Source organism: Barbatula barbatula (genome assembly GCF_947034865.1).
Source record: "Barbatula barbatula genome assembly, chromosome: 13".
In the NCBI taxonomy this organism is placed as follows: Eukaryota; Metazoa; Chordata; class Actinopteri; order Cypriniformes; family Nemacheilidae; genus Barbatula; species Barbatula barbatula.
This window is the reverse complement of record NC_136776.1, coordinates 12,630,035-12,918,392: the sequence shown is the minus strand read 5'-3', so window position 1 is coordinate 12,918,392 and position 288,358 is coordinate 12,630,035. Positions and strand designations below refer to the sequence as shown.

At 37.9% G+C, this 288,358-nt stretch overlaps 2 protein-coding genes and 1 long non-coding RNA gene across 7 annotated transcripts; 2 read left to right on the top strand and 1 right to left on the bottom strand.

The window, feature by feature from the left end:
• Positions 1–2,925: 2,925 nt before the first annotated feature.
• On the bottom strand, positions 2,926–72,185 carry pcbp4 (poly(rC) binding protein 4). 4 transcript variants are annotated; one of them, XM_079471849.1, is made up of 14 exons: positions 72,058–72,185; positions 36,710–36,888; positions 35,279–35,302; positions 30,666–30,698; positions 27,583–27,699; positions 23,151–23,282; positions 22,005–22,133; positions 20,669–20,743; positions 18,295–18,366; positions 15,531–15,572; positions 15,274–15,349; positions 13,085–13,137; positions 7,533–7,702; positions 2,926–5,297 (listed from the first exon to the last, which is right to left on the bottom strand). In XM_079471849.1, exons 2-14 carry the CDS (start codon positions 36,815–36,817, stop codon positions 5,189–5,191), a joined length of 1,140 nt encoding a protein of 379 aa, XP_079327975.1. In that variant the 5' UTR covers positions 36,818–36,888; positions 72,058–72,185; the 3' UTR covers positions 2,926–5,188. The 4 variants fall into 4 exon arrangements, with proteins under 4 accessions (XP_079327975.1, XP_079327972.1, XP_079327973.1 ...); XM_079471846.1 differs by having other exon boundaries at positions 2,926–5,025; XM_079471847.1 differs by lacking the exon at positions 72,058–72,185 and adding an exon at positions 71,867–71,966 and having other exon boundaries at positions 2,926–5,025.
• A 3,078-nt stretch (positions 72,186–75,263) lies between these two features.
• Positions 75,264–277,777, top strand: LOC306902704. 2 transcript variants are annotated; one of them, XR_013787467.1, is made up of 4 exons: positions 75,264–75,513; positions 119,321–119,398; positions 206,440–206,684; positions 276,609–277,777. It is a non-coding gene; the product is annotated as an uncharacterized lncRNA (long non-coding RNA). The 2 variants fall into 2 exon arrangements; XR_013787468.1 differs by lacking the exon at positions 276,609–277,777 and adding an exon at positions 213,886–215,037.
• LOC306902393 (uncharacterized protein) lies at positions 139,094–141,189 on the top strand. The gene is made up of 2 exons (XM_079470915.1): positions 139,094–139,194; positions 139,291–141,189. Exons 1-2 carry the CDS (start codon positions 139,138–139,140, stop codon positions 140,428–140,430), a joined length of 1,197 nt encoding a protein of 398 aa, XP_079327041.1. The 5' UTR covers positions 139,094–139,137; the 3' UTR covers positions 140,431–141,189.
• Positions 277,778–288,358: the final 10,581 nt, after the last annotated feature.

Sequence of the window (288,358 nt, the reverse complement as noted above, 5' to 3'; positions counted from 1 at the left end):
TGTCCCAACAACCTATAATATATTTGCATTAATGTAAATTAGGCTCTTTCTACAAACTAAGAGTCCTTTTCAGATGAGTTCAACTTTTGAACCCGGTGACGTGCAGTAAAATATTTCCCCACAGACTCCTGTACCCACTGGAGAACAACTAGCATCTGTGCATGTAGAATATAATTTTCCACAATCTTAAAAATAATCTTAGTGGTTTTCCTTTAGTAGCATGTGCAGCTGAAATAAGATTAATAGTACGAAAAAACAATAGTAGTTTATTTATTTGTGTATAAACTAGGCTAGAATGCTTATCATCTAGGAGCTAGTTAGCTTGTATGCTAATAAAAAATATTCTTTAAATTAAAAAAATATATACAGTGTACAGTTAACATTTATAACTTTGTTTATATTATAGTAAGTGACATTTTATAAGTTTATAACACAACAGTTCTTTTACATAGTTTAAACAACATACATGTGGATCTCAGGCACCAGAAAGTACATTCAAGTAGAAATTAATTTAGCTAATATATATTTGCCCAAAGAAATAATAAAATAGTCCTAAATATTTCCTTAATTAAATCTTTCTTGCCCATTTTTTGGAGTTGAACATAGATGTTTGTGAATCACATCAACACACCCAAATCAAACCTCATTGCAACTCATTAATAGGTCTTCTGAAAAACAAATGAATAATTTGATACTTTTCCTTTGATCATCTTTTTTACTTTGAAGAACTCTCGGCTAATATACACATTTGGCGATGCACTTCAAAACGGACCAAATATGCATGCATGAATGACTCATTGTCCCACGATGCATCTTGCTAAATATTCGCTATTGGTGACCGGTGTCACTATTGTGTAAAGAACACCAGATATATTAGTCACAGAAGACATTTTACCTTTTTGTGATGTCATCACAGAATAGGATCCATCTGTCACATTGCAAATATCACTTACTAGGCCTGAAGCATTGTTGAATATAAATGTTGGGGTGGAGCTGTTTATTTAACCAAAGACAGGTGGTGTTTAGTATTGTTCGCGAAATCTGTTTTCAACATTTACTAAAGATGTGGTGCAGAAATACATGCTAATAGTATAATGGTAAGATATATACAGTGAGTGGATATCATACAGAGCTCAGACTCGTATATGTTAGAAATATGTGAGCAAATCCAGGCCTGAAAGCAAAATCAATACAATGTACACATGTTACTTCTGTTTTCTGAAGTCATGTTATGATGGAGTTAGTTGTTGCTCTGTGTTAATAGGCCCTTTTATTTTCCTGTCACACTCCAAAATAAAGGCTTTCTCGTTCCCTCTGGGAAGGTCACAGCGACCCTAAATCATTCTTAGTCCTTTCCGAATAGCTTTAGGCTAGAAACACGCACTATTTTTTGTTTAAGAGCTGAGCTGAATTTCAGTTTCCCCTGAATTTTATCCCAATTTGTGGCACGTTCGGGGGACCTTGTGGTTTTTGCGAGCGAGTTGTTGTGTGTGGACATCACTTAGTTCCTTCGTGAGAGCTGGAGACTGTGGTTAGGCTGTCATTACACCCCCAAGCAAACCCCGCCTGTAAGAATTTGTTTGTGTTTGAGCAGCTGCTATGAGGTGTAAGCTTTATTCATAGGCCGCTTTCATCTCTGGCGTCGTTGCGTTAAGCGGCGTGATGGCCGGCCGCCAGTTGGGCGGCGCTCTTAGCCCAGGTTCAGCTGGGATTGTGAGACACAGGATCGCTGGTGTGTCAGCATGTTATTATAGCCCAGTTTGTTTATAATACACAAGGATTTTGGCTATCGCTGTAAAGACGCGCCTGCATTACTCTCGAGAGGCCTTTCCGCCGGAATGAAAATACACCTCGTGCAATGAGTGACACAAGAGGGACTTGTTCAAACAAAGCGTGGATGTCTTATTTTAGATCGCTTGTTTTAAAGGGCTGCGGCGCGATAGCTTTTTAATTAGCTTTGAGAGGATGCTAAAGCTTGTGAAAACAATGTCATGCTTTGACAGACCAGAAAAGTCTCGAAATGAATGCGTTCAAGCTATAGAATAGGAATGATGAATGTAAACGATAAAGCAAAAGTCTATATCATAACTGAAATTGTGACTTAAATCTATATTAATGTGCTTGCTTTACAGTAGGGCTGTCACGTAAATGAATTTCTGTGTTTTTGGCAATGAATCACTCGCTAAATATGAGTGCTGGTGTGCAGAGAGTTTGCCAACATTGTGGATTTTATGGCAAAACTATAAACCGTTACCAAATTATTTACAATATAACGCACACAAGATTGATTTGTGGTTTATAAATCACTGTTATTTTCAATACCACAATACCATTTTACCATATTGATCAATCATATATAAACAAATGATTCAATGTATTGGTAGAAAACCCAATCTCTCAGCGTTTGGATTACAGGTTTGACTAAAAGTCACATCCATAACGCTGTATTTTTCCAACGAGGTGATATAACTTTATATTTGTTTTAAGTTTGAAAACCTATAATATTCTGTATTCTTATGTGCAAGCCAGAAATGTGATTTCTAACTCAAATCCAAGGCTGCTTACAAGCGATTTTTTATATATTTTTATCATATTACTCTTACCTTTTTTTCTCTAAATCTGTGAGGCAGTTGAGGCGTTGCGATATATAGTTTTGACCACAGCTAAGGGGCTTTCCTCCGCGCCTCAAAACCCTTTACACTAAAAATCACTTTATCTTTTGCTTTAGTGGCTTATTGTTGTAAAAAAAAAGCAGGCATCACACAGAACGGCTTACTTGCTAATCTGACATAAACAAATGAGAGGATTTATATTCTTTATCTCCAACTATTTGTCTTTAAAGTTAGTCATCGTGACCGTACTGACCCACACGCTACACTATTGTTTCAATCCACACAGCTAAAAGAAGACACAAGAGGCAGGCTTACGTTAATACAGTATTGTTTTTATTCATTTGTATGGCATTGATGAATGGAACTAAAACAAGAGCATTTATGCCGAGGCTGACAAACGAAAACATGTAAATCCAAAAAACAGATGTCGGATAATTCAGCATCTGAACAGTTTCCGAATTCTCATGGTGAAGTGCAACAGTGCATATCATATCCACACTGTGTCAGTTCATATAGTTTGTGAAAGAGTGGTTACGTGTTAGGCTTTGGAATGGGAAGTATGGATATTATACAACGTATATATTCATGTATACAGTATATATTTTACAAAGCATGGTTCATAAAATCGAAAGCATCATTGTTCTTGCCTTGGGTTCTCCCGGTTTCAGCCCTTTGTCAACGATGGTTTGTTCAGGGCTGTTGACACAGGATACTTCGCTGAACCACCCCGAGATGTTTTGCATAGACGCCAAGTTAAATTCATGCAAATGAGTATGGGACAGACGTTTGAGAAATATATCTAAACAAATTATGAAAGAACAAAACGACAAACTCGAGGTTACACGTCATCTACGAGTGAATGAACGGTTGTGATTGGTCACATTAAACTTTAGGACCCTAGTTTTAGAAAAATAAGTGTGATATTTCTATATTCGTTTTAATAAAAAGAAAAGAAAAAAGGAAGTCCATGTAATACACTCTCGTGAGCGAGCATAATAACTTCTGTAGCTACAGTCGAAGCATGTTTACATCTAGGTCTGCTATACGTGTGAGTGTGTGTGTTGAACCAATAGTGCTCTTCTGCAACACTGCCTATTTTAAAAGCCGTCAACAAACAGACCTGCATTGTTATTTGTCTTTGCCCTTGCGTACGTGTGAGGGGCCGAGTCAACATGCAGCATTTGTTTCTGACAAGGGCGGTCACCATGCATAGTAGTCATCTTACGCCATCAGAAACAGTGAAGGAAACCCCCTGACATGGACATCACCGTCCGTACCCTGCTGTTTTCAGGCGAGTTTGGAAAAGAATTAGCTAGCGTGTAATGTTAAGTATTTGTACTTTTAATAATGGTAGACTTCACCGCGGCTCTGTACGCTTTCCATAAAACCTTAAAGAAGATCACTACGTTAAGAACTTGTTCAAATGCGCGTCTATTAGAATGTGTGCATCATGACTAAATGGAAGGTTTTTTGTTGTTGTCGTATTTCACCTGCAGCTGTTACAGAAAACAAACATTGATCGTAAATGAAACACTCCGTACAATAAATAAAATAAATAACATTTCAAAACGAATGTGAACGAAACGTAAAAAGTTAACACAAAAGCGAGGTTTAGATCTGTTGACATTTTAAAAACGTTTTCTTTTTTTCCTCCGTATTTTCAATTTAATACATCGTTTAAAGATTCCTAAAAAAATCAGGAAGTTGTATACAGAAGCATTCACAGACATTGTATAAAAGCTGATACGTAAGAGATTAGCATCAGTCAACAGTGTTCTACGTTATAAATCTTTGCGGGAATATTTCATCGATATCAATAAATAAGAGCAGACAATAAACGCGTGTAAAGATATTTCGGGAAAATAGGAGATTAGGAATAGTCTATGGCTTTAGCGGCTACCTCAGCCAAAAACAACATTAAAACAAGTTATGCCATTATTTTTTTAGGACGAGCTACAAAAAAAAGGAAACAAGTTGGTACTTTCTGTTTCAACTACACGGCTACATCAGGCTTGAAGAAGCACCCACAACATATTCCTCTCGGGTTCTTGTCTCGAGAACAAAGGAGGTTTCGGAAGGTCCTCAGTAGGGCGCAAACTTCTGTCGCTCCGGTTTCTTGATGCCGTTGGCGGAGGAGATCTTGGTGGTGTAGGAAGCTAGGGTGCCGTGAGTAGGGGCGGCCCCAGCACCGGGGGCCGAGAGCGTCAGGAAGGGGACGGATTTGATTCCCAGGAGGCTGGAGAGGGGGAGGGTATAGGGGCCGCCCAAGATTTGAGCATGGGGCAGGCCGCCCATCGCTGCCAGGGCTGCGGCAGAGGACGATGCAGGGGAAGCAGTCTGGGTGAAGCTCATGTTGAGGTCTACAGGGGTCGACATGGAGGAGGACTGGGCAGTGGATTTGGCGGTCTCTAAACTGTACGGGGGGAGGGAAAGGAGGTGGAGGGGAGGAGGGTGGAGGAACAGGAGAGGGAGGCGGATGGAAAAGGGTTAGAAGGTCAAATAAAAGACATGTTAAACAAAAAATTGAGAGAAATAACAGAAAAACAAAAATCGAAAAGAAAAACAGAAACCAAAAATCATAAGAGAGGTGTGTTTTGCTGGTGGTTGCAACAGATTATTTGAGGGGGGACCTTTGCACTCATGGGAAAGGAGCTGTTTAATTCGGGGTGATGGCTTGGGTAGGGGCTTAGGAAAAAGAAACAAAATGATTTCAAATTCAGTAGCATTTCTTTTATCTTTTGACACTGCAATCGTCCTAATCGGCATTCTTGGCTTGTTTATAAAAATCAAAACATCCAAAAAAACAAGATAAATGTACTGAAAACAAAACTATTTAATACCAATTGTGATCAGAAAATGTCTCTTGAACTAATTTCATTTTCTTGCAAAAAGGTTTTCTTGTTTTAAGCAAAAATCTTAACAATTGACTGACATTTTGTGTAAAACGTGAATGCTGTCAAATTTATTAATCACGATTTATTGATTCCAAAATAATTGTTTGTGCTTTTATTTATACTGTATATGTCGATGTGTACAAATACATTACACATACACATACACGTGTGAATTTAGATATACATATAACTTTACTAGGGCTCTTAAACGATTAATCGCAGTTAATCATATCCAGAATAAACATTTGTGTTTACAAAATATATGTCTGTGTACATATATTTTTTATTCGGGGTGTGATTAATCACGATTAATCGTTTGACAGCCCTAAAATATACACAACCCACATGAATATAATTTTGGAATCGATGAATCGCGAGTAATCTATTTGACAGCACTGACACAATTTGCCAACAAAGTAAGAAAAATTCAAGATATGAGACACAAGACACTGAGTCTTGCACAGTTTTGATTCTCAGAATCTTTTTTTATCTCGCTCTTAGGATGTTTCGAAATAATCTTTTCGAAAACCAGACAAGAATACTGATTAAGAACTTTTTGGCAGTGTATTCAGTCGTCAAAAAGATGCATTTGTCAACATGTTACTAATTGCAAATGCATGTAATCAAACGTGCACTGACATTTAATGTGCGATTGGATTGTTGACACTAAAGGGCTTATGTTGAATTGATGTCATGTGACATTCTCAAATGGGGGTGTGTTCAATATGCAGAACATTCTGATGCAATGCACTGAAACGTCTATCAGATGAAGAATTCTTCGAAAGTGACATTGATTGGGACTCACTTCTGCCGATAGGACCTCCAGGAAATGAATAATCAGGTTTGATTTTGAAAGGCTTGAACTCGTTAAAAATATTTTAAACTCATATTTTGATGCTAGAGTGCATTGAATTGCTCTGGGATCTGCGTAGATTGGCAAAAAATTCAACTGATATGACTTTAACTAATGAGAAACCGCTGAAATCAATCACATTAAGAGACATAATCAAAACAACAAAACTTTTCCAAAAATATCTTGAAACCAACAGTAATTTTTTCATGCAGAATGCTTAAAATAAAATGAGGGGCTTGACATTATGCACCAGTCTGCTTGTTGAACACACCTGAGAAAAGCATGGATTTTTCATTCAAGACCTAATTATTGCTTCCTATCAAGTTGCCGAGTCATAATTTGACTGGAAAATTATTATGTAGCCGTGTCCGTGTCACTGCCTTCATCAGGAACAGGAATCTGTTAGTACTGAAATGATGAAAAACACCAGTAGCTACTTGTTGAAAAAGCCTCTCGATTCGAGTGGAGTCTAATTTATTCCCTTACCTCATTATTATTCATTAGCGAATATGCTCTGGCCGACAGTTTAAATTCTAGTCATGTCAATCGGCTCCTGATCTGAACTTTGTGCTAACAAAAAACGATAAATATTTCTTCATCCCACTTTGAATTCCGTCAGATTTATCATAGTTTAACTAATTCTACCTCGTGGTGATTGAATTGGCGTTAGAGGGATGAAGCGATCGCTTTCCTAAACCAAGGCTTAAAACCAAACTATCAATTTTCCTACATTAGCGAATTAAATTAAGCCCCAGCAATGACAGCGAAGTCTTTGCTGAGCAAAAAGAATCTGGACTCTTCTGCTTTCTTGCCTGACACAACATTTGATCAAATTGCAACCGCAAAGATCTCGTGGGAGAAAATTACAGTCTGTCTATGAGGCAGCCAAAATGCCCTGCCTTTCGCTCTAACAAGCTTCTGGCTTGAAACCTGGCCAATTAATCCCTCGCCCTGGCTTCTTTCTTCCGCATCTTTTGCTTTGTAGTCGTGCTACGCCTTTGCTCACAAGGGCTTTTTTTGGCCAAGAAACTATAGACTGGAAAGACCCCAAAAGAATATTCCCAAAGGTGTGGAAAAAAATTGCTTCTCATCTACAGTATGTATGTAGTAAAATGCAACATCGGACAGACATAAAGAGTGGTACACACGGTACACAAAGTATCGAGTGCTTACCAGGATGTGATGAGATACTGGGCCAGGTTGATGCTGATTGGGGAGCCCGTGATGGTGACGTGTCGGTCACTGGTGCTGTCGAGCTGACTGCCGATCTTAATCTGGGCCCCGGATACCTGGCGGATCTCGTTGATTTTTGTACCCTGCCTGCCAATTATTGAACCAATCAGCTGTAAGTAAACCAAGACAAATTGGGTCGATTAATACATCTTTGTTACAAAACTATAAAATTGATTTCCAACTTCAACCAGATAAACACCTCTACATTAACATCACTACATCAAAGAAAACAAGATTTTGTAGTCTAATGTGACTAGCTTGGTCACCTGCCGTCCTATCAAAATTCATATAACATGACATACAATCCTACCACCCACCTGTGTGGCTTCCTGACTATTGATTTTCATGAAGAGCGTTTCATGCGCTCTCATGCTCGTATCTAATGCGTTACTACAAAAACAATTCCATCTCTGTGTGCATGTCATCACATTTGGCTGTGTGTTACTGCGAGTCCTGCGGTGCACTGTTAAGGTCGTGGAATCAGAAGGTATTGGTTTATCAATGTGTTTGTCTACTGTGGGCCTACCTTTACAATGATGTGCCTACGCATGGCACCGCATCTGTCTCGGTCATCTGCTAATGGCTCTGTTTTTTTGTGGATGCAGACGATTTAAACCGACAACAGGTGGTGAACTCAATTCATTCTACAAGGCTGCATCAAGCTTTTCAAAATGATGCTTGCAAAGCAGGAATATTGTGATGGAAATGCAGGCTTACAGCAGCATGTATTTCTCTGCCGGTTCTGAGCTTTACTTTGTTGGTTGAGCCACTAGAACTTAGCTGGTAAAGCTGGTTGGCCACAATGTTAAAGCCGGTCGATCTAATGAAGCATCCACTTGACAACACATTTTGATAGTGTTGGCATGTCAACAGGCCGAGCTGTGTTATGCCAATCAACCCCAGTGGTTATTCCCAGATTTTGAGTTTCTAACCTGTGGAGGTGTGTACAGCTTGAAGGGAAAGGGTCACGGGGGCTGGGTGACCCCAAATGTTGGCGTCAAGCTTGGACGATGATTAAGTAGAGTGACCCTAACCAGGATGAGTTGCTGTTTAGCATTCAAATGATTGACAGCTTGTCTTTTGTTAACCTTGTGTCCCACCCCCAGCCCTAACCGTGTCCACAAAGCATTCCTTTCCTCACGAGTCATTCAGAAGTCAAAGCCTTTGATTCGTCAGACAGCTCATCCCGGTGTCCGGAGTCTATAAATGGCTCATGATTGTAGCTAAGTGTGTAGTCGGCCGCCAGGTCTCGCTGGCACCTTGAAGTAGAGCATTCTAGAATAACATGTGCACTACATCCTTCATGTTAAGAAATCTAAGAATGATCTATTCCCAAATCATAGGACTAAGAAACAAAGACTACTTAAAACTAGCTTGCCAGCCTACAAAGTAGTCATTTTAGTTAAACTGCAGTCAAGCTACACAAACGGAAGTTTAGAGCAGTATTTCTGTGGCTGACAAACAGTGAGTGGATTTGAATGACATTCCCTGTTAGGCTGACAACCATAAGCTTCGGGTCAAATCTAAGCTGGAGACAGGTCTATTTTAAGTGTACAACCATTGTGGGCTTTAATTTGTGAAAATCTGGGGACCCATGTGAGGACATGTCATCTGCCAGGTATCACCGGTGTCGGCAAAATTCTCATCCGCCTCTCGCAGGGCCATCCCGAGCAGGTAGATATGCGACTTGAGGACCCAGCCGTATCCCCCGCAACCCCTCAAACTTCGATCTGATACCAATCTAATTGCGTCCTGTTCCTGGTGGAAAAACAGGTCCTCTGTAGCGAGAAACCTGATTGCGAATGATAAACAACTTAGTCCGCCAACCGTTTGATGTCTGTTTGATGTCGCCTTGCTTTGGAATCGCATTGCTGTGAGGGTATTTCAATAAAACATGCTTTTCGTCTCCCTGTTTATGGGTTTGTGCAGGAATACGAATGTACACGCATGCTAAGTTGGCCCCGATTGGAAAAACTGATGCTGTTTCTTTGAAGTTTATCGTGTAATGCTTGCCGAGATTTAGAAATGAGGTCTAGTGGCTTATGAGTACATTCAGGAAAGTCAGGTTTCATTTCAAGCCGATGTCAATCTGATACGAGACGAATGTTAATGTGGCCGAGTGCCTGAAGGTAATCAATGATTAACGTTTGTACGGAATCACTCTAGATCAGGGGTGTCAAACATGATCTAGAGTATTTATGAAATAAAAGTTTATTATTATTTTAATTAATTTAAAGTTTATTAATACAATCAGGTTTTCGCTGCCATATTATGTTTTGTTTTATTAAATTTTTTATTTTATCATTGATCATTTAATTGGGCTTCTGCCGGAACCCCTAACAAGCATGCGCATTCTAAAGCGCCGCCTACATTTCGAAAACAAAGTCGGCTAAGTTGTGCGGCAAGGACTAGTGATTTTAAAATGTCCAAATAAAGAAAGCTGACGGAAGAAGACGTATTTCTTCTGTGAGTTCAACGGTAGGCCGGTATGTTTAATCTGCTCACAAGCCGTGGCTGTGCAAAACGAGTACAATATTAAACGGCACTATGAGATATACGCAGAGAAATATGATAAATACACTGGACAACTTCCAAAAGTCAATAATTTAACTTTAGCCTCAATGTCAATGATCAGTCAATGATCACAAAAAGAACAGAGACTGATGAAGCTGTAACGCTATTTGATTGCCAACGAAATCGCAGCGGGATCAAAGCCGTTTTCAGAGGGAGAATTCATCAAGAATCGGTAATGAACATTAACAAGTCCAACCTGCGCTCTCGACTCACAAACAGACAGCTAAATGACATCATGAGATTGATGTGGTTGAAGAAAAGAGATGTCAGGAATTAAAATCATAATGCAGATGCGATCTAGATCTTTTGTTGTTAAAGGGAATTTCTAGTATATATTTAATGTTCATATCCAAAGTGAAGTTGTACTACTGTACTAATTGTTAAATATGTTAAGGCAGTTTTTCCTATTAGTGAATTATATTGTATAGCTTGTATGGTTCATATTTAATGTGACCGTCTGTACACAAATAGAGTCTGTCGCATTTTTCTCATTACTAGTTTAAAAAGTATCTGACAAAAAATATTCATATTCAAAGGAAAGGGTTTTGATTGCCTTTACCTAAACAAAATAGTTTTTTCAAAGAGGAATAAGAGTGTTATTGAACCGTTCTGAGGATTTATTAAATGCACCTTTTACAGAACAGTATGTCTTTCTAGTTTTTTTGCTAATTCATTTGTAATTTGGTGCAATATGGTTTAAAAAAGGTGATTCGGCCCGCACATTGTCACTTTTCTCTCCATCCGGCCCTTACCCTAAAATGAGTTTGACACCCCTGCTCTAGATAATGCATCCACTCAACCACACAAGTTTCGCAAATCCTGATTCACGCTGCCAACTTCAAATCTGCCTGAATAATAAAACAATTTGTCTAACAATTTAGCCATTACCAGAATCAAGATGGAGGCCCTGATTTTCAATTCTCATATAAAGCACTAGTTTATCTAACAAATTGTATGTAATTTACTAGAAATAATTGGGTGATTTCACACAAAACCGTTGTTTCAAATATGTCAAACATCAGCAAGTTTCATTTTAGGAAATAAAAACAATGTCTGACATGTTTAAAAGCATTAATTTGAAAATCTTACGGACAATTTAACATGTTTTTGAATCATAAAAACCTCATTACTGTAACCGTGTGAAAATTTCAATACCATTTCATGTGAAATACCCTACCATGTTTTGCTAAAAAAGAAATCTAATACCTAATTTGACATTAATTAAGAATATTTCTATTAATTATTTCTATAAAATAAAAATGCTACATTTTTTAAATGTGAAAAACAACCTGTATCTGTATTGAAAGTCAATATTAAACTTTTACCTATAGAAATAAAAAGAAATCTGTTCACCTGGTTGCCATTTGGGACGTATTGGCAGATGTGTTCTTTCAAATAATTATGTGTAATGTAAGTGTGCGTGTCTGCCTGCAAGTGTGTCGATTGTAAACAGTCCTTCAAATAAGAACATTAGTCACGGACATTTCTGCTTTTTCTTTACTTGTATTATGCACACATATTCTTTTATTCTATATTATTTTTCGAGAACATCTAGTTAATTTGTTTCAGAATATTTTAATTTTACTCCAATTAAAAGCATAGTTCGCCCAAAAATGAAACTCACCCTCTTGTCATTTCAAACCTGTATGACTTTCTTTCTTCCTCAGAACACATGAGAAGATATTTTGAATAAAGTTGGTAACTGCGCCTATTCACTTATATTGGTTTTTATGTCTTTCCAATAGAAGTGAATGGATACCAACTTTCTTCAAAATATCATCCTTTGTGTTCTGTATGAAAGAAAGCCATACAGGTTTGAAATGATTAAATATTGACATCTTTTTCATTTTTGGGTGAACTATCACTTTAAATCATATCATGCATGTTACAGTAATGAGATTTTCAGTAAAATACAATAAATAATAGATTTGTGTTACTGAATGTTTTATATTTAAAATCATTACTGACACATGACACAATAATATAGCCACAGATTTATGATATCAGAATTTTATACAGCGTTTTTATTTTATTTTTATAAACACAAAATGTCAGTAAATAATGTGTACGACAATAAGTGTTATCAGTTTAAAGTAGGTACTAGAGGACAATACACAGCAATGCATTTTAAAGGAAAGAAAAAAAACAGATGTGGACCTGTACTGTAACTTAGTTCCTTGTTTTAAACCTTGAAGCTTTGATAGAATGTTTTACTGAAACCCACACAGTACTGCTAGAATTAAATTACTAGTATCAAGCACAAGTATATTATTGTTGGACTGACAAGGGCCCTTAAAATAACAAAATAAGAGCAGCTGGAATTATAGGTTGAGTGTGGACTGAGTCTGTGCCTTCCATTAATCCTGTGATCTCAGGGACATGTGAGGGCGAGAGGGAGCCCCCATCAGCCGGCATGAAAAGAACGTCCCGCATGCCCCCTAGGTGCTGGCTCTGTGTCACAAGCTAGAGCTCTGAAAAAAGGCTGAGGCTTTATTTACCATCTCTGTTTTGACAGCAGAGTAACGCTAAGCATGTCAGATGCCATGACAGGGTTCAGACGGACCTCGTGAGGCGCACAAGTCGTGTGTTTGATAAAATAATGTAGAGTTGCATGGCCAATGAACTACTTCAAGCATGCATATGTTCTCTGATGGTCCCAATGCTTTGAATAAATTTAAATAAAGACTTTTTAAGCTAAAATATTCCTTTTGTAGAGATTGCATGAAAAGTAAAACTCTGCTTTCTAAAGCAATGTTGCCCTGATTTTGTTCTGTTACGTATAATGAGAAATTGTAAAATTAACATCTTCATATTTGAAAATCAAGTCTCGTTTACCAATTATAACAGTAAAGATGAACGCATAGTTGATTTACAAGTATTCGCACCGAGAAATATACAAAAAAGTAAAGAGCTCTTACGTCATTTGGAATGAGGAGTTCTTGTGACGCTGTCTGGGAGCTGGACTCGATGCCTGCCGGAAGATAAACAAGTACCAAGTCAACAAACTGAAGGAGAAATCAATTTAATATGTTTGTTTCGATACAAACATATTATTGTCTGCTATTTGCTTTTTGGGCTGCCTGACTGAGCTTGACATAAAACTGGCTCAACCAATAGCAAATGCGTTTGAAGTTAAAGTTGCTCTCTGAAATATGAAAACAAATCTTACAAACGCTAGTATGGCGTAAGAATAGTGTGAGAATAGTGTAAACGAAGCCCTAGTTTAACATGTTATTTCAAGAATACTATTTGTTGTTTTAAACAGAGATGACGATATAGAAGCAAAGTTACAAATTGCACCTTTAATCTTTTGCAAGGGGGCCCACAAGGGTTTTTGTTTGTGAGAGGGGGGCCTTTGAAAAGTGCTGAATACAATGGGGGGGGGGGGCCTTGGTGTCAAAAAGGTTGAGAACCCCTGCAGTACACCAATTTCTCTTTTCACGCATTAATGGGATAGTTCACCAAAATATTTAAATTCTGTCATCATTTACTCACATTCGATTTGTTCCAAAGCTATATACATTTCTTTGTTCTGGTGAACACAGAGAAAGATGTAACCAAACTGATCTTTTCCCCATTGACTCCCATAGTAGGAAAAAAACATTTATAAATTTTTTTCTTCTGTTGAACACAAAAGAAGACATTTTGAGGAATGCTGGGCAGCAAACCGTTCTGGGGCACTTCTGACTACCGTTATAATTTTTCCTACTACAGGAGTCAATAGGGGGCAAGATCTGTTCGGTTATAAGCATCTGGCCAAATATCTTTCTCCGCGTTCATCAGAATAAATACATTTATACAGATTTGGAAGAACTAGAAGGTGAGTAAATGAGGACAGAATTTTATTTTTTGGGTGACCCAAAAAATAAATCCCTTTAAGTCACCTGTGCAGTGGTCTTATCGTAGTTTTAGGCTAAAAGTCAGATTCAAAACTCTTTGGCTTCCACACTAACTGCGCTACTGTCACTTTAAACCCATCAATTCACCATAACTAAGTTTTCCAGTGTACATGAAGCTTTCTCAATAGCTAAACCTGGATGCTATCACCTAACCGCTAATGACAGTCACAGAGCTAGCGTGCCTCTCTTCTTCTCCACTTCCTATGACAGCAGGCGGTCCAGACCCAGCGCTGCCTTCCATCCCAACAGGGGCCTATTTAATAGACTGAAACATTGCCTTGACTGATGAGCATTTTACCTCAGACATAATCGAATTCCCCAGCCATATCACGAGTGGATGTGCTCTCGTAGTTTTAGCGGCAGGAGGGGCAACTATTACATTTATTTTGACTTCTTGGTTGCTCCGAGGGCATTTCTGATTCTCACATTTGCAGTGAAAGTGCTTATTTACCATAATGTTCAACAGTCTGCTGGCTGTAGGAGTGCCTGCGCAACAAACCTTTCACTAAACAAATGTTGGGAATCTCCAGACAAGTTGAAAGACATCGCTGAATAACTTGGGGTGGCTGCATAATTGGATGTCTGCCTGTGTGGAAAAATACGAGAAACTTGGAGCAAGAAAAAGAGAGAGTGCCTCCTTTTTCTTCAGTCTGAAATTTGTAATGGCTGTGAAAAGCCCCAGGAGCTGCCTGTGAAGTCTTGTAAGGCTTGGCCCATTTTTGCACGTCTAATCTACATGTGCCGTATGCTTCACGGAGCTCAGGTGTAATAGCTTGAACCTGGGTGGCCGATGGCTTTTTGGGAGGTCTGAGACCGAGCGCTCCTGACACTTGTTTACATACTGAAGTCTGCTTAACAAAAAAACTCGAACTACTTTGTGGACCAAAAAATAATCACAATTCTCATTGCATTCACACTGGAAGTGGATCACAACATTAACATGCATTTCAATTTAAAGTAGTATTTATCATTCCTGAAACATCAAAAATATAATTGTCGATCCAACAACACCATACACTTTATTCAGAAATGGTTTCGGTTCGTTTGGAGTGTTCACCTATAAACCAAAATTAATCTGGATCGCATTCGGATCCTTGCCCCAAATTTTTGAACCTCTGAACGCCATTTGTGGGAGCTGTCTCCATCTCAACCCTCTTAGATATGAAGATTGTTCCTCTTCAAAAAGAAATTGGACTGGGATAACATACCGGGAAGGACTTGAGTGGCTGTGGGCTGAAGGGGGCCAAGACCCTGCTGCATGGACAACTGGTGCAACTTGGCCAACTGAGATAGAAACAGAAAGGAACATCAGTCTGGTTTGTATAAGAAGGTTTCATTACTCTTATCAGAAGCCACAGCTCTCTTATACCGTTCTTCATTCAGACGTGTTAAACAAGCTCGCACTTCACAGAAGGACTCTCGGAAGATATACAGCAAGAATATGTTTGAAGATTTTCTCTCTTACCTCTGCGTGTGGAATGCCATATTGGTTTTGTACAGTATATGCCTGAAAGAGAAACAAAGACAGGTGTTAATATACAGTATAAACAGAATGAAAGGATGTGATTTTTCTCAGCACATCTTGTCTTTTTTTTACGCCCACTTGTCTGCTTCAAACTACAATGTGAACCAATGTGTTAAGATTTCCTTTTCTCAATATCTTTCTCGATTGTCGCCGTGCCGCATTAAGTAAGAGGGGAAGCACCTATTGGTGCCGTCTGTATTGCAGTATAATCTTAATTTTCAACAGAATTCAATATTCACAAGGTTCCGTAATCTTAAGCACAATTGCCTCAATGATACCTAATATTCCAAAATCGCTGCTCTTTAAGGTGTGTGCGGTGATTTTTATGAGAACAGCTTTATTGGGCAATAGATGTATTAAAATAAAGTGATCAGAGAGTAGAATGAAAACTACGTGATGATGTCACAAATATGTTAATTAGCGTGTGACATCCTTCAGCGCCACAAAATCCTAGCGGAAACATCGTTGATATGTTCATTTGTTTTGACGTCAATCCAATGGTGATATAGACCTCTTCGGATGACGAAAGCAATGCTGGTCCAGAAGAACTTGTTTCAGTTACACAAATGTTTGAACATAACACAACAAACTGAATATTTATAACCAATTTAAAATGCAAAACAAATATCTTTAATATTTCATTATATATGTAAGATTTAAAACAATACTAATAATAAGTAAAAACTGAAACCAGAAGTGCTTCTGGACCTGTGTTTACATCATGCGAAGTGGTCTGTAAGAACATCTAGGTAAATTGAAATAAATATTCTTGGTGAATCATGGAAGGCGCGCATCTACACACATCGAAATACTTCAAAAGCGCACATAACATCTTGTTTTCACTTATACATCCTTATAAGTCATCACAACTGCTCAAAAGGGTGCAGATGTGAACGCAGAATCAAGGCCACTGCATCAAAGAGAATGAGAAGCCAAATAACCAGACGCTATGAAGAACGCTACAGTGCATGCTTTTCCCAGAGGTTGTCTTGCATAAGCCCACTTAAAAGTTTAAACACGTGGAAGCGAGAGAAGAGAAAATGGAAAGTCAGAGAGAGAAAGAGGGGAACAAAGGAAGGAGAAAATGTCGGATGGAAATCCAAAGATCAGTGATGCAGAAATGGCAGTCCATGTTAAGGAGGAACCCTTGTTTGTGTCTCTGGCAGCCGTTTTAATACGTGATTGGTTATAGTTCTCAAGGAGAACATTGTTTGGGGAAAAACACAAGCCTTTGTCAGGCTGGATGTAGCTTGTTTTGTCTTTGACCGCCACCCATGACCCTTCAGTGTGTTTGGCATTTTCTCCATATTTTTACCTTACTGATGACGCTTTGTGTCCCCCTCACTTTATGTCCATCAGTTATCTGTCAGACAGCACTTATTCCTCAAAGCTCCCACCTTCTCTTTACAACCTTCGAGGATATTGTGTATTGAGAAGTCACATTGTTACCCTAACTCTTGGAATAGTGTACTCTAAATTGAAATGTAGGGGTCATGTACAAACCCTCATACTGTCTTTTTGTGTTACTGATCATGATGTGTTTGAAACTCAATCCCGTCTGAATGTACCCATGTACTGTACATATGAAGTACATCCGGCCCGTTTTGGACATCCAAAATGATTTTTCCAAAAATGATTTTTTTATTGTGCATTATAATTAATATCAGTCAAACTTAAGTTGGTTTGTTTTGATTCAAGCCATAATAACTGTAACAATACAGCTAAGGAACACAGGTTAATAATATTCACGGTTCTATTGAGTCATTTTGGAACCAACCTCTTCATATACTGAGAGATTATGAGTAAATTATGATGGTATCAGAAAACAGCGAGACGTCTAGAATAAACAGTATATACAAACAAGTACTCTGCAAACTTGGAGTAAGATCACGAAAATCCGGATAGAAGTTATTTTAATGGACAAGTTTACCTAGAATCGTGATCTTACCCTTATATCAAAACCCTATAATTTATTTTGAAACACAGAGGGTGTTTTGGTCGCATGTCCGAATGAATGCTGTTTTTCTCTATACAGGGAAAGTACAGTAGATGGAGATTTAAGGCAAAGGACAAAAAAGCAAAATCTAAATTAAAATACAATGAATGCATCTAAAATTTGTTGAACACCCCTAATTTCCCTTTTAAAAACATCACCGTGTGAATATGGCTGCAGAAGAGCTCTAAGAATATGGCACATAAGTTATTTGGACATGTATCATGGTGATTTATTTAGCATTTCAGTATAAATCATTTTGCATTTTCATGGTTATTTTCAGGTAGAATAAAAATCAGAGTTGGCATAACATAAGCATAAAAACCTTTCATTTTTGTGTGAACCATTTCAATTTTGTTAAATTTCATGTGACCAAAGTTGTGCCCGTAGAGATACTGTTTCTCCCAAAAGTTTACCAAAGTCAAGTCAATGCTCGCAGCATCAATAAAACCTACACAGTTGCAGGGGCCGAGGGTGAAGCCATGCATAAATGGAACTTCAACTAGAAAAACAACCTCAAGTCTGAAAATCCGTAATTGCTTGTATACGGTCGCACCCCCTCGCTCAAATGGGGAGGACACTGGCTGCAACATACGGTAAGAGGAATGACAGGGGGAACAGAATTCCCACCTCCATGCTGGGGCGGAAGAGGCAAATAAAGAAAGAGCAGGGAGCACGTCTCCCAATCCGTCATGGGTAAAATATACTCACTTGTTGCAGATCCAGCCCTCCCTGAGCCACCGAGAAAAGCGGGTGAGACGCAAACTCTGACGTTTCGAAAACCTTAGAAAGGCAAATAGGGGACAGAGACACAAACCAAGGCTTCATTCGCATGTCATTACCATTACGCATATTCATATTCGCGCACAAGTGGCAGTTTTGATGATTCTGGTGTCATTACCGTAAAGGCGTTAATGGGAAAAAAACACATTTTATGGTAAGAAGCAATGAACATTAATTTTATTATAAGACATGAATCTTGCTCCGGTTATGACAGGTTGGTAAATATATCAGACAATGTATCACCAGTGCACGCGTCAAAGTTACCGACACTTGGATTAATAACAGTCCGGTGAAAGACTGTAAAGCAGAGATGAATATTCATGAGACTGTTTGAGCTTAATTCTACTGTTGTTTATGCATAAGTGTGCTGGTAATAAATAGCTGTGTCAACATGAATAAACACCGTCCAATCTAGTCTCTTCTGAAGAGTTGCTGGAGAAAATGTCGGACGAATGGATTGCCAGCTAATACTAATAGACGTTAAAACTAAAGAATTTATTTGACAAAAATAGTAAATATATAAATAAGATCTTTAGCGATATTTGTCATAAGAATGGTTTGAACAATATTTCACATAGACTTTTAGAGATTCCTGTTGAGCATATTTATATCTAAATAATACGTAAAAATGTTAAGATTGTATTAGTCGGGCTCGACTTAGTTGTTGTGCTTGTCTAATAAACAAATTGAAATGTGTTACAAGCTGCATGTTTCATACATGATGGCATCATCAATAAGTAAACATAAAGAGGCCTAAATGGAAATTTGGCGCCTCGTTCGTAAATTTAATTTTTTTTTTTTGACGTTTGTAATACTTTGTTGTTTTCCGTCTTTCCACAGCATAAATGAGAACAGAAAACAAACAAGCTTGAGAAATATTCCACAATCTTCATTGATGGACAGACTCCCTTTATTAAAGAAAATGGAGGCAGTGTGCTGTCAGCTGTGTGGAGCTCTGCGGTTGGACTATATTAGGAGTCTGAATGTCAACTGTTGTCACTGCACACTGCGGGCCATATTCATGAAACACACGCACAATGAATTTCTGTGTAAATCGTGCATAAAGCCATTCTTACAAAGATCGTCCCATTATAATGCAATAATGCAATTTACATGATGGTTTATGAATGATGTGCACAGTCGTGTGTACTGCATATGTTTCGTACATGAGGACCAGAATGGGTACGGGTGTGATTTGTTTCGGTTTAATGTATAATAGATCTGCTGTATCCCAGTACTGATTGTTAGGATTAGACGTGAGATGTGAGACTTGTTCAGATCGGAGGAAACAAATCATTTTATGGCGTTTTGAATCCTTTCAGTTGTTCTAACAAAGCAAAAAGTAACTTTCTTAACCCCTGTTTTTGACTTGTTTTACAGACAAAAAAAACCTAAACATCCTTCAATCAATTCATTTACAAGAAGCAAAGTTGTGTAAGGTAGGACTTTTTCTTAGATACGTGAAAATGCATTAGAACAAGTTTTTTTTTAAACATTACGATGCCTGGAAGCCCCCAAATATGATGAGCCCTTGGTGAGGACCTCCTTTTCCCCTCTCTCTCTTGCATTTAACTTAAACTATAATAGAATAATAGTGTGGTATTGTTGCATATTAAATCATTACCTATAAGTTATATTGGAAGTATAAAGAAGAAATATATTTCTATGACATTTTAACACAGAATATTGCCTTAAAAAGTCTGATTACTGTAGTAACAAGAACTGTCGTGAGATTAAAAATATATATATACACAAATTCTGGACAGTATGCATGTAGCGCTTTTAATTTCTCTGAACTTGTGGAGCCCCCCTGGGGGTCCCTGGACTCCAGGTTTGAAACCCACTGCATTAGATTTATTCATGTTTGTACTTAAATTTGATATTTCATACATTTATCTTTCTCACTCTTTTGTTTTGTTTAAATAATGTGAGAAAAAAGTTATTTTACAATAAATAATTCGAAAATAAGGTTTAAAATCGTACACAGTTTTGTTCTGAAGGTAATTTTCTTGTTGTAAGGATGTTTTGATGTTTTTGTAAAAACAGGACAAAAACCGATTATAAAAGCAATATTATTTCTGTAGTGTGAAATCATTTCGGGATCCTTAATTCAAAGTCCTTTGATGTTCGCAATCCAATTAAGATTTAAGCTTGTATGGAAATGCTTTAGTTTTCATATCAGATTACAAAAAACACGTGTGCAATGTGAACAAGGCCTCAACACTTAATAATTAGGGTTATTATGAGAAGAGAAAATGGGACACATTTTGTAGCTGAAAAATTGGCATGTTGGCATTTTTACCTGATTTCCAGCTAGAAGAACGGCACCTGGGTTGGGACTGGGGCGGTACGGAATGGTAGCACCCTTCGGAGGAGACTGTAAACAGAAAGTTAAACATTAATCCCCTTACTGAGGACCCTAAAGATTCAACCTCAGATTCAAACTGTGACTATCGTATTCAGCTCATTAAGCAACAACGCTAAAAGTTCTTCCAGAAATCAGGGTTTCTCTTAACCCGAGGCATCTGCAGCGAGTCATTTCAACATATAATCTTAATGAGTTTAAATTCTGACACAGCGCACAAATGCAACGCATTTATCGATTAGCTCTTGGTTGCATCACTTTAAAGCACACCATTATCCTCTCACAGGAAGTCGTTTGGTGGATTATTTCAGAATGCTTTTGAGAGCATTAATGCTTGCTCATGATATTCTCAGATGGACAACTTTGCGTTGGGAGGGTGCACGGCACATGAACGGGAACAAAGTGTGCCCCGAGCCATTTTTTCTTCGGTTATCGCTGATTGAACTTATTAATAAAACCCAGTATCTTTTAACAGAAAATCATCACTGCGTTTGGCTTATTAGTCCAAAAAATATCATCCTGATAAAATAGATAAGTACAGTGACGGCTGGGTATTTTTCCGGCCACATACTGTTTTTCATTTAACCAAATTTCAAAGATACAACACAATAGTCCAAGGCTGATGTGACAAAGACTCTGTGAAGCACATTCCCCTTCTGTTGCTCAACCAAACAAAAATAATCTTTTAAAATATTCATTGGATGACTTTGCATAATTTGCATCCCGGAGCAGGCAGACAGTTGAGGATTCCTAAAATGGGGCATGTAGCCACCGCCATCCGGCCCGTTCGTCTTGTACTTTCACAATAAAACAGAGCAAGTACAATCACGCTTATTAAAAACTCAAATCTTTTCCCGAGCCACTCGTGTGCAAAGAAAACCATTTGAGAGCAAATTCATTTCACGCTGTTGGACATGTGAAAAATCACGTTCCCTAATCATTGGCGTACTGATTTTTATGTGTGCTTAGTTAGATCAAGTATCTTGATGGAGTACTTCTGCATCTGACAGCTCTAAAAAGCCATAAAAATACAGTCGAGGCTATTGCAAATTACTTCCTATTCATTTGAGCGCCACAAAAAGCTCAAACCGAAATGACAGCAAACTGCTTTTGAAGTATGGAAACCTTTGAAGTCTCGCAGATAAAGAATATCACACGAAAGTCAAAGACAGATTTTCAAAGTAAACGCAACCATACAGATTCCGTAAATGATGCCAAAATAGATCTGCTATTGCTTAATAGCTCAATAAAAAAATCTCAAGACTTGAATTACCTCCAGTATTACAGTGCAGATGAGTTTAACGCACTGGATGATGGCGTCATGACTGCCGGATATCGTCACCCCTCTCTCTGTGGAGTTAGGGAGCAGATCTCCAGCCACCTGTACCTGAGCTCCTGTTTTCTGACAAACACAAAGAACCGACTGTTAGTATTCCAGTACCAGTAACATTGCCAAGGGTGTGATTCCCAAGGAGCACATGGACAGAATTTCTTTTTTACCCTCAAAAGTTGCTTTTGCATGTGTGAAATAAATGTAATAGTTGGTACATCAACAATGTTGATGAACAATCCTGACTGTATGTTTTATACTGTATATATTTCGACTGCTAGTCTCATGGGGTTCTGGTGGAGGATTCTCAACAGGGTTGACTAATGTCTAAATGCTGAGTTGTATCAACCCATGGATGAGTTAAAATATGAACACATCCAAGCGTTGGGTAAAACTAACTTAGAAAATGGCCATATTTGACCCATCCTTGGGTTGAAACAATTAAGAATTTCTTAGAGATTAGTCAACCCTGTTGAATAGGAGCTTAGCTAGGCTTTTTTGATCAATCAACATTACATCAAACAAAATAACCAGCAGTGAGTCATTTTAAGAGTCTTTATTATAAATGATTTAGGTACTGTCAAATTTAGCTAACTTCAGACATTTTTCCTGAATTTCTTTCAATCGTACGGCTTGGTTAGAGCAGTGTCAATTCATTCTCAAAAGCACAGTCTCCGTGAAAAACCTAACAGCTCACCAAACCCAACAAAGCGAACGGAAAGGACTAAAAACATTGTCAGCTCCGCTGTGTTTACTCTGTGCATCTGACTTGAAAGCGTCCACTGCGTTTTTAAACCAACTTTCCTGCTTTGATTAGCTTAACGCTCGCTATTCCTCCATCTCCAGCAACTCTTCCCCACGCCCTCCGCAAGTGCATTGTAGAGCGCTCCGAGTTTAGCGTGACGGACCGTTCAACATTACCTCATACAATCCTGACAGTCCAGAGACCATAAATGTCTGATATATGGGCTTTTACTGGCATCCCAAGCAATGAAATATGCAACAGCGCAAGCAGTCCTAACATAGACGTCGTCTGGGGAGGGAGGAGGAAGTATAGGCATATGAAAAGTCTGTTGTATAGTCACTCACCTCTCTGATCTCTTTGATTTTCGAGCCGCCCTTGCCGATGAGCGAACCGCACTGGCTGGCCGGGATAACCAGCCGTAATGTGACCGGAGGCTTGCTGGTGACCGTGCCGTTCGCCACGAGAGCAGACAAGTCCTAGAGGGACAAACAGAATTGACAGCGTGTTTAATGGAAAGTTCAGGTTTTTTTTGACATAGTGGCTGAAGATCTGCTCTGGAAATATACAGAAGGCACAAAACTTCATTTTAAGTGGCAATCGACAGATTTTCTTAGGTTGTGTCTTAGATTGTTGTTAAACAAGTCCTTTGTTTCGATGTCTGAAAATACCACTTTACACCAGCGACCCTTGTGGTTTTCGAGCACGATCTGATGAAATGTTCTTCACCGAAGCTACTTTAATCAATTTCCTTATTCACAGTTTGTGGATCGATGCGGGCCGCTTAACAAAAGGTTACAGTTGATTGAACACCGTCGCATCTCAGTTGAAGACACCTATTGATTTTCATGACCAGATTAAATGATATTTACCAACCTGTCAACCTCACGGGTCATCTTTATCAAGATGTGACGTGTGTGCACACTGCTCTTAAAAAGGTGTGCTTCACGATGTCATTAGAGAACCATTTTTGGCTTAACGGTTCCATAAAGATCCCTTCAAATCTGAAGAACGTTTCACAAGAGGTTCTTTGTAATGGAAAAAGGGTTCTTTATATAAAACAATAGCCATTTTGTTAATGGTTCTTTGGGAATTCAAAATGGTTCTTATATGGCAGAACTGCGCAAAAGTTGTCACAATGAAACCTGATTGGCTGAAAGAAGGCTGGGCCAACTTTGACTTGTGCGCCCTAGTTTGGGCATCTCTGTTCTATGGCGTTGCTGTAAACAACTTTTTTTAAGAGTGAATGTAGAACATGTTAAAGAAACAGTTCGCGTTTTCATTGCTTGAAACATGCTTGCTTTCATATTATGAAAGTGAATGGGGACAAGGCTTGTCGATCTCTAAAAGCACATAATAAGTAATGTATACACATCATGCAAAAACACACAATTCAAATCATTGTTCATTGCAAATTCTTAATTGAGTAGTAGTCACCATTCACTCTTATTGTATGTTTTGTATGATCTAAATAATGAGCTATTCCTTTAAAAAAAGTTCAGAAATTAGCTGAATGCCGAGAACAGCCTCGTAAGACCTCCACCTTTATATTCTTGCCACTAAGAGAAATCAGTTTCGCCGTCCATTATTCACCCGGTGCACTTTCAGAGGCTTTTTCTTTAATTAAACCAGGTAATAAATATCAGACTGAATGCAGCCCAGCACCGCTGCAATCAATTAGAGAGGAGAGGAAATCTTGCCGGGTTTGAAATGTAAATAGTGTGTGCTGTCTCCCTGCCCATCAACCCAGACCGCACCTACGTGAGCCGAATATATACACCTCGCGTCTCCGAAAGTAACGTTGGCAGATTTTTTCCTGTTTAGTTCCCATCAGTGCTGGGGTTTGAGAGACGCTGTTGTTGTGTTCTTTCAACATCTCGCTCTCAAACCTCCAGAGACTATAGAGGAGGTGGAAAAGAGGAAGCTGAGGACATGTTCTTGTTACTGCTGTTGTGGCGGTTTAGAAAAGACAGAATGTCTGACTAAAATGACTGATTTTTCGTTCCAGCACTTTTTTCTTTTTGGTCTTTATTCAAATGAATAATAGCGATGTCAATAAGTGTTAGAGAAGCCACTGTAAATTAAGTAACTTGTACCTACAGTTTCAAAGAACAGCTGCAGTTTGGTATAGTGGTTAGCTACACTAGCTGCTAACAAAAAGTTGCTAACAACACTCAAGCTAAATGGACAAAATACTACACGGGGACTCAAATCAGTTAAACATTTAGATTTTTTAACATACCAAACTAAATCTGTAAATTTGACTTGTGTAAACAATAAAAGCATCACCCGCAAAGTTTGGTTGCACTACGTTGCTATATACCTTAAATAAATCTTACCGCCATTTTTCATTGATGTAAAAAACGTGGCAATAAAACCTCCGCTACTGTTTCAAAACATTACTAGTTATTTAAACGGCTACATTATTAATAAATCCATCATTTAGCATAGCATCAATAGTCTTAGTTTATTCATGGTTTATTAGGAGGGTTAGCTTTCGATCTCATAATAGGAAGTCTTGTTCCACAACCTCCCTCAAATATCATTCAACAAATGGAACATAAAATATAAATTTAGATATTTCTGTCAATAGATTGACGTCTACCTATTTGCATATGGCATTTAAACATGAGGACACCGAATTTATGACATCTCTAAGAGCTCTTGATCGGACAAAGCTGTTTTAAAACTGAAATGTGAAGCTGTCAAGAGCGTTTTTAATAACATGTCAAGGTTAAAAGCATATAGCTGGCATCAATGACTATGTTCCGGTGCAAAGCAGGGTGTATTTTTACTTTAGTTGGTTGTCATTCAAAGGGTTTTGTTCTGTTGGAACTTGTGATTTTCTTGTTGCTTTCCTTGAATTAAAAAAAGTTTCATTTTTGAGGGACTTGTTTGCCATTGGTCCTGCCGTAGTACATTCTATCAATAAAAATTGTAAGACACTGTTATTTCTATCTGTTTTATGTTAAGGCTGGAAATATTATTCCTGATGAATCTTAAAAAAAACATGTTGAAAGAGGAGAACTGTTGAACTTGTAAAATGTAGTGATGTCACTTCCTCTATAGTCCTGCATGTAGTTGTATCTTTTTCTAACATTTAATAGATTTATGTGTTTAATGTCCTTTTATTAGATGTTGTGGGCACAAATGGCTCTTCTTTCTCCGTATGGAATGACTTGCACGTGGGCTTAAACACACCGTCTCAGTCTCATGACAAACATTTTTAACCTTAAAAAAAAATCGCTCGTCTCTCGCTAGTCTGCCACAGATCGACAAAAAATCTACACATTTATTTAGCCCCTCTGCCTCCCTCTATGTTCTCTCTAAAGCAGCAGACGCTTACATCCGGCGTCAAAGTTGTGCCAGACCTCAACGGAGCTGCTCATAAAATTCAACCAGTAATCCTCGTCACATGCTCGGTATAGGCGAAAGCGCGCCGCTGCCTCGAGGGTTTCTATGGCGACTCCTCCCTTATGGGTAGAAGGAAGCGGGCGCGTGCGGCGCACCGGGAGAGGGAGATTCCTAACAGATGTTTAATGAATGGCACCCTGCCTGCCCTGAACGGATATCAAATACATAATAGATTTAGGAGGAGTAAGAAGATTCATTATTACTTGGTAGGGGTTGGGATGACATGCTGCAGGCAGACAGATACACATCATTGACTGGCGGTTATACAACTTTGATGATGTCATTAATAAACCACAGATGTGTGGCGAATGCAAATTTATGTTGCAATGGGTATTGTCGAAAAGTCCACAAATAAACTTTACAGGTCTTTGATTGGCTGATCTAATGAATAGTCCCGCCCCAAGCTCATACCATTGGAAGAGCCAATAAGATGCCCAAACGAACAATGTTTTGAGTTTGTTTACCTTTTTTATGGAAAATCGTCCTGCGAATGGCTTACTTACACTTGTCACTGCGTATTAGCCGAAATAGCAGTTCGTATTTTAACATTGAAAAAGCGTCACACATCACCAGTCATGTTTTATTCCCACAGCGATGTGGGATGTTGAAGTCTGGCGTATGTTTCTTCACAGAGCTGGATGTCTCTTTTCATCAATCGTTCACTGGCATCGCCAAGGGGGTTGTTATGTGTGCGGGGGCCCAAATTATTTCTCCGGGATAATCCCACCACAGACAGGCACCCTATTGCTATGGGACCGTTTGAAGATAAATGAAAACTACCCACTGCTTCACCCAGCTGTTCTTGCATACCCCGGCAAAGAATCTCTGAGATGCAAACATCTTTTGGCATCTACTGTAGACATATTTTATTCATTCAGACCCTGACCCCATTACTTGTGTAATAAACAATGATCAAATATTGTTCTCGTATTTGGGAAATACAAGTGTACTTATATTATGAAACATACATTTTGAATAAAATGTACTTCATAGAAACCGATACTTGGTCCAAACTAGACAGGCTTTGTTAACTAGCTTTAATAATAGCATAGTTTAACCCTTCTGTTGGTATATCTCATAAGGTTAGCGATTTTCAGAAGCGTAAGCATCTTTCATTGGCCATTTGGGAAAAAGTACCTTATTTGTAAAGTATTACTAAAGCTGTCGCAATATATCTACATAGTCAAAAATTGCGTATAACCATGATTATTGTTATTATTACATTTGAGCATTATTCATATTACTGAAATTAATCAATGTCAATAGTTGTCACGATCATTTCATTCTTGTAGTGAATTCATGATTCATGTAGTGATGTCTACTTCTATGCTCAATTATGAACATAGTGTATGATCGTGTACTCACCTCCTCTAGTTTGATTGTGATCATGGTAAAGGCTCTGAACACACACTCTGTGGACCCTGTGATGGTGATGATTCGCTCCGGGCACGAGCCTTCTGAGATATTGATACGTGCGCTGCTCTGTAGGGATGGAAAGATGGAACAGAAGAACCAGACGGAATCAGAACGAGAAACTGAACAGATATGTATCGTTTTTGTTTAACACGCTCATCCCGTTTCCTGCTGTTCTGCTCTTTCATCTTTTAAAAAAATGGAAATTCTGTCACAATGGTAGAACAAAAGCTGAGCTTTTTCTTGATTGATTTTCTATTTAGGGATTTTTTTTGTATTCTTGAGATTTTTATTGTATGTTGTATGGGATGTCAGCAGCACTTATGCTGAGTTCACACCAAACGTGAACAATCACGATCCACACTCTTTATTTCTCGCGGGAAAAGTGTGATATTTTTGTGCAAGTTTCTTTGCATTGCGAGCGTCTTTGCATTGACTTCGTATGAAATTTACTTGCGCAAATCGCTTAATTCGAGTTTGGTGTGAACCCAGCCTTAGAGATGTTATTTCACCAGGAAGTTGGTACCGTATATAATGTAAATGTGCACCGTGCAACAAAATAAGAGATTTAGTATTAATCGTGATATTCAATATTAATCCAAATAAATAATGAGAAACGCTGTTGAAAAGAATATTACAAACAAATATTACTATCCAGACGGTGTTAGATTTCTCGAAGGACCCCTCGATTAGCCAAACGGTAATTTTGTGCAAAAAGACTGTTTTATTTGAATCACAAATCACAAAGTGTGTCTTGGTAAAATTCATCTTCCCTCCTCAAAGGAAACTGGCACTCCGCAGGGGCATCTCTCTATTTTTCCTCCGAAATCTCCCCCCAAAAGTGTTTATTTGTAATCTCTCTCTCTCTCAGCCTGTCTATCGTTTGTTCTGTGTCTCTCTCTCTAAATAATAGCGGAGTTCAAACAAGTAGGTGAAGTGCTTGCCGTGGCCACAGTTCGCTTTGGAGGATAAAATAAATGTGTGCTGAAAGCGCCTTTGGGATGATGGGGCCTTTAGGAAACAAAGTTTGAGGCTGTTTACCAAGCAGTTTGCATTCTTTAGCACACGCTTGTAAAGATTGTGTGTGTTTGGCTGTACCTCATTCTTCAAGATATATTTGAAAATATGATAAGATATGGAAAAACCTACTGGGGGGGTCTGTTAAAGTGGTCTTCACTGTATGAAGGACTCATAAATAGTCCAAATCATGTATTGCTTTGTTGCTTTCATGTTTTTGTGCATGTTTTGATGCATTGCACTGTATAGTCCTAATACAGGTCATACAGTCATCTGTGTGTTTGATGAAATTATCCAAGACACCAAAGTCTAAATAACACAGTTTAGGTCTTAGATAAATAAAAAAGCAAACTCAAAGCAATAACATTTTTCTTTTTTCCTGTGTTTACACACTCAGAAAATCTCATCTTTAGATGCAAGGGTATGAATGTGTCTGTTTAAATATGAGAGATCTGGACTGGCCGGTGTGATTTACTCTATTGGACTGTCTGCTTCACCGAAACTGATCTCTATGTCAATCGTGCCCAAATGCATGGGCCCCTACAAAACGCATTATCTCAATCTCCGTGAGTTCACTTTGTAAGGCACGTCTGTTTCTTTTTGTGGACCCCTACATCAAACCTATCATTTACGATGTCGTAACTAAATTTAGGCAGCTGTGCTTGTGCCAGGGTACTAATATATTTCGTTGTACAGTCTGTTGCTTATGAGAGTACAGATTAGTTTTACATTTTCTTTCAAGGCTCTGGAGAAATGAACGTTCTGTCATCGTTTGCTCACCCACGTGTCTTTTCAAATCTGTACGACTGTTTCTCGCATAACACACAAAAGGAAAATGTTGTAGCCTGTATGATGGGAACAATATTTCAAGTCCTCCGAAGTCATATAGTTATGAGTTAGCATTAGAATGAATTTGAAGTTTCATTTAGATTTATTGAAGAAAAAATGTGTCACGATTAGACGAGTCAATGCATTTGAGAATTGGTAGCGTTAGCATTAGCATGCACACACTATAAAGGAACAGTGCACTCAAAAACAAAAATTCTGTCATTATTTATTAACACTCATATCGTTCGAACCCTGTATGTGACTCTTTTTTCTGCGAAACACAAAATATGTTTTGCGAAATCTCTATGTAGTTTTGTTCATACAATGGAAGTCGATGGGGGTCAATGTTGTTCGCTCAAAATATCATCTCTAGTGTTCTGCAGAAGAAAGAAAGTCATGCAAGTTTGAAAAGACACGATCACGACATTTGTTTTTCTACTCCTTTTTTTGCTTCGAAAGCATCTCTTCTAGTATTCGGTGGAAGACAGACATGCTCTCATGTCCCTCCAAATCCGTACGAGCAAATAAAGACAAAATGATCCATTTTGGCGATTCCTTTAAGCTTCATCTGATTACAAAAGCACACAACAGAGCGGAGGAATCCGATGGTAATTTCTTCAATTTCTGACATCTGCGGATCGACCCCTGCGGTGTCCCGACTAATGCGATGGAAAAGTCTCGTACGCGGGCTCGTGGTTCCATTTGCCGAGCCCTAAACCCTTAATTAGGGTGAAGGAACGGAGCTTTTTTGACATTTTTATGTTGTTAGGAAGCAAAGCCCATTATGGTAGGGTGAAGAAGACCCACACAAGAAAAGACGATGTGTGTTTCAGTTAGCACATGAAGGATTTCTACTGATTAACTGTGTTATTTTTTTATTCTCGAAGGGACATGCTCACCCACGCCTGGGTCTCTCTCCTTGGTAACCCGCTTCAGTCTTTATCTGGGAGCTATATGAGCAGCTACCTTAAAAATACCAGCGTATCAAACGAATGAATTTATTTTGCGCGTGCGCGATTCAGACGCCCTTGAGATGAAAGGGTTCTTTTAAACATTCACATTCATCTTTTCCTTATATTCACGTCTTTCAAGAACCCACACAAATCATTTGTTAAATTCCACGTGGCGTAACATCATTCTACACGGAACAAGCAACATGCATGCTCGGAAGTATGTAGTATGCAGCTTACCTCCTCTCGTATCCTCTTCACAGTCTCTCCTTTCTGTTGAGAGAAAACAGATCATAATTCACTCATTGCATGTGTTGCGTTTATTATTTGTTTCACAATGCCCTAATAGCTTGGCATAAAGTGAGTTTGACTAGTTGAACAGCTAGCTGAAATTAATATCAATTCTGCTTCGCTACACGGCAATATGACATCTGCATGGACGGGTCCCGGGGGAGCGGCTTTTTCAATCGAAGGGCCTGCAATTGGACTGACTAGAGAATCAATAGTCCATGAATCACTTAGATAGTCTCAGATATCGTCCCACTATCAGACACACGTGCCGCACGGTCATGACCGAGGATCCAAATGCCCACTTGTGCACGCTTGACTGCCGTTTTATTGTTTATAGATGGGCAAGAGACCCGATGGGGTGTGTCATAACAATGGGGCACGAGTGGGTTTAATTCATCAAGGAAATTTTCGGTTTAGACAGCGTCTTTTTTTCGAGACCACACATCACATAAATCCCAACGGCAGTAGAGATTTTGATGGCACAGAATCTGGTGAAATGTCACACTTTGATGCACGTGTCATTATTCACAGATGCTTATTAAATAATCACTTAATAGGGTAATGTTGCTAGAATTCTGATATGTTTTGGCTGATTCATTGGTGTAGTACATTTTCTAGTCTTACAGTATGTGTTGAAAGAATGTTTGAATAAAAAGCATATAATAATTGTTGTTTAAAGAACAATAAATCTATTCTCACTTTTCTTATTCTTTTAATAGTATTATATCACCATAGTATTCTTATAAGTTTATGCCTATATGTAGTGACATTCACAATGCTTCTATACGTGAAAATCTAGAATAGAAAACGTTTGCAGCGGTTGCATTTATGTGCTTTAAAAGGATAGTTTAGCCCAAAATAACAATTCTGTTATCACGTTCTTCGATAAAAATACAAATGAATCTTTCTTCAGTGGTTTTGTATTCATACAATGGAAGTCAATCGGGGTTCAATGTCGTTTGGTTACCAACATTCTTTAAAATATCTTTTGTGTTTTTCAGAAACTCATGCGGGTTTGGAATGACATGAAGGAGGGTAAATAATAAGAGTTTTGATATTTTGGTGAACTATCACTTTGATGCTTCATTCGTAAACCTCATTAACAGAGATAATAAACAAACATCATCAAGGACAACGATGAGCTCCTAAGATGCACCAAAATAAAATAAAAAACAGTAACAACAAAAGCGATAAAAATGCATTAATAAAGTCAGCATAAAACAAAAAAATCCTATAACAGTAGCCACATAATTTAGCCACACTGCAAAGCATGCTGGGAATTCCAAGACCCTGAACAACATTGTTTGATATTAAATTGTTTGTGGAGACAACTCTGTTATGATAGTTGGGACAACATTGGGGGAGACGGTCTAATGTTTGTTTTCATGTAGAGTCAAAGGAACTCCCATTTCTGGTACTCAAAAGCACCAGATAAAGGCTGGATAAAACATAATTGCTTTTCTTCCAGTGATGTTTCAATTGGAATGTAAATGAGGTTGTTGGGTGCAGAAGAACAATTCTGTCAATACTGTATGACAGTGTTATTTTAGGTGTGAATCAATTGAGCTCTGAACACCCCAAACATCTCAAACAACTAAAAGCACGGTTCATAGAAACAATCATAATAACACATTTAAACCCGTTCATGATAGACAAATAATTCAGTTTTGGAAACACTCCATTTCCATACGTCAGTTCATGCAAAAAGGACTAGAATGAACATTTCACGGGACATTTCTTCACCTTGAGTTTTAAGAATGAGGCTCGAAAACATCTGATGTTTTTGTCCAAACAATATACACAAAGTCATTGAGCTTTTGTTCCTCGAACGAGACTCCTTGAACGGAATGTGCTTTCGTCCCTAACAGCTTCATTTTCATTCGCGTCGAATTACATATGTCGTCTTCTCTGAGCTGAGGTCTATTACATCTTGTAATTTCCCATTCACCTTCATCTCTTTCTCAAGATGCATTAGGAATAGTAATCAACTCAAGGTACCTCTCCCCAACGACAGTCTGCCATGGAGATTTGTGATGGAGAGTCACCGGGAATTGCGCAAATTTAGGCCTGTGTTTATTCTGTGTTCGGGAAACCAAACCTTAGTGTATCGATTTTACTTCAGGGGAATATGCTGTGTATGCCATAGCCCCTCATTTTCTCGAGCTTCAAGGAAGGTACAGAAAGAAAAAACAACAGGGGATGTCACAATCATCCACAGCGCATTCTTTAGCCGAGTTAGCACTTAAAAAAAGGGATGTAACTGAACTTCAAATTCACGGTTCGGTGTGTACATCGGTAGATAGTTTACACTAATGTGCAATATAGCGCCCCTAGTGTTGACGCTGAAATTGAAATATTGCATACTTATGTTAAGACTCATTTTGAAACTCAATGACATGTAAAATTGAGTTTGTGTTTTGTTTTTTATTTGTAAACTTTGTACATTTGTAAAAAGTTTTTTTAAGCTGTTTAAACACAACTTTAAACAAAATGCTTCTTTTAAAGAAATCAAACAAATAATATAGAATTAAACAAATATAACCAAAGAAAATAATATAGTATACTGCTGAATATTTCATTCGGGTGTGTGAACAATTTGTTTCCTGGACTTTTATTTTGACGGTTCGTCGCAAACACCTTTCAGCTTGGTTGTGTGTTTGACGATATATAGTTCAGATGGGGAAATGCTTGATATAACTCAAGTAGCTACGTAGCTATAAAAAATGCCAACAATTTAGGTACCTCAAACTCGCTTCCCAAGCTAAATTCTCTTTAAACTGGTGCGGTGCCTTAATAATAGTTAAAAATAAGAAAACAGGCCGTGGAAGATAGTAGTTTACACAAATGCACAATATAGCGCCTCTAGTGGTGACGCTGACAATGCATTGCAAACTGGCTCATTTTGGATGTTGACTTTCTTGTTTCGGATCTACTTGCTGAATCTTTCTGACAGGAAGTGTCACTGCAACCTAGCTTGACCAATCCTAACATAACATTATCCCTTTGATGTTTGGATATTCCAATTTGAAGACAGACTCATGTATCTTACTATATTTAATAAATTATTTTTGTGCATCGCTTTAGGGCAATACGGTGAACAACAATACGTGTTCGAAAGGGCAAAGTGAGCTATGTGTTGGAAAAGATGTGTGTTCAGCACTGCAGTTCCCTGTGGAGGTCTTTATTCCTCCGTCTGGCTGTTGTATTGTGGACACTCAAGCCAAAACTCTGGCAAAAGCCCAGACACCTATTAGCAGACCGGTTCTGAAGGGAGCATCTTTGTGTCACAGAGATGTACGTGTGGCCAAGGAAATGCCAACAACTGTGTGCGTTTGGCTGTTTGTGTAAGTTTGTGTTTTGTAGCTTCGGGCTTCAAAAAACACACAGAAATCACATGACCTGCTGACACGCTGTTTACTAATCATAGAGACGTCTACATTTGGTCTCTCCATGTTTGGACAATTATCATCTAGGGATACACAGTGCTGGATGTAGACTTTAATATCGATATACATCCAGATCATTAATACACATGAAGCACGACTTGAGCATTTAACAAACCATTTGTTAGGAAACATCTTAGTGAGATTTTTGAGAACGCTAATATAGAGGGAAAATATCAAAATATCCTCCATAGTAGCCCACCACTTCAATGACTTCTGTAAACATTTCTCCCATTTATTATTTCAATGGAAAAAAATTATTCAATTAAGAGCCAAATAAGCCAGCAAGACGAATCACAACAAGCAAAAACGTATTTATAAACAAATGATGATGATTCAAATACAAGTGTGTACTTCTTTTATAATACCGCATTCAATTATTTATCTTTTTAACTTGAAGTGTATTGAAATGATTTTGAGGCATATCATAAATACTACATACAGTATGTGACATTATATAATAACAGTTTTAAACTATTGGCGAACCCTCAATGATCATCCCAGATAGCACAGGTGCGTCTTTAAGATGTCTGCTGGAGATCTGGAAAACATCCGCTGTGTAAAAACATTTGATAAACGTCCAAGACATCCGAGAGGAGACGTCTCGGGGAGGTATTGCAGTTGAGTAACAATAAAAAAACGTCTTGCAGATGTTAATGCAGACATCAAATAGACGTCTCCCAGATGAACGTGTTCTATTATATTCTTAAAGATTTAAGCAAACTACTATAATCTAAATACATGACTCTAGTTAGTGTATAGGGAGAGTTTCAGAATGCATTGTGGGATTGGGCTCTTGCTGTTGAGCACTTTTGGTTCTCGTTTCCAAGGTAACCTGGATCTTTCTGATTGGTTGGTCCAAGGAGGATTACTCTTCAGAATTATGGGTAGTGTTGGTTTTCCACTGGGATTTCGTCATTTTATTATCGTCAAGCTATAATGTCTGTATTCAATTTTTAATCTTGTCTAAAGTGCAATTTTTTTCTGGGTGGACAACAAATAGGTTTTTACTTCCGAAAACGTAACGTTGTGCTTTGTAAAGCGACAAAACACGAGGACACACATCCACAGAACGTAAGTCAACAGAGGGAACAAACAGGAACAAAGATATTTGCTCACCTTGCCTATGATGCTTCCAACCTCCTGTGAATAGAGAAACAAAGCAAATGTCAGATTATTGATCAGCAAGCGAGCGTTTCAGATATTTGCCTGTGGGTTTTTACCTAAGGCAGGGTATCTGGTACACATATCAGATGGAATTAACATGATACTTTGATAATTCAGTAAATACGCGTAACTATCACGGCACTTATGTTTATACTTGAGATCTTTGAACTGGAACGGTAATGTCATGGTACCGGTCTACATGAATTGGCATTACAATATAAAATTTTAATATGTAAGTTAAAGTCGATGCCAGACACATGGATTGAAATTCGATTATAAAGTATTATAACCTCTTGAACCTCAACATCATTGAGAAAAGTTTTCAGTTAGCATGCGTCTCGTTTTGAGGGAGCTTGAGGGAGATATAATCTCATCTGAATGATGTGTGTGTATTTATCATCATTGAAAGTGTCTTTGAAAACATTGCATCGCAATCTGTTGATGCGATGGAGAATTAACATAAATTGGCACATAAATCACCTAAACGTGGCAGTTTATTAACGGTTCGTTACGTCTTCATGGATTTTTCATGGCTGTTTTTAACGACTCATTCCCTTTACTGGCACGCAAACGTGAGAGATGAGGGAGTTACAGGAGTGTGGGAGGAAATCTGTCATCGACAGTTGGCTGACAGATAAAAGCACAAAATAAGTTCACAACAAACACGATGACGACACGAACGTTCCGTCCGTTTGTTTACTAATAACTCAAGTAATTGTATTCGGAATTATGACTGGGCAATAGGAGATCAAATAAATTGTTTCAAAACAATAACTTAATAAACATAATAAATCATTAATAGTGTTTTTAGGGAGTTAAGTTTTTTCCAAATATCTAACAATATACTTTTTTATTATTAATTATCTTTAGTGTTCTGTATTGTTTTGTAATAAAATATTAGATTTATGTTTATGATTATTTAATGATTATTTGCTATTATTATATTTAATTATTATTAATTATAAACTCTTAAATATTAAATGTTTTTTTTATTTGCATTAGACTTGAGGGCCTTTTATTTTTTAGATTCTTCTGGGTTTAGAGTTTAGTCAAATTGAAATAACTGAATGTGCATTGACAACATTGCTTTTTTTACATTTCTGTCCATTTCACAGACTTTCTCTAAATCTCATATTTAGTCAAACTATTGATAAGAATTATAACTAAAGATAAAGATTATATTAAATATTTAAATTATAAAAAATTTAAAAATGTATGTTATTTTTATATTATATAGTATTGTTTTAATGTCAAAATTGATTTGAAAAAGTTTCAATTTTGCATTCCTCAGTAACACCTTGTCCTCTAATATTTGTTTTTCAAAATTTCAATACAGTTTACCATTGTAAAATATACACGCAGGCTTTGGGTAAGTGCTCTTACCTTGCCGTGCATGAGCAGGCGGAGGGTTAGCGTGACATTCATTCCTCCATCTCCAAAATCCTGCTCACAGTTCATCCTGACGTGGGAGTCGTGCCCAGGGAGACGCATGAAAGATGCTCTACGGATGATGGAATGGGTGGGGAGGGGGAAGGCAGGAGTCTCTCCTTTCTCTCGCTTCTCTGTAACAACAACATACAAAAACATTAAATGTCAATGACTCGGCGTTGCAACCGTCCGCATACGTTCTACAGTGTGATACAAAATGTCGGCGCATCAACATCTTTGTTAGCAAAGTGTATCAATTTAGGGGCATTTTTAGTTTTATTGTTGAGTCAGAAAACATGTTTCAAAATAAAAAAGGATTATTGGCTTTATTATAAGTTGTAAGTTTGTAATGCAAGAACATGTTTTCTAAAACATAATAATAGTTTTTTATTATAATTCTTTTTACAGTCAGGATGTCCTAACTTGTCAGGCCACATGCACGACCCACCAGGCCAGTTCTCTGACATATTGACCACAAAACCAGAAATCAAAAGACCAGTTTTTGTTTGCCTCGACAGGAATCTCATTTCAGTTCATGTGTGCATCCGGCAGATGCTTTCATCCAGAGCAACTTTGAGCGATATTGTCTTGGCATTGTGACCCTGCCAGTTGAGTTACAGGAACACTGAATGTCCATGTCTCAGCAGTAAATAAGCTCTGTGATAGTCGTGCAGTCTGAACTTGTGCTCAAAGTATTCAGTTGTTTAGCGAAGACACGCATGACACACTGATCCAACAATGCCCGGGCAGCTGAACGACGACAATGCGGTGTTCTGTTACAGCAGCGCACATCACAAACCCAGTATCACCGATTTAGCCACTGTCAGTGGAACTGTAAGTGCTCGTTGAAATCCCAATGCATTTCCGGGGTTTTTGTGGCGACCCAGACGTGGCGGGGTCGAGTGAGAGGTGGTGATGTTTTTGAAAAATCTTTCAATTTACACAGAGGAAATTGTAGGTTTTGTGCACCTCTAACTGAAAGTAACAGCTCAGGTTCTATAGAGACTGCTTTTTATAGACCGCGTCGTGCGGAGAGCATTGGGAAACTTCCAAGACAGCAAATGTTTGAAGTTGTTTCAGCAATATTAGATTTGAATGCTGTGCTGTTAGTGGATGTGGTTCAGTGGGTGTTTATGTCGAATGTTCGTGTGTTCAACAACAGCTAGATTGGAGCACAATGGACTGCAATGGAGCACTTGAGCATTTTAGGCATGACATTGCAATACCATGGTCTGCTTCTGAAACAGCAGTTCTTTTCTGATGATGCCTCAAATCCTATATTTTAGCGCCTCCCCTCCAAATATATGGCTTTTTTCTAGAATGCAACACCAACTTTTTGACAATCCAGTCAATTTCTTTAAGTCTATTGTGCAATATTTTGGAAGATCTATTGACAGCAATGCTATATAATATACATAACTATGTGTTCAGAGGTCTATAAAGACCTTACAAAATAAAGTGTTGTTTTTATTACCTTAGAATGAGCTATTTCTATCTACATACACAGCGGGTCCCCCTATGTTTTGCATTGTCACCATGTTGTTTCTACAGTGGCCCTAAACGGACAAACTGCTCTACAGAACGCATTTCGTAAATGCGTGATCTTTTCCGGGAAAGAAGTGAAAATGTGACGACATCTCAGTCCTCTCTCAGTCTCCGTAGTGCTTCGAAGATCAGAGGTGGAGTGAGCCCTTGGTTGCAATTCGCAACCTCACAGCTACTGTATATTCTGCCAAAAATTACACAATGGTCCTTTAATGTATAAAATAAAGTCTCTTCAACATTTGTTTAATCAGAAATGTCACATATAAAAAATAAAAGGTCACAAATATGTAAATTATACCTAAATCTAAATATATCTAATATATATATATATACACTTTATTTAGATATTTAGAATGCCCTCGATTTCAAAGATTTTTCAGTTCCCCAAACGCCGTTTTCGTGTAAATGAACAGTCCAAACGCATAAAGTTTTTAGTTGAAAACCGTCTTGTGTAAATGGCCTCTTAGACTTATATTTCTTTTTAAGAATACTGGAAACATTTGAGTCGAACTATTGATCGGTACCGATACCTATAGCTACATATAAATGTATCATCGTTGTCCTTCCCAAACCTTGGATGTCTAAGTTAGCTGTTTTTAGGACAAGCTAAAACGCTGTGCTTTTTAAATGATTAAATATGGTGTTGTCGAAGCTGACAAGCACTTAGAAATGATCTTGGCAAAACCTAGTGACAAACTCATGTGAAGTGACTCCATATTTTATGGTTTTATATCTTTATTATTAGAGACAGGGTTTTAGAAGGACAGCAGTGATATCTCAAATTTGTAATGTTCTTATAATGAATGTTTGTAAACCTTATTAAAATGCCTCCTTTGCATGGATTTTTCATTTAAAAATGGATTGGCTTGTGTCAGTCCCGCTACGTCAGACGTTGCGTCTCTACCCATCCATCTCGGCATGCTAATGACGAATTAGCTTGAGCTAGTTCATGACCCCTAAAAGAAAACTGTCCATCATCTGTTCGCCATCCCCCTCTGATATCTGCCTACCGGTTAATTAAACCTGCCGCCGTCACGCGCACTCAATTAAAAAATGTTTTTTTGGGATCGAACCCATCTGAAATTTCAACAGGACGTCTTCACAATCGTGTCGCAGATTTCTGAAAGTCGAGAGGCATCGGTGGATCTGTCCGCCGGGTGTGTGGGAGTTTGGTGGCGTGTAATTTGGACAGTCGTGTACTCGGGTGTGCTTGTCATTAACGCAAAACGATCGTTACTTGTGCCTGTCTCATTTATTCTCCTCCCGCAAGGCGATCCGCCAACCAATTAGAGAAAGACCAAGAGAGAGCGAGAGAGATGCCGACCGGTGGTTTACACATGTGGTCTGAACTCAGTTAAGCATTTATAAAGCAACGGCGGACTAGTGTCCGTACAGCTTGTAAATAAATGTAACATGGGATATTGACCGTACGTCATGCGCTAGAGATCTGATCTGAGCGCGTTTCAGAGCAGTGCTTGGGATCGATATTTTCTCTTGCATTGACACTCGGGAGCACCTGTGCTCCTGTTGGGTGGTTTTGAATATGAACACTAACTCAGGATTTATTCAAAGCATCTGTATGCAGGGGAGCGTGCCGGGTCACGGAAGGAGCGTTGCTATTTGCATTGGTCTATTTCTCTCTCAGCTCAAACACACACGCTGCCAGTCAAGGCCGTACACACTAACGCCATTTCTCTGCATGCTTATCCTGCGGACCCCCTTCACCCCATCAACATTTATAATGGCGCATTCTGTAAATACAACTGCTGTTATAAGAAACCACCCAACCTGGAATGAAAGGAGAGCCCCAGAGAGCCCTTAATGACCACTTGGGTTTTGTTGCGAGTGTTAATATGTTCTGCATTGTACGGTGTTGCTTTACATGTGGTATTATTGTTATTAAAAGCTGCCCGAAAAAACGAAGAGACCATTCCAAACTATTGAATCAGCATTTCTAGATGTATTGTGGCCATTCCAGTCCAGTGTTTCAGATTTCAACAAACCTCAGGAGTGACAAAGGACACATGAAAACTGTATCACCGTTGCATTGCTTAAAGTGAGTCTGAAATTGTTTTCTTTGTAGTATTTGACGCTTGAAAAAATACAAAGCGGTTTTTCGGTTAATTTGACCTCCCGCTTTCATTTTCTGCAAAAATATGCTGACAGAAACTATATTTTTACTAGAAATTTGGGATTTTTGTTTCTCAATTTTTAATATGTTGTTATTAAATGGGGTCATATCCTACAATGCTATGATTCTTTTTTATATGAAGTTGACTTTAAGTCAAGTTGTTCTTGCACCAAAACATTTTTTTGGACATATTTCACCACCAGATGCATTTAATTACATGCGATTAATAAAGCACCTCTGCACCTCTAAAGCGATTCATTTCCATGACCTTTACAGTCCCTTGTAATTACGCGATATGGATTTTACTTTAGTATTTAATTTACAGTCTTCGTGATTGTCATTTAAAGCGGCCATATTCATTTGAAGTCGACTTGATGTCAAGGTTTTCTTGCACCAGAAGAAGAAAAACCTATTATAGGTACTATATACCTGATTTGAGACATTGTTTACTGATCTCATATACATTCAAGTCTGGTTTACCGGCGAGATTAATCTTGTAGGAGGATGTCCATCAGAACACAATAGGCTTTCTACTACAAGTCATGACACTTCATCTCAGTGTACATGAATTATGGAAGTGCTTTCGAACGCTTCCAGGATGGGGTTAAAATCATTCTGTCCACCTCCAATTCTCTTTTTCACTGACCCATGCATGACTGATTCATGGCCCAGCCCTCTGCTTGTTCACCAGCATGGCCATCACTCCACCAAATGGACAAGCTTCTATCTCTAAAACACGGGGCCGTCCTTGGAATGGAAAGCCTATTAGCATTACACAAGGGCTGAGTTAATGTTATTGTCGCTTGAATTGGTTTGACGATATGAAAAGAAGCTCTTTAAAAGCATTGTGTCTAATCTCTTATGCAGAGACAATGAAGCAGAAGGCCTCGAGTAAATAATATTTTCTCTAGTGACGAAAAAGCATTTGTGGGTGTATTTAGATTCGCAAGCCAATCCCCACGTGAGCCAGTTGCAAAATTGTGTCTAAAGCCTCTTTGGAATCTCATTTGAGATGCATGGGAAAATTTGGTAAATGGTAAACTGTGCTGGTCAAAACTAAATTGCATAATGCAATTATATTTGTGTAAATGTATAACTGGTTCAGAATTACTATTTCTGTATTATTCTTTTTTTTTCACTTAATGATACATTTCATTTCATAACTTGCTGTTTATGAAGTCATTCTTAAAATCCATTCTTATGAACAGAAAGTTCAACATTGATTCGAAATTCTGTTCGTAGATTACATAGCAATGCACTCTATGAAAACAAACAATTCAAACGCTTCTACACCTTCTAAGCAATTACTTTCCTTGACCTTTACAATAGTTTCTTATTTCGCGATAAAGATTTCACTTTTAATATTCGCTTTACAGCGAGTGCGTTTACATGCACAGTCTTAAGCATTATTAAGCATAATCAGAGTATTTTCTCCCTGTTTTGTTTATGTGCACATGTCTGAAACGGAAGTAACAGTAAATTAACGCATACAAATCCTCTCTCGAATCATGCAGTTGTTGTAGAAACGGCAATGTTAAAAACAGTTTTTATGGCATATGCAGGTACTGCAGACATGAGAAGAAATAAAAAAATAAAGCTTCTGACCGATTTCACGTGGCATTTTAAATTACGAAACAGACTATCGATGGTGACATCACTGTCTCAAACTTCCATGTGAATGCATTTTTTTGTATAGCCGGTTTATTGATATGCATGTAAACACGTGAAAACAGGTTGCTTTCATAGACCGTAAAGACATGCGCGCGCCTGCCACCCAGTTGACCGGCTTGTGTTTGGCTAGTGTCTAATATTATAGTTATTTATATTTAATTTAATTTATGATAATATAAATTTGTATTAGTATTATTTAACTGTATAATAGTTGTTTTAAATAAAGGATTTGTTGAATTTTGTTGCATTTTAAACAAACCGTATGGTACATTGACATCTAGGGGTTGAGCTTGGTATCGCAGTCTAAATTCAAAATACTGGAGATGCAAGTTTAGCCAAGTAACGGTCAATCTCGGTCAAGTTTTTTTTATTGTTATCAAAAATAATCTACAGACACTCTATCCTTTGTGAATGTGAACCGGGAGTTCGGTTTGGGCTAAAATGAAACTGCCTCTAAACTGATTTTTGATAAATATCCATTTATTGTGTGCATGTAGTCACAAAGTCATTGTTCGTGATTGTTATTTAAAGGGGTCATCACCTACAAAGCTATTCAGTCCCATTCCTGGAGGACTCCATTCTGTAATTTAGCCCCAGCACTAATGAAATGGTATTATTTTTAACACACTATCTGACCTTTGCAGTTAAACTAATAAGATTTTATTGCTAAAGTCTTAAAATAAAGGTGATTCATGATATCTAAAGATCTTCAGATGTTAAAGTTTCTTTATGGAACAATACACTCAGAATCATTCTTCTGTGGCATCACGCAGCACCTATTTTTTAGTATTTTAGAGTACTGTGTCTTTAAGAGTTGTATATGAAAATGAACTCTGTCTGTTGTCATCTTTGTTAACACCTCATCTATGTCTGAGATAACATATTTGCATGTAAAATTTGTAAAATATGCTACAGCTTAGCATACTAGCATAGCATCTACAAAACACATAGTAATGTATTACATTGTCCATCACTTTTCCAGCCCTGAAAATCAACATTTTCCTTTTTTTGTTTCATCCTAAATGACACAATTAAAATATAAAATGAATTAGCATAAAACAAGACCTTGACAAAAATGTAATACATAAAATGTCTTTGTGTACATACATTAACTCGCACAGAGTGATCGGCACACCAACACTCGCTCTATTTAGATCAGCAGAGAGTGTAGGTTGCCTACATGTCTCCGCTCTGACAGAACCTTGCTGGAGTGCAAGACAAAACAAGATCACACAGTTTTGCCTTTCCTCCCTCCACCCACTCCATCCATCCCCCTGTCTCCCCCTCCCTCTCCTCCCATCACTCATCTCGCACTCGCGATCACTATAATTATGCTGAGTGGGATAGCGGGGCGTTGAACAGCTCTCCAAAGAAGCAGAGTTCTCCACTCTGAAGAGTGCGTGCTTAAGCACAAAGCAGTCAGATTCTATTTAGCCTGATCTTTTTTGTGGCTGTTGCATCACAATCGTACATCATTACGTTTTGTTGCGATAATTGGCAGTGTCTTGGCATCTTCGCAACTGTAAGCGACTGAGTGGGCGCGAATTTCTCGTGATAGGAGGATTGCTATCTTTTGCGAATCCATTTCAGCGCCGACAGCTTGTGCCGCTACGACAACTCAAAGGTCAATAAATGCAATCGCAGACCATTGAGGAAAAGATAACGGCGCATTATCGGCGAGTAGAGCGGTATTATACCGTCAAAGGATTGAGGTGTATTAGCATAATTATGGTGTCCAGAGATTCCAGCAGACAGTTTATATTGAGTTGATTTTAAAGTGATCCCATTTGTGTTGCGGCGATACTATTTATTCTCACACTTCGAATTCTTGACGTCCATCTTTTTTCTCAGTAGAGGCCTGAGCGGGCAGGGCAGGGAGCTGTTTGGTTTGTGAAAGAGGCTCTGCCGGATAATTGACAGCTAAACAGCATCGGTGACCTTGGCGCTGAAGGGCCAGGGGCCACGGGAGATTTATGTGACAGCTCTGAAAACAACTCGGCAAAAGGATTTGGACTAGTTGGAGATGGTTGGGGGAGAACTGGAAAGGGGTTCCAGCATGTTGCTGCTGACGGCGACTTGACACCACAAGTGGTAAATGTACAAGAAGGTCGGGTAGGAAGTGTCAACAGGACTTTCTTGTTTTAACAAATTGAAGAATGTTAGTAACCAAACAACATTGAACCCCATTTACTTCGATTATATGGACACAAAACCAATGCAAGTCAACGAGTACCGCCATTGTTTGGTTCCCAACACTCTTCAAAATATCTTCTTTTGTGTTCTGCAGAAGAAAGTCACACAGACTAGAGATGACATGAGGGTGAGTATATAAGGACAGAATTTTAAGTTTTGGGTGAACTATCCCTTTAACGTCTGAAGATAGTCACATGCGTTCACAATAATAAAACAGATTTCTAATTGTTTGGGTATGCTACCCCTTTAGCAACCTAAATGCCATTTTTAAAACTTACCACGTATTATATGATTTTTATTTAAAATGCATATGCGAATAAGTAAGAATACAGAAACAATTGCTAAACTACAGCAAGCAGAAAACTAAAAGGCATCAACATAATGATAGTAAGCAAAGCTGTGTGAATGAATCATGAGATCGCAGGCATGAGCTCATCCCCAGAGTGCTGATCTGAATACGGTCTCCTCAGAAGAGAACACAAACCACTCCCGGTGGAAGATGAGCCACAAACATACTCCTGACCTAAGTCCAGCGAGCAAGCAGTTTTCATTGGCATAGAATCTGAAATGCTGTTTTCAGCGAGTGCAGGACGTTGGGTGATATTCAAATCCTGGCAAACATTTGAATCGAAGCTTTAGCTCCATAAATAAAACGAGAAGTTCACAGGATTAATGCAACATCATTCTCAGTTAAACTCCCTGTTCAGGTTTAATTCTGCTCTGTGTGAATTGGATACTATTGATCGTCTGTGCCTGAAATGACCTTAACTTACCTCTACTACATGCATTTGAGAATGTATCTTCTGGACGAGTTTAGCCTCATGGACTGAATAAATTCTACTAGGTCTTAGCTTTAATTGTGTTGCTAACAACACATGTATTGATTTTATTCATATTTTATTAATTCAAGCTTTGTAGTAAAATAGCTTTACCCCCCAAAAAAGAAAGGGTTTGCACAATTGAAGACTTTCTCATTAACAAACATAGCCTGAACATGGACCATAGATAGATTTAATATGATAAACATCTGTTTCCTCTGAAGTTTTGTCTAGCTATTTATCCCAAATGTTTATGTTAACTGCAGGTTTATTGTCTCTATGTTTTTATTGTGAGAGTCTGAACGTTTGCATTTCTTTAGACGAGATTGTAGCCGAGGTTTTTTTTTGCGTCAGTAAAACAGTAAAGTAAAACAGCCAATCAGAAACATTTTCCTGAATGAATGTAGCCTAATCATGGACTGAATGAGACTATAATAATCTTGAATCAAACTATAGGAAAATGCCTCTTCACTACATGAAATGTAGCTAATTAGCTTAAACGCACACGCTCACAACTTTTTTAAGTTTAACTTCCTGGTAGGCTTGCTGTATCTATTCTTTGCGGCCAGAGCCGTCACTTAAATTGCCGCTGGATAACCTGGCGGTGGAATTACAGGGTTGGCACAGCTCACGCTTAGGTCGTGATTCAATCATTCAGTGGGCGGATTATGGTGTGTGTGAGAACGGCCCGCATGGTGAGCATGGAAGTGTTCCTGTAATGACCTTTCTAATCTAATGCCCGTTCTTTAGCCCTCATAATTAAAGAACAGCTTGGACAATTAGCATGCATGTTCAGGAGTGGCCTGCAGTTCACAATTTCAGATCAGTGCTGCTAATAAGTGCAAGAAATATATACTGCCTGAATAAGATTGTCTGAACATGTCTAGGCAAAACGAGCTAATTCAGCTAGCATCCTTCACACCGGCTACACCAAGTGAAGTACTTAAACCCACAAGTGAAATTGTAATTTTGCACATTATAGAAGTAGTTAACCAAGTTAAACACAGGATGGCTAATCCGACCGCTGTGACTAGCAAATTAATGCGTTTGCGATTTCCCTTATGCTTAAACCCAATGTTGTTCAGCTCATAATTTTTCCTCATTTCGTGTGAAAGGCTCCAGCTGAGCGTCGGTGCCGAATTAAATTTGCTCAGTGATCTCAGACTCCGAGCGAAGCTCCAAGAACAAGGAGGACGTGAGTACTTAATGAGTAGAGGCAATAACCTGAAACTGCCCTATTTTATTTAATTAGACGCTCTTGAAAGGCAGTGGAGTTATTTAATCTTTCTCGGGCCTTCGCCGTTGTGTCTGGTGTACGCGGTAGGAAAGTCCATTTCCACTTTTCTTTTCTTAGACCACAATTCCTCGGCTGCCGCCTGGCTGGCTTCCTCCACTTAAATCGGGTTGAAGGTCGGTGGCCGAGAAAATTGGCAGAAGAAAATTAGACCGGCTTGTTTTCTCATTCCCATCTCTGACCTCGGTTCTAAAGTGGCCAAGGATTGCTCGCATACCAAAGGATGGCATTGTAAATACAATGGAGATTGGAAAAAAGGGGCCAGGGGAACAAGTGAAGGAGATGGCTACTGTTATTGAATTCTTGAATCTGCGCTGGGCTCAGAAGGGGTGCCTTTTAGTTGGACATCAATAAGTGCTTGTTCTCGACCATAGCATGAGCTTCCTGAAGACCTCAGAGAAAAGATTGTTGTCAAATGAATCCGTCTCCGCCTCCTCTCAAAATCAGCCTCGCTAGATACCGTATCTTGTTACTTATGTCACACGGAGATTACAGAAAAAATCCCTCAGACAACTTTCCAGACACAAACTGACCCAAATACATAATATAACAGCGCAGCAACGCATCTTCCATTTGAATGAACTTGCGACTGATGTTTCGAGTTGCTGTCGTTAGACTTTGTTTGTTCATGGAGGGTGGCTTGTGATACCCGAGTCGACGAGGGTCTGAATTGGCCAGCCCTTCCAATGACAGATATGAGACTTGGACATGGTTGTTTTAGGGACTTGACGCCTGAGCCCACTAGAGCATGGTGCTAAAACAACACGGCGTGCCACCCATCCTTCACACGGGGTGGATTCCTTGAGCAAACAGAGGGGGCCTGGAGGGAAGGTCGGGGCAGGGCTTTTGTCAGCTGCACAAGCAGAGCGGTTCGGGCGTGTGCCTCTGATCTTTGGGATTCTCTTCAGCTGTTCCATGCTGGACAGCTGGACCCCTGAGGGAATCAGACAGCCTGCTCGAATTAGAGTATAGGCGACAGGACTCTGCCCATTTCTCTTGTGTGTCTTGCTATTTGTATACAAATGTGTACACCCGCTGAGTTCCTTTGTATAGACACAAAACCACTGCAACATTTCTCAGAATGTTCCACAGAATGAAGAAAGAGTCAAATACAAGTTTTGTACCATAAGGGTGAATGAATGATTAAAGAAAATATTTTGGGTGAACTATTGAACTAGTTGATAATGACGTTAATAAGAAAACTCTGTCAACCCTGTTTTCTACCTCTCTACTATTAAAACACTGCACATTTATTTAAAGTTGACACTGCTCTACGGTTGACTACATTGGTCAGCTTAACTCCTCGTCAATGCTTTAATGAAGTCTATGGGGAGTGATGCAGCACGCTCGTCATGCCCTAACATTCTGTAGGAGTCCTGACCCCTCACCCTATCACACCGTCAGACCATGTCAAAAGAGACCAGGGCATTATTCACGGCAAACCTCCACAAATGTAATATGAAAAATGAGTTGCGACGCTTACGTCGCTAATGACCCGTTCAGTGTACACGCTGTCCGACACGCTGTTTATTTCTTCATTTTGCTCAAAGATTGCCGGCCGAGATTAATGTTCAGTCGCGTGGAGGTGATAATTACCAAGACTGATATAATGTCATGCACGTTAAAGGTTACATCGGCACTGCTTTTGATAACTATATCATATGTTGTTCCCCTTTATGATATATAGATATTATTATGTATATAGACACTTTGATCAATAATCTAACCTAACCTTCGATAATTACCAAACTTTTCCAGTAGAAGAACTTGATGGTTGCTATTCACAATCATTTGCCTTAAAATCTCAGTGAAGACAGTGCCCTTTAATTTGTTATGATGTGTGAGTTTATATTAAAAATACTTTGTCCAGTAATTAATCCCAAAATGTACATTGACCCTGCCCCCTGGAACACGGATAGAGTAATGGGCGAAACATTGCCGCAATACACACTCGGTGGAACAAACACAAAAGACAGGCTCAGCTTGACCAATCAGAGCATTTCAGAAGGAGGGACTTCATAAATCCAGGAAATATATGTAAGACATTGAGCATTTCTTGAAGATCAAGACATGAACACTTAATGTTTAGAACATCATAAACATAATAAAGACTAAGAACAATAGGCAAAGTAGGACCCCTTTCAAAATTGTTTTGTAATTCTGTTTGGTGGCGAACATTTAGGATGTATGCCAATATAGTCTGTAATCCGAATCTCCCAAAATCTCTTCTTTAGACAAACAAAATGATACGAAGCTTTAGAAAACCACTGAATCCTCTGCCCCAAAGCTGCTTTTGGCAAAGATAAAAATAATTCTAAGTTATAAATAGATCCTTAATACATTTGATTTCAAATTCTCTTTAAATAACGCCATCGCTGAATGTATCGTGACAGACAAACCTCATTATTTATTTCGTTTGGTCAATAGAGACAAACAACAAATGCAGGTTGTAATATCCAAATATCAATTCCCCGAATCCCACTGTGATGTTATCCATGTACCGCTGACATTTATGAATCTTTATCTTATTAGCATAACAATATAATGTTAGTCTTAAATGAGCAGACAACATACCAATCCACAGTGCCAGTTACAGAAGTGAACGGACAAATGATGTAATTATATAATTGTAATACGGGAGGTTTATGTTATGACGGGCATTGGAGACGCAACAAACAATCACACAAATTGTGAATAACAGCTCGATTTAGTCATTGAGAATGTGTGTGTATGTGTGTTTTTGATGGAGGAGCATGACAGGCCGTCTCATTAGTAAATGTCTCCAACGTGAAAGAATGGAAAGCGCTGCACACATCGTGTCATTTGACTAACCATCCAAGGGGTCTTGGGTAGGCTCGCAAACTGGATCCATTTTTGTTAACTCGCACCTTTATCCAATATAGAGTTCCAATTTGTGCTGTTGCATTCTAAAGGTAAAAATAACATCACACAGCTCGCACCTAACACGCCAAGACATTGTAGCGTGACCAGCGCCGGGCGGTACTCGACCAGTGAGTGTCAGTCCATGTTTCATCTACTGAGTGAACACACTGTCTTCGTCCCCAGGGGGCCAGTGGTCCGCTGGAGACACAGTCTGGCCCCTGGGTTTGTTTACCATGGGCCAAGCTGTCCAGATTGCATTCAAACTCTCCTTCAGTGCTCAACCTACATCTGTCTCATTAACCCCTACTGGACCTATTGATTCCCCCCCCCCGGTTTCGAGGACCCTCAAGCTTTTTACAGCCATTGTGCTAATTCCAAGTTACGAGGGATAATGTAATGCTGGGCTTCCTGTGTCTGACGCCATTCAGTAGGAAAATGACTCATGATCATTAAGCCATCTGCTTCTGCGCACAGATACCAGAAGCAGCAATCAGGGAATAGCTTTTCTTTGCTTGGTTGTTCAACCTAGACAGCTTATAGATTAGTTTTAATATACCTTATTCAATTAGCTTGTATGTTATACTTATACTGTATATACATGCAATGTGTATACACCCACTTGAAAAAAGTACACTATAATACACTAAATTATAACTAAGGTGCTGTATTTTTTATGCTCTCATTTTGTATTATGAATTTTCAGAAAAGCTTAAGAAGCTTAACTATGTTTTTACTATATAAAGTACAAAATGTATGTTTGGCAGTACGTAAGGTACATGATTGAAGTGTACTTTGAGCAGTTCACTTCCAAATTTGGCCCCATTTACTTTCCATAGTTATTGTCCAACGTTGGAAAATTGACGACAATTCACTCAACTATATTATCATATTGAAAATATTACTTAAAGCGCATGTTAAAAAATGTTTCAGTGTAAACTGAAGCTTTGGAAAAAATTTCAATTCTTACTGAGTCAAGACCTGTTTTGTACTCAAAAACAAGATTATATCTACTATGTGATAAAATTGTAGTCGATGTTTAATATACTATTGCTTTATGTATTTTCTAAACAAAATAACATACTTCGTGATTCATGATACAAACACGCACATTATTTTCCAAATAATTATGTCCAATAAATACTTAAATAAAAGATCAGAGTGTTTCCGTCCATTTCATACCATACCCTTAATATTTCGCTGCTTAAATTGAACCTGAAGGAATAATAAAAACAAATGTTGGAGAATCAAGATGCCACCCTGACATCACTTTTGGTCACTACTGTACATATAAATGATACACACACACACACAAATCAGTATTTTAGAAGATGCAACACACACAGAAATAAACAATTGCATATACTTGTAGCATTGATTTAGTTTACATCCGATGTCCAGTAACTTATTTTGTTTCTATACTAGAGATTTATAATATATTTCTGATCTCTTAATATTTGGCTTTATCCCAAGTATATCAACATAAAGCAGCGGGTTTTTGTACTATTGCCAAATTCATCATTCTGTTGTTATGAATATTCTTATTGCTTGGTTTGTGTTCCATATAAATGGGCAAATCAATCAAATGAACTATTCGGGTTTCGTATCTTCTACACAGCATTTGTATATTTATTGCAGCATTCAAATGCAGTTTAGACTAAACTAACAGCAAACCCGAAAAGGTTTTAGCGCTTGTAGACAGATGAAGCTCAATGTTTATATCACTTGTTGTGTTGTAGCCCAAAATAACCGTCACCGGTGTCAATCATTACTCTGTGTAATTTTGTTTGTTGAGCAGGTATGGGAATATTCAACAATGGGACGTTACAGCAGTCGGTCATGAACGAAAAGTGAGCGATGTTTCATTAGATTTTTCTTGATCAACCTTTTAATTTTATCAGGCTTTATAATTATTAGTAGCAGGAGTCCCACGCTTTGATTATTAATCAGAACAAAAGCCTATTATAATGGCTCTAAATATGAAAGGCTTGAGCGGATTAATTCACAAGTTAATTAAGAGGCGCAAATGACTTGCTTAGAAAAACACATCTTGTGGAAATATGCCTATATGCTTAACCCTGTTGCTTGTGTTTTAATGATGGATTTACCTATTAAAATGCACGTATTGCTCATGTTCCTCGTGACCACATTTACTTGTACAAACCAAAGGGCCAAGGAAGAAAAAACAGGCAGTCATGACCAATTCTCTCATATCTTTCAAAACAAGCAACCCGGGTACAATAAAAACCTCAAACACGTTTAAGCACCTGAAAATATTTGAAACAAATCCAACCAAGAGGTCCAGAAACCTTTCAAAAGAAATACGAGGCATTATCGCCTTGCTTTGTGTCTCCAGAACCCACACTACAGTCCGTGTGAATATATCCCATGTTGCCGGTGACCAACCAGAAACATGTGATCTCTGCATTTATGCAAATCCGAAATAATTGATATCGAAATGGATAACTTGAAATCCAAATTGAACGTATAGTGTATGTTTATCACAGAAGAGAGAGATGACAGCTCTCATTATAATTTCATAAAGATCTTAATGCATCCAAAAGGTCTGGGATCTTTCCGCCACTCTGAACAGAGGCAAAGTGAAACCACTACTTTGGACCAGGAATAGCTTCCCTTGCATGCACTTTAGCTCTTTCCTTCTTTCTCTCTCCCTGCGAATTGGCATTCCGCTGTTCTTTACTTTCAATTAAAGTAATGGACATCTGGACAGCAATCAGAACGACCCCTCCGGGTAAAAAACACCCAGAAAGGATCCGTGTGTCTCGTCCACTGTCAGATAGCGGACTTTAATCGATAAGCTCAGAAGACTAATTGTGAAACGCGCTGCGGCGATGTAGAATCCTGCTAAGACGCGAGTCATCATTTCCTGCCGTATCTCGGACGAATTTCCTCCCAGGCTCATTTGTGGATCATTTATAGGGTCTGTTTATTAGGCGATCAAAGATGCATTGTTCAGTGCTTGTTTCCCTTTTTCTTTTTGAGGCCAGCAGCTGTGAAATACACATGTTAGCAAACATTCCAAGGCTTAAAAACACCACTAAAAAACAGAAATAGACCATTTTAGCATCATAGGCACAGTTTAATGCCGTTTCTGTACAAAAGAAGTTAGGCTAATCGTTTTGGACCGCGAAAAACTTGGAGCATTCTTTGCCTTGCCACTAGGAGCACTATTGCAGGCAATAATGTAAATTGTAATGTAAACACTTTATGCTAGCATTCGCTAGCAATTCAAGATGCTTCGAATAACCAAATAATTATAATGCTACACAGCAGAATAACGAGAAATGAACAATGTTATGCTTTCAGCATACAAGAAAAATCAAAAACAAAACATAATAGCATCACAAATAGTTTAAAATGCAACACAATCTTAGCATAACAGAAAAGGCTACATGGTGGCATCACAAGAAATAAAAAATGCTACACATTGTTAATATAACAAAAAATCTGAATGCCACACATTAGCATCACAAGAAGTCCCTATTGTTTCACACTCTTAAGAGGCGCTGTTGTGGGCATCATCATAAACTAGCTACATATTGTTTAGCATCACAAGAAATTCATAATGTTATACATTATTAGCCTAAAAAACATATTGTTCCTCAATTGCATCAGGTGATATTCATAATACTATATATTCTTAGCAAAACAAAATATGAATGCTAGACATTAGCATCTCAATATATCAATAACGCCTAAAGCAACAATGTAACATTACAAGAAATTCACATTTTCTGTGGCATACCAAAAAAGTCCATATAGTTACAAATTAGCATTGCAAGAATATTCCAAATGCTACAAAATCTTATCATTAAATGAAGCAAGATTGTGGGAATGAATGTAAAGTAGGCCAAAACATGATTCTAGCAAGATTCTTCTAGCAACTGTATGTTTCAAAAAAGTGCTGAAGTGTGTCCAGTGTAAAGTGAGGTTACCCCAGAAGCAGAGCTATTATCTCGATTTTAGATCGTTTACTGTCGTGGAGAAGCAACAGTTAGCGCAGCAAGAAAGATCTAGCATTTATTTCTAGTCGCATTTATATAGCATTGTGTAATGGCACACGTTTTAAGGCAACTTTATTGCGGAGTATGTAAAATTTGTCCGACAACTAGCAATGTGCTGGCCAAGGCAAGCATGGAATTGGTGTACTTGATGCAGTACATTTATGGTTTAAGAAAGCTAATGTGCTGTATTATGCTTTCAGTGCAAAAATCCACCCAGATTGAAGGCCAAAACAAGCTTCCAGAAAGAGTCTTCCTAAAGTACATGACACACCCCTCTTCAGATCAAGCTTTCATCTGGTGAAATCCTCTTAACGCAGGAGTAAATGGGTGCGCTGCGGCAGGGACTGCTTGGTACTCGCGGGACACATTAGCCCCTCAGGCGAGATCTCTGCATATGCTGTCGATTCTCTCAGATTACAACCAATTTATGGACACATTCGCTCACGACGCCAGCAGGCACAGCATAGCCAGAGAGCATCTATAAATATATGTAATACAGTCCTGTTGGGAATAATGCAACATGCATTTGTTTCTTATGCTTCGGTAAAAAATATTCCGAGCTATTATAAGGTTTTTCTTAAATATTCTCTCCCTCGGTGGAATTTAGCTCATTTTCAAGGAAATGTATGTTAATTTGTATTCTGCCTACTATTTGTGTTCCCTGACAAAAGCTAAAAAAAATAAGAGAGAAGCGGAGGGACTTTTAAAATACAGTGCGCTAAAAATATCATGCTGTTGTAGTTGTAGAGATGCCATAAAATGGCTTGACAAATGCAGTTTTCTTTCCTTTCACAGCCTCGAAAAAAGTTACTTGAAAGTTGTACCTGCTAATGTAAAGGACATTTTTATTCCAGAAAACATCCAACTAGACAAAAATGTGCATACGCTCCTGAGGGCAAGATGAGTCATCAATATTTTTTGTTCCATTTTGCAGATAGTGCAAGACATCAACATGACATGCAACACAAAAGAAGATATTTTGAGAAATCTCTCTGTGGTTTTGTGTCCAAACAACGGTCCAATGTTGTTTTGTTACCGACATTCTTCAAAATATTTTCTTTTGTGTTCTGCAGAAGAAAGAAAAATACAGGTTTAAAATGACACGCAGATGAGTAACCGATGACAGATTTTTAGTTTTAGGTTTGAACTACCCCTTTAAAATGCTGTCCTTCTCTAATCCTTGTCCTGACCTTGGTTAAGACAATGTGTCTTTGAACAGCTTGTAATTTATCAGAAACGCCTTTTTTCGACCTCTTTCTGGGTTGAAGGTCAATCTCTCAGTCTGTCACTTTATTCTTGTTCTGTGAGATGATGATGATGACGCAAGCAACCCGAGAAGCCACTGGAGATGCTGGGATGGGGGTGTCGAGCCAGATGATCGATAGTCTCAGAACAGTCAGGCAGTCAGGTAATGGACACTCGCATTACTGTCTGCTTACGGGAACTCTTCCTGTGTTATAAACCACTGCAATGTATATTGCTCATTGAGGACTGACTCAATGCACTTTTATTGACAGAACATTACAGAAGACAAATGAAAGACTTTTTCCCTTTTCTCCAAATGGATAGTGAAAGGGGGTTAACCTCATGATAATGTTGATCCACCTTTGAGATCAGTATTGAATCGTTGAAAGTAACAGGGTTGAAAGTTTAGCTTTGACATATTTAAAGTGATGCTTAAAGGGATGGTTTACCTAAAAAATTAACTTATCATTTACTCACCCTCATGTCGTTTCGAACCTGTATGAATTCTTTTTTTCTCCAGAACACAAGAGAATATATTTTGAAGAATTGTGGTAACCAAACAATATTAACCCACATTGACTTCCATTGTATGATCACAAAACAGTCCTTTAAGAAGGCAATATGTCTTAGGAGTTTTTTGTAAAGCACATTTTTTGACCTTGGTGTAAAGAGAAACCTACTAATGAGTTTATAGATTTCAGAAAACTCCTAGGCGAGATAAATGTGTAAATTAGAGTCATGGCATTTGTCATCTGTAATAGTTATCGTATAGTCCTGTCAGGGCTCTTTCTACCCTGCAGAGATAGTTGACAGAATCTGTGAACGCTCAGAGTTATAGAGGAGGATAAGGACGGATAAAGAACGCCGATGGATTGGGATAAGTCTTTCAAAGAGTTAAAAAAATAACAATTCTTCAAAAGACAAACTGACAAACTGATAAAATAATATGTTCCTAAACTTTGACTCCGATCATTTTAGTGAAGTAAACTTTGCAGAGGATTAAATAAAGAGAATGTGATAAGCTAAAAGAAACTAAAGAAAATGTGTGGTGCTTGGCCAACACTGTGTTAGTGTTTTAAAAGTGGCATTGCTTTATGATTGCTATGCTGTTTTGAATTGTCATAGGTCTGCTTTGGTGTTCTTGGTGGCTTTTAGCATGTTGCAATGGGATTACTAGGGTATTTTGTGTGGTTTTGTTGTTATGGGGTTGCTAGGGTGTTCTGGTTAGCATTTAACATGTTGCTAGCTTTCCTGTAGCTCAGTGGTAAGAGCATTGTGTTAACAACGCAAGGTTGTGGGTTTGATCCCAGGGGATTGCAGATACCTATATAAAATGTATAGGATAATGCAATGTAAGTCGCTTTGGATAAAAGCGTCTGCCAAATGCGTAAATGTAAATGTTGTAACAAGGTTGGCTAGGGTGTTTTTGGTGGCATTTAGCATGTAGTTATGAGGATGGTTAGGGTTTTGGTGGCTTTTAGCATGTTGTTATAGGTTTGCTAGGGTGTTCTGGGCGGCTTTTAGCATATTGTTATGGTGTTCTGGGTGGCTTTTAGCATGATGTTATGGTGTTGCTAGGGTGTTCTGGGTGGCTTTCAGCATGCTGCTATGGGATTGCTAGTGTGTTGTGGGGGTGGCTTTTAGCATATTGTTATGGTGTTGCTAGGGTGTTCTGGTTGGCTTTTACCATATTGTTACAGTGTTGCTAGGGTGTTCTGGGTGGCTTTTAGCATGCTGCTATGGGATTGCTAGGGTGTTGTGGGGGTGGCTTTTAGCATATTGTTATGGTGTTGCTTGGGTGTTCTGGGTGGCTTTTAGCATATTGTTATGGTGTTGTTAGGGTGTTCTGGGTGGCTATTAGCATTCTGCTATGGGATTGCTAGGGTGTTGTGGGGGTGGCTTTTAGCATATTGTTATGGTGTTGCTAGGGTGTACTGGGTGGATATTAGCATTCTGCTATGGGATTGCTAGTGTGTTGTGGGGGTGGCTTTTAGCATATTGTTATGGTGTTGCTAGGGTGTTCTGGGTGGCTTTTAGAACTATTAAATCCCTAAATATATATCCATCATATGTGTATCTTGTTTGTATTGTTTAAAAATGTAAGTTTGATCATTGAGATCTTAAGGCTTTCACTTATAGGGTACTAGTCTGAGGTTTTGTTCCTCCAGAGCGCAAAACGGAGCTGGATAATGTGCTTGCTTGAATTTAGTGCTAAACAATAAACATTTGTTCAAATGAAAGTGCTAGTAATTCTTCTGCTAGCTAACCAAGCTCAATATCTAACCACCATCAGCAACATTCAGACAGCAGCTCCCTTGAGATCATCATCTGATCTCCAATCAGCTCCCCAAACCCCCAGAAAATGTTATAAGGACACATTATGCTTATGTACATTTTGTCCTTGTGCCTAAATTGGCCGTAATTCGAGTCGAGCTATTCTTAATTAGATTGCATCAGCAAGCTTGTGTCTTTTGGCTCCGCGTGGAACCGCTCCAGCCATTAAACTAAAGACTGAGACATGCTAACAAATCATTTTTTATTACACTGCCAATCAGCAGATTGCATCACGCTATTTTTACATCTGGAGCGCTAGGCTGAAACCCTGTGACGGGCGAGCGGTGGCAGCAGACATCTTTAGTGAAGTACTCTGGCTCGTGACATAGAGGGATAGAGAAGAGAAAGAGTAATATATGACTAGCAGGACAGACATCTCCATCTGGCTTTGACTGATCTCTAGTGAAGGAACCAGGACCCTGTGGAGTGGCCGGGGTGGAAATTACAAATGCAGGTGCACGTAATGTCTTGGATATCAAGATCCCTATGTTCCGAATACGCTGCAGGAGAACCAGAAACATCTTTGTTTTATTGTTTTCATTTCGTGTTTGTGCAGTGAGAACAGCTGCTACATGTAAGGCATATTTCAGCACAAAATGTAGTAAGGGAATATGAAATAGCATTTTGTTTAAAAAAAATAAAAAGAAGTTATTTCAGCGTTGTGCTATTTTTTCTTCACAACGAAGCCCTCAACCTCCTAAGGTTGTCATTGTTTTTTCACTTTATAATAATAAAGGGCCATTTATTAAATGTATTTAGTACATTATATATTTAGTTATTAAAATTATTCATGCAAATAAACATTTTATTTTGGTTATATACGTAGACATGTGTAAAAAGTCCCACTATTTATTTACTAGTTAAGTAATAAAAATCATGTAAAATAAGTATTCATGATTTCTGAATGAATTTCACATTTTGATTTCCTTTGATTTTTGCACTACAATGTCACTAGGTAAGTGATTTACCCATATTTCATTAAACGACATTCAAAATGTCTCATGTGTGTAATTTTTACACTTAAATCATGTTATGGCAGTTTCTCTTTCAAAACTGTCTTTGAAACCCAAATATCCACATTATAACCCAGAGCGAAGGCATGACTGGGCATTGTAACACCTACTCATTTATGTTGGCGAGATGCCACGCAGATAAAATACCAGAACTGGTAGTTAAATGCGGGCGCTTGCCTTACCAAGAATGCTTTAGTGAATGCCAGGGCTCTAAAACGGTCACCTAAATTGGCAACTCAGAGCGTCGGCCAAAAACAAGAAATAAAAATAATTGATATGCGTGATTTCATATTGACCTGCCAGTCTGGGCTGTGACCTTCAGTTCTCGTCTCCAAACTACCTCACGGGTAACCTGTCTTTCAAATCTGATTGAACGTGTCTCTGTCCTATTCAGGCACATTAGAAGAAATAACTTCACGTTGAAATGCTGCAACTCCTAAAGTCAAGAATCCAAAGTGCTCCATTTGATCTCTGATTACCTGTAAACTATGTATAATAGATGGAATCATTTTTGTCCTTGTCTTCCAAGCCGCAATAAACTAGGACATCAAGTGCCATGTAATCCAAAATGTCTAGACCGATGGTTGTATAATCTATCATGGCGGTAATCCAAAATGTAGATCATCTTGTAGTTACCGCCTAAATCAAAGAGCTCGATGAAAGGAGCCAGTTTTCTAATGAGAAACCATCCCACAGATACAACAAGGTCTTTGTGTTGAGTTCTGGTTATGTGTGGAAAAACCTCATTTGGAGCCACTTGTTTACTCGGGACAAAAGCAAATTCTACATGTTGTTCGTAGTGATGTGTCTTGGAGGATATTGAAAGGCATTGCTCAAACAAGTCTCATCTCCTCTCGCCATAAACCGCACCATTACGCCGACGTGACCTTTGAATCTAATTCGAGGCGGCTTGTTGTGTGTTCACGCTTCAGGGAACGTACAACTGGGGAGTATTGGTTCGTCAGAACTGGGCGACTGATATTGCTCAGTCGTTGATCTTTCATAGCTCAAAAGATTTTATGGAGTGCAGTTGGGTTTCGCTAAGGACGAAGGCAGAACATTATTCATAGCTTTCCTGTAGCTTTGTGGTAAGAGCATTGTGTTAACAACGCAAGGTTGTGGGTTCGATCCCAGGGGATTGCAGATACCTATGTATAAAGGTATAGGATAATGCAATGTAATTTGCTTTGGATAAAAGCCTCTGCCAAATGCGTAAATGTATTCATTGATGTTGAGAATAAAAGCATCAAGCGTTTCAATCAATAGTCAACCATCGTATGACATCTGTCAGGATTTGAGACGGTTCTTCAACAACTGACTTCACTTCAACACCACGTGGACAACCTACAGCACGGCAACACAGAGCTAACCTTTTGCCCAGCGGGAAATCATTCCTGAGTAGACAAACTGTCCACGGATCAGTTTTGATTGGTCAGGACACAGAGGCTAAGCGCATTACGAACAGAACCTGTTTCTAGATTAGCTCTTTCTGACTGAGATGTCTCCACACTTTGGTCCTTCTGTCTCTGACAACAGCAGATTTTCAGTTCCAGGGCACATTCCATCTGTCCGTCATTCTGATGGACAGATGCACGGGGGGTGTTGGATTGAAAAAGATGAGAGATGGTGAGAGATGACAGAAAGTGGCAGGGAATCAGGATGTTACGAAAGTAATTAAAATGCAGGACCATGCAAAGAGGGAGACAAACCAAAATATTCATAACAAACGCTTATCCAATAGCTTACATTTACCTGGCACCACAGAACAGTTAGATGCTATACAGTATGAATACTTCCTGTCCATTATAGGCTTATTAACTTATATTGTTTGTCTGAGGAGACTACACTGTCGTTTGTCTGACGCTGGAACACTTCTGCTTTCACGCAGTATTAAAATGCCTCCTACCGAAATTCAGTCGGCTTCGTATCATGGCTGGATCGAGGAAAAATAGGAGCACGTACCCACACACTGGGCTGAATGATCTTCCAGCCAAAAATAGCACAAACCTTGTTAAATATTTCAGGCATTTGGCAGACAGAAAGAAGAAAATAAGACGCAAACAAAAACACTCAAACGTTGAATGATTAAACCCCCATCTTGCATTAAAAGGTCATGAATATGTACCAACTCGCAGCTTCGCTAAACAGATGTTGATTTAACCACAACGGCCATGCCACGTACACTTTTGATTACGTCCTATAATTCCCCGGCCTGGCCGACTGTTTGCATTACCACAGTAGCTATTTAGGTTCTAGCTTTGTGAAAAACAAAGTCAGATTAGCCAGTGCTAGGAAAAGCGGGCCACTTTTAGCAACGATTAGCGGTTGCTACTGTCACGGCAGCAACAAACGGCTTAGTGCATGGGGACAGGGGATGGGGCGGTGGGGTTTGAACCTCTAAGAGCTCTCAACTTCTCACCCACTCATAACACCCTATGACATTCTATCAAAACCCCCATAGGCCATCAGAGGATAACCGGGTAGATGCAGAGGTAACGGGCATCAGGCTCTGTCATGGAAAGCCGACTAAAGGAGGAGTGGACGGGTGTGCCGAAACGTGGCTTTGATCAAAGACCTGCGAGAGGTAACCAGCCTCTGGAATGATAAGCAGCTCAGTGCCGAGTTAAAGAATGCTGCATGCCGCAGAGGAACACAAACGCGAGCACTGGAGTGAACAGTGTGAAAAATAAATGCATTCACGAACGCATTTATGAAAGTCTTTTACCCTTATTTACACTGCTTACTGATGCTATTGTGCCGTATCTAGATGACGTTTGCCTTATGTAAATGTTCAAACTTAAGACGAATACAGTGTAAAAAGTAATTTTTTTAGTTAGTTTTTCTTCAATTGAGAACAACTACTATCACAATAAAAATACAAATTATTTATACAAAATAATATTCCCAATATAAACTAATATTTATAATCATTTTACTCAAGTAAATTAGCATTGAATTCAGCTGTTTTAACATTTTGTTTGTATGTTTAAACATTACGCTGAACAGATCTCATCCCCCATTTACTTCCATGTAAGGAAAATAAATTCTACTGGAGAAAATGGGGGATGAGATCTGTTTGGTTACTGACATGCTTGCAAGTTTCTTCCTTCGTGTTTAAAGGTGAACTATCGGGATTTAAGTATGACCACAAATTACGCGACGTGTTGTCTCTTTGTATGCTTAAAAAATACGTTCACTTTGAACTGTTTTCCTACATTCCTCAAAATATCTTCTTTTGTGTTCAACAGAACCAAACAATTACTAAATTGTATTTCCTACTATGGCAGTCAATGGTGCTTCAGAACTGTTGGTTGCAAACATTACTCCAAAACATCTCTCTTTGTGTTCAACCGAACATTGAAGTTTATACATGTCTGGAACAACTAGAGGGTGAGTAATTCACGACATTATTTTAATTTTTTGGTGGAGTATTGCTTAAAAATAAAGGTAAGAACTGATTATACGAATCCATAAAATGCACATCGTTTTGATTACATAATGTTTTAGTGGTTTCTCAACAAAATTTAAAAAACACATCAGTTCAGAAAACATTGATTTGTTTGTTTATTTGCGGGGTTGTGCGTATTGTAGACCATCTCATTTCCTTCCATTTATTTCAGATCCAAAACCAGAACACTGGGCAAACTTTGTAGCCTCAAACATGATGTAGTTTCTGATTTGTGGTAGTAATAGGAGAATGCACAACTAGTAGAATAACAATCCCAAGAAAGAACAACCATGACAGAAATGAGAAGAAATTTCTGTTCTCTCCTGTAGCGCACGCTTGAAGCACCCTTGGTAGTGATCACGTGGTCAGATTTATTTCCCAATTCCTGTAAATAGACGATTTCAACAAACGGTGCACAGAGTACGGCCTTAATTCTGGAACAACCGGGACCCTGCTGTTAGACCCCATAATCACTCCGATGTGGGGATGCTACACATTCCCGATCATAAACCGTGAATCACAAACTAGGCCAGCGGAATCGATTTATTTCGAGAAAACTAGCATTGTAATAACAGCGATTAACTCGTTGTTTTGCTGTAACGATTGGGTGGGGACTGGAGCTGGTGGATGATTATATCTTCAAAACGAACGCAGCCGTCAGCTGCAGGGCTGTCTCATCCCTAATTTATACTGACACTACATCCTCTGCACTAGATAACAGAGTGATCCATGCAGTAATTACCAGCACAGACATGTATATTCTCCAGAAAACAAGAGAATATCCTGTAAGAGAGAGAGAGAGAGAGAGAGAGAGAGAGATACAGCGGGAGAGAGAACGGTGCAGTAAATAAATGTTTATTGCTCAAGGGTTGCTCTTTTATAGGTCAGGAGATGCTATAGTTTTCGGTTATGTTTCAGTTCAAGTCAACATGAAGACCAAATTGACTATTTACATCCTAAATCTCGTTTCTGGTCTTATTGTGAATGATTCATTGGTGCGTGTTATACCAATAACTCTTGATTTGCTCTAAAAACGTTTTCTTGAATGATGTCACCTTGGCCACCGAAGCTATTGGTATGTATTTATATACCCGATATAAATACTGGAACATAATAAGATACCAGATCAGTTTAGTGTTTTATACCCATTTCTCCATTTGTGTCAATTTAGTTCAGTTCTGTATCTGAAATTGACTTCACATGAAATAAAGTCAGCCAACAGCAATGTGAAAGAAAGTTGTGAATGAAAATGGGTTTGCTCCATCAGATAGTCTAGTCATACTTTAGATTAGGGTCCATTTCGGACTATTAACTATGACGTTTGCCTCAATAAACTCCTTATTACTGTTTATGAGGTAGTTTTTAGGATTAGGTATTGGGAAAGATTAAGGGGACGTAGATTAGAATGAACACTAAAGCTCAACTTCAACAAGAATTAAGGCAAGTTGGCATAAAATTGCACTCAAAACACGTCCAAAGGCAGAAGAAAATAGGACGTTAAAAATCACAAATTATTTTCTCTTTAAATAATCTCGTCTAATAAACACCTACTTCTCACACGTATTAAAATTGTCACATTGAAGATCCTTTTTTATTCAGAATTGTCACATATCTTAGGTAAACCACCAAACATTGAACTGCATCAAAGACAAAATTGTTTTCTGACTGGCCAGATTGAGGTCTTACAGTCAGCAGTGCTTCAGTCTTCAGAAAATTTCCCCCCTCCAAAGCCCTTTTTCTGCTCCGGCCGGCATCTTTTCACCACAAATAAGTCCAGATATTGGCATTTCCCAGAGCTTTTGGAAACGTGCGTGTCACTTCCTGACTCTGTAATTTATGGTAGGCCTTCAACCCCCCTCTCCCTCACTGCTTGAGAGATTTCTGCCCAGTTTTCATTATTGAAAAGGCCCGCCCTACTTCTCTCTCCCCTTTAGCCCCCCACCCTCCCAATCTCTCTCTCTTATTAGATCTGCGATTCGCAGAACGCATTAGGATATTAAATTCAGGATGGGAATGGATGCTGCCCGCCGACTTGGCAAGACTCCCCGTTGCTGCCTCCTCTCCTTGCTCCTCCCCCTTCTCGATGTGGAACCGGTCGAATCCAGAGAGAGTGGGCATCTCCCGCTGAAAGGACCCGGCCAGTCGCGTCCTGCTCTTTCTGTACGGCCCTGTGCCCGGCCTGACAGAGGCACAAAGCAGCCACTTGTGAGCAGGAAGAGATGGCGAGGCCGGCACAGTGGCTGCTCTGTCATCGCATGAATCATTCTGACGTGTTCGAGGATAAAGACGTGCATGCATGCGCCCACACGGCATATCGCCCCCCTCCTCGCGCTGCCTTAGGAGCATTCCTCATGACATGTGAGCTTCCATTATGACGGATCCTTCGCTATTGTTATTCGTAAAACAAGGACGCATTATTCTTAGTTGGCTAAGAGGATAGTTGCAGGGCAAAGTGCATGAAGATAAAGAATGAAAAAGAGAAAAGCAAGTCAAATTAACACAATTTTTATAGAAAATGCGAGGGATGCTTGTCCGAGCGAAACCTGCCACCACGATGCTTCATAATGTTTTGCTTCCTAGGGCATTTTCAGAGGTTGCTCATTGACCAACGTCCAAAGAGCCCCCAAGTCTCTCTATATATTGTTGTCCCTAGATCAGGACCATTCTTCAATACGTCTATGAGATTTCTTCACTCGTGTTATGATCCCCAAGGTCAAAATCATGCGTCAGATAGGTTAGAAAAGCAATAGCATAGCTCTCTTCAACAAACCTCGTGATTTGATGCATCATTCTTGGGTGTAGCACATATGTGTCATCATTTGTTCACCCTCATGTGGTTCAAAACCTGTGTGTATGACTCTATCTTTACAAAAGAAGATATTTTGTTATTGTGTTCATGCAATGGAAGTCAATGGAGGTAAGAGTTGTTTAGTTGTCATTCTTCAAAATTCTTCGTGTTCTGCAGAAGAAAGAAACTCATGTAGGTTTGGAATTACACGAGGATGAGTTAATCGTTTTCATGTGATCAAAAACCCATCATCAAACATAATTGGAGTACAATCAGTAAGTAGCTCCTCCCCTTTTCCTTTGTTTGCCATATCAGCTTGACCTCATTCAGGATGATGCCCACCAGCCCTGCTTATGGGGCAAAAAAATGTACATTCATAATGTCTGATTTTCTTAGATTAGTCCAAGACAGACGATTGGTTGCGTCTACAGGACATAACATCTAAAAGCACTGTGTGGTAGTCGATTGAGGTCTGGTGGGGGTCTTGCCATTGCCCCACAAAAACAAATCCACCTCATCTATGCTCAGGAGATACGGCTCCAGCCTGGTCCGCTGAGCATATGATGGGTTTTAAATAATAAAGCACTCTGGTACTTCTGCTATCTTCTCTACGGCCGAGTGAACCATTTAGCCACTTGTTCAAGCCAAAGCATTGCTTGACATAATTGTGCAGTCACGCTTGAGGACTGGCATATTGAATAAGGCAATAGTTTTTGTTTTTTGAGAACTTGTTCATAAAAAAATGTGGTGCCGTGCTACCTACAGTATGAGACATACAGGTTGACCTAGATCTTTACATTTGGCAGAGACTTTTATCTAAAGAGACTAACAATGTTTTGCTTGGGCATGGAAGCCATTACCCCTTCCATTGTTGGTGGTTGAGCTACAGAAACTGTTTTAGAAAAGTTACACACTCGACACCGGTTTCTGGAACACATACTTTGTACAATTCGATTACAAGGAAGCTCTTCTCAGCCACAGTTGCAATGTCTGGCCATATATTCACTCTGTGTAATTCAACCTGGCTTTTGCAGTCTGTGTCTTTATTGGCAATAAATGTAGCATTTAAGTACTGCCATCAACATTTCCAGAGCTGCTGGAAGTAATATTTGTCAGATATCACACATGAAGGTCACTAACATCCCATGCAGCAGATATCACTTAAATACGTTTCCTGATAAATTACATCATTGTTTACATGGGGTTTGCTGTGCTGTTTCTGGAGGGGAAGATCTAAGGAATGATCTACCTACCCTCCATCTACTGTGTATTCTGTCTGTCTGTCTGTCTATCTATCTATCTATCTATCTATCTATCTATCTATCAAGTATATATACTGTATATATAAAAACTAAATTACCAATTTATGTAGTGACTACGTATGTTACATAATTTAATAAGTTAAGAATTACCGATTAATTGGTGAATAAAGCCAAAAAATGCTGTGCACATTTGGATGAATCATAACTGAAGAGAAATATATTGCTGTGTTAGTCATCAGACAGCTGTTAGTTTCATGTAAAATTGAGACGGCTAAAACAAATATTATCGTTTGTTTTAGATGTAATGCAATGTGTAAACGGTATTTAAAAACGCTGTATTTTACACATAACTGCATCTCCTCGCAGATTTTTTACAAAGCTCATCGCTCTGAAAAGCGAGATATGCTATGATTGGCCAGTTAACCAGAGCGTAGTGATTGGTGGAATACTGCAATCGTGTGATGGAAATGTTACGCCTATTACCATATTTGGAACATCTGGTTCCGAAGCAATTGTACTGACAGGTACGCACATTTTACTTGCGTTTACATTTGGTCCTAGTCAAATCAAACCACGAACGGACGTAGATTTGTGGGGGTGTGGTTACACGAGGCACTCTAGGCAGGTCTTTGTGAGCATTCGCTTTTAGATAGAATGCATCTTTTGTTCAGACACTTTAATTTGTGCAATTTTACGTGTCTAATTACAAATACGGGCAAATTATATCAATCCATAGAAAAACACGTTTTCGCGCCATATGACCCCTTTAATTATGAATTGCAATTCATTAACCTAACCACAATTTTTTACAGTGACTATTGATTTATTTATTTAATGAATTCTCAAATATTTCTTAATTCAATTCATGTATTAAAGATTTCTATACTTTATATGAGTTGATTTGCTGAAGGTTAGAATTTACAAATAATTAAATAGAATAATTACAATGACGTGTGACAGTTATTGAATGAATGAAGTATGACAATTCGTTTTACTATTCATAGTAAAAAGTTGTAAAACATACAATTCACAGTTGTTTATTAGTCAAATAATAGTTTTCTTAACCTAATAAAACCTAAACCTCTCTCTCTCAACAGGCGAGCACTTCTTGTATTACTAACTCCCTAAGATATATTGCTTCATTGTTTGCTATAAGTCCCTTTGGATAAAAGCATCCGCTAAATGCCAAAATGTAAATGTAATCGTCAGCCAAATTCATAATCCTTAGAGCACCATCAGCGTACAACTGGTGAAAGAGTATAGCTTGAATGTAGCCGTCCTACTCTATTAAAACACAAATCAAGGCAATATTGACTTCATATAGACTTTACCATCAGAGTATTACAGCCAGGACCCTATCCTTCCTATACTTCTATATGCTCGTGTTTGTAAACCCAAGTTTCACTTAGCCGGATTGCCAAAAAGCATTCATCCTCCTATCCTATTCCAGAGCGAGTCATTAACCTGTAACCTTCCAGCCTTATGGTGGATTTCAACGGTTCCCCATGCGCTTAGCCATCCCTGTGAGAATACAGAGTGCTTTCAAATGAGCACTCCCATTTCCTGTCTTGTATTTCCTTTCACAAAGCCTCTTAACCAATGATGGAAAGTCCAATGGTCCCACCCCCCTCTTTCTTAAGTACTTTGGAAAATGGAACTGTAACGCTGCTTCCCATGGCAAAGCGCCCACAGGTATGCGCGTGCCTTTCCGGAACGGGCATTATTTGAGGATGTGGGAGGTAGATATTGCTTCTTATAAATATGGCTTCGGGGGAATCTCTCTCAGATCCGCGCTTCTAGGTTTATACTGTGTGTAGGCAATGCCACAGCGGGTTTTTTCTGTGGCTGATTAGAATGGAAGGTGGCAGCCATTCTGTTTGGGGAAAACAGGTGTTTGATACACATGTCAGATTGATTATGTCTCAAAAATCACCATGGAAGACATTTTCGGTTGTTGTCAGGAAACCGTCTCCATGCGAAATTAGTTAAATACCTAAAAAAGCTCACTGGGCTACTGAAATAAAGCGCAATGGTGTGTACGGTTTATTTCTCCTTGACTAACTCTAAAATGGATGGTGATTTCACAGCAGTTAGACCAAACAATTTACTTAACTTGCAGACAACCTAATAAAGAAGTGTTGTGTTCACAAGTACTGTTTTAATCACAGTAGCTCAAAAACTAAAATAATCAAATCGTTCACACAAAGAAATTAAAATCTGTCATGTTTTGGCACTCCTATTGTTTATATCTGGTATAGGTCTTCAGTTGAACACAAAAGAAGATATTTTGAGAAATGTTTCAGTGGTTTTGAGACTACACAGCTGGAACAATAGAAAATGTAAATTTTTGGGTGAACTATCCCATTCATTTTCAAAAAGTCGTATTGCTTACATTCACTGTTCATTTCAGATTTCTATAATTCATATATACATATGTTTTATAGTTATAGTTTAACACGGACTAATAATAAGCTAGTTAGTGTTAGGTATAATATATATATATATATTATATGAATTGGAAATTTCAACGATTAAATCGAAATTTCAAACAGAAAAGTTTGTGCATACATAAAACATGGCTGTGCACTGCGCATTTTATTTTTGTATTAATAGACACTTGTGTATATATTTGGAATTGTTTTAATTTAAATGATATATAAATATAAATATATACATGCAAATGTTTCCTAAATCATATATACATGTATGTGCACGTGTATAAACAAAACAAAACAAATGTGCACAGTGCAGAGACATATTTTATGTACTTTAATTCCGATTAATCGCGATTTATCAGCATACCTCAATGTGCGACCTTCTTTACATATGACGTATCATCTGACATATGCATCAGCCTGAATGTTTCAAGTCGTGCAATGTAAGTCAAAACTTCTCCTGTTGTGTTCCACGGTGGAAAAAATGAAAGTAAATAACACAAGGATTGGCGGGCCAACTGTTTCTTTGATTCATTTTTCCTTCAAGCAATGAGAGAAAGCTCATAATTAAGTTAGTTGGAGAGATTCAAGTGAAAATATCTCGCACTAATTAACACGTGTCTGTGTTTCAATTAACAATGACCTCAATCTCTCAGAAAGCAGAAAAATAAGGGGCCGCTTGTTCGGAAAAGTGGGCTGCTCAAGTCCTTCCCGCTCGCATGAGACAATATATGTATTCTCTCTCTATGAAAGGACCGTTCTATTAGAAATTATAAAGAGTAAGTTTGTAAATATCTACAGCACAATTCTCACAAACAGTCAATCTCACGTAAAATCCTAAACATCTCTATGTATTTTCATCCAAATGACAAACATTCTCTGCGCTCTAAATTGCAACACCTTTCTCCTTCCAAAAAAAAAAACGCATCAAAAAAGTTGGAGGCAAAAGCACAACATTGACAGTGGGCGGCAAGGGGGGTGTTGTGACATTGATGGGAGCAGCGTTTCGACTGAAGCAGAGATGAGTGTCAAACAACACGCGCGACGGAGAATCGCATCTAAGTTTAGATACAGTCTCTAGACAAAAGCAACAACCTTGGCATTTCGTTTGAAGCTGGCTGATATCAGAAGATGGCAAAACAGTGAGATGAGATATGCTTTCAGAATTAACATTCTTTTCTCCTCGCTTCTTTTCTGAGCGGAGGAATTGGCAGGTTGAAGTAAAAGCAAACCTTTGCTGTTTCTACGTCATAGACATCTGTGAAATTCATAAGCCAACAATATAACAACTTAATATGTATAATATGTAACGATCGAAACAACATAGTCAAACATAATAGCAATGAAATGCATACTAATGAAATGTTTATTTAATTTATAAATCCATTTTAAATGAATTAAATATCAAAATCAAAAGCGCAGCTGTTTGCTATTGAATACATTCTGTAAATCTGGGATGTGTCATCTGTCAAAAATAAAATGCATTGCACAAACCATAATTGTACCAGACAGGAAATTCATCATGTGAGGTGACAGATTTAGCTTAAGCAAGCACTATAGATGGATTGTCTGGTGGAATAGTTAGTCTCGGCACCCAACACGTTCTCAAAAGACAGCACATTTTTCTCTGTGAAGTCAATGGATCTCATTTGTTTACCTCACACGACTGACGTCAAGCCATTATTATACTATCACTCTGTCACTACAGTCTTTTCCCTTTACCTAAAGAAACAGTTCACCAAAAATACAAACGTTTTCTCCCTCATGTCGCTCAAAATCTGCATACGAAATATTTTGAGAAATGTCTCAGTGGTGTTGTGTTCATACAATGGAAGTCAATATGGGGGTCAATGGTGTTTTGAACATTCTTCAAAATATCATCTTTTGTGTTCTGAAGTAGACAGAAAGTCATACAGGTTTGAAATGACAAGAGGGTGAGTACATAACACCAATATTCTCTCAAGTCAAATATGAAAAAAAAACTAATTTATGAAATAAACCCTCTTAGTCCTAATGGATTTGATAGCTTGAAGTCATGTTGCAGTCCTAAGGCCACATTTACTGATGCTACCAAACAGTCGATATCTCCGATATCTTTTTTTTTACGCAGAATCTACGCGAGCAAACTCGGAGCACATAAACAGCAGAAACAAGGGAAAAATTAGCATGAATCACAAGCGTGTCACGCAGATAAACATAGCATCCTCTGCCAAGTGAGGGCTCTTATCTTAAATGCTGGATTCCTCACAGACGCCTGCAGCGAGGCAGCGTTTTTGGTTGGGGGTTGGAGGGGGGCCTGGTTGTTTTGTGGGGCTAAAAATAGTGCGTCGGATCAGAATGTTGAGGAGAACATTGCCTCACGCAGATTAAACTGCTTTTAATCGTCTGTCTGCAATGGAGCGGGGGGGCCGTAATGCCATTGTGTCGCTTAAACGCGGCAAGGTCTCCCAGTTTGTTTTTCTTTTCCCGTGTCATTCATCACTTTTTTCAATCTCTTCTCATTTCCTCAAGCAGAGAGGCAATTTGTTTTTCTATAAACATGTTTTGAGGGAATATCGGTTTGAGGGGTCTCGTGTTGACAAGGGACTTAATCAAAGAACCAAAGCTAATGTGCTTTGCTGCAGATTTGTCAAAATCTTAATAGCAACAATTACAAAGCAACCTACAGACATCTCGAGTTTAAACTAAATTCATGCAAGATGTCAAACAGTTTTCTTTAAAAAAACGTAATACACGGCTCGTTGGAATGCTAGATTCTGATTGGCCAGTCACGACATTCACAGGTTCGTTATTCCCAGATAACAACCGCTCAAACTAATAACACACGGTAACCCGGATGCTGCAAATTATTTTGACAGGTACAGTTTAATATTACACACCAAAAATATCTTCTCTTCAATATTTAATATTATCTTTCTATAACATATATGACATTATTTGACTATTCGTAACATTTGAACGTCGTTTCTTACCTTAAAACCGGCTTTTCCTCATGGAAGGTCTGCAATTTAACTTATCAAATATTTCAAAATCACAATTGCCGTGCATTTTTTTCTCATGTGGCAAGTAGACGTGTAATAAGCGGGATAATGTTATCGCGAAATAAGCCCCTTCGGTGTGATACAAGACCCTCCTTATTTTGTCGATAACAACCAGCAGCCTGTACATTATATCTTACAAGACGACACTTTGAAGTTAAAGTCAAATGGACTAATTTTGATGGGGCTTGTGAGTGTAATGTTCTTAAACAGGCAGTAAGGACAGAGCTAACAACACGTCCCGGTACAAACTATTCATTTCCAAAGTTAACTTCAAAGGTAGTTTGTACAGTATGTATCTCCATTCAATGATTCAAGCGATGAGAATTAGCAATTCGATTCCGGATGGCAAGTCCTAGATAATTTCAATTACGAAGATGCTCAGTCATTGGCCCATCGGGGTTCATGTCTTGGTCAACCTAACCATTAGAATATCCAAAATCAAATCACATGTCCTGGCAACCGGCCGTCTGCAATTCTGCCTTAACCGCAGTCACATGCCATCCGAAATCTAAACACTTTAAACTAAAGGGTCTTATTGTTGAGTGTTTGCAAAAATCCACAAAACACTTTTTGTTCTTTGAAAAAACCAACTATGTGCTGATGCTTAAAACCCCAGAAACACTGATCAGACTCGCTCGCCTACAAAGAAACATCAAGAACTTTATTCAATCACCATACAGCAACTCAACAACCATATTCAACCAAAGTGCCTTGTGAACCATTTCAGGACCTTGATATTGATTTTAGAGGAGATGTGAAGCTCTAAATCACTGCTCGGGCTGGCTCCATCTGTTACTTTGCATTGGTTCAACCGCCTAACTAGGTATTCAAATAACCAAATAACTAGTCTGGTCTGATGTTCTCCATCAAGTGCGCACCGCGGATAGGATTGCGGTTGTGTTTATGCTGTCAAATGTTCCCCAAACGGCTTACTTTATCCATGTTATATAAACTGTACACAAAACGTACATTAAAAGATGCAAACTGACCAGTTCCTCTCTGCGTTAGTTGTTAAACTTGTCTTCGCGGAGCTGAAACGCACCCGCGCGCAACGCTTTTATTGCCATAACAACAGCGGCGCTTTCCTACGGGATATCAGCGTTCGGACGCATTTGACGAAAGCCACACACGCGACATTCGGACGTAAAAAGAGAGGTGTTACGTAAGGACGACGTCTTACCTGTTAAAAGTGAAGTTGAATAGAATAGCCTAACACGATGCGAGTGTGGATGATGGATACTATATATTCCCCGCTGATGTCCACATTGTCAGTGCCAGCCGCTTACTGTATGAGAAAATCCCGATGTCAGAGACTGAGAGAGAGAGAGAGAGAGAGAGCGAGAGAGAGAGAGAGAGAGAGAGAGAGAGAGGTGGGGGGGGGGGCTAAAGGAGATAGCGCCATCCTATCCAATTACAGCAGACAAATGAGGGTTAAGGGAACAACAATGCATAACGATAGCGAGGAGATCTTGCGCATTTGTTTCTCTTAAACCTGTCCTGTCTCCATTCCTTCATACGAGTCTCACATTATATTTATAGTCTTGCGCCAAGAACGTGTTGTGATGGACTCAATGATGGAGAGCTGAATGAAAGATTCGATTCAGGTAGAGTGAATCAAGAAATTCGATTCAATTCGACTCGATTAAACTAGAAGGGGAATTCATATCCGATTCATCCGATACTGTGATCAATTTCCTAAAATATTGACTTGCATTTATTTAAAGGGACAGTTCACGCAAACAGAGAAAATGCCATTCTCATTTACTTACCGTCAAGTTCACGCAAAGCTGTATGCACGTCTTTGTTTGGAAGATATTTGGAAGAATGTTGCATTTCTGGGACATCATTGACTGCCGTAGTAGGAAGAATTAAAACGGTAGTCAAAGGTTCCTTGCTTCTCAAATTCTTCTAAATGTCTCATTTCGTGTTCAAATAATGTTTGTATTTTTTTTCTACTATGGTAGTGAATGGTGTAACAGACTTGAAAATTGCTCGCATTCTGCAAATATCTTTCTTTGAACAAAGTCATTTATACAGGTTTGGAAAGACTAGAGTGAGTAAATGGTGACAGATTTTCCGGGTGCACTGTTCCTTTAAAAAAAGACTATCGTTTAGGACCGTACACGTCATAAAGGAGAACAACAAGAATAGACTTTATGGAACGCTATTAGAATTGTTTGAATCTATTCAACTACTGATCTGTTATGTGGACGGTTGCATTGGACACATGCACCTAGCCCTAAGTTAACTTCCTCTCTGTGTTTGTTATAGGTTTTATAGAACAATTTATATTATATATTACATTTATATTCATTTACTTTGACATTTTATTGTTTATTTATTGTTAAAAAATGATTGAGTTGTTCATGAATGTCATTGTAATGTGTGATTTACATGCTTATATTTTTATTTTGGTGACAAAATGGTTCACCTTTTAAGGTACGTTAAAACAATTCTACTGATTTTCCCTTCCACGTTTTCCATCGCTGAATAACTTTTAGCTCATTTGCTTGCTGAATATTTCAGATTCCTGCATTATGCATTGTGTTGATCAACTATAAATGAATGAATGAATGAATGAATGAATGAATGAATGAATGAATGAATGAATGAATGAATGAATGAATACATACATGGAAATCAGAGGAAAGCCGACATGTCTTAAGAAACACTGTCCTCTAGTGGTGTTATACAAATTAACATTGTGCAGTAATTTACAGTAGTTTGTCAATAAGCATTTATGACAATGAAAATGTAATCGCTTCATTTAAAACTATAACATTTGCTATCTTCACTTGTATATTTATATCCAAATAAAGTCATGAGATGAGACCACTACTACAAAAAAATGAATCGCATTAAATAGACTGAAATGATATAAACATGTAAAGTTCAAATTGCTTTTCTTATTTCTTCTAACTCTACGTTTCCCTCACAGGTTCACTTAAAAGGTATCTTGCGCATGTTATTACTTTCTCTTGATCTTTTAATACATTTACAGGTGTAGAATTAAAGTCAACAATTGCCGAAAGCTATACTCAAAATTCTGTAGATAACATGCTGGGTGATGCCACTCAGTATCAGAAATCTTTCATTTCAGCCAGAGAGGGATTACTGTTTTGCAGTGTTCAATGCTGTGCAGGATTATGATTTTCTGTATAAATCGTACATTCAATTAGATTATAATGATTTATATATTTGTGTAATATTATATAAAAAAATATATTGCATTTTTTGGCAAATTCAATATTTGAGTACAGATATAGGCTATGCAGTATACATAAGATAGTACCTTTAGTAGTAAATGGCGAAGTATGAAAATCTATGTTTTGGTCTGTAGTAGGCCTACCATAGATCTTTAAATGAGTTACAACAGCACACTTATCTGTGTGTATTAAACTGGGTGGAAATCAATACACATGCATTTGAGTTCATTGAATAAATTGTAGATGTGGTCATGTGACAATGGAAAATGGCCACATGTGATTCTTGTCACATGTGATGTGTCTTTTTCTATTGTTGTACAGTTGTTTTAATCGTTGTTAGCAACACCTGTAGTGAACTGACCATAGTCATGTATAAATCATAGATGCTGTACTTGATGTGGATCCTTACAGCACGGCTACAAGACAACATTTGACATTCAACATACCCTATATACCACTTTCAAAATATTTAGATTCACAAACTATATGTCTTTACAAACGTATAATAGTTCATATGAATATACAGTTCTAATATTTGACTACAGTTAATGGTAGAAAATAACATGTCTGTGCATTTTGAATCAGTTCACCACAGTCACTCTTTCGCTGAACCATGTTGAGCATCTCCGTGTTTTTAACCAAAGTGAGCCAAATAGCTCATTCGAAGGCCACATGTTCTCAAGCAATACAGAATAAAAAGAGTTAAAATGGACCCATCCTGCATCAGACTCAGAACATCAGCTCGCGCATGCAGAATTTACGCGTCAGCCGGCGCGCAATAACCGTGAGGCGAATTGTAGACGCGGCGCGGTGCGATTAAGATACAGCGTGCAAAACAAACACGTCAATAAATATTTGTATGCCTGTAGTCAAAGCACAATCTGCTGTGTGAAACTACAAGCTGCGCAGCGCTTAACATCAACCTTTAACCCTAACGTAGTGACTGTAGAACTCTCAGCCACAATATCACATAAAATATGTAAATAATTTAAACAATGTTTTAAAATAATATTAGTGACTAGACAAAATAATAAAATCGGTCTTATTTATTTTTGATACGACAGTTTATTTGTACTTTTTGACACCGTTTAAGTTTTTCTTTCACTCGACGCCAGGGGGTGCTGCAGCCCGCGGCAATGCCAACGCTCATTTGTCACGTGACTTCCTTTTGGTACTAATTATGGCACACCTGTGTTTGCCGATGATGTGTATGGCCGCTACCTCTGTGTTTGTCGCAATGGCAAGTTAAGAGAAGTCTTTTTCTAAATCAAATAAATGAATAAAATCCTCCTTGGGAAGCACAATGACTCGGGACAGACTTTCCGATATTGCGATTCTAAACATTTGAAATCGGCGCCGGAGTTACAGATAATATGAAGGACTATGCAAATCAACGCCAGGCGAAAGGGGCTGTTTGGCCATTTTGAAAGGTAAGATGATTTATTGCATATAGTTGTTGTAAGGACTGAAATAGGCGAAATACACAGCTTAAAACCTGAACTCGTTGTATTCCAGTTTGACTTTGTTTTATAGGCCTACATACAGCCAACATTTTGTTGCAAGATACTAGAAAATCGCATGGACGCTATGAGGCTTTATGAGGAAAAGATGCGCACATCGAGGTGTTGCGCACACCCAGAGCCGTTGAAGAGTTACGACACTCATAGACCTCAACGTATTCATTGTGGCGTCTCCCAAACGCATTTGCTGTACAGTTGGTGGAATAACGTCACATGTATTACGGTGAAATAAATGTTTTTGGATTTTAACGAGCAAATTCAGTTGCTGTTATATGTCCCACTAAAATCCATTTCAATAGGTTTGGAACTGGACTCCACGAACCACGTGACCTTACGAGTGTCGTAACTCTTATATGTAACGGAACTGCGCAGACCGATTGTTGTGACATCACAGTACCGCAAGATTAGTCTACTCCATTAATCCGTTTGTTAATAATTTGTTTAATTTAATCTTATTTTAATATAAAAATGCATTTATATATGTCTATACATCTTACAAAACTGAAAATAGAGTCAAAAGAGTGATGCAATTCATGAAGGTCATATTTGTTGAAAATGAAATGAAGAATGACAATACATTTTGTAGAGTGCAACTGGTTTTGTTTGTTTGCTGCGATGGGAAGAATGGAGCGGGGCTCTATATATTGTTTCTTTTTCATGCCCGGATTGGTTGGCATCTTCCTTTTGACGTGATTGATCTCTGGTAAACAGCTATAAATAGTTTTTATGGGAATGATTTATTGTACCTGGCTTCGGTCACTTATGGTGTCCACCTGTACTTGTTTCTCAATGCTTTATCCCAACTATCATCTTCAGGGTGTGCTACCCGCAATGCACCCATTCTTTTTTTTTTCGAGGTTTTATTGTTTGAGAATATTTCAGATATTGGGACCTGAGCAGCTCTTGAGTAAACCAAGTGTGCCCGATTTGGCATGTTGACCAACAGGTGTCTCATGTGCGGACAGCCATGAGAAATAGTCAGTCCCAGAGGGCAATGGGAGTCATTCACCACACACGTCCACACTTCACTGTGCTTAGTGAATCTGAGTGTAATGTGACTGAGGCGTGTTTCGGGTGTGAGAGAGAATTCTAGATGCTGCACAGGTGCATAATAGCAGGCGCTTTGGAGGTATTTTTGTGACATCCACACAAAGCATCCACACAAGACAAATGCAAGTGGTATTGTGTGTGCGAAGTTGTTGTGGTAATCCTAAGGCACAAATAGTACAGCAATGCAATCGTGCCGGCTCTTGAGTCATTTCTTAACAACAGCTGCTGCTAGTGCTCAAAACGATTCTTACATTGATGATGCAATCAGTTTCAACATTAGGTTTATGGTAAAAGTGTAGCACTAAAACCTTTTTTAAAAATTACCACAGTTTTCCAACAAATGTCACGGTTGTGCTATAGATATTCTTTCGAGACTATAATAGGCCTATATTTGTGGTTACTGTTATTTTACAGCATTTCAACCCACACTGGTTGGTTATCAAAGTTAAACCGTGGCTCATTTTTGCCAATGTCAAGATCGGGTTTTCTTCTTGTTTGCACCTTACAATTATTAATGTACCGCTACACTTGGCTCACTTAAATTGGTGAGCTCATTCGGGATATGTCGCCCTTCATGAAGGTGAAGCCACACAAAATGTCGTGCCAAATAGAGTTTTTATTGCTCCTTTTGCCAATTGTATACAGACACATTAAGAGATACAATCGCTAGTTTACACATCAAGAGCTTTACTCTTCGAAGGGAGTAGGGCATAGGGATGATCACTATTAGCTAGCCTATGAGTCACTGTAGTGTAAGTATACCTCCCCAGGGGGCTGGTAACGGTAGTGCATTTTCGCCCTTATTTGAATTTGGTAATAGTAGGCCTAGTTAGAATTAGATTTTTTTTATTTTCTGTGCTGTTCTTTTCTATTTTGTTTCTTTCGTTGAAATGGAATTACAAAGAGTAGATACAATATTTCAGATTTGCAATTTTTTGTTAAATACTACATTAAAAATGGGTTAAATTAAAACTAAACAAGAAAACTCAATGTTATTTTGCAATAAAATGAAGCCTTTCCTTGCAAAAACTCTAAATAAAAAAATAATTTGTTGTCATGTTTTAAGTGTGTAAGTATTAGCTGTATTAGTTTGAGTTTTATTAAAGTAAAAACAACCAACTGCAGTTTGATAGAACTTGCTTGAAATGCACAATCCAAACATGATTTCAGAAATTTCAAGTTGTTTTTTCAAATGAACTCTTCATATAATTTTTTCAGGAAGTCTTCATATAAAATCATTTCTTCTCGACATTGTCAAAACAAAGCTCAACAAAATGTACATAAAAATCATGTTTGCCATATGATTGATGATCATATTTGGAAGGTAATTTCTTCTCTTCAAAGCATCTTCACGTCTTAATCTCACCAATGCACGAGTATCTGCAGCTTCGCCGGTGCTTTCAGAACAGCAAATTGAAACTCACAAATTGCATCAACCCTCAAAACGGCGAAGGTCAAACTGCAAATTGAATCCAATCCCTATGTTTGTCGTGGTGACCTTATTGAGGCCCGATACGTACAATAGAGAGATTCTTCATTATCACACGAGCAGGTGTTGATTATCCTCTGCAGAACAAGCTTTAACAGGCATCTGCCAGCCAGTCACGTTACACCACTGTAGTGCCAACATATGTTCTCATCTGTAGTGTGGCGTGCTGCTGTCTGTTGACTCAACACACTGAATGTGTGCATGGCTCGCGTTGATGGTTACATATTGGCATTTTTTTGTATCACCACCGTACATGCATGTATTTGAACAATTAGGCCTACGCTCCCATTTCGATCATGTCTTTCACGATCACGCTATTGTTGCTTTGGTCATACGAGTCGTCTTATATCGCGGTGGGATCTTCAGTAATATTGTGTGGTATATCAGCCTATCTGCGTAATGAGAGTGACCTTTATTTGATTTATATGGATGGTAATTCTGTCCAATTTCAAAATGTCAAGATGATGTTAATTATTGGGTTAAAATAAGGTGTCATCCTTAAATAAATATTTTTATGCTGGTGTTCTTGTTAGTTAGCGTTTCAAGTGCCATATCCATTGGAACCCCATTGTGTTAGTTCAGATCATCTTCGGTCTTATTATTTTTGTCCCATTTGCAAATGTTGATAATTAGAGACAAGAACCGAAACTTGTTCTTAAAGGGACGGCTCACCCAAAAATAATCATCTCATTCTATACCCGTTTATGACTCTTCTGTGGAACACAAAAGAAGATACTTTGATAAATGTCACCGTGGTTTTGGGTTCATGCAATGACAGTCAATAGGGGCTAATGTCGTTTGGTTGTCAGCATTCTTCAAAATATCTTCTTTGTGTTCTGCAGAAGAAAGTCACACAGGTTTGAAATGAGGATAAAATAATGATAAAACTTGTGAGAGAACTTTTCCCAACCATATTGCTGGTGTCCCAAGTTGATCTTTTTGAGAACATCCAGTAGTTGTGATGATGTCAGTCAGTCTTTTTAACTAGCTAAAGCAAGACCGGTCTAAGTCTACCAGAAAGGGTTTTGAGTTATAAAAACATATGAAATTTGATTTGCCAACACATTTTGTAAATCGCAGCATCAACAAACAGGTAAAAATAAGTACAACGGATCACACTGATGATCGCAGCGATCTGACACGCATTGTACGATGTCAGATACATAAACCAATAACCTCCTCTGCTGTAGCAGCTAAAAAGATGGAAACGAAAAGCATCGTCTCAGCATTCCATGCCGGTCCCCGCATGGCCTGAAGATGAGGCCGTCAACCCTCTGGAGGGAATGATAATATTGAGATCAGGGCAGGTGCGAAATATTGCTGAGATTACATTGAATAATAGAAGAAAAGTGGGCAGATTCACTCCATTTGCTGGAAATAATTGAAGATGGGGAGCTTCTGTCAGCTCGGCACCACGGGGCAGATGTTACAATTAATACTGCTGCTTCAGAAGGTGAGATCTTATTTAAGACCATTGTTTCATGTCACCAAGCCAGATGGAGGCTAATGCAAGTTGTGCACACAATTGTTATAAATTATATATTATAAATGTAAAGTTATAAATATCCTTCTGATTTCTTTATAACTGACCCTTTGCTAAGCTTTGCTCTCCTTACTATTCAAACGTTTATTCGATAAGTTACAAATGCTGTACAGAACATCCTACAGGGATAAGTAAGAGATAGCTGTAAATCGTTTATTTTTAAACTATTAAAATCAGAATCAAGTTTATTGTTTATCAGTTTATTGTGACTTCAAAATCCTCAATTGACTTCATAAAAGGGTTGTCACATCAGTGCTGTAGAAGGACAACTTTTGGTTCCCCAAAGAACAAGCAACCATCAAGGTTCTTCTGATGTTAGGCCTAATTGTTCTTTGTCAGGACAAGGTAAATAAAATATTCCCAATTTAACTAAATGAAATAAATGTAAGAATCCCGACTCGATTCTTAATGTGAGGGCTTCAGAGCGTTTAAAATGATCTGCAACTCGCTTCTCGTCCTGAAGATGTCGCCATTGTCGCTTTTCTTTACGACAGAGAATCATGGTGGATAGGTTGGATAATAGCTTTTTGTGGACCCGATTTAAAACTTTTTTAAATCATTTATCAAGTTTTTAATGTAAATGTATATTTCCGTAATGTATCTAAATTTGAGTTTTTTTGGGTTTTGTTAACCAGCAACAAGTTACCAAAGATATTTAGTCTTGTTTTAGGAAAGAAACTATAAGAATTAAGCAAGTTTATCTTTAAAACAAGCCAAAAATCTGCCAATCTAGCGCAAACTCATTTCAAGATGATTTTTCTTACCCCATTAGCAGTTTTTAGAAACTTACTTAATTCTTTTATTTTCAATCATAAAACCAAGTAACTTGTCAAGTAAATGTATCTTAATATAAGAATACTTTTTTTTACTAGAAACAAGACAGAAATTAAGAAATTATTTTATTTTGCAGTGCTAATATAATTTATTTTATGGAATATTGATAACTAATTGAAATTGTAATGAAATTGAATTGAAACAAAAAATAAATAAGAGTCAAATACCCCAGAGTTTTTATAGTCTGTTCTCTCTCAAATCATTTACTGTCATGATGCTGTAAACATTTTGGGAGAATCTGACGGATATCAAAAAACATTTTCACGAAGGCACAAAGCATGCGTAACAGAGCAAACGCTATGATCAAATATAACTCCAGCTCAACGATTCAAAGAAACTACAGGCTTGACAAGATGCTCTGTTTGGGAAGTATCCCGAGGTAAGAGCAGAATTTCACTCACACTCGCTGAAATAAACTGGCATTGTCAGGCCCTATAAGCTCTTTTTTTGGGAACCCATTAGAGCATCATATGGGAGTATATTGGTTTGTTTAGAATGAGGTCTAAACAGAAATTGAAAGGCTGTTGTGAAGAAGTAAGGAGGCATTATAACACTGTGTGGTTTTGTGATCTGCCTAAGGGTATGTTTGTCCTCTGAAATTCAGAGAAAAGTTGTCTTCAAGTGCTTCTGCTAACTTTGGTAAAGCTGAAGGAGGTGTTAGCCTGGCACAAAATCAATAATCCATTGTTCAAACATTCTTTCACCTGTTATAAATGCAGACCGATGTTGAAAATGACTCTATTGATTTGTTCTGCGTGTTTTCCTTTGGAGTTTGATTGGCGTGCTTCTCATTACGGTTCACACAACAATCTTAATCCCAGACATTTGTGGCAGATCGGACAGTTGCCTTTATTGTTTTTGTAGAAAGGGAATATGCATTTGATTTTCTGGTAACACATTTATCATTAATGAACACATTTATAAATGCATTATGAAGCAGATACAACCGATGAATAAAAAGAGGGATTCTAACGAAATACCTGCCAAATAGTGAGCCATGTTTAACTCGCATGTTATAAATGCTTAATTAATGTATTGATTCATCATTTATTTGACTTATAAACACATTCATTATTATCTTGATGTTGTTTGCAATATAGGCTGTCAGACTGGAAACTGTAGGATGTTGTGTTGTTTTTCTTATACCTGCTCACTATTTGGCAGGAATTTCGTTAGAACCCCCCTTTTTAGTCATGTGGTTATGACTGCTTTATAATGCATTTGTAAATTATTTAAAAATTATCAATAAACACATTTATAAATGCTTCGTAAAGTGTGTACCTTAATGTAAAGTGTTACAGATTTTCAAAAAATAAATTTTTTGGTCAATTGGTCCCAGAAGCAGTTTAGCAGTGGCTCATTTGTACTCAAAACACTGAGCCATAACCCCTTGAAACAAGTAAATTGACGTTTTTCGGATGTTACAAATTGTTTTAAGTATGTAAAGGGTTCTTACATGTCCGGTTAATTTCCTAAATTTACGGATTAAGACTTCGTGGTAACAACAGTGGTCATGAAAAATATTTTGTCCATTAGCCAGACTTAATGTGAATATATCATTGCACTAGATAACAAAATATAAAATGAAAAGATGAAGTAAAACATTTTGTGTGTGATGATAACACACTAAGCTGTAGACTATTAATACATTGTGTTGGAAGTAAATGCAAAAATATTGTAGCTCAGATTTCCATACAATAGAACTCATTTGCATTCGTGTTCTGCAGAAGTAAGAAAGTCTCAAGTTGGAAATGATATGAGTGTCGTTTTTTGGGGTGAAATTGGTTTAAAAAGAATGCAAAGTGACTTGGAAAGGTGTGCTGTCACTGGCTTGCAGACTTGGTTTGATATCCATTTTATCTGATACAAATCTAATGCATGTATTTTTTATGTGATTAGAACGTTGCGTCACATGTAAATGTGACAAAACATTTTGGAATATTACAGTATGTTGCTTTTTATGGATTTGGACGGAAAACAATGATTTGTAATGTCCATGAGATGGCGACGTAACCACAGAGTTGGTTAAAATCACGCCTGAATGTGCATGTTTCTAAATCACAGATTGCCAAATTTAGTCTTGCGGAAGAGCTCAAAATAGCATTAAGGTTTTATGATTTCTGGGAATTTATATATCCCGGTTGTTAAAGACAAATTTGTGTTGTCATTTTGAAATTAGTTAGAATCAAAACGTAATTATATGATGTGTGGTTAAATGTATAGCTCATATACAATATGGCTTAATTAAATTTCGTCTTTCACCTTCTAAACCTTCTGATATATCACATCCATTAATTTATATAAAAATACGGAACATAAAAGAATAAATACGCAAGTACATCAAATCTTTAAAATTGAGTCTTTTGCGCTGTGAAAATGTCACTGTAGGGTGTTAAGTAATTATATATTGCTTTTATACAGTATGTCTTCATTTCACTTATTATTGAAGCTTATTGAAGTAGATCTTTCTCCTTTTGTAACCTTTAGGAGAATGGAAAATGTGTGCATTAATGATTAATGTAATATGGCAAATGAATGAATAAATAAGGAACTGTTAATTCCCTTTTGAAGTTATGTAAGCGATGTTTAGCTTTTAAAGGTGCACTCAGATGAAAGACATCCAGTCCTGGATTAATAAAAGCATCAAGCCTTTAAATTGCAGAATAGACGTTTCAAAGCCAAACACACACACATTATACCATATACTTCCATTATACACACACAACCACGCTCTTCATTTAAACAAATCCAGTTTAATGTCCAGTTTAAAGTTCAAGTGAAAGATTGAGCAAACCAAAGTTTGCTCAGACTTGAGGTTTAGTACACAAATCCTCATGCCCTGAGCCGAGCCGCTATTAAATTCACAGCTCCCCTACGTGCATTCTTGTAAGCTTTTCACCATGTCCCCCAGCAACACTGATCTGAGATCTGGTCTCGGGTTTCCACATCAGATTGGAATTACCATCCAGCTGGGCCGCCCAGGCCTTTTCTGAGGTACACACACTCGGTACAGATCCTGACAGAAAGCCTTATAGTCTTACAGTTATATCCCATCTGACTCGCCTAACACCTTATGTTTGCAGTATAGGATTTATATTTTTTATAAAGCTGCAATGCATTAACGCCTCTGGTTTTCTTTCACCATTTCACAGCCTAGAGAATGAGATGATTTATGGGGTTTAGGTAAAATTTCTTTTTTTCAAACTGAGTGAGTATTGACCTTAGCAGGCATGAATTACAGATTGGGCCAATTGAACTAAAGCCCCTGGGCATTTGATTGTTAGAGGTCTTCAGCTGAGAGACCCGCCGTGACCTGACACCTGGAAACAAGCCACTGCAGCTGTACAGTTGATATACAAACTGGGTATTTTCCGAACGGAAGTGAGCATCCCTATGCCCTCTTCCAGGGCTAGTATCATCTTTACCTGGCACGCCTTAACATTTACCTGGCATTTACCAGTCATTGCCGTCTTATAAAGCGATTTGATCGCTCTGTCCAAGAAACAAAGTGCCTTTTAAGACGTCAAATGTAGGCCTGCTGCTAGTTTCATTTCCAGTAGATTCGCAGTAAAAACGCAAGCCTCGCCCAGTAATTTTCTCCTCTGAAATTCATTTTCACTTGGAAATATGTAAAGTAAAAATTATCGCAACTTCCGGTTCACGGGACTTCAGATCATATGTATCACTATGATATTAATACCAATTAAAATATTGTACTTCTATTTGCTTCAATTGCGTCGCGAGAACTCACGTCCAAGTTCACGTGATCACAATCGGAACTCACTTCCTTGAAATGACCATGGCATGTAGGGATGCTCCGATCCGATATTCGTATCGGGTATCGGCGTCGATACGTAATAAAATTCTAGATCGGGTATCGGTGCAATTTGTCACCGATACCCGATCTGACATAAAATTTGTGCTAGGCGATGTAAAAGTTCATGGAGACACCGGCGCTTAAACTCTCTTGTGGCTGTGCTTTGCGCAACGTGTGACATCATACGCTAGCAACGTGCGACATCATACGCTAGCAACGTGCTCTGTACGTAGTGTACGTAAACAAGTGAACATAGCAGCGAACAGCATGGAGCGAGCGCTTTCATTGTTATGGATGGGCAACCGCTGTCCGTCGTTGCGAATAATGGCTTCAGACTCCTTATAAACCACCTGGAGCCGCAGTACGACACGCCAAAGCGTAAATATTTATCTGATATATATCTCTACCTGAACTGTACCGAAAAGTCTGCAAACACAAATCTGAAAAAATTAAAGATGTCAATGCGGTGAGTTTTACAACAGATATCTGGAGCTGCGACGTGTCCACCGTGTCGCTTTTAAGTTTAACCGCACACTGGTTGGATGAGAATTTTGTGCCACAAAATGCCAAGTTAAATGCAACAAACATGTGCAGTTTTACTAAGCTAGGGAAGCTAGCGTTTTATTCATCTGTTTCTGTGTTGGATGTTAAATTTTATTTTCTCTAAACTTTAGTTGAGTTAAGTGGACTTTGCTTTAGTGACTAAAGCATTAAAAAGATCTGATTCATGTTATTTTAAATATATCTAAAGCAGTAAAGCTATTACTTTTTTTGCTCAATTTCAGCTGCTTTATTGCGAATTGATTTTTAAATTATTTTTGCACTTTCTAAAAAATTATTAAGAGATTTTCTTTCCATTTATTTATACCCGTTTATCAAGCTAGTGAAGCTGTTGTTATATTCAGCTGCTTAATCTGCACTTTAATTTTGAATGTCTTTTGTCCAAAGATAGTGAACACTTTTGTTTTATTTTTCATTTGTTTTGCACCGGTGCTGGTTCAATAAACTATTTACTAAATTTGTGAATCATTAGTTTGTTATTTAGTTTTACGGGGTCAGGAAATTTATGTTAAGTCGAGCCTGATGTCTTGCACAGCAATGCACATAGTTTATTAAGTAATTGTGCACTTTAAAATTTTTACCTTAGTATCGGATCGGTACTCGGTATCGGCCAATACTGAATCTCAGGTATCGGAATCGGTATCGGAAGCAAAAAAGGTGGATCGGAGCATCCCTAAATGTACCCTTCACTAATGGACTTCTGAAAGAGCCCTTCGGGAAGGGATTCAGGTTTTAGCTTTCGTTTGGAGCTCCAAATGGCGTCCCCTTCAAGGGCGCATCAATGAAAAAAAATGCCCACTGACTGAACTTCTGCCAGTTACTGCTGTAACTGAAAAATGAAAATCATGTAGAAAAATTTGTTTTTGGCCTCCTGTAGGCACCGACTGGACACCTATAGCTTAGTACTATCACTTGAAGCCTACACATCATTGTTTGCTTTTGCAGTGTTTTTAACCTCATTCAATTGCATCTTTGAGACTTCATATGATGCACCTGCTACTTTGTTTCTCATATTAACAATGCAGTTTCTTTTAATTAGGCATTATGTCTGAACTGAAGACAAGATGGGCTTCCAAAGAGTCTCTTTGGGAACATAATCCATCTTTAGCGTTAGTCAGAGTGGACATCATATTAAATTTGATGGGAATAAATGAAAGTTTCTGAGGGTAGACAAACAATCTGCCTTAATGTCTTGGGTCCAAATTCTTTACAACCCACCAATGGAAAGCTTTTTGTAAAGGTTTCAGCTAAAACATCACCAATCGACTTTAAAGTGTTAGTTTTACATTAATATTAATCACTTACTTTTTATGATGTACACCTGGCTTTCGCATAAAAAAATGAAAACATTACACATGTTGTAGCTTTTTGGGTACATTATATTAAAGGTAAAATTTCATGTTAATGAGGAGTGTACGTTTAAAGGTCCACAATATTGTAGGTAAAGGGACAAGGTCTGGGTAACCTTTACCTCTTTGTATTGCCAAGTGCCACTCGAGGGCATATGAGCGACAGGTAAAGCAACTTATCACATTTTGTTTTGAGCTATGTCATATTTAGAGGTGTGGAAATGTCCCATCAGTAACAGACCGGTGTGCATTTACGAACGTCCCCCAAGTTAACAACAACGTTTGAGTTCATGCCATGAACCTTGCATACTTTTAGGAATTCAGTGTTTACGACAGCTTAGTTTTTCGATCAGACAGCTTTTTGTTTCCAGTTGGACTGTAAAATAACGCAACACCCTGTTGAATTCAACCAATTAAAGGACGACTTTGAATCTGCCGCAGTGTTTCCACTTAAGCCCACAATGTTTATGATTTAGAATGGGTGTAAAACAGCTTTTTCCTAAGGCGTTTATCAGACGTTTTCCTGATCTTCAACAGACAGTTTATACTTACACTTGTATTTATGTATATCGTTGGTGTTAAAAGTTGTGGAATTTATCATCAGTCAACTTTTCGCTTAATGCCAATAAATGCTCCAGTTGTTCCTAACTTAGACGTGCCAGCTGTGACAAGTCATTAGTGCACTACGGGGGTCTGGGATGGGATCGCTTAGGTCTCTGCGGTGACTCCCACCTCAGCTAGCTTTAATCATGTCATGTGCTTTCTGGCCCTTTTAAGCAGGTGTGCAGGGAATTCTAGTCTGTCTGTCATAACAGATAACAGCTATGCATTCTGTGTGCTTGTCATGGCAGTCATTCACACTACCAGTCAACTGTATTTAGAAAAATATCTTTGTGAATTACGGTTGAAGCTACTTCTGTGTATTGCATAATTCAAACATAAATTTACTTGCTCTGACATTCAGATTACAGGATGTGATATCATCGTACCAATTCCGGATTTTGACAGAATCTTCATAGAACATCCATTGGTTGACAGAACATCCTGGGCAAGACAGTGACGGCTGGATACGTTTTATAATAGCAACCTAAATTTGTGTTTTGAGGGGCGATACACATTTCGTGTCTAAAACCGCACAGAAAACGTGAGCCGAAAAACATGGACATATTACGACCCGAGGTAGTCGTGACATATTTTACCGGGAGATGTTGGGTCCTGACAAACAAAAAAAAAACACAGCCACAACAAAAATACAACGAAGGGTGATTTACTAACAGAAGCCAGGTGCTAGGAGAGTAGAGATAATTATATTGAATTATATTTACAGTATTTGAAACGAAAGAAAACGGCACACACAGAGGGAAAGAAAGGACGCAAGCGGTGCAAAAGGAAAGAAATAAACAAAACATACCCTAACTAAACTACTCAATCAAAGCAAACATAAAACGTACAGCGGGTGGCACACACTCCTTACCTAGTGTTTTGAACAAATCATGTTATGTATGTCAGGTGTTGTCCTTACCTGTCCACTAGTGCTGGGTATCGATTCTGTCAACGATCTGATGTTCCGATTCGATTCGATGAATATAGATTTAATACAGATCATATAGATATATAAATATAGATTTAAAAAACTGTTAATATCACATTACTATGGTGAATTAAAATTAAAAGGAAGAGCCACAAACCTGTTTATTTAACTTTAAACACACTTGGGTATATTGAAACAGAACAGGTTATTTCACATTTAAGATACAGTATAGCAAACAAATTTAGCTGTAAAGAGGGACTGCAATCATATGAACCGCTACCTTTTATGTGAAAGGTGATTGTTCTACACCTACAACACACCCGCATCCGCCATGTTAATGAGGCAATGAATGAACAATAAGCGCCATGTAGTAACATCCACCCGTTGTAAAAAGAAAAGTAACATCTAGTGGATAGTTGTTGCAATAACATTCACGTCAAGGAATGTTCAATGCGTGCCGTAATGTATATGAAAAAAATAGATTTACAGCTTTTGAGAATCGATATTGAATTGACCGCATTTAAAAAAACTATTAATTGATTTTTCGATTTTTTTTTTTTTTCTCGCCCAGCCCAGCTGTCCACTTCTAAATCAAGACTTAACGAAAACATACAAATCGCAAAAAAGCTAACGGGAGGAAAATGGCGGGAGGATTTTTAAACCAGAGAGCAACAGGATTGGCGATTTGTAGTAATGCTGTCATCAGAGATTCCCTAGGCCGGACCATTGGCGAGAGGTTCTGGAAAAAACGGTACGGATGCTGGACAGAGAAACCAAGAGAGAGACAGAGAACATACAAAACGCATGCACAGTAACGTAACCGGATACAAAACCACTGTGACATTTCTCAAAATATATTTTGTGTTCCAGAGAAAGAGTCCTACTGTATTCAGGGTTTGAACAACATGAGGGTAAATAAATGATACCAGAATTTTTATTTTGGGTGTTTCCTCCTCACACAAACCCCATCACTGTGAATTCATTGGCCTGTTAATGCTTCTCCTGCGAATACTCAAGATAAGATCATCTCGAGATTATACTCAAAAATAGTCTTTTGTGTGGTCATGTTACCGGTCACTTGTTGTCGGACATCAAAAAATGTAGAAATATTATAAGGGTTTTTGTAATATTGCGAGGGTGTTTTGTCACTCCATTCACAGCCGTTTTAATATTATTCACACAAGACGGATGATGATACTAGGTGCAAACATGGCCACAGATGTCTCGCATCATTAATTGAGGAAAGTTCCAGCGATTTATCTGAACTTCAATTTCTCTTCTCGCTTGACTGTATTTCAAAGAGGGAAAAGACCGTCGTACATCTGTTATTCTCCAGTGCATTGAATCCATTTAGCGAGACAAACCGTAGCCCTGTCTGGCTTTTCACTGGATTAAACACATTCTCGCAAATAAGGGGCGTGATTTTGAGCAGAAAAAATACAATTATTCACACGGTCAGGTCTTTGTGTAACACCTGCACATTCTAAAAGGCGCAGGTAGCTTCACACCTGTATGAAGATGCGAAAATGATGCCGTCTGAATAGAATTGTAACCCAAGCTTGCCGCTAGCAGAAAAAATGATACGCTTCCAAATCGTTAAACGAAAAGTTAAACTTCAGAAACATTGCTGAAGCAGCCATCTGGTCGGACCAGAAACAGACTTACTATAATTACTGCCGTGAGACGGTAATGGGGCCTGCTTTTCCCACAACCGCCCACAAAAAACTGCTCATCCTTTCCTTGTTCTGAATTTCTCGAAATTACAACATACCCACATGAGATTCAAGCTGTTTTATTGCTGCTTCTATGGTACACCTACACACTCAACCCACGCTTTTACTCAAGCGGTGAGAAATTGTAGCTCTGACGCTCGTTTCGCCAACCCTTCCAGTTTAATGCTTCCTCTTCGCACCTGACACCTGAAACGCATACAGCCTGAAAAAGAGTTCGGCTTCGTCTGGAATAAAAAACACCTTTGAGATTTTGAGCCACGTTTGTTTGGTTTGCGTAACGCACAAGATGGTGCAAGAAGGCAGCATAGATTCAGTTTCTACTTATGATATCACACAATCCTTTATGTGCAAAAATTTGCCATACAATTGGTTACAAATGTCTTCTGTAGTGAGAGTTTACATGAGAGAGACACATGCGAGAGAATGCAACTCATATTTTGAGCTTATTTATCGATTGATATGTCTGGTATAATTAGCCAGCTAACAGTGAACATTATCTAAAAGGTCTCTCAAAGTTTAAAAACGTTGCAGTAAAGTAAAAAAGTGTTTTATCTACATTTAACTTCTTTTAAACATTCTAAAAATGACAAAGCGCAATGGGCATTTCAATTCTTGTCTCGAGGTCTTTTGGTGGTCCCGTTACCCTCGCTCCACCACATACTTTGTTGTTTTCAAATTCTCCTGTATTGAAGACAAAAACAAAACACAAACACAAAAAAGTTCTTACTTTGTAAGTGGAATGTTTAAAAGCAATCAGAAAAAACGCTTTCGTAACGTAATTGCAACGTTAGCAGAATGTTTTTGTCACATATCTTTGTTAGCAGGGTATAAACAGACAGCCCACTGAAGTTCAAATATGGCGAAGCGGCAATAATGGTGAATATCATTTGTTCTCACAAGTTCTGATGTTGATCGACACAGGCGCAACAGTTTTGGACACATGGGCCACGTCCCCGCCCTGACTCTGGCTAGTTCTGAAAATACAGAACGGATGGAGATGGAGATCTATAGAGATTTGTTCTGACATCCGCAGGATCTGTTTGATTTGTCATGCATTAATGTAAATGCTGGCAGAATGCCACTGGGGGGAAAAATTATGCCAGGCTAGGTACGTTGAAAAATGTTCGGGAGTACTTTTTTGCTGATATGTGGAGAGAAGAAACTCGAATAATGAATAAATAAATAAATGAATAAACCGAGGAGGTCATCCAAATTTAATCCCAAGTCATTTTTTTGATCTCTTAAGGCACCTGAATCAGCATCAAGTGGGAATGTGATGCTTCGTCCGATTAAGGTCCTTGAGGAGAATGATGATTGGCCGACAGCCAAACAAACATCAGGAGTGGGTCCGGGGGCCTTGTTGATGGACTCCAGGTCAGGGACAAATCCACCGGTGGAACGGACAGGCGAAGAAAGTGTCCTCTATCCGTCTACAGGATACAGTAGATGTTAATTTGTGGGCCTGATTCATTTGCAGTTAAGGGTGATCTCTATCAAAGATTTATCTGCAGTTTGATGTGTGGAATTTCCCAGTCTTCAGTTCTGTCTCTTCATAGCCAGAATCACATGAATTGCCACCAGCACATTAAACCCTCAGATTTACATTGATGACCCATATCCAAAGAGCTGTTTAGAACAGAGAGACAGAGGCTATTTTGAAACGGGCTGGTAAAAGTTCACCTGGAACAACCTAGCAACCGAGCAACTGCATAGAAACATCCTTAAAAAAACACTCATACTGTACACCATAGCAACTGCATAGCAATGCACTGGCACACACCCCATAGTGCTTCTGTATATCAAGCACCACTCACATTCTGTTAATCCACACAGATTAATAAATCTAGTTGCAGAGATATTGCAAGGAATTTGCTATTTACATAATCCATATATCCTTTGTTTATACCTCCTCTTCTCAACGGCCAGATTGGCCCATTGATGCTTAGCAACAACCTCAAACTTCTAGCCGCTTTGAAAAAAAGAAGATAGTTTGGCCCCTTCCGCACGGTTTTAGATGCGAAATGTGAATCGCCCCTAACAATATACTTAACAATATACAGTCAGAATAAAGCACTATAACAAATATATTGCTAAATATGAACTTAAATACTTAATGCAATAAAAGTGGATAAAAAAGAATCCAGAAAGCATTTTTAAAAGTATTTTTTCAAAAATTATATATATCAGTTTTCAGAAATGATCTACTTTGACAAATGTTCGCCACATTGTCACAAACTCGTCATTAAGAAGAATGCGGTGCGCGTGCAGCATTCTGAAAAGTTGAAATATATAAATATGAACACAGTACGTCTGGAAATATGCACATGGTTACCATGCGGCTGTGCGAAAGAACATACAGTATAGCCGAAATCATAGCTTTTTATGGCGAGTTGTTAGATGTCGCGGAGTCATGAACCGAAAATGTCAAAGAGAAAGGCTTTAAAATACCCTCGCGGTTGTCTTAAATCTTAAAAGGCAAGAGTTGTTTTTACACGTATTTGGTGAATTTTATATTGATATAATGTTGATCAGTAACTGCCTTACTTTACCAATATTTAGCCTTCATTATTAGATAATCCACAGTGGTTTTACATGCATTGCAAAATGTTCACATACACACAAATATTATGATGTCGTAAACATAGGCTAAAGAAGTATACTTATATTACCTGTTAATACCGTTTACTGTAACACATTAAACTCTTACATAAGAACGTGAGTCGCGAGGTGCTCTTTTTACTAAGTTTAACAAATTGACAAATTACTCTTATAATATAATCATTGACAAAGACTGCCCTTTTATTCTTCGAATAAATATTCTTCGAAATATTTGAGAGTTGCACTTATATTATATTGTAGAAAGTTCTTATATTTTCTCTTAAGAACCGTTTAGTGAATTATGGAATAATCTGATAGAACTGACTGCAGTCTTTAGTTTGGGCTCAAAGTATTGTTACTTTTTCATATCTCCTAATTACAGACTCTGGGTATTAATTGCTTTTATCCTTAATGTCCACCCACTCCATTTTTGTACTGGTAGGGGTTTTGATGACTCTTTGCTGAATTGTTGTAACAATGTGAAGTAGTAGAGTTTGTGAGTCTTATCGAATACCAGCATGCTTTTCAACATGATCCTCCTTCAGACCTTCATTATTATTTATAGTTTAATGTTCAAATGATTTATTTAGCAAATGTTTAGCTCCTTAGAGCATGTTAATGAAATAAAACATGTTGATTTTTTGATATTACTTGAACTTAAAAGATGCAATCTGTTTCACAATGGCATGTCATGCAGGGTGTTCCATTGCACCACAAAGGGCTCGATCTTAACAACTGCATTTGCAATGAATCTATAATGTAGCACCCACACATGCACAGTGCTGTCAATAGTGCAATGGCCCACTTTTTTTCAGAAGTATTATTTTCCAAAAGTTCTTTTCTCCATAAGAGTTTAGAAAGAATTGAGTTCTCAGCCTTGAACCGAACCCACTCAGTCGGAGATGAATCGCACCATTCAAGCTTTGATTTAAAGAAAAATAGTTTGAAAGACAAAGGTAAAAGACCTTGTGTCCTTAAAGTCCAACACTTCTTCGCATCTAGCGTCATGTAATGAAATGCAAAATCATTACCGACCCAATGGTACCTTTTATGAAACGATTCGCAATGCAGCACCACGGGGCCCGGTGATCCTCTCCGTCGCACAGGAAGCCGGCTTTCACCCGGGGCATCGAGGTCTGTTCAGAAGCCATTCATTTCCTCAGTCATTAGCGTAATGGAAGAATGTCCCGCTGCGATGATCTACAAAAGTCAGATAGGTAGACGTACGGCACACAGGGAGAACATTCCACTTGATTTGAGATGAAGAATACTTGCAAAAGCACACGACGTGCTCAGCGAGATCATAATTAAAGCATCCGCCTTTATGAAATCGCATTTCGGAGTCTAATTAGCAGTATCAATGTTGGTCCGTTCATAAGTGCATGTTTGTATGATAATGAAGAATGACTGGTCTGAATGCTCGATGAGCCCTGTGGTATGGGCAATTAAAAGTTCGACTGTTCATATCGAAATGCAATGAGACCAGCTACACAAAGTTCAGGATATAAGCATTTATAACTCATAAATGACACAAACAGGCCCGTGCTCTGACAGTGCAATTACGAACTCTCTTTAGCGAAGCAGGGGTCTGAATGGAAGGATAATCTCCCTCATTATTTTATTTCTGTTTTCGACGCACAGATGTTCCGGGATAATGCGTTCTCCAGCGTGCAGGTGGCTTAACAGCTTTCTTCTGCAGCGCCTTTTCGTGATAAGCGCTTCATATATTCAGATGCAATTATGCGCCTATAAACAAACGTCTTAATATTTGCATTGCAACGATGAATCTTTTCGAACGTTGACCCGGGTATTTTTGGTTGTAAGCCTAGAGCTTGGAGTTTTTTCTTGCTATGTTTTGTTTTAATTGCCAACAATTATCCACTTTTAGTACTGCTTAACTAGGCAAGCGATTGCTCACTTTTGGTACTGAAATGAACTCAAATCATGTGGCTTGTTGTGTAGAGGGTTGGTTCATTTCAGAGGCATCAGAGTTGTGATTTGTTCACCTGGTAGATGGTATGTGACCCTGGACTAGGGCTGCTGGATTATGAAACAAATCATAATCGCGATTATTTGGGCCAATGTTTTGAACCCCATTATTTAACACGATTACTCATTAAACTTTAAAAAAGATTTGTTTATAAACTCTGAATTTAACTGAAAAATGCATGTAAAGAAACTTCATTGCTGAACCACTGTAAAGGAAAGGGTACGCTGTGGATTTATACTACAAGAAAAGAGAGGATCCTTGCAAAATTGAATGCACCACAATAATCGTTTACCTCGATTATTTTGCTTTTGTAATTGATGAAGGCAAAAATTTACGATTACGATACATTTTTGATGAATTGCACAGCCCTACCCTAGACCGCAAAACCATTCATAAGGTTTCTTTTTATTGAGATTTGTACATCGTCTGGAAGCTGAAAAAAACAAACATTTCATTGAGCTATGGTTTGTTGGGATATGACAATATTTGGCGGAGATAAAACTATTTTAAACTGGAATCTAAGGCTGCAAAGAAATCTAAATATTGAGAAAATCGCCTTTAAAGTTCTCCAGCACAGGTGCTGTAGCAGGCCGTTGCTAAGAAGAAACTGGCCTGACGTAGTGGAGTGTAGATGAACCCGAAAACTGATATTCTAAGTTTAACACAGATCGGGCATCAGCGAGCGATGTTTGTAGGTGTATTTTTGTGCCATTTTTGTAAGCGATTTTCCATTTCATGCAATATTATCTTTACTTAATACCCTAATTATCTTTGGCACATATGTATTTGGATGATATGTATACGTTGGCATTGTATTTGTACTCTGATGTCTGTCTGTGAGATGTCAATGATATATATTCCATTGGGTATGTTAAAGGCTCTTTGGTATCAAGGTTACTGTAGTTATCTTGTAGTAACCAAAATTAGACATGATGTTGAGACTGGTCTTAAGACCATTTTGTGATGGTATTGGTCTTGAATTGCATTGGGATATGGGTTTTGTCTTGGTCTCAGACTAAGAATTCAGATCTTTTTAAGACTAGCTATGACCACAACTGCAGAAATATTACTTAATGTCCTTGCTTGTCTAAGTTATTAATTTACATCTTAATTGCATTTACATTTACATTTATTCATTTGGCAGACGCTTTTATCCAAAGCGACTTACAAGCGTTTTTTTTTACAGTGGCACATTACTGCAGATCAATCAGCCCAACGCTCTAACCATTAGGCCACAGCTTATCTGCTTTCTAGGGTATATCCGGCTTATGAAATCAGAAAAATAGTAGTGTTGGGCTTTAGTTTGCTTTTCCCGTTTTGATTGGTTCGTTGTAAATTGGGCGTTGCTAACAAAATGGAGGCAGGTTGAAATGGCAGTTTACAGTCCGTTGTAGAGGGGAGGGCTAAAAATTATATTGAACAGTCAGTACAGTCCTAACCCCTTTTTTTGCTTATGTCATGTAGGCATGGACTGGTATGATATTCTGACGGTATGATAACCTTGCACAAACCTATCACGTTTTGAAGGTATCATGGTATTACTATTGCGTCTCAAAAATGTGTTATTTCTAAATAAACTTTTTTCAACTTTACACAATATATTTTATTAAATATTTGAGTTTACGTCAAGCTCCCTTTTCACAGCAAACCAATGACAGAGACCTGTCCTTTCCAAATCAACATGCGATGAATGTGATTGGTGGAGAATATCCAAGCTCGAAAAAATTAAATGGCGGCCAAAACTCCATTGAAGAATAGTGTTATATAAATATAAGTTTCTTTTTCAACTTTTGAATGCATTTCTAGCGAGAAATTTGTATTGAAGTTTTTAATGTGATTAGTTATTGCAAATACGCTCTATGTCAACACTTCCCAAAGTCACGTAAAATGCTTATGCATATCAGTTTTTACCGACTTCTACAGGTAAAGCGCGTAGATCTGGTACAACTCCGCGAGCGTGTGCTTTTCCTTTGCCGATGAAGTTCGTCGTCTTAGCACATTCTACCGACCAACCAAAACTGCGTTTCCAAAACTATTTCACTGTTACAGACTGCCTGGGTATATGAAAATGGATGTAGTTTGTCTGTAAATATTTGCATAGTTTGAATGAATACAATCCCGCAAAATAATGGATTGTGAAGTTGTTAAGCTCACTGAATACATTCCTGGCCAAATAGTTGGTGAAATCCTATCTGGTTATCTTTGTGGAGGAGGGGATCCCCTCTAAGCTTAACATTCTTTGTTTTACAACGCTGTACCTTATTGGTCATCTTGTGAATCCCTGGACATATGAAACATTCCAGATGTCTTTTTGGTACCATATATAAATACTTGTAGCTCCTAAAATAAATGAGTTCAAAAGCTTGATGCCTCTCTGTATCTTGTTTTTGTGCTCCCAGATCTGCAGAAGAATTCTCTTACAACATCCAACATTCCAACCTATTTATGATTTGAGATTTTAATGGTGATCCAAAACACAGAAAGTGTTAATGAGATTTAGTGTTCGAAAGGAACCTGAAGTATATAATGTGGTCAGCCGTTATAGATCGGGGTATTTTATAATGGTTTAAGATGAAACAGTCCATTAGAGGAATAGTTCTCTTAAAATTTTGTATTTAATTGAAATAAAAGTCCTTAGTGGTGTAAATGGATAGCTGTGTCATGCATTCTGTTCGTGAAGCACAATGTTCGCGAAGTTCAGCTATGTTGTTTGTTCGCTGGATTTGGGTGATGAATGTTATATAATCGGTGGATATAACGCTAGGTTTGGAGATCGTTTTAAACTGATAAATGGAGCGGTGGTCCCAGCGCTAAAAGATGCTGGACATCAACAACACGCGGTGAGTGAAACTGTCTGTGTTTTCTTGGCAATGTGTGCGCACGTGCTTTAGTTCCGACCCCTCTCACATGCGTCACATTGCTGAACGCAAACGAAGATATTTTGAAGAACGTTTGTAACCAAACAAAATTGCCCCCATTGTACGCACACAAAACCATTGAAGCATTTTTCTAAATATCATCTTTTGTGTCCCATAGAAGAGTATGTAAAGGTTTGAAATGACATTAAGACAAATAAATGGGTGAACTGTTCCTTTGACATAAAACTAATACTAATACCATTCATTGGCAATGCAGAAATGTGTCTCTTGTGTGAAGATAAATCTTTGCCCTTCTTGACCTGCGAATGGACAGATTTGTGCCCATTCTCTTGTCACAAATTGAGACAGGCCAGGATTGATAGAGAATTCTGTCTGTAATGCAAAAGCAATGATGTGCAAAATCAGCTTGATCTTTGCTGCAAAACACAGCGTTGACACAATAGTACTTGGAATCAAATCAACAACCTCTACACATTCTCCTTTTTCGCCTCGTTTCATAGCCACGATGGGAAAATTACAGATATGATTTCAAGACATAAGTGGTTCTCAACTGGTGGATCACGGCCCAAAAGGGCACATGGCTGTTCTCATTGAATCGTGGATCGCATGGAAAACACAATGCTAAATGAAGTAATAAGATGTGACTTTTGGGCTTATGATGAAGGAGGGGTAAATCTTTCCAATATCTTTTGTTTTTGACGTCAAAGATTCATCTGCCACAGTGCAAGTTTGCCAGATTGGGCTGACGCCAATGTGAACAGGTTGCATGACGTGCCTTCACCATTGAAGACAATGAGCAAAATGACGCAGTGTAAAACAAATACAGACGGTTGAATCTGGGTGTATTTCAGTGATGGTAAACAATTATTGTGCCAGCTACAGTTAATTTTGCATGATGCTAGTCCTGCAGGTCATGTTAGCCTTAAATCAAATCCAGTAGAAAATCTTGAGTTGAGGTTTTATATTAAAATCGGCCTTTCTGTAATTCTTTATAATTGATTTCTCTTCTTGATAGCCGGCTGTCTTTAATTTATTGCGTTTTGCATATTGCATTTCTATCCGAGCGCCGCTTCATTTCTCAAGACGTTTAACATGCTGCGACACATTCTGCTTCTTCAGTACAGTGTGGCTTTCAGCCCTGTCCTTCCCTTCTCCTCAGAGCTCTGGGCTTTCAATAATTCACTGTTTTCTTAATCTAAGGTGTTAAATAGTTAATTAGGAAGAGGGCTGGGGTCCTCTGTGGCTCCTTTTGGTCCAGTGCTCCCAAAGCCTACTTGGCAGTTCTGAGACTCATCCATTCGTAGTCATGGCATTTTCCACCCCCAGCGTTTGAAACCAAAGCCCGGGGCAGTACCCACCGTGTTGCTGCCTGCCCAATGACCTGCTTCCTAACAGAGTCAAAAACATTGGCTTTTTAGAAGTTAATAGGGATGTGCATCGTAGAACTGTGCAAATTGGACCTGAAATCATATTGAAGGTTAAGGTAATGTTTAGATAAAATCATAATTGTGTGTCGTGGTTCTTTTTCTGTATTAAAGTTTTGGATCAGAGTTGTCAACACGTATACAACTTCAACTTCTTAATGGTAATGTCAATGATTAAATGGTTATAGAAAGCTATCCCTGTTGAAATAAAACAGAAGAACCTTCCCCAAAGTGTAATAGAAAATGTAATGGAAATTGTATTGGTTTCAGTGGAAACTATAATGGTATAAACTGTTATGTGTTGGATTCTATTGGTGGGATGTTATCTGGCAGATGGGAACCAATAGAACACTATTAAATCCTATTGGAATAATGTCTAAAACACCCTTCAAAAAGGAATTTGTAATGGTTTAATGAAAAAAGCTACTGGTTTATAATGGTACCATTAGAATGTCTGTGGTGGTTTCTATTGTTTTGTTCCATCAGGGATGTGTATAAAATATTATTTCTATATAATGTTTTCTTCTCTGAAGCATCGTAATGGAAAAAACACACTGGGTCTCTCTCTCTCTCTCTCTCTCTCTCTCTCTCTCTCTCTCTCTCTCTCGCATTTTTATCTTGGTGTCAGTCACAGACTAGTTGACATGCACAAAAACCTTTAAAATATCAATCATAAAAATACATTTGAGGATGCAGTGCATGTTCTGTGAAGTAGAATATACGAGTATTGAGGATGGTAACAGTCACCCTGTAAAACTGTAGTGTACTTATTAATGGATGGTTTGTGCAAACCAGACACCACAGAGACCTATAGAAAAGCAATTGGTCAGTACAGTGGTGTCAAAGCAGTGTAGTTTCTACGCTACGTACAAGGTTGAGAGGGACATTACGGTGTCTGTTCCCAGATTTTATGAGAGATTTCCAGCTTTACAATGCAAACATTAAACTTAACAAACCAATAAAAGGATGCCGTTGACCTCACTAGAGAATTGCCTCAGTGGAAAGCCTGTCACTGATGTTTACGAGCCAAAATCAACCTGAGAAAACGTGAAAGTCTCGCAGGCGCACAGATTCAAGGTTGCGCTTTATTGAAGCGTTAAGTGTCGGTGTTGATGGCCGAGCGGTCTAGACAATGAGTTGAGATTGTTTCATTGTCTGTGACCTTTCTGCACAGTTTGAGATGTAGGATAAAACCTCAGCCGAAAACGTAATCTGTTATGTGAATAATTACGCACAAAATATAGAAAGAGGATAATCGTAACGAATCATTTACACTTATTGTAGCTGTGCAAAGTAATTCAAATAACTTGACTCGTGTACTTGTGTTCCATGACCAAAAGCATGTGATCTTGCTGTTCCAGTTCTTCTATTTAAGATGCATTTTAATGCTATGCCATATTGACATTTTAGACACACAGCCCATTTGAGATAAATTGCAACGCTGACTGTGAAACAGGCCCTGGGCGCATCGTCCAGCATCAGTGCCTGACCTTAATGATGGCCCGCGTTCCAACATCTCCCAGATTCCTTTCCAACGTACCCAGAAGTGTGAATAGCAGCTGTTATAGCTTGAAACTGTGAAATCTGTTACAGAATCGACGGGAGGGATAAATGGCAGTTTAGAGACAGCAATGAGATGAAATGGATAGGAAATGGAAACTTTCTCATCTGCCTCTCAGCTTTTTCTCATAAGAAAGAGGCAGAAATCTTTCAAATGTTTCCATTGCAGTTTCAGATCAAAAGTCAATATAAGATCTCAATATGAACTCAAACATTTCTCATCAGGTTTAATCTACATTCATTTTACACATCCATACTTATACTGGACAGTCTCATTTGTTTTAGTTTCGCATAAACAATTTTAGAAGAAACATCTGTGACGAAGCTGAAACTTCACTACTGAACTATGAAAGCGTAACTTATGCCCAGATAGCACAGGTACGTCTGTAAGATGTATGCTAGAGATCTTGAAAAAATCTGCTGTTTAAAAACATCTGCTCAACATCTTAGAAAGGGGAGTTTTACATACATTCTAAATCATCAACATTGTACATCTTCTAGATGTCTATATGACATCTGACAGGAGACATCTCCGAGTCGTATTGGAGATGAGCGAACAATCAAAAAATTTGTCTTGCAGATGTAAATTCAGACATCAAATAGACGACACCCAGATGTATGTGCGCTATCAGAGTAATCATTAAACTCTTTTACTTGGTTGAGCATTCCACTACTCTCCCACATTTCCCTCGCACATCATTTTAGACAGGGATAGAAGGATTTGGGGGTTTGGAGGTGGAGAGTCTGTATATTGATCACCAAATGAGACCAGGGGATTGTGTGAACGTCCTTCGAGTTATATCCTTTTGTTCATAAAAGGCCTGTTAGGTTTATACAAGTCAGCCCTCAATGGACAGAAATAAACTCCAAGTCTATCAGTCAGCTTGACACGTCGGTAATCAGCGCAAGTCTGGGCTCCGTGTTTCTAACGTAGCTTTTGTGGAGAAATGAATGTCTGTCTTCCATTTTGCAATAAAACCACGAGGAAGGCTGCTTAGCGAGATTGTGATTATGCACTGACAAGACCGCTTAGAGCTTTTCTATGGCACAGAAAGGGAGGGAGGGGGAAAGGATGAAACCGGCGTGATGGATTTATTTATATGATCCAACTTTGCTCCTCTAGGGGGAGCTATGTCATTGAGAAAACGGAGCACGTCGCCTCAGCCTCAACTCACCTGTGTGAAAAATGAATTTATTCTATTCTTCTTCACTTCCATGGTTTACTTCTCTTTTGGTATATCAAAATGTGTCTTCATTGAAAAAAAAAACACATCACAATCGAAATGGCCTTGACGTGGTTAACAGCATACTAGGCATTCTGAGTTGAAAACAGAATGCTTACACAAGAGGGCTTATAAGAACCATTTCCGCAGTCTTCAGCGGTGGGGGCTTCCGCAATCGGTTTCCCCCCGCAGCGGAAGGCCGGACGCATTACTATATCATCTTGCATGGCTATCCATATCTCTGCCTCCATGATTCATTCCTCCCACCTGCCCTGGTTTCTTTTATCTACCTCTTCCTTTAGCATCTGTGCTGACACGTTTAAGCCCCCTATCGTGGGTCATTTGTCAAATTCGGAGAAGGACTTCAGTTTGATGTAAGATCAATATTCTGCGTAAGAATGGGTGGCAAGTGTGTAATTTGATTAGTCGAAGGCATTTGAGCCGTTTCCAGAGGTTTGAAGCAAGGAAATGTTTGGCGTCTTCATGTTGACTCTGCGAGGCGTATGTCATTTGAATTCCCAACAGAACACGAATTAATAAAAAAGCGGTCTTGCAGCGCTAATTTCTGCAAAAGCACAGCGCATTAGGGCTGAATCAAACTGTCTGTGTGATGGCATGTTTTGCGCCCATGTCAACACCGACTGAACTGTCTCTAGCAGTGAAGATGAAAAGAGAGAAGGAAAGAGATGGAATGATACAGTGTGAGAGAGAGTAATGAATACAGTCGGGGGTGATATGACCACAATAGATCACAGTAGGAGTTATTTTATATGACAGTACAGTCTACTTTACATTTTATTATACATTTTTTTACTCTATTTAGACCACTTCACAACATGTAAACACTTGTCCAGCAGCAGGTCATTTTTATTTTATATTTTTAAATCTCACATATGCTGTATAATTTACTCTTACTACTGTTTGTTTAGCATTTTTCAATTTTTTATTTTGTTGTATTTTGTTCAAATGTTTTTGCAGTGTTAAAAAAATGAAAAAGGAAGTTCTTCTGGACCAGTGTTGTGTACACCTTCCAAAGTGGTCCCCAGGTTTAAAAAGCACAAACTGCACTTGGATTAAAAAAGTAGCATCATAAGTGATCTTGTCTCTAACAGACATCAGTGATTTGTTCCATAAACTAAGACCTGCAACAGTGAAGGCTCAAACACCTCTACAGTGGAACCTTGATCTAGGAACAGTGAGGACACAAAGATGACTAGATCTCAGGGGCCTATTTAATCTCTGAAAAGAGATTGCTACAGAGAGATATAATGTTGCTTGATTATGAAGAGACTTGGTTTCTCAAACCAGGCTTGCATTAGATAAGAACACCAAGATTTTTAGCACAAGATGTAAAATAAGAGGCGAGGGCATAGTCTTCATAGGACTTTACACCAAACAGAATGATTTGTAGTTTGTTCAAGCAATGTCAACCATTTTGTGGTCAACCATATCAAATGCAGAATTTAAGTCTAAAAGCACCACAGCCACAGCATTCCCTGTTTCTGTTTCTAATAGAACTTTTAAATGTTTCATTTACACTTGAACCCTGATTGAAAATGTTTAAAAATATAATTCAGTATCATATGTGATTGCAAGTGAGTCAATAACATTTTCTCAAGAATCTTGGAGAGAAATGGCAGGTTCGATATAGGCCTGAAATTATTAAGATTTGAAGAATGAATATTGGGCTTCTTTAATAAGGGAGTAACTGTAGACTCTAAGTGATATCCAGTGGTTTTAAAAATCTGTTTTAGAAATCTGGGTGGAATGATATCTTGTAATGATTAAGTTGATTTCAGATGTTCAACAATGTCTATACAAGATTCAAATGAAACAGACTGAAAATCGAATTGAACAAAATTCCCCAGGGTCAGGTTTGAACTCAATTGAACAATTTTCTCATCATTTATTTTTTACAAAACTGCTCAACAACGACACGGAAGAATCAGGAAAAATGTTGACAGAGGGGCTGATCACAAAATCGGTAACAGAGAAAAGAGTCTTGGGTCCGTGTAAATTGTCATTAATGAACTCAGATATTTGGCCTCATATAAGAAATCTCTCCGTAGTTCATATGAAACCTGTAACTTATCCTTGCAACATTTTCGCTCAGCTCTTCTGCAAACCTTTCTGAGCAAACGAGTTGAATCATTGAGCCGTGGCTGCGGTTTAGTAACGATATGTTTGGGTTTTAACAGAGCAATAATATACAGAGTGGATTTCCGTGTCCAAGATTTGATAACCATGTGAAAGCACCCAATCTAACATGTGTCCATGGGCATGGATAGGCATTGCATCACTCCACAAAATCTAATGAATCAATACGATTTTTAAATTCAGTTAACACGGGATCTCCTGCGACGCCTTTTCCGTGGTACGTCAAAGGGCTGTCGTCACAAAAAATCAGGAATGTTCAAGGCAAACGGCAGCGGGCATGTATAGGATCCACTCCGCATTTTATCAGGCGATTACGAATATCGAGTAAGGATTGACAGTCATGACAATAGATGCTAGCCTCCACCTTTAAGGTCGCAAATTGTCGCTGTCCTTCTGAAACCTCTAATTTTCATCTTTTCATGACATGGGAAAAACACTGTCCTGTTTAAATGATTCAGTTCTGTGTTGTCAAAGTTGGCAAGCACGTTTTAATACTTTTTTTGATTAGATATTTGCAAAACCCAGTGACAAGCATTAAAGGTGACTAATAATGAATCATGCAAATATTATTGTGGTCACATTACAGGTCTTCCATGCCTTTAACATAGAGAATGTTAAACAATATAATAGATATTACCTCCATCAAGATCCAGCCGGTGCAGTCTTGAGTCATCTGACCATCTCAAACTATACATCATACCTCAAAGCAGCAGTTGTGATAAGAGAATAGGACATGACATAGTCAATTTGTAAATCATTGCAATGTTCAATAATTGTTTACACTTTTTGGCACCTTTATGAAGATATGTCTCATAGTCTATACCAATATTCAATTTAAAATTTTCAATGAATTGGTTCTTTTAAAAACAATTACCTATTACTAATCCACCTAATAGTGTATTAGTTGAAGCTAGTTTATAAATAGTGGCCCTTTTATCTCTTCACTGTATAACATCTTTTTTCTTATCTCATTAAAAAATGAACAGGTTTTTTGCTAATGAATTTGATTCTAGTGAAGATATTTGACCAAAGTTACATCACTAAAGACAACAAAATAAAACGGAAGACAATTAAATAATTAACAAATGACAAAAATTTCACAAGTACAAAATGTAATCTATTATAATGAAATTGTAAATTTAAGTTTAAATCAGACTTCCCCTGATGAGGCTTGACACGCCTCTGTTATTTGCAATTTCAAACAAATTTCATTTATCATCAGCGTGTTTGTTCCTCTGATCCAGCATCTCTCAGAGATGGGAGGAGAGAGCAAGAGGAGATAACATGTGAGAAAACAAAAACGGGCGAGAGACAGAGACACAATTATTCCTGCAGCTCTTATTTTAATGAAATGCAAAAGTAATTCCCAAGTGAAAGAAGCAGTAATTGCCCAAACAGTATTATGATGTGACAATCGTGCTAGAACAAAGTATGAAATTGCAGGGGATTTTAATCATGGGTAATTCTCGCAAGAAGCTTGACAAGTTAAGATAATTAAAAAAAGAAAGAAATAAAAACGCTTCTTTGAAAAATAGGGTTTGGTTAGCATGTCAGGGAGCGTATTCCTGTTCTCATCTCATCCTTTGGGTTTGATAGCTACATTTAACAGGCAATAAACTGTACGAAATTCAGAACGAGTCATTTAACTTTACATTCACTGTATAGAAACAAAAACTCTACATACAATAATAATGAAGCATGGAAGCCAAACAGTACTGTATGTAAGAGGATGAGAATAAAGATCTGTGATGTTTTACAACCAAGATTTTTTTGTACAGAAAGGCATTTGTATTGGTAAATTCTCAAACACTCTCTATGAGGCACGTTTGTCTTCTATGTTGTTTTCTTGTTTTAAATATTCACAGATCTGCAACTGCACAGCTGAGCGGCCCCCTAGCAAGTTCGGCGGAGGGAAAGTTTCAGGCGGCCAATTAAACTGTTTAATAGAAGGGGGGGGGGACCGTTGGCATTTTGGTGTCCGCAACATATGCAACGTTCAGTTTAAATGTTAAACAAAAAAATATTATGGAAAAGTATGGAAACTATAGCTTCCGCCAAGTCAAGGGACAATACAGCTAGCAATGTTAGTTAACACACCCGAACACTGGCAACGCACAAGTCAACACTTCTGAAGTAAATGCGTTAGACTCTGTTTGTCTAGTGGTGATGAAACCAATTCTTCATGTCTCCTTGGCCTAAAAACCCTTCTAACAAATGCTACAATTTGAACAGACTTTACCACTCAGAATATAAAGATGCTCAAATTGGTGCACTAGGAAAGCACATTCTTGCTATGGAAAAAACACTTAAGACATGCGTACTTCAATAACAAAATGCACCAAATTGGCAAAAATTGTTAAAGTGGTTTCAATCTCAATAGTAAGATGTGAGTTTTCAGAAGAAAAAACTAAAAGGTGATGATATTCATGTGGTTTCTTTTCAAAGTTGGGTGCACGCTGTTGTTGAGTTGCGGACATGTTTCGTTACACGTACAGGCCTACCATTATGTCATCCTGTCTTTCTTTTAAAACCTGTTTATGACTATTTCTTCTGCAGAACACAAAAGAAGATATTTTGAGAAGTGTGAAGTGAGGTCAGTGTTGTTTGGTTACCAACATTACTGAAAATATATTTTGTGTTCTGCAGAAGAAAGAAATTCATACAGGTTTGGGTGAATGAATAAAGAATTTCCATTTTTGTACTGTCCCTTTAAGTTTCAATAGTGGTACCTCTTTTTACAGAGAAATGTGGTGGCATTACAAATGAGGTCGCATTCAGGAGGAGCCCACCTACATCTGCATTTTTAGCTTTACATTTCAGAGAAAAACTGGTATCACATAAAATGTTATTTTTTTAACATTAGTAAATGCATGAAATGCATAGATGCATGAGCTTACATGAGCTTACAATGAGTTATAACGGTTATCAGCATTTATTCATGTTAATAACTATACAATTTTACTTGTAAGTTTATGATGCATTGACTAATATGTTAACAGTTACAACTTGAGTTTACAGGTGAACAAAGATGAATAAATGCTGTAGAAGTATTGTTCCTTGTTAGTTCATGTTAGCTAATGCATATATTAATGTTAACAAATACAACCTTACTATAAAGTGCTATTGTACGTTTTCCTCAGAATTTAGTGAATGTCATGTTTCTCCAGGTCTGGCTCAGTTACATAAAAGTATTAACTTTGTCAGTTGTCTGTCCAGCCCAATGACTTGTTTGTAGTTGTTCATGTTTCTGGTTTGGTTGATAGCACCAATCCAGATGCTATGAGAATGCATTGTTGTCTAAATGTCTTTACAGATGGATGGTAATACAGATCAGATTGCTTTGAAATGCCATGTGCTCAAAATTATATTACAAACAATAAAGGCATCAAATTGGCATAGAATAATTGCTGTTACACATTTGTAATGCCACCACATTTCTCTGTAAAAAGAGGTACCACTTAAAAGTTATTAAACTCTTATTTCGTACTATTACCTTTAATGAAACTTAAAGGGACAGTATGAATGTAAAAATGAAAATTCATATTTATTCACTCTCGTGTCATTCCAAACCTCTATGAATTTCTTTCTTCTGCAGAACACAAGATATATTTTCAGGAATGTTGGCAACCAAACAACACTGACCCCATTGACAAAACCAGTGAGACTATCTTTTGTGTTCTGCAGAAGAAATATTCATAAACAGGTTTTAAAAGAAAGACAGGATGACATAATGGTAGGCCTATACCTTTAACGAAACATGTCCACAACTCAACCCAGTTAAGCTGGTAAGCAATATTTTGGAAGCACCATCAACAACAGTGTGGACCCCACTTTGAAATTTAGGAACATTTAAAATTCTCTCAGAACGAGAGGTGTGAAACGAATAGCTGGAACCACAGTTCCAGAAAGTGTGTTTTTGTAGCTGTGCACCTTTATGTGATTATGTAACACACTATTTTAAAGTTGGGGTTGAGCTACTGTAAAAAAAAAAGCTGTTAGCGACACAATTTTTATGCTGATTTTCCTTGTCAGTAAAATGTGACAATTTACACAATATTGTGTAATATTTAGCAACCCCCAGGAGACGAACCGGATCAAAGGACATAATCTAATGAAATCCTCGTCGCTAGCTTTGGTTGATGTTGTTTAGCATATTCCGGTCTTGTTTTGCTGCATCGCATGTGGCTTCTTTCTTCGTTGCCAGAGATCAGGTGGCATCTTGTTTGGCATCCATGAATACATTAAGTTCCTATTAGAGTTGAATCAAAACCATCAGCGTGCGAGCGTTTTCCCCAGATTGGCCTTATACACATCCGATTTAAACCCGTACGTGGAGCCGTTGATATTTCATGATGGCGCTGAAAATAAACAACGAAAGAAAACAACATTTGAATTGCTATGTAAAAATGTCAAGCCAAATTCCTCACAGCAGGAGCCAAGCTTTGCTCATAATGGATTCAAAGTCACCCCTTTTTGTATTTTCTCTCCCTTTTGTAACCAGCTCCGGCTAGATTACTGTTTAAAGCATTTGCCAACAGTTTAGAGCAGGTGCCTGCTGGGAAATGTTTCATTTCTATAATCGCAGACGCAGAGATCCGCTTGAGTTGTACGGTACTCTTTTAAACGTCTCTTTCTTTGTAGACGTTGCAGATTTGTTACTTTCCAGAAATGGCCAATCGGATTCAAGCGAGACTCATGGGATGGATTGAGTTGTTTGTGTTTTGAGCTGCCCGACACAGATGCGCTCTCTCTCCCGAGGCGGTTTCACTACTGTCTTCTCACATCCTAACCACCTCCCTTGTTTACCTCTTTCCTCGAGCGCTTCTCAACGGCGTGGCTCGACGACGTTGCTGAAAAGAGTTGCCGGAATTATCGACCCCCGTGTGTCTGTGTAGCTCGCCTCAGCTGGGAAGCTGTAGGCTGTAGAAATCAACCACAAAACCCGGTCCGCCGGGAGATGACATTACTGTCGCGTCGAGGAAAAAGATCTCCTTCTCTTTGCATCTGTTTCTTTTCGCCCTTAGTGTCTACAGGTTCTATAATTAGATTGTCCTATGACTTAACATCTGAATATCTATCAAGTCGGAACGGTTAGTTCACAATGCAGTGAGAGACGTCTGGACTGAATGGAAGGAGATTGCTATGACATTTGAAAAGCTGTGGGAGGTTGTTTACATAATCTTGCGATGGTTGTCTCGTCGCTTAAAATAAGAGGAAACAGACGGCCTGGGTTTTAAAAACAGTGGCGTTGCAAGATGGCGGGCTAAATGAGTTTGACTGTGGAAAATTGTCTTAAGAATGAGACCAAGCCACTTTTAAATGCTCACAACGGATTGTATTGAGATTTGACTGGCGGTTTTATTTGAACGTCAACATGCATTTCTGGTGAAGGGTGTCCTTGTGGTTAGCGTAAGGTCTGGTTTGGCCTGAAACTTGTGGATTAGTTTAAAATTTTGTGCCGCCGTAGGGCAACATAGATGTCTTTAAACGCTAACAGTGACATTCACATGTGCTATTTTAGCCTCCAATAGTGTTCACACAATGTTCAAATCTTAGGTTGAGGTCATATGATGCCATCTAATAACTGGATGTAAGAGATTTTTTTAAAGTTTGTTTCTCGCTTTATTTCTTACTGCTTCTTTATAAAGTTTAACATGCTGAATACGAAAAACAGGCGGTACTCACAAAAAACATTGAATTTTTTTTTTCAAATATTCATATAAAACTTTTTCCTGAAGGGCTTTAGAATTGTCAAACATATCAAACATGTTCAACAGTGAGAGTTTGCAAACAGAAAGGATCTCTTTACACATCTGGCCTCCTACATACCATGCCTTCCCATCAGCCCATCCTAACAGGTTTCCCTTAAAGCAGTGCATCACTTCAGCCTATCTTCACTTATGGACTAGTGAATACTAGCACTTTCTTCCACTTTTCTGCGCTTCTGCACGATATGTGGCCTTTTTTACTCAAATTATCCACCAAAAACATAAATTCAACAAAATACATAGTCAACGCACCCTTTTGAGAGAAGATGGTTTTCGTTTCTGCTTTACGATGCATGAACGTCCATTCACTGTTGTGGGTTCAAGATGACACAAACATGTCTTGGAAAGACGTTTTATGTTTTTGCGGTTTGTGTACTGAATGATTGTGCATGAAAGTAATACTGCAGGTGAGGGAGTTCAAATGACTGAAAAGTAATTGTAAAAGTAAATACTGAATTAGAGCCAAATAGCACGTTTCACAAATAAATACATTTATCTGCAAATCTGTCGAAAATCACAAAAATGCTTAATATCAATGTCGATAATCGGCCATGGTGATAATCGCTCGACACCGACAATAAAAAGTAATCGTCTATAAAGGTAAACAGTGTGACCAAAAGCATCTGCCAAATGAATGAATGTAAATTATTAACCAGTAAGATTAAAAAGCAGTTTTTTTACTTTACAATAGTTAATGTAATGCGGTTAATTGTATAGACTATTTTACAAGACGTAAACAAGCACTTCCTGTTTCAGTTTTCTTACACTAAACAAACAATACACTACAAAATACAACCAAAATAAAATTGAATAGTAGAACAACATTTAAAACAATCTTTAAGACTTAATTATATATGTGACATGAAACAGGAAGTGTCTCCAGACCAGTGTTTAAATTGATCACTTAGTCATCGGCGTCAAACGTGTGCAAAGTTGGTGACTGTGTCTATAGTTCAGTGTTGTATTAAGGCCACTGATGTTTCACGGTCACACACAACAGCTTGTAATAAAAGCATCACACTGCGCTTTGTTTGGCAGTTTGATTTGAATGTCAGAATGTATTTTCGGCGAAGGCTGTCCTTGGGGTTACTGTAAGGTCTGGGATGGGCCAGTAAAGGGTGGGATCATTACACTTAAAAATGCACTTCCAAGACCCCTAAAGCCCTTAATTAAAATTGAATGGCTCTAGACAGTTTTATTAATTCCTTCTGACACATCCTCCTCAAAGATATGCACCTAAAGGACTTTCCATGTCGCTGTTTTTGGCGGTCCTAGACTCAACACTTTTGTCCCCGTAGAGTGATTTATAAGCCTTGACTATTTCACCCTATAGCTATTGTGCTTGAAGCTTTATCCTCCATCACCTTTATTTTTAAAGAGGAATCCAGTGGGAGGGAGCAGTACAATAGGCTGCAATGCTTTATGGGGATTTTCGTGGCTTTCGGCCTTGTAAATTTGACGCCGGACCCCCTCCTGTCTCTGGCTGCCACCTATGAAAGCTGCCAACTGCATCAACCTAAATATCGATCTCCGGTTTCTCTTTCTCCATCTTTCTTTAACACCAGACGTTCATAAGTCATGCGCTCTTTTACGGCTTAAAGGCGCAAGACCTGGCCGTCCTCCCAGGAGCGGCGGGTTCGTGTCTGTCCAAAAGGGCCTTGCGAACAACGGGGGTTCTGTTTCGACTCTTAAATGTTCCCTAACCGGCAAAAATACGGACTGTGATAAAATTTAAGTGGCAGCACAGTGTTCGATTGATACTCTCAATGCTTTCTGAATGAAACGCCACTGTGCTTGTATTGCGGTGCCCGCATGTTTAAGTAGACTCGAGATAAATCAAAGCCTACAGAGCTCCCACGCTTGTTTTTTATTTTTGCTTTTCTTATTGGGCCTTTTCCTGATGAGCTGCCTCGGCTTCATGTCATTTGCATTCTTTTTTCAGCTTCAGGAGTCAAACATGAGGTTCCATCCTAGAAAGAATACAGACGGGAACTTATGTCACGCAGAGCCACGGTTCCACGAGCATCTGTTTGCCCGCCGTCAAAGTGCAAACGTGCATGAGCGAGACTTGTCACAGCCGGTATGTCGACAATGCTCGGTAGCAGTAGCAGCTGACCTCTCCTATGTCCCCGACATGTTCACTGCCATCTCCGTCGCTCGCTCAGACAAGTTCCTGAGGAGATTCGGCAGTCACCGCAAAACAGCCGCCCAGCGGTGATCGTCTACCCACAAAGCCTAGCACTACAGTGGGTCGTATTGACATTTAGATTGGGGACTTCATAAAACAAGCCCTGCGTTTTCCCGTGCCGCTTTCTTTCAGATAATAATCCAGCTGGGGAAGAAAGAGAAAAAGGCGAGATGGAGAGACGCATACGTACTCGAGGGAAATTAAGCTCTTGTCATATTTGCTTCGTGGTGGGTGTTATTTTACACTAAGCTTGGAACCGTGTTCCTGTCAGAGCTACAAATCATAACCTTTGTAAGCAATATCCAAAGACTGGTCATGGATCAGTGTCAAAGGGCAAGGCGTCTTGAATCTAGAGATGATGGTGGTCGGATACGCAGATGATTTGTTTTGGTGTCCTCGAGATCAGTTGACTAAAGACTAAAAAACAGCACTTCATGTTATTCAGAGTTCTCCCGGTGAACAAAAACATTATACAGATCTTATTGTTACTGATACCAATTTTGTAAAGACAAACCTGAAAAATAAAATGATTGCAGTTCTTGAATTCCTCAGTCGACAGATATAATCTTAAAATTTGAAATAAAATATAAATGAAATAAATATACATATATAATATACATATCTAACTTATTAAATTTGAACAAATATAACAATGATCATTATAATGTGACAACAATGCAACAGCATTTTGATTAGAATTCACATCCAATTTATGAAAACAATGTTTTAATCTATTATATATATATATATATATATATATATATTTTCCATTTGGAGGTAAATACATTGAATCGTGTATATAATAAAACATAAATATTTATGTAAATACCCTTAATTATATGCAGTATTATAAAACTACTTGTGTAATTTTTTATTAAACTTAAAGCTCAATTAATATTATTTTAATTAAACCGCAGTTCCGTAAAAAAAAGACCATTCATTTGAAAACACATTTGTGAGGCTGTAAATTAATGAAAGCTTTTTAACTTTTTTCAAATTATTGACCACTGAACAATGTCCTCTTAAGACAAATGAACGGTTCCGCTTTCCGAAAATAAGACACAAAAAAAGAAACAAGACAAAGCAGCACAATTTGGAATAATTGGTCTGAGTTTGAGGTGTTGAGGGATAATTGGAGACGAATGAGGAGAGTTGTGCGTATAATTACTTGTCAGTTCTGGTTATTAGAACGTTTCTTGACAGTGTAGGTTAAAAAAAGTCTAAAAAGAGAATAACAACAACAACACCACAAACCCAAAGTGGAGAGTGACATTATTTTCTTCACAACCACAGAGCCACAAGTACAGGGAATATGAGGATGTCATATGTTGAATATAGTGCCAGGCATGGAATTGCAGAATCCTTTTTAATTGCGTGTCTGAATGTATTAAAATTATTTGTATTTATCTCCATTAAGTCAGGATGACTGCAATGGCGTGTAATTCAAGCACATGATCGGTTGACATGATTAATAAATACAGTGATCATGTTACATTTCGTTATTTCATTAATTCCATTTTTAATTAGGATCTGTTTTATAATTCAAATTGATGTAAAAAAGGTCATGTTCTTATCCGCTGTTACTGCAGTACTTAAGGGAACGGTTTACCCCAGTCTTCATTTACTCGTCCTCGATGTGTTCCAAATCTGCATACATTTCTAAGTTCTGATGATCACTGAAGAAGAATGCAGGACAGCAAACTAAAATAAAGACACTTTTGAATACCTTTGTTATTTTTCCTACTATGGTAGTCAATGGTGGCCAAGAAGTGTTTGGTTACAAGCATTATTCCAAACATCTTTCTCTGTATAAACAGAACAAAGGAATGTATACAGATTTGGGGTAAGTAAATGTTCTGGGTTAACGTTTTGGATAAATCGTTTCTTTAAGGGCCATTGCTAGAACGATAACTATTTGGGCTGGGAAATGCAAAAATCAAGTTTGACTCTATAAATATTTATATGGTTTCAATTCCATTACAATTTAAATTCGACTCAATATTGTTTAGTTACATTTACAATTTACATTTAGTCATTTAGCAGACGCTTTTATCCAAAGCGACTTCGGGGAGCAATAAGCGATATGTCATAAAAGAGCAATAGTACATTAGGTGCTAATACAAAGTTACTAGTTTCAACCAGACCACTACCTGTTGAGATAAGAGAGAGGGTTAGTTTTTTTCATTTGTCTGTCGAGTATTCGCCGAAGAGGTGTGTTTTGATTAGTTTTTTGAAGGTAATGAGAGATGCGGTTGACAAGACCAGGAAGGAGTTGTGAAGGAGAATGAGCGGGAAAGGGATTTAGGGCCCTTATAAGAAGGTATTACAAGGCGCTGCTGGTTTGCTGAACGCAGGGTTCTTGATGGGGTTTAGGAGGGTGTTAAAGTATGCCGATGCCGATACAATGATAGTCCTGTAGGCAAACATCATTGACTTGAATCTGATACAGGCTTCAACCGGTAGCCAGTGGAGAGAGATGAAAAGGGCTGTCACTTCTGTTAGAAGATGAGGCGTGCTGCTGCGTTTAGTTTACAATGTTTCATAAAAAAAATGATTCGCAGACACAAAATTCATGTTTAAATATAAATGCTACTTGCTTACACCAACCTTTATTGAAATTCATATTAACAATAGCCCAATGCAGTAAACTGTGCACACGAGGTAAGCACCATCTGCGAATGCATGTTACAGTAAAAAAATAAACATTTCAAAACAAGCCCACACAAAGCCTTTATCAGGACCTTCCACCATGATCCTCCGTCTTTATTTGAAGTAAAGCAAAAAATGGCGACATTTTCAAGCAATTACAGATAGTCACATCCTCAGATTCCAGAATCTATATATTTTCTTGCAATTCAGAATCTGACATCAATATTTTTACCAAGTCCTAAGAACTATGATAATTATATTAGCATCTCGCTTCGACCCTTTTTTTCACTGAATGGTCCCTTTAAATTAAAATGGATTTAGATTGTCTGACAATGTTTTTTTGTTGGTTCTTTATAGACACTTTATAGAATTGTCTTGGTGTGAATTGACTTTAGTTTATATGGTGGAGTTGCCACAAAAATATGAATAGACAAATTTTCATTAAAATGTGTAAAACAAGTGCCATCCTTATAATCCTTAAACTTCTTTCAAAATTAAACTCTGACCGACCATCAGAGACCTTCTAGAAGCAGCACTGTTTGTTTTATAAATAGTATCTCAAACTCGCTGTCATTATGCAATATTGTGTTACTCCTAAAATATTTAGCCCAGCTCGGCTTCCATGCGTTACATTGAACTTGCTGCCCAATTAAACATGACAGTGAGAAAAACCGTGATGAAATGGACCAGATATCCTTGAGGTGATCAGGTATCCTGTACACAGGCCAATCGTCTCTGCCTCATTTACAACACCGTGTCATTTATTTATTATTTTTTATGAAGGGGGGCTATTATGAGTTAGCTTAATCACACCTCTAATTAGTTTGCAGCAGTTCACTTGTTAAGGCACATACTTTGTGTTGCATTATGAGTAGATTACACACTTATTAAGAGGAATTTAAATGTTTAATGTGTTATACATTTACCCATTTTTTACTGTAAAATCAATTGCAATGTAATGTGAATGTTTTACTTAAAATAAATACATAAAAACTTGAGGATTGCAGCTGTAATACATTTTGTAAATTAACTAATTGAACAAGAACACGAAAGTAAAATTTCACGTAAAGGCAAAGAGACAATAACCTGCAGTTCGATGTTTCGAACAGAGATGGCGTTATAAAAGCAAAAGTTACAGCTTTAATGAAATCGTTTTCTTTTGTCACCTCTTATCAGATCTGTGCGATCTTGTCTTTTCATGAAAGGAATGTTTCCACATTCAGGTCTTGAAGGCAACACAGAACGCCATTATCATGAACGTCAAAGGTTCGGCTGACAAAGCAGACAGCTTATCGCGGGGAGTAGTGGCACTTCTCGGCTAATTATTGGGCGTCATAGACGTGCAGGCTGTTGTCTTCCCGTGCCGTAAATCTAAACAATTCGCTCTCTTGCACATGACAGCCACTTCCAATTAGTACACAAAGGACGAAACCAGCTATGAAATGAGCTTAAGTGATTATGGTGCTGTCATCTAATACAGTAGCTTTTAATGTATCCGGCTGTTTTTTTATGGATTTTCATCAAAATACGTGAAAGACGAGTTTCCTTGTACAGGCAGGGACTTGATCTTCATTATTTTGCATTAACTGTGAGTTCAAATCATATTTTCATATTAGAACGAAGAAATGCAGGGTTATAAAGAAGTGAAGTGAAAAATAACCAAACATGTTTTGCTGATATCAGCAGGCCTTTGTCAACTGGCACAATTTTTCATGCCACCTTCAAAAGCCCCGTGAAATTAAAATAGTATTTTTGTCCTTTAGTCCGTGCGTGTTATGCTAGTGTACTTTTAAAAGTTGAGGTTCACATTTAATTGGTCTATAAAATGTTGATGACTCATCCTGCACCGAACAGATTTTGGTCCCATCAGATGCTTGAACGTGTGAATACAGTCAAATTGATACATTTCCAGGCTTAATTTCCCTTCTTGAGATTAAAACGTATGATATCCATCAGTATAGCATCTACCTTCTGGCTTTTGAGTAAATGAAGCTGCTACATTTCCACACGTAAAGTCACCGGATTGTATGTTTCACGTACAATTACCGTTTCACGGCCGGTAATCACCTCATTGCTTTTGCGTTTAAAGGTTTGAGAAATGCCGTCCCCCCATTGACACTTTCGGCTTAATTAAATTTCCCTCGCTAGTCGAGTTCACGACAGACCAATGACTCTTTGGGGGCTCTGTAAATCACAAACAGTCTGCTTCATACAAACAACCAATCACTCACCACCTGAATACATCTGTTCTGCCGCTCTCCTCGACACAGACAATATTTGTCTATTCTCCCCGCAGTCTTTCACGTGAGGCCCAGATTTATACGGCCACACTTCATTATTCGCGCGGCCGGTATTTACGTTCATTAGTTTCGGTGATGGGTTTTTCTGGGTAATATATCGCCGGCGTTTATGTGCGTTGTGGGTGAGCAATTGGAATGCCCATTGATTTCTGAAGTGATTTAGCGCTGATTTTCAACAAGCGTGGAAAATGGCTCTGGCGCTCTTGGAGAGCCCGATTCACTTTAGCGGGGTGAACTCAGTTGGGGAAGGTTAATTATTAATTGCGTTGTTTGTTTATAGACTACAGTATGTTTTACGAGATGCTCGGAAAGCGCTAAAGTAATCAGCGCTGGGCTCGGCCAATAGGATTTTCATCCCTCAGCACATCCGAGCTATCTCCATTGTTTCCCCCTGGAAGCTGTTTGTGTCGGATACGTCGAAGGATCTGATTGCAGATGCACCACACCAGCAAAGAAACGATTCTCCTCTCGCATTTTGCAGCGTCACAGTTAGCATGAGGTATATCGCTGTTGTATCACTTCATCTTATTCCCTGAAGTTAGTGAGATCGAAACAGACAACATGCAAACCGTTAGCAAACAGATGCGTGCCACACTGACGACTTCACCTTGTTCTCTGTCAAGAATACACGCTTTGTTGTCTTTCTGGTTTGAGTGGTCACGTGACCTCTGACACCATCCATCCATCATGGTCCACCTGCATTTCACTCACACCTGTGGAACACCTGCTTTTGACAAATGTGTTTATATTAGTGACTTAGAAGCTGTTTCATTCTTCAGGAGGCGGAAGGCTGTGTTGAGATTACGTGACTTGCAATTGAAGTCTTAAAGACTTAAAAACATTTTCTTCACTCTTATAGAAATAGTCAGTACCAAAGGTCCTGTGATGTCATCAGCTAGCCGTCATGAATGTCTGTTTACGTAACTATAACTTAGTAATGAGATAATTTTTCTATAAAGGGATTGTGCGCCCAAAAATGTAAATTATTTTACCGTTTACTCGCCTTGTATGACTGAATGAAGATATTTTTGAAGAATGTTGGTAACCAAACAACATTGGTCCACATTGACTTCCATTGTACGAACACAAAACCACTGAGACATTTCTCAATATATCAGGTTTTGAACAACATGGGGGTGAATAAATGATGACAGCATTTTTATTTCCAGGTGAAATATCCTTTTAAGCCAAGAACGATTTCTTTAATAAAAACGTTAATTTCAACACAATATTATTGACTGAGAGTTTATGCTCATGTTGGTAAAACACTTAAATCGACTGTGTATCTCTCTGTAAAGTTGTTTTGATGGTTTTAATGCTATAAAAACATACACTCCCTCTGGGCCGCATGAAATAACCCTGGAAGAGAGGCCTTAGAAGCAAACACTTGTATTATATACATTACTTCATAACAAACACACATTTCAATAAATACATAAAAAACTATTCAATGTTATTTTTAGGGCTGTCAAACACTTATTTGTGACTAATCGTATGCGTAATAAAAGTTTTTATAAACGTATTATATCTGTGTACGGAGTATAAAAATGTATATTTAGCTAGACGGACAGAAAAAGACAACACACACACACACACACACACACACACACACACACTTATATTTGAGAGATATTTACATGTATAAATACGTTTTTATTTGAATTTTTAATTTAGGCTAGATTACATATAAATATAGCCTACTTTCTCTTAGAATTATACATGCATGAGTGATTACTTAAATATGCATTATAATTATACACAGTACACATATATTTTACGTAAACAAACTTTTATTTTGCTTATCATTAGTCACGACTCACAAAAAATTGTCTGCCAGCCCTAGGTTTGTCCTTTAAAGGTGAACCTGTGCCGTTTCATTATTAATCCATATTTATGTGTGTGTGCATACATGTGTATGAGTTGATAATCGGATAGTACAGGTCACCTTTAAAAGGGAAAACACTATGCTGCAAAATATATAGATATGTTTTAAAAAGCATGTTAAAATATTTAATGATCAAAACCTATGAAAAGTCTATTCTTTGTCAACAACATTAAGTGCAGCGACACACAATAAACAAACAAACAACATGCAGATGATATTATTCCCGTTTTAATTTATAAGTTGAGAACATGACATTCTTTGTTTGATGCAGAACAGCGGTTAAGAAGTAATTATCAGTGTGACGTTGGTGAGCTGTAGATGTGTCATTTCAAGCATGATAATGACCCCGTCACACACAGCCACCAGACGGAATGAATATTCACCGTTTCTTTTTACATATTTAAACAAGCACATTTCCATGCAGAGATCATTGTCATGCAAAGTCCAATGAATGTGTTTACGTAGAAAAGGAAACAAACACACGACCGCCTCAAAAATCTCAATGATTTCTCCTGGTGCGCAACGATATTGAATAGAGATCAGACTTTTAAAATGCTTCTAAAAACTCACACGTGTGCCTTGAATCAACAATGTAGAGATTTTACAACATTAGACTAAAATAATGATGTTGTATTCATTTGTGTGTTTTTCAGATTTATATATTTCTATTAATCATAAATGTCATCAATAAATTACAATTTAACTTTTTTTATTTAAAAATAAGTCAAATCCGTTATTAAGTATGTATGTAAAGGATAAGGGTTCCAAGCGGTCTTCATACCTTACAGCCCCTCCCCTAACCCCACCCTAAATCTAACCGTCACTGGTACAAAAGCTTATCTAAATTCGTACTAAAACGGACGAATACGATCGCATGAATTCTTACGAATTGGGCATCTCGCCCAAAAGTTTTGTTTAGAGATTGTGTTGAAAAAGTGTACATTTGATCATTTGTGCTGTCAGGTGTGGTTTTGCCGGACATTTCACATCATTTGACTTTATCCCATGTAAAGAGAAGAACGTTAAGTAACTTGCAGTTTTGAAAAGAGATGGCGATATTAAGTTTTCACATTTTTCTTTGGGTTAAATGTAGTGTCATACTGGGACTGACCTGATGTCTTATGTATGTGAGCTACGGCAGTGTGAAACTTTTCCATTGACTGACTTAAATTTCCTTCTGTTTTTTCAGGCAAAGAACAGAAACATTCTGCCGTACGTCTTTCGTGTTTGACTGAAGAAAGTCACGTTGGTTTGGAGCGACGTGAGGGTGAGTAAAGTTCACAATTTCCAATTCCTTGTGAGATGTTCCAAGACATAACCTCATGAGTTGCTTTAGCTCTTCAAAGGTCAAAACGAAGTGATTTTTCTTGTTAACTTTGCACATCCACCGTGTTGAGGTGCCCAGTGACTTTAGTGGGCGCTGTACCACGTCAATACTGATACAGAAAGCAAATGTCCCCCTTTAATCTGAAGAGAGCGAGTGTAAAGGAGTAAGAGTGGATGGAGAACAAGTGTTATTTGAGAATCCCCCCGGCTTTTTTATACAAGGCTATAATGGATTTTTACTAACAGCGCAGGATGACGCTTGGGGTCTGTCAGGATGAAGAGAGTGTCAGGTGATTTTGATTGTGTCTGCAGGCGTGCTGTTTGATCTTCAAACACTACATTACAGTCAAGCATAATCCACATTTGCTAGTTTTTACATTTCCGGATTAAAACGCCGTTTACTTTACTTGGTCTTCCTCTCAACCCTGTAGCAATATCATGAATAGTCTTTAAAATCAGATAATAATTTCGATAATTAAAGGCCCTTTGAAATTAAAAACTACTATTCCCACTCTCTTTTTAAAATCAATGTAAAATGCATTTGCCCTCATAATGTTCGGTCACAACCTGAAAATATTTTCTTCCGCCCTCTCAGATGATGTCAGTTAACTTCTTAGACTGCTGCCATGCATGTCAAAATGCAACGCGTGTGTTTATATATCCAATAAAATCGCAATAGAAAACACGCCTGATATTTTTCTTATTTGATATTCTGTTTTTCTCTGAAATTCTTCTGAAAAAGTAAGTAAAAGCAATCGCAATTTCCTTTAGCATTGCGTTAACAACGCAAGGTTGTGGGTTCGATCCCAGGGGATTGCAGATACCTATGCATAAATGTACAGGATAATGCAATGTAAGTCGTATTTGAATATGCCTACTATAGTACATGACGAGAAACAATGGCTAAATGGCCAAAACCATAGTTACCATGGTATTGTGATTAAAAACACGATACTAACATGACACGCGTCCAAAAAACCATTTTACCATAGTCAAGGTCGCTGAAACATTGTATCTTTTTTGATGAATTATCACAAGATTTTGTCAGGCTTTATTCTGTTGCATACACAAGTCTTTCTCCCTCCCTCTCCTGCATGCTGACTCTTGCCTCCGACATTGTATATTCTGTTTGGTCGTGCCGGTCCACAGTGAACTCTGCGAAACGCAAGAGTGTATTTACTGCGCGGGATGGCGAACATGTTGTGAAAGGTCAAACACAGCCTCGTATCGAGCGCAGACTGTTAGCGAAATCTTTAAAAACACTCGTTATTTCAAAAAGGAAACCCGCTCCAGCGTGGACCTGCATTGTTGTCAAAATGGCTCTCAAAGGTCAGCTGTTTGACCGTCTATATTAGTTCCCGCGCACATCGCCACGACCCCTCGCACCTCTGCGTACCTCTATCGATTCCCTACGTGCCCTCCACACAAAGATGTCGCAGGAGCTCGCTAAACACATTGCTGGCTTTTAAAAGAGGAGTGCAAAAAACTGATAATCGGATATAAAGGCTGAATGCGAATGAAAATTCAGCTGTAAAGAAACAGAATTGCATTCTGGGAAGATCAATGTCTGAGTAACAGGAATTCAAATGGGTCATTAAGTTTATGAAACTGATGAAGTTTTACGTTCTGAAGAGCTGGAACAAAAATTCAGAAATTGTGCTGGCGTGGGCATTGACTCGGACATCTCTGTTCTGTTATTCAGTTTTATATATAATTATAAAAATATATATTTTCCACTTCTGTCCACCTGAACATGCAATTAATATGTACATTAATATGTTGACATTGATAACCCACTTTAAACCAGATGATAACTTTAGACGAAGATTAACCTTGTATGCAACGCATGTTGTCAGAGATCCTTCAAACTTTGACCCAACGAGATCCAATGAGACTTGACAATCAGTCCCGACGTAATAACGCAATCGGTCACAAGATACACAAGAATCAATGGTAGCTGACGTATCACTTCGTCTGGTGGTCATTTTAAACGTTAAAATCACACCCCATACGTCACATCAAAATTATAGCACAATATATAATTGTATATTGATGTTAGACAAAACTACTGCCAGTAGAGGCACTAATTCAGTGAACGGTCCGGTGCGTCATAAACAACTTTTCTTTTCGTTTGGGTTGGGTTGGAGGGACAGGTTGTTATTTCTTCATTGTTTGTCTGTATCCTCATCAAATGTATGTATAGGATTGACCTTTACTTCTTATTTGACTGAACAAATATATTTTTGTACTTATTCAAAGTTCTCCTAAAGGTGTTCGTATACTCTCATCCGTTTTCCGAAGAAAAAAGTGCAAGCTGTTTGGCTAGCTTTGTTAGCATTGTAAACATCATTTTTTGGCATTCATTTATGATAAAAATTTGTCGTTGTAAATGCGTAGATCTGTTTTTTATATTTTTACAGAAATGTAACGAAGACAGACGTGTAGTTTTGTTTACAGCAACATGCACTGATCATTTATAGGAAATACGACCAGAAAGGTGTATTAAGGAAAGCAAAATAGGACAATGTTAATATATAATTGTATATTGCCTTGCAAATGCGTGTGAAGGTTTTGCGTTTTCAAGAAACATTGGATTTGAAATGACACTCGATTGCTTATATGCTCCATTACTTTTTTTAAACAAATTAATTCTCCCTTCATCTGATTGTGACTTCTGAAAACTGACTCTGTTTTGTTACGGCATCTTCATTAGACCACTACTTCTTTTTGTAAGCGTAGTAAACCAAGAAGCATTAAAAACAAACTATTGATTTGATTCACCTGATGAAATAACAATAGAAGGTGTGAAATAACTAAAACAAGCATTATTTGCCATCATAACCTTGTCGAACTCAATAAAAATCTCTGTGTATACAATCTGGAAACTCAATGTGACACAGCGAGATCATACATCACCTAAGAATGTGTGGCTTTGGGAAACAATCCAAACCAGATTCACAGCGTTTGATTTGTGATCTATATAGAATTGATGCATACGCATATCCACAATTGATTTATTTGTAGTCAGTAGGATCATGTAATGTCAGTGTCTCTCAGACTACATAAAAAAGATTGTCATTAAGTTCTTGAAACGTTTTATTCTTTCTGTTTTTATACATGTATATTTGCTCTGAGTGGGTTATTGAGGTAGATTACGCATTCATCTTCGAATACCCATGTATTACAAAGGCATTGGGCGTTTATGTTGAAAAGCTTTGCTCAAACAAGAGGATCTTTGTGATCAAATGTTTAATGTGAGATCATAGAATTAAGTGAAGATTATTCACAAAGTGCACGTAGGCAGCGGCAAACTTCAAAGAACACACTTGAGATTCACTTTGACAAAACGCAACTTACAAGCGATTGATTATAAAAGATTTTGTCACCGTAAGCATTCAAAATGAACCAGTTTTTTATGCTTTTGAATCAGATAGGATAAGTCATTATGGACTTTTTGAACACTACTCTACATTAGCGAAGGTAATCTTCAAAGTTCTTCTTTCCCACAGGAACTTGGTTTCAAGTTTAGCTGTCAACATTTACTCAACCTTTTTGTCATTTCAAACTTGTATGACTTTTTTTCTTCCGCAGAACACAAAAGTTATTCTGACAAATGTGGTTATCTGGACCCCATTCGGTTTCATTGGTTTTGTGTCCATACCATGGAAGTGGATGGGGTCCAGTGTTTTTTGGCGACCAACTTTCTTCAAATTGTCATCTTTTGTGTTCTGCGGAAGAAAGTCATAAAGGTTTGAAATGACAAGAGGATGAGTAAATGATGACAGAATTTTCATTTCGAGTGAACTATTGCTTTAAGTGTTGTGGGTTAACCATGGGATTTCAAGTCAAATGGATTCTTCACCCATTTTGCCCCCCATTGACTCCCATAGTAGGAAAAATACATTATTTTCTTCTCTTGAACACAAAATAAGATATTTTGAAGAATGTAGGAAAGGCAAACATTTCTGGGGCTCTTTTGACTACCGTTGCATTTCTTCCTACTATGGGAGTCAATGATTCATTACTGGAATTGGGAAAAAGACTGGGACGGACTGGGAAAAAAGGTTAATGATACACTAAAGAGGACATGGACAGACTTTCAGGGCAATGTATTCAAATGAATTCTGCTTTAATAACCAACATTGTGATCAAAAAATCAAATGTACTTTATACCATGTAGGCTACTTTAAAATCAGTTAATGCACGGCTAGCTGTGTGTTGTCCCATACATATTCTATATTATTACTAATTATGATTGTATTACAAATGATTATACTGCTAAAATCACCCCATTTTATATTATTTATACTGCATTTTTCTAAATAATACGATATATATAAACATGTTTTATATAGGAAATATTAATCAAATGTAATAGGCCATTTTAAACTGAACATTAACAAAAGTCAGGCTTTACAACAGCCAGTTTGATTTGTCAGTCAAACATCAGCAACATCAAATCAACTAAGGATATATATTTGGCATATGCACGGTTATTGTAATGTGTGCCTTTGAGCACACTGCAGGGATTTTGTGAGACAACATTTGCTGTAAAGCTGCTTTGTAACAACATGTATTCAAATAGGATTCGCTTGATATGATAATTATTTAGTGAGTTAGACATTTAGAAACAATTATGAAACATTTCCATATCTCTGTGTTCTTGTACATTACTGCTTTTCCAATCGCTTTAGATGCCAACACAATATTTCAATCGTTTATTGTATGGAAGTAATTCTTCCATCATCCAATATAGTAAGTATACCAATGATCATTTTGCCTTCATGACCTTAAGTCTCTCTGTCCTTAGTAGATATGGGACATATACATATTTTTACTCAAGTACACATTATAAAGTATAAGGCATATTTTTAACTCCATTTCATGAATACCAAATTTTTTCTTTCATACCAGAGTGCATTCAAATATGTGACCCTGGACAACAATGGGACTTATGGGTCGATTCGTACATCATCTGAAAGCTGAATAATTAAGCTTTCTATTGGTGTGTGGTTTGTTAGGATATGAAAATATCTGGTGGCGATACAACCGTTTAAAATATCTAAATATTGAGAAAATCACCTTAAAAGTTGTTAATCATATGCACTGTAGCAGGCCATCCACTCACAAAAGATAAAGTTTCTATATATTTACGGTTTGAAATGTTCAAAATATGTTTATGAAACACAATCTGTCCTTAATGTCTAACAGGTTTTTGGGCATAAAAGAAAAATAGTTCATTTTGACCAATTCAATGTATTTTTGGCTGTTACTAACTAAAGTATTTTGAATGTATTAAAGGTCAACTTTAGTAGGAAAGTAAAACTAGCTAAAAATATTATAATTTTATAATGAGTTCAGCATTTACAAAGTGAAACACTCAAAGTAAAGATACTTGAAAAATATACTGTAGGCCTACTTTATTCCTGTCCACTTCTTCTACTCGTGTTTGAGATATTTAACACTCATGAACAGCACGATTTAAGTCCCAAGCATTTGGTGCGACTGGGCTATCCTAGAAATATATCCATCCTTTCAAAACTGATGAGCCTGTTTATTAAGCTTGTTTATTTTACTATACACACTTATATGGTTAGTTGCATTTTACTATTTGCGTGTAGCACAATTATTTTTCTTCTCTGCTGTCCACTACTAAACAGAATGGAGTTGTTGTCTTACAGACCTCTTAAATTGGCTGCACAAACATAACGTCACTAATCTGTCTAATTGCGTGCATTACATGTACATTAAAGGGAAAGCATCTGATAACCAAGTGTTTAATGGAAGCCGGTTTTACAAGGGTTCATGTACAGCACTGAGCATGCATTCCTTTCCCCAGATAATAAGACCGTTTGGATGCATGTGTTCTGTTTCCGTGCAGTGGTAAACATGACATGACCTCCAGAAGCGATATGTTTAGACTGTTTTTCCAGTATGCATATGGGTGGATGGATGGATGGATGTGACATACAGTATATTACAAAACTGCCAAACATGGAAAGAAATATAAATTATATGATTATTTACACATGGTGTTCTTAATAAAGGCATATGCATCTGAAATTGGAAATATTTGGGAAAACCAAGGATATTTATAGGAAGATTTCTCAAGAAGTCTATTTGCTTAGCTCGCTTTCATCTCAGATATATCCAAGAATGTGGGGGTGGAGTGTTCTAGTTCACCACCATACGATAGTTTTCTATATACATATAATTCCCAGATGATCTAATACTTTTTTCAAAATATGCAGAACACAACAGATTAATTCACTGTTTGCGAAACTGTATACCATAATGCAACGCACTTCTCTTGACCTTCAGTTCCCATGTGATAAGTTGGAGGAATTCAGCCATGATTTTGTCATCTTATCAGAGAATCATTAAAACATTTTGCAAAGAGAAATGCCAAGAAAAACAACTCGTAAGATGATAACTGGACACCACATGCAATACAGTTGGGCCACTTGATCATGTAGCATGCTGCAAGCGTTTCACTGACTTTTTTATTTAAAAGTTATGTTTGCTGCACGGTATACACGCTATACATAATGAAAACTGGTATTTTATTCCGAACACAGTGTGAGATGGCATCATGCCACGGCTGACGCAGGAGCCCTTGATACTGTCACCTCCTCTAGTCTTATCTTCCTGACAAACCTGGACATTGGATCAGATCCTGAGACACAACCGCAGTCACAGCCAAACGTCGATGACAGCGGCCTTAAAATCCCAGCTGATATGAGATCAGGGCATTAGCTACGATCTCAGACAAACAGTACAGTGACACATTCGTTTACCCACTGCACTTATTACAATAATGGAAAATTGTAGAGCGAAAATTAGAACCATAAAAAGGAAAATGTGGAAAGATTAGTTTGACGTGTGCGTGTGTGCGTGTGTGCGTGCGTGTCTGAGGCTGTTAATGCAGAAGCATGCAGTGGCATTAATGGAGGTCTGATGTGAAGGAAATGAATGACCCTGAGCTCGGCTCTGAGATGTGTGCGGTGAATTGAGCCGTTGGTTGCAATTCGCAAACTCACCGCTAAATTTTACAAACTGGACCTTAAATTCTACCAGATATTATTTGTTTTTTGGGGTTAAAACCCATATACTTCACTACAAATAGTATTTTGTTGTTTCAATGTCGTTAAGTTCATTTCAAATAAAAAAGCTCAAAATAGCCACATTTTCTGTCATGACCAAAATGTGATTTCTTTTTTTTTTTAACCGTGCCTTTGTATCTTCGTTTCTTGCTTTTCAGTCCATTTCCTCGATTCTTGGGTATTTTTCTTTTTGATTTGTGCTGATGTTTGATCTAGTGTTCTCCCTAGCAAAGGCGTGGTTCTGCCTGATGAGACTTCCAGTTTAAATGGATGTACAACTAGAACCCAAAGCCTCCAGCAGCTCTTTGGTCCAGACATTCATCACTGAGCCCGGGGAAGGTCAGCCACCGCCTCTGATATATGTCACAATGCTGCTCCCCTCCGGGCAGCACACCTGCTTTTAAAATTCATGAAATTATCATTTGTCACCTCTACACCCTTATGTCACTGACACTCTTATTGTCAGGAAACACATTAGGGTAACTTTAGCTTCTGCTGGGCAGCGGGTTATCGGAGTTTAATTTAGCTGTAGGGGTCCATTTTTGGAGATAGTGTTCAGTGAATGCATTTCATATATATTTTGGAATGTAAGCTAGTAATGACAAGGAAGTATGTGGTACTATATATATATATATGTAGGCTGACCAGATGTACAAACTGGACAGTACGGCCTGATCTAACGCCCAAAACTATGTATGACATTCTTTCTTCAGAACACAAAATATATGTTAATGAATGTTGGTAACCAAACAACACATTTGCACAAAGATATAAGATCGTAGGTATTCATAACAATTAGATACGTTGCGAAATAGTTACAAATTGTCATGAATTTTTCAGCGTTCCATTGTTTCAAGTCTCAGCTCACCCTTGACTATAGCTTAAACTTGAAAATTAGTTGTACCTAAGCACTACTTACTGTCAGCCATAAATATCAACTAGTCTAATGGAAAAATGGATTTGTTGAGAAATTATCAGAATATCAGTTTTAAGGAGACGTGTACTGGGTCCCAATGGAATTTTGGTCGGTATTGTATATGTCCTGAAAATTAGTTTGTGAACCAGAAAATGTTTGTGTGCATAGGGTGATGAGCCATGTTTGGCCATATTGGTCATCATGTGACACTGTCATTTATTTGCCTATAAAACAAATCAACTTCCCTTTGGGGACTCTAATAAGTGTCATTGGTATCACTTCGAGTGCAATTTTTTACAGCTGATGAACAAAAAAATGGTTACAAAAGTGTCCACACATTTAAAATATGAAACTGCTGTGTGCAAACAACATTATTTTCTTTAAAATGTAATAAGAATGCTAATAAAGTTATTGTTTTAGTTATTGTACAGTATACAAATTTACCAGCTTTGTATACTGTGCTAGGCTTTAATAGACTAGTTTTCGATGCATTGAACTGTAGTATTCATTTTAGAGTTAGAATATAGATAAATCATAAAGTATTTTTTATCTCGGTTTCTTTGCAACCTGAACTCTTCAAAAGAAGATTCAAACCCTGATAACACACATACATCTGGGAGATGTCTATTTGAGCATTTACATCTAGTTTATGTCTCAAAGATGTTTATAACTTGGAAATGTCTTAGAAAAGGCTGGTAGATGTTTTCCGAATCTCCAGATCTTTGGCAGACATCTTACAGAGTTACCCGTGTTCTCTGAGAAACTTTGGTCATCCACAGTTAAAACATCACAAGGCCACACTTCCAACCTTTTCTCTTTGTCCGTTCATGCTCATCCAAAGAATGTGATGCACGAATGTGTACAAATTGAATGCGTAACTGCGAAAAGGAAGCAAAGTTTATCATACAGTATTTTCCATTACTAAAAACGAGCTCTTTTCGCACTGCTCAAGCAGAACCCTCAGTGTGTCAGGAGCGTGTGAAGATAAATTTCTTTCTCTGGAGAGCGCACATGGTCACTAGAGGCTTCATTAGCTAGTTTAATGGAAGGAAGGAATACAGTGCCAGCAGAGCAATTTTCTGTTTTGGGGGCTGACGCTCCTAAATAACGTGTTAACGTGCCACTGGTGTTTACTCACTTTTAAAACATAGCATGTGGCCTATTTTAAGGCGTCATTAGTGTGTTTCTGACGCGAAGGAAAAGGTAGTGTTATGTTATCTTCTAAAATACCTGTTTATAACCAACTTCTGAGGTAACATTTTCTTTGCAGAGATTGACTTCCAGAATTGATTGGGTCAAATTCAGTAAAACAGTCCATCCAAAACTACAGATTAGTTTACGGCCTAGAGTAATAATGATTTATGGATAAATATGTGTTTTTAATCAAAATACACACTTCATTGTTTTTAGATAAGCAACTCTAGCCCTCGTGCATCAATGTTCACCTCATATTATTTTAATGACAAATTTATAAAAATGTCCTTGTGTTACTAGTACTTTTACGCATGATTCGAAGTCTCATCAGACCTGACCATGTGTATTTCCCGTGGGCCATTGTTGGACTTGACCCCGTACGATGCAGCTTGCAGCTTTAATTTTCATTGAAATCATTCGAAATTGCGATGATAGGGTTTGAAAAATGGGTTCGGTTGAAGTCATCACTACGGTTGTTATACTTCTGTCAGCTCGCTTTCTGACTGTGTGTCATTTCTTTCCACATGCCAGTCAACATAGCACTTGCACGTTTGTACTCTACTAATATTCGACGTGTAGAAAATTTTGGATTTGCGATACTCGATTTGGACTTGACCTAAGGGGAGGAATCTGCCTATTTACCTTGTAGTGAATACCAGACATGAGTATTAAATTAGGGTTGTGCATACGTATGCAGCCTGGTTATTTTCCATTTCTTTCCCCTAAATGATTCCTATTGTTGTTCACTTTAATATATAGTTTGCAATTTCACAATTAAGGTGGAACAAGTTCCAACATGATACATCTTGGTTTCCTTGAGAAAACTTGCAGTTTTAACCGAGGTGTGTAGACTTTCTATATCCACTTTAGCCGTTTAGTGCTTTCACAAGAAGCTCAGTCTTTTCTTCTTCTGAACACAGCTGTTATATCTGGCAAACCTAAACTCTTGTAGTTAGATAAATATTTTTTCTGCTTTGGGTGTGTGACCTAAAAGGTGTTTTACATTTTGTTGCAGTGATTTTTATAAATGATTTATCCATGCACACCATGAATCTTTAATTCATTATCCCTATCAATCCCTTTCCCCTCTCAACAACAACTCTTCAAACACATGACGCAAGCAACAAAAAGGAGGGACTAAACTGACTGTCCAATGGCCAGGGATTTTTACCCCTCCAGGTAGAGGTCTGCATCATTATGCACCAGATTTTTTGCGACGCGGGAATACATTTCAGAATAAAACGTGGTGGTGCGTCATGCATTTTATTTGCAAGGTCCTTGCACGCAACATTTGTGTAACGACCCTCATAGCGGGCTGTACCGAATAATGATGGCAGAGCAAAGTGTGGATGCGCTGTCCTTGAAGGACATTCAACTTGGACTGGAAAATGCTCAGTTTACTGTCAAGGAACCCACGTCAGGCAAGTCTGATGTACGTATGGGAGCCTTTTTTGTGTGTCATGAAAAAAAATGCCCTCTGCGCAATGTGATGAATGCCTAAACGTTTTACCGTTCAGGTAAAGGCTGGAACCTTGGGTTTAACATCACAAAGGTTGGTTCAGGACACCAAACTGACATTTACTAAGTCTAGGCAGATGCCAGAGCAGTTTAAGGAAGAGACCACAGAAAAATTTGTTGAATTTGTTTGCTAAGACATTCGACCGTATGATACTGTCTACGGAAAAGGCTTCACACAACTGGCCCGACATTTGGTCGACAAGGCAGAAAAAATAGGATAATTCGATGTCAATGAAATACTACCACACCCAACAACAGTGTCAAGAAATGTTGAAATGAGGGCTCAGAGTCTGCGTAGACATGTTGTGGACAAAATCACTGCAACAATATCGATGTTCGGATTCGCATTTACAGCAGACATATGGACAGAAACCATTTTTTGTCTGCAACCATCCATTCATCCGTTAAAGAGCAATCAAGGTAGGTAAGTAGCCTTTCTCTTCCCGATACTGATTCCGATACCTGGGCTCATGGTATCGGCCAATACAAAGTACTGATCCTATACCTTGGTGTGTATCTGTATATACTCTTACCATGTATGAATTATGAACAAGTACATACAGTGAACTAGAGTGTTTCATCACTTTTACCTGTTGGTTAAGATGGTGTGGGTTAAGCACTTAACGCTGTTAGCAAAACATTGTTGATGTAGCTACAGTATGTAGATACAGTATTTATTCGGAGGACCTGTCCTGGACCACCAACACCTCATGCCTGGTCAAGAAGGCTCACCAGCGTCTCTTCTTTCTGAGGACACTGAAGAAGCACCAACTGTCTTCAACTATCCTGGTGCACTTTTATCGCTGCACGATAGAGAGCATCCTGACCAACTGTGTCACAGTCTGGTACGGGATCTGTTCTGTTGCTGAGCGCAAGGCGAAAACAGCCCAGCGCATCACAGGAACTACACTTTCTCCCATTGAGGACATCCAGAAGAAACGCTGTCTGCGTCGAGCTCGCAGCATTCTCAAGGATTCCTCTCACCCAGCGCATAGACTGTTTACTCTCCTGCCTTCCGGTAGGCACTTCCTGTGCATCCGGACAAGAACCAGCAGAAACAGTTTTTTCTCCAGAGCTGTTTCATTATTGAACTCTACCCGCCACTGATTCCACTACCCCTCATACCTTTAACTTCAATGCTGCTATAACATTGTTTACATGGCACTACAGGGTAGAGGTATTGCACTACAGGGTAGAGGTATTCACGGGTCCACTAAGATCCGAAAACCCAAGGTCCAGCCCGAGATCCGAGCGGGTTCGGGTCTAAAAGATTCACAGGAGCTTCGGACACGGGTCAGGTATATTATTAGTGTCTTCGGGTCAAGTAAAAAATTGTTTTGCTTAATTGACCCGAGGAAGACCCGAACTATCCTGTACAATAACAGCGCGTCGCTTGTGTGTGTGCGTGTAGTTACCAACTCTCCTCCAACCCTCAGCCGATCGGTTGAAAGCCACGCAAATCTTCCGAAAGTCGCGGTGATCTAAAAAAAACCTTAGAATTGAAATCCCGAAGTTTCCAACGCTGCAGGGGTTTGCACTCGATGTAGTTACCATCGTATTCAGGAAAAACATACTTCCACCAGGCGACCAGAAGTAGATATTAAAAGCACATTTCAGTACTACGCGGTTTGGAACACACTGTTGAGACAGAATGTTCGCGCGAGTGGTTGCCATGTCGTCACTTATTTAGATTTGATTCCGCTAAAACTGGCACAACCCATTTAGCCTCAGTTTGCGCAATTTGCCAGAGCAAAACAAGAGGATCAACGTGTTCATTTCCATATCAATTTCATTAATAAACGTCGGTTTACATTCAGGTCTAGTCGGGTTTAAAAAATATATACGATGGGTCGGACTCGGGTCTAACTTTATCGGGTCTGTCTCGGGTCGGGGCTTTAAAATAAAAACATTATCGGGTCTGTCTCGGGTTCGGGTAAAAAGTGATTCGGGTCATTTCAGGTCGGGTAAAGATCTTTGGACCCGAGAAGACCTCTACTACAGGGCTGCCATGCATGATTGAACTGTACACACCAGTACTTCATGTTATCTGCTCTACCGGACTGTTTACACACAGCATCCTTTGCACTCTATACTGCTCACTTGCACACCATAAATATTATGCTGAAAACTGCATTAACTCATCTATCGCACTGCAACTTCAATAACTGCATTAACTCATCTACTGCACTGTAACTCTATTAACTGGATCTACTTATCTACTGCACTGTAACTCTATTAACTGCATCTACTTATCTACTGCACTGTAACTCTATTAACTGCATCTACTTATCTACTGCACTGTAACTCTATTAACTGCATCAACTCATCTACTGCACTGTAACTTCAATAACTGCATTAACTCATCTTCTGTACTGTAACTCTATTAACTGCATCTACTCATCTACTGCACTGTAACTTCAATAACTGCATTAACTCATCGACTGCACTGTAACTTCAATAACTGCATTAACTCATCGACTGCACTGTAACTTCAATAACTGCATTAACTCATCTACTGCACTGTAACTCTATTAACTGCATCTACTCATCTACTGCACTGTAACTTCAATAACTGCATTAACTCATCTACTGCACTGTTACTCTATTAACTGCATCAACTCATCTATCGCACTGTAACTCTATTAACTGGATCTACTCATCTATCGCACTGCAACTTCAATAACTGCATTAACTCATCTACTGCACTGTAACTCTATTAACTGGATCTACTCATCTATCGCACTGTAACTTCAATAACTGCATTAACTCATCTACTGCACTGTAACTCTATTAACTGGATCTACTCATCTATCGCACTGCAACTTCAATAACTGCATTAACTCATCTACTGCACTGTAACTCTATTAACTGCATCTACTCATCTATCGCACTGTAACTTGAATAACTGCATTAACTCATCTACTGCACTGGAACTCTATTAATTGCATCTACTTATCTACTGCACTGTAACTTCAATAACTGCATTAACTCATCTACTGCACTGTTACTCTATTAACTGCATCAACTCATCTATCGCACTGTAACTCTATTAACTGGATCTACTCATCTATCGCACTGCAACTTCAATAACTGCATTAACTCATCTACTGCACTGTAACTCTATTAACTGGATCTACTCATCTATCGCACTGTAACTTCAATAACTGCACTAACTTATCTACTGCACTGTAACTCTATTAACTGCATCTACTCATCTATCGCACTGTAACTTCAATAACTGCATTAACTCATGTACTGCACTGTAACTCTATTAACTGGGTCTACTCATCTACTGCACTGTAACTCTATTAACTGGATCTACTCTTCTATCGCACTGTAACTTCAATAACTGCATTAACTCATCTACTGCACTGTAACTCTATTAACTGCATCTACTCATCTACTGCACTGTAACTCTATTAACTGGATCTACTCTTCTATCGCACTGTAACTTCAATAACTGCAATAACTCATCTACTGCACTGTAACTTCAATAACTGCACTGACTTATCTACTGCACTGTAACTCAACTAACTGGATCTACTCATCTATCGCACTGTAACTTCAATAACTGCATTAACTCATCTACTGCACTGTAACTCTATTAACTGCATCTACTCATCTATCGCACTGTAACTTCAATAACTGCATTAACTCATGTACTGCACTGTAACTCTATTAACTGGGTCTACTCATCTACTGCACTGTAACTCTATTAACTGGATCTACTCATCTATCGCACTGCAACTTCAATAACTGCATTAACTCATCTATTACACTGTAACTCTATTAACTGGATCTACTCATCGACTGCACTGTAACTTCAATAACTGCATTAACTCATCTATTGCACTGTAACTTCAATAACTGCATTAACTCATCTACTGCACTGTAACTCTATTAACTGGATCTACTCATCTACTGCACTGTTACTCTATTAACTGCATCAACTCATCTATCGCACTGTAACTTCAATAACTGCACTAACTCATCTACTGCACTGTAACTCTATTAACTGCATCTACTCATCTACTGCATTGTAACTTCAATAACTGCATTAACTCATCTACTGCACTGTTACTCTATTAACTGCATCAACTCATCTATCGCACTGTAACTTCAATAACTGCACTAACTCATCTACTGCACTGTAACTCTATTAACTGCATCTACTCATCTACTGCACTGTAACTCTATTAACTGCATCTACTCATCTACTGCACTGTAACTTCAATAACTGCACTAACTCATCTACTGCACTGTAACTCTATTAACTGCATCTACTCATCTACTGCACTGTAACTCTATTAACTGCATCAACTCATCTATCGCACTGTAACTTCAATAACTGCATTAACTCATCTACTGCACTGTAACGCTATTAACTGGATCTACTCATCTATCGCACTTCAACTTCAATAACTGCATTAACTCATCTACTGCACTGTAACTTCAATAACTGCATTAACTTATCTACTGCACTGTTACTCTATTAACTGCATCAACTCATCTATCGCACTGTAACTTCAATAACTGCATTAACTCATCTACTGCACTGTAACTCTATTAACTGGATCTACTCATCTATCGCACTGTAACTTGAATAACTGCATTAACTCATCTACTGCACTGTTACTCTATTAACTGCATCTACTCATCTACTATACTGTAACTTCAATAACTGCACTGACTCATCTACTGCACTGTAACTCTATTAACTGGATCCACTCATCTATCGCACTGCAACTTCAATAACTGCATTAACTCATCTACTGCACTGTAACTCTATTAACTGGATCTACTCATCTATCGCACTGTAACTTCAATAACTGCATTAACTCATCTACTGCACTGTAACTCTATTAACTGGATCTACTCATCTATCGCACTGCAACTTCAATAACTGCATCAACTCATCTACTGCACTGTAACTCTATTAACTGCATCTACTCATCTATCGCACTGTAACTTCAATAACTGCATTAACTAATCTACTGCACTGTAACTCTATTAACTGCATCTACTCATCTATCGCACTGTAACTTCAATAACTGCACTGACTCATCTACTGCACTGTTACTCTATTAACTGCATCAACTCATCTATCGCACTGTAACTTCAATAACTGCACTAACTCATCTACTGCACTGTAACTCTATTAACTGGATCTACTCATCTATCGCACTGCAACTTCAATAACTGCATTAACTCATCTACTGCACTGTAACTCTATTAACTGGATCTACTCATCTATCGCACTGTAACTTCAATAACTGCACTGACTCATCTACTGCACTGTAACTCTATTAACTGGATCTACTCATCTATCGCACTGTAACTTCAATAACTGCATTAACTCATCTACTGCACTGTAACTCTATTAACTGGATCTACTCATCTATCGCACTGCAACTTCAATAACTGCATTAACTCATCTTCTGTACTGTAACTCTATTAACTGGATCTACTCATCTATCGCACTGTAACTTCAATAACTGCATTAACTCATCTACTGCACTGTAACTCTATTAACTGGATCTACTCATCTATCGCACTGTAACTTCAATAACTGCACTGACTCATCTACTGCACTGTAACTCTATTAACTGGATCTACTTATCTACTGCACTGTAACTCTATTAACTGCATTAACTCATCTATCACACTGTAACTTCAATAACTGCACTGACTCATCTACTGCACTGTTACTCTATTAACTGCATCTACTCATCTATCGCACTTTAACTTCAATAACTGCACTGACTCATCTACTGCACTGTTACTCTATTAACTGCATCAACTCATCTATCGCACTGTAACTTCAATAACTGCACTAACTCATCTACTGCACTGTAACTCTATTAACTGGATCTACTCATCTATCGCACTGTAACTTCAATAACTGCATTAACTCATCTACTGCACTGTAACTCTATTAACTGGATCTACTCATCTATCGCACTGTAACTTCAATAACTGCATTAACTCATCTACTGCACTGTAACTCTATTAACTGGATCTACTCATCTATCGCACTGCAACTTCAATAACTGCATTAACTCATCTACTGCACTGTAACTCTATTAACTGGATCTACTCATCTATCGCACTGTAACTTCAATAACTGCATTAACTCATCTACTGCACTGTAACTCTATTAACTGGATCTACTCATCTATCGCACTGTAACTTCAATAACTGCATTAACTCATCTACTGCACTGTAACTCTATTAACTGGATCTACTCTTCTATCGCACTGTAACTTCAATAACTGCATTAACTCATCTACTGCACTGTAACTTCAATAACTGCACTGACTTATCTACTGCACTGTAACTCAACTAACTGGATCTACTCATCTATCGCACTGTAACTTCAATAACTGCATTAACTCATCTACTGCACTGTAACTCTATTAACTGGATCTACTCATCTATCGCACTGTAACTTCAATAACTGCACTAACTCTTCTACTGCACTGTAACGCTATTAACTGGATCTACTCATCTATCGCACTGTAACTTCAATAACTGCATTAACTCATCTACTGCACTGTAACTCTATTAACTGGATCTACTCATCTATCGCACTTCAACTTCAATAACTGCATTAACTCATCTACTGCACTGTAACTTCAATAACTGCATTAACTCATCTACTGCACTGTAACTCTATTAACTGCATCTACTCATCTATCGCACTTCAACTTCAATAACTGCATTAACTCATCTACTGCACTGTAACTCTATTAACTGGATCTACTCATCTATCGCACTGTAACTTGAATAACTGCATTAACTCATCTACTGCACTGTAACTCTATTAACTGGATCTACTCATCTATCGCACTTCAACTTCAATAACTGCATTAACTCATCTACTGCACTGTAACTCTATTAACTGGATCTACTCATCTATCGCACTGTAACTTGAATAACTGCATTAACTTATCTACTGCACTGTAACTCTATTAACTGCATTAACTTATCTACTGCACTGTAACTCTATTAACTGCATCTACTCATCTACTGCACTGTAACTCTATTAACTGCATCTACTCATCTACTGCACTGTGACTTCAATAACTGCACTGACGTATCTACTGCACTGTAACTCTATTAACTGGATCTACTCATCTATCGCACTGTAACTTGAATAACTGCATTAACTTATCTACTGCACTGTAACTCTATTAACTAGATCTACTCATCTATCGCACTGTAACTTCAATAACTGCATTAACTTATCTACTGCACTGTAACTCTATTAACTGGATCTACTCATCTATCGCATTGTAACTTGAATAACTGCATTAACTTATCTACTGCACTGTAACTCTATTAACTAGATCTACTCATCTATCGCACTGTAACTTCAATAACTGCATTAACTTATCTACTGCACTGTAACTCTATTAACTGGATCTACTCATCTATCGCACTGTAACTTCAATAACTGCACTGACTCATCTACTGCACTGTAACTCTATTAACTGGATCTACTCATCTACTGCACTGTAACTTCAACGACTGCATTGACTGCCCTATTGCACTGCAACTTTAATAGCCAATGTCTATAATCTATGCACACTTAAGTCACTTGCACTATTTTTTTTCTAAATTATTATCTGTTCATAGCCACCTGTACATTAATGTTCATAGTGTTAATGTTCATAGTATATAGTCATCTGTATATATTGTTCATAGTACATACCTACTGTCATATTTTCATAGAACATACCTACTGTAAAGTATTTTCATAGTCCATGCCCACTGTATAATATTCTCCTAATATTGTATTCTGTATTTATTCACTATATATCCTGCACTTGCTAATTGCACTTAAAAAATAATCTGTTATATAACTGTGCATCGCAATTTTAATGTTGCGCTTTTAAATGCATGTTTTAAGCAACTCAAATGCTTTCAGATGGAGCCGCATTTCCCACAGATCACAGAGCATGAACCTTCATGAACAAGCTGTGCATAAAACTAAATTGCAGCCTTTGCATTTCCCTATTTAATCACGATTTGAATGGGAATTGTGATTTATCGTGCAGCCCTAGAAATGACGGAACCCCGTGAAATTGTTTAATGTAAGAGTCCTTGACTCAACTCCTTATGTTGTGTTGAACTGACTGTTTAGAGGTGCAAACACATTTGGTTTGCCGCCTTCACACATTCAGAGAGAACATGTTGGGCATGTGCCTTTATCAAAAGCTACTTGATGACCGTTAAGATTGCGGACCAGGAATATACTTGCACTACATTCGGACCCACTCTTCCATGACCAGGAAGGGCATGTCCTTTAATTTATAGGTAGTTTATGGCACAATGATAAGAACAAAGTCTCAAACACTTTCATCATTTGACAGATAAAAGTATTGAACCTGGAACCAACTAACTCATAAAGCGACAACAAACTTTTTGACCATAAATTATTTTTGTGTTAACAATCATGGCGATCAGCTGACTTCAGATAACCATAACTTTTGTTAGATACAATACAAGGCATCAAATTAATTTAAACCGATTTAGAAAAGGACTGAAACCAGCTTTCATATTGGTATAAAAACCTGTAATATATGACATTTAACCTGTGATGGATTTCCCAGATCACTATCGCATTAGCTCTTATGAGACTGGCAGATATGAGCCGGTGTTTAGTGTTTTCACAAGAATTTCACAAGAAAATCAGTTTTCCTCGGAACACAACACGCCTGTCTGGCAAATGTAACATTTATTGCACAATTTCTCAGTGAGCCGATCGGCCTTGTCTGGATAAGGCCTTTCCAGTTAAGAGGAACTTAGTTTAGTTTTATCAGAATCCACCCCCTTTCTATCTCATTCTGGGAAATAACCGCCCTCAGGTCCTATATAAGACTCAGATCTGCAGGCAGATTTCACTCGGCTTGATACAAAAAAAGCAAGGAAAGGAAAAGCAAGAAGATGGCAAGCAAAACTGCAATCGCAGGCAGCAAAAGGCAGAGAGACCCCTCTGCTCAGGTCAGACATTATATTTAACATTTAGTTATTATAAGGTAATACTTTATATCTTTAATTTGCTTGCATTTTCACTCAAAAAAAGTGTTCTCTCACCAGGAGTTAAAGATAAAGTTTTTGATCAATATACCTCTGAAGGTGGATTCAGCGGATGAGGCACAAAAGAGGTGTCGTTATCTACTCGATGCTCTATATGATAGCGGCTTTAAGGAAGAAAACAGGAGCGGCAAAGACGTGTTGGAAGACATCGCTGTGATTTTTGGCATGAACACAAAACACAGCCCAGATGCAGATCGTGTCCTGAAGAGTCTCGAGACCTTTAGACACGACTGTAAAATTAAATATTCTATAATCACTTTCACATGGGGAAGTGGTGGCAAAATAGCACAAGATGCGACTGAACCACCATTCCAGAATATTCGAGAGCATCTGAAAAATAACGCAGCTACAAAAAATCTTGTGGATGAGTTGAGGGGGAACGATCGTAGTTGTCTGGTTTACTTTAGTTTTGTTGATAGCGACACTTTCTTCTTCAACAACATCTACAGTGAATACTTACAAATTGTGAGAGAGGAGCTGAAAAATGACAACATTCCACCCACCGTGATGTCAACCGGTTATGAGTTCCACAGAGGCTGCGTCCATCACACTGCGAGTAGGCTGGACCGCATGATTCGAGTAGCCCTGGCAGAAGTCGATCCTCTCCTTGTGTACTACCCAGAGCCCAACTTCTGCGTTCTAGTGCATGACTCACTCAACACTATTGAGGAGAGTTTCATCAAAAAAGGAAGGAAGAACATGGAGTCACCAGTTCTTATCAGTCAAGTCAAGAAGCGTGCCAATTTTAAAGCAGTGTTTTCTGAGAGAAACCCTATCATCATCGTCGTTCCGAAAAGATTTACGCTAAGTGACCAAGGCCTGAAGACTGGACAGTCAACTCTGAATGAGATGAATTTCGCAAAGGGGGTTTACTGTAATGGGGTGCTCACAAATGAGGAAACATTTAAAAAAGAGGGAGTCGCAAATGAAAGCAAAAAGATGAAAGGAGTTGTCGGAAGCAACAGAGGCTACATTATTCAGTTATTTCAATGTGAAAACGACAAAGAATTTGAGAAGCTGAGTAAGAGAAATCCATTCAGCCAAGACGGACAAGTTGCCCAAAATCTTGTCGATGCTGTTAAAGAAGCAAGAGAATGTCGAAAGTTTATTTATGAATTTAATGAAAAGCTACCATCGTAGAAACGGTTGAGTTTAAATTGATGTTAAATTTGGGTAGTTCGCCACAGCCCTTATTCTGATTGGAAAACGATGTCATGCGTCTTGTGTATCACACAAGTGCTGGTTTTATATATTGATGCATTTATACAGTACACGTGTGCGAGTTGAATCACGAAATTGTTAACGATTTATCATCTAATCTAATGACATTATGAAATTGCACCTGAGACAAACACTTTAACATGACAATTTACACATTTGCAGCTTAACCGTAGCAGCATTAGTATTATATAGTAACTGCATAGTAAAGTTAGAGGTAGACGTAAGTGAAAATACTTGTTTCCGTGGAGAATCAAATAATACAGTATAAAGTTGAGATGATGGAGCAGCTAATACAGACTACACGATCAGAGTCTTGAAAGACCATATAGACGACAATAACTTAAATTAAACCTTACAGTTTTTTCTTCAATTTTGCATATAAGTTTGTTATATCCACCTTGATGTTATCTTTTTATATAGTGAGTATAACGTTTTATTTCAAAAGAAGCTCACCTGGCAGTTGTTTTAGTGTCTTTCTGCAAGAATGTTTTATTTCACTGAAGGATATAATATATTATTCAGGATCACTATATATGTATGTAATCTGTGCCATTTGGAAGAAATATACAATATCAACAGAAACATTTGCAATAGTAAAATTAACTTGCTGTAGCGTTTTGGAGAAATTGTTGTTTCCATTATGAACGAATTTAAAACAATGTGTAATAAAAAAAACTAATGATCATTTCCTCTACGAGTCATCCCACACTATATGCGCTAGACATGTGAACAATTGTTACTTGCATTTAAGAGAAATTAGCATTTTCTTCACTTTAAAAACCTGAAAAAAATACACGGATGTAACTAGAAAACATGGATGGTCACATTCTCTAGTTGACTTTCCACATTAAATGCACACCACATATTTAGGATTAGGACATATTCAACTTTAAAGGCCTATGAGTCATTGTATAATTAGGGGTACACGTCATGTCCATGGACTCTATTATCAATTTGACTAATTCATTAACTTCACACTTTAAGCAATGATACATTTTATATAAGGGGACAATTCTAATTGATTTAATACAAAAATCCATAAAATACCCATTTTATCTTGCAAAGGTGGCATATTCTATACTGGAATTTGTTGTTTTGGTGCTGTCCGATTTGGTCAAGATGAGGTTTTGCTTTTCCGATTAGCTCTAAAATAGATGTATAAATTTCTTCTAAATTTATTTCTCCTAAAAATCGTAATTTCCTTTTTGGAGGGAAATTTGAAGACAGTGGGGTAAGTCATAACTTCTCCTCTTCAATGTTTTATCCATATTATTGTCTGCACATAGAGTCGATTAATTGACAACTGTTATCAACATGTTCAGTTCAACTTGCATCAAATGTTATATTAATAAACAATGTAGAGAAAGAATATAAAAACATAAGTTAATCAAGGTCATGTACTAACTAGTCCAAGGTCAGCAGTTGGCACAAGGCCCTAAAATGGCCGAAATGTCAACTGTTACACCTCAATGATTGACAATGTTGGCAATTCAGTGTCAATTTATTTTATAAAAAGTAATTAGAGCTTAAACTTGCCAAATAATAAACGTTGCACATCAAGAGGATATAGTATTCAACCACCTAGTTTATTTATAAAAAATGTTCTGACATGTAATGTACCCCTAAATATAGAATGACTCCTATAATAAAATATGGAAATATAGCAAGCAGCAATCACAGGGTCAAACCCTATTAGAGTAAAAAAATATGTGGCCATGTCTGATCATGAGTTTTTGAAAATCAGATTTAAAATCATAGTAAAAGTACTACAGACACAATGTAATTGTGTATAACCGAATTGTTGCACCAGATGCTGAACATTTTTGTGTCAATACTTAAAAATATTGCAAAGAAACAGCCACATGACCCTACGCTTACCTTCGAAGATTTCGATATTTTTTCTAACTTGTTGTTAGAAATGTGTCTAGATGCTTTATACCAAATTTTATGGAAATAGGACACGTTTTGTTTGGAGGAGTTTCAAAAAAAATATTTTTGCATAATTATGCTGCATGACAAATCTGGTATCGAAGTACTTGTCTTGAGACAACAAATCTTGACCATTACATGACTTTCTTGAAATTTCCATGTTAAGCATTTTCATAAATTTCATAATCTCTCGGCCTCTAGGGGGCGATGGCATAAAAAGTTACAGGCCCTCTCAGAATATGGCCTCAATGAAGCACACTAAGGTCTGTCGCGATATATCAGTGTGTTTGTGTTGACTATGCCCACAATGGCAGACATAAATAATAGGGGTCTTCGGGGCTTGACCCCAAATATGGAGCATAGCATATTGATACATGTTGCCTTCAAGTGGAGTGAGAAAATGGTGTAATGTTGAGTTTCAAGCACATGAACGGCCAAGTTGACTTCATATAGCGTGGGGTTTATAATCTATACTATTTATTATATGCTTTGGATTCACTTTCAGGCCGTGTGTGACTATACCTGTTTGAAAATGAATGAAAATGAAAAATATACCTGAATGTATAGGTAATAATAATTAATAAAGCCATTTCCATAACTTTTGTAATGGGCTACCTGCCTGGACACTTTATAGTTAAATTGATGTGGCATACATTTTTTATGCATGAAGTTTTGATTGAGTTACGCTACTTCCATGTTTTTACATTTACTTCCTATATATATATATATATATCACTCGACGTACTAACTGAGGGCCCACTCAGAGATACGAGTTTCCCAGGTGCACTTGAAGTCAACCTAAATATGCAATGTGGGGTCCATTTAACACTACGCAAATGAACGGTGTTAAAATTCCATGACAATTTTGCGGCTGCGGATTCAAGGGAAGGTTACTGCGGGATCCAGATGAACACGGCGTCAGTGAGTCCGAACACTATTACAGAGAAGTCTCTGCCACTCTATATCTCATAGCGGGAGAGCACCAAATCACCTCTCTCCCAGCCAAACCCGACGACACTCGCTCAAATAGGACAAGACAGGTGGGGTGAATTGCTTCCCTCCTCGCAGTTCCTCTCCGTCTGGCAATTCGTGAGAAATTCTCCATTTCGTTGAAGGTGTATAAGACAAACCCGATAGCAATATCTCCTTGCCGTTTAGACAAGCTTTTTGTCCGTCATGAGAAAAGAAAACTCTTTATTTTGTTTATTCATTTTATATGGCCATCTGTGTTTGTGTTGGCTGAGATTTTATGCCCCGTAATCTCAGATCCAAGCCGAATGACAGGGACGCTGCATCATGTTTAGAGTGATGCTTTTGAAAAGACGCGGTTGCTGTGGCTGGCATGTATCGATGTTTGTTTTTAAATGGAGCTGTATTAAGGCCAGGCGAGGACCCCATGACTGGATTTTTCTTTGGCCGTGTTTTTTCTCTTCCTCTCTCTCTCTTTCGTCAGTGAGATGTGAAGGGCAGTGATGTAGGCTGTATTGTCCAGTTGCTTGCATGAATCTTTCATTCTGTCAGTATCCATCAGTGGGTGACAGGCCGTCGTGTGTGTGTTTGTGCGTGTGTGTCCAGCAGCTGAAGTAAAGGAAGTGATTTAAGAAGAAAGCCGTGCTTGCATTGGGGGGGCTAAGAGTGCACATTGATTCTTCAGATAGGGTACAAAATGTGCCTTACAGATTTACATTTTTTAAGGCAAATTCTCTTTATAGGATTTTATGTGTTTACACTACTGCAGTTTAAATCCTACTGGGAAGTTTGTTTGAAACTCTTTTAATGTTTTTAGGCCAAATAATTGTGCAACCAAGCATCTTGTTTTAGGTATCACCAAATTATTGTAAAAAAACAGCAGGAATTATCTGTAGGATATTGTTATTTTTATTATTAGTATTAATAACAATAATAATAATTTAACTTAAAAAAAGGTATTTATTTGTATGATTATTATCAAAAATAAATTATTTAAAGAATATTATTGTTGTCGTTATTGTTAAATATTATTGGTATTAACGTTGGTAATTTATATTGGATTAGTGGTATTAATATTAATACTGAGCTGAATTAAGTTACACTATTACTCCAGTCCGTAATGTTATTTTGTCAATGTAAATGCAATATTTGCCCAAATTTATGAAAGACGTACAAATATTGTTTAGAGAATATTGACACCTACTTAGATACAATAGCAAAAAAACGCTACATAGTAAAAACAAACGGTTGCAACAAAATATTTTGAATATAAAGAATATATATCACATAAATACATACTTTCTATTTATCCCGTTTTATTTCATGTCTCAAAACTATGCTCTGTATATATCTACAAGCCGTTTCACCTGCTCGGAATCTGGTTGCTGTGATCAATCGCGCCTCTAAATAATGATAGGCATTACCCTGTGATAGGTTATTAGAATATAAAAGTGAAATATGGGCTTCAACGTTGTTATTTGTTGAGGTTGTGCTTCGCTTTGTATCATAAATTGTCAGGTGTTAAATTATGCGACCGTTTCCGTATGAAAGTAGCCATAAAGTATAAATGTTTTAACATGAAATCCAAATTGACCCGGTTTACCTTCGTAACGTGTTTTCCTGGTGTTATAGTTTACAATTCATCGGCACTGGCCATTTCAAGAAAAGTATGTGTTTGAAATCTTTTATCAAAATGCAATAACTTGTTCAAAACAAAACATACAGGAGGCAGTGCTAGAGAAGCTGATGTGTAGTGAAAGATCCTCCCATTGCAGAATACTTCTGGGACCTTGAGAAATGGCATACCGATATGCCGATGTATTGGTATTGTAGATTAATCAGATTTCTTTATTTGTTTTAATCTATTGGTTATAAGCAAAACTTGGCTTAGATTTTGTATCGTCATGATTCTCCATGGATGTTATTTAATCCTCATATGCATACACTTTTTCATTGTTTTACTAAAATTATTGAATTTCCTCTGCAAAGCGAAAACCTTACTGTCCACGTCCCTGCACTTATAACAAGGGAGGTATTTAACCTACCATGAAGTACCCTTTAATAAGACATCATCATCTCCAACAAAGCTTGCAGTACGGCACCAACCCATCATAAACGGCACAGAAAGAACATGAGGCATGGAATAAAGATTTCCTTGAGAAAGATGAAACCCGTCAAATCAGGCCGTAACGATCCTCCCTTTTTGTTGTGTGTGGAAGGAGGTCTGCATTCAAAGCCATGAATGCAGCTCCGGCGCTCAAATTATACACCCGAGGATTGACTTTTGGCTTACGATGGTGAATCAGTTCCTCATATTCCAGCGCTTTCAGATAATTGTACTTTGCGGTCAATTTCCATCAATGAGTTTCCTCTTCTCCTTTAAACCTGCCTGCCCGAGGACAGTCCCTAATGAATCCCCCGGCGCTGTAGACATCTCCTCACCTTTGTTTTTCTTTCCCAACATGACCTTCTGATGACAGTGGACGACTCCCCCAAACCAAAGACGCCAATGTAACCGGTGACCTTTCATATGTGTATGTATTTACATTCGATGCAAATTAATTCATCTTTAATTTGCCATTGGGGGATGGAAAGCGGTGAATGAGAGCTAAACCAAGGGCAGACATCTTTTCTTGATGCAGTTGATCAATGCATGTCAGTCACGACTGAGCCAATGTTACTGTATTAGTTACAGTCGCCCAGTTACTATCGGCCATCTGAGAGCAAAGAACATTTATATGATATTAATATACTATGATTTAATACCTGCATGACATGCTGAAATTATGACTTACTATTTTTAAAGAATAATTTGATGAATGAATCATGTGCAGCAGTTCTCATCTAGCATACCTAACCACGTCACCTGAATGAACGCACATCATTAGAAAAACATACGTCTTGATTCAGACCGTTCCCTGAGGACAACAGATAAGTAGTTTCACAAGCATTCTATGTGTATTATCACAAGTAAATACCTACTGGTTTTCTGCTAGCTCATGGGTCTTCTGAAAATAAATATAAGAATTGTGTTTTCACAGTGCCTTTTATTTACCGACCAGCACCTTAACTAAAGTATAATTTCTCATTGTGTTGTTCGGTTACACAAAAAGATAACTAAATCAATAAAGAGTACTAGCTAGGATCCTTATCTTAGGATATTGTATTCAGAGGCTTTCTCACCTTAGTAGAGATCTCGCTCATTTCCGAATCGGCACACAAAATCACAGATTCTTATGTTAATAATTGTAATGCCGTCCGAACAAAGTGTTTGTGCATTGATTCGCAAATCATTCTCCACATGACGAAGCCCATTTTTGATAGTTTGTTTCCAATTAACGGCTAAATTACTTTGCGGGTTCGTACGCTCGAGCGCCTGCCGAGGCGCACCCCATTCCCTTTCTCGCGTTTTTGGTTTGTTGGTCCCCTGACAGCATCTATCAGACTGCAGGTCTTAATAATAAATGCATGACATCTGCAGGTGCCTACAGACAGGAAATGTGTGCTTTTCGAGGCACAAAATCTGGTCGGGTTTCACAGTTGCCTACGTCTCCCAAATAACTCACTTTATGGAAAAATGTTCCCTTGTTCAGCAAGCAATTGCATGCTTGAAGTTGTCGACAGAAGGAATATGTGTAACTTTTTGTTCGTGAGACAGCAGATGTTTATAGACAACTAAATGGAGCTTTTAATTTAATTAGGTAGAATTATAGAGTAAAAAGGGAAATGGAGGAACAGCGGGAAATGCGACAGTTATAAGAGCTCTCGTCACGCCCGTTGAGCAGACATGTCAACATGACCCAACCAATGACGTCAGTATGGGTTTTGTTTGGAAGTCTGACATACTGCTTACTATATGTATATGACGCAGATCTTTTGACATTAAGCATACAACAGAACACTCAGATAGATATATATATATATATATATGCACGCACATGCACACGTACATACATACAGTTCTTATGTACATACACGGGGTACATACATACAGTTGTTATGTACGTACACGGGTACATACATACAGTTCTTATGTACATACACGGGGTACATACATACAGTTCTTATGTACGTACACGGGTACATACATACAGTTCTTATGTACATACACGGGGTACATACATACAGTTCTTATGTACATACACGGGTACATACATACAGTTCTTATGTACATACACGGGGTACATACATACAGTTGTTATGTACGTACACGGGTACATACATACAGTTCTTATCTACGTACACGGGTACATACATACAGTTGTTATGTATGTACACGGGTACATACATACAGTTCTTATGTACATACACGGGTACATACATACAGTTCTTATGTACGCACACGGGTACATACATACAGTTCTTATGTACGCACACGGGTACATACATACAGTTCTTATGTACGCACACGGGTACATACATACAGTTCTTATGTACGTACACGGGTACATACATACAGTTCTTATGTACGCACACGGGTACATACATACAGTTCTTATGTACATACACGGGTACATACATACAGTTCTTATGTACATACACGGGTACATACATACAGTTCTTATGTACGCACACGGGTACATACATACAGTTCTTATGTACATACACGGGTACATACATACAGTTCTTATGTACATACACGGGTACATGCATACAGTTCTTATGTACATACACGGGTACATACATACAGTTCTTATGTACATACACGGGTACATACATACAGTTCTTATGTACGCACACGGGTACATGCATACAGTTCTTATGTACATACACGGGTACATACATACAGTTCTTATGTACGTACACGGGTACATGCATACAGTTCTTATGTACATACACGGGTACATACATACAGTTCTTATGTACATACACGGGTACATACATACAGTTCTTATGTACATACACGGGTACATACATACAGTTCTTATGTACGCACACGGGTACATGCATACAGTTCTTATGTACATACACGGGTACATACATACAGTTCTTATGTACGTACACGGGTACATACATACAGTTCTTATGTACATACACGGGTACATACATACAGTTCTTATGTACGTACACGGGTACATACATACAGTTCTTATGTACGTACACGGGTACATACATACAGTTCTTATGTACGTACACGTGTACATACATACATAGGTACAGACAGTACACACACAGTACACATACATGCATACATGCATACATACACACACTGTGTCCATATATATAAACATACATTTTATACCTCATAATGTAGTTAACCACTGTAATTTTAAAGTATATATTATGGTTTTATTTACTACATTTTCACATGTTTTAAAATGCTTTTAAAATATTAAATAACAGAAATAAACTTTAAATTGAAGAACAGAGATGTGTAAAAACAAGGATGGTGTAAAATAATGTGAAAAACATATAATTTTACTTTGAGCATTATTTTATTTAGTTTTTTCTGACACGCCAGCTGTCAGAATATTATCCCCTTTATGGGACAGTCATATGATGAATCAAACAACAGCATGAAATATAAATATCCTGATCTACATAAAATGGCCATTTACTTTTTTTCACTATAAATTCACTATATTATCAGATATTTTTTAGTTTGTTTACATAAAACACTTAAGATTTTCTAATGAGCATTAACACTGTTGTCCGGTTAAAGTGCATGTATCAATCACAATTAAACACAGTTATTCGTAATAGTCAATTTCGGCTTCATATGCTTACAAAAAATGTGTTTTTGTTATTTTATGTGCTGCCACATTGGCCAGGGCTCCTTGGTAGAAGACATTTATATCTCAATAGTATTACAGGATTAAAGAAAAAGAAATAGGGTCCAAAGATCTATAGCGTTTCAGTCTTTTTAATAATAAACAATTGTTGGCCAAAATAATCAGGGTTTTTGTTATAATTGAGCAGCATTGTAATGCATTTCATCTATTAAAGTCATTCACTCTATTTGTGATGGTCATTTACAGTTAACCAGGTTTTTACTGTAACATTTTGCAATATTTGTTTACTATAATTGTGCATTTTGTTACAGTCTGCTGTTGCAATTACAGTTTTCTAAGAAATGTGGTAGAGGGCAGAAGACAAACCTTAGTAAACCTAAGATGCGACAGAGGCGTTTACTGTAATAAAAGCAGCTGAGAGAGGCTAGTGTGCAGTAGCCAATAGATCAATAGAGCTCAAGCTCGAGTCTGGCATCATTGCCACTCCAAGGTTGAGATAATTCACTTTATTTTCATTTAAGTTTGCTGTGGTACAGCTCAACAATCCGCAGTGGCTTTTCTAAGGATTTTCATTGCCAGCTAAAACTTCTTTTCTGGCTGAACCGTGGCCAGTATTGCGAGGATCCTCTGTGGACCATGTAATAGTTGACTATATAAGGCCATAATGGTGTTACGGCCTCTAACTTTCTCATTTGCATCTCATCAGCATATTTTATAGTTATGAGACATTTGTTATTTAATGCACTTGTCGGGCCGATCTGTATGCAGATGTGCTGGTGTCTAGTTTACGCAATTGAGCCGTATGTAAAAGTATGCAAAGGAGACGGACGAGGTGGAATTTACAATGCGATCCTTAAGCCCTGACAGGATTCATTAGCATCTGTTGTAGAGTGATGCAACAATAGGTAGCATACGACGCTTTCGGTTTACATTCATCACATAATAATATTTCCAGATGGAGTTAATTGCATTAAAAAGAATTCAGAAATGTTTTTTATATTCGATAGAATATAATATAGAATCAGTTATATTCCTGAGAATGGCTTCACATGCATGCAAAATCCTTAAAAGTGACCATTGAAGTGTGTTAAAGCTACAATATGTAACACTTTATTTGGAAAAAAGTAAAATACTTAAAACTTCTTACCTCAACCCAATTCAAAGCAATAAGCTTCTAGTATTGATGTATATGTTTGATGTGATTTGACTTAAACTCTAATACAAGTATGTTTGACTTAAACTCTAATACAATACTTTTTTTAAGAATATATGGCGATAGAGAGAGGCAAGCGATTGCCGGTTAATATTAGTAACGTAATAAATATTAAGTGATTACAATAACATTAATCTCAGATCGATTTAACATAACATGTCTTTTTTTTTCATCTATGCATAGTTGTGTTCTGGCCTTGTCACAATCCAACCATTGTTGCGTACATATATTTGCGTCTGACTAAGACAAACGACTCCTCTTTCTCTCTTATTGCTTGAGCGTTTGCGTCACCGGGACAGAACGCATGCACAAACTTCCCAATTAGACCCAATCGCCAGGCCTGCCACTATTAAACTAGTTCTGATGCTATAATCAGTAATATTTGCACCCAAGTGCACAAATTTAAAGCTCTGATCTCAAATCTGTCAGTACAGTATATCCTTTTCTGTCAATAATATGTCTCTACCGTCGGACCAGTGGAAGCAGTTGAAATTCAAGGCACGAAAACTTCTTTTTTTGTAAAGGGAGGAGAAATAGCTTTCCTCTGACAACCATTGATTTTCCATTGATGTGCTTGAGGCGAGAAAGGAGAGGGTGGATCCGACTTTGAAGTCATGAATGGAGTCGTTCCTGTAACACTTTTCCGAGCTCATTTGAACTTCTGTTCCTCTACGTTTGTTTCAATTGTGCATTTTGGCTTCATGCGGAGCTTTTGTATTTGCACCAATAAAATTACAGCTGACCGCTTCATCGGGTCTCTCTTATTGAGACCGTGTGACACTTTTGTAATTGTACTTTAAAAATTAAATAAAAAAGAAAAGTTTCTATATAATTTAATTTCAGATTTTTTATTTATATAATACACTGAAATCTTAAAATGTAATGTTAATTATAAAAAACATCTCGTTTGCCTTCCAGTGACGCAATGAACTAAAAGTTAATTGGGAAGACAAACCTGGGGTGATTTATTAGATTTAGGCCTGATTAAAATGGTCTTCCTATCATCTGTTAATTGAATATCAACATTTTAACAGACGCAAGATGTTCAATTATTACTCAGAAGTCTGCCAGGTCTCTATAATGATATTTAATATTTGAATGCCGTAGCCTTGGGCATTAACGTTTCTTTGCTCACAGAGCTTGTAGATTTGCAAAGCTTTATTCAAAGGTGCGAGCATGTCATGATGTTTAATGAAGGGGTTCGGAGACTCCAGAGAGAACTCATTTCTCTACCCGACGTCGGCTGCTTATTTATACACATTGCTCTTTGATTCCTCGAGAACGACTGCATCCGAATCCATTTAGTTATCATTCATTTCTCCTTTGAGTGCAAGTGCAGTCAATATCCCATATTTCCCTGCTTCTTTTTCGGCTCGCAATATGCGGTGAATCGGTCTAGCCAGCTGCTCGTTGGAAACCAGACGCCAAACAATGTCTCATCCACGCGTTGACTGTGAAGTTGCGCCAGAGTAACCCGGCAGGCATCATTAGCATTAGAGCGTCGTCTCTTGCCTCCTCAATCCCCTCTCCACCCTGATTACGACCTGTATCAATCATTAGCACGCCGTTCTTCACGCCATGCCTCCCGCCTTCGCCGCTTCCCCCTTTAGTGCGCTCTTGGCACTCGCTAGCAGCGGGGGGACTGCCATGCTAGCGACCCGTGGCACTGTTAGTCTCAATGCCCTCTGCTGGGGTGCCAGCCAGGGGGCTTAATTACACTTGATTACCTGCTGAAGTGTCAGCGGACCACCGGTCGGCCGGGGGAGGTGGGGAGGAACCGTTTGATAGCGCAATTAGTTTCACTAGGAAATCCCTGAGGATCCGGAGGATGTTGCCCCGGAGTTGCACCATTCCTGCAGCCAGTACACACATCCTTTATTGTTGCCTTTCTTAGAAATGTCTTTGAATCGGCGTATGGTGGCACACGATAAACCTCTTGAATTTACAGCATTGTTAGGCCCTGCTTGGGGCACGGGGTTGTAAGCTCTGACGCAAAACTTTAATCCTTTGCTTGCGAATCTCTTCCAGAAAGAGCTTTGAGGAAAACAACCTAAATGGTCAGATCAATCGATATTCTGGAGTCGGAACGCGGGACTGTTAGGGGACCCAGAAAGTACGTCTGTAAGATGTCCGCTTAAGATATGGAAAACATCTGCCGTGTAAAAACATCTGATAAACATATTCGAGCAGTTTTACATGCATTCTAACTCATAAACATCTTACAGACATCATCTTGATGTCAATATGATATCTGACTGAACACGTTTCCGAGATGTAAATGCATACATCAAACAGACGTATTCTGGTGTATGTTCGCTATCAGGGGAGTGGCTTAAAGAGAGATTTTTGACATCAGCCAAAGCAGAAAGTAGTTTTAGAGGCGGAGCAAGTTAACACAATTATGAAGCTGTATTTAGATTAACTTGATAACGTGCATGTACGATACAGCCGCTAGAAATAAAGGGTTCAGAGTTATATTTGACTTCATAAGAGTATGCAGAAGAAAATGCTACAGACTCATTACGACTAGCTATGCGGTTTGATGCTGGCTCCTGTCCCATCCGATTAGAGGAATCAAATCTCGGCGCTTTAGCAAAGGCGCTGCATTAGCATACTGAGTAAGACACTGGATGTTGTGAGGAAGCACCACCCTCTCCTAATGCTTGCTTCTGTACTAATTAGTTTTGATCAGTGAAATTGACTTTGTTGATAAGAGAGGCGTTTGATGTGCCGCCAGGCCTGAGTCGGGTTTTCATTCGGTTTATTATTTCATCTGTGCATTGTGCCGGATTTCTACTTTTTCATTTTTATATGTCCCTTGCGGCAGTTAATTGCAAACCTGTTTCGCCTCGTGTGCCTTTTCAAATGTGCAGAAAGCTCAAAGCTCTCGCCGTCACATCTATCCTAACGTTATTTAAAGCGCATATCAGGGCAGGTGGATCTTCTGAGACGACAGCTGGGTTTGTGTTTGACACCTGTTTCGCAAAGTGAGTCTGTAGTGCGGGAGAGAGCGGCTTGACAATGCACGCTGTAAAGAAGAGGTCGCGACCCCGCACAGGGAGTTGCAGGTGCAATAGGAGCATCATTTTCATAGCAGTCAGTTTTCCGTTGTCGTATTTAAGACGTGCAATATCAGTCTTGGCAAAGACGCACATTGTGCAGTCTGAAATCACATCTCTGATGTTGCAATCTGCTTTCGTTTTTACTTAAGAACTCACTTGGTTTACATCGTACAAGATCAGCCACAATCGTTGAGGAAAGAAAAAAAATCCTCTTTTGTTCAGCGCGGTGCTCCAGTTGGCGCTGCAGACCGAACCTGCTGCTTTCAGTCACGTAAAGCCAATGGTGCCCTTTGGTTGTCTCTCTGCCTGATGCACGGACAGCTGTTGCAGGCTGTCAAGCAGCAGGAGAATACACCACCTCCGCTGTCAGGGCAATGATCTCACGGCCTCCAGGCTGCAGTAACGCTACACCACTCGGGCAAGTGAGGGACGAACTAAACTTCCAGGGCCAAAAGCACAACAGAGACTGCTCACCTCACTTTTGTACGACGGTTATCCATCTGGCAGCCGTCGTGCAATTATTTTATCGCCGTCCCCGTTGACCCATATGTTTTTTAACCGTAGTGTTCTCTGCTGTAAAGAGTTTGAAAATAGTCATATATAAATGTAGCAAATTTTCTCTTCCAAATTCTTTGGGAAGGTATGTCATTGCACGCTGTAGGTTTGTATCACATGACGGCCTTCTGACACAGGTATTTTGGACAGAAAGTCATATCCAAAAATAAGCTTTGTAACTGTAGGTTAACATGGACTCACAACTGTACTACCAGCAGTCTAGCACTGATCAAAATAATTAAAAAGGTAGTTTTCTCATGCTGGCGTCCTAATGGAAAACAAAAAATAAACTTAAACTAGTTTCAAGCACATATGCCTGATTTATACAATTGTAATCTTTCCTTTCATGTTCATTTCATGGATTTCAAAAATATGTTTTATTTAACAAAGGAATTGATTTATTGACTCTGAATGGGTGTTACCAAGTAGCAAGTGTTCATTTCTTTTTCTGCACACGGTAATTGTTTTTCATAAGTTTTTGGCCGATACTATGCTTTTGGGGCGGTGTCCCGGACAGGGATTAATTTAAAACAGGACTATCTAAAATTGAAGTTAGTCTGGGAATAGGATAAACCCTGTCTGGGAAACCATCCATTCATCTGATTGTTTTTAATGTTATACATGTTAGAACTTTTAGACAACATGAAGTTAGCTTGCCTTGCTAAATTGTGAAATTCATCTGTGGAACACAAAAGCAGACATTTTGAGATGTCTCTGGTTTTGTGTTCATACAATAGAAGTCAATGGGGGGTCATGGTTGCTTGGTTACCAACATTCTTCAAAATATATTTTATGTAAGTGAGTCAGTCACACAGGTTTGGGGTGTAAATGATGAGAAAAATGTAAGGTTATTTTAGTTTACCAAAACTTATTTAACGAAGCTAAATACAACATTTCTCTTTGTTGAAATTAATAAAATATTGGCTGAAAATTGGTTGAAAAACTTAAACTAAACAAAAAAAACGTAATGTTGCCTCAGAAATAAAAACGAAAAACTAAATATTGAAGTAAAACTAAAATAAAATAAAATAAATATATCTTACATAGCTTATATAGCAACATCAAAAAGAAAGAAATAAGAAATGAGAAAAGCTAAAATTGATAATAATCTTACTAGAATCAACAAACTAAATTCTAAAAATAAAAGTTAATTTAAAATATTTTAAACAACTCTAAACAACTAAAAACAAAGTTATAAACTCTATCACAGACCAATTTGAACAGAAATTATAGTATAATGTTATTAAGCCACAAAAACAACAGCAACAATAACGTAATTATTCTTATAATAATACATTTAACACATGATTGACCCACAGATACAATTTGTTGTAGACATATAAACATACCAGGAAACTTTCTCGGGTTTTCAAAAAAGATGAAATATGGTAGCAAATGTGTACTGAGCCTGTTTTTTGATGTGATGTACAGTATATGTGTGTTTTTGTCAGGTGGTCACACACACACACTCGTCCGTGCTGTGATACATTTACTCTTGGGACACATCATAGATTCTGTTTCATGACTGTTTGACACTTCTGTGGAATCATTTGATGCTGAATGTTTAGTTACATGTCTGTATAACTGACAATCTCATTTTTTCCTCGTAAAAGTGTCAGCAGACTTTATAAAAGCAACAACTGTGAACCCTTTATGTCAAACCCATCTGAGCATCAAGTACAACCACACAGCTGGTCCAAACTGTTTTTTTCTCTACTGTGTTAAGCTATGAATGCAATAATTTACTCCATTTGTTATCTTGTAAAAAAGTTATTTATCATTTTTTAATCAACCTTTATGTTAAATGTGCATATTATGTATGCATATACTGGTTTAGATTGTATGCCATTTTATTGTTTCAACATCATGTTTTGGCATATCCTTACAGCTGCATTAAGCAATTCCACTGTGGTTGTTGTTTGTTATTAGGTGCTCTAAAATCATCCAGATGTTTTAATAGGATTAAACTGATGTTTAAAAACTCCATCTGGCCTGTGGTGATGTGTTTAAGGTCCAGGCATAAAGCATCGTGACTAATGACGTTTGTCATGCAAAAGGTTCCTCTCTCGTCAGCTCCGTCCTGCTTTATGTGTCTATCCCAGCGTGTGTAAATACATTTGAGAAATTACTTGCGCTTTTATCAGCTGCTTAGGCCCCCGAGGACGTTTATTCCATACGTAATGGCTTTCCCCTCCACGCCCTGCACGATTTTCCTATTATCTCTCTCCTCCGATGCTCCTTATTAAAACTCGCTTAACAAGATTGTACCTTAAGAGTCGCTGTGATTCCGGCACTGGGAAGTTGTTTCTATCCTTTTTTAATTTAATTCAAACGTTTTCATCGCATTTAATTTGCTTCGCAAATTAACTACCACCGCTGTATTGCCAGTGGCAGCTGCACGGTCGCCGGATTAAACAAATTTTGGAATAATTGCAGCCTTTGCGTTAAAAAAAAATCCTGTTTGTCCATCAACAGGAGGTATAGCAAGTCATAACTGCCAGGAGGGCAAAATATTTTGGCCCATACTTGGGTACACAATCTGCATTCTCTTTTGAGTTTGAAGGAAGAGAACAAAGTAATTTACAGAGCAAGAGGGAAATGAAACCACTCGCTGTACATCCCATGCTTTAATGTATGAGCAGCGGTCACGCATCCTGTTACTTTAAACAAATTTTCCTCTTCACAGTCCATCTGGGTTGTAAATTGGGTGGGCTGCCAACAATTAATACCAATATCCTGTCGAGCAACAGAGCAGAAACAGAGTTTCCTTGGCCACGTCCCATTTCTTTTTTCAAAAAAATATCAGTGTAGTGTGTGTTAATTATTATCGACGGTGATGCTGGTTTAAAGGTGATGTGTGTTTTTTTTTTCTGTCTATGCAACTTACGGTATGAGTGCAAATACTGTGGCACTATTAAAATTTTGTGGCAACTTTGGAGAAAAAACTTAAAAAACTAAAACTACAAAAGTATATATAATATAAAATATTTCATAATTAGTTTTTATATTAATATAACATTCATTCATCATTTAACATTATTTTGATATTGTTCTGTAATTATTAAGCAGTAAAATGTATACCAGTGCACCAAAACTAATTATAACTACTAAAACTATATATAACATAAAATATTGAAATTTAAATATTTTATATAAATATCAATATAATTTTTATTTTTCTTTGCTTAATTTAGTTTTATTGTCATTATATTTATTATATAGATTTTTTAATTTTATAATTGTACTGTTTTTTTTACCGAGTACTTTCCTTGGACTGTAAACTCATGATGCCTGGCAATAAATGTGATTCTTATTCCTTGACTCAACCTATGGTGTCAACCTAGTGAAAACTAAATTGCCCACTTCTTTAAAAGGGTCCTATTTTGCCTTTTACCAAAAAATATGCATGACATAAATGTCATGTTTTGATTTTCAAAAAATATATATTTGACAAATTTCACCTGTGCTCCTTCTGAAACGCCCTGATTGATCTACAGCTTAAGTGTTTATTGAGATGTCCCGCACATTACCCTATCCGTGTTCCAAAGGTCAATGTAAATTTTGCGATTCATGATGTCACTAACCCGGGAAAAAGTTTGCTGTGGTCCCAACGAGCAGTTTATTTTAGTCTTTGAATAAGTGATATCTGTTTTTAATATAAAAATATCTTATTTTTTCTGTGAATGTTGTGACTTGGCAGATGGTGTTTATGCTCGAACAGCTATACTACTCACTTACTAAATTTAAAGAAGTGAAATTCCATCAGACCTCCCCCTTAATGAAGCGTTAAGCTTTTTTCTACAGTAAATGTTTTTCACTGTTTTGTTTGTTGTAACCCCAGCCATTGACATCTCTTTGTTTTAGCATTCAGCTAGCTACCTACAAGTTTACGCTCACCTCGTTTAGCTCGCCGCACGATAAATATTCATAAGCACTCTTTGCCCCCGCGCATAAGAGGGAAAGAAACTACCAAGCAATTTCATGCAATTACAATTCAGTATTCCCCATCTACGATGTTCATATCTTCCAGATGGCCTCGTTTGTAGACCTTAATGTTAAATAAACTCAATCTCGGTGCCATTTAGTACACTAATGTCAAACGTACTTGGAGAAAGGTGAATGTTCAGTGCCCGGGGTGAAATGTGTACATCAGCCTGATAAATAGGAGCCACTCACATTGTCTTATGTTGTGGGTTGGCTTCCTTGCTTTGTGTGCTTATGTAGAAGATCCTTGACACCGATTCCAGCCTGAAGTATCTTTAATGAGAGTTTGACGCAGTACAGAAGTTTTTCCCTCAGGCAGGGAATGTAGTCTGTGCAAGTACGCAGACGCATTCCAATGCATCACAAGCTTGAGGTCCGATTCTTTACCGTGCTGTGGTGGCGGCAGATCTAGGTATTCATGGGGCGATTGTTTCCTTCAAATTTTGGATGTGGTGTTTTACACTTGATTTCCATGCTATAAAATGTGTTCCTGAGTCTAAAGAATATACATTTTGCCTATATAGCACCACCTGTGGCAACACAGAGAATTAAGTGTTCTCATGAAATTGAGCTTGTGTGGCTAGAAGCTTCTTGGTTTACATACTTTGAATGTAGTGTGTTTTTTGTAAGCCCCAGTCTCCACTTGAAGTGCAAATAAGCTCTTTAAGACTTTAAAACCCCTGATAAGGCAGTGCATCATCTGGCTGAAAATACACTTGTACAAGGCAATTAAAATATAATATTTCAAATTACTCACCAAAGTGTCTAGACTTTTTTGATTTATAATCGTCGGTGATGGAGAGTGTCCTCTCTCCAGTAGTATAATGAGATATAACTGGGACAAACACTCTATGCAAGTGGCTAGACGGCTTTGTTGAGGTTTCGTAGGCTGCAAAATTATGAGCCCATCATAAATTCTTAGATGGGTGACCATCTGGGTCACTAACAAGTGGTGCAGAGTTTCTAGATTGTCCAGGCTGGTCATTTATGATAATTAACTAATCCGATCTGATCTAGTTATTGATCATAGAAACAGCAGGTCCTCCCAATCCTGTAAATTTGGTTTCGTCCTTGATATACATTTAAAAACCTACTGAGCTCATTGGTCCTCATTTATCAGTGTAATGTAGAAACATGCAGAGATCCAAATACAGAAATAGTGTTACGACAGTGTTCACATATTATTAATGAAACATTAGTATGCCGTTAAACCCATTGATAAATCTTGCGGATGTAACCGTAAATGTCAAATCTTAAAAACAACTATTTTTGTTTGGCTTTGCCTACAATGTCCTTCAATGATGTAAAGACAACGCAATCTTGTCGATATGCCTTATTCAACATTCGAAAGGTTAGACCCTACCCCCCTGAGCATGCGGCACATTGTCCTGGCCCTGGACTACTGCAATGCTCTCCTTGCTGGTCTTTCTGCAAAGGCTATCAAACCACTTCAGCTGGTTCAAAGCGCAGCATCACGCCTTGTCTTCCAATAGCCCAAGAGGGTTCATGTGACGCCCCTTTTCATCTCTCTCCACTGGCTACCGGTTGAAGCCCGTATCAGATTCAAGTCACTGATGTTTGCCTACAGGACTATCACTGGATCTGCACCGGCATACGTTAACACACTCCTACACGCCATCAAAAACCCTTCGTTCAGCAAATCAACCTCGCCTTGTACAAAAAAGAAAGTACAAAAATCCTCTTCTCTCAACAGGTAGTGGTCTAGCTTTTGTTGAAACTAATAACTTTGCATTAGCACCTAATGTACTATTGCTCTTTTATGACATATCGCTTATTGCTCCCCCAACTCTTTGTAAGTCGCTTTGGATAAAAGCGTCTGCTAAATGACTAAATGTAAACTATTTTATTAATGCTGCAATAGCCCTTGTGGCATCACTGGGAATTTAGTAGGAATTAAATCTGCAAAATTTAGTTTGGAGCAGGATCAGAGAAATGTATGTTATATAAAAGCAGTTAGCTTTGTAATTAAAACAATTAAATTATTATTTCAACATGACCTCCCGGGGTCTCCGGAACACAAATAATGAGATATTTTTGGTGACCGAGAGATTTCCAGGCCTTCTCATAGACATCATGGTTTAAAGTTGTTGTCAAAGTCCAGAAAATGACTTAAGACATTGTTAAATTGGTCCATCTGCTCATATTGGCTCAATATAATTTTTGAAGCGTCAGGAATACTTTGGTTGTGGAAAAAAAATGACTTTAATCGATGAATTCTCCTCTGTCTTGCAGCAGGGGCAAGCTCTCCTATCTTGCCAGTCTATATGATATAATACTAGACTCTCGCTCTTTGATCATCACAGTCATGTAGATTTACCTTTAAATCCTCGCTTTCTTTTTCAATGTGTGGATTTATTTACTCTCCACAATACGTGCTCAACATTTGTCTAACTCTCTATGGCATGCAATGCATCACTGGAACATGTAGTAAATACAGTGTGGACGTTTATTTTATGTTTGACTCTGTCCGAGCATGTGCCAGTCAAGCAAATGCTAACGCTAACACATTGGTGGGGACCAGCAAAGGGAGGCCCATCAATAAGGATGAAGTATTGCTCTCGTACTGAAACGCAACTGCTGTTTTGCCTGGAGCCGTAGTGATCTGCATGGAAGCGTGGCAGGGCCACTCCATCAAAGGCCGACCCCCTGTACTGCTGATGGATGTCTCTCTTCCAGGAACTTGCATGGCAGTAGACGAGGCAGGTAGCGGCATGTTCTGGAAATAAAGCTTTAGATACCCATCATCAAGAAAGAGGTGCTGATGGTGGGTTTTGGTTTTCAGCAAGTTTTAAGAGAGAATGGACTTTTGAAATGGTTTGATGTCTGTGCTAAATGTGGTTTTAAGTAAGTCTAAGAAAAATTTAAAGCTTAATGTATTGGCACACAAGAACAGCTTCAAGTGGCACACGGAAGATTGAAACTTGCTAAACTATGAGATTATGATTCTTTTTATTCTGTTTACATTTTAAAAATGCCAAGTTTTATCATAAATCTTAGCAGGATATTTTGGAGAGCTTACTGGGGAGTGTGCTGAGGAGCAGAGTTATATATTTGAGGAGTATACTGAAGAGTATGAATTGTGTATTAAGATGTTTGGAAATTAGGCTGCTGAGTCTTCTGATGAGTATCAACCATGTATTAAGTTCATTTAGGTGATTATTCTGGGGAGTATGAATTGTGTATTGGATGTTTGGTGAGTATTATTTTGAGTATTCTGGAAGGTATGATGGTGTATTGAGGTGTTTGGGGAGTATTTTTGTGGCCTAATGGTTCAGCTGTGGCCTAATGGTTAGAGCGTTGGTCTTGTGATCAGAAGGTTGCTGGTTCTAATCTCAGTGCCAGCAGGTCATGACTGAAGGGCCCTTGAGCAAGGCACCTTACCCCTGATTGCTCTGCAGTAATGAGCCACTGTATAAAACTACTTGTAAGTCGCTTTGGATATAAGCGTCTGCCAAATGAATAAATGTAAATGTGTATTAAAACGTTTCAGGAGTATAGAGAGTATGTTGAGGAGTATGAGTTGTGTATAGAAATGTTTTAGGAGTATACTGATGACTATTTTGATGCCTATACTGAGGAAACTGTGGAGGAACATGTTCTTGAACATGCTGAGAAATAAGATAGGGATTAAGGTAGGGAAAAAAATCTTGATTAGTATGTTTTGATTTAAAACCACCAAAACCGTAAGTGAGGTCATCAATAAATATGTTTTCTTGATAGTGCGTATAAACAGGAATTTACATATTGTAGCTTTTATGAGATGTTTTATCGCGTGTTCTTTAACTCGCTCACAGTAAACAGAGTAAAAACCTCTCTGAGATGTTTCTTCTCGTAACTCGACTCATTTAAAGCCCACCACATTAAGCACCGAATGAAGACCATCACTGTCGGACATCAGATCGCCTGTTGTGTGCAATGTCAGCATTGTTATGCAGAGTCCACAGGTTTATTTCAATGGCATTGTAAAATAAACCTAAAGTACATTGCTATTCAGGTTCTTTGACTCCTGAGCATTCGCTGAAAAGACTTAGCTCTTTAACTAGATGTTTCTTATCAAATGTGCAACAAGGTGTATCGCCCTGAGTGCATGTGCTCGGGTTACCTTGACGCTCATCGCTGCGCATAAGCGGTCTTGTGCTGATCTCGGAGCTTTTCTTCTATGGCACTACATACAATTAGATCCCATTTATTTATCTGTTAATGATCTGTACTTTAGTAGATCCTTTTTGAGCATATTGCAGAATATGAGGTGTATGTTGAGAACGATAATAAGTAAGTTGAAGAGCGTCATCTGGTGTTGACCCCACGACACATTCTGTTTGCTTAGAAAACATGTCGGTCACGTGTTTAGCACCTCCTCCTTCAAAGAAGAGGCACTTGCCTGTGATCTTGCCATGGTCGGATTTGAGCAAGAGCGTGTGAATTTCAAAGCCAAGCAGGTGTGCTAATGTAAACTATCTCTCTCTCTCTCTCTCTGGTGCTATTGATCTGCACATGAATTGCATCTGTTATAAAATCTCTCTGGAGACCTGCCGCCTATAGTGTTTTGAATATTGTAGTGACACTTGTTTAAATAACTGCACACCTCTGAAGCCTCTGGCAATCAAAATGTAATTCTCATACATACAGTATTATCTCTCCTGTACTTTCTTTAGGCTGGATGTACCAATTACGTTAATTACTAAGTTAATGTCCTGAAGTTTATCAGTTTCAAACGATCTCCAAATCCAGCGTTATATCCACCTTTATATAACATTCATCACCCAAATGCAGTGAACAAAAGAACACAGTTGAACTTTGCGAAAGTTGTGCTCTCTCTCTCTCTGTCTCTCGCTCTCTCTCTCTCCTGCACACAAGTGAAAGTGACTTTTGCGCATTCTCCTGCTTCGGCACTCATTGGTTGATGCCAAGGGATTATGGGACTAAGAAAAGTTATTTCTCAATGATTTTTCATGTTCGAGAAAAACTTTCCGAAACCTGTATGCACACTCGGGGAGTGTACCGAGCACAGAAATACTACGTCCAACATGTTTTTTTTACAAGTTAACCATGTCAAGCATTCGAAGGCAGCACGTTTAACATTGTTAATAAGTAAGAAAGCATGAAACACCGTTGCACGGGCGCTTTAACAAACTTATTGTAAAGTGTTACCGTAAATCTTTTGATTTATCGGCTTTTGTTGCTTTAACAGCATTCCACCACCAACCGTGGTAACTTCTGAGACAAACATTCACATACCTACGCGCAACCACAGTCGCACCAAAACAACACAAGTCAAAGCTGCTTAGAGAGGCTGTATAATTGTCTGCCCTCTTGATGGGATTTTACAACGTCTGGTTGACAAATATTTGGCCAGCTCGGCTAAAGAGGGAATGAAATTTGTCTCTAGGGTGGGGAGCTGGTGAAACAACGCTCCTCTTTGTCCTTACGCCCCCTCCTAAGTGTTCTGTGGTGTTGGGGCAAGTTTAGGATTCCATTCACATAGCGCCTGTTTGGAAGGTCAAGCCAAGAAACGCTGGACACGTTGGCATTTCTCTTTTCAGAAGAGAGAAGTGCAGGAGAGGGTAAGTAAAGGTGAGCCCTGTATGTGCGGTACTGCAGTAAACGATGTTAAAGTTGCAGGCCTGTAGCACCTGCTACGAATAATCACTCAATGACCTGGGTCATGTTGTCTTTGTGGGGCATATTTGAATATACACATTTACAAATTAGATGTTAAGGTCTTTTTAAGGCAATTATTAGCGCTCTTTCATCTGTATATGACATACCCTTTCAGGAGATGGGTAACAGCGCCCCTACTATATGTTTCCCTGGACCACAAAATCTGGTCCAAACGACAATTCGTTTCACTAGTTCGCTGCAGCAAACCGAACAGAACTCTCCGGGAAAGTTCGCGTTGGCCGGTAAACACCCTCGAGCCATGGGTCCATGGCCATTATGTAATAGCTGGGTGTGTTATGTAGCGCCATCCAGTCTGTGGGAAATAACGGGTCATTTTATTTAGCTGAGGACAGGTCAGGTAAGGTCTAAATAAAAAAAAACCGATAACATTTGAGCAGCATGAATGCTTTTGAATGTCGTGTTGCAGAGGCTATTTGCATACGTTATGTAAACCCCGCCTCCAGAAACAAAGGGGTGTTGTATTGTTCAAAAACACTATACCGTCTCTCAACTTTTTCAAGCTTAGTTTTTTTCCCAGAACACAGAACGAAAGCGCAATTCGCCTGGACTACGCCAAGCCCTTTAAGTTGCACAGGAATATTTGTGGCAAAAGCCAACAAAACATTGTATGGTTCAAAATTATCGTGTTTTCTTTTATGCCAAAAACCATTAGTGTAAAGATCACATTCCATGAAGATATCTTGTAAATTTCCTACCACTCGCAGTAAGTAAAGTTTAGAATTTCAGCTTTCGGGCTCATCTACTCTTTCTTGCTGTAAATGGCAAGAAGGCCTTGCCTCATAAATTACAGAATTTTACATATAGGTTTTTAAAAAAGTCAAAAAGGTTATTGGTGAAGAATTTCAGTTTTGTGTTGAAGCTAGCAGCTAGCTACAGTCTCTAACATTTTTTATATAAATAAACACAAATCTGTTAAGTAATTGTTTATTATTTATTATTAGCTTGTAACTTTATTCTAAATAAAAAATCACTAATTAGTTATTATTATTAACTATTATTTAATCTAGCCACAGTCTGTGACTAGACAGATATGTCGCCGTGGCTAATATTTTGGGTCGATATTTGCCAATATTTTTTTCAGTTTGACCACTTTTAAGCGCACTAGTATTTTGTTCGTGAAAAAGCCACTCGAATGTTAAGATGCCGTTTTACACATTGAAGAATGACCACAGTAAAATGGGTAATTTGAGGTGGATGACATGCAAATACTGTATGGCTAGTACTATTAATACATTTAAATTCCTATATATTCTATTCATATTTAGCCACATATAGCTGCCTGAGAGTAAATAATGTAATGTGTGTATATTTTTATAGTTTTAGTCTACTTTAATCCTAAATTGATGCTACTCACTAGCCATGTTTTAGCCAATAATTGTTCATTTTGTTCACCAATTATATGTACGTCTCTAACTTACTGTAATTGCATTTGTTTTATAGAAGCCAATCTGCCACAGTGCTTTGTTAATACTGGTATTGTTGTTGGCCATTAAAAAAACTACAACGAGCAACTTTTTGACCTTGATGTCGAGCAATTCTTTAGGTCAGACCAGTAAACCACGTAAATGTTGAACAGTCGTTGAGTATGCTAATGTTATCGTTATATATATGCACATGCTATGCGCTGTTTTCTTAGCGAGTTGACTGTAGTTGGTCGATATAGTCAATGATAGCAAATTGCAGTTTTAATGTTTAAGAATAAGCAAATTTACACTTAATAGTTCTTAATTTTAACACTGATATTTACAGTTGCCAGAATAGCAACTTGGAGCTATAAAACTGAATGTGCTGTCTCTGGTGAGTGTTTATCTGCAACTCACAGTAGCTCAGAACACATATATTTTCAACTCTTAATTCGGATTGAGCTGTTTTATAAAGAGACATTGATTACTCATCCTTCCTTGCATCGTGCCCTCCTTCTCACGAACACTTGGCAAAATAAGTAGATCTGCGTTTAGTTAATAATCACCAGCAATGCAAATGCACCATTTTGATATTCACATGATGACTTTCAGCTGCTTATTTACCTTCCCGAACATCTCTTGGGTGTCGTATGCTAATTCTGTTCATTCTCCATGCTGAAAATTAAAGCAGGAGGGAAACGGTGAAGAAACATAAAAAAGAGAAAGATGCCATTGAAAGGCCGATATGGTTTTAATTTAGGTCGATGCGTGCTTGGAGTTCTGTATCTCTTAGGAGAAAATAAGGTTGTCACATCTATTGGACGCGGAAGAATTCAGTAAATATAAATCCTCTTATTGTGCTTCTGAAGGACAGTGATGGGCTTCGACCGGAATGCTGTGGGGTTCCAGACTTTGGGATGAGGCCTGATGTTCGCTGGCCCATATAAGAGATTGTCTCATCTTATAGTGTGCGAGATGACAGAGTATCAGAGCAGGATCCTCTGGGAATACTTGGTGCTCTGGGACATTGGTTCATTTCTAAATGTGGCTGAATTTCCCTAGTGTTACACACCAGCCCGGTCACTATCCTCCCGGAGGTGCTTATGTTTGTCTATTTTTGGCAAGCAAATAACACGCATTCCTTCCAAGTCTCCGAAAACACGAAATTGAAATGCAAATAATGCATAATTCTTACTAAATCTGATTTTAAGCTTATATCAGCTTTATGAATTGGTGAAGCAAAATCGGAAAGCCGAGACTGAGGAATGTTATTCAAGCGTCAGTCGCATTATTTACACTCAAACACAAGCTTTACTGTAACTCAGTGGTTTGAGCATGGCGCTAGCAACCCCGAGGTTGTGGGTTAGATCCCAGGGGATTGCAAGTACTTCAAAACAAATGTATAATATTATGAAATGTAAATCGCTTTGGATAAAAGCGTCCGCCAAATGCATAAATGTAAATGCATCCAGTAAATTGCTTGCTTAGAGTTGAGACCGCATACTACAAAATTAAACACTTCACCCTTAAGTAAACTTTTAGTAACTGGTCAGTTGATATTTATTTCGGTCTCTTCTGATGTAGAAGCTTGTGTGTAACATTCCTGTGGTTGGCTCAAGGCCTTATAACAGATATTTCAGTTAAGCGTTAATTTGATCAATTCACCTTTCGTCCTCATGAATCCTTTAAGAAGCATGCACTGATGTCCACATTCAAAGGAGATTAAAGTTCACAAAGCAATACAAGTTCATATGAAAACCTGTAAATATAAAATAAACGAAACCTATCACAAACTCATTCTTTCTGCAAATGACAAAAGGGCATTTTCTGTCAGAGTAAAGAAAGTAAAGGCTGTTATCATTGACTGAAGCGGTGATACCCTTGAAACACCACAATAATTACTGCTCCCAAATGAAAGTTCATATACGTACCTGCAAACATTGGCTTCATGCTTTGTTTTACATTTTTAATTTTACTTTTTAGCTTTTAACATACGAGTCATTTTAGTATTAAATTCTGTATACACTGTTTCACATTGGCACTAAAACTCTTAGTTTTGATTCATTTGAACAAACTATTAACTCCAAACATTAGTTTTTTTATTCATTATTATGTTAAAGTAAAGAATGGATATCATTGTTGTTCATAAATAAAAAAAATTATAAATAAGCATGCGAATATTAAACAACAGTATTCAATAAATAAACTGCAGAACTTCGCTTTTTTGAAAGACAGCAACAGCATTATCAGACCACAGCAATATTATTATTTTTAATTGATTAAGGATCAGAAACTGATCAGATGTCATGTCCTACATGTAATCTTTGCCTGTATTGGGTTATACTGGAGGCTGGATTAGACTGTCAAACACTGACCCCAGGTCCTTTATAGATTTACTTTAAAGCTTGTTCCTAACCCCATGACCCCTGACCTTTGACCGCAAACATCAGAGCCAAGCGGTCACATGCACCAGTAAACTAGAGAGCCGTTATAACCAACCAGAATGAGCAACTATTTACAACGTTTGGTCAAAAATGTTTAGGATCCGTGTGAGCGAAATGTGATGTAATTGTCTATTTAGATAGAACACTAAATGTAATCAGTAACCACAAAACGTTGTATTTATTTAAGTAGTTATTATTATTTGTTGTAATTTTGTATTTACATGTTTATTATTTATTTAAAAGTTGTATTTATTACATTAAATACAAATGTACACCAGTCACATTAGGGGAGCACGGGGCACAAAGTAACACAGGGTTAACTATAACGCAGATGTTTTTCATAGCTACACAAGGTCGAGCGATTCGTGCTTTCGGTCTTTATCTCTCATTGCCTTAATTTTTAAGAGAGATAATGGACAAAGAGTGTTTTGGCAGCATGACAGTATATTTCTTCATCATTTCTTTTTCTCACTTGGCTGTGTAAGTCACCAAATCCAACCTTATATTATCTTAATCACTGTCATAGGACAATATTGAAATATGTCAGTCAGTCAGTCCTACCAACTGGGAACTAGACTGCAAAAAAAGGTTTACACAGTGGGGTTAGTTATAACGCAGTGTTACAATTAATCCCAATGTGTGAAAGTTTATACAAAACAATGAGATGAAAACAATGTTGTAACTACGTTTTTTTTTTGTGTCTTTGGTCCGTTACAAGTTTTCGCGCCATATGACCCCTTTAATGATATGAGAAAACACATTTTAGCATGTTAAATAAATAAACGAAATCTTTAAAAAAGTGTATAGATATGGTGCCCAGTTTTTCCTCCTGTATTAATTTGGGGTTTTGTTCTAAACTGACAATGAATGACAGGACATTTGTTGAATCACTGTCGATTTGCATCTGGTTAGAATGTTTATCAGTGTGTGCCATACTGCGATAAGAAAGTGTAATGGAAAAGAATAAAACAAGAATTGTTTTTTTTTCCCATATGATGAGAAAAAAAATCAATAGGAGCATAATAACAGTCTTTATTTAAACACAAGTAGCCTGTCTCTGGGCAGGTTTTCACCGACACTAATGGCTTACCTTTGCAACACCACTGCAGTTCTTAAACTCACAAAATAATTTCGCACACACACACATAACAACTGTTGCAAAATGTCAATAGTTTCAAGCTCCAGGGAAGTGGAGACACTTGGATAAAGTTAGCCATCCTTCTGGGAGAAATGCCAGAGATGGTAGTTGGATACTAGTCCGTGAGTCCCTGACAGAAAGTCTCTTACTTTGCTTCTGATGTTTGTGAGTTTGCTTATAAACTTGTGATTGCGGTAGACGCGGCAAGCGCAAGCCCAAATCATTACAGACTTAGACACGGGTAGCTGAACCTACATTACAGAGAAAATGCTGGAAATTGGTCCAGTATGTGGTAGAACGGCTCATATGGATGATTCTGTGCCCAAGGAAAATGTTTCAGTAATAGACTGTGTTCTTAGATTACAGCTGATGTCTTGCTTGGGGACTATTCATCTGGAGATATTTTCTCTTGTATTTTAGAAACAATCTTCATGTTTATAGTTCACCAGGCAGAGGTATGGGAATGGATCACACAAAAATGAAATTTTGACATGGTTTACATCCCGATCCATATTCAGTGGTATACTAAGATGGAAATTTAGCAGAATGTTTGTGTGAATCTTCTCCATACAATGAAAGCAGATGGGGACTGTCAAAGCGCAAACGCAGGTTTCGCCTTGGCTTGCCTAAAGTTAAACTTTATGAAAACTATTAACAGCTTTACATATCGACCTGACTTCTGAAATACGTGAGAATGAGCTTTTTTGAATGCACAAGCAAATCCCTGCACCTCTGCGCGAGCACTGCGTGTGAGAAAGTGCCGGACTGGAGCTGATCACGAATCTAGAGACTGATAGAAAGTCAAAAGAATGTTTGATTGGTAATTTGTTATGGGTGCATTAATTCACATGTTTTTTTTCATCATAATGCCCAACTTTCAGAGCGCAGAAGTAAACTCCGCCTACTTATTTACATTCCACGGTAAACACGGAATACAAAAATCTCTTACGGTTGACATTTTGTTCCACAGTAACTGTATATTCCGTCATTCCGCCCTACCATCAAGTAGGCCCGAGCACGATTGTCCCACCGCTGACCACACCGCTTGTTCTTATGGGATTGAAAATGTAAAATTGCAATGGGTTCAAATGCGTTTCTAAGATAGACATGGTGTGACACTAGTTTACCATCCACACCCCGAGCATGCTTTCATCTGTATGATGCGACTGCTTCGAAGCAAACATCTCTCACCACAACGGAATCCAACCTAATGTTAATTTTGTGGCAGAGCAACACGATCTCATTCGTTTTAATGGAGAACTGCTGACTTCTGGCGACACAAGCTGTGACCATTGGGGACAGGAAGTGGGCATGTCCAGCGACGGGGGTCAAGCGACATAAGTTGAGTTGTTCAAATTTATGCTAATAATGACGAGTGACTACTAATAGGAGTACAGCATTGGAGCTTGCATCATCCGTCTCTTGTCAGTGACTGCAGGGTTTGTTCAAACTGTTCCTTGAACAGCCAAAGGAATGCCTTCAAATGATCTCATATCAAGAGACAAGCGACAAATGGCGACAAAGATGCTGGCTGTCCGAACCAGGCTTTAGGTGTCAAACACGCCCAGGTGCGGTTCGATTAGGGCAGTGTGGGTCCTTATAGACGCGGACAATCTTTTCTAAACCATTTTCAGTATCATGTCTTTAAAAGAGGTTTTTCGCTTCCTTTGAATTAACAAAACATTCTCAAAATATCTTCCTTATCTTCCAGATTCATATGTGGGTTTTGAACAACATGAGAGATTTTTATCTTCGGATGATCTATTCCTTTAAGAGTGCCTCTGGTTTAGACATCCATAAATGTACGTTTCTGGCACGAGAAGCGTCATTAACAAAACATCTGTTACCAGAAACATTGTCTGTTGACTTGGGATTTATTCTCAACCTATCAATATCCCTGAAAATCACTATCAATACAGTACAAAGTCAGAGATAAATAGAGAGGGATTTTCTGCTCGTGTTGTGAATGCTGTTTGTTTAGTAATCTCTTTCCACAGCACCTCGTCCCTACAGACTGAAAGCAGATAGCGCATCTAATGATCTGCAGCATTGCAGCGTTTCTCTCCTCCCGTAGACTGATCTCCCTCACCGTCTCTCAAAGGTAGATGAATCCCACCCTTATCTCCCCTCTGCACGGCCAGATACACACTGATGGAGAGAGATCCCAGTTGTCTTGGCTGCCTCTTCACGGCTGAGGTGTTGGGGGAGGGTCGGATGGCAAATGGGCCGGGAGAATAGAGCCAACAGGTACTGCATCATGCCGACACAACAAATTAGATTCAGCCATGAGGGGGGGTAGTTGGTGGAGGGAAGTCCTCGGAGGAGTGAATTAAAACATGAACTCACTGTAGATGGGGTTTCGAGTGTGATAAAGTCCTTTGTAGATATACATCTGCAGGGAGGCAATCTTCTTTGAGGTTACGCGATCCCAGTATGCAGCGTGGCATATGTGGAATGGGAGGAGTCTGAAACGGGAGGAGTTAAAGAGGAAACTGTTTGGTTCTAGTGGATGGAGAGAATTGTCATAAACATGTTTTGGCACAAAAATGTATCTTGACAATCCATGTAGAAAATAAAATGTTTGTGTTGTGAACAACAAATAATATGTCTTAGTGTTTAAAAGAGATCACATACGAATTAATTTGCAAGGCGAAACCCAGCAGGACGCCGCACAGATATCTCCTTTGGAGACTCCGCTAGACCACGCCCAGGAATAGGCGACACCTCTAGCCAATGGGCTCTAACTCCCGTGGGGCATTAAAGGCCCAAGGAAGAATAGGCCCACAGCGCGATAGCCTCAACTATCCATTTAGACAGTCTATGCTTCAAGACTAGGGACCATCTGTTGTGGTCACTGAAGCAAACAAAAAGCTGTTCCGACTGCCTTAAGGGGTCGGAACGCTCAATGTAAATCTCAAGCGCTCTGACTGGACAGAGCAGGTTCAGCTCTGGGTCCTGCTTGGAGGAGGATAGCACAGAAAGTGTCACTACACAGGCTCTAAACAGGGTATAAAGCTATGTAACCATGCCTTGGCTTGAGGACTACCTAAGAGTCAGGCCCAAATTCAAGACAGGTAGTTCTCCAGGCAGTTGATGTGTAGGCCTCTTTCCCGATTTGACCTGTGGCCGAAGGCCGGTGTGACATCGCACAGAGCCCCCCAACCTGTGTCTGTCATGACAACCTTCCGTCTGCATGTGGTGCCCAGGGGCACACCCTGCTCCAACCAAAGGGGATCTTTCGAAGGGGCAAGGGCGGTTACGCAGACTGGTCCACCCAGACGCGTAGGCGTCCAAGACGCCAAGCGTGTGGTGGAACTCTCGGTTTCAGCCAGGATGGATGGGACGCATGCAAAGTATGCCCAACTTCAGTACTTGAGACGCGGAGGCCATGAGACCCTGCATTTTCTGAAATGAAGCTCCCGGTTTGAAAGAAGCAGCGAGCTGCTGAAAATCCAGATCGAAAACCACTCCCAGGAACGAGATACGAACTCTTGGCAAGGTTGATCCTGAGCCCCAGGCATTGCAGATGCCTGACAAGGAGGGACCTGTGGGACCTTAGCTGATCCTCTGACTGTGCTAGAACAAGCCAGTCGTCGAGGTGTGACCAATAGTCAGGAGACACAAAAGGACATATATTTACAAATACAAATATTTAAAGCTATTGGTTTATATAGATTTACATTTTGATAAAAAAGCACAAAATAGTAATAACTATATAACTCAAATACTTTGCATTCTGGATGTTTGTGCATTTTGGACCTTCAACATACTGATGTTTATATAAAAGGAAGTCCTATATATCTAACGTGTCATGTAGGGGAGTAAATTATGAGAGAATCTTTTCATTTTTCGATTGAACTATTCCTTTGGGTTTTGAGTTATTTTTGCGTTTCAACATCGCTCACCACTGACACACACGATTGCAAACCCTGTGACCTTTGAAGTCACACGTGCGTCCAGGAACAAACACACGGAATTGCTTTCTGTCACGTGAATACATTTCATCAGTCAGCTACGGGGTAGCGCTGTGGTTATGAAATAGCTTATGCAATAACACCGTCCCGATATGCCCGTATAATTGCAGTAATTCTTATCATTACTAGCCAATTTGGCAAGTGGTGAGACTTGAACAGCGGCGCTTCAATATTTTAGATGTGATTTGAAATCCACTTTTAAACGTCAATAAGTCTGGCTGAGATTCTGGTGTCAGTTCTGCTTGAGAGATATAATGGTAAATGACTGGATCGATGCCTCCCTTCATATGAGGTTGATATCCGTCACGACAGATGGATTTTGACGTGTTGTCTCATACGCTTCTGGCACAGACTGCAGAACAAGTGGCTTCATAACAGACATTCAATCGGGATCCCTGTGGAAGAAAAATGTTGTGCTCAGGCGTTCATTGCTTACGTCAAGAGTGTTTCTTTTTTTTAATCACGAGAAACTCTGGATGCTCTGGGGGTTTGATCGTGTGGTTTACAAGGAAATGTGTATTGCAATGTAAACATGGTTTACGGGAACATTTCATGTGCCCTCTCATATATTCTACATATTTAAAAATACAAAATGTACATTTTGTTGATGGTCTGGCTGCGACTTCATTCCGGGGTGGTTTCCCTTTGTTTTGTTTATTTGCGATCCGGGAAAATGCCGGTACAGTATCGTGTTTCTTCTGTGGCATCGATAATCATCAATAAAGGCGCCTCACGATGCCAAAGAAGATCCTATTTTGTCTAAATGGTTCCATAAAGAACTTTGCACACCCAAAGAACCTTTCTGTTTCATAAAAAGGTAAGAAAAATGCTTCTTTAAAGAGCATTTGACAGAACGGTTGTTTGAGGAACCAAATATGTTTCTTATATAGAAGAACCTTTTTAGCACCTTTATTTTTAAGAGTATATGACTGATTACCAAAACAGCCCTGGTGCCAACCGTGATATCGAGTCGAATCGTTGACGTCATAATCATAATCCCATTGAGTGAGACCAGTGACGATTCACACCCCAAGTAAATGATTTGTGGTTGGTGTTAAGGACCGTTCACATTATAACGATATAACTATATTTAACTATATTTGTGTCCACACCAGCAGACCATAACAATAGGGTGTGAACCCCGCTATTATCCTTAATTAAGAAAGATTTTATAAATTTAATTTTTTTATAGTTATCTTTATAGTTGCGTAATAATGTGAGAGGCCCCTTAAACGTGTCTTATTTGAACTTGTGGCCAGCTGTGGCCTAGTGGTTAGAGAGTTGGGCTTGTGATCAGAAGGTTGCAGGTCTGAATCTCAGTGCCAGCAGGTCATGACTGAAGGGCCCTTGAGCAAGGCACCTTACCCCTGATTGCTCTGCAGTAATGAGCCACTGTAAAAATCTACTTGTAAGTCGCTTTGGATAAAAGCATCTGCCAAATGAATAAATGTAAATGTAAACTTTTGTTAGGCTTTATAACACGTTTTCTATTACATTTACGCACACCAACATCATCACTGTAGTTCTCATTTACTTTGCAGTTTTAAAATCCCATGCAGTTTCTAATTACATCCTCATTTCTGTACTGCAGTGCATTTAAAGTCATTGTAAAACGTTTAAATAATTTAAATGAGCCTAAATTAAAGCATGCTTGTTATTTTCCTCATTGTAATCCAATTCTCAGATCTTCATTCTTAAAATAGCCTTCATCTTCTCTAAGAACTACATTATTATCTAGTGAGATGCCACATTCGATTTTTTTTCTCCTCAAAACTGAATCAGAAATTGTTGCGAGCTGGATTCGAACCTTTATCTTTTATGTATTACCTGTATTAGTTCAACAGCTGAATGTGGATGACCAGACTATCCACTTGTTTAATGTTGTTTAACCAGGCCTGTCTCCACGGGGGGGCCAGGGTGGGGTCTGGCCACCCTATCAGAAGCTTTGCCCACCTCCAACCTATCAGAAACTTTGCCCACCTCCACCCAGAGCTGTTGAGAGAGAGGATCTGTGAACCTCCATTGCTGTGAAACAACTGTTCCATTGCAGTGAACGTAGTTGCTTCGACTCTTTCTCTCTCTCATCGACTCTTTGTCCACCCTGCCCCCACACCACATAACAGCCAATCACAAAATGAATGCCATATTCAAGTCAGCTCCAGATATTTTAGTTTTCCCTTTTATGGACGGTCTTAGATCGTTCACTTCATTACCTTTGAGGTTAACGAATGTGCTGAATTTCGAAGCAATATAACAGTTCATCAAAATTAACTTTATTAGAAATACTTTAGTAGTCTAAACGAACTCAAGAATGAAATTCTTGTTGCCAGACCAATGTTGTCCAAAATGCTTCCAACTGATGCTGAATGTTCTGCTGTTTACAAACTCTTGCAGAAATACAAAGATGCATTTGCAAGTCTTTATAAATTGTATGTATCTCTATCGGTCATGGGTGTCTCTGCTTCATGTAAGAGCTCATTCTCTGGCAAGAATTTTCACACCATTTCGCCGAACGATGCTTCATGAGAGGAAAAAACGTATACTTTTAGATCATGAAAAAGCAATAACACATGGATGAGTTTGTGACAGGATTCTCTTAAATGAGCAGAACATTAATGCTGTGAATATTATAGTGATATGAATAGCTCTTTTTAATGTTTTCATCCAATCTAAAGTAACTAAATTGATATGTTGTTGAGTAAAAATATAAAAACAAATATGTAAATATATACATAAGAATGTAATAAAAAAATGATGTTCAAAAAGTTAAATAGTTTGTTTATAATAAATAGTCTGGGGAAAAAGTTAAAGTTGGTAACTACAACTCAATGCTAGTCTTTAAAAGTCTTAATGTTGTTAACACACAGCTGTCTCCTTTGTCATTGAATTTCTTGGATCTGCATCTGGAACCCTGTTGTCCCGTAAATCCCTTCTGTCTTTTGTGTATGAGTTGAGGACACGAGACTAATGAGCATCTGCATAAGAACAGGCGGTTTGCCCCGACCCAGCGGGAGTCCCCCATTCAAACACACTAAAACAAAGACACGGCAGCGGCTTGAAAAGACGTTCAGGAAGGAGAAAGCCGAATCCTTGCTGGCCGGCTCAAAGAACGCCAAACACGAATGGATTTGTTTTGGATTAGTCGTGTGAATCCTTTAGTCGAAGCAAAAAAGGGAAACTTTGTTGCAACAGACTTGGCTTTTCAGATTAATGGAGAGGCGGTGAGCGACAATGCTCCGTATCGCTACAGGAAGGTCGGCCGGCAGATGTGAGGACGTGGACAATGAGGGATTTGAAGGTTTTTGCTTTAGTGTCATTGTGTTTGAATTGGCCGGCAGTCAAAAAAAGTTAAGGAAGTTTAGGCAAAGTTTAAACTTTATGCCAGCTCTAAAGTGTAATGACCCAAAAGTTTGTATTTGTTAAAGTTGGATATGCGCTGAAATGTCACCATGAATATCTACATGTTAAATGCTTCTAAATGAATACAAATTAAATTATTCTGAAAAAAGTTATCAATATCAAACTTCGTCGTATTTACATTTAACAAATAAAAATAAAATGCATCCCTAAATAGTTAACTTTGCCATTTGACACCATTTTTGTTCCTGACATGTTCCTGCATGTTGAATTATCAAAATCTTATAAATATAACTTTAACAGAATAGGTTCCATCCCCCTGCAACCCTGCAGGGAAACCGTTTTGGGGGATGGATCTAAAATATATCAACTCCGACCTATTAGTAATGCTAATGCAACTAAACACTAAGCGGCGTCTTAGAACGTAACGGAATGAATAGGATCCCTGCATTTCTCTCACATGAGGAGAAGGGAGGGGGTCGAGGCCGGCGACTAGGAAATGAAAATGTTGAAGAAAAACAGCGAGGACAAGATTCCATTATCTCTTGATCAATAAGGCTATTTGTGCCATCCGCTCAATTCAGAATCTGTTTGCTCTGAGAAAATGCCATAGATATACTCAGAGACAGTTGCATTGTGGGTAGGGTGCTTTGAGATCGGTTCCTAATGCGAGCCCTTATATGATTTGCTTTGTCACATAAAGGACGTAATGACAAGAGAGAGATCTCACTTTTGTTCGATGGCCCTTCACGACGAGTCGAGGAGCTGATATGCTAGCAAATAGGCACCATAGATTCAGAAAAACCATCAATTTGTGGGCCAAATGAGGTCATTTCTATAGCATATTTGGGAAATTAGAGATGACGGAGATTGTTTGATGGAAAAAATCGTGCCCTAGACTCTGAATCGGATCGCGGGTTGTCGTTGTGGCAGTACACTGCTCTTTTTCTATTTATAGAGGATCCTCGGGGGTCAAATTAGACACAGAAATTCCTCAGCAAATGTGTTATTCCTATTGTTAAACGCAGATTGGTGAAAAATTGCTTTAATACTCCACGTTTTACTATTTAATGTTCCGGCATTCCAGAATCACGTTGAGCGTTTTTGCAATTTACAGTGAATAACTTAATTAAGAGGCCTAATTTGCAATCGGCCGTCCTCGAAAATGAATTACATCAAATGAGATTTGCTTGATTGAGATGGTTCATATGCAGGCAAATTGAGCCTTTCATGAAAACGTGGTACCCTGGAGTCGCCCTTTAACATCTCCAAAGATCCATTTGGCATGTCTATGCGAGATCTCAATTACAGTTTCCGTAATGCTTCAGTTATGGAACGATTTTACAATTAGTTTATCAAAAATGGCTCGAAACAGCTTGACGTGGCTGGTCTCGGTCTGACCACGCCGTCTGTGAAGGTTTCAAAGCTGATTTCAGCTGGTCAGGGTCTATACCCTAAACCAGATTTCTTGCTATAACCGGTCTGCGGATCAGCTTGGTCAGACTAGCTAGACCAGTTTAGATTAAAAAAGAGAAGGAAGTTTTATATACATTCTAAATCAACAATTTTTTATATGATATCAGAGAGAAAATGTCTCTGAGACATACTGCAGATGAGCAAACAATAAAAAACTGTTAAAGCAGACATCAAATAAACGTCTCCCAGATGTATGTGCGCTATCAGAGTATGACCTGCAAAACCCCCTTAGACTAGAATCAATCAGTTTGTGTCCAGCAAGGATTGTGTATGAATCATATTTTGAGGGCTTATATTCGAACAGACGAGGGGAGAAAGCAGGTTACCCTCCGTTTGACAAATGTTATATCTTCACCTCGCCTTACTTTATCATAATGGTTCACATCCGTCAGTGAGTTTTTGCATTTACTCTCAAGCGGTTGTTTTTCTAACCTTATTTGTCACGTACGGCGGGCTATAAATAGCAGCTTCCTGTCCTCAGCTGCCACCGCTTTAGTGATGACTCGGTTTGGAGGGTCTCCCTCACCAGCCTAGTGCAGCAGATGGCAAAATGATGTGAACCGTTCGTGGGCCTTATTGAAATGTGAACCGTATGTTCCGTTCAGGAGCTGTATTTCACAAAGTCTCAACCTTAGACGGCACGCCTACTGACTGCCCACATTTGTAATGCGAATTGCACACGGAAATGGCAAGATCGGGATAAAAGATTACTCTGATTGGCGGCTACTGCGCGACTTTGGAGGCGACACACGTTCTTTCCGGCACGTCTGAAAGGCTGTTGATAAAATACCAGGCTGCTACAGCACGTTTTTAAGAGATGAATTATAATCCCTGAATTTTTCAAACGTGTGCAAGGTTTTGTAACCTATTGAAAGATACATAGCATTTTGTTTGAGGCATTATATTGGCAAGTAAACAAAATGCGCCTAAGTCTTGCTTCATTTCCCAGTTCATCTTCCTTTATGCTATACGAATCACCAAAACATATGTCACAATACATCATAAGTCTTTAATTTCAACCGTAATGCCTTTGGGAACTCAATTCCCTCATAGAGAGAGGTAGTTCCGAGCAGGAGTCCGGGTGGGTTGGTCTCATCGCTATCCCAGCAGCCATCATTAGCTCATCACACAGTCTCCGGGGGGTGGGTGCCATCAATCTACCCGACAGGGGCGGCCGGGCGTAGGCAGCCCAGCATGAGGGAGAGCTCCACTGCTCGTGCCTGCACGCTACATCCAGACAGAAACAAATGGAGGGTGCTGGAGATTCAGCTGAAAATTAAGAAAGCGACCGGTTGGATGTAGATTTAAGAAGCAGAGAGTGGCAGTTACGAGTGTGTAATCATCTTCTTTACAGCACATTTCCTCTTCTCTTCAGTGCTTTCTGCTCACTATTCCACCTCGACATCAATCACACCTGCTGGAGTTTGCAGCACTTTTCATAAATGTAGTATACTTTGGCTTTCCTTGACTGTTTTTTAGAGCATCAAGTGCAAAAATCTCACGGTATGCTTGCACAACAACGATGCACTAAAAAGGGAAAAGCTTGTTTGTTATGAAACGATTACAATTATTGAAGTAAATTATTTAATGTAAAACGTTTTTAATATAAAGTCCACAATTTGTTTTGCTATTCATTGGTTTAATCATGAGTTTTGCGGTTATATACCGCTGTGGTCACAACATTGTAAGGGGAGCGAATATATTTCGTTTTAAATTAGCTATTTTACATACTAGTATTAATTTGAGTATTAAAAATTGTTTTGTTCTAAATGAGGTCCTTTTCACGTTTTGTCTAAGGGTACGAAAATATTTTATGAATATATTATTTTTATACTTTTATATATTATCTAAGGGTACGGAAATATTGTATTATAAATTATCTACTTTTCATGCAAGTTTAATTTGAATATGTTTTACATGAAGTGTCTTATGTTATGAAACATGTTGTTATAAATAAGCTACTTTTTTAAAGCTAGTTTAATTCTTTTTTTTATATATTATCTGAGAGTACACAAATATTTTATTAGTTTTAATTTAGCTCATTTTCATGCTAGTTTAATTTGATATTTTATATACATTTTACATAAAGGTTCAAAAGTATTTTATTGGTAAATTAATTAGTAAATATTTACATTTTGTAAAAATAATCCTGATCACGCGGGGCAACAAAATGTTTGCAACAAAATCTTACAACAAAAAACGACTAATAACTGTCATATTATAAATTTCATATAATAGACAATTGTTTGGTGTCAGCATTTTCAAATTTACGTTCACGTAATTTTCCAAAACATGCATTCCCAAACTTAGGCCCCCAAAATGCTGTTGTCATGTAAATAAACAAGTAAAACCTATAACAGGTTGAAATCATTGGTCGAAAACGTTGTTTGTGTAAAGAAGCATACTGTTAAAAAACTGCAAACCATTATGAAATAACATTTTATTATTTATATCAAATTATATTATGTTCATACGATTCTCTGAAGGTTAGCCTTTCACTGCAGACAGATTATGACGCTCTCGAGTACAACCTCGAAAAAAATGAACTGTGGTAATACGAACTGTAATGGTATTTCTACTCAAATAAACCATGATTAATATTCGTAAGGGAAGGGGAGGTTTCCCACACTTTTGACTAATTTTTGATGTTGTGCCATCTCCTCTTTGAACATCCCTGGCTCACTTCATCTCCTCCCACACATCATGAGTGTCAAGTTTGGAGGTTGGAACCATTTTCCCGGATATCTTAACTCGAAGCTAGTAATTACTCTCTGACCCCACTCTCTGGTCGCTGAGATGACCAGCTAGCCCGCGCTGTGTGAAGTTACGTGGCTGATCAAGGGGAAAAATATGACTCAGATTGAGGTCTGTGGGTTAATGATATACTTCAGCTCTGCAGAACTTTCTATTGCTGTTGATTTGCTATTGCATAAACAAGAAAATACTCTTAGAGACCTCACGGACTAGACGTGGGAGGGAAACACTTACGATTTAAAATGCTGCTTGCAGATGAAAAACTTGAAGTAAATTCCGTCATCATTTACGGTTCACGCTTTTCCAAACCTTTATGACTTTCATCTGTGAGCCACAGAAATGTTGATTCAAGCATGTAAGAAACAATTGTGGTCTGTTGACATCAAGCGAAGGCTAAAAATAGGCCCACATCCCCCAGGCTGCAATTTACGGTATCATACCGTATGTGTAGTCTGTAAACAAGAAAAAAAACGTGACTCATTCCTATGCGCGGAAGATGAGGTTCGGTGACTATTTTACAAGAAATATTGCGCTACGAAGGGCTTTTCCTTCAGGGTTTACCTTGACCGCGACTTTATGAACCCGACTACTGCCGCACGACCCTGACTTTTCCTCAAACCCTCCAGGGAAAAATGCATGAGTTCCTGATAGTTTCGGCGTACGGATTCATTACATTTTTCCACATGGCTTTGCATTCTGCTTAGACCGTCTGTGTGCCTCGAAACCCATTTCCAGATGATGACCGGCCCATTTGTGAACCCAGTTGAGTTATGCTCTCATTTTCCTCATTGATATGCCCCATCTGTCTGCACGTCGAATTATGTACCTCGAACCTGTATTTCTTCAATGTCCAATGAATATGGATTAAAATATATACAGTACAGGTTAATTCTGTCAGGACTGTTGTTATCCAGTACAAACTGACCCTTGATTCTTCGGTCGTGTCTTTTAAGTAAATAAAAACAATCGGTTCATATTTTTTGGAGATATAAAGTTGCCTGAAGTGCTGTGAAATAATAACTCCAGTTGTCCTGTCCCAAGGACCTTGTTTGTACGTTTCAATAGAGCAAACACTTTGTTTAGGAAAGAAAAATCTGCCCTATATCAACAATCCCTGTGAGCCAACACGAACATATTTCTTAAATACAATGTCAAATAAACCCGGGGCTTGGCGAGATAAACAGTTATTAAAATTGAGTTACCGACAGATTGCAAAGCATCTTTGGATTAGTTACAGCAGCCCTAAAAAGTATTTACTTTTTGCTACACTTAAAATGAATGCCATCGCATTTAAATAACAAATCTTCAACCAAGGATTTATTTGAAAGAAAGCACATATTCTGCTGGAACATTTTGCAATGTGATGCTACACATGAAAGATAAAAACAAGTGTTAATGTATATTATTATCATCAATAAAATTACATTTATACATTTTAAGTGAGGCTTAAGTGAAGTGTTCATATATTATTGTTCACGTTTTATAATGATAAGGATTATCACCTGCTTGGAAACATGATGGCACATAAATTCATCTTCATAAATTCCACCTGGTTTGAAATGGTTGACATAAAAATAGAGATTCACACTTAGCATTAATAAAACTGAAGTGATTATGTAAATTAACATGTGAGTGATGATTTACATTTTAGGGGAAATTATCAGAAAATTATTGCAGCTTCTAATGAGTGATTTCAGACGAACAGTGATTTGCAATGGTAATAAGACACGAAATATTAAAAGTCAACAAGGAGTCAGAGTTGGCCCTGTTTGCTCTCTTAATACATGTTCCTGGTGTTATTGTGTGGGATTCTTTTGTGCGCTTTATTAAAAATATTTGAAGAAGTTATTTTTCATCTTTAATCTGGATGTAATAGCTAGCTATAGTTTTCCCCTGATCACAAGGTCACACAATCTTTTCTTTTCCCTACCAACCCTTCTAGTTCTTTTATAACATTTTATATATACCGAATCAAGACAATGCCACATATATTTATAAAACCAAGTATTTGTTTTTATAAGAACGACATACGTTTATATTCCAATTTTTGGGACGTGGCATTGTTGTGTTTAAATATCCTCATTACTTTTCCTGACACGGTTATTTCAGTTGCCATTATTGTAAGGACACTAAACCCTACTCAAAGCCCGCATCCCAAAGACATTTGTTTTCAAAAATGAGTTTCCCTGAGATGCACCGTTGTTATACAGCTACTGTTTATAGTTAGTAATAAAAATTCACATCCATGTCCATTTACTAAAGCCCTGACTGCTCTGAACATCCCATCAATTTGACCATTGCATTACGAGCTGTTTCAGTCATCATGGTGCTAAATTCAACATTTTGTTCTCTGGATAAACACCCTTTCTTTGCTTGGGGTAAGAAAAGGAAGTGATTATAATTTCATTGACATGTTTTATTTTAGGCTAAATGTAGTTTTCTGGTAGAAATCAATTGCTTTTCGTACATTGAATGGCTGTAAAATAAATGAAGTCTTTAAATTGTGTGTATATCTTGTCATTAATGATCAGTTTGACAATGGTGAGATTGGTGTAAATAGTTTAAACATTACCGCCTCAATCTGGTATTTCTTTGGCCTGGATTCACAGACAAAGTTTGGCTTGAGCCAGGACAATGCCTTAATTCAATTAGGATATACAAGTCGCTTTTATTAAAATGCCTTGGATAAAAACATCAGATTAGTCTGAGACTAGTCTGTGAAACCGGGCATTTAAGATTAAATACAATAAAACACAAAAGCAAAGTAACACTTTTGTAAAGAGCAGTATTATATTTTAATGCATACAACTGTTTATTTACATGCACGTAAATGTTTATATTTTATAATAAAAATATATTTTTAAATGTTCACATTTTTCCTTGTAATTCAACCGTTTACACTTGGTTACCCGTTAATGTGGGACGAGTTGTGTCACATTACTTTTTCCTTTGATAGGAGACACTGTGAAATATAATTAGTCTTATTCGTTTTATCTCCATCTCACCTCTCCTTGCCTAGAGGACAACTTAAGTAAAAAAGTGCCACTCTTCCCTGTACTCTTAAAGGGAAAAAGCCTTCCACTCAAACCTCAAATTATTATTTTTCCTCTACACAACACAAAAGCTGTAATCTAACAGAATGTACATGATGCCCATAGTAGAATGACTTTACACAAAGTCATCTAAAACTGAAAAAGGTTTTGTATATGAACAGAAGACATGAGCGGAGTCCCAATTTGCGTACTATCTGTGCCAAATAGTATTCGGACGTAGAGTTAGTATGTCCCAAATCATAGTATGCTGAAATGAGTATTCTCGAAGTATCCTGATGGTCTACTGTTTGCGGAGGAAATTGGACACTTAACAGCTAATAAAGGAGTTTAGACGCTACACTGGATTAATAAATGTGAGTATACAGTAAACATTGCACATGAAATAATGAATGAATAAATACTAAATAGCAAGGAAGAGATGTATTTTGATGTTCGTGACAGTTAAGGATCACAGTCTCGTCTAGGCAAGAACGGCCGCTTCAGTTTCACTTTAGTATGTCCCAGTGCGTGCGTACAGTTTTGCTAGGCACTAAAATGTATCTAATGTATGGGAAGTTTTCTTCAGACTGTGCTAAATACACTAATGACTAAACTAAATGGGAGCAGGATATTTACTCTGGCAGAAACCTAGCATCTCCTTTATTCAGATTTAATTATTTAAATAAATCACTGTTGATCACCATTCATTCTTTGGGTTTTGCAGATACTTTGACAACACTGTGTAACTACATAAAAGATCATGTCTTTCCATTTCTACAAAAATCTCAGTTTTGGTGATATGAAGTTTCTGCCCAACAGACTTGTAGATAAAGAATGGATTTAAAGGCTTAAAGTTTGACCCATCTGAACCTCCCTTTTAATATAGAATTTAGGATTTAACATCAGTACCAGTATCATGAATTAGACATTGCTTGTACTTGAATTCACTCTCCAGGCATCACAGGCTGAATCAACCTGTCTCTAAATTGGCTACCAAAGACTTTCAATATACTGCGGGGCTCTAGACTCATTTTTTTCCACCGGTCGAACGTGTGCGGCCCACTTTCTCAGTTGGTCGCACCGACTTACAATTTGGTCGCACCCTTTTTTATAGAAATCATAATGACCTTTTGACCTCAGTTGATGAATTGTTCTGTTAATTTGTCACACTGTCTTTCAAAATAGTTGGCTATAGACCGCTTCATATTTGCGCTTTAAGCCCAATAAATCCGAAATAAATTGAAAGAAACTTTGTGTTTGTTATTTTATACAGTTGTACTTATTTAGTTTTATATTAAAGTTATATGTTTGCTATGAAATGACCGGTCACAAATGTAACCTGTCACTCTTCACAATCCTCCTTAATTTTGCCACTGGCCTTTATTTTTACCACATACAATGAAATACAATTAGCTAGCTCAACTCAAAAGTATCTCAGATTTAATTTATTATATATTGTCATAAATAAACTTGAAATACTTTATCTTACTAACAACTCTTGTTAAATGGTCTTAGCACGCTTGTGTTCTGAGGTGTTTTGAGTGACTGATTTGATGGGTCGTTTCAACAAAATGAATTGGTTGTCATTACGTCGCGAATCGGACTTTTTTTGTTTTTCACAGCTTTTGGGACATCGCAAAAGATAGAAGTTGTAGAAGTTAACAAGGATATGGACCGGATTTTTCATTTAGATCAGCTGAATGTGCAGAACACTTGTCAGGGAAGCAAAGGCAACATGTTTTTGAGCACATTCACACCCAGCTGTAATTCAGGTAAAAATAGTTTCCGAATGCGCCACGTGAAACATGGATTCTGTCTTCCGACCTTGCTTTTGATTAAAGTGTGAGGGAGAGAGAACACAGAGTTCAACTTCATTCAGCGCTGCGCAGAACGATCGGAATATGACATCAATGTGACATCAATGTAAGATGGAGCGCTCCGTCCCGCGTATCTTTAATGTCGCATGAAGTAAAACACACACGGTTTGGAGACAGAGCTCTCTGCTCGCTCTTTCCTGCACTTGTCACAAGCTCCTCATTCACCACTCATAAATCCCATTAAATGTTCATATAAATCTTTCAAATTTAAAACAAAGTTTTACGCTCTCGCACCAATGCGACCCTGTGAAATTTTACATCGCACGTTATAGAAAAACGATCGCATTTGCGAGCATTTTGGTCGCAGTCTAGAGCCCTGTACTGTACTGTGCACATCTTTGTACTCATGGGGATTGACAGTTTTAAGCGTTAAAATGGAAATAAATGACCCTATGTTGTAACTGCATGTAAAACAGTACTAAAACAACAAATTCAGTGACATTTATTCATTTAAAAAAAGTAACAAATAGAGGTTAAAAAAACGACACAAGTCTGTGACAATTTAACGTTTATGACATTTTTCAGTGCACTGTCCCTTTAATTGACACTCCTAATGTAAAGTTGTCTTTTATCCTATTTGCATGCCATCTGGAGTTCCTCTTCTCTTACTCTCGCCAATAATCTGCAGCATACTAAAACACATGCTCATATTCTCTGCCAGCATGTGGGAACAGTTTATTGAGCTCGGGCCCGACTCGGCCTGCATGGCCCCTGGGCACCACGCTGTCGTTCCCTCCCTCGTATTGTATTCATAGCATCTTCGGGTTGTGCACATTCATATGGGTTATAATGGTCTGTGCCTGGAGGAAGGTATACGAGCGCCATATCCCATGCTAAAGAGAGGAGCACAACATTCCTGGCTGCTCTCCAGAGATACAAGTGGATTTATGGAGCTCCGGGGTCGGGACAATGAAACGGTGTGTGCTTGCCGAGCTGTGGAAAGAGGCTTTAAAGAACCGCAGAGACACGGTTCACCATCTCACTCCCTTGGGTCTGCTCGCCTCCTTTCAGAGATCGGGAGTAATCCATCCGCTCTTCGTAGGATCGGCACCAGGAGATGATGGGGAGATGGCTCCCAGGTCTCCTATGGAGATAATTACTGTTTAACAGACGTCTGTGAAAATGAGGAAGATGTGCGCGAGAACTGAGGATATTGGGATATTATATCGTCGGTTTGGGGAAAATGTGAGCTCTTTTAGAAGCAAAGTGATAAAAAGAAACAAAGTAAACATTGATACATCCGACTTTTCGTTGGATGTTTCGTCAGGTAACTCTGTTGGAAGTTGACCAAAAATTAAGATGGAGGAAAAGAAAAACATGTAGTAATGCTCAAATGTGTGGCGCTACTAAACGGTAACGTTACTTTACAAGGCCATGCCTCGAGGAGGATTAAAGCTGGAGTAAGAAAGGGAGCGAATGAGCAATAAAAATATTTTAGATACAAGACAGACAGTTATTGGTTAGTCAAATAAATGCGGAACAGGTATGTTTTAGCAAGGACTTTTAATTTGTCCTTGCACGTTCCTGGCGTTTTCTACATGATTCACCGAAAAGATGGTACAAGGTCAACTTTGAAAAAAGCCTCTATTAAATGCAAAAAAAACATGATTATATATTTAATATAATATTTAGCAAAAGTTAATGAGCAACCATGAGCCATCTCCATTCTAGTGTGTACTGTCCATATTTCATCAATGAATGTGTTTGCGTTTTTGGAAAAAATGATACGCTTTCACGTTTTTGTTCTTATTAGACTTTGCCACATTTGTAAAGAGCATAATTGTTGTGAATGCATGCACCATGATACAAACAATCTGACAGAAATAGCAAAAAGTATGACAGACATATACTGTACAATATACATTGGACTTTTAAACATGTACTGAGAGTAATGAATTCAGTAAGGCAGTGAGAATGACTGCGAATCGATCAAGATACCACCAATACCATGATGCTTTGCCACTTGAAAGTCATTAAGCTTCTATTTGACCCCTAATCGCGTTCATTCTGCAATCATTTCTAGTGTTCTTCAATCTCACAAATGAGCATCTTCGTACTTTAAGACTTCTCAGAGATGTTAAACATTGGAACTGAAGCAGGCAATTGAAGGATAATTGAAGGATACCAGGGTTTATATTCATTAGCACATTTTCACAAAACCCCAACATAAAGAAAACTGTAAATGTAAAAGAAACATGTAGCAGGACTTAAAATAGCCCAACAAGCACACAGAATGACCAGTGTGTTGAGAATCATGAATGAATGACTCTTATGAACTGATGCTTTGAATGAATGAATCAAATAAAAAATATTCTGCCACGGCCCTGTGGATTGAATCGATCGAATGATCCATTGGCACATTCGATCTTGAATGAATTCTTGACATGCACGCTGAACCACAAGTACTAGCTTTTATTACTTCCAAAGCCTTGAGAAACTTATAAGAAACGTATTATATTTTTATATAGCTGCTTTGATGCAATGTAAAGCAAAAAAGCACTTTTAAAATACAAATTGACTTAAAGTTGACAATAATATACTACAAAACAATACAATATATTGATATTTTGCGTGTTAAGTATTTGATCAAGTTAATCTAAATGTTGTCTTGCACTATGAAGAATAAAAACGGATTCTTTTTATCATTAAAAACGTCTCTTGCCATTGCTGACATGGCGTTAAAAATATAATAAATATATTATGATATAATAGCAAATATCATGTAATAACAGCCTGTTAAATTTAATATATAATGTTTAAATATTTATCATATGCAATATATATTTGATCAATGATCAAATTAGATATTTTATTATGTTGTATTATTATACATGTTATGCTTAACCATTTACACAGGAACTTGCTGAATTTTAAACACAATGTAGCGTTGGCAAACACACCCTCCATATTCTCATTATTCTTCTGAGAAATTAATACTGGCATCGGCAAACCTCATGAGTCACACGGACCTGATAAACAACGCAGTGAAGCCAAACACTTTAAGACTTCAGAACGCCAACTATAGCTACTGCTAGCTCTGTTACGCTAGCATTTAATGGCCTTGGATCAGTCCATAGTGATCAGTTGCCTAGCAATTAGCTTGAATAAATGAACATATCCAATTTAGACTTGACAGGTAAAGTTGATTAGAGTTTCTCGTAATTACTAGGTACGTGGCTTTATGTGTATCCGGGACAGGCAATGCATTTGGAGAATTAGCTGGAACTGAGAATAAGAAATGTAAAAGGTCAGGCACTTTGGAGTTGCGGACGTGTCTAATGTCACTTTCGGACAGATTCACACTGAGGCTAGATTACCGGGAGCCAAAACACTTTAACCGTCTTATCTACCGCGACCGGTGGGAAATGGCGTGTTGGAGAAACCAACCCTTTTGGAAATGTGAAATAGTAAATTAGCATGAGTCTTATCTGTGTTTTGGCCTCTAAAAGGGGGAAATCACTTTGGTGAGGTCTCGGGGTCACCGAAACGCATTATGCAATGTGTTTGTAATAGCATGCAAATTGCAAGAGTTTCATATTGATATGTGGAACCGGGGCAGGGCGGTATGACAGTGTATATACTGTAGTATGCAACAGTGGAAATGTGGCAGAGATGTTGAGTTATTGTTTACACCACAGTAGATATACTCACACGGCTGTCAGGGGACTGGACTGTTTTAAGGGGTTTTATGAAGTAAATGCAGAGAGGGGTGTTTTCCAAACAAGTCAAGTTGAGGAGAAACTTGATATTGTCTTTTTTTCCTCAACTTTAAATGTAATACAAAATTTTACAAAAACGATATTCTTAAGAAAAACCTAAGAATATACCATAAGACTATAAGAATTCATAAGAGGACTTTTTTTATATATTATAAAAATTAGGTTAGCCTTAAAAAAAGTAAGATGTTTGACAACTTTATCAGGTGACACGGTCATGTTGAATCAGAAATCAGATTTTGAATGTTTGAGTTGTTTACGACTAGAAAATGTCATACGATGATGATCATGTCTAAACATATAGAGGCGGTTCCCCCGACAGGGCTTAAACTTGCATTGATATATCTTAAAATATATCAGTGTGATTGTTTTGTCACAAGACGCCCACCAGTAATGTTCTTTTAATGTTTTGTAAAGTATGTTTTTAAAAACGTAAATATCCAAATTGAACCACTAAATCTTCTAAATAAAATTTGACATTTATTCTGGGTCTCAGCAACTTGAAATAGTTGTAATGTAAACAGCTATTACATACTGACTTGTTACAGTGTTAGCAAATTGATTAGACCACCTGTTGTAATGAAGGCAAAACTTGAAACATTTTATTATCATTTGGCAAACAACCCAATGAAACAACTAAATAGTCTTTATTCACGTTTTTATACCAAAATTCAAGCTGGAAAGTGTTATCAAGTGTGAATTAAACTATTAAAACTTAATTTATTTTTCTTAAGTAAATAAGAATATCTGTAATAGCTTGTATTACCTGTGAAGCATGTAATAATTATTGATAAAATAAAATATAAAAATACATTAAATGTGGCGGATATAAAATGTGAAACATATTAGAATTTATAATATGCTAAATGTATTTGATATTAACAATACAATTAATATTAGACCATCTGTCATAATAAAGAAAAAACATATATATTTTAGGAATCATTTTAGGTAACATTTTATTGTCATTTATTAGGCTAATAACAAAATGAAAAGACTGTTTCAATGTCTAATAAATGAAAGCCCCGTAAATGTAATTTTACCAAAATACGATGTTGCATATTTCGCAGATGGAAATACAATTCTAAACACTTAAGATGTTCTTGAGAAAATATAAGGGACTTCTTGAGAAACTTTTGAGATTTACACTTTGGAACATGCTTTGAAAGTTATCTTAAGAGCGATAAATCCATAGCTGAGCTTAGTTGTTACGGTTTATAAGCAATGTTATGTGATCATTCGTCTAATCATATCGACTTGTTGTATCAACAGTTTTATTTTCGTACCGATTATATCATCCTAATTCTTTTTAAGGTATGGCCTCCTCAGAATACACCTCCACACGATGCTTCACGGCCTGAGTAATTGTAAATCACTATAATAGACTCGGGTCATACCACCCCCATACCTGAAAAAAAGCTATGACTCTTATGCTGCAGTTACAGAAATTTGGTCCACGCGTATCACATCATCAGACTGAGGTCTATTCTGGGCCTTGTAGTCAGCGGGATCCCTAAATGATAACATGAGCATCTAAAACAAAAAATATTCCAGACTTCTGAACCGTGCGACGCACCCGTTCGTGTCCACCCGAACTGCCGCGATCATCCCAAGCAAAACAATGTGGCGAAATAGAAAGCGGTGTGTTGAGACAGTCTGGTAAAGCAGAGGACCTCCCGCTGCCCCCGACACTGCTAGCGACATTTTGCAGAAAGCTGAGGCATATTGAAGGTCACTCTTAATAAAACTCAAAGCAGCAGCTGGGCAGGCAAACGTAAGCACACGGCTCAAGGATGTCTCTGCCGAGAAATGGAGAGAGAGAAAACCGTGAGATCGAAAGAGCGGAATGAAAATTCTACCGCGCTAGGAGGGATTTTCTGAGTGTCTTAAAAGAACAGAGTTCAGCTTTAGAAGCCACAGGCGTTGGCATCAGCCTCACGTCGGCAATCTTCAGCACGTGGGGAGCGATAGCTCGATACGTGAGCCGTTTTGTGGAACAAACTACAGAAAAGGTCTTGAGAGGGAATATTTAGCGAGGGAGGTTATTTTTTACGATTCACATTTCGAATTCATATTCATTTTAAAACAGTTGGGTTAGACCAGATCGTAGACCAGATTGACTGTCTAATTCAAACTAGCTTTCATTTACAAATACGTGTGGCCTCCGTGACCCGCAAGAGTGTGAGCAACACCTACGTTCACATCTAATAAAGGTGCTGGTGAGCTCGCAGCTCTGCCGGGAACATTCTGAAAGCTGAAACGTGTTGGGCCTCTCTTTACGTTCGTATATCCATCACGGTCTATTTTCTGTTTCCTTCATAGCCATATGTCAAAACATTTTTAAAGGTCTCAGTATTATCAGTTTATCATCAATTAAAAGCATTGGTTTTTAACTGAGAACCTACATTTTTATTAGAAGTAATAAGGTTGGCATCTCTGCTATTGCTTACACTTAAGTTTAGTTTTAACTGCTAAGTCAACCTAAATATGTATTTAAATTGACGTGTGAGAGAGAAATGAAGCTGCACACACCTGCTGGTTTAAAGTGTGTACAAGAGCAATGCTACTTTACTGGATGCCGTTACCTTGTATTTTGTGCTTGAACAAAGGGTTGAAGCAGACACTGTAAAACATCTATTGGATTAACAGAATAAATGTTTCTACATAGATTAATTATGCGGAGTAAACATAACTTTATTTTGTTTAGGTTACTCTATATATTTTGGTTAATCAAACATGATTTTTAGATTTTCATTTAACGTTCTCTGTTTTGAGTTACATAATATTTTCTTCTTTATTCATCTTTAACAAGACATTACGTTAATAGGATTTAACAACAGATATTCAAATTTAATAACCGCCCACTACCTAAGCAAAGGCTCAAAGATATAATAAATATGTCTATATCTCAAAGGTAAATGAACATTAGAAACTAAAAAAAACACTTAAGAAAATATCTCTCAAATGCAGTCTTACGCAAAGCATGCTGGGAAATATAAATCCTCTGCCTCACTGTAACACAACATGATCATTCATGTTGTGACCAATTTTTAAAAAATTGGTGTCGATTTAACTTGTAAATTGGAAAAACAGCAACAATCATTTTTTCAGGGCATTTAATATTTTCTTTTATTTAGTGAATTTTGTTCTGTTTTTTATTTAATGTAATGGCATTTTATTTTTAATCAGTTTTATTCTTAATTTATTCTTAATATTTTACATCGTAAAATATATTGCCGTTTTCTATACGTCAGCTTATGTAGATACACCAGATATTGTCTACACTATCTGAACAAAGGGATCAAACCTTGTCGCTGGCAAACAGCGCACGCAGTCAGTTCTAAAGCTCAGATTTAAAAATAAGATTATATGCAGTATGAGAAAGCCAATGTGTCCTTGATAAAGGGTGACATAGCCGCCCAACCTTCATATCTTGGGCCTTGTGCCCCTCACAGCAGCCTGACCTTGACTTCATCGAGCATGACACAGAAACGCCCATTCTGGTTTCCCGCTCTGCAGGGACACTTTAATCCCCTTTCAATATGTATTTCAAAATAAAACCCACATCCAAGGCGTGAACCCTTGCTTTTGTCCTAGTTTCCCACAGCAATACCTTGAGCTAAACTCAGAGAGTGAAGTGGCTTTGAAACTAATGGAAGATATCTTCAAATCCTCAGGCAAGTGACATGGATGCAGGCATGATACCAATTTGGTAATAGATTTTTACTTGGCTCACAAGATCTTATAGTTGCTATTAGACGTAATGCAATGTATCACAATAAATGTATATTGTAATGCATTATAATGTTATAATCTGTATTATAATGTAATCTGGACCGAACATGTCGGCCCAGAACTGATTGATTGTAAAAAGAATTTACAGTTGTTTTCTATTGCTGTTAAAAGTTTTTATATTATACTTTAAAGGTTTTTAAACTTAAAGGGAACACAAGGTTTTCAACCTAATTTAGTAAAAAACGCTAAATACTGTGACAAACCTATATACCACTGTAAACACCCCAGTGACTATCACGATTTTGATAAATATACAAACTAAAGATCAATTTATTTATTCAATTGTTTCTCTAAGACTAGCAATGAGTTATCAAGTTTCTTCCGAGAAACAGACGTTAGTGATCTCAAATGTCTTCTCTAAAGTTTCAGAGAAATTTTAACACGTATGTATATATATATATTCAATGTTTCACTCTTTGTTTAATTGCAGCCATTTGCTTAAATAATTGAATTTCTTTTTTTATACTGATTGGACTTGATTGGGAAAGCCACACACCTGTCTATATAAGACCTTACAGCTCACAGTGCATGTCAGAGCAAATGAGAATCATGCAGGTCAAAGGAACTGCCCGAAGAGCTCAGAGACAGAATTGTGGCAAGGCACAGATCTGGCCAAGGTTACAAAAACATTTTTGCTGCACTTAAGGTTCCTAAGAGCACAGTGGCCTCCATCATCCTTAAATGGAAGACGTTTGGACCGACCAGAACCCTTCCCAGAGCTGGCCGTCCGGCCAAACTGAGCTATCGGGGGAGAAGAGCCTTGGTGAGAGAGGTAAAGAAGAACCCAAAGATCACTGTGGCTGAGCTCCAGATATGCAGTCGGGAGATGGGAGAAAGTTGTAGACATAAGTCAACCATCCCTGCAGTCCTCCACAAGTTTATGGCACAGTGGCCCGACGGAAGCCTCTCCTAAGTGCAAGACCCATGAAAGCCTGCATGGAGTTTGTTAAAAAAACATCTGAAGGACTCCAAGATGGTGAGAAATAAGATTCTCTGGTCTGATGAGACCAAGATAGAACTTTTTGGCCTTAATTCTAAGCGGTATGTGTGGAGAAAACCAGGCACTGCTCATCACCTGTCCAATACAGTCCTAACAGTGAAGCATGGGGGTGTTTTTCAGCTGCAGGGACAGGATCGAGGGAAAGATGAATGCGGCCAAGTAAAGGGATATCCTGGACGAAAGCTAAAATAACGAAGGAGTGGCTTCACAACAACTCCGTGACTGTTCTTGGATGGCCCAGCCAGAGCCCTGACTTAAACCCAATTGAGCATCTCTGGAGAGACCTGAAAATGGCTGTCCACCAACGTTTACCATCCAACCTGACAGACCTGGAGAGGATCTGCAAGGAGGAATGGCAGAGGATCCCCAAATCCAGGTGTGAAAAACTTGTTGCATCTTTCCCAAAAAGACTCATGGCTGTATTAGATCAAAAGGGTGCCTCTACGTAATACTGAGCAGAAAATTATAATGTAATGTATATTAATTATCTTATATATAATCCATCTCAATTCCTATTTGAGTTGATACTTCACTGAAATATAACTGAGATGTCAAACATAGCCTCCTGAGCTAGGAAAGAGCAACCTCCACGCATTTTCTTCCAAGGGGATGGTCGGCATTCCTTTTGAAATTCCCCCCATATAGCAGTCAAAGAACACTCCTGCTCAGCAAACCCACATGCCACAGGACAGAGTTTAGTCAGAGAAATAAAAAAAAGAGATGGGCAGAAAAAGGAAAAGCAGCTTTTAAATGCCCAAGCTATCTCTTCCCTCTCTCCTCTTTTATCTTTCCTCCCCTCCCTTCTGCCCAAGAGCTGTCGGCGACTTCTTAGTTCCTCTTCTAGTTTTCTGCTCGCGCGTACCGATTGTGTTGAAAAGAGCCCTGTGACCAGAGGGGTCTTAACTATTTCTCAGAACATACATTAAATATTCATGGCATTAGCATATGCTCTCTCCAATACTGATTTAATTGAAAACATCTCTTTAAAAATGTGAAGAGGTGCCCTTTCTGCTCAGAGACACAGTCTGTGGCTAAATTAAAGCCACTTGGCCTTTTAAATGGCACATTTTAGTGGAGAACATGGAAAGTGTTAGACCACCTTGTAGTCGGAGATGAGAAAGAAACAAAGTGCCCTGCTATAATTGTACACACGTGTAAATGTACCAAAGATTGAAGTGTTGTTTGGTTTCTCAAGCAGATGTGTTGCCGCTCAGTCAAGAACTTTCAGAATATTGTAAATTTTTTGCATGAAGGTACTTAGAAACTGGTTTTAAATTGGCTTTCAAGATGCCATCAAATTACACCTGATGGGCTTGACTAGAGAAATAACAACCACATCTCACGGGAATTCGTAACTATTTTACAAAATGGCTAGTCGGTATTTGAATCGTAGAAAATCATTCGAGTGTTAAAAAAACTGTACTGAAGCCCCTCCCCTAACCCCGCCTCTAAACCTAACATTGCTAGTACGAAATCTAAAAGATTGCATAAAGCAATAGCCACTTTGTGAAATGGTATAGTGACATTGTGTTAGAAATAATCAAGCAAATATTTACATTTTATGCTTTTGGCAGATGCTTTTATTCAAAGCGATTTACACGGCTCTGAGATTACGACCCATGTTAAGTTTATGTGCCGGTTTACTTATTCACATTTCTGTCATACATCATTTTTATTTTGTATTCAGACCTTGTAATTCCACATTTAGCACAAATCATGAAAATTAAATTAAAACAAAATGAAGAATTAAAACAAGTAACAAATAACAAAGTAAAAAAAGCATAAGAAAATGTAAAACAACATTAAATTAAATAAAAAATAATAATATAAAATGAAAAGTAACTTAATAAAATAAAATATATATATATATAGTAAAATAAAATAAACAACAATATGAAATAGAAACAGTAACTTTTTTATTTCAAATTTTGATATATATATATATATATATATTTAAGAAATATATAACCCGGAAGTGCTTCTGGACCAATAGTGATGACACAAAACGTGTTGGTTTATGGATAAACCTATTAAGGATTCTGGTTGGCAAATCATTGGTAGAAAACCAGCATTTCGGGGTTAAAGACCCCACCTAGGTCAGTTTATTACCCAACACTTGATTGTCTATATCCTACCAATACATGGATTGACAACTGTTTTTGTATATGTCTGTTTATCCATGCGTGTGTGTGTTATGCGACCATTTTTTTGTGAAAACATTTGTATTGTTGATTTATTTTGGTCTCTTTCAAATGTATGTTGTCCAACATAGTGGTATCATAAGGCACTACTGTAACCAGATTGACGGCAGAACAGATTCTGTAACTAGATTCACACATTATAATTTATGATCCATCTACACCTTTCACCTTTATACCTTTTTAATAAATCACAATTTTAAGTTGAAATATATTTGTTTGCACTTCCAGAATCCATTTTTCAATTGCCTTGACGTACAGGCAACGAAAGTGCGAAATAGGCAGATTAAAAGGAATAAAGTGGAAGGGAAAAAAATATAATTTACATCTCAGACACTTTGGAAGCGCATGTAAAGCGTGGGAGAAGCTGTCGCTTTAAAGATGAGCAAATGCTGCGAGTTAATTTAATAAAATTCACCTTCCTTGCGCTGGGGAAATAACAGGCATTCAGAGGCGTGAGGTATGTGGTGTTGTCACTGTTAAATGTTCCTCTGTGTTTGGCAGAACGTGACAGCTAATACCGGCTCTGGAGATGTTGGGGTACTGTGAGCAAAAAGCATGTAAACAAGGGTCTTTTCCACACCGGTAAAAACAGTAATACATGTTGAAATGTAATACCACGGGTCAAATGTTGACTTTTTTTGTTGCCCATCACAGTTACCATCACTTCAACATTGTTTCTATTCGGTTATTCTACATGATAGAGTTGTTTGTCCGGTAGCCTGTCAAAGCAAGGTCTCCTATTATCTGTGGACTCTATATTTTATGTAAGCTTTTCAATTACCGGTCTGTCTCCATTACGTAGAATAACAGTCTTAATAGCTGCCTTGTTAATTGATTTGAACAGTGGATGGAGCAGAGCAGAGGTCTATCGGGAAAGTCCTGCGGCAGAGGAGACCCGGTGACTGACAGCTGGAACAGAGAGAGGGAGAGAGAGAGTTGTGGTTGAAGGCTCCGAGCTGTGTCCTGTCTCGGTGCAGACTGATTAGTGGTTTCATAGCTGCGGGTTTTAAAGGGATTGCAGAGGTCAGCGATGGGTCATTGACAGGTGCTGTTTGATATTTGACTTCAATCTGAGAGGAAAGGTGCAGGCTTGCTGCTATCATATCCAACTATAACTGGAGAGAGTCTGCGTGGTGTCAAACTAGGCCTGGGCGATATATATTGCGATTCACACGAATATATTATACATGTCTAAATCGATTGTGAAATCTTCTCGTTTTTTTTGCACAGCTCTTCCGTGAACTACGACTCTTTGTTCAGGAAGTACTGTTGGATCTAAACTCAATACGAGATTGAGTCGTTTATTACGTGCAACACTCGTCAAACGTTATCATAATGAATAATGTTTATCATGAAAATACCCAAAAGCTTTGAAGAACAGCGATAGAAGATCACCATTGTCATTTTCTGGAACTGTCTGTGTGTTAATCGTTCTTTATCTGTGTCCCATATTCTGAGTTTCGTATGTTGCGGCATTTAAACGTGATTCATTGAGGAAAGTGGGCATAAAAATTGCAGAATATATATCCCTTTTAATAATAATCTCCCTATTAAACCCTTTTGTTTAACTTCAAAACGTGAAACGAGATTTTTTGCATAATGTTATCACTTTTTTATTTATATATGTTTTTATTTTGTATTCAATCTTAAAAATTATGTGTTAATTATTAACATTAGTTATACGTTATTTAACACTTACAGTATGTGATGATTTTGTATGAAATAAATGAAAGGGACAACAAACGTTGAATTAACGGAACACATCTCTGTGTTATTTCTGGGACAACACATTTTGTTACTTAGCGAAGCACAAAATGTGTTTTTTAACACAACCGTTTTTAGAGTGTAGAATAGAGAGGAAACAGTTACTGATTTATATCATATATGTGTTTATTAGATTTTACGTTTAGGAAAACTGTACTGCCGGAAAACGTGCAGCTTTTTCCGATGCCTTATAAATTTCTAACGAAACAGGAAGTTAGGGCGGGGCATGTTGAGTGACTCCTCCTCCTTTAAAAAAAAATAGCATTTAATTTACCAAACAGTCACAGCCTTGAATTTTGAAGTGCTAAATGATGTTTTATATTGACTTATGGATAGTTGTGAAATAAACTGCAAGTGTGATATATGGTGTGACAGAAAAAATGAAGAAAAATATTGAAAATGTATTTTATGATATTTGTAATTGTAATAATGATAATGTAAAATGATATTTATAACAATCAAAATTTTAGCTCATACGACACATGGAAGGCTATGCTTTATTTGTCAACCATACATTCAAAATTTTGTTTTGGAGCGAAGTAGTCCGAAATATATTTAAAGGGACAGCTCACCCAAAAATACAAATTTCGTCATAATTTACTCATTCTCAAGTTGTGCCAAATCTGTATGAATTTCTTTTTTCCAAATAACACATAGAAAGATATTTAGAAGAACGTTTTTAACCAAACAGTTCTCGGCCACCATTGACTACTATAGTAGGAAAAATAACAATGTTTGTCAAAAGTGGCCCAGAACTGTTTACTTTCCTACATTCTTCCAAATATCTTTTAACAAAGAAATGTATGAAGCAAATTTTCCTAGTATGGTAGTCAAGGGCGGCCAAGAACTGTTTGTCATAAGCGTTCTTCCAAATATCTTTCTTTCTGTTAAACAGAACAAAGACTTTCATGCAGTTTTGCAGAACTTGAGGGTGTGTAAACATTTTTGGGTGAACTGTAGTGTTCTTTTAAAGCTAACATTTCCATGCCATAAACCACCAATGACAACAAAAAAAACTTCCATTTTGATTTCATGGGGATTTTAAGAAAAATATCTCTTTTTTAAATAAATCCTACTTGCACGTCCGCTCGCCTCAGACTACAAACGCAGAGGCACACCGAAAGCGTATTGAAAAGTTGTCTGCTGTTCAAGGAGGTGACCGGGAGAAAATGAACTCATTCATACCACAACAAAGCTCTCACTGCGTTCCGTCTCAATGATGAGAGGTGTAAGGTCCCCAGGCATGAAATAATCTCTTCCTTTCCCATCGTAGCCGGAGGTGACGGGCGTTAATTACGGGCCGCGCTGATTTAAGATGTCAGTTTTACAGCGGGAGAACTCCAGCTGGCCACAGCCTTTCTGATTATCTGTCTCCATTTCTCTCACATGTTCACATACACGAGGACTGTGTGATCCTGGCACTCGGGACGGCCATTGGATCGTGCCAGTACTTCTCTGCTTCTTACTTCTCACACACTTACACGAAGAGCCCCTTACGGGCAAAACACTATGCCTTTTTCAGAAACTAAGTAGTTTTCTAGTGTCGTGAATGAACGGCATATCTCGTGTTCCTCACATTACAGCCAAACGGGTTTATTTAAACAAACACTCGGGTAATAATAATGTTTTTCTATAATGATGATATTGTTATTCAGTACTTGTATTTGCAGCCTTGCTTATTTGAATGCTTAAAGATCGTCCTGGAATCGCTTTAATGCAGGTTTTGTTTTCCGTTGCAAAACTGGTTGTAATAGTCAACCGAGCGCTCTGAAGGTGCTGGATAATTAACCTTTCAAAGGCAGGGAAAACTAATAAAGGCAACAGTGTGCCTTTGTTTGTCTTCAAGCTGTTGTTAAGAGAAAAAACAACACTTTATAAATATGATTATTTGTGTGCGTGTGTGTTTTAATAGCAGTCTTAAAGGGATAGTTCACCCAAAAGTGTAAATTCTCATTTACTCGCCATCATGCCGTGACTTATTTTTATGAGCTGAACGCACACTATTTATAAAATATGCATCACTTTATACTCTATATGTATATGCATAGAATTAAAGTAATTTAAAGAACTCAAACAACTTCTAAAGGGAAACAATACATTTGGTATACACTTACATGTTGAGGTTTTTAAAGGGGTCATTTGACACGGCTAAAACAAATCTTATTGTTTGCTTTAGATGTAATACAATGTGTGTTCACGATTTAAGGTTGAAAAATGCTGTATTTTCAACATACCAGGGCATGTTTGTATCTCCTCTTTGCTCCGCCTCTCTGAAACGCGCTGATATTTCACAAAGCTCATCGCTCTTAAAAGCTAAGTGTGCTCTGATTGGCCAGTTCACTAGTGCGTAGTGATTGGTCGTATACTGCACGGAAATGTAACGCCTCTTACCATATTCGGAACATCAGGTTCCAATACTACAGACAGGTGATACAATGGCATCGATCTTTCCTTATCAATTAAATCCCGTATCTCACCCGGAAAATGAAGAACAAGCCCATACAACTTTGCCAGCGTGACTCGAGCAGGATATAAAGGATTGGTTAAGAGTAATTGACTATGAACAAACAACCATATACATCATAAAGAGTTTGTGTGTGATCAACTAGTGTTACGCCATGTCTCGTCGCGACCCCGTTATAAACACGACATTTGTTGCCTCAAGTTGGAACATAATAACTGATTATCAGGATTTATGTTGTATTTTTTAGTCTGTGACTAAAAACGCATTGCCGTCTTAGTCAAATCATACCACGAGCTGAACATCAATTTGCCGGGGTGTGGTTACACATATTTTGTTACGACACTTACATTTTTTGCTATTTTACGTGTCTAATACATACATGGGCAACTTATAACACACCAAAGACAAAGAAAAACACGTATTTCCGGCGGATCAACCCTTTAAGGAAAATTAAAACCAAAATAAAGTATGGCAATAATTTGAATAACTTTAAATCTCATTAGTTCTTGCATGTCTTGTGACAAAATATCATACAACAACTAGTCATTAGACGCAAAAGAACCAGTGAAATTAAAAAATATGAATGGGTCGTCACATTTGATTTTATATGCTAATGTAAAGAGCAATGGAAAAGTTTAACAAATGTTCATTTAATGATTTAGATTATTATTTCTAGATGTATTGTGGTCATTACAGTCCAGTGTCTGTTGAATGTCAACAAAATCAAAGCTCAGGAGTGACACAAAGTCATCTGACAGCATGACAAGCATACGTAAACTGTGATAAAAAGGTTATATCACATATTAATGTTTAACTTTTCTAATACATTTACAAATATTACTATTGAATGGCTTATAAGTGAATATGAACTTGTTTTCTTTGCCGTATTTGAGGTCTGAAAAAAAAGTATAGAAAGATAGACGTGGAACAAAACTCCTGTCACCGAAAATGTGATGCTGATGCGCCTTTCTTTCTTTATGGTCACCTGCAGAAAGAATGGTATATACATTTTGGATAGATGAAGATGAGAAAATGATGACATCATGGGGTAAATTATACCTTTAATTCTAATTATTTGATAATTTATTTATGAGGCTTTATGGAGATTTTCAGTGAGAAAAAAAAAAAAAAGAATTGGGATTGGACACATCACAGGCCCGACTGAAACCTGTGAACCAGATGAGCACCATGCATTATTAAGGTTCCATTAACAAATTCTCTTTTTATAAACATGAGGAAAAACTATTCGCTTTTATCTTAGGCCGGCTGCCATGTTTTCATAATGTACTTTCTGCCCTAGCTAATCGATATGCTATCAGCAAGGAACTTTTTAAAAGTCCACTCGGTAGTCAACTTCACCAAGCCCCCAGGCTGTGATTTTGAGTTTTATCTACTTATCTTAAATGAGGAAAAAGCTAAATCTCCAAAACTGTTTACCAAGCTTGTTTTTCACCTGTCAGATCGTCAATAAAAACTAAAATTCAACTTGAGCTCAAATCAGGCTAAAATAAAGTTCTGTCAGTATGGCCGAGAAGTTACACATGTGAGCCGCATAGCAACCATCAGAACAGTAACAAGTATCGAAACCTTGAAGATTTGTTTCGATGAAAATTTTCTGATATAGTCAAAAAGTTTGGGGAAAACGGATGCTAATAGCATGTGTTTTGTTGGTTTTTGTGACCTCATTTCCTGGTTTCTCACTCCCAAACAGACCTACATTTTTCAGCGTGTTCGTACCTTTTTTATTAAAGGTGCGACAGGCAACTAAATAAGAAAAACTTGCAGGAGTCCAATTAATAAATGCGAGCACAACCGGTGTAGCCGAGCCAACCGTCTGGCCTTTCCATTTAACCTGTTTCATTCCCCGAGCTTCCGTCCTCAGTCCCCAGGTCTCGTCTGACTTTTCTTTCACCCCGTCTGCCCTCCCGGTGGGCCGAAAGTGGCCACCTCTTGTTCTCTTCCACGCAATTCAAACTAGCCTCTTCCATTTTCTCACCCCACTTTCCCTGGCGTAAAAGCGAGCGAAAATGTCAGATAATTGATTTACGGTCACCGTGGTTTTGGTTAACACAATATCATCCCCCGTGAGGGGAGAGTGTCGCAAAAGAAAGACAAAAACGGGGGCTTCTCATTTGTGGCCCCCAGGGCGTCGGAGAGCAAAATCTTCATCTCAGCTTTTGGGTTGAGTTATGGAGTCGTTTTGTGCTGATCGGGATGTTTTTTGTGTTTTGGGTGGTAGGGAGGAGGGGAGGTGTAATGTTAATCAGCCCCAAAGCTGGATTTGCAAGAATTTCTAAACCAGGCTGGAAATTCAATATGCTGGCAGGTTGTGTAAATTACTATGAGGAATAGGATTTATTACTTATTTATTTATTCATTACGTCCTCCTAAAATGGCTGAGAGGATAAAAGCAAGTCCGCTGCGTTCCTCCTGTCGAAACTTCCAATGTACCATATTTATGTCCTTGAGAATGGAGATGGCCAGAATGGCTGTCGCAGATTTGGTTTCCTCATCATATCTTAAAGTATGTATGATTCTTGAACAATCGTATAGTTACACCTACAATGTCAGCGAGAAAACAGCATTTGCAGGCCATTTTATTCCATAATGAACATGTAATATTAATGCTTGCTATTCATGCAAACTGTACACAGTAGGTGTATTGTGTTAATATGCTGGAACATCTCCCAAGACACGTCGAGAAAATTACAACTTTGCTTGTATGTGTGAGATGTCTGATGCTTCGGAAAGCTGATCTCACGCCAGTATGTTGTGACAGAACATGGCTGGAAATGACTGCAGCACAGGCCAAGAGAGAAAACTACCCTGGCACATCGGAAGTCCCTCTGTCACTGGAAAAGACTGCCTAGCGGGATGGTGGCCAGGGGCGGTTGTTCCTCAACTTGCCATGTCAACTGCTCAAATGATTCCAAACATATGACACCTAAGGCGATGTATGTGGGTACAGAATTGTACAACGAGTGCAGTCTCTGACTCACTCAACCAATGGAAAGTTAAATAATCATATTTATCTGACTCTAACACCTCCTAGAGCTTTCAAGCTATGGCCAACAAACTTTGCACATCTTCACAGACTAATCTGAGTTGAGTTTGCTATATATTTTCTCACTGATTGAAATTCCAGAATTCCAATAAGTCTCTTTTTACATGGATTTTCATTGAAGGAATCTTGCTTATACTTTAATGTGACATGTTAATTCATGCTAGCTAAATGCTAATCATGCTAAATCGTACTAGCATCATGCAAATGTTTGCAAGAACATGCTAATTAATGCTAACAAGCTGCTTAACCATTCTAACATGCTAAAACTTCAAACCTTCTTACCTGAATTTACCTTGAACTTTCTGGCCAGGATTCCTCAAGCCAACATAATGTATGTCTGCAAACTCTACTATCTGGTTACTTTTGTAATTTTGTTTGATTTCAATCTCAATTTAAATACAGGGTTCTCAAGTCTCACGCATTGGCCGTGAGACACACGCAATTCAACCAGTTCACACGCCACACCGTGTATTTCTCACGCCGAAATGGCAATGCCAACCAAGTTGTCCTGCAAGCTTTATATATAACGTTGTAGATGAGGCGCAGGCACACAAAGTGGAGTTTCCTGCCGCCAGCACGTATCTCGGCCAGATTGCCTTCATTACTAGCCAACATAGATGCGCGAACACACGGAAGTTGACAGAACTTTCTCGGCCACCGTATGTTCGTTACTGGGTAACAAACAATATCTTGTGAACACACGTCGTGATGGAGAAGGTAAGTTGGAAGAAAGCTCGTCTTACATTTTAGGCTAGAACATTTAATATATAGCCCATACATATTGATGCAGTCAAAACATTATCTGAAAACTAAAAGAAATGTTAAAGGAACAATGGGTAAAATTGGAGGGGCGGGGCTCCATTAGGGCTTCTCCCCTAACCGTGTGATCTCACTCCAAGATTTTGATAAAACTTGAGAACCCTGTAAATATAACATGTTGTACATAATGTAACATTTACTCTAACCAGTACTGTAGATCACCTCTTTTTTAAGGGGATAGCTGCCAAAAAAAAAGAAGAAAAACCTACGCCAATAGACAGCAACGTAACTGACATTCTGAGCTTTGAAAGTCAGTTGAGCCAGGTGGGAGTCTGAAAGCTCCTGAACCTCATCAAAACTCAATGGGCTATAGTTGCGCAAGATGGTGCCTGTGAGCTTTACAATGCCAGGGTCAGCAGACAAATTTCCAGTTGTATAGCAACCTATAAATTGTTTTGGCTTAACAAAGTGCTCAGCAATGTTAAGAGGATCTGTCATATCTCCAATATAGTACTTCTTTTTTTTAAACGTGTGCAAAAAACCCTTTTCCCATAGTGTTATTTGGTCAGAAATTAGTCTCCTGACCCTGGGGTCCCAAAAGCTCACCAGTGACCTTTTTTGCAACTAGCGAATTTGCGTTGCGAAGATGAACGGATGTCCTAAGCTTGTCAAACGATTAAAGGGTGAGTTCCCCTTTAGGACCCCCATTTTCCACAACAATATTTGAAGCTCCCCCAGTCACAATTTCTACCCAATAAAAAACACTAGAGCGCAGCATAAGTAGAATTTTTTGTCCAAAACATAAGTAAAAGAAAAATAACCAAACACTAAGACATATCTTGATTTTAGTTGTGTTAAATTATTATAATTTTTTTTAATTATCTCGAGGCCTCCATGGAACTTTGCAAAAGTCTCTCCCAGGTTCATGAACGCTGAACTATTCCTACATTCATGTATCTTAAAATATATATTTTGTGTTTTTCAGATTTTTTTATGAAACTGTCTTGTGAAGACAACCAATTCACAGGTTTTTATTTTTTATTTTAAGATTTTCAAAACGCACTGTATGTTTACATTTTTACATTTGTAAATGTGAGAGAAAGTCCAGCATTCTCTAACATTTGATATTGAGTGGAAAATATTATTGTGTACCAAACCCTGGCTGTCTAGAATGTGACACTTTAGTTGCTGTGGCGTCTCCCTTTAGCAGAAATTCACTGTTAGAATTCAGCCTGTGAACATTCTGAAGGGACAGTGACCGGTCACCATGGATATTCAAAGACACTTTGTTTGCTGAGAGATTCCCCATAAGAACAGGCACCTGAGGGGCTCCTAGGCAGCTGCTTTTTGTTCAGATTTGGTTGATGTGTTCATTTGTTTATCTTGTGGTGTTTGTCTACCAATACATTAGTCATCAATGAGCATCAAGGCAAACGTTAAAGTCAATACTGGCTTAAAATGACTTTCAATTTCTTGTTTCTGTTGTTGCGGTGCATGATTCATCTGTGTGTGTTAGTCCAAAACACGAATTCTGTCTTTGTAGTCTTTAATTCAAGTAATCGTAATAACTTTTTATGTTTACATTTTCTTTTGCGCTGACATCATAAAACCTCCCCAAAATCCAGATATTGGTAACCCTACTGTCTCTCTTATTCAAGTCATATAAAGTTAACTCTTTAAAAAGTTTAAAACATAACAGATGTAATAAAATATATAAATATAAAGCTAACACATTGGTATTTATATCTAAAAAAAATAAAAGTTGCCAGCTGGTCTTAGCAGTTTTGAAAGTTTTCTTAAAACTTGATGAGAATGCACAACATTGAGTATTAAATGAAAGAACAAAGCTCTGCAAAAGTATCCACATTTATTTCAATTGATCATTTAAAGGAGTTATCCTTCCTCAAATGTAGGTAGATTTATAGAAAATGTAATGTTTTGAACAAATCTGAGAAAATTGTGTCGACTTTGACAAAACAATCTGTTTTAGTCGTTGTTCTTGGACATTTTTGTAGAGGAAGCTATGTGTCATAAATGACGAAAAATCACAGGTCGTAATTCTGTTGTGATGTTAAATTTAGTGAACTAACTGGTTTAAATGGTTGCAAGCTTGACTAGTCTGCTTTGGTAGACCACTTTGAGCCATGTCTCACAAACCAGCTTGTCCACCCCAGGTTGGCATGACCTGGTTTGTCTAGTAGGGATGTATTCGAAATACAAGAATTTTCTAATCGGTAACCACAGCAGGAATGCTTTTGTAGGAAGTGTGTTTTATTGTTCCCCTCAAAGCAATCATGTCAAACACTCGATTGAAGAAGCTCGCGCTAAGACTAATGCTACAAATCTGCAAACAGCCCGAGTCAGGAACTAAAAGTCTTTTAAGGTTACTTAAGCAATATTGTATTTACTCTTAGTCTTACGTTTAGCTCTCCTCAGGGATCAGTAATAAGCAAAGAATAAATGTTCTGCCTCAGCAATTAAAGAGTCCTGATGTTAACTTCACATCTTTCCTTCAGCCTTCAAACCCACATCACACTTTTGGTTTTTTTGTGCTCTTTTTCAGACATAAACTGCCATACCGCGTTACTTCCGAGTGTCAGGTCATTACCAGGTAGCTGTTTCTCTGTCCCAAAGATGATGTGGATGCAAACGCTTGGGAGATGAAGAACTAAGCATCCACGCTCCATTTCTCTCCATCCGAGGACATCTCAATGACGTACTGCCAGGGAAAGAGACGGTTCGAGAGAGGGAAAGATTGAGAGCGAGCCAAGAGAGTTTTGGCATGACAAGTGACAAGCCGGCTGACAGGTAGGAGCATTGGAGAACAAAACATTCCATTTTTCAATGCCAACACGTCCTTATATCTCCACAGGGCTGGTTGTATCGCTGCACAGAGCTCCCTTTATTTATTTGCTACATCTTTGTAAACAATACCTTTTCCCTGAGACTATTCATAATGTACAACTGAAACTCAAAAAGCTGCGGTTCAATGAGTAATTAAGCAATTATTGTCTGCTAATGAGGAAATTTGGAGACTAATTGGGTGTTTTTCACATTTTTTCTGTATGCGAAGTAACTGCAAGGTTCGCAATTATTTATGCATTGTGTCAGCCATATCGGAAACCGCACAAAAATGCAACGCGTCAGGTCGGGACTCATTTCCACTGGTCTAGAAATGTCACAGAAAACAATGGTGCTTAACCATTTTTCATATAATTCTGTGACGAAGCTCTATCATCCATCATTGCAAAGCGAACCTCCATAATTAATCTTTTCTGATAGCTAGGCACACAAACACAAACAAACGCTATGCATCACAAAAGCTCCTGAAGCACATTGTGTAGAAGGCCAACACAAAAGGAATAATGTTTTTTTAGTTGTACATGACCAGTTTTTACCCCTTGGAAGTGAACCATCTGTTTTTGTGACTATACCTTTAAGACTTGTTTACGTAAATTACTTCTGTGATTGGATGTTGGAATTTCACTACTTGTGTAGTAAAATAAATGTTATTGTGTCCCGTCTTATGTTAATTATCTCATGGCTTTCATGTCATATCCAGGCTGTTTTTTTAATTTTTTGAAGGGCCTGGTTTATGCACCTCGGATTTTAGTTAGATTAGTGCATTTTTCAAAAAAAAAATGTTTCTTGTTGATGGGTGTTACTATGCGGTTGTTGTTTTTTTCCGCACTTCATGGATGGCAATGCGTTTGTTATTTTTTACAGGTTGTTATTTTTAAGCTGTATTGAACACAATGAGATTAGTTTATCTGTGTCATGTAGACCTTCTATTGGTCATGTGATACAAATTCGCAAGTCAAAGTTGACCAAATTGCTAATCTTTTTACACAGCAAAATTATTTATTTCCTTGCATGAACTTGAGTGTCCAGACTGCCACATTGGCATGTGTATGCATGAAAGTTAATGGAAAGAAAAGTGCGTTATTGAAACGCATCTTTTTTGTCTGTTTTGGCCCTCCGCCCACGATAAAAATATTGCACGATGGGAAATGTTTTCGCACATCCAAACGTGTCCAACCTGACTTGTCAATAAGCTCTTCGCATTAATATGCCCCTTGAGTTGTAATTTTCCACTGACAAGGAAGACGTGATTGAGGCGAACATCATGCGTTTGAGTCAAAATTACAGGCTTATAACCAATAATGGTGCATGAAAATATCAGTGTGCCAAAGACTTTTGCACAGTAGTGTATGCATCATTTTGAAACAGTTATATATAATAACCAATTATTTACATGATACGTTTTGTAATTATTCCAAATATAGACCAAATTTATGTTTTCCATTGGGAAATTTTTATTTTATGTTAGGCTTTCAGTCAGACCATTATGTTAAGTTTTGAGCTTTAGGAAAAGGCTAGCGAGGACGAAGAACATGTTTACGGTAAATACAAATTCAGTTTTGAAATATTCCTGGATTGGTGTAGCTTTAGCCAATGTAGCAGGTCAAGTCAAAAGAGCCCACCCTCACAGTCTCTCTGATCATCTGGGCTGTTATATTGAGGACTAGTTGTTTTAACAAACATTACACATTGAGAACTATGACATTTATTCATTTACATTTATTCATTTGGCAGACGCTTTTATCCAAAGCGACTTACAAGTAGTTTTTTACAGTGGCACATTACTGCAGAGCAATCAGGGGTAAGGTGCCTTGCTCAAGGGCACTTCAGTCATTATGAAGTTCATGAAGAGTATGAATCTCGTTCAACAAAGGAAAACGCTCTTCCTCATGATATTGACCCATTCAAGGTCATGTAGTAAATACATATAGTTATTTTAAACTAAAGCGAGAGCAGGTGAAAGGTCATTGTCTTAGGTTGGTTTAAGACAGGTGTGTCCTCTTCAACTAAACATGAGCCTCGCAATAGCACGCGCCACATGAAAGATGTAGCCTTTTATTAAGTCTGACAGAATTTATTCCCAAGTCTGTGTGTTAACTGCATTGCAAAAGAAAGGGCTGGTGAGAAACAAATAGAAGATAGAGAAAGTGCGAGAAAGATCTTTTGACAACACAGCTGGATTGTCTTTGTTCATCCATGGAGGGACAAAAGTGGGGCCGTCTGCTTGCCACTGACATGATTCTACCCGTACAGGAAGAACTAGAATATGTTGTAGACTGATAGAAAACAAGAGCGCAAATGAGCAAAAGCCCTTGATGAATCATTTATGTTTCGCTGGATGGTCTTTTTATTTTTACTGTGGCATACGGGGGGACGGTTATGGATGATTAGCGCTTTTATTTTCTGACTTCGTACCGCCCCAGGATGCAGTACGGGAGTCGATTGTGAGGTGACGCTGGGTTCACACGAGGGCAGGTAGGAGCGCAGCTGTGCTATTCAGAAATAAAATTACAGCTGAAGAAAGAAAAGGAAAGCGGGTGGGAATTCCATACATGGATGAGACTTGGACCTGATTTTTCCATTGAAAATCGTGTTTTGGGTCTTATTGCAGAACACTCGGAACAAATCTCGGGTCTGTTGTGAAACGTCTCCAAGTTATCCAGGCTTCAAGTGAAGATGGATTTTTGAGGCACTGTAGAATGCCATCCTGACATATGATGCCTGTTCCAAACAACCAATGAAATTGTGGTGCTTTAGGGTGCATGCCTTAACTTCTCAAGTTGCCAAGTCGCTTTAGAAGTCGTACTGTTGCTAGAAGATTCTCCTATCGGACTGTAAAATAGACTTGGATCAAGCAGAGAATTATGTTAACTTTACCACCCATTGGCTAAAATCAAAGGCAGCATTGCATGTTTCCTGTGTGTTATGAAGCAATCCCAGAATGCACTGCAACAAGCTTTGGAAAACATTCAGAAAGATGCTGGAGTGAAATGAAAATTACATTCAAAAACCATTTAAAAGAAAATAGGCAAATAAAGTGCAATATTTTGTTCAGTGTTAGTTTGCTATGTTTCTTCAGCAGTTATTATGGTATTAGCATTGCTAAGCTAATTACATTTTTAAGCGATAGTTCACCCCAGAAATGAAAATTCTGTCATTTATTCACCCTCATGTCATTTCACACCTGAATGACATTCTCCTGCAGAAGAAAAAAAGACGACATTTTTAAGAACGTTGGTCAGTAAGCAACATTGAACCCCTATTGACTTCCATTGTATGAACACTAAACTTCTAAGACATTTTTCAAAATATACACTTTTGTTCCACAGAAGAAAGAGTCATAAACAGGTTTGTGAACAACATGGGTTAATAAATGACGATATAATTCGTCTTTTGGATGAACTGTCCCTTTAAGAAATGTTATTAGCTTAGCAACATGCTAATACCAAACCCGTTCGGCTGCCCATGTAACGCAATTCTAACCGTTTAAGATTTCCTTACATTAAGGATGCTGCCCTGCACTGTGTAGGTTAAATGCGGACAACATTTTGCATCACAAAACAATATAGACACAGTGCTGGATGGTAGCTGCCTTTTTAGACAGCAGACATTGAGGCGGCTGACTGGGTTTTTAGAACACGGCTCAGGTCACTTAACAAAACGGGATAAAAATCACTATGAAAAAAACCTCAAAGCATCCATGTATTTCGATTGGCTGATGACTCCTTTTGAAAAGAATAGGTGGAGAACAAAATAAACCTAATATCCCAGACTGTGTGTGTTTGTGTGTTTGTGTAACCAGACCCAGTTGACCATCTGAGGATGTGGGTCACACCTGTGAAAGTCAGAATAACAGCCGTCTCCCTGGAGAATCCCGGGATGATTTTTGTTGTCTAAAAAATGTGAGATGACTTTTTGCTTTTCGGTTAAGTTTACTATTTTTATAGCCATGTAGAAGTAGTCAGTCACATTTCGTAAGTCTTGAAATGTAGAAGTGTTCGGAGAAGTCCTTGAAGTTGTCGGAGACGTGAATCATGAATCTGATTCAAGAGCAACACGTTGACTTTTACCAAACAAAGCAGGTGCAATTGAATTTAATTTGTGACGTCACGATCGAAACAAACGCATATAACCTAAAAAGGAAATCGAGAGAGAGAGAGAGAGAGAGGTGAGGGAGGGACCGTTTCTTCGTTCACAGTGCATTCTTTGTGCGGTTACTATGGAAACGCTCCTTTCGAACTAGGAGAGCTGCAAGTTTAATATGAATACATCAGTAATTTTCTGTCATGCTGGGGGGCTAAAAATGCTAAATTGCCGGGCACATTGTAATAAAGTCTTTATTGTTTCCTGATGCCAAATACATTATTTTCTTTGGCAATTGTAGACCTCGCAATTTGAGATCTGCAATTAATTGTATTCATTACTCTATATTTCAGGGTATTTTTGGTTTGGGCCATATAAGCAGTATCTATAAAGGGGTGTGATATTTTTACCCTTAAGCTGTTTATTTGTCTGTTACAGTTATTGATCTACTATACAAGTGCTTACCGTTTTACACATTTTGCTGTTGTTTCATGAATATTTTCCCCGTATGTGTCAGTATGCACACACATTTCTCAACATTACCATCATTATCCTCGGAGACAATATTTCATTCCAAATTCCATCACAAATTCCTCTTCATTTTTCAACTCCTCCCATCCAAGCACCTGGTTATACCCAAGTGAGATGTATGAAGGGTGTAGCCAAGGGCTGGGCGATATGGCCTGAACTTTTTTTCACCAAAAGTCCGATACACGATTTAAATAGATTTTTCAGTTTGAGGTGCTGCAGTAAATTGGTCGTACTGCTACCTTTGCTAGCAACAGACTTCAAACACACCTTGGAGCGGGTGGTGTTTGTTCTGCGCCTGATGCCGCAAAACCAAACCAATTCCAAATTACGGATGACACTGTGTCTTTCTTGGCTGGGTATTTTGACACATCCGTTTTAATTTAAACAACACATTCTTTTATATAATTGTATTAATATTCAACTTTTAACACAATAAAAATGACAAATTGGACATTTTAAAACAATAAATTATTCCTTTAGTTTTGCTAACTTTTTACCAATTACCTAGATAATGTGAAGTTCTACAATTATTATATGCATAACAGTAGTAACATTACAAACTAAGCAATGCTTTAAAAAATCATATATGATACACAATCATTTTAATGAAAACAACAGGCTTTGTCTTGAAATGCGCTTCAGGACACATGCTAGAGAAAACTGCATCATCATATCATTCTGCTGACCTATATGAGAGTCTGTTGCGTTCACATGTTTTGAGCTCGCAGATGTGTATCACATACAGCTTTCGTGTCATTTTCTGTCTGCTGGCTTTTAATATTTTCTTGTTGTATTCATTAGTATTTATTCGTCATTATGACAGGTTGAAATTATCACTTGCTGGTGGAGTGAGAAAGAGTGCGAGCAGGAGTAAGGTAGTTAGTGGCCCCTAGGCTGCTTTTTGGGTGAGGCCCCCATTAGGTGGCTTTCAGGTGCCTTTCACGCTTGCAGTTTAGTTCGGAACGGAGCACAGTTTGTATGTAAAAATTGCTAATGTAAACGCTGTCAGGTGAACTCCGGTGCGCACCAAGGTACCGAACCCTGCACATGCGCTTGAACCGATTACAATTTATTTACTTCAATAAAACACGTTTTGATAGCGTTGGCAATCTACCTTGGATTTGAGTTGCGAGTGGAATCAGAACGGCAAACACCACAGGAGCGCAAGCTCCAGTTTTTTAAAGGTAAACGCGAAATACGACCGGCCCTTAAAAACGCCTCGGTGGATCTTTACAATTAACTGCTGCAAAAGCAAAGGATCCCGGTGCCGTTCACTAACCCACGTGTGCACACATTGCCATCAAAACACTTACCACGTGCGGTTCATGTCCAGCATCGTTTAGGGCTGGGAACGCTGCTCCATCTATGAGTTTCAAACTATCTCCATATCCACCGTATATCCATAGTTTATATAACATTCATCTCTCAAATAAAGCGAACAAACAACACAGCTGAATTTCGCGAACATATTGCTCTCTCTCTCTCCTGCACACAAGTGAAAGTGACTTGTGCGCATGCTCCTCCCACTCTACTTGGTTGATGCATGGACATGCCGCTCGTTTTCCGGGAGAATTATCCAATAAGGGTCTCAGAAAAGTTGTTACTTTAGCGATTTTTCATGTTCCAAAAAAACTTTCCGAAACCTGAACGAACGTTGGGGAAGTGTATCGAGCACAAAAATACTACGACTCGTTTTTCGACATGTCGAGCATGAGAAGACAACACGTTTAAAATGATAAATAAGTCAGAATGCAATGAAACACCGTCTTTAAAGAGAAAAACGATTTTCATTTAAACAAATTGATGTAAACTAACCGCTTAAGTAAATCGATCAAATCGATTTATAGGGGGACCAGATTCGCTTGGACCGAATCGTATTTTTACTTAAAATACATCAAATGATATGAGTAAAATGGGTTGCAAACATTATATGTTTACTTTTAAAGACACATGATAATTATCGTAAGTTACAGTGTAATTTTCCTCTTCTGCAGACAGACACCGTCTACACATATTCTTTAAGCCAATTAGGGACGTCAATTAGTTCATAATGTTTTTTCTCACTTTTGTAATAATTCACCACTTACACAACTTCTGATGTAAAATAATAAGAACACGCCTGGAGATTAAATCAATGTAATTGCGTGTTAGGCTTACAGCAGGTTCTTCAGTGGAAGTTAATGAATAGGCTGTAATTACAATATAGACCTCAGGGTTATATCTAATCTGAATTCAGTATTTCTTTTGATTATCTTGTGGTAGTACTGTGATATTATGTGAGGTATGACCTCTCCAGCATGTCCAACAAACTGAATTTAATTGTTTAGAATTGATGATTTGTTGTCCAATGTATTCAGTGGAACTTGAATTACCCACACAGTATGTTTACATATTGCATGGCAAAATTTATTATTTCAACATTGCCCCCATTTACATGTGAATGAATAAATGATGACAGATTTTATTTTTGCATAGTGCACCATCTTGATTTGTAAAGTCTTAACAGAATCTATGATTCTTTTTTTCCCTTGAGGACTGTTTGCTCACGCAAAGTCGATATTTCCAGCCCCGAAGAAACCCATTTTATGTTAGCAACTCTAAAAGATCAAGACCTAAGCGTGAACTTTGAATTCAGTCATTTTTAAATAAGAACTTCCTGGGCAACGTCCTCTGAAGAACAGATTATTGTTCACTTCTGTCCTGCGGATACAGGAGCACAATATACAAACAAGCCATGCAACAAATTGAGCTCCAACAAGCGAAGAAAATGGGAAAAACTTTCAAGCTTTGTCTTTCATCTTTCCTTCGCAGCATGGAGTGAAACAGGAGGGGAAGGAAATGAAACAGATTGTGGAAACAGTTCTTTTCCCAATTAACCTGCTTCGCTGGCAACCTCCGTCATTTGCATATAGCTTATATTTGCTCACCGCAGCTTTGATCCTAGTTCGCCCTGTTCAGAGTCACGTGGCGTGTATCCGCTGACTGTCTTCTGGTCCAAATTGATGTAGCACGAAAGGAATTGACAGGGGTTTCTGGAAGTTTTCTGAAGCATCCGTCGCCTGCCCCAACACGTCGCTGCATTGTGCAGAAAGCATTCTTTGCGACGACTCTCAGTTCCAGAACTCCTCCTTTGACTTTTATCTGTGCAGTGAGGTATCTAGACGTGGATCAGAAAAGTCTTTACCTGCCCATTAATCATCCACTTGGGCTCTGAGGGGAAATGGCAGGCTCCTTGTGTTCACGAGATGCTGTAATTTTAGAAGGCATGCTCCTGTCTTTTCTCACTTTGATGAAATCGACCAAGCCTTGATCGTTCTAGACCCCTCTAAAGTGAAGTGAGTGAATATGGTGTAAATGCTGTACAAATGTTCATCCTACACTGTATTTTCTCAAATGAGAGACAGGGCCTAGAAGTTCTAACTGCAAATGTAAGCTTTTTTTTATTCTATAGTAATAAAGTAATAAAGAGGGGAAAGCTGCAGGGATTAAATACTGTAAATGTACAAAATTGTACTGTAATTATTTTATTTTTCACATATAATTTTAAAAAAGTGATTTCGGTAAAAATATTACAGAAAAACAAGAAATGTGACAATACTGTATTTTTTACAAATTTACAAGAAATGTGACCATACTGTATTTTTCTGCTCCCCCCAGCTGCCAGGAAATAAAATCGTCTTTCTCCAAATAATTGTACTGTATGTTTTGTACACTGAAGAAAAATCTCATAAAAAATGAAAATTACCAGTACATTTTCCCTTTATTTTATGGACATTTCCGTTAATGCTAAAATGTAATTTAATGCAAAATGTAAAATACAGGTAAAACAACTGTGAAAATTCCTTCATATCAATACATTACTGTGCCCAATTTTTACGATTGTTTTGTGTATGACTTATAAAATTACAGAAAAAGAATTCACATAAATTATGAGCTGTTCCTGTTCAATCGCCTAAAAGCCAAAGGTTTTTCGAATGGGCTTTTTAGTTACAGTGGGTACGGAAAGTATTCAGACTCCCTTAAATGTTTCACTCTGTTATATTGCAGCCATTTGCTAAAATCATTTAAGTTATTTTTTTTCTCATGAATGTACACACAGCACCCCATATTGACAGAAAAACACATTGTTGACATTTTTGCAGATTTATTAAAAAAGAAAAACTGATATATCACATGGTCCTAAGTATTCAGACCCTTTTGCTCAGTATTACGTAGAGGCACCCATTTGATCTAATACAGCCATGAGTCTTTTTGGGAAAGATGCAACAAGTTTTTCACACCTGGATTTGGGGATCCTCTGCCATTCCTCCTTGCAGATCCTCTCCAGGTCTGTCAGGTTGGATGGTAAACGTTGGTGGACAGCCATTTTCATTTTCTCCAGAGATGCTCAATTGGGTTTAAGTCAGGGCTCTGGCTGGGCCATCCAAGAACAGTCACGGAGTTGTTGTGAAGCCACTCCTATTATTTTAGCTGTGTGCTTAGGGTCATTGTCTTGTTGGAAGGTGAACCTTGGAGCACTCTGGAGAAGGTTTTCGTCCAGGACATCCCTTTACTTGGCCGCATTCATCTTTCCCTCGATCCTGTCCCTGCAGCTGAAAAACACCCCCATGCTTCACTGTTAGGACTGTATTGGACAGGTGATGAGCAGTGCCTGGTTTTCTCCACACATACCGCTTAGAATTAAGGCCAAAAAGTATCTTGGTCTCATCAGACCAGAGAATCTTATTTCTCACCATCTTTGTTTTTAACAAACTCTTGCACTTAGGAGAGGCTTCCGTCGGGCCACTGTGCCATAAACTTGTGGAGGACTGCAGTGATGGTTGACTTATGTCTACAACTTTCTCCCATCTCCCGACTGCATATCTGGAGCTCAGCCACAGTGATCTTTGGGTTCTTCTTTACCTCTCTCACCAAGGCTCTTCTCCCCCAATAGCTCAGTTTGGCCGGAGGGCCAGCTCTGGGAAGGGTTCTGGTCAGTCCAAACGTCTTCCATTTAAGGATGATGGAGGCCACTGTGCTCTTAGGAACCTTAAGTGCAGCAGAAATGTTTTTGTAACCTTGGCCAGATCTGTGCCTTGCCACAATTCTGTCTCTGAGCTCTTCGGGCAGTTCCTTTGACCTGCATGAAGGTCACACACACATCTGGACGACGTCTATTCGATATCTGCATTTACGTCTGCAAAACGTATTATTTGATCGTTTGCTCATCTGCAGTACGTCTCGGAGATGTCTCCTATATAAAGTCATATAGACATCCAGAAGATGTTTGTAAGATGTTTATAATTTAACACCTAGTCCTAGTAAGGGAATCTGGAATGTATTTAAAACAGCATTTTCTAAAAGGTTTAGCAGATGTTTTTAATCAGAAGATGTTTTCCAGACCTTTAGCAGACATCTTAAAGACGTTCCTTTGCAATCTGGGATGGGACTACAGATGTCGTGAGGCATAAATCCAAAATCTGTTAAAGGTTTGAGTTTTTTATTACTAAGATTGAATTTAGGATTAAAAAAGGATATAAATATTGGGTTCATATGTGAAGATAATCTTGATGGATAAAATGTGTCAGTCTTTGCTTTCAAGCCAGTGATGTTTATGGTTGGGTTTATTGTTGTTTTTTTTACGATTCAAATTAAATGTATATAAATTAGCCACTTAGTATAATATGAATTCCTGTTAGATCAGGCCTTTAAACCTGCAATTAGAGAGCACTTCCCAATCAATTCCTGATAAATAAAATGATGTCCCACCTAGCATATTTTCCAATCAAATTTTTCACCATTTCATATCGACTAGCTCTTAGTTTAATTTCATCCTGAAAGCTCTTCACCGTCACCCTATGCCCCTTCTCTTTTCCGCTTCTCCCGAACTATCTCTCCAGCTTGTCCTCGTTTGATGGCTGCCCTTTAAAGCCTCGCCGTGATGTTATAATTTCACGAGGTCTCGCTGCTGAAGCGATTTTGGTGTTAGCTCTGGCTTGCCGGTGGGACGAAATGAAAGATGAATGGTCTCTCGCAGCCACTGTGGTTAAAAATACCCCGTGGCCTGCACATCTGAGAACAGGACGGATTTGCGCTTCCCCTGCTAGCGAAATAGCGTATGGCGCAGCCATTGAGATGCTAGCGCTGAAAGGATTGATAAGTGCCCGCCTAGCGTGATTGATGGTGTGGCTAATGGGGTTAGCGTGCTAGGAGCTGTATCTGAGGCACAGAACAAGACAATAAGTCTGTATTGCAGTCTGTGTGTGACAGTGCTGTGTTCAGTGATGTGTTTTAGCATGTAAGTACATGTTATTCATATCTGGTGTCTAAGACACCCTTTTGCTGACGTGCGTATAAGACAAGAAGATACATTATCACTAGAATGGCTTTTGTGTGAGATGTTTGAAGTGTTAGGATAAGTATTTGTTATCTTTTCTGGTTAGTGTGCAGTTAAAAGTCAAACAAAAAGTTGGACTACTCATTCTCATCTCTCTCTTTCATACACTCACTCTCTTTCTCGCTCGCTCCTTTCTTTCTTTGTCTCTTACTTTCTTTCTTTCTTTCATCTGTTCGTTAGTTCTTTCTTTCTTTCAAATTCAATTTTTAACATAGAAAATTAGTTACCCAAAAATAAGTCTCGCGTAGCCAGACCTTCAAACTTATCGCTGCTTTCTTTGGCCAAGGCCACCCAAGAGGCCATATGACAGACAGGTAAAGCCACCAATCACGTTTCGTTATGTGCCGTGTTATGTTAAGAGCCGTGGAAATGTCCCCGCCGTAACGGACCAATGTACATTCACAAACATGTCAAAAGTTAACAGCAACAAAATGAATATAAGTGAACATCGCATACTTCTAAGAATTAAGCGTTTTGTCGACTGTGATTCTTATAGCAACCATTGTAGACACGACAGCTTACTACTTAGATCAGATGGCTTAATTCAGATGATGAGTGTTTCCAGAAAAGTGTGCCTTATGCATTCAGCAACGATCTGTGGGCGTGACTTCTGAGGCTGAGACTACCCCAAAATAGCATTATACATAACTTAAGAAGTACCGGAAATGTGTTGATTTAAAGGGGTCATATGGCGCGATTACATGTTTTTCTGTGTCTTTTGTGTGTTAAAAGTTGCCCATGCATGTATTAGACAAGTTAACTTGTCGGAACAAAAGATGCATTCTATCTAAAAGTTAATGCTCACCCAGACCTGCCTTTAACGCCTCGTGTAGCCACACCCCCACAAATCTACATCAGTTCGTGGTATGACTCGACTAAGACCGCTCAAATGTATACGCAGGTAAGGTGGGCCTACCTATCAGTACAATTGCTTTAGAACTTGGCCAATAACTATGGTTAACTGGCCAATCACAGCATACCTCGCTTTTCAGAGCGATGAGCTTTGTAAAATATCTGCACTTTTCAGAGAGGCGGGGCAAAGAGGAGATACAAACATGAATAGTATGTGGAAAGAACAGCGTTTTTAACCTCAAATCATGTATACACATTGCATTCCATCTCAAACAAACAACAATATTCGTTTTAGACGTGTTATATGACCCCTTTAACACACAATACATCACATTGAGATTTGGCACTTGGTGATTTTACTGTTTGCCGTCGTTGTTATTAGTTCAAAGTGACTTAATAGACACTTTGCAAAAGTTGGAAGGGCTAAAAATATCCATGTTTGAAGAAACCATATACATCTGAAACCCGTTTTTCATTTGCCTCCAGGTCTATGAACAAAATGGCACCATAGTGTCAATGCTGCTATAATCTGATTAAAGTGTACCATTATCTTTGTCATTACCACTCAGAACTGAATAACAGCTCATCATAGACTGTCTACTAGTGTAGTTGCAGGTCAGTGTGATGGTCTAATCAAGCACATTTGCGTCCATTGATTAAGACCGGACTAATCACGCCTTCGCTTGATAAATTATTCAATTAATTTGTACAGCTCACTTCCTGATATAGCCATCGACATCATAATAAACCCCCGGGTTCTCACAACCACCCGCTTCAGGAAGGACATCCGAAAATGGTTTATGTTCGACACCTTTAGTTATCAGATAGAAACCCAAGGACGCATACGAGGGAACCAGCCTGGTCTTTATAATGACATATAGCGACATCAATAGCTAGAGAAGAAATATTGTGCAGCAGTGTCCAGGGAGGAGAGAGATTATCTTTCTTTTAAGTGCCTTTGAAAGCCACTCCTTCTCCATTGTTATCTTGCAATTCGTTTTATGGCTATTGGACGATAGAGCTGGGTGACATATGTTAAACATATCAGAATATACACTGACTTTGTTTACCTTGGAACCAGAGCTGCTTCTGATAATAGATGGCGTTAAATAAGAAATGGCATTTTCATTTGAAATAATCATACTAATAAAAATTATAACATTAATAATAGTTTTAATACAAAAACTAATTTCAATTTACAAGATATTTACCAAATTAATATTTTGGATTAGAATAACTGTGTCTGGACACACGTTTATTCATTTATTTACTTATTCACGTATTTACATTTTATCCGACAGTTTAATTTAAAAATCCTTCACATCCTTTTGCATAAATGAATACCTTGCCCCGCCCAGTTTTTCTTGTAAAATTGAGATCCCTCCTGAAACATGTCGTCTTTATTTACAAAACATTGTGTATTTTTCTCCTACGTTTACAACCTTATTCTTCAATTCAATTGAATTCACATTTTTTTGTATACCGCATTTGACAATTCGCATCCTTTCTCTAAAGAAAATGCAAAGTATTTATGACATAGTTTGATAGTATTCACAATTATCTTGCAGTTTTATATTATATATAGTTTAGTTGATATACAGTATTTGACATTACTTTTATTAAGTGTGACACCGAAATGTTGTTCAATTCATGACCGCATGCACGTTGCTTTTTAAACAAGTGTGTTGGCTTTATGTAGGGGCATGCAAAATATTTGCACGCAGTTTGAAGGGGTGGGATGTGGCAAGCTTCATCTTGCCTGCGGCATGCGCAAACACAGACACCCCCTAAACACACATGCACACACCTCACAAAGACCTCTCTGTTTGTCTGTCGTCTTGCACAATGGCATGCCACCCTTGATTTAAATCAGCAAGAACAGCATATGTTATCAAAGCACAGACACATGCCTCTCCGTCTCAGCAGCAGCACCACCAGCGGGCACAAACTGACACATAATGCATGAGCTCAGCTTGACCATATTGTGTGAGGACTCGGTTTACTGCAGGCTGCCGCCTTTAAATATACACACATGACAGCATGACGGAGCATCTACATATAAACTGTATCTTTATTATATTTTTTGTTTGTTTGTCATCAGTATAAATGAGTAAAAAACGTCTGAACCATCACATATACAGCACAGACTGCTAAACAATGTCTTATTGACTAAACGTCCTACATTGATGCATTGGCTGATGCTTCTTTCCAAAGCATCTTACAATAAAGTGCATTCAAGGTATATGTTTTAGGATGTGTAATGTGAGACGCACTCATGTAGCGCACACACATTTCCTGTGTTGCTATTTTCCGGAATCTCAGACATGAGATACGAGCTGCGTGTCATACAGGTCAGCGGAGGGTTAGTTAACAATGAACTCGATTTGACTCACAGGCTTGTTAAATAAGTATGTGTTCATTGTAATAAGTTTCCGGTCTCATGGGCGTCGCCATTTTTTAGATTTCCTTTTGTCACTGTCACTATAGTTACACGTGTTGTTCTGGGTAAAGCAAGAATAGATTAGAGGCTTGAAATCGGTGTCCGTTGTAGACGGGGTTTAACATCCAGTCATGGCGTCAGTGCTCTTTAAATACCTCAAAGGGTCATATTGGTTTGCCTTCATCAGATGCTAAAGTCAGTGAGGTCCGGTCAATTGTATGCTAAGTTCGTGCAAACTCTTTTTTGGACTTGAATGCACCTGGATTTCATAAGAAATTGCACATTTTTAAGCTTAACGCCATCCATGGGGCGTTTGTTATGATGACATTTAACGTGTTCAAGTGGCTACATAGCACAAAAGCAGCATTAACCTAACAAAATATAAGACAAATCATTAAGCTACATTAATTTTATACAACTGTAAAGTGCCCAGACAGGTATTCATTTACAATAGCCATGGCTATAAGCTGATTCATACATGGCGCATAATTATTTAAGCCATTAGAAGTGAAATAACTTGCAAAATCGTTCATTACTATTGACAACAGTTTGCTTTCCCTGCTGAAAAAAACAATAGAACCCTGCTAAAACTAAATAGAAAATGTAATGGATTTAATGGTTATAATGGGAATCATGTTGAATTTAATGGAAACTGTAATGGTGTCTACTGGTGTGTGATGGATTATATCGGTGGGGTGTTATCTGACAAATTAATCCTATTGGAATGATGTAAAAAAAAAGGAAATGTTGCAATGGTTTTAATGGAAAAGCTAATGGTTCATAATGGTTTTTTAATGGAAACATGATTTTGTGGATTATGTTGTTTTTTCAGCTGGTTTTTAACCCACGATTTGATCCCAAAAGGACAAACCCAATATTTCAGTAGAAAATATCCATTCGACCTAACCATGGGTTAAAACAACCCAGCATAAATTAATTTCCACTGAACGTTTGGGTTTGTACTTTTTTGACTCAAGATGTGTCGTGTGGTGATGAGACTGGCTATTCTGATTGTACATCATAACCAAAAAAGAAGCACTTTTAGGTTTAGTAAACCTTTTGTAGGCAAGGTTCTTTTTTAATAGAGTGAAAAATCCTCACGTTGGGGTCCATTATCAATGAAAGAAGCTAAAATACTGACTGGGGGATCAATAGCTACTTCAGAACTAACAGCACTTGCAGGTCAAACCTTAGAAATCACAGTCATCGCAGCACCTATTTAACAAGATATCGGCATGCGGTAAATGATGCGACGCCTTCATCTTGTTTGACTCGCATTCAGCAGTAAAGTCAAAACTGCTGACAACAGACCACTCCTTCATTCAAAGCGGTTCAGATGTGCTTAAAATCTAAAAAGAACGAATAAACGTACAGTACAGTGTGTGTACATTTGGTAGGTGTTATTAACCTAAAACCAGTTTTAAGACACCGTAACTGGTTTTTATCTGGTCCAAGCAGTCTCCAAATGGTGGGGACCTGTATAAACCTTCTTTGACCAGATCAAAATGACTAATATGATCATTTTAAGCTAATATTAACTGTTAACACCACCAAAACCATATGGTTGGTCCGATTAAGATTTTTGCTGCTGATACCAATTACTGATGTCTTGTCATCATGGCCGGCCGATCCTGATCCTTCAGGCTTTATTTAACTGATATGAAAACATATATACATTTTATTGTTTAGATTGTTTACTTTGCATTACATATGTAGAAAATAAATCAACAAGAATAACATTTAAACAGGGCTTATGTATTAGTTATCCATAATACTTTATTTTAACCCATAAATTGCAATTAAAGATTGGTCAAGGTGTCACAGCGTAGAACAATAAACATTTCAATGCAAGTCTTTTCCTCAGATCGGCCAAACTTTCTGACTGATCGAGTTATATAATGTTATTATTGTGTGATCCATCGGAGCGTCACTTTAAACCAACCAGAACCAGCTAACAACCAGTTTGGACCAGCTTGAAAGCTTTACAGTATCTAACTGTGACCTACATAAATGTCATACTTCAGCTTGTAACAGTAGAGAGTTAAAAGCAATGCTCGTTCCTAACCTGACACACATCTATCAGCATTTCTTCACGTGAAAGGTCCCTTTCGTGACAATCTCTGCATACTTGAGAATCTCACCCCACTTTCCCTGTGTGAAGATTTCAACCTCCAATCAGCTACTGCTTCATACTTTTCAGTAATGTATAACACTCACAGATATAAATATCTGCTGCTTCAAACCTTGTAGATAAGGTGGCGTCTCATAGCTCAAGATAAACTTGCAGGAGATATTTACTGTTGTGCTTATTAAGAGCGTGTAACTGAGTAAACAGACAGTGTGGATTTGACATGTGGCACAGTCTTTGACTTTGGCTCTGAATGTGAATCCTTCTCAACGTTCTCCGGTAGCACACATTGTTTTTGAGGGTAATTTTGTTGCATCGAATGAAAAAACATTGCACGATTCCACCCGGTTAGAAACAGCAAAGCAGATTTAATCCAGCAATGGCGTTTGTTTGGAATCCGTCGGCTGCGCAGGTTTGGCAAAGGCATTTTCAAATAAGGACCTGGGTGGTAATCTTGTTGCATGAGTGCACTTAGCGAAGAGTCATTTCAAACAAACTCCAGCCTGAGGTGAATGCTAAATTGTTTATGGCATAAAGGTTTGCTTTGGCAGCCTTTCAGTGTGCCGGTCTAACACCACTTCATTGGCTTTGCTCTTAATAGCTGAGGTCAGGATTCAGGTCTTGTGGTAGGGTAAAACACTTTGGAGATCATTTAGATAGACGGTGAGACAAAGCTATCCATCCATAGGAGGCCAAATAAATGAGGGATAAAGGTTTGAAATGTATATTTGTGGTCCGTAAAGACCAAAGGTTTGTTTAGATTTTGACTCGACAGTATATATACTCAGAAAGCATGTGGGCGAAAAGGCTGGACGGTGTGGTAGTATACAAAAAAAGTGATTCTTGAATGAGTAGAAATGATTTTGGTGTGAATTCATTCTGTTCTTCAAGTCACAATAATAGACAGAGCGTTTAAAGAAATACAATTTTAATTTCAATTTTTTATTCTAGTCCAGCTAAAAAAATATGTTCCGAGAACTTGCTAACATATTCTATAAGTTATGAAAATGTAAACGTTTAATGTGTTATATTATATAAATGATTTAGCAACGATATATGCACTGTAAATACATTTTTTATAGGATTTTTACAGTTTATTTTTAAAAACATTAATAACACCAAATGATAATAATAAACAACATTCTTCTAATGTTACTGCAAGAAAGTTATTGATCACTTTTATAGAACTTTTAGTGCTTTTATGTTAGCTGGCATGACTTCAGTTCTTTCTAAAAAACAAAATGCGAGTATGAGTATCTTTTTGTTGTTTCATACGCAATTTTCTGAATCTTTTGATACATTAATGAACTCACTGAGTGTAAAGTTGTTTTGAAAACACTTTTGTCATTGGGGGGACATGAGAAGTTTTGGGTGGGTGAACCGTCCCTTGAAACAAATAGCACACAAACAATGGTATGTTTATCTTGACTAAACACACCACATACACATTTACAGTAGAGGATGGAAAAACTCAGCGAATCCCTAATGACTTTTCTAAAAGTTAATTGGAGTCAGGAGTCCAAACAATGAGATGAGATAGGAGGTGCTGGTCAGAACCTCTCTGTGCTATGAAAAACACAAAATCTGATGTGGAGCATTCATTGAACCAAAGATATCCCACACTTGACATTTAAAAAACTATATTAAGTGAAGCAGAGTTTACACCAAATACTAGAATAGGTCAACTTCATGTATTCTAAAACACTATTGAGGGAATTCCTATGTATTCTGGGTTCTTATTGTGTGCCTATTTTAAAACATTTCACAAAATAATTTTGTAATTAATCAATATATATTTAATGACATATATTTCTCATAATGATGTAGATACTGTATTAGACTTTAAAGGGACCAGCATGTGGTTCAAAACCTGTATATATGACTCTTTCTTCTGTGGAAGACAAAAGAAGATATTTTGAGAAATGTCTCGGTGTCCATACAATGGAAGCCAATGGGGTCCAATGTTGTCTGTTCACCAACATTCTTCAAAAATATCTTCTGTTGTTTTCTACAGAAGAAAGTCATTCATGTGAACATGAGGAGGTGAAAAAATTGATTGCTTTCATTTGTTTAACATGACTATTTAGTGAAGACGCTTGTTTCCACCTCTCCTCTAAGTGAATACTCTTCCTGTTTCTGCACATCTCCACTGGCAGCCGTGCGTGACATCACTTGTTTCGAGAGATTCACTCTAACATCTGTGTTGGGTCTCTCTCACATTCCTCTTATTTAATGGAGCTTAGTGTAATTACGCTTCTTGAAACAGAAGCGCAAACTCAATACCCTCAAATAGTCAAAGATAGCGGAGTAAAACACAGATGGTGTGTTTTATATAACCAGGTGCGATAGGCAAGGCTAACTCAGGCAGCAGAAATACTAAAGGAGGAGGATGGATGGAAAAAACACCTCTAAAAACCCAATAGCTCCAAGACACGAAAAGTCAACGTGATTGATTTTGCACTACGTCACAAACTCTTACCTCTTGCGAAACTTCTCTCGGGCGTAATGTGGCTGATTCAGGTCGCAGTTCAGAATCCATTTGCAAAGTTTATTGAGGTAAGATAACATCAGTCAAGGAAAACAAATCTAAATTGAAATCCAATATCGTAAAAACAAAATGCAGTCAAACGCGTACGAAACCAGGCAGAGCCAATGTACTCCTGCAGACTTTATACGTAATCATACGTTTATATTAATACTTAGATTAAGCTTACATCAAATTTATCAAATGGAGTATACTTGGAAATTATAGCATACGACTTTGGATTTGTAAAAGTTCGCTTGCGAGTCGGAGCAAGGCTCCGAACCAATATTTATTCTAAAAGTAAAATCATGCCTTTGCTCTTGTACTCCTGCTTGTGTTTATAAATAATCTGCCATCGTCTTTAAGAAATCCCGGTTGCCACACACCTGCCTACATCATAATGCACGGCTCATCTATAATACGGGCTCACCTGTCAGGCACCTTTGTGCCCGGAGCTCTGCTGCATCATACATTTTTTGTCACCATACTGTCTGTCTCCGCCGTACTCACAACCTTCTCCCAAAGGACACTGTCTGCCTTTTTTCTCTCCTCCTCTCTCTCCAGATATATTCTGTTATATTCTGAAGCTGTTTTGATTGTCTGGACAGCTGTAGATAAATTGTCAAGTCATTAAAAATAAATAAATACAATATTATATTCAGAGTAAAACTGGTCCATCGTTTATGTAAGTCTGGAGATTTTAACGTGAAGGTCAGAATAGTTAGAGGGGTAAAATAAGCCGGTTCCGCCAATTTTATGTTAATCCTAAATACCTGTAGAGTAGTATTGCGTTCTTCATATCTCTGAAAAGTGTTAGTTTGCTCACATTATTAACAGAAGACAGCTACAACTGTACGATTATTTCCAGGGGCGTTCCAATGGGCGGAGACGAGTGCGCGTAGCCTCTGCATGACGTCCGCCAGCTGTTGCATGGATGTAAATACTGTACCAAAAAGTTTTGTTGTTGTCATAACGTTAACCATGGCTTACAGTTTGATCGAGCCTTACATATATGATCCATATTGGGACCCCGAGTCTGTAGTAGAACAAGAACTACAGCAACAACAACTACAGATGGACGTCTCTATATGGTAAATGTCGTTATTCCTTGTTAGCTTTGCCGCTATTTTAAAATGTTTTAATTGTCTTCTGTATTTGCCTGTTTTAAAAGGTGTAAATGTCTCAGGTGAATTACAATGCCAACAGAGGCCGTCAATATTTCACAAAGTTGTACTTACCGGCTGTGGTTCAGACTCCAAAACGGTCACTTTTATCTTTGGCACCGAAGCGTCATTTAGTTTTACCAGAGTAAAATCTGTTGCTGTCCGGTAAGTACAAACTCCATCCGCTGCCGTCGTGACACCGGGTCCTTTGGACCAAGGCTTTTGTGCCATTATTAGCTCTATTAGCTGAAATACACTATTACGCGCAGTGCTCACGGCTTCTCCAAGAAGTAAACATGCCGATGGGCGGCTTTTCCGCTCGCTCTCTGGTTCATTCATGGCCGTGCTCTTCCAGGAGAATGGCCAATAAAACCATAGGATCCTTTTCGAAACAGGTTGTAGTGCTGGTGGACAGTATCGAGCACAGAAGTTGTGAAGTTTGAAGTTGACCATTTTAAGCTCGAGCACCCAGCACGTTTAACAGTATAAAGAAGGCCTCCTTTAATGCATGATATTAATGTAATCATTCGCAGGCGCGTTAAAGGGATACTTTTCTTCATTTACTCACCTTCGAGTACAAATCTGTAAACATTTGCTTATAACCAGAAAGATTTTGCCCCTCATTGACTCCCATAGTAGGAGTTTCATAGTTTTGTTGAACACAAAATAAGATATTTTGAAGGACACGTTTTTCCTACTAAGATCTGTTTGGTAACAAGCATTCTTTTGAATATCTTTCTCTGTGTTCATCAGAACAAAGACATTTATACAGATTTGGAACAACTCAATTTTCGAAAAAAGAATTGTGACAAAATCCCTTTCAATATGGTGTTTTTTCCACTAGGGAAATGAAACAAATATGTAGAACTGTACCAAATTATATGGTCAAAAATGTTTTATTATATGTGGTAATTTATTTTTATATATATTTAATTGTATTTTTGTTTAATTTAACATTTTTGTTTTATTTTATTGCATTTAGTATTTTTCATTTTAGAATTGATCATCTTTTTTTGTCATATTTTCTGGTTTCATTCACATTTTACAATGATAACAAGCTCATCGAAATGGACCCTTCATCTAGAACTTGCATAAACGTTTGAATTTTTTCAAGCAGATTTTTTAGGTCTTGAGATGCTTTTTAAATATTATTAAAGCAGTTTACATCTATTCTAAATACGTATTGACATGCTTGGTTTTCATTATTCAGTCCAAGGCGAAGTGCAAAATGTTTATAGGCTTGCACACCGAGGGTCATTTGAGTAGAGAAAGCATTGCTGCAAGTGTTGTCCGGACGGTTTTAGATGCGAAATGTGAATCGCCTCTTACTCAGTTGACCCTATATTTTTGAACGGCTGAGTATATATAGTACAGATTTCATTTCATGAAGAATTTTTAACGTTTGACAGACGAAACTTTGGCTGTGTAACAACCTGTAATTTGTTTGGACAGCAGATAATTGCATACAATAGACATGGAGCCTCAAGCTGAGTTCCATTCAAAGTGGAAAGCAAGATTTTCCCACATATCATCTTCTGCATTCTACTACTATATATGATTTACTTTGACTTTTCCTTAATCTGCAGGTGTGCAATTGTCAAAACAAGTCTTTGAATGGAATTGTGGATAATACAGATTACTTGTTACATTCTTACATAATTTGAACATGACAATCATTTACATAAAAAACATCCTGAAATTCATGCGACTGCTGTATCAAGGTGGATGAGACAACCCTGTCAGTTTAGCCGGGTACCAGATGTACCGCAGCATAGCCTAAGCATGACGAACAGCTGGTGTACAGTATTAATGATTATTGTACTCACTGGTATGTAATGCAAACACTTCCGAATCAGCAAAATCCGGCAGATCGTTCATGCACAAATGGGCTTTTGGCTTCATTTTATAATTTACAAACCTGTCTTTACACATTCTGCTTAATGCGCAACAGCTGCTCTGGATGACAACTGATTTTTAAAATATGGATATGAATACACACTAAATATCTATTAAAAACAGCCCCTTTTATTTTGTCTTCAGTCAAGCGACTTGAGAAACTAATAAAATTGTCCTCAGAAGACTTTATAGAGATCTTAGTTTGCTGTGTATTAGGAGAAACGTAAACTGGGTTTCTATCACTCCGGTTATTATAAAGTTAGGCATTGTAATGTTTTGCATCAGAAATGAATGATGAAGGCGCCAAATTTCGAATGAAAAACACTTAATTTCCAAAACACATTTGCCGGATAAATTCGGAAATATCAAGCAATAATCCCATGAGATTTAGCTATTTTTAGCGCTAATGGTGTCTTTCTGGTTGGTTTTTTATTTATTGTTGGTTACCAACTCGAGGAACTTGATGAAAACGCACCAATTTCACATTCATTTTTCCTTCTGTTATTGCAAACTTTGAAAAAGGTTTAGATGAAAACCCGGCTATAGATGCGTGAGACAACTAACATACAGTAAGAGTTAAAGTATAAAATCACTTTAGGACAAAATGTTAAATGCTCTGTCATTTCTAAGTTGCTTTGTATAAAAGTGTCCAATAAAGTAAAAAAACGTTAAATTAATGCGGATAGTTTGGTCTGAGGACAGTGAAGTTATCTTCCAACCTGATCTTACAATTCTGAAAAGCAGTACGAGGTGGCTAATTCATATGAATTTATACATTGTGAATCGTACAAAAACATATGCCACCCCTAAACCTAATGTCACCGGCGCAAAAAAAATCATACTTAAAAGTAAGAATAAGATTGTTCAAATTCATAAGAATTAGCAACTTTATAATATAGTTGCGAATTCATGTGAGATTGTGATGTCTCTTTCGGGAAGCATGTAAGATTACTTAAAGAATAAAAAATAAAAATCGAATTTTTTTTGTCAATGCTGCTCTCGGTTGTTGTTTTTTCAGTGGTGGTGTATATTTTTGACATCATTTGCAGTTTTATTTGATTACCTAAACCAAACCATCATCATTGAATCGTAGCGGCAGCAATGTCAACAGTGGTCACAGCTGCCGATCGCATAAATGGATAGAAAAGGTTTGGAAGGGAAAAGCACTTAGCATCATTTGCGTCACTGAAAATAACTATAATTTGTACTGAAACCTTTTAGACTTCAAGGCTATGACCAATTCAGCACACGGGTATCTTGGAAAAAAATGAAAAGGCATCCGGACGTACCAAAAACACACCGCAAATATTATGCAACACTGGACATGTTACACAGACCGCATTATTTGGCATGGAAGGGGTCCGCCTGTGATTGATTTCACCGTGGCTGGAAGCTTCTCCAGTCTAACCAGTACGTAATCATCCTTGTAAAATGTTTACGAGAGCCACCGCTGTTTCCCACGATTCCATTCTTCACCCGTCGCCAAAAATGAAAGTTATAGCCAGGCGAGCACCTGCGGTCCACTGAGCCGGCTGGTGACGGATGCTGATTTTGTTTGGACGGGTGGAGGGTGTGAGGTGGTAGGCGGGTTGCGGGCGGTCCCAAGATGGGGCTATTACATTAGCTTGGTTTGATTGCGGAGCTGAAATTGGAACATATACCAAGGTCTCTTGAAACAGAAACCCTGACAACTATAAATCTCTGCTAGCTTTTCTCGGCAAGCGGGAGCCAGCAGACGGGAGCTGCATTTGCTTGGATTTCCAACACGCCTCTTCATCCCACCGGCTCCCAGGGGGAGGCGACCCATCCCTTCTTCACACCCATCCCAACACCAAATTGCTCGTATGGGCAAAGCACCCACGGTGATCAAATTCCTTTCAGCATTTCTCTATGTCTTCACACCCCAAACATTTCAGCAGTATGTTGATCAGTTGCTCACAAGTTTGCAAGATTCCACATTTATTTCCTACAATGGCCCCTAAAAAGTGTACAGGCCCTTAAGTCACACATAACTGTATGAATGACTTCTCTCAGAATGAGCTTCTCTTTTCTGAGATGTTTTCCTTTGCAGTGTTTTAAACCAGTTAACAAACATTTCACAACCAGATTAGTATTCTGTCCTCATTTTAAAACAGTATATACTGTATTATCAAGGTTAATGTTTATATCTTTTTCAAATCAATTTCAAACCTGACTCATGTTTGAGTTTAAGAGTAATTTAATGTAATGACATTCATACATAGTTTTCTCATTACATTTTATAATATATTATAATATATAATTACATTTTATAATATTTGTGTTATTTTATATATATCACAGCACTGTTCATTTTTGCTGCTGTTTCCTTTATACGTTGTTATAAACATACTGTCCTATACATCAAACAAATTATAATTTACAATATATTATATATATAAGTATAAGTTATTATAGTTTTGTTTTCAGGTTTCTAGTAGTTTTATTCATATTTTGAATAAATATTTTCATATTTACTTTTCATGTTTATTTTTACCATTAGTTATGCTAATTTTGCATTTTAATTTATTAATTTATTTTTATTGCAGTTGTAGTGTAGTTATTTATAAGTGTTATTTTCAGTATTTTTTTAGTCATTTCCAATTAACTACAAACTTTAGTTTTTACATTTCTAACCCTGAGGTTTTTCAAATAATATTTAGGTTGAATCATTTGCTTGTTTTCAATTAACATCAATGTTTTGTTAGTTATAGTTTCAGTAAACATATAATGCATACTACAATGTATACATGCTACATCACTCAATGTCAAATGATTAAGATAAATTAGGTCCTGCATATGACATGACCCCTTTAAGTGTGTCCAAATTCTTTTCGGGCCATCTGTATCATGTTTCTTCTAAAATTGCTGAAACAAATAACAAAACATGGATCTGCACCAAAGGTTGTGATGTGAAAGCCCAATGTAGAACCAATGAAGACTTCGGACTAAGCCATCCGCCTTCATGTAGAACTGTTATCACACATTCCTCAAGAGCCTGACAGTTTCCTTTTAACTCACAACAGCCTTAAGACCAACGGTCTGGAATTTTAAGCTCCACTTGTGCTAAGCCATATCCTCCGTCAACCCCAGGCACACAATAGACCCATAGTCATGTTCCACTCTGCCGCAATGTATAATTTTTGACAAAGTCTCTGAAAACAGCTCTAATTGCTCTTGGTCTGTGTTGTTGAAACAGTCTCTACGGTCAGACTGCCCCGGAGCTTTTATTGGACGTTAATCTCTGTTTTAGGGTGTTCTGTGGGATATAATCAACGCAGTGTAATGAGCGAAAAATGTCACATGACTTTTCCCAAATGGGACGTTAGTGAAGAAAATCTGTTTTGCTTTTGTTTTGGACTAACTGAGAGGACTTTAGTGGTGCAGCGGTCAGGCAATATGGAGTTTAAAGGCTGATGGTTTTTAACTGGTGGGTGGGATGTGTGTTATAATGCTAATTGTTTGGTCATTTAGCAAATTCAGATCACACATTTTATCACATTGCTCTAATGAAAAGCAACCATTGCATAACTTAGAGGAACAACAGTTGTACAACACATCAGTTGTATCAGTTTTATTCCATGAGAGCAGTTACTGTAGTTTATTATTTAGATATCATGCTACCACTGTTAGCCGTGGATGCTGCATGAAAAAAAGTGCGACTCAAGATAAAGCCACATGATTGTGGTTCTGACCGAAGGATTAGCGGCTTCTGGCCGAAATGGAATTGAGCGTGTCTAAGCCTGAACAACGAGCCAAAAAGAGAACAAAAACAGTGCTATTTTGACAGCGGCAAAGCAATTAAATGTTGCCAAGGCGACGGTGATGGTTGTGCCCTCATCAGGCAACGGATTTGCCCTTTTCTCGCAGATGGAAACGGGGGAAGGCAGGACCTGTGAAATTAAATGCGGCCTTCGTAGCCCAGTCACATATTAATTTTATTTGTCCTTAACCCAAACATCGTGACCTTGTTAGATGAGCCGTCGCAAATATGCCTCCCCTGAGTCCACAACACTCAGTGGCTGCCATCAACTTATCATCCGTTTTACTTAACTTGAGACTATAAGAGAGTGATCAAAAACGAGATGTTTTTAATACCTCAAATGTGTCGTCTTAAATGCAATGAGATTAAATGGAAGGAAATGGGTTTGTTTGAGATACCTTTTATTTATTAAATACATTGAAAGAAATGGTTCCCCCAAAAATGAAAACTCTGTCATCGATTACTGTATGACTTCCTTCTGCAGATATTTAAGAAATTGTGTAAACTGGTACCCATTGACTTGCATTGGTTTTGTGGCACTGTTCGGTTACCAACTTCCTTCAAAATATACGTATTTTGTGTTCTGCAAGAGAAAGAAAGATTTATGACTAAGCTTAGCTGATGTGTGTTTGTGATCTTGTGCGTGTCCGATCATAAGACTGACGTGATCTGGAGTTAGTTTGGGGTCATTTGGCCCTTAATTTAGTCCATTTTAGAGAAGACACTTCAAACATATTTTCAGAGATTTGAGTGCACATTTGACCTCCTCAAAGAATTACCTTCACATGACATTCCTGGTTCGCCTCGAAAGAAAACCGAGGCTCCGAGGTCTTTTTTTCCCTGTCCGCTACAGATGTGAGATGGCTTGGTCTTTATCTGTGCTCAGAGTTGATCCTGACGAGGAAAAGGTGCAAGGCTGTAAAATTGAAAGAAGAAATACATCAAAGAGGGGTAATGAACCTCGTCCAATCCCAGTCTGGCCGAGAGGCGCTCTGGGCCAAGAGATGTGGAGAATTCTGATGAAGCCGTTTTCTTTGTGGGAGCAATGGCGTGTTTGTGTGTGTGTCTGTGTGCCAGGTGAACCGTCTTACATGTCTCAACCCTTTTGATGCTTTTACTGGGCTGAGAGCTCCATTCCTGAAAGCCCTCCGATCCGAGACTGAGGGCCCTAAATGGGAAGCATGGTGCTCGTGATGAGGTAGAATTCGGGGGGGGGGGGTTCCATACTCCTTATTAAGCTCGGAACTGACATCCGGAAGAAGCTTAACAAGGCTGGCTTGCATCAATAAAACAATTAGCTTTCCAACAGCGTTAAAACATTACATTTCCACTACTCAACAAAAAGATTGAGGGCTTTTATTAAAGATTTGTTATATTTGTTTTCATGCATAAATTGTCTTAACCGTTTTGATATCTTTATAGTTGGTGTACTCTTACGGTGGTACTCATAGTTTGAAGATTTTCGTAACGTTTTACTAAACAGGATTTATTAAAGTGCAAGGGAATTCTGGGTCCTGGAATAGAATTCTTTCCATCAATCAGATTTTAGGCAATATTACACAATGAAACTATTCTTTATATAAGTTGTTTCGCTTTAATTTTTACTCCAAGTTTAACATGCTGAATATGAAAATCCCAAAGAGATATTTTCATTGAATGTAATCACATAAAAACATTTAACAGTTTAACATAACAATTACTAAAAAAAGTCCTCCCAAAGTTCAGAAGTGAATTTGCTCGTTTTTGTCTTTATGACCAAGTTCCAGATATAGTCACACATCATCGCTTCCTCCCACCTTCCCTGTGCTACAACATTTCCTGAGTTGGGAAAATATTTTTTATATGTGAAAAAATGTCTTATTCTTTTTTTAATTACATTTTTAGCATAAAATCGCAGGATTCCTTCTAGATTTATCCGTACGGGTGTTGAATAAAATAACTTAAATGTCTCACAAAATCGTTCAGCACAACCAGCCTGATCTCTCAGGAATTCCTATGTATTTTACGAGGTGGCTAATTCGTATAATGTGAGTTGTACAAAAACGTCAGATTATTAGAAAAAAGCAATACTGAAGCTCATCCCCTACCCCAAACCCCTAACATCACTGATGCAAAAGTAAATCACACTAAGACGCAACAAATAAGATCGTACGAATTCAATAGATAAACTGTTACGCATTCCTGTAAGATTGTGTTGGCATAACTTAAATCGTTACTTATCACTGTGAATCATAAAAGTGAACTTTTGAACACGGATTGTTTTGTACAATGATGTTTGTGTTTTTTAACAAAAGAAGCTTTTGGATTTAAGCTATAAACGAATTCAACTGGTTTAATTTTAAATATTAAAGTTAAGCAAAGTAAAAAACTAAGTTTGGTGCTTTATTGACCCTCACTAGTGCATCAGTAAAGAAAGAAGAGATCATAAAAACATTCATTGTAAATGGAGTTCGTTAGGCCCCATTTGATAAATTTACATCATGTCATGTTCTTAGGAGTCAAAATAATGTTTTTTTTTATACATTGCACACTCTGGTTCATCAAACAATATACAACAATAGTCTTCCAAAAGGCAGATAATGTTCTAGTGGATGGGTGTGCTGTTGCATTAGAGAACATCAACTCGATTTAACAGACTAAATGGTCTGTGCTCATGGCAGACTGTTCCAGCCCGCCCTCATTATCCAAGCCACGACTGCAGAGACACTGCAGACAACATCAAACACGAGCGGGATTCCACTTGGAGAGATTTGCGAATCATCTGACATGGCCAAAAAAAAAGAGGATTAGAGATTGTGTCTTCTCACCTCGCTGAGATCTTTTGACTGTATCGTGCTAGTCTAGTGGTGGGTCTCCTAAATCCCGCTTAGCCACTGACTGATGTATGAGTCATTATGGAGCTATTTTGCAAATCTGGCACTGGAGTACTCATTTTCACACTATTGTACCTCAGTCTCAAGCCTCCCTGATGGAATATTATTTTCAGTGTAAGTGCCAAGTACTCGGATGTTGCGAGTTTGGACCATTAGGTTTGAAGATTAAGGGATTAGTTCAACCACAAATAAAAATTCTGTCCATTCACTGATGTTGTATATGACATTGAGTGTTGAGACACAAAAGATGAGATGTTTAAGGCTGTACAGTTCATTCGTTTTTACACAATTACAAAAAATAAACAGTTTCCAAAAGTTCCAATTTGGGCGTCGTGAATAAATAATGATATTTGATACATATATGAAAGAATCTTTACTTTATATCTGTCTTAGACACACTTCTTTGTTGACATTGTTAAGGAACAACCAAGTTTCAGTGTTAGACTTAGATTCACAGAAAATGCATCAAAGAAATCTCAGTCTTAGAGTTTCATAAGAAATCTGAAGAACGCCAACCTCTCTTCAAACAAGATGTCTGGAGCTGTCCTTGAAAGGTTGTTTTTGTTTTTTCTCTGCTTTTTGCTTTTGATTGAGGGAGGAGACGTATTTCACTCATCAGATCTTGTTTTAACTTTGAGGAATTGCTTTCCTTTGCGGGCCTCTAATAATTTATTAATACCACACCTTCGGCCGAGCAAATCCCGGTGGGCATCAACCCGAGCACCGTGTCTTGCGCCGCTGCCTCTGGATGTTGCTCGGTGTCATTTTTCATCCAGATTTATAGCTCGGGATAGCTTATCTGCATTTTTAGTGTGATTGAAAAGTGCGCATGATTTTTTTTTTCTCGCCTTCACCCAGTAGATGCAATCACATTCTTTGCTGATTTAGCCTTGCCATATCGAGCATTATGGGTGGGAGTAGAATTATCATCACAGAAGATGTGCACAAAGCCCTTACTTCTTTTTAAACATGACCCTTGGACGTTTGAATCACTCCTTTCTGTGGGTGAAAGTTTCCAGGGCCAGAATAACAATGGATCTCATTCACCAACCCCTGCATAGACCTTAGAAATCATGATTTATCGTGTTAGGCCCTTTTTTGTAAAGTTAAACCATATATTTAGAAACCAAAACACCTGCTGGTCCTAAAATAACAGGGTTTGGGATAGGTTCCACATTATGTAAAAAAATATTGTGAAAGCCTGCGCAGGATCCCCATATATGGACATTTTGAGTGTGTTTATTGTTTACAAATGCATTTAAATAGAATAATGCAGATTTGATTTTAATGTAAAGGAAAACTCAAAAATACTCTAAATCTTTTGGATATTTGATCACAGCTACTGTATGAGGTACATGTAAAATTATTCTTCATATGTGACCCTGGATCACAAAACCAGTCTTAAGTAGCAGGGAAACATTTTAAGTTGTAAAATAGAGAATAGATTCTTATTTGTATGGCAAAAATCATTAGGAAGTTAAGTACAGATCATGTTCCATGTAGATATTTTGTACATTTCCTACTGTAAATGTTGTGAGTGGATGACCTGCTGCAGTGCCTCTGACTAAACAACTTTGAAAGTGATTTTCTCAATATTTACATATTTTTGCACCTTCAGATTCCAGAATTATAAACCGTTGTATCGCCACCAGATATTGTCATATCCACTCACGTCCGGTGTAGACGCGGTCTAACAAAAAAATGCATGCTGAACATTCAAAGTAATTTCCCTTTTTGTCAATCTTAAGATACATACAAATGAAGAGCTTGGTTATAAAATGAGAACTCAGTTTATACAAAAATGTAAAAAATCATGTTTTTTTATTGTACAGTCCAATTAATACCAGTCAAACTGATGTTGGTTTGTTTTGATGTGAGCCATTATAACAAAAATACAGCTAACACACACAATGTAAATATGTTAATATAATAACAAACTCGTATTGGTTGGTTGCTGTATAGGATTATAAAGAACCTCACAGAATTTGTAGTTAAATATTGAAATCAGTGTAGACTACTTTCATTTGTAACATCTGACGTTCTGTTGTCATAGTCTCATAGCTCTCATAGTCATTTTTGTGCTTTTCTGAAGAATTGTTTGTTTTTTAAATGATATTTTATCCTTTGTTTTTATGATTGATCGCTGGATTACAGCTGTGTCTTCCAAATGTTGTTTAGCAGACGTTGTCGTTCACATTACCCCGTGTCATTTGTTCTGCATAACGAAGAAAAACAGACGAACAGCTTTTGAAAAACTCACCACCTCTTAACTGCTATGAAAATGTTTTCTCTATGCCTTTCAAAACGATTCTTTGAATATTATTCTTTGGTGAGGTTTCGAGTTATAAGTTATTAGGAGAGGGCATTAATCCAGAACTAATTCTAATTCAGGCAAGTCATATTGCCTATGGTGATGAAATCATTTTTGAAGGTGGTCAAATTCTGTTTTCGGCACTAATTAAAACAATAAGCTCAATTTAACTTTGCAATATTGTTACATTTTGTCCAGGGTATTTTCCTAGCAAATTACATGATAATAATGCAAATAATGTTTAACAACCAGAAAGTTTCTAAATAAGTTTTGTCTTTAAAAATAATGTTCAAAATACTGGTTAAAATATTGTAATTTATACCCGAACAATCTAATTTTTAAGGAATATTTTGCTTAAATTGTATTAGTGCTATTTTGTCTATTTAAAATAGTCAATATTTTGTTATACAATATAAAGACTCTATTTGCATTGATATACATGTTGTCATTCCTGATCATGTTCATGCATGCTAGCCATATTGATATCACTCTCAGGAATGTGGCTTAAACATCGCACCCTGAGGCACTAAATAACATATAAGACAGGAATACCGGAGATAAATGTCTCCATCACCAAGCAAGAGCAAAGATGGACTACTTGTCACTTTAATACTAACCAGTGTTTTCAATACTTAGTATTTTCTTTTCCATCACGGCAGTTTGAAGTTGTAGCTGCGCTCAGTTACATTCTGCCTATATTTGTATCCCTGCCTAAAACATTCATCTGTTGCTTAATATTGGTCACAAAAGCAGTTTCGACAAAATTAGACTTAAACAGCATCAAACAAATGTAATTTATTAAATGGCTACTAATAAGCTCTCCTTGCTAACCAAACACATTTATTCAGTAACTTCCACTCTGACGTGTTTCAGCTGCACTCAGTATCTCTGAGGAGACCTGGTCCTCCCGGCAGAGATTTTGTGTTCAGGAGACTGCTGATATTAAGAGTCTACAAACTCCATTAACACTGCTTACAAGAAGGGTCTTACTCATTCTACAACAAACTGTATTGAATTGTACCTTTATCTGTGTTTTCTTCTTGTTTAGTTGTTCTTCCTGTAAGGCTGCTCTGAAACAATGCAAGATTGTAAAAAGGGCTGTACAAACAAAATTGAACATTTCCAGTTAATTTCCAGTCACAGTCAAATGTTACTAATACTTCATTTGTCTGTGATAAGATTTATATGGAATTCTTTCATAATTTACTCACCCTCATGTCATTTCAAACCTGAATGACTTTTGTAGTACAGAAGAAGATATCTTGAAGAAAGTTGGTAGCCAAACAACACTGGACACCCTTGACTTTGATCGTGTAGACACAAAACCACTAAGATAATTTCAAAATTTCTTTTTTGGTCCACAAAAGAAAGTCACATACAAGTTTTGAACAACCTGAGGGTGATAAATGATGAAATGAGTACATATGTATTACACCCTTGTGAGCACATTATCATATCTGGGAACAAGAGATGTCATTGTGAATTATGATTATTACCGGTTCATTTTTCATTCTTGTTATAAAAACTCAGACTGACAAATGTTGTAAAGCATTTAACACATTTGAAGCGGACTGGTTCATTGAACAGCCTTTTAAATAAAACGAAAGGAGGAAAAACATGCCTTCACTCATCCACTTTTGGATATTTGATCACAGCTACTGTATGAGGTACATGTAAAATTATTCTTCATATGTGACCCTGGATCACAAAACCAGTCTTAAGTAGCAGGGAAACATTTTAAGTTGTAAAATAGAGAATAGATTCTTATTTGTATGGCAAAAATCATTAGGAAGTTAAGTACAGATCATGTTCCATGTAGATATTTTGTACATTTCCTACTGTAAATGTTGTGAGTGGATGACCTGCTGCAGTGCCTCTGACTAAACAACTTTGAAAGTGATTTTCTCAATATTTACATATTTTTGCACCTTCAGATTCCAGAGTTATAAACATTTATTATAACACCAGATATTGTCATATCCACTCGCGTCCGGTGTAGACACGGTGTAACAATGCTGTATGAAGCTCTCCGTCTTAAGTATGTGCTATACCAACAAAGCCCAGCAAAATATGTAAATTAAGAGCGCCTTCGCTATTGGTCCAACAGAAAAGTCCTTTCCCAATGCGAACGACAGATAACGCTACACGCTTCACAATTTACCATCCACAGCTGTCTGTGTGCCGGCGCATTCACGCTATAAAATCTGTCTATCTTTAATTTAGAAACGTCTAATGAGAACATTTAGCTCGGGAAGAAAAAACCTAGTTTGTTGCAATACCCTCGGTAGAAGATTAAAAATGTAATTGGAACTATACATCTCAAAAGTCGGAGCTGTAGTTCTCTCGCAGCAAAGTAGATTGTGAGCTTGAAATATATATTGTGCTTTTGGGTGAACAGGTGGAATTCACAGAGTCTATGAAATATATTGAAGTTGTTTATTTTTAGGTGAGCACACTTCTGGAAACCTGTTTTATTACAAACATTCTTCCAAATATCTTTCTCCGTGTTCAAATTGACCCAAATCTACATTCATTGTACACCTCCATACTCTTCATGGAATTTTCTTCATGGACATTCAAAAACGTTATATAGTATTTACATTAACATTAGGCAGATGCTTTTATCCAAAGCGACTTACATTGCATTGTACTATAAAATTTTTGCAAACTATGCAATCCCCTGGGATCGAACCTATGACCTTGGCGTAGGTAGCCCCACGCTCTTACCACTGACGCTATTTTTGTGGAACTTTGTACATTCAAAGTGATACGATGTGCATGAAAAAGCTGAAAACATATTTTGCCGTGATTTTTACAGTGTCTTGGCAGTCAAGCAGAGTTAAGCACATTTAGATCAGATGAACGGTTCAGTTATTAGAGAACATCACGAGAAGCTTATTTTCCAATGGCTTGTTTGCTTGTTTAAATGAGACATCTTACCTGAGGCTGAAAACATCTATCAGATAAACCAAGGGGAGTTAAAGGGAAGCAATCAATTACTGCACATTAAGCTTTCGGTTTAGGTTCCAAAATCAAAAGGTTGAGTCTTACGCAATGAAAGAATTATTACATTTTAATGAAAGAATTATTGAAGTAAACACTGCGACACCGGGTCAGAGTTTCATTCCTTAACCATAATGATCATTATTCCTTTAGAGTTGCTTTTACCAAACACTAGCTATTTCATGTACATATTTGAATTTCTTTCTGGAAAGAATACCTCAGTGTACCTAAAGATATTGCAATGCAACTTTTGGTATTAACAATAGAAATGTGAAATGAATGTGGATTGAATAGCTCAGATTGTTTTGTCTTGGCAGAATTTATTAGATGCTTGAGTTCCTATTAAAATCTTTCGATTGAAGATTTTAGCATGGCACATCTGAGTGTGTAACTTCTATGTAATCTTATTGCCATTTCAGAGAACAGATATTTGCGAATTTTGTCTGTTCCAAAAAAGCTTTCTTTCAGAGGTAAACCTAAAACCATTTAATGAAATATTTATTTTTGAAATAACACGGCGTCATGCGTCCTGCACAATAAGACCAGAAATGTGTATTAAGCGTAAGTTACATCGATCGCTATGCTGCACAAGGTCATGCTTGTTTTACTCAATGGCCCACCATCGATTTACTATAACTGCTTACAAATGCAGCCTATCTGAGCCTGTGTTACACAGCAGACAGGTTTGTCGGAGTTAAACGTGGTACGGGTGGCAGTAAAGTGCCATATAGGAGCACTTAATTAGATGGCATGTGAGCAGGGAATAACACCGAAAACCAAAAGTCTTCGTTTGGCTCACAGGAATAATCGATTTTTCATGGAATTGAATGTTTTTACGCATCAGAAGACTTGCAAGGTCCCCTACTGTGGTCAACGGGCCCGAGACTTCCACCGGGCTGAAACAAATGTAATTAATTGGATCTGATTAAAATTAATGAAGTAATTAAAGAAGTGCTGGGGCCGCTTTCAGGCTTGTGTGGATATGGGCGTCATCGGGGCAAGGCAACACAGGCTTGCAGGTGAAGCAGATGTTATAGAAATGATTTTAACACCTGTTTATTGCCTAGAACTGGATACAGGACCACTTTGGTGTCCCACGAACATTATTTTTAAGTGCAAGCGGTACAAATCTCATGTTTTATGTTGTAACTGCAAGATATTTGTTGTTTTGATGTCATAAAATCTTTGGCAAAATACATAAATCTGAAACAACATGTAGAACATGGAAGGGGCGTTTCCAGACCTCGACAGGATTTTTCAACCAGCCAATCAAAAAGGGCAGAAGCCTGTTTTTTATTATTTGTTGTTTTTAGCAGTGTAATAATAATTGTTAGTGTTTTATATTTTGGTTTTATTTTACTATTTTATACTATTATTGTATCATCATCATTATTATTATTATTAATAATATTATTATACGAATGTAATATATTTTGTTTATTATTATGTGGCAGTGTAATAATAATAATAATAATAATGGTTTTATATTATTATTATTATTGTATTTGTATCTTTTGTATTTCTTTATTCTTTTATTGTGTTTTTTGTTCTGTCGCTGTCATTCTGTTGCACTGCGGAACTTCTGTGAACACACATTCTATTCTATATTTTGGTTATATTTTATAATATTATTGTATTATCATCATCATCATCATTATTATTATTATACGAATGTAATATATTTTATTTTTCTTTCGCAGTCCGTTTTTGAGAAGGAAAAGTTTCGGCTTCTAATTCTCTACCCGATTTGTGGAGAAGCACTTTCTTTTTCATGTCTGCTCGACTGCTTATCTTTTCTCTAAAGCTGTCCCCCTCTAGCGTGACCTAAATAAGTCATGGCACACACTCGGTGTTGAACAGGTTAGGGTTATATGAGGGTGAGCTCAAAGGTTGAAGTCGACAGTGGCATAACACCGTAGCTAACACTGACCTGTCAAGCACACGTCCAGACACATCAATCCCTGACTGAAAACTAAAAAAGACGCATCCTCTGTGCCTTTTAGCTCTACGTCTATGTGTAGTGTACATGTTTCAGTTTTATTATACAGAAAAATTATATTCTGTATAGAAACAGCCAGAACTGCTCTTACTGGTTAGAAAATGCTGATGGGTCGGAGTTTCTTTATGTAAACTTATGAACAGTTAACACCTTTTCTTCAGATTGTTGCAAATTGCAATAAACCTATTTAACCTTTAACTCATTTACAGCCTTGCAGTTGTATTGCATGTATGTACTGAATAGCACGAAATAAATTAATGTCAAAATGAATTCAATAAAAAGTCAGGTTTACAATGTGCGTGTTTGCCATTGCTTTAATAAAACAAATTATTAGACATCGATCGGACCTAATATTGTCAATTTAACAGGCTGCAGTTTTTGCACATTTTCTGTTTCATTATAAAATATAAAGCATTTTTACTCCGTGCCTGCAGAGCCTAGAAATGTCCCCAGTAACGTTCATCCTCAAAAATAATTGCACACTACTGAATATTTGTCAACCAAATAGAATCAAACATTCAAGCGCACTGTTACGAAATGCAAACACAATGCAGAGCTTGTGAAAGAGTGTAGAAAAGCAGAACCAGGTCATCTGGGAACTGACAGCAGCTCCAGTTATCCTCAGAGATGAAAGAGACACAGAGGGCTGGCGAGGCAGGCGTGCGGAAGCGCCTCCGAAACCACGAGGCCCGGGCCGCATTGAAGCAGGGCTCCCGAGTGCTCATTGGCATTCACCCGACCCGCTCGGAAAAAACGAGGGCTTTGGTGAGGCAGGCAAGACTGACACAACAAGATAATGATGACAGGATCTCAATTAATCTAAGCAGCGGCGTACTGGAAGAGAGCGAGGACGCGCTTATGAGAGGGAGGAGCAGATGTTGTCAGGAGAGCGAGGAGTTGATGATAGCGCAAAATGGAAAGAGCTGAAAAGTTTGGTCGCCGAATTACAGGTGCTAAATGCGTATCAGGGGAGAGTGTGAGTCTGGCACAGTAGGGAAGAATGACTTGGGAACTGAAGAACACAGTCGAATGAAATCTCGCATAACAAAGTGGGTGTTAATAACGCTTCACGTTCTGCATTTATGACAAAATGGTTTGAATATTGTTATGTGCTTGTAGATACAATTAAAAACTGTCTTTTTTCAGTGATGTAAAAACGCAGTTGGGCCCATTTCATCATAGTTATCTACATTTCATTTTGTAGATCATATAAAGTAAAAATACTAAAATACACTTCGACTTTTGCTCAGATTTCGCCAAGATTTTCAGTCTGGACTCGTTGCAGAAAGTCTGCAGATTTGATCAGTTAGTGTCTGCAAGTGTACGATGTCTAGTTTCAAGAAAATCTGTTCAGATTTTAAAAGTCTTGTAGTGTATTCCAGATATAAAGCAGGGATCGTTCATCCAAAAATGAAAATGCTGTCATCGTTTACTCACGCTCATGTCATTTCATACCTGTATAAATGACTTTACTTACGTCTGATGAACACAAAGAAAGATATTTGGAAGAATGGTAGTCATTTTCAGTATCGGGACATCTTTGCACACCATAGTGTGATGAATGAAATGGTGGTCAAATGTGCCCCAGAATTATTCTTCAAATAATCTCATTGTGTGTTCAACAGAACAAAAAACCAAAAGATAATTTCCTACCATGGTAGGGGATGATGTCCCAGTACTGAAAATTGCTAACATTCTTCCAAATATCTTTGTGTTCATTGGAACGAAGACATGTATACAGGTTTGAAACAACCTGGATGAACTATCCCTTTAATTCTCATTGCACATATATACTATGCAAAATATACATCCTATCTGTCTCAATATAACTGTAAGTATTGTGATAATACTACACATACACTGTCAAACGTTTTAAAGGTACACAAAAGGTTTTTAAAGAACAATCCTGAGCCTACATAGACAAAATATTTTAGGAACCCTCAAGGGTACCACTCCAGTGACTGTAAAAGGCATAGTTTTATACTTGTTTTCTGTGTCTGTTTGAAAGTATTGTAGCGGTTCCAGTGTCTGGTTGACACTTCAGCATATATAGATGCATATAATACATTTTTTTATTTGATTATTTTGATAGTTTTATTGTTTGTTTCTTTATAGTTTATTGTTGTACCACTACCCTAACCAAACATTGTAATAGGTTTATTTTAACAAGCAAACAAGCATTAGTAAATATGTTTCTTCTAGTAGCTGAAAAATAAATGGTTAATACATTATTTTACAGCTGTTTTTTATTATGATCAATATCAATCATATTAATAATTGTTTAGTTAAAATAAATGAATGGTTTAGTTAAAAGAACTGATGTTAAAAAATGTATTATTTATAAAGCACATATACATAAAACATTAGTATTGAGTTGTTTAACATGAACACCAACTTGTTTTCTTTGAAGTATTCGAGATTTGCAAACTTTGCATCTTTTCTTTGACTAGTTTGTCCCGTATCAGTTTTCTGCAAATAGAAAACTGTTTTAATTGGAATTTGAGAGAAATGTCACTAGTTCACAGAATGAAACATTTTGATCATTTGATCATTTTACTTCAAACTGCACATATAAATAGTAAGTTTAGAAAAAAACTAAGTAGTGGATAAGCTTTCCTAGCTTTTTTTCCGCAGCTGTACTGTACTTTAGTGAACTTGACACAAGAACTTTACTGAACTTGACAATGAAAACTAGCGATGCAATACGTTATGACATAACATTCATAATCTGTTTTGGAAGTAAATCCAAAATGCACACATTGATAATTATTGATTATATATTATGTGAATAACGTTGCCTGACACTTTTGAAAAAATAACATTCCTGTGTGGTGTATTTCATACATAATGTCTCTGTATAGAGACAAACATAGATAGGTCATTCACATGTTGACTATAGTGTAAACACATAGCAAAATCTGTTCAACCAATGGTGTTATGAGGGGTTGGGCTTATTGTTTTCTGACCAATGCGGACTGGGGGAGTAAAAGTGTACCAAAATCCTCTTTAAAATGCACATCCGTTTTATTTAATAGCAACTGCATTAAATTCGGCAGCTCTAGCGATATATAGCTAATGAGATTTTCTGCAGCTGTATGTAACCGAGGCTTGCATAACTTCAGTTTGCTCTGCGAGCTCGATGACTGAAGGCAGCCTGTTATGCGGTTTCATGCTATGCCCACTTTGCTCCAACAATGAAGCCATCCTGGCTGCTCACCCACCGGTAGGCATTAGCTGTACAGTATTTCTTCCCTTCCATCTCCCCTGCTAAGCTATGCCGCTTTGCGCTTGAGGGTGTCACCGTATTTCAGACTCCTGGCCCATTCTGGCGCTCCCACGGAGAAATCCGTTTCTCAGCTGCGCGCAGATAATGGAACATCACTCTTCCGGCCTGGTCTGGCAAAACCCCTGCCTCGCAAGAGTCCTTAAAAAAGTGCTGAGCTGGAAATCGTTCTTTCATAATAAAAAAGAAAATTCAGAAATAGCCGTATAGTCAGGAAAAAACAGACAAGACAAGAGACCCTGACCTGTTTCATTGAGCTGAGCTATTGTGCGGGCTCAAAACGGCTTGTTACAAAATCTAGTGAGCAGTTCTTCTAAGACAGTACACGTCATGACAATTTATTAGTGATTTATTACAAATTATATTATAATAGAAGTAATCCTAGTATTTACACACATTTCAATAAGAAAAAACAGCAGTGTGCCTTCACAGCAATGCTATGGAGGAACCAAAAAAGGTTAAAGTTTCCTAAAATCATATTGCTTTCCTAACCCTTTTTCACCAAACAAAAAGCCTTTTGTGAAACTAATCAATCATCAAAGAACCTTCTAGGAACCTTTATTTTTTAAAGTGTAGGTAGCAACTCTGTGTGGACGCATACAGTATCGACTATAGAGGATGCTTTGACGCCACTTTGCCATGTGAACAAGCCGGGACACGCCCCCTTGAGTAAAACACTCTGCAAAATGGCTGCTTTCAAAATTATCAGCGACTAAAACGTGCAATTATTTGCTCAAATTAAAAGCAGTTGAACTCGACAGTGATCCTTATGACGTACATTGGAAGTGTCCTTGGAAATAAATTTTTTTAGATAGATTTTGTGCTCAATCTGTTTGTAAAATCAATCGCACAACAACGTTTTCCCGTTCTTAAAAGAGTACAGATAACTGTAAACATTGCTGCATTCAGTCTTTCTGCCACTCAGTGGCCGTGGTGCACCAAACTTTCATGTGCGATGATGTCATGTGCATAATGCACGCAATACACAAGAAATGACCACATAAAAAACCGTATGTATTATTTAAAGGTCAAATTATAAACTCACTATGTGAATTATACAATTAATGTTATTGTTCTTTACATTACAGTAATAAAAGTGATGTTAAAGTGAATGAGAGGGTGAGATTTAGTAAAACATATTTCTCAAAATAATCATTGTTTTTCTTTTGGGCGAAATTTGACTTGGGCAATTTTCTGTTCCACTTATTATGTAACCATGAAGCTACCAAAACCCATTCACCCCCCTGTTTACATTTTTTATTAGCCTGTAACAACAGAGTAAATTTGAATAAATTAATTTGCATTTACAATAACATGCACTTGTTATGGAAATGACAGGAACTCACAATTGCCCTGTGCACCCAGAATGCACCGAGGCTCTCTGCATTGTGCCCTTTGAGAGCGGTTAGACCATGTGCCAATATCTCTTGGCACACCAAACAGAAATAAGTCAACTGTAATTCTTAGTTTGCAATGTCTCTCTGCTGAGTCACAGGTTTTTTTTTTACTGTCCTCTGTTTATCCTGAGCAGTTGTTGCACCGCTGGCCCCGAACCCGCCGAGAGAACGTGGTTCCCTCGAACACAACCAAAGCTATTTCGGCAAATGAAAATCACTTTAGCTTTGACATTGGGCTTTATTTGTTTCTTTGAGAGGTAAGCAAACAAGGTGACTTGTCTGACGCAGTGGAAGAAGGGCATATCTGCGGGGATGTTGGGAGAGAGATTCCCCGTTGTGCATATTAATTGAATTCGGCCTGGACCTCTAGGGGGGTGGGGGGATTGTGCGTCACCGGGGCACTTCCTGTTGACGTAGGACACATATGTGACCAATGACAGTAATGGCATTTCTCCAACATGGATAACTTTACATTGCTGGTTTGCTTGACCTTTTTTAACACTTTAAAGTGGTTTAAAGTATTGGGCGACTTAAGTTTTGTTTTAATAGTCAGTGGCATCTTGTATATCTGAATCTATTTGAGTATCTAAAATAAATTTGATGAACAGTTATTTTACACATGTATTTCCTCAAAATTAATGTATTCATGATTTTGTTACTCAGACTTTAACCAAATTACAAACTGAATTGCAGAATATGGTTAATCTTTGTTACTTCTGTTACGTCACATTCTATGATATGAGAAAACATGTTTATCTTGAATAAATGTCAATTCTTAAGTTAAAAAACATCATTAATAAAAATTTAATTAAATGATAATTGATTTGAATTTTATTTAATCAAAATTTAATTAATGTTAAATATTTGTTTATTTAATCCAATTTAAATTATCATTTTATGTTTATATTTAATGTGTAATTGTTATTTACTTTAAAAACACTAAAAACATTGTAATACAATAATAATGCAAAACAGTTGAGTACCGTAGTTAATTTGCATACATGTATACAGTGCCTTAGAAACACAAAACAGATAAACCACAAGTCACTTGTAGCACAACTCTGCTGCGACCTAGAAAAACACTCAAACCCCAAAAATACCAGCAAACAAATATGCTTCCCCCAAAAATCTATATCCCAGCTCTCCCCACAGAGCCCCGGACAATCCTTTCTAGTCACTTCCTTTCCTTAGGCGACCTGGGAGCAAATCACGACTGTGGAAATGCTGTCATGGCGTGGTATGAGAGATAAACACTCCAGCCAGCGAAAGAGCGCCGCGTCTTCCCTCACACTGTCTCCGGTGGGCTTTTCTCCAGTTTTTACTTTCCTGGCTCTGAGCTCAGACCCAGCACCACGGCTGCCGCAGGCAAGGTCAGGGCGTGTCCTGGGTATGAAACCAGTCAAACCCCATGCATGCGATCGGGTTCCCTTGAGGGATCGCAAGCGTCTTTCTTCAAGATACAAGCTGAAAGGCAGAGGTTGCGCTTTTTCAGGCTTTGGGGTTTACTCAGCGACTGGGGTGAGGCTGACAGCTTCGGCTCTCTTGTAGATTACCAATTTGGCAGTCGCTATGAGTTGTTTTTTTCTTTTTGGCTGGAAATGGCCACTGAGAATTGGGAGGATTCCAAGCATTTAATGTGCCTGAAATAGCCTACCTGTTTTCCGGCTGTATGTGGGCTAATTCCATCAGTGGTGAAACAGGAAAAGCCATCACAGGTGTCATTCAAAGAGAGAAAGTCTCTGTGTTAAGCTAAGGAAAAAAATATAGTGTCTTAGTGTCAAAATGGTTACAAAATACAAACACTAGTCCAAATATAATGTTACATTTTTGATTTTTTTAAAATGTTACCTTTATAGTTATTGTTCTAAATGTGAACAGTGATAATGCAATTGCTCCATGCAGAAAATATTGTTTTTTTTTGTATGGAATGTAGTAATATTGTTTCATCGGCAACTTTCATTTATAAACACATTAAAGTGAAAACGTAAAGACTTGATGTGTCAAAAGTACGTGCACGACCCATGTAGACTGTACAAAAATAACTATGTCCATGTAAACTAATACAAGGCCACAGGTTTTTAAATTCTCTTTTTACAGACACGCACTATTGACCTATTGCTAAAGGTAAAACTCTACAAATGCTTCCACTGTGATTGTTGATTGGACTGTAGGATTGGCCTTATTTGTTCCTGCCCTCTATCAATCAAAAACACATAAACTGAAGGTATGCCGTTTCAGCACTGCGCCAACTATAAAAACACACTCCCCGCTGGCCTATCCAACCTTTCCAGAACATTCCTCTTCTGTTCCTCCTCTGGGTCAGTGAATGGCCGGTTCATCCAATCAGGGGCGGAATAGGCTATAATCCTCCACAACATATTTTCCACTGAGGCATTTTCTAAGTTCACTTGCCTGTGAAAAGCCGTGAGATTACTGAGACTATTAGGAGAGTTTTAGAGCTCATTAAGTTTGTGGTCGCATTTCCATTTCAGTGCACTTCAAATATCAGCGACGGCGTGATAGATGCAATGTCGCTTTATCTCACAGGCCCACACAGATGAGGTGAAAGGAACGTGACATTATGAAAGGGGAATAGCAGACGAGTCTACAATACAGTACGTCAACAAAATATGGTTGAAAAACAGACGATGCATAACAAATTATATGTATATACATGAAGAAGTTAAGGTTTTAACATTTTAAACACAAAAGTTTCAAATAAAAGTTAAAATATCATTTAAGTTTCGTAGCTCAGGCAAAGTCCTCACTTATGGTTCATTTCCATGTCAACTTCAATGATTTCTTTCTTATAAATTAAAATAAAGTTATACAGTACTAGTACAGGAACATACCGTACTGATATAGAATTATAACGGATCACTTGGTTATGAAATAAAAATGTGCATGCGGTTTGGTATTTTCGGAGATCTGAGCACAGTTTGAGACATTAAGATTATTGTTATAGTTCTTTATTATAAATGTACGTTTTTCGAGACTAAGCTTCTTTTCAAGCTGTCGCTCTACTATAATACAAGTTGAATTAAAGGGTAAACTAGGCCCGTGGGCACTCTAGCACCCCCTGTGGCAGTCCTTAGAATACAACGTGTACAGTAAATGCAGTGCAATATGTGTTTTCGGTTCTGTGCCTTAAGCCAAAGTTACAGTTCGCTCACCGTTTAATTACATGACTTTCTAGGGTACACAGTTTACATCTCATTTGTATTTAGGTTTATGTTCATTGTAAACAACATTACCAACTTTTAATAGAAACATTGGAGTGAACAGAAAATAAGGGGGCAGCCGAATTAGAAAATTGGATTTGAACCCATGGATTCTGCATGGACACCTTGGCTCAGTAAAACAATTAGGCAAAATGTGCATTGTGACTACCAGGACGTGACAAGGACATCTCTGCGTGTTTCTCTTTTTTGTTCTTTTAAATTGAAACTAAATCTTTAACATCGCTTCCAGACGCTCATCACTGGCAAGCCAACCTTGTCAAATTGTCCAATAATCCACGGGGTGCCGTGTTGTAAGATTAAGCAGAATTTTAAAGGTAGAAAGGCAGGAGATGATAATGTTTCTTTAAGGCATGCCCGGAGGGCACCATTCGTCTATCATAGCGGGCGTGGTGTCAGTCTGTGTGGCTGCGATAGGAGGTAACTCCTGGTTTTGTTGTAAAGAAATAGACAAGATAGCACCACACCCCATAATGTATAATCAACTTGTCCCCTGCGGGTTGTGTGTCTGTGTGTCAGCTGACAGTGGAAAATGACATTTGGTGTCTTTCATCCATACCACCCTCTGCTCTCTGTGTGGTCCTGTTTGTCAGAGCCTCCAACATACCTTTATCTGATCTCAGATCAGTCACATCATACCGTGCCCTATCAATACCACGCTTCTCAAACATCAAATCTGATCCAGGATCAGTTTTTGTGGCTCTCATCCAGTGGTCCTATACGGATTCCTTAGGCATAGCAGGCGCTGGCTAATTTTGTTCGGCGTATTTAGACAGGACGGCCGGCGCTTGCAGCTGTCTCCTGGCTCGGATTGCAGGTGCTTAAACCGTGGTGTAAAAATAAATGGAGGTGAGAATTTTGCAGGAGAGATGAAGAGAGGGGTGTTTGGCAGCAGAAAGAGAGATCAAACAACAACAAAGACGCGAGCTATACCCACCACAGTGATTTGGAGCAACATTAGACGGTTCGTAAGTGCCAGGAGCTCTCACATCACCTGGCTGGCGGTGGTACGGATATCAAAAACACAATTTGTTATCAATCACTGGTCCTGTAGAATTGCCAGCATTGAGAACAGATTTTTGATGTTAAACGCTACAAATGTGCACGTATTAAAATCGTATTCATTAGCATTAGCTATATAACAAAATAGCTAACATCAATTGCAATTTTGTTGTTCTGCTGAACACACAAAGATATTTGGAAGAATGTTTTTAACCAAAAAGTTCTGGGTCACTATCGACCTCCATTGTGGGGATTAAAACTATGATGCTAGTCAATGATGCCTCCGATCTGTTTAGTTTTCCACATTCTTTAAAATATCTTCTTTTGTTATTCGATGTGTTGTGTATCTTAACTAATGTTAACAAATGCAAATTGTTGCTTTAATTCAGTAATCTTTACTTTGTTTTGTTTCAAAATGTAAAAAGTGGAAATGATAAAACGCACATTTCTTTATGAATATGCAAAATGGCTATACACAATCAAAGTTTGTGGTACATGGTAACCATGTCTGCCGAGCTTTAAAAAGCAAAACATTCTTATAATTCTCTTTATGTGTCACAAAAGAATGAAGGTCATATCTAAGGAGAAAAAGTTCCATGCATTTATCGAAACATTGTTGTTACAATGTCATACCCTTCACCCTGGTGCACGCACAACTTTTTTTTAGTAAAATGTCATTTGGTCCAAACGAAACACTTCTTATAAATGTGGCTTATTCATTTTTTTATGAGATTGATCTGTAGTGGAACTTGAAGGACATTGTTAGCAGTATGAAGGTCATGGGTTTGAATCTCATGGATAACAAAGTAATTTGGGAAAAATAATTTATAGTAGTGTTGTACAATTAATCACAATTAATAAAAATCTTACAAATTACAAAAACAAACAAAATGGTGAAACAATTATCGTGCAGCATGCCATTTACATCAAGTGATTTACAAAGAGTTCGGGGAACAATAAGCAATATGTCATAAAAGAGCAATAGTGCGATAGGTGCTGATACAAAGTTACTAGTTTCAACAAAAGCTAGACCACAACCTGTTGAGAGAAAGAGAGAGGGTTAGTGTACTTTTAGGGTAAGTATTCATTTAGCAAGAATCTACAGCCGTGGAGTTTTTAACTTTTTCCAGTTAAATTCAAGTTTAAAAGTGATTTATGGTTTTTGTATGTTGTTTCATGCTTTTTAAGTCAGTGGGTAATCATGTTAAACATTGGCCAAAGATATCGTTACATTGGCCAAAGATATCGTGGTCATGAATTTTGCTTTTATCAAGCAGACCAAATTCATTGATTAAATGAAAGACATGCATAACCTTCATGTCATCTTATTTTAAACATTACAGAAAAAATCTGTCAGTAACATTTTTGTTTCATATCTGACCTTGTAACGAGTAAAAAAATGGAAAAACTTAATCTTAACAGAGAAAAATATCTACAGTCATCCGCGTTCTCCGCCAAGTCTAAAACTCAGTCCTCTCATCTTCCCTCTGTCTCCACGCTCAGAATAGAGTGAATCTCAAATATCACGCGGGCCGCATGGTCTGTAAGCGGCCCATGATGATCCACTGACCTCAGAGGAATATACACTTCTACAGTAAAGAAAAACGACTTCTAGGTCACCGAAGACTCTGCACTTAATGCTGGATATTCGTCACGTCTCTGTGTTTAGACATGATGGTCTCAGGGGGGAGTGAAGCTGTACCAGGCAGCGACTGACTGCTTACGGTACCTCCACTATATGACCTAATCTTGCAAATAGCTGCTGCTTTTGTGCACAAGCATTACTGAGCGTCTTCATTCGTTCTGTGGTTGTACATGATAGACGACGGGCACTTTGAGTGAATGATTTGACATTTAAACAAGTGCATTATAGAAGAAGAAAGCCTTAAATGCCATCTTGATGTAAATTAATACTCGCACCGTGGAACCTTTGAGAGGCGGCTTGTGTATGTTTCATGACAAGCTGCATGAAACGTCTAGTTTTATGGAGGAGAATAGTTATTTTATGCGTTTTCAACACCAGTATATTTTATAGTTAACTCGAGAGATTTGAATGCTGAATGTTGACATTTTCAGCTTGTATGGTTAAAAATGGTGTCAAATATTTTGAAGACTGTTGGTAACCAAGCAACACTGACTTCCATTGTATGAACACAAAACCACATAGACATTTTTCACAATATATTATTTTGTGTTTCACAGAAGAAAGAATCATATAGAGGTTTTGAATGGAGTGAGGTTGAATAAATGATGACCGACTTTGTATTCTGAAGTGTTTTTGAAGGGATAGTTCACCTGTTGTGATGCGCGTATATATGGTGCTATTTTTACCAGCCGTGAACTCACGAAGAGCTCGTAAAATGTTTTAAGGAGTCAAACTAGTGCCTGGAATTTCTTTGCTGTAAACATATTAAAGATACAATAAAAACTCTTCTTATGTTTTAAATTTTTGATTTCTTTGGTTGAATTTTGTGATATTACAGATCTGGTTTGGCCTGGTTTGGTTTGTCTGTGTTATGTTCATATTTCAGTTGAAGCCACAAGGATTTGGGGACTAAAATCTCAGGTCAGTTTTTGTGACACTTTCTAACACTTACGCACAGTGTGTTTTCCTCTAAACTTAATATTTGTATAGAATTAGTAATATTTTTCTTGTTTGATGCTGCATTCAAAGGCAGTCCAAAACCAAAACACCCTAACAACCACTAAGCGACAGACATTATCAACCATTCAGATTGTAGTAGCAACTGAATAGAAACACCCTAGAAAGCATTCACATCACCCTGGTAACTGCATAGCAACTCACTAGGAGAAATTACGTTTATTTTCTACTATAGATCACAATGAACTCTCTAAAATCATTAGATCATCTAAATCAACTTCATGCATGTTAGACCCTATACCTACAAATCTACTGAAAGAGATGCTCCCAGAAATTATAGATCCTCTACTTAACATTATTAACTCATCTCTGACATTAGGACATGTGCCTAAAGCATATAAGGTGGCTGTTATAAGGCCCCTTGTCAAAAAAAAACATCTGGACCCTGGAGAACTACTTAACTACAGACCTATTTCGAATCTACCTTTCTTATCTAAAGTTCTGGAAAAAGTAGTCTCAATTCAAATATGATCCAAAGGAATGAGATTAATGAAGATTTCCAGTCTGGATTTAGAGCACATCACAGTACAGAGACTGCTCTGATTAGAGTTACAAATTATCTGCTTATGGCGTCCGACCGAGGTTGTATCTCCTTATTGGTGCTGCTAGATCTTAGTGCTGCATTCGACACCATTGACCACAGCACGCTCCTACATAGACTTGAAAATGATGTCGGTATTAAGGAAATAGCTTTGAAATGGCTTAGATCTTCTTTATGCGACTGTTTTCAATATGTAGCAATAAACAATGAGGTATCACGCAAATCACAAGTCCAGTATGCTGTACCACAGGGCTCAGTCTTAGGGCCTATGCTCTTCGCATTATACATGCTACCTCTAGGAGATATAATAAAGCTACACAGAGTAAGCTTTCACTGTTATGCTGATGATACGCAACTTTATATTTCCTCGAAGCCTCATGAAACACAGCAATTCCATCGAATAGTGGAATGCATAGTCGTTATAAAAAAGTGGATGAGTAGCAATTTTTTATTACTGAACTCGGACAAAACTGAAGTGTTACTTATCGGACCGAAAACCGCCCTACGTAACAACCAAGAATACTGCTTAACTATTGATGGATCTTCCATAAAACCCTCATCTTCAGCTAAGAATCTTGGCTTTATATTCAATAGTACTCTGTCATTTGAGAACCAGGTCGCCAACACCTGTAAGATTGCGTTTTTCCATCTTAAAAATATATCTAAATTACGTCATATGCTGTCATCATCAGATGCGGAGAAGCTTATACATGCCTTTATGACATCAAGACTAGATTACTGTAATGCACTATTAGGTGGTTGCCCTGCAGGCCTATTACAAAAACTCCAACTGGTCCAAAATGCGGCAGTTCGAGTTCTTACGCGTACAAAAGAGTATGAGCATATTAGCCCGGTTCTGTCAACCTTGCACTGGTTACCTATAAAGCATCGCATAAACTTTAAAATCTTGCTTATTACCTATAAAGCCTTTTATGTTTTAGCTCCTCACTACTTGAGAGAACTTCTAATGTATTATAGTCCATCACGTGCACTACGCTCTCAGATGTCAGGTCAGTTGGTAATACCTAGAATTTCAAAATCAAGTGCAGGCGGCAGATCCTTTTCCTATCTAGCGCCTAAACTTTGGAACAGTCTTCCCTGCACTGTCCGGGAGGCAGACACACTCTGTCAGTTTAAATCTAGACTAAAGACGCATCTTTTTAATCTTGCATACACTACACTATCATAATATATATATTTCAAAGATCTAGGCTGCACTAGTTAGATCAACCGGAACCAGGGACACTTCCAATAACAACTGATGTATTTGTTGCATCAAAGAGTGCAGAACAGTACTCTACTCTCAGCCAGTCTTGTCTCATTGTTCCAAGGTTACCGGAGCGGGCAGGGCGCAATCCATTCCCAGACCTGACAAATGCTGGACGAAGGAAGTGACGTCCCTACAAAACTTCAGCCACTATTAGATTATTAATGATAATTTTAAATCTAATTTTTTTTTATTTTGCTTTGTTGTGAGAGCACTGTCGAGCTTGTGCAGAGGCTGCAGTTTTTGCCAGGGGGGAACTGGAATCCCCTGGTTAGGCCTGGTTTCCCTCTGAGGTTTTTTTCTCCTCCAATGGAGTTTTGGGTTCCTCGCCACCGTTTGCATACTGTTTTGCACTGTTTGCCTGGCCGGGGTGGCTGCTAGAATTTTATAGTTTTATTTAATTAACACTGCATATAGGAATTTATTGTGTGTCTGATATTTGACCGTGTTTTGACTTCCATAACCTTTTATGTTTTACTTATAGTCAATGTTTCTTGTACAGCTTGCTGAAAATTTTGTAAAAAGCGCTATATAAATAAAGCTGACTTGACTTGACTAAAAAATAATTCAAAACAACTGCCCATAATACTGATCATATTGGCAAAATTTAAAACCTTTCTAAAAATCACCCAGAACCGTTCAGATTGTCACAGCAACTGCATAGCATCACCCTAGTAACTGCATGGCAAGTCACCCACGACATTGATCATCTGACCAAACATAGCAATAACCCAAGAACACCTTAGCAACCACTAAACAATACGGTAGAAACTGTTCACATCATCCTAGTAACCACATAGCCTCGCCTTGGCAACCACTCCCAACACTAATCATATTGGCCACTCGCTAAAAATCACCTGGAACAACTCAATGCAACACCCTAGCAACCATTCAGTTCATCATAGCAACTGCATACCACCTTAAAAACCATTCACATTACTGTAGTCATTGCATAGCAAATCACTAAAAACACTTCGCAACCACATAGCTATTCTCGGTCCCCCCTAGAGCATATGCATAGCACCTCACTAAAAACACAGCAGCAACCATATAGCCACAACATGGAAACCGCCCACAATACAGAATTCAGGCTGGAAGGAGGCAAGCAGCTCTCACTTTTTCTGTTCAATTCATACAGTATACGTGTATAAGGATACAGGTGGATGCATGAGTTGCTAAACAAACAAACACGAAAGCGAGCACAAACAACACGGTTGTCAGGGTTTCATCAACACAGGAATACCCAAAAAAGGGAAGCTCTGTGGAGCGTTCTACCTGAACGACGCCAAGGTGTTATGCGAAAATGTAGCCGAGCTCATTAAAGACTCCCTAGAAATTAAAGCTTCCTGCTAATAACAGTGATTATTTTCTCCATTCGCTATTCAAGCTTTTGATGAGAAAAGCAAGCCTTCCATTGTTCTGCGATGTCTTTATAAAGCTTCCCAACGGCAGAATGCTTTCATATCCAAGAGGCAGCTTAATGACCAGCCATGTTGTTACGCAATTGAAATGTGCTATTTTTGGTTAACCGTGGGCTGCAAATGCAAATTTGCATATGCTTTTTTCCGGTGGCGCTCAATAGTATACAGAGATTATGAAAAAAAGCTCTGTAGACTAGAGCTTCCACCAGCCACCCATCACATGCTCCCAACAGAGGCTTATTCTCCTGGGTTTATTCTCCATGTGGTCAGCAACTTGCCACTTCGCATTTTACTCCCCATGGCGTGAATCTTGCCGTTGCATTGTTGACCGTCAGATTTATTGACCCCAGCACCCTTGGGTGCACTTACCATAGTTTCCCTTGGGCTGATCAATTATTTATAACACATTTAAAGGAAATGAAAACACAATGGGGATGTTGCGGATGATTTGAGACAGAATAGGGAATGAGGAACTGGTTAAGGTGAAGGCAAGATGACTGTTGTAAACAAAGCAGCAGATGGAATTTGAATTAAATACTTCTCCCCTCTGTTAACCTCGCCTACAAGTACTGTCTCTCTCCTCGAGAGGTCAATGTTTATTGCTTACCTAATGCTTATGTGAGGTCATGTTGTGTCTTTATTATGGTCTTTTGGAGTTTTTTGCAGTGTTGGGGAAGCTTTGAGACTCTTGCAAAACTACATGATTCTCACATTATGATGTTAATTGAATCTCTCATAGTATAAGATTTTATTGTAAGCTGTTTTCAGGGTTTTTCATTCACATTTATGCATTTGACAGACATTTTTATCCAAAGCAACATACAGTGCATCCAAGCGGTAAATTTTTTATCTGTATGTGTTTCCTGGGAATAAAGGGCACATTTTTGGCGCTAATACAGTAGAACAATGCTGTAGTAATGAGCTACAGAAACAATTTTATAATTTAAAATATTTCTCTAGCACTATATATCTATATAACACTGGGTTCACGATTACGACTATATTTTAAACCGGAATTTCTAATAACATTTTCAATTTTCAATAACATTTGTAATTTTGTTAAAGAATTTACAGAATGAAATTTTTACACCCCTACAGATTTCATTATTTGTTTATTTTAGGATCCCACATTGTGGACCTACCAAATCAATTTAAATGTAAAAAACATTTCAAACTTTGTTGTGGTTATGCATCTAGGATTGTAGGTGCCTTTGTTTTCGTTTTCAAATATCTTTAGTAAAATTATACCCACATTTTTTTAAAGTTCTTATTTGGTATGTATCAAATGTGTATATTTTGACTAGTGCTGTCAATCGATAAAACAATTATTTATTATTTATTTATTATTATGAATAAAACTTTTACTTTCTAATAATTTCACTTTACAGTATAAAAACACCTTTGGGGCAGGTAAAATCTTGTGTGGTTTTGTTCATTCAAGCACGAGAGAGAACTTAATACTGATGCGGTGTCTGACAGAGATTCACTGACGCAGCCTTTAGCCCGTGACTGTATAACTTACACCAGATGGGACTGTAGCGTTGCATTGTGTGTGTTACTTTCAAATCGCTTAAATGGTTTAAAGGCATTTACATGCATGAGTGTGATTATATAATGTAACGCTAGACAAAGGATGACAAAATAAACGGATCCTGTGGTCATTGCGTTAATGATAATAATATTTTAACACGTTATTCTGAAAAAAATAGTTGCGTGCGTTAACGTTGACGGCACAAAATTTTACATTAAACTGATCATATGCCATCCTGCTCACAATCCATTTTGGTCAATAACAAGTTAAATAATTGTATATAAAGTCGGCACACCAAAGCTCCAAAAATCTAAAAATTATTTGATATTTCGCATGGCACGTAATATGTTAACAAGCATGAAATATAACAAAAAACTGAAAACCATACATTGACTATAAAATCTGGCTTTTTTGGGAAATCAAACTCAGGTTGAAAATCACATCGACATGTTTTGACTGATTGAGTTTAGCTCTGATCTATCAAGTACGGAAGCCGTGAAGTGCCAAACAAAACAACAAATCGCAAAACGCAACACCAAATCTGAAAACACATTAACAAACCATAAAGCACAACAACAAATCCGGAAACAAAATAACAAATCAGAAAACACAACGACAAGTCAGAAAACACAACGACAAATCCGGAAACAAAATAACAAATCAGAAAACACAACGACAAATCCGGAAACAAAATAACAAATCAGAAAACACAACGACAAGTCAGAAAACACAACGACAATTCGGTCAAACCGGAAAAGGTAGGTCTTTTGTGTGACCGGGGTAGTTACTGCTGATTGGACGGAACCCCTGTGAATCAAGATAAACAGTCAGGTGTGTTTTTTCATAGAAAATAATGGAGTTTGTTCAGCACTACTTTCAAGGAGGACATTCATATGGCGTGATTCTAGATATGCTTCTAAACATATGATATTAAGATCAGCTTGCGCTCTATTGAAAGACACCTCAAGAATGCAGGTTTATTCAGACGAAAAAACGATTCCCTATTAATCGATGTCAGGAATGCTTTCAGAGCAGATGCAAAACACCAAATTTGAACCCACAATAAGGATAATACATTATATATTTGTGTACACTGACGCCAGCTACTTCTTGTTATTCTGTGCCGCTAGCTACAGAACAGTACTTCCTGTTTATCTTGATTGACAGGGGTTCCTTCCAATCAGCAGTAACTACCCCGGTCGCACAAAAGACCTACCTTTTCCGGTTTGACCGAATTGTCGTTGTGTTTTCTGACTTGTCGTTGTGTTTTCTGATTTGTTATTTTGTTTCCGGATTTGTCGTTGTGTTTTCTGACTTGTCGTTGTGTTTTCTGACTTGTCATTGTGTTTTCTGATTTGTTATTTTGTTTCCGGATTTGTCGTTGTGTTTTCTGACTTGTCGTTGTGTTTTCTGATTTGTTATTTTGTTTCCGGATTTGTCGTTGTGTTTTCTGACTTGTCGTTGTGTTTTCTGATTTGTTATTTTGTTTCCGGATTTGTCGTTGTGTTTTCTGACTTGTCGTTGTGTTTTCTGATTTGTTATTTTGTTTCCGGATTTGTCGTTGTGTTTTCTGACTTGTCGTTGTGTTTTCTGATTTGTTATTTTGTTTCCGGATTTGTTGTTGTGCTTTATGGTTTGTTAATGTGTTTTCAGATTTGGTGTTGCGTTTTGCGATTTGTTGTTTTGTTTGGCACTTTACGGCTTCCGTAATCAAGAGTGAAGCTCTTAAAGTTTTCAGACAATAGTGTGAAGGGGGTGTGTGTGTGTGTGTGTGTGTGTGTGTGTGTGTGTGTGTGTGTGTGTGTGTGTGTGTGTGTGTGTTCCGGCTGTCCTGAGGAGAATGAGAAAGACTAATGTTAGCCCAGGAAATTTCCGCTAAATCCAGCCATGAGTAATGGCTGGCAGATCTTTAAAAACATGAGCCTACATGTGCATAGGAGCAAATCAAATCACAGACAAATGTGAATATTTGAGCCTGGGGCCTAAAAATAAATGATAGACCTCTCTGTATGAAATATCAAGCACTTATACCACAAGGCTGTGGAATGCTTCATTCTGATTGGCTGACGAAGGTTCTACAGGTGTGCATTATTTTTCAGTCAAACGCACACCTATGAAGTAGTTCCAGATCTGTCGACCGTATTACAGCTCGATGTCACTCCGCCAAGTTTAACCTTTCTAACGGATTTATACTGTAGCTTAGTCTACTGCAAACAATATGGAAGACGATTTACATTTTTCAGGAATAAATTTTAATATTTATGGAAAGTACAAAAATCAAGATAATTGAGCGATAGCGGTACTTGACAGTCCAGAAGATGAAATAAAAAAAAAGAAAGCGAACATCAAACGAAGCCAGCATAACCAAAGGTCATTAAATGGTCACTAAGGAACAACTACAAGATTGAAGGTGAAAAACACAAAGAAAACATCAAAAAGGCAACAGCTTGGGCAGTAAATGTGTTCAACGATTGGCTTAAAACAAAAAGTACTTCTGCTGAAGAGGTGGAAAGGGAGGGGGCAAACGCTTATAATGAAAACAGAAATAACAGAATAATTAAATACCAAATAAATGTATTTGTAGCCTAACTAGACATTGATTGACTAAGTGTTCTGCTTTTTTCAACTCATGTAAAGAATAATATTCTAAACGAATAAATAAACAGATTGAATACGTGTTTTTTACATCATGCTTATGAATGTAAAAAACAAAGTAATTTAATTTTTGACAAGCCTACTTGTTCACAGGGTTTCATCATTACTGCAATCACATGTGCATGTGCGCTCTCTATAAAGCCTTTAAAATGATGTCTTGGAATTGCTGCCAGCGTCGGATGAGAAAATAGTCCCCCACTCACAGAAGCATTATAAGCGCTGCAAACATAAAGTCTTGAGATAAAACAACTATAAAATTACTTGAAATGTGGTATCCGCGGTATAAGTGGAATAATGTATACATTATTTTGTTACAATTATTCCTTACATAAAACTTATCTATGAGCACAGACTTGTATAATATATATTTGGGTGAAGCTCTGGGAACGTGCCCAGGTCACATTGCACCTCAAAATCTAAAGAAATACTTTGCCAAATCAAACCAAGCTTATTGTAGAATTTTGCGAAGAATTGTTATGCAAAGTTTATTTGACTTATTTAATAAGTAAGGGATAATCCACAGCAAGCCGTGCGTTAAAGGGTGTTAATGCACAACGTGGAGGCCTGGAACCATCCCGGCGTGAAGCGTAAAAAACGTGTCCTTTAATGCACGTCTAGCCGTGGATTATCCTGTTTATACCATGGTCTTTTGTCAAGTAAAAGCTTTTATTAATGTTTATAGTGTAATTTTCAATCAAACGGGTGAAAATTTGTTATTTTGTAAGTTAGTTTCAAATGTAATCAAACTGAATGGAGCTACACGTGCGTTAAATGGTTTTAATATACACCCTCCAGCCAATCAGAATCCAGTATTCAGACCGACCATGGTATAATTCTTTTATTAATGATTACATTTTTTTGATAATGATGATTGAGTGATTTATTTGTATTGTAATTTTTCTACACTTCCTATTAAGTACAATTTACTTTTAAGTTGACAAAGGCAGTACAATAAATGTTACCCGAAATATAATTACTAAATATAAAAAGAATAAATATTTGATGAAATAACACAATTTATTAAAACAATGAATACAAATTATTAATAATTAATAATCTGCTAGATTTATATTTTTTGCTTTACACACCTAAATGGTGCGCATTAGGACATTTTTGAAGGGTAACATCCCAGTGACAGCTTGGGTAGCCTACATTTTTGAGCATTTTTCCTGACAGTATTTGGAATTCATATAAATTTTATAATTGAATTCTTACTTTTTTGAAATATCGCACAGACATTTTTCGAGGGTGAGGGCAAAACCACCATAGGAGAACTTTTCCATTAAGAACTATGTAAGTATAGCTGACTCACCACCAGTCAGATCCCCGCTGATACAAACCTCCAGCTTTCTCTTCTGTAACATAATGTAGACCACCACATACCAGGACTGAGGACTTTGGCAAGCGGACCCCTAAATAATGTGACAGGCAGAAGTCCTGTGTGGTTATTAATGTGCCTTGTCTCAATCTCTTAATGTTCCTCTGGCCTAGGGGACGGCTACAGGTGTCGTAGACTGCATTACTTCTCATTTTTCCTCTCCACCCAAATTCTAGTCAGCATTTTTAGTCCAGCTGAATACACTTCCCATGTAAAGGGAAACTACTTAGACAATACAGTTTCTAGTGTACACATGAGTTTGTCATTATTACAAAACCATCATTACCTCTAATAATGTAATCATTTAGGGCATGAGATTAATTCTTGACCACTGAGAAGTCAGTATTAGGACGGTCTATTTCATATCTTGAAATAGTGAAGTTTTTGCTGTGAGATTGTTGAAGATTCTTGAATCTCATTTCAATTCATAACTATTTTACAAGGTGGCTAATTCGTATGAATTGTAATTATCTCAATTGTACCATTTAGTAAGATTTTTGGACGATCTGTGGTGGTTAAGTACTTCAGTACTGATTTTTTCTAATAACTCATTACGTTTCTACTCATCAAACTAATTCATACGAATTAGCCATCCATCCATCCATCCATTTTCTACCGCTTATCCGGGGCCGGGTCGCGGGGGCAGCAGTCTAAGCAGAGATGCCCAGACATCCCTCACCCTACGAATTAGCCACTTTGTTAAATAGTTTCGGGCTGCTTCTTATTGCATGTTTTAGCAAAACAACTTTTTAGACGATCCCTTAAAGTTTTCATGTTGAATAAACACCCAAAGGGGAGAATCTGGAGAGAGAATTAAACTTAATTATACTTGAGACTATCTGGCTAGTTTAAATAGCAGAGTTGTGCTGTGGAAGTCGTTTCAGCTCTTGCCAACGAAAGAAGTCACTTCCACTCTGGTGAAAACTGCAGTTGTCTAATTTTCATCCATTGATCATTACTTGAGCGCTAATGGTTAGACACGATCCAAGTGGGACAACGCTGAGAAAGAGCGAGGATAAACTGCCAGCGGGCTCTTAGCCCAACAGAATTGAAATAAGTGAGAATCTGCGGTTATTCCTTTGGATTTGTCTCAGTTCTTTGAAAGATGCCGCAGCTACAGGATAACAGCTTTACCCTCCCAAATCTTGGAGCCCACGGGAGACGAAAAGAGCTACGTTCATTGTTTAATGGTAGAAGCTCCAACACTTATTCCCCGATGAGAAATCCATTTCCTTGCTTAGATTGCTCTGAAGCAGTTTTTCGAGAGGAAAGCACTCCAAAAGCTTGCAGCTTAGCCAAGCTCTCAACCAAAGATATCCTTTATTTCCATCGGGACCCGTGGCACATTGGTTTGTTAGGAACTTGGAGTCGCTACAGGAAAACTCCACTTATATCGAATGGCTCAAAATAGAACGGTCTGAAACCGGCACTATTTATTTAAATCCAAAGGCAATGGCATTTTTCACAAGAGTAGGCAGGGTTTCATTCTGTGCAAAGCAAATACGACATAACGACAGAGTCCTGAACTATTTCTCATTGAAAGGTCACTTCATTCAAATATTTTTTCTAGTCAGTGATGTTTCAAGATTTTATATTAAAAAGCAAATATGCAGAAGCAAAAAGACCTTGAAGGATTTTTATCAACTTTACTGTACAAATAGTCCACAGGAAATCGTCATTCTTTACTGGCCATTGTGTAGTATGTCATGTTGACTTCCTTGCTAAACTAAAGGATTCAGTACATTGTAGAAATGCACTGATTTCTTTTCTAGAACGTAAAGCAACATTGTTGTGGTTGTTGTTGTTAGTAGTAGTAGTAGTAGTAACAATAATAACAACCAATTATTTATTATCATTATAAAGTATTATTATTGTTTGTCTCGTTATTGTTATTATGTTTCAGTAATTTTTACGTGTAACTTTTTTTTAGGGAATTTATAGATATGTACCAAGGAGAGCATCTAAAAGGCTTGTAAAAGAACTAAATATGTCTGCCAGAGTTTGCCCACAACTCGAACTGAGTCATTGAACGAGTTCTTAGACATTTTTATGACTCAGTAAAAAGAACCTTTGGATGAATCATTATGGACATGGATAGACTGTAGAGATGGCAGGGAGATATGAAAAAAACCTTTTTAAAGATTGGTACGCCCTCACCCAACACAAAGGTCATCATGTTGGCTTGTCACGGCGGTCAGGAGAGGCAAATGTAGTCACTTGGCATTAGTTAAGACTCTCTGTTTCATCTGCTGCGTTTTGACTTTTCTTTTCATTTTCACGTCCATATCCACATGGGCATGATTGAGTTAAATCCTTATCTTCGACAGGTAGCGCCTTGGAGATTCCGTGTCAGCCAAAAAGTCTGTTTGATTTACTCCTCCTCAGATCTCGGTTTGCTTTTAATCTCACATAGCCAGACTTTTGATGATATGCACAATGTCTAGTCCAAGAACTGACCAAGAAGAGTAATGTGAAGTATAACAGTTAAATGAACAATTTGTCCAAAAATGAAAGTTCTGTCTTCATTTATGCGACCTTGTTCCAAATCTGCATAAATTCCATTGTTCTGATGAACACAAAGGAATGCTTCTAACCAAACAGTTCTTGGCCGCCAATGACTAACAAGTAGGAAACAAATCTTTGTGTTTGTGTTCTATTGAACACAAAAATATATTTTGAAGCATATTGAAAAGCAAATGCTTTTCTGTAGCTCAGTGGTTAGAGCATGGTGCTAGGAACGCCACAGTCCTGAGTTCGATCACATAGTCTGAAACAAAGAATTTATAGTACAATGCAATGTAAGTCGCTTTGGATAAAAGCGTCTGCCAAATGCATAAATGTTTAAGTAAATGGTTCTGGGGCACTTTTGCCAAGCATTGTAATTTTTCCTACTTTAAATATCTTTAGCACCATAAATATCTAAATATCACATTTGCTGGCCATCGTAAAAAGCATCTGCTGTAGGTTTAAAATGTACAGTCTATACCCAGACATAAGAGAATCAGCAAAGTTAGGAGTGTTCTTATGTGACTTTGACCGAGTCCTACAGACTCACGGCTGCTAAGCTACTCAGGGGTGAAACGTAAAAGCATGACCACATCCAAACTGAGGTGTTATAAAACCATAAAGGACGATGGCTTGTGTCACCAGAGGTCATTTTGAAGTACTATTCCCTCTCTGTTTACTCTGAAGCCCACCCCCGGCATAATGTCCATAAAAGCAAGTGATCTTAGAAGTTCTATATGTAAACAGATGTTAACCAGACTACTCGTCTGAGGGGGAAAACCTAATCTTACACACCTTAATGGCATGGAAGTGACAACTAGGATATCAGCCGTGGAAAAGCTGTGTGCAATGGGCTTGAATTTGTCTTGCCTGCGAGTAGTTTTAGATCCTTTACCATTGCCGGGATGCACATGAATGGTTGTTTATTCCTTTGCATATTTAAGTAACCACTTCAGCAAGTGTCTTAAAGTATCTTGTGTGCTCTACTAATTCATATAATCCCCGCTCAGACCACCAGGCTGGAATTCTTCCTTATGTTCACTCATACCACCCAGCATAAGAAAGCGTAGGATTATGGTAATGATTAACCTGCTGTTGGCAAGCATTGAAATGCAGAGTTGAAATCACTGACGCAGAGCTAAGTTAAAAGAATCGTTTATCCAAAAATGGAAAATGTGACTTATGCGCCATACTCCAAGTCTTGGTGTGATATGATAGATATCTTGAAGCAAGAAACATTTATGAAATGTATTTTATTATTTATTCATCCTCATTACATTCAAAACCTGTATGACGTTCTTTTTTCTGCAGAACCCAGAATATATTTTAAAGAATGTTGATACCTAAACAACACTGAACCCATTGAGTTCCATTGTATAAACACAAAAACAATAAGATATTTATTAATTATCTCCTTTTGTGTTCCACAGAAAGAGTCATATTCTATCCTATTTTTTTTTGAGGGGGGTGAATCCCTTTACTACTGGAAGTCTACCCACTTCACTTCAACTTATAAATGTCATTCATAGGATGTCCTATGTTTGTAATTTACATTTAGTCATTTAGCAGACGCTTTTATCCAAAGCGTGTAAATAACTACATAATGTGCTACCGTGTTCTGCCTACGGACAGAAGATGAAATTCAACTCTGTAGCTAACCAACACAACGGCTAATTCGTATGGATTCATACGATGTTATTCATACGTTTTAGTACAATTTGCTTCTGCGCTAGCTTTAGGTGTGTGGTTAGGGGAGGCTCTTCAATATTCTTGTTTCGAATAATTGTATGTTTTTTTGGACGATTCACATTTTACGAATTAGCCACCTCGTAAAAAAGTTGCGCATTCCTATAAGATCAGGCTGAGTTAACTCGTAGGCTGGAAAAAGAAACAAATAAATATAATTAAACTTACAAAACTGCACCTTTCTCAAACAGGTTACCTTTGTGGTGTTTTCATAAAAAAATATACATATACAGGTTTTCCAGGTACATTGTTGGATTTATAACAAACAATCTAAGGTTAAAAAATGTGCACATACACTCTTGACTGTGTATACACACTTGAAGGATGAAATCTTCTAAAGTTTTATTTATGAGGTTTCCTGGCCTTTGTAAACTATTAAAAGCACAGTAGATGTTGTTAAATTTTCTTTTTTGGATGAGTTATTACTATACTAGACCAAGTGTCTCATGTGCTCTCTATATTCTTATATAATCTTGCTCATCCCGCTAGGTTTGAATCGTAAGTTTTAAGTTCACTTCTTCAAGAAAGCATTTAAAAGCAGGGGATTATGCCAATGATTAACCTTTAGTAGGTAGTTCTTGAAATGCAACATTTAAAGCGCTAGCATGCAGAGCTAAGTCAAAGGAACGCTAAGCATCTGGCCCATTTCACACAGTGTGTTAATCAGAGACCCTCATAGCTGTCATGTTTTTCAATAGGGGGGATTTTCGCCCCTTCTTCGGCTTAACGTGGTCAATAGTGTCCTTTTAAAAGTGCTCATCGGGTTCACTTCCACGAGCGCTGAGCAGCCATTGAGACAGTAGGCTAAAATGACAGGGATAAAACAGTGGGGGGGGGCTGGTGTGTGTGGGGGGTGGCGTCATAGATTTACATTCTCAAGACATGTTTGCCAACAGCATGTGGCAGCTTGAAACAAGACAGCCCCTTCTGCCTCCTTCCTCTGTGTCATTACAGCCCCCTTCCCCCGACACAGGTTAGTGCTAACTCGCGCTCGCACGCTAATCAAAATGAACATCTGAGAAATGAGGGCAGGTGAGACGCAGCCCAAATGTGTTGATGGTTATCAGATGTAGTAAAGGGAGGTAGAGGGTCTTATCGTCAGATCTGTCGGCTGGAGAATGAAGAAACATCAGACCCTCCTGTTTGCAGAGAATGTGTTTTAGTAACTCAGACGCTCTGAGTTCTCTAACATATGGAGAGGTGTGAACTGATTCTCCACGCACAGTAAGATGGGTGGGTTGTGTTTTTGACGCTCTCTCGGAAATTGGCTGTTTGGTTTGACACCCTTCTTTAACGGCTTAGCCGGGACTCACACGACTCACACCAAAGCAAACAGTTATTCATGTCAATCCACGTGGAATTATTCTGGTTGCTATATTTACAGGATCAAAAAACACCAATAGTTTGGCTATTTGAAATAGAAATGAAAATGCAAGTCACTTCATAGAGAGATGCATGTATATGTATAGTGGTCAAAAAGTATTATACAGTAACACTGTACCAATACAGTGGAACTTAGCAATATTTTGTAATATTAGTAATTTTCTGCCGGTACATTATCTAGCAATTTCCATTAACGGCAAAAACAACTCAATTAAACAGCTGTAAAAACCTAATACAGAAAACTGTATACAAATATATATTTTTGTGTTTTGTACCAATTTTTTTCATATTTACACAAACATATTTTAACAGGTAACCATAAAATGTGTTCATGTCTAAATTATTATATATTTAAACAGTTAAATATTAACCGATTTTATACTTACTATTTAATATGAATCAACCTGACTATATTAGATCACACAAACAACTGATTGTGTTGATTGCAATGACATATAAAGTCAACATGAACTACAACCCATTTACAGTACAACTCATTGTACCAGATCTTTAGTCATTTCTGACTCGAGACGATTTGTCTGGACGTGATTATATAGTGCAAACTGGCTGTCACTGTACATACTGTAATGGAAGCATGTTTATTGGAGGGTAGAGCTCAAAATGGGCCTGATGATGTTAGTCGAAAACAAACGTATCGGATGAGGGGTAATGTGTTACTTTTTGTACATTTTGGTGAAGGAATACAAGTACAAACATTGTTTTCTCTTCTTTGGAATAAGGGCCGATGTTGAGTACAATAAGACATGGATTGCATTATAAATCCATGTACAGGTAGCTACCTCCATAGAAACCAAAGATATCCGTCAGTTAACTAATATCAATGTCTATATTACCATAGAAACACTTCAGAAAAAATGGTCATACTATTTGCATTGCTAGTTCCTCTTTCTCTTTTTAAGCCAACGCTATGAGACTTCATATCATTTTAAGCCACAAAGAGGATTACACGCACAAATCCAAACAAAGCAACAGACGAATAGTGAGGTGTGCTGTTTCCACTGTTTGAGAAGAGTTATGGAAAATATGTTTACAGGCATATAACGTAAACAGCGTCTTTTCATGTAAAATTACGTTTTTTATGATTGGACTAAATTTGCGACAATACCAAATATGTTTCATAATGTTAAATTAGGAAAAGGGGTAGATTCAATCTATATGGTATTATACTTGTGGTATTATATTACATTATTAATAGTATTATAACGCAATACAGTACATCGAGTCATTAGTGAATATATATGCTTGTCTTTGAAAAGGTGTATAAGACACAGAAGACGCTTTCCTTTTCTACCAGAAGCGGCGGCCAATCAGGAAGCATTTAATGCGTTTCAAAAGATTGGCTTCTAAACCTGCTCGCCCCAAACCAGGAACCGCTAACAGAGGTCAACTGAAGCAAAGCAAATCTAGATAAACAAAACTAGATGACTTTGATTATAACCACCAGAGTTGATAATCAATGGCCAGTGAAATGATGTCATATGCACCAAATTTGACCACAATTTCTGTCATTAGATTTTAAATGAGAACTTTTAAACAACGCCAAAATAACTGGCACCAGAAATACATAGTCAAAAAATTGTGGGAGCATTAATAACAGTTGCCCCCTATTCCCCAGGTGGACTCTCAATGACCCTGTGTCTTAGTCGACAGCCTTTTGTATGTAAATGTATTTGTTCTCTGTAATAGTTTGGTCCTCAATAGACAGATTCAGCAATTGTCCAGCCTTGGGCTGTGCTATTTTTGAGTTCAGTTCGATCCTCACCATCAAACATTCCTTGTTGGATCCGTCTTTTCTCTGCAGCACTGGCAGCTTTCCACAGAAAGCCAAGCCACAAGAAGTTAATAAGTGGTAAAGTTTGAAAATGCAGCATTGTCATTAAAATAGCAGTCAGACGCATGCCAACCTTTTCCTGTGTAAAATAGAGGACGTGGGGAAAAGTGGAAATTGCTGTCTGTGAATTGTGGCTTGTAGTTACAATTAGTCACACCTCGAGGATTTAATTTTGTTAAAAAATTGGATTTTAAACATGTTGAGCGCAATAAAAAATTGAGATCAAGACCCGGCAAAATCGCTGTAATAGTGTTGATGTTGCCGGAAAGAAGATGCTCTCATAAATGTATGGGGTAAGACGGAACATCAGACAGAGACCGTTTATCATTTGCTCTGCTGTCTGATTGGACAACTGAGTTGCTCAACCTACTTTTAATGCGTTTTAAGCACGTGCTGCTGTTCATGACTGCACACATTTGTGTTGTGCTGGTACCTGTAAGCAACTTATCACACACTAATTGGTTCAATTATGATTGCGCCAGTGATTTTAATGGAATATAACTTGGCACAAACGCTTTTTATTTATAAATGCAAAAATGCATATGGGGCTGTCATCATATCCAATTTTCACTGCACAGTTATCATGGCTGAAAGAATTTCAGGGAGCAATATTGTCATGATATCTATTAAATTATCAACAAATTATGATATCAGTCAAATGCATCTTTGCTTTGTGTTTTCTTCTCTTTTGGCCAATAAATCACACTCAAAATATGAGTAGAAGGAGATGAAGTGAGAGATTTTGTAAACTGCTGGATTTATAATATTAGCATTGTCATTGTCAGACAAAGATCAAAATCTCAAAAACTGCCACCTTACAGGAAATAAAAAAACAACAACCTTTAAATCTGTGCAAAACCCAGAGACAAACATGATGGTTGCCCAAATTTTTGTAATGAAAATATTTCAGTCTGACATTGACGATTTGTGTATTGATAATCCTGTTTTTACGATTACGGTCAATTCCCAGATATTGCGACACCCCTAATTCATGTGTAAACAGTTCATTTTTAACTCAAACAGTGCTTACCTTCTTGCACCTCAAGCACCTAAGTGTAAGTATCAGGGTCAGATAAAGGGGGACATTGGCCCACCAGGATTTTCCTGGAGTCCCCCCAAAAATATTAAGCTGACATTATATATTTCTTATTTTATACTTTAATCACAGAAAATGTGAAAATTATCTATGTAATGAACAAATTTTGACATTACTCGAAAATTTGTTGTCCAACCAGAATCTGATTACCTCCCAGTCCAGCCAGTCTAGTACCGGACCTGGTAAGCAGAGAGATCTGTTTGTGGTTGCAAATCTATAATCCTCGTTCTGTTTTGTGCTTAAACTGGCAATTTGTTGACAGCGGTTTTAAATCTGTTACAGCGGCTTGTGCATGTGACACACTGCGTCTGGTCATCACGCTTTTAAAGACAAAGCATAACGTGACAGGCATGCATCAAGTTAAAAAGGACCGCGACCGTAATCGTCTGTTTCTCTGAAAATTAAAAGGACTTTTGGCTTTTTTTAAAACGTCAGCCACATTCCTTCAAGCAGTTTAAGAGCATTGAAATTGACACGTTCAGAGCGTAAATTATATATCCTTCAACTGGCGCATTGGCAAGCTAGTGAACTGGGATGTGTTAAGATGCCTGAATCTTATCTGACCTAATGCATTCAGGAGAACATTCTGAGCCACCAGGCTTTGGACTTTCATCCATGAATTTCCATCTGAATTTCGTCCATGTGGGCACTGTTTCATCAGGTCATGGAAAGGTCAGTCTGATTTCACGAAACGCCATTTCTGACTTGGATGGAAAGAGATCATTAGTGACGACTGAAGCATGCATTGCTCATGCATGTATATGGGTCAGTTTGTGTTCTATAAATAGCGCGCTGTAGTTTGGATGTGGTCCTGTCATCTGGCAGAGAGGAAAGTCACACTTTGCTGCAGGAAGCAGCCATTGGAAGCACTGCCCCATGTGCGCTGTATGACGAATTAGACCTCGTACGCTTATGGCTGAGCACATGTATACCCAACCAAAGAAAAGTCTATATACAATAGAAAATAAGCTTTGTAAGCAGTATCGAAAGCAGTGTTGGCAAGATCATTTCTGACTGAATTTGCGTTTAAAGAAAATGTTTAAATCTATCAATATAAGGGTGACGCAAGGGTCCGTTGGTAACAGTTATTTATCCAAAGCGACTTATTGTGCATTATAGATACAATACCTTTAGATTATGAGTGCAAATAGTTACATTTGCTTTTGATGTGAACACACCATTAGTCAGAAAAAGTCAAAACATAGACTCTTGTCACTTTGTCAAAGTTGGTCAATAAGAGCCAAAAAGTTTTCGGACTAAAAATCCACCAATGCAGTTTTGAAAAAGCTGTTAGATTTGCGTTCAAATTCCTCAGTTGCTCATTTCAGATCTTGTAGTTACTTTAATAATCCCACTTACGTCGAAAAGATAAAGCCTCTCAAGGATTTACACTTAACACAGAATTTCAGCATGTACCCCCACGATAAACCCCGTACAATTTTTCAGCAGAACCATAGAGAACCTTCACTTGGGCGCTTGAGAACAAACAAAATGTTTCCTATCATTAGTGAAATGCTCTTGAAGATGTCATGCTTGGCTTAGTTTAATATCCTAAATAGACCTCGGAGTCTGTTTAATTTCCTTCTTAGATTCTGTGACATTTGATTCTGTCACTGTATCTTTGCTTCACTGGGGTAGAGAATATTAGATGGTGTTTTTTTTAAATATCCTTCTTTCAGCTACTGGCGAGTCTGTGTGTGCCTTTGGCATGAGTCACCACTGTCTATTGACACGACGAAGCTACGTCATCGGCTGTCTTATTGTAATGATTGAATAGTCACTGGGACTCTTGAAACACAGTCACTGAATCTGTAAGGAGTGCTAGCCAAGAGATAAAATAGTTTTTAGGGAATGTCAATAAGTGTTGCTTTTACTCTTTTCGTCTGCTAACCGCAGTAGATAAGTTCTTTAAGAATGATCCTATCTGCACCTATTCAATAGCTAAAAGACAAAGGTTGTTTTACTCCCTTTTGGTTGGGAAAACCAAATCTACCGATAAATACACTGTAAAAAAACAGTAAAACCGTAATCCTCCGGTAGCTGTAAAGTAAAATAGTTGTATATGTTATGTTACACACGACTTGTAAATTTGCATATGACCCTCGAACAAGCAAGCAACTAAACGGCACATGAATTTCAATATTCTCAGATCAGTTTTAGGCCTTATTTATATATGGAAATAAATCAGATATGTGCAGTTGCATCTGCCGTGTAAGTGTAAATGTAGATGTCGGATATGGGTCACTTTTAAAAGATGATGTAAGCTGGTCGTCAAAAACATAGACAGTCAACAAATAAGAAATGCGCATCAAAACGTGCGGCATATGTGATTGCCAAGATGTTTATAGCACGTTTCTAGTTGGTTGTTAGGTGATGTTCCAGATCTAAATAGTTCAGTGATATTACTGTATTCCCAACTGGTTTGTAGATATAGCTCAGGTCCCTCCTTGAAGTCCCTGGATTTTGTAGCCATTCTATAATATATAAAACATTTGATTATTTTTGTAATTTTTTAGGGCAGAAACGAGAGGCTTCGCCTCCAACAAACTGTACAAAGTCAGAGCACTCGACTCTGAATGCCACACTGACAAAGTTTGAGGAACTCCAAGGTCAGGCAACAGCTGGAGACAAAGAAGCGGTGTGTGTGAGAGTGAAAGAGTAATAAAGAGAGAGAGAGAGGGTACATTCTACTTTAGCACGAGACATTTAAATCTCCAGATGTGCTGTCCCCAAAATTACAGTAACAAGCCGTTCTTCGCAAAACATATAACATTTACTCATTCGAAATGAATTGTTTCCAAACCAACCGAGCTTCACCAATTCATCACAATCTGGTTGATTGTTCACCAATTAGCCTTTTGCAAGAGGTTCTGTTTGAAAATAGAAATCAATTAGACCCTTTATTTGCAACTAATTCCAAACAGCTGGTAAGTGAGCCACGGGTGACAGTTTTCCCCTTTGCTGTAATATCCTGACTATTTGCTCGGCTAAGTGGAGCGAAGCTACGTCTGTTTATCTTGCTCTCTCAGGTTGCACGAAGGCATCTCAACCCTCCCTTCTCTTCCAATGACCTTCCAACAGGTAGCAACTCTGGGTTAAAGTCAAAACAAACACAGCAGGCTCCAGCTGTACCTGGGGAAACACCGGCCTATTCATCGAGGAGTTTCAGTCATGACAGGGATCATGAATGATTCAAGATTCTTAAAATAACATTTTAGGTTGCAAACTGCATTTAAATAAATCTACTATACAACCATAATTAACCATGATATTTGTCGATGCTGTGGTAATACAAAACACGGTTACTACTTTTCTTTTCCTAATGCCACAATTAACTATAAAAACTGATTTTACAGAATATTACTGTTTTTAACGGATTTATTTTCTATCATTTGTAAAAGCTGTAAAAAAAAACGTTGCAATACTGCAAATTGACAAGAAAAACATGTAATTTTATGTGAAAAATTATTTTTTACAATGTTTTGTACGGTATACATTTTTTTTTCACACTATAAAGCCTTTATTGCTTAGTTTTATTATTTTTACCACGGTACAATAATAAATAAACATACTGTAGCAATCAGTACCGTTCTGTGCGAGTCATCTGTAAAGTATGAATTCGTCCCATGTCACAGTCATTATTTTGTATATTGTTTAGAAAATTAATTTCATGGCAAATTGAAACTCTGGAAAATTTGCTTAACTCTGTGGACGGTTTATTTTATGTATATTTTGATAATCAATGTAAAATCTGGGACCTGAAGCAAGAGCTGAAAAGCCCTGATAGAAAAAGAAGTCTTTCAGGTACCGTTTTCACTTTGGAGACATATATGGTGTGTTTAATATGCTCATATGCACACTGTCTTAAAAAATGTGTTTTATGATGCCGTAGAAATGGCTGAAGTTCCATAAAATAAGATGTCTGATTCACAAAAGTCTATTTTGTTGAGTTTTTTTAGATTATAAAAAAGACATAGTTTAAGAACTCTTTTTCTGGAATCTTTGAGTAAACGTTTCATTGGAAACTCCCCAAAATGTCTTCTTTTGCATCGCTGCGTAGAACCTTTTGTAGCACTGGATTTTAGCATAGGCCTATATACTGTATTTCATTATTTTTAGTGTACGTGTCTGAGATTGAGGTGAACCAAGGTAGAGCTAAATTTACTGTTATTTCTTTATATATTCTTATCAACTTCTGCTGCTGATAAATCCTTCAAATGTATTTGGCCTGATAGTGTGGAGTCATGGGAGTCTGGGGGTGATATCATTTAGTCTGAAGCATTAAGCAGTTGCTTCTTTGCATCCCGCACCCTGACGCCAAAACAATTGATAATATTTTCCCTTTGGAGTCTTCTGCTTCGCCTTATCAGCTCTAATTTGCCCGTGATGATGTATTTTTGGCCTCACCGAGGCCTTTTCTCTCCCTCTAAATTTGTCTGTTGTGAGGCGTAGTACAGATAGCTTCAGTTGACAGCTAGACTAACTAAGTTAGGATAAAACTGTGAGCGTCTCTGTGTGAGGAATATAAATAGGCCTTGTTAGAGTGGAGCTATTGCGCTGCTAAGCTAAGCATGTGCAGCTGACTCGCTTGATGCTGCATTATTCCTGAGGGAGAAAATGCCACAATCCACAACTGCATTTTTAAAAGAGACCTTTGCCCGAAGTTTCATATTTTGGAGTTGCAAATAAAAACATTGTGGAAACTGATGTATTGTTTCAGAGATGTAAGATTTACAATTCAGCAAACTGAGACATTGTTGCAATGCATATTTTTTGACTGGAATGTTGACAGGTCTTGCGACGAAACGGAAGACGATTTACTGCCGTATAATCTTCCGCAACAGTTAAAATGTGGGAAATTGCAAAACCGTGAACTATAATTTGTGATTAATTGCACTTTAAGATTAATGTCAAAGAAAGGTAATAATTCCATGCTTTCCGTTTTTTTTTAGATTAACGGGACCAGAATAAGCGTGAGAGCTCAGGGTCTGGGTGAGACTTTCGTTTTACTGGACTTCTTATCAAACAGTGGCCAGTTTATAGTTATTTCATGAAGATTGCTGTGGCGGGCTCAGCGGGGCTTAACCTGAAATCACCTGAGAGGTAAGCTGGATTTCAGCCATGCATTATTGCAATGGCCCACCTATACCTCAGTATTATCTAAACGTAGTTTGCCACCTCCCATCTGAAAAGGTGGAATGTGCATGGAAAATAAAGATTGTTTGGAGTTTGGTTTCATCTGTGGTGTGTGCAAGTTTTAAAAGCTCAGGGTGAAGCTGTGTGAGGTCTTGAATCCAAACACAGAGACCGTTAAAGATCAGCCGAACTTGTTTAATTTAGTTTTCCCATTGGGCACTCACTAAAGCTAAAATGAATTGGCTGGTTGAGAATCACTGAGATGCAAAGCTCAAAAACTGAAGGTGTATGCTGAGACATTTCTCAACATTTACTTATTTCCTTGAATGAAAATCCAGATTCTAGATAAACCAAAACTAGTTGTAGTTTTATTATTATTTTTACATTTTATTTTAATGTACATTTTTGTTAAATTTTCTGCCTGTGTCATTTTTATCTTTTGATGTTGACATACAAGCTCATACTTAAGTTTTAGTTTAATTTGCTTTATTTTCAGTTAAATGCTGACGCAAATATTTTTAGGTTTGGTTTTTCAAACATCATTCAGGCCAGATTTTATTTGATTTCAATGATAACATACACTACTATTCAAAAGTTAAGAGTCACTTGACTGGATGTATTTTGTGATCTTAAAACCAGCCAAATAGATGGGAGCTATTTAAAAAACATCTTGTGGTGAAGAGACCATCTTATTTGTGTTTTACTAAGAAATGTATACATGTTCGGAACAATCTGAGGGTTTAGTAAATTATGTCAAAATTTGTATCTTTGGGTAAACTATCCCTTTAATATAAACAGACAAAAACAGTCCCTTGGTGTTCCTTGATATAAACAAAAACGATTATAATGGATTACCAAAAACAACATACTGGGGAACATCTGCTGTATTCATCTTGAATCTTATGTGGCTGTCAGTACACTTGAAACTCAGATAAAAATAAGTAACTTTGACTTTTTGATGTCAATAAATGTTAAACAACACATCACAAATGTCCTACTGTGTTTGTAAGTTTGAGCTCTGGTTGCTTGACCATTACCATGAATGACATGTACCGTCTCTGCTAGAACATCAGCAACCCTTCCATCATAAGGTATGATGAAACTATAGACCTGTTCACATCAGATCTATGTCATGAAATCAAAAGATTTCAATTTGTTACACTGAATTTTCTTTACATCACGTTTGACACGTTGTACTATTCCAAGCATTTTAAGAATGTCTGTTTATGACTTGTTTGGGACTATTACTCTGAAGGGTACTGCCACAGATAGGTCAAGCCAAATGATGGGGTCGGTGAGGTCATTATCATATGACCAGAGTGTACAAGGCAAGGCAGATAACTCGAAAGACCACAATCTTAGACACTAGTGCTCACAGATCTCCCTCCTAAGACCACAAGCACGTCTCTGCTAAATTTAAGGACTCCAGCTCGTAATAGAGTGGAAAAATGAGAACAGATCGGCCGGCGAGATATACATCATCGCCGCCACCTTGTCACTGAACACCCCCAAGGGTCAGTGCATCTGCCGCTACGCACCGAAGCCACGATAATGAGGCCGTGTCATCACCGCCGAAAGGCTCGAATTTGCTTAATGGTAGAAGTTCAAAGACTTATTTTACAGCAGAGACGACAATGAGACTCTGGAGTTGACCTTAACAATCTGGTCGTGGGAGCGATACCCGGAGCTGGCTTTGCGCTGCAGACAACTGTCTCTTTGTTTTCATTACAGATGTTCTCAGTGCACCAAATAATGGAACAAATAACAAAGAATAGCATAAGTCATTAAGAAAGCAGCATCGCGTTGGTTTACTGTTGAGACAGTGTTCTTTTTCATTTAGATGCATAGGAGCGTACGTCCCGCTGACATTGAGAGTCGCCCCTGTGCTTTTTCTGTTAACACGCTCGTGTCAGATGAAGGAAATGTTTGAAATGAAACACTTGGGTATTTATCCCTCTGGATCTGCCATCATTGGAAGTTTCTGAAATGTTGCTTTGGAAAAAACTAAGTAGCCCTTTTCAAGGATACAATTAATAGAGTTTTTGAGAACTTTTTACTTGGTCATCCTTAAAGACTTGTTGGCCAACAAGCTAAACCAGAATAGGAGACCAGCTAGACCATCTAAAACCAACAAAGACCAGCAAACCGGCTGTTTATTAGGGGGAAAAACTGAAAGCCCTGTTCGTTCAATATTAGATGCAAACAAAGGACCTGACCCTCAAGAATGAGTTAAAATCGAATCATAGCGGTTCTCCAGCTCCTCAAACAGGTGCTTATGGTGCTTGTCTTATTAAATTCATGGCACATTACAGCGTGTACCATATGGCCATCTACTCTGGGTAACCACCGCAGGCCCGCCACAGATATAAGCAATCATTCTGTACAGATTGAGGTGTGATTTATCAGAGGTCTGGTCCACTTCTGCATCGCTTAGCCTTGGAAACGGCAGGTAAGATGAGCAAACGTATGCTCCTTTAATTAATATCTACAGCTCCAAAGGCAAAGAGCAGTAGGAAAACACAACCAGTGTCTTTTTTTCCCTTTTCATTTCAAACTCTCAACTGTGGTTGCAAATGTGGACTCACTGGTGTCCTGGCTTCTCAGTGCCAATTTCAGGATTCCCTTCCAGATCATTACAATTTTAGGCGCCGAGTCAAATCTACCGTTGAACGTGCATGTTAAATTTCAAGAAGAGCCAAAAAGCAAGGCCAGACGTTCACAGTCAATTCGCTAGGGATCCATTTACGGAAACTTTATTGAAAATTTACATAATCCAAAGGGGAATGTGACAGAGTAGGAACTCTGTTGCGATAATTGTGCAATCCTATGTGATCGTTCAGTAGATTGTGAATAAAAGAAATAAAGCTCATGCTCAGTCTAAAAACCTTATTATAGTTTTGTTTTTTGTTTTAATGTAGTTTCATTCATATTTTTTACTTTTATGTTAATTGTAATTTAACTTTTAGCAAATTCGTTTTTTTGCATTGATCACTTTATTAATTTGTTTATTTTTATGTCGCTATTTATGTTGAATTGTTTTTTCAATTAATAATTTTAGCACCTCAATTTACTTGCTTGAAGGGATCTGGCTAAAATCTGGCAAAATCTTGCAGGTTGATTTATTTTTTATGATTTCGCTCACAGTGACCATTCTATCCATCTGGCAAGATTTTAATGTTCTCATTCATTTCAATAGAAGCTTAGTGACTTCCAGCTTCACAAGCAACAGTGACCATTCGCATCAGGAAGAGGGCGTTTCTAGCGACACAAGTTGATCATTCGCTAGTTACACTAGATACTGCCGATGAGCTTTTGGGACGCCAGAGTCGGCAGAATAATTTCCAGTCGTATAATACTGTATTGGGAAATAGAGGGTTTATGGCCGGCACATATGTGTATTTTTTAGATTAAAAATAAGAAAGTCCTATATATAGGCGATATGACAGATCTTCGTTACATTGCTAAGCACTTCGTGTGTGTTATACGACCAGAAATTTGTCTACAGGGCCATCTTGTGCAACTAGCCCATTGTTCAACTTTGTGCAAATGATGAGTAACTTTAGAGAGCGTCTAACAATGGAAGTAAAGTCAGTCTCTCCTCAGTTACTGCAGTGTTTGTATAAACTGGTTCTAGGACAACCAAAACTAGTAACGGCTTCTAATGCGTCTCTTGCACTTTGGGTAGACAAAACATTTTTATTGCAGTTTTTCATATAATATTTTAGTTGTTTTGAGCGAAATTTAATTTCAACAGAAATGTTTTGATAATTGACAATACTGTAGTAAACTATAAAAACCTTGTTGGGGATTGATGTTTTATGCAGGTTCGCATTGTAAATGCTAGCATAATTGGAATATACAGCAAACATTTCAATATCTCTTCATGTGTCTCTTGAGGTTGTTTCACAAAGACTGCACAAGCTGCTCTTGCATAATGACTGACCACTTTGGCTTGTACATGCCGTGCTGGTACATCCCAAAATGATCATGCGATGATCAAAGCATACTTTCATCAGAGCCCAAGGATCGTGACCTTGTTGGCCAAACTTGTTGTCCAGACCTGTTAAAACAAGATCACGTATTTACTGTGCTCTGCCCAGCAACAACAGACAAAACTTTTCTCTGAGTTTAGAGAGACACAGGTTTGTGAAATTGTATTGCTGTGAACTAGCATTTAAAAGAAAGCTAAGACCCCAAGCTGATTTGTGAGCCCGGCTCGGCCTAGAAAGGGTTGGAAGCATTGTTCTGGAAGAGAAAAAAATTACTGCAGCTCAGTGGCGCATCTGTTTGGTCAAAGCAACACAATCGTGTCTGTGGCGTAAAAGGGCGGGGGTGGGGGGTTGCAATTCTGTCAGCACATCTAAATAACAATGACCACCCAATATCAGTCTGGATCGGGGCGGCTTGGTGGCAAAGGGCCAATCTCTTCTCACTTTGCAATTACAAAGAGCAGAAGGTTTCGAGTAATCACCATTGATCTACTTCAGCATGGCCAAACTTCATTGATCCGGTTTAGGAGAACTTTTAAGGGAACACTTTGACCGGAGGGATGTTTGATGTGTATGAATTTGGCTAGGTGGGAAGGCCGCCGCAGTCCGTTCAAGGTTTGCTCCCACACTTTGACTGTAGGAGTGTGTGGAATTCGCCGGGTGGGACGGTAGGCGAGGTTTCGGAGGGGGTTGACCTTTCCTCTATGGTTCGATAATGTTTAAGAAGCCGTGACCAAGTTGCTTGGGCCTCAGTGGCACGGCGGGGATGAACAGGTGGTCAATGGATGACAGCAGCTATGGGAATGCGCCTTAAATCAGAGTGCGGTCACGTAATCATAATCTTGAGCAGAAAATTGCCCAAAAACAAGTCGTGCAAAAGAATTCATTTATGAGAAATAATCCCTCATGAATGCTTGCAAGGAAGCACTAAAAAGCGTCTCCTTTTAGGGACAAAAAGTTTATACTTTGCCTGTAATTTCCCATTATCCAGTTGTTAAAGTTGTATTTGGAAAAAAATCTTGGTTTTGTTCTTTACTATTATTTGAAATGGTACTGGCATTTATATTTTATCATTTAGCAGATGCTTTTATCCAATTGGCTCAAAAATGAAGAAAAGCACAGCCAATTTATCATACAGCAGCCAACATTATTAGATGTACAGGAGTGAGTTTCAGGAGTGATCCAGAGTAGTACAAAAGAGGTATTTTGTTCTAGGAAGTGCCTTTTCTGGTTAAGTGATCATGGAAGAGGTCTATCTTCATTAATTGCTTGAAGGATTTGATGGTCTTGGCCAAATCTCATCCTCGTGTCATTTCTACCCTGTATGACCCTCAGAACAATAAAGAAGATATTTGGAACAATGTTGGTGAACAAACAATGTTGACCCCCATTGACTTCCATTGTATGAACTCAAAACCACCGAGACATTTCTCCAAATATCCTCTTTTGGGTAAACAAGACCTATAAGAACATTTTGGCTTCCCGTAATCCAAGGAAAACTAAGTTGATTTATATATTTTTCATTGACTTGCTCATTGTCTTTAGATGTTAGCAGACTGTTACAATGAGAACTTCTAAGAAAAAACTACTGTTGCTGACTTTGACAAACTTTGCAGGGCTCATTGCATCATTTCTTGGAAAACAGAACTTTAAATGTTCTGGCTTACATCTAAATGTATCCACCAAATTCCTCAAGCACAACCAAGAACTCCAATATTCTGCACTGAGTTACAACTCAGAAAAAATTATGCTTAACACTTCAGGAACCTTTAACCATGAACACAAACATTTTATAATTCTTCTGGTGATGTCTGGACAGAAAACTGTGCAGTAAATTATACCAGGCTTCGTCCCAGAATTGCTACAATATGCCAGTATTGTAAAAATATTGTAATTTATGCTGTCGAAAATCTGGCCTGTGAGATTATCTTAATTATAGAACATTATTGCAGCTCTAAATGGGTTTAAAAGTGACAGAAATTACCAAGCATGAAAACTTGACAAGCTGATAAAGAAACATTGGGGGCTCAAGCCACGGAAACCCACCCCTGACACTGCAGTGTATCTGTCCTTCATCCAGCAGTATTATTCTCCATGACCCCATTCATGAAACATTCCCTTCTGCCCTCACACGAAACCGCGTTCACATGCACCAATTAAACATATAATTAGAATGTAGAGGCATCATTTGGATGGTGACACGCATGCCAGATAACAGAGCCAAATTATATGTTGCCTAGCAACATTCCATTGCGTTAACCTCTTATGTTCACTCTTGGTCTCCTCCTCACCCAAGACCGCCGTTGCTATCCCGCAAGATTTGCGATGCAAATTAATTTCAGATAAATTAAATTACATTAAATTGAATAAAGCATGCAATATTATGAGTTGTGTTGTACAAGGGGTGTGGCGTCAACATCCTTGAACGTGCATTTGGGAATGCCATCTAATGAAGATGGAATTTATGAACGATTTTACATAAGGCAATTGAATACTATTTATTATTCATAATAACGTACTTGCGTGCGACATTAAACGTCCCTTAACGCAGGGCGAGATTTAATATCAAAGAGACACAGCGTCATGTACCTATTCATCTCCTAATGCAATTCATCTCGCATATTTCAATGATGACATAATGTAATTACTGTACAACATCATCGCCATAGAAACAGAGATGCTCATCTTTAGGATGTTTATGTACATGGCTGTCGTCTGGGCAAACTTGACATTTTCAGACCTTCTAAGCCAGTTTCAGCAATTTACGTCATCCAGGCTCTGCATCGAGAGCCTGGGCTTTATTGTGGTCGCAGGCAAGTAATAAGTCCTTTCCTATTGAGTGGATCCACGATTTGGGAATTGATCAGGAACTTGCTACGCACAAACAGCCCCAGGCTTCACAGAAATGTCACTGTGAGATAGCCCCGTTCCAAGGAAGCTGACTTTTTCTTGGCATCGGACGGCGGCGGGAGTGGAGCCACGGATGTTGGTTTAACAAAATGTAAATTAACAATGCGAGACACCTCATGGTGCACTTGTTTACTTTGAAATCAATGGATCATAAACTTGCATTCAAAGGATTGTATCTTGTTTAAAAGTTCTTCCACGGCCAAGAATTGCCATGAAGGATTCGCCAATTACTAACTATATTCTTTACGGCTCATTGAACACACGGCAACACCCAGGGACCCAGAGTTTTTCTGCTTTGCAAAGACAGTGACATCATATGAAACAAAACCGTGTTAAGGGCTTTGCTTTTGCAACTCCCTCCAGTGCACACGACAATCGTTTTCGGTCTGAATAATGAGATGCGACGCTACAAAAACACAAACTCCTTTGTGAGATGACTACATTTCGCAACACTGTCTGGCAGTGAAATTACTATGGAATGCCAACCTGGCCCAAAGGCTTTAGGGCGCCGTTTCTAAGGTTTGTCTTTAGGGATCTTGGCGCAAAGCAAGCATTCCCTGTGTCTCTGCTAAATGCAGGGGAGTGTTTTAGGATAAACAAGCCTTTTAATGAAACAACGGCTGATAAGCAAGGTGAGACGCTTTTAGTTATGGCGCCCTGCGGACATACAAGCTTCTCACAATAGAAGAGGCCTCAGGTGATCGCAAAGGCCTCTGCCGAGTGGAATTCCAAAGGTTTGCAGAAAATACCAGAGTTAGGTCAGGGCTTTTGAAGGAATCTCCGAGACAAAAGATCAATGGGCATGGCTTTGCTCAGAAACTTTAGTGACCCATCTTTATGCCCCAGGTAACGAAAAGGAGAAAGATAAAGGGTGTTACTAGTTCTCACAAACTTTCTCCATTGTAAGAGGTTATAGAAGTGAAGTTGAATCCCTACTCCAGGTAATTATTTGTGCTACTAATGTTTGTGAAAGACTACCAGTAGTGTCAAGAAGAACGATACAAAAGAGAACGCAAACAAGTTCTCTTTGATTCTTCGGGACATCAATGATATTAAATGGAGATTTTTGTACAAGTCAGGCTCCAGTAATCTTACAGTACATTACTCTTTTAGTTTCAGAAGAAATGTTGGTTTATTCAAGTGTGCTATTCGTTTGCTTCTTTTAAAAAGTATACCTACAGCTAGTTACTTCCTAAGTACTTTTCAGAAATATACTTCATTACACTAAGCATGCTTGATTTACTGACTTTACTTGTACTGAATCTTTGATCAAGATTTAATTAAAATTTTCTCAAAGTACAGTTAAGGTATATTACAAAAACGAACACCTTAGTAGGAACGTATAGTATACTGTATTATGGAAAAATAATACATAATAGTCTATAAGTATGAAAGAAAGCTTAAAGAAAATGTAAAGTATGCTTGCAGTATAAAAACTTAACTATTAGTTTGAGAATGTTCTTTCGTAAACTAAAAACGTGCTTTAAGTACCTTTAAATGCACTTGTTGTAGCTGCAGTACAATTGTTAAACTGTTGTTACCATTTGTGTACTACTAAGTTTACTACTGTTACACTTAAAATATACTTGAACTAATTAAAAAATGTGCGAATTTAGCCTCAAGAAGTATTGAAATAGTACACTTTTAAGTATACTACCAGTACATTGATATTCGTATTCTTTTTAGATAAAGCATACTGATGGAAATGGCCAAGATTCACTGGGGTGACTCTAGATGGGAACACATTTTACATTTTTTAACCAAAGAAGCAGAAAATTACACTTTTGAGTATGAAATATTCATAGTGTTTGGAGGCCATTTCATGGATAAAAGATGGAAATCCTCTACATTTTGAGGTGTAACCTCCTCCCCCTTGAAATTCACTCCGCGGACTCCTTTCACCCGTGTTCCTCCTATTTCCAGCCATAAGTATGTTTAATACAATTATTTTGAAGTATGCTTATTTTTGTCTTCAACATTTCTGTACTTATTCAGGCTATGCTACCCACAAAAATGTATATATTATTATATAGTTAATCATTTTCAATAATTGTCTAATTTGTGTCTGTTTTATTTCTGCTCTGAAATTGTAGGAGACACATCAAAGACAAGTGAAAAACAACTGAGCACCTTATTAAGTTCCCAGAGCTATGAAAGAGCGACCTCTGAGCAATAAAATCATACTCTGACATGTCCTCAGGCCTTGCTTCTAAAACCCCAACCCATAAGTCTTTAATTTGCTAAGGAGACAGGTGCTGCCCCTTTAAATCCTTCCTCCAAACCTCCATCTCTTTTACAAGCCAACACGTCCACTCGGATGTTTATCTCGGCCGGTGTCAGCTACCTGAGGGTGACCCTCCCACAACACGTCGTCTTTTGTGTGCTCAAGCTGCCGCGTTCGAGATGTGAGGAACGTGGGCGTATTGGTGTGAAAGTGGGTTTTTGGTCCACGAGCGTCTGTGTTACGGGCGTAATCAGAGCGATTAGTTTTCATTGTTCGCTTGTTGTTTGCTCAGCTGCTCGAATGCACGTCTGGCGAAGCATTTTTTCAACATGACTGCTGATACAGTATATGAACACCTGTCTTTGGAAGGAAGTAAAATCAACTAACAGCAGCGTACAGTAAATTATGGTCAAAGTCTTTACAATCAGAAAGGCAAATATTTGTAGATGTAGAGGAAGGCAAGCACTCAAGAATCATGTAGCTTGACCGTAAGCTATCTCGCGGTCATCTTATAAGTTAATGGCCTCCATCACATTGTAAATTCCGTTTGATAAAGTATCAGGAGTTTGGTTTAGGTTCACTTTACCTTACTTAGTCTTGGTCAATTTACAAGTTAATTTTAAGAAATAGAAGAATTTAAAAGTGAAAAGTTTTGTAAAGCCAATGCATGAAGGTAGAAATGCTTACTTTTGGTTTGTGCAATTGCTTTAGACCTGTTCGGACCAGGATTATTATAGTTTATCAAAAACTAAAACTATGAAAACATTTCTGTTAATTGAAATGAAATATCGGCATACAATTAGAAATAATCACTGTAAAAAAACACTTTAAAACAGTAATATCCTGGCTGATAGTGAGCCAGAAATAAACTGTAAAATCACACGATGTTCAATATTTCTGTAATTTGACATTTTTACCGCATTTCATAATAACATGATAATTCCGTAAAGTTTATGTTAAGGCACTAAATTATAACAAATTAAACAAATAAATAAAAATTAAACAAGCTAAATAAAATTACATTAAAAACTGATAAAAATAAACATGACAAATAACTAAAATTAACATGAAAAGTAACTAAGTAAAACATTTTATAATTACAAACCTGCAATACAATTGGAAACAAACTAATATAATTATGATTCTGACAGTAGTTTACCATGAGGACATGCATGAATGTTTTTTTTTCATATTATCCTAAAGCTGCAGTCTATAACTTTTTATGGGTATAAGTGAGTCATGGTCAATTGGCGGACCAAGAGTCGGCTCCGTACCTTTTCTTTGTTTCATCCAGACAAGGAGACAGCCTAATAAACCATTTAAAACATTTGACTATTTCAGTTGTTTAAATTGAGTCTACACAACGGAGAATCACATCACAAGCACTCTCATTAACATTTATTTAATAGATCTTTTGCCCCTGTATCCTCTTATATCTTTATGTAGCGCCAAGCCGCCCAACGTGCTTTATTTGGAACTATAATTGAATTCCCCTGGTATAAATGAACACAAAATCCATCTCTCTTATCTTGTCTCATCTAAAAACATTGAATAATGATTTATAAGTTGAGATGTTGTGTCAATTTTGTGGGTAATGTAGGTTTAACGACATTTAATTTTAAATTGTATGGTTCAAACAGAGGTGGCGATATAGAGGCACAAGTCACCCTTTTTTTGCCCTTTAAAAGAATACAGAGCAAATACAGAGCTGAGATAATATAATTCTAGAAGAACTTGTTTCGTATGTGATTGTTGTATATTATGTACTTTCTATGCTCATTTAAAAACTATAGACATCTGAAACAGTACATACAATATATCCTATGTCCAATTCAAAAATCGTTGGTACAACTACTGTATAAATGACCATATTATGCTTTTATTACATCCTCAGATCCATTATTTGACCCACAAGACAAAGCAAAACCTAACATGTGTTTATTGTGGTGGTGCTTTAATTACACAGCTTATGTATTTTCCTTTTTTTTTGCTGATGCAAGAATAGTGAAACTTCACCGTTGTGTGTAGCTTGAGCATCACATGTCATCCATTAAAGCAAATGGACTGTAATGTTATATTGTGAGTGATGAGCATTTTTGCTGCATTTAGTTTGGCAAGATCAATTTCTGTGTTTATAAAATCTTATACAATTCCTATTGTTGCCTGCCAGCATCATAATTTTACTTTACTGAAACATGAGGAAAATTTGATGCCAGAATAGGCAGAAATGGGTTTAGCTACCAATCGCCATCATTTATCTATATACAAACAAGAGAATGGGAAGGCATGATATTTACTCTAATACAATCAAGATGCAGTTAAAGTGAATGCATCTGATGCAAGGAACTTTTTTGATTTCTAATTTTATTACGGTTTTCATTTACAGAAGTGGCCTGCAGTTAGCAATTCGCACAAAGCCACATTGTGTCTCTTATGAGTCGTA

Excerpts from the sequence above, each read along its gene's own strand:
- pcbp4 (XM_079471846.1), bottom strand. The coding sequence starts at position 36,817 with ATGCGTCTCCCTGGGCACGACTCCCACGTCAGGATGAACTGTGAGCAG. Across the intron at positions 23,283-27,582 it reads TCACAATCAAACTAGAGGAG|GACTTGTCTGCTCTCGTGGC; the intron begins GTGAGTACACGA and ends TTGTCCCTCTAG. Across the intron at positions 7,703-13,084 it reads AACTCCTCATTCCAAATGAC|CTGATTGGTTCAATAATTGG; the intron begins GTAAGAGCTCTT and ends GTTTACTTACAG.
- LOC306902393 (XM_079470915.1), top strand. The coding sequence starts at position 139,138 with ATGGCAAGCAAAACTGCAATCGCAGGCAGCAAAAGGCAGAGAGACCCC. Across the intron at positions 139,195-139,290 it reads AGAGAGACCCCTCTGCTCAG|GAGTTAAAGATAAAGTTTTT; the intron begins GTCAGACATTAT and ends TTCTCTCACCAG.